This window comes from Gouania willdenowi, chromosome 3 (assembly GCF_900634775.1).
Source record: "Gouania willdenowi chromosome 3, fGouWil2.1, whole genome shotgun sequence".
Lineage (NCBI taxonomy): Eukaryota > Metazoa > Chordata > Actinopteri > Blenniiformes > Gobiesocidae > Gouania > Gouania willdenowi.
In genome coordinates, this window is record NC_041046.1 from 28,123,026 (window position 1) to 28,366,187 (window position 243,162).

General features: G+C 38.8%; 7 protein-coding genes across 23 annotated transcripts; 3 read left to right on the forward strand and 4 right to left on the reverse strand.

The window, feature by feature from the left end:
- Nucleotides 1-9,167: 9,167 nt before the first annotated feature.
- sbf2 (SET binding factor 2) lies at nt 9,168-122,544 on the reverse strand. 2 transcript variants are annotated; one of them, XM_028476634.1, is made up of 42 exons: nt 122,383-122,544; nt 100,835-100,920; nt 82,427-82,564; nt 77,235-77,372; nt 76,807-76,917; nt 76,346-76,451; nt 69,633-69,765; nt 68,578-68,686; nt 68,167-68,280; nt 67,687-67,764; nt 67,348-67,461; nt 65,734-65,862; nt 65,294-65,392; nt 64,639-64,843; nt 64,385-64,494; nt 63,731-63,880; nt 58,625-58,693; nt 41,997-42,167; nt 41,627-41,901; nt 40,537-40,709; nt 40,289-40,362; nt 38,387-38,582; nt 37,309-37,436; nt 36,903-37,078; nt 36,623-36,756; nt 36,333-36,534; nt 35,347-35,543; nt 34,874-35,014; nt 33,335-33,418; nt 31,659-31,733; nt 30,513-30,691; nt 29,550-29,726; nt 29,204-29,305; nt 19,821-20,006; nt 18,699-18,825; nt 15,513-15,640; nt 13,969-14,193; nt 13,774-13,881; nt 12,701-12,891; nt 12,048-12,135; nt 11,837-11,968; nt 9,168-10,165 (listed from the first exon to the last, which is right to left on the reverse strand). In XM_028476634.1, the coding sequence occupies exons 1-42, from the start codon at nt 122,435-122,437 to the stop codon at nt 10,067-10,069; spliced, it is 5,712 nt and encodes a 1,903-aa protein (XP_028332435.1). In that variant the 5' UTR covers nt 122,438-122,544; the 3' UTR covers nt 9,168-10,066. The 2 variants fall into 2 exon arrangements, with proteins under 2 accessions (XP_028332435.1, XP_028332443.1); XM_028476642.1 differs by lacking the exon at nt 31,659-31,733.
- ampd3a (adenosine monophosphate deaminase 3a) lies at nt 87,658-153,667 on the forward strand. Of its 4 annotated transcripts, none has more exons than XM_028476704.1 (17): nt 87,658-87,771; nt 125,540-125,651; nt 132,512-132,676; nt 144,279-144,501; nt 145,359-145,515; nt 145,655-145,820; nt 145,921-146,140; nt 146,225-146,354; nt 147,392-147,586; nt 148,541-148,672; nt 148,757-148,920; nt 149,004-149,130; nt 150,617-150,780; nt 151,031-151,151; nt 151,874-152,047; nt 152,813-152,923; nt 153,033-153,667. In XM_028476704.1, exons 4-17 carry the CDS (start codon nt 144,281-144,283, stop codon nt 153,207-153,209), a joined length of 2,259 nt encoding a protein of 752 aa, XP_028332505.1. In that variant the 5' UTR covers nt 87,658-87,771; nt 125,540-125,651; nt 132,512-132,676; nt 144,279-144,280; the 3' UTR covers nt 153,210-153,667. The 4 variants fall into 4 exon arrangements, with proteins under 4 accessions (XP_028332505.1, XP_028332524.1, XP_028332513.1 ...); XM_028476712.1 differs by having other exon boundaries at nt 87,752-87,766; XM_028476723.1 differs by lacking the exon at nt 125,540-125,651 and having other exon boundaries at nt 87,709-87,771.
- On the forward strand, nt 126,863-129,181 carry adma (adrenomedullin a). The gene is made up of 4 exons (XM_028476787.1): nt 126,863-126,986; nt 127,568-127,670; nt 127,795-127,920; nt 128,051-129,181. The coding sequence occupies exons 2-4, from the start codon at nt 127,576-127,578 to the stop codon at nt 128,352-128,354; spliced, it is 525 nt and encodes a 174-aa protein (XP_028332588.1). The 5' UTR covers nt 126,863-126,986; nt 127,568-127,575; the 3' UTR covers nt 128,355-129,181.
- On the reverse strand, nt 153,229-157,040 carry lyve1a (lymphatic vessel endothelial hyaluronic receptor 1a). 3 transcript variants are annotated; one of them, XM_028476763.1, is made up of 6 exons: nt 156,665-157,040; nt 156,385-156,568; nt 156,170-156,309; nt 155,150-155,209; nt 154,995-155,067; nt 153,229-153,741 (listed from the first exon to the last, which is right to left on the reverse strand). In XM_028476763.1, the coding sequence occupies exons 1-6, from the start codon at nt 156,750-156,752 to the stop codon at nt 153,597-153,599; spliced, it is 690 nt and encodes a 229-aa protein (XP_028332564.1). In that variant the 5' UTR covers nt 156,753-157,040; the 3' UTR covers nt 153,229-153,596. The 3 variants fall into 3 exon arrangements, with proteins under 3 accessions (XP_028332564.1, XP_028332547.1, XP_028332555.1); XM_028476746.1 differs by having other exon boundaries at nt 155,150-155,317; nt 156,665-156,845; XM_028476754.1 differs by having other exon boundaries at nt 153,229-153,738; nt 155,150-155,317; nt 156,665-156,840.
- Nucleotides 157,041-163,643: 6,603 nt separating this feature from the next.
- Nucleotides 163,644-196,609, reverse strand: mrvi1 (murine retrovirus integration site 1 homolog). 10 transcript variants are annotated; one of them, XM_028475727.1, is made up of 40 exons: nt 196,531-196,609; nt 194,166-194,256; nt 193,876-193,952; nt 193,657-193,803; nt 193,388-193,568; nt 190,926-190,984; nt 190,778-190,838; nt 190,528-190,686; nt 188,855-188,972; nt 188,731-188,781; nt 188,552-188,629; nt 188,432-188,488; nt 188,270-188,329; nt 188,053-188,108; nt 187,073-187,166; nt 186,857-186,988; nt 186,676-186,761; nt 185,680-186,409; nt 184,725-184,848; nt 181,636-181,664; nt 175,156-175,392; nt 173,413-173,522; nt 173,275-173,336; nt 172,577-172,750; nt 172,372-172,449; nt 172,208-172,248; nt 172,070-172,126; nt 171,554-171,955; nt 171,404-171,482; nt 171,029-171,149; nt 170,908-170,938; nt 170,066-170,206; nt 169,780-169,911; nt 169,052-169,205; nt 168,830-168,879; nt 168,022-168,156; nt 166,707-166,786; nt 165,934-166,056; nt 165,668-165,796; nt 163,644-164,573 (listed from the first exon to the last, which is right to left on the reverse strand). In XM_028475727.1, exons 3-40 carry the CDS (start codon nt 193,892-193,894, stop codon nt 164,411-164,413), a joined length of 4,740 nt encoding a protein of 1,579 aa, XP_028331528.1. In that variant the 5' UTR covers nt 193,895-193,952; nt 194,166-194,256; nt 196,531-196,609; the 3' UTR covers nt 163,644-164,410. The 10 variants fall into 10 exon arrangements, with proteins under 10 accessions (XP_028331528.1, XP_028331561.1, XP_028331571.1 ...); XM_028475760.1 differs by having other exon boundaries at nt 193,657-193,915; XM_028475770.1 differs by lacking the exon at nt 196,531-196,609 and having other exon boundaries at nt 193,657-193,767; nt 194,166-194,297.
- Nucleotides 196,610-196,836: 227 nt separating this feature from the next.
- Nucleotides 196,837-206,373, forward strand: ctr9 (CTR9 homolog, Paf1/RNA polymerase II complex component). 2 transcript variants are annotated; one of them, XM_028475809.1, is made up of 23 exons: nt 196,837-196,992; nt 197,668-197,766; nt 197,867-198,106; nt 198,179-198,296; nt 198,373-198,462; nt 199,576-199,832; nt 199,918-200,025; nt 200,113-200,349; nt 200,486-200,704; nt 201,311-201,494; nt 201,590-201,678; nt 201,769-201,954; nt 202,717-202,804; nt 202,881-203,029; nt 203,239-203,355; nt 203,433-203,578; nt 203,665-203,736; nt 204,583-204,718; nt 204,808-204,951; nt 205,032-205,180; nt 205,259-205,364; nt 205,445-205,557; nt 205,635-206,373. In XM_028475809.1, the coding sequence occupies exons 1-23, from the start codon at nt 196,948-196,950 to the stop codon at nt 206,017-206,019; spliced, it is 3,477 nt and encodes a 1,158-aa protein (XP_028331610.1). In that variant the 5' UTR covers nt 196,837-196,947; the 3' UTR covers nt 206,020-206,373. The 2 variants fall into 2 exon arrangements, with proteins under 2 accessions (XP_028331610.1, XP_028331620.1); XM_028475819.1 differs by having other exon boundaries at nt 205,032-205,171; nt 205,256-205,364.
- A 2,075-nt stretch (nt 206,374-208,448) lies between these two features.
- On the reverse strand, nt 208,449-218,368 carry eif4g2a (eukaryotic translation initiation factor 4, gamma 2a). The gene is made up of 20 exons (XM_028473923.1): nt 218,352-218,368; nt 215,323-215,373; nt 214,294-214,413; nt 214,107-214,209; nt 213,899-214,027; nt 213,740-213,806; nt 213,474-213,625; nt 213,225-213,335; nt 212,964-213,146; nt 212,698-212,836; nt 212,463-212,626; nt 212,258-212,365; nt 212,049-212,153; nt 211,863-211,958; nt 211,572-211,787; nt 210,399-210,657; nt 210,072-210,276; nt 209,787-209,995; nt 209,586-209,707; nt 208,449-209,481 (listed from the first exon to the last, which is right to left on the reverse strand). Exons 1-20 carry the CDS (start codon nt 218,366-218,368, stop codon nt 209,416-209,418), a joined length of 2,622 nt encoding a protein of 873 aa, XP_028329724.1. The 3' UTR covers nt 208,449-209,415.
- Between the last annotated feature and the right edge of the window lie 24,794 nt (nt 218,369-243,162).

Here is a 243,162-nt window from a genome sequence, read left to right on the forward strand (position 1 = left end):
AGTGTTTTAATTCAGTCTGTGGACTAAAATAATAATCTTGGTAAACCAACACTTGCAGATACTTGAGTGTCAACTTTTAAAGAACATTTGTGAGTTTTTTGTGCTACACACATGGTTAAATGAACAGCTTGGGTGTTTTCTTCCTATTAATCATTGTGTGTGCAGGCTAATGCCTAATATGACTTCTGTTTTTATTCATGTATTTAAGAAGGTTCTGTGAGAACAGTGTCTTTAACAGGATGTTACAGTCAGTGGGCTTCATCTCACTGATAAACGTCTGCAGAGAAACTGGCACGTTTTCATTATTACAGAAAATGAAGAAGGCTGCAGCCTCGGGGCAAAGATCTGATCTTCAGTGTTACACATTAGACATGGAAAATGATTAAAAATATGCAGGCAAACTTTCACTGATCTGCTCTCTCTGCCTTCTACGCATGATGGACAGGTTTGACAGATGCTCACAAAGAAAGAAAACACTAAATAACTGACTTGTCTGTAAAATTGAAGATTCAATTGTTTGGATATGTATTCATCTCTCACCCACTGCTCAGTCTTTTCAGGAAGCAGACAAAGTGAAAAAAATGACATTTATGAAACCCGTCTTAGATGACTCATCTTAGATCTGAGTGTGGGACGATAAATGTTACTGTGTAGAAGAGGAAAGAGCTGAGGTTGTGTCATCGTTACAGCAAAGCGATCAAGCTAAAAGACAATGTCAGAATTACAATGTGTGTAACTACAATATTAAATCTAAATCAAATGTTGGATCTAAATCTAAATGTTAAATAATAAATCTAAATGTTACATTTAAATTAAAATGTTAAATCTAAATGTGAAATATTAAATTTAAATATTAAATCTAATGGATACATTTATATATAAATCTAAATGCTAAATTTTAATGCTAAATCTTAATTGTAAATGCTAAATGTAAATGCTAAATATTAAATCTCAAATTGAAATCTAATTCTAAATGTTAAATCTACATGTCACTGGTGAAACTAAATATTTAGGTCATGTGCAAATTCACCGGAGGTATTCTAAATATTTAACGTTTGGATTTAATATTTAACATTTAGATTAAACATTGGCATTATATTTTTATGAGAAAAGTAAATATCACAAATTTCACAAATATTGCAGTAAATCTGGCCAAAAGAACATAATTTAATGACTATATATTTTTCAAACGTGGTTTGTTGCTAAATGTTGCTGTTTATTTTAGCATGTGCATCTTTACAATCAGCCTCCCGTACTATTTATTAGAACATGTCAAATCTATTGAAAAGAAGCTGCTTCTCTGACTGTCACTGGGCAGCTCAGCAGGGGGCGCTGTCAGAGAGGAATGTAGAGGATGCACTGATTGTCTCTAACATCTAACTTTATTCATCTCTTGTTGCTATGCGGGTGTGTTAAAGCTGTGCTCAGCTCCCACCATTGTCTGATAAACATCACATTTTCTAACTTCTCCTTCCAAATACTTAAAGAATCATTAAAAACATTCAAACATTTGTTGTTGATTACTGTATGTGTCCAAGCAGTTTAAAAGCTTTAATATAATTCTAGAAATATACTGTATATGGCTATTAAAAGTGCAGTTTCAACAGCTTTGGTTCATTTATGTTTTTGCATCTTGGATGAAGTCGTCCCTGCAGCTTTGCTTTTGAACACATTTTAAATGAGTGAATAAAGCCAATAAATGTGAAATACTTTCAGTATCTGCATATTGTTCCCTCTTTAGTAAATAATGAAAAGGAATTGCGCCTTGAGTCACGCCTCGTCTGCAATAATGTACGTCTCTAAATGGACAGTAAGTGTGTGTGTGAAGGCTGCAGTGACCCAGGACAGGAGAGCAGAAGAGAGATCAACACTGATACAGTCAGAGCCATATTAAAAATATCATCTGATTATGTTTGAAGTAACTTTTTTTTGCTTTTTTTCAGAGTCACAGCTCAAAGCATTCATGATTCTTGATATCGCATCGCTTCAACATCGGTATCGGCCGAAATACAAGGCTGCAATATTGTTATCGTATCGGAAGTGAAAAAGTTGTATCGGGACATCCCTAGTTGTTCCCTCACTGGGGGTGAATCAGGTCCAATGTGGAGACACTGAGAGCTAGAGTTAATAAAAGGTTGTCATAAATACGTCTGTTGCATTTTAAAAAGTCAGATATTCTCAAAATGAATGTAGAAAAATATGATTTGTTGATGATTTTTTTTTGCTAAAAGCCAGTGAAGATGATGAGCTTCAGTGAAAGGTTTGGTTCCAGTCACATATTCCCATTAGGAGCTGAAATAATACACACCACTGATAGTAAAACTCATTGTTTCTGTTATTAAAAAAATCCCAGCTGTACCACACATTAGCCTACTGTATATACAGCATATTTAATAGTGTCGCTATGTGCACCATCATCATCATCATCATCATCATCACCGTTAATCCACCTGCCTGAAGCAGAGACCAGCACTGACACGGACATGAACGATCAATAAGGGGGGAATAAAGGGGCTCATCCATAAAGTCAGCAAAATGATGGTCCATTGTTCTTTGAATCTGTGATAAACATATTTATTTCTTTTTTCTGAATAATATCCACTGTTATCCAGGAAGTTCATTAATATTTGTGCCATAGTATATAATATAGTCATCTTACAGATGTAAATCCTTGTTTTAATCACTAATAAGATGGGTTAAAAGTCACCAAAAATGGTGGAAAAGCTGGTGAAATGGGATTTTAAAAACCACAGAAATTGGTTAAAAGTTGCAAGATCAAGTGGCCAAAAACGGGCAGAAAAAATGGTAAAAAGTGTCAATATGTCATAGTGGCAATGTTGGCAGAAAACTGGCAAGTAATGCTCATGACAAATCATGATATACAGGATGAAATATGGTGAAAATGAGATAAAGGTGACATTAACGGGTCAACATATGCGACATTAGGTGGGAAAAGTGTTGGAAAGGGTTCAAAAGTGCCAAAAATGACTTAAAAGTGGAAAGAAATGTTCAGAAATTGGATTAATGTAGCAGAAATGCATTAAAAAGAGCAAACGTGGCAAGAAAATGTTATGAATATAGGTTAAATTATGGCAAGTTGAGTGTAGTTGTAGCAAACATGGGCTCAAATTGTCAAAAAGATATTCCGTTTCATTTGGTGAACCCCTCCCAGTTTCTCGAGACCCCAAATAGGGTCCTGATCCCAATGTTGAGAACCCCTGTGTGTGTGTGTGTGTGTGTGTGTGTGTGTGTGTGTGTGTGTGTGTGTGTGTGTGTGTGTGTGTGTTCCTCCATATCACTTTTTTCCTTTTGCAGATATTTCCTAAAAGTGATGGCCCAACATTTGTCTGCTTTTGTTTAATGTCCAGCAGATGTTTCACTTGTGGGTTAAATATGTTCCCACAGTGCCCTCATGGCCCTCAGCACGTCCCTTCAGTGGATGGATCTGGTGTTTAGCAGCTGCACGTGACCGAGAGTCACTGTTTCTGGTGCTGAAACACATCAGGGCCTGAAATAAATGAGCTAGTGACAGAAAGCTTTTGAGGGTGTCACCTCGAGGTGCTCCTCATGTGTCTATGGAGGCTTTTCGATTCCTGGAAAAGCTTTCTGAGTGCTTTGATTCATGCAGCGTAAAGTCAGAGCCAAGGATTTCTAGGATGGGACTCAATCACGTGTGTGGAAGTGGTGAGATCAGCAACAGGAAACATAAGATCTGCAGCAGTAATGAATCAACTCTCAGGCACTCAGGACATGTAGACGGCTGCATTCTTCACATTCCAGTGGAGCTGCAGTGCAAAAAGGGTTCATGGATGTAAAAAAATATAATAAAGAATCTAAATCAGCATTTCTTTCAGTTATCAGCATTTAATGCTGATGGCTTTGGCTGCATGCATCAGGCCAACAAAGACTGATCTCAGTTCATATTTAATATTATTATATTATTATATACAATAAACGCTTTGAAGAAGATTCACCTCATAGATCAGAGAATTAATGCCTCTTTTTAGTCCCGTCTTTTAATATATGTTGTCTTGTATTGTTTTAATCTTGTAGCACTTTGAGGTTTAGTATCAAATGTCAAAATAAAATGTATTATTGGTAAAACTTTAGTTTAGGGAACACCTATTAACCAACTTATGCACTTATTAATGCCTTATTCTTATTAATGCCTCAGTCCAAACAGGGTTAGGATTAGGATTAGGATTAGGATTAGGGTTAGGGTTAACTTTAACCCTAATCCTAATCCTAGAATGTTGAGCTCATAATTCATATCCAACAACTTCCTTATTTACTACTAATAAGTAATAATTCTGAGGTTATTGAGGGAAAACTCTTAGTTAATGACTTACTGGTTGTATAATAAGGCCATGCAGAATAAGGCATTAATAAGTACTTAATAATGACTAATTAAGAATCAATATGTTACTAATGCTGATAAGCAACTAATTCATGGTTAATAGATGTTCCCTAAACTAAAGTGTTACCGTATTGGTATTAAAATCCCTGGAACCAGTAATGCATTCAAACTCATGTAATTGTTGTATAACAGCAATCTTTCACCACTTCAAACAGTGATACTATCAAGACAAATTCCTTGTACTGTCCTTAAAACTGTACATGGCCATTAAAAACATTTCTGATTCTGATTCTGATAGCAGTGATACTAAAGTAAAAAAAAAAAAAAAAAGTTACTTTCACCTCCCATACAGTAAACATCTGATTTATAAACAGAAAAAGGAAGAGATGAAATCTTGCACAATTGGAACTTAAGTTTCTTTCCACAAAAGCAAAAAAAAATTCCCAGGTTCTAAGTATACATAACTAAATGTATGAACTCTAAAACGGTGTCATGTGGGTAACAACATGAACCAAAGAAACGTGGCTGGGCGTTGATCAGCGATGACACGACTCAAAACATATGGATTATGTTCAATGAAATGGAAATAAAAATGTACTCAGTAATGGTTGGGTGTAGAAATGTAACTAGTTACTTTACTTCTTTTACAGCACACTTAAGTGCATGTAAAATGACTGATTTAGAAATGTACTCAAAAAAAGTACAAGTACCCATAAAAGCAACTCAATGACAGTCGCGTGAGTACTTGTAATCTATTACTTTCACCTCCGAAGACAACGATGTGAACAGTCAGACATGCTACCTAATCCTGCTGCATAACTTCCCCTTAGTGTGCACATCAGGGTCATCTCTACTCCCAAAGGGAAAACCTCAATATGCTGACACGTTGCCTGCAGCTCAGCCCAGATGTTGGCCTGATGCAGCTGTGCACCTGCTGCAAAGCACTGTCATACATGTAATAAACCACCAAAGTGCATTAAAAAGATACGTTTGCTCTGTTTCTATGATCTCTTCTTACCTGAGACCAACACATTTTAACGACACCACACCTTTATATTCTGATATTTCACCAATAAATAAGGTCAGAAAAGGAAAGTAACTAAACAGAGCCATAAACTGACCTCTGTGATGGAATGTTCTGCATGTGAGCAGCTTCGTCAGTGAATTATAGAGACAGAGCAGAGGCAGATGAGCAACAATGTTTTAGTGTGGAAACAAAAATGAAATAAAGAAGCTGCAGTCAGTGTTGGGGCGTTTACATGTAACGGCGTTACGTAATCAGATTACAAAATATGAGTAACTGTAATTCTTTACAGTTGAAATAGTTGGTGATAGGATTACAGGTACATTGTTAAAATCAATGCATTACATAAAGTTACTTCTCAGTTTATTTACTCCCAACATCTGCTTTTCCCAGAAGCCCCAATATCAAATAAACACAGATTAAGGTCACAACAACAAATCAATAAAATCCATAAAAAGAGACACTTATTCCAGTTTAATCAGCGTAAGCAGGGTTTAAATGTGCTTTATAGATACACGACATGTTTAAAAAAAAAATAAAATCTGATTACTCGATTAAATTATTGACCGATTATGAAAATAATGGTTAGTTGCAGCTCTACAGATGATTATTCTGAGTGTGTGTTATTACTGTGATGTGTAATATCACCATCAGCACCTATAGAGGATGTATTTACAAGAGTTATCTTTATTCTTTTCATTGACGGCTGCATTCCTACACTTAAAAACATCTAATTTAATGTGGAAGTAGTTCAAGTAATCAGATTACAGTACTTAGATTGAGTAATGCAAGGGATTACGTTACAAATTACATTTTTGGGCATGTAATCCGATTACGTTGTGAAAGTAACCTTCCCAACACGGGCTACAAGTCTCATAATATAAAATATGTTTACTGTAGTACAAGATAAGATGTTACATTTGGCCTTCAGTAAGATCACTGTGCAGAATAGACAAGAAATGTGCAGACAGTTAAATAGTAAAAAGAGGCATCATATGTACAGTAAGTAAAAGCAAACATCTTAAGGGGATGGAGTTATAACAATTAGGAAATAAGAATAAATAAATAAATAAATAAAGTTATTATTGACATGATTCGGACGTATTTGTTCAATATTGTGAAAAAAATAATAAAAAGTGGCATTTTTCTATATCGTAGATAATTATACAATATCTGTTATCAATAATACATTTATAAATTAAATGAATATAAAATGAATTAATTAAATAATATATTTATATTCCTTAATTATATTAACAATATTTATAATAGAATGAAGTAAATAAGTGACGGTAATAATATGCGAATGTGAGAATGAAAAAAGATAAATGGACAACATAATAATAAACAAATACATAAAGAGAAAAGCAAAGGTATATATATATATAAATAATAATAATAATAATAATAATAATAATAATAATGATGAAAACCTGAGAAAATATTGAGGGAAAAAATGTTGATAAATATTATGTTGGACACGACAAACATGTGGAAGAGACAAAGGTGAAACTCTGCTTTTGACCAACAGAGGGCGACATTTATCCATCTTAATATAACCTGTAATACAGAAAGTTCTCACTGCTGTTCCTGGAGAGCTGCTGTTCTGCTTTAGATTTCACTTTGTCCAACAGCTGGATGTGATCAAAAGATCTTTGTACATATTTTGTGCAGAGCTGAAATCAGATTCATGTGTGAGATACCTAAAGCACGCAGAACTGTGACTCTCCTGTTAGCGCACGCACACACACGAATCAAAACATCTTCTGTTAAGTTTATGTAGAATTCTTAATCCCTTTGATTTTTAGGTCAAGTCTTTATGTCATTCATTTTGCTGATTAACATTTGTAAATTCTGAGTTTGCAGCACTCTGCGAGCACAGATATATAAAGAGTTTTAGGGTGATCCACGATCCACTGTCCTCTTCCTGATCTTGGTCTTTATTCTAAACGCTGACATGAATGTTGATAACGTGGCCCTCGGGTCAGACACAATCCTATTTGTCCCCCTGTGGTAAAAGCTGCCAGTCTGCTTTAGGCAAGTGACAAGTAACAAGTGATTAAGGTTTTATTTTTTATTTATTTATTTTTTTAACAACTAACTGTTATTTTAGATAATATTTAGTGTTACAACCTACAATCTCAATATTATTTATTTGCAAAAAATGGCATAAAAAAATATTTGTGACTACATTTAATATTACAGTGTTTTATTTTGCGTCCAGTCTTTATCAGGGTGAACCAATAACTGTCAAACGTTCATTAACACATTGATGCAATAGAATGTTAAGGATGAATTTATTAAGACAACTTTTTTAGCTTTGACTGTCAACTGTCAGGCTTCTTCAGAGGCATCTGCTGATTGCTTTGATGCATCCTGGACTCCCGCGTAGTAAGTCCAAGACACACAGGAAACATACATGTAGTGGTAAATTTCCTGAAAAAAGTTGTCTGTAAATTAACCCTTAACATATTATTCATAAAGACGACAAAATGAACTTACTGGAATTACTACGTTGATGTAGTAGAACCTACACTTATCATTAGGGCAACAGTTTTTTGTTTTTAACTTTGTCTGCACATGTTGTCGAAGGTCAACACTACATGAAGTGCAATCTTTTTGCGACAGCGATGCATGTTTTATTATTGCAATTAAATAAATAAATTTATTTTATTGCATAATTGTGACCATCACCAGCCCTCCATAAGGAGGGTAAGAAGCACTTTATTATAGGAAGGATATAAAAAGAGAGAGCAGTGTTACATGTTGGTGAGGGGAAAAGGAACAGGGAAGAGGGAGTCAGGGTAGGAAAATGGAAAGGGTGGGGATAAGTCGATTGTTTTAAAGTGAGAGTGAAATGTGATGTTATAGTTTTGCATATTGTGGCGACCAGGAACGCGGCGGACAGGCAGCAAGTGGGCGCCTGCCAGGGGCTGAGCCCAGAGTTAGCAAAGGCCGGATGCCAGGCAAGAGGGAATCAGCCCAGAGGCAGAAATGGCGGTAGCCCGTCCCAGGACAAAGGCCGCATCCCTGGCCACCCTGGACACCAGGGGGACGCTGCAAGCCGCCCCAACGGCACCCTGGAGCACCAGCCGAGCCCTCCAGAGCGCCCCAGATTGATCTCCACTCGTGTCATCAGCATGATGACCCCTAGTTATTGTCAAGATCAGCCCCCCCCCGGTATGCAGCACGCAGAGCACCGAGGTGGTGGAGCCACAAACCCCAGCACCACAGGACAGCGCCCAAGTGGGGGCTGGGAGGGGAGGGCTTGGGTGCACCCACAACACGAACTGACTGCCATTCAGCAAGGCCACACAGCACAAGATGGCGCAAGGACAGCAGCCCAGGGCCCGCCACCCAATGGACCACACGAGCCATTGAGCAACAGGCGACAGGCCGACACCCGCCACCGCGAGAAAGAGGCACACCGACGACATGCACCTGATAAGCAGCAGCCCCCAGTCAAGGGCGCCTGGACCCACCAATCGGTCCGCAGACAGCAAGACAGACCCACCAGGCGATCGACAGTGCCCCCAAGATTTAGTCCACAGTGTATCTTAAAGAATTCCTGGGATTAACCATGAAAACAAAAACTAACAAGTTCAAGTAACAAGTTTGATTTATTTCCAAGAAACGATGTCACCACAAACATGGTACAAAGATACAGTCACATAAAGCCTGGCTTGTCCAGATAGTTTTATTTGTTGAATGGCCTGTAGAGTCAGAGTGACAAGATGTGGATAACACATAAAAAATAAAAACCCACAAAGTCTTGTATGATGTTGACTTTTAAAAGCCCTTAAAACACTCCGTCTGTTTGGACCACTAATTTTTTTTTTAAAAACAAACCAAAAAATAGGCCTTCACTTCATTTTCAGAACGTTTCACCACAAACATGAAACAGGCCACTCAGGTTTGTGCACCAGTAACAACACATTTAAACACATGAAAGTAGCATTGGTCACATTAGAGTTAGAAAAGTATCCTTAAATCTTAGTACAAACAGAATATAAATTGAAATGTCACGTGGGTATTTACAGGAAAGAACAAGACGCCACTGAACGCACACGGAACACTTTTAATACAAACATAATTTACACAGCGTGAGACAAACGTGTTAAAAAGAACAATTAAAAATAAAAATAAACACATTTAAATAGAAAAATGTCAGGTAACTCTTGAACTTACTGTGCAAAACTCTTTTCATTACACCTGCCATGAGGAAATGTGCTCGCTCATGTTGTAAAGTCATGCCTTTAGCCTCGCCGTCTGCCTCTGTTAGACCTGTGTTTGATAAGGAGTGCATACTTAAGAGCTAAGTGCAAACAAATAGCTTTCTTTTTAAAAAAAAAATGTGCATTAAAATCTCTGAGTTGTTTTTGGCAGTTCATACGTCTCTCTGAGCAGCATTAACCTTTCCTCCTTAGAAAATTGAACAGTAACTGGTTTTGCTAAACTAGTCTAAAGTTGGAAGCCACAGTTTTGACGGCCAGTGATATTGCTTTGAACAACGGCAGCTTTAGCCATTTCTCTGCTTCGTGCAGTCAGTTCATCCTCTCCTCGCGTGATGATTGTGCTCCACCTTCAGCAGCTGAGGAGTAATGGGTGGAGAGGTGGAGGAATGGATGGAGGCACTTGATCCATGAGAGTCTGTGCCCTCTGCCACAGGTGAAATGATTGAGTGTTCAGGCGTCAGAGATGCAGCTCTGGATCTTATCCATCCACACCTGTGCACTGGGAGCGTCTGAGGCACAGAAGTTGTAGACTCTCTTGCTGGTCTTCAACTGGAAGAAATACACATTTACATTATTATATATCCTTTAATCCACAATTTTCAGATGCAGGTGAAAATTATTGATTGTACCATTTTAAAATGACAGGGGGAATTTATGTTAGTCTTGCAGACAAATTGATAAATAGATCCACACAGAAGAACCTTTGGGTTGGGATGACGGGTGCAGAACGTCAAAGTGTAAAGTGTCACATCTTTCTTCTGAAATATATTTGGGTATAAAGTAGTGCAGAGGTATTTAACTAATGGCACGTTCACACCAAACGCGTCCAAAGCATCAACGGAATCAGGTTTACACAGAAAATATATGAGCCACCTGTGCGACGCGTTTTGAAGCTTTTCGCGTGGCGGACGTTTTTGACGTGCGTCCGGCACCTCCAACATGGCCGATGCTGGAGTTGGGATTGTTGAACTTTCAGCAAGGAACTCTAAACTTTATTCTCCATTCAACCACACTTCTCTATAACCCTCTAACATCACAGTGCACACACTGAGTCACACCAAAATACATCCGACCGAAAACACAGCCTTCTCAACAGAATGTTCTCCACTGATCGCCATATCATCCATTGAATGAACACCACCGAAAACAGAGAAGCCCCTCCCCTTAACACGCTCAACGCACTCTCTTCCCAACTTGTTTAGACGTACGTCCCGAGCGTCTTTAACAAGCTGGTGACAAGCGTCTGATTCAATGAGCACAAGCGTCTAACAACGTGTGTGAGGCACAATTTTGACGCCCGAAACGCATTTGGTGTGAACGCACCATAAGAATCAAGACGGTCAGAAAGGCGAAAATACAGAAGAGGATTAGGGACACTGAAAAAAAACAGATCCAGTAGAGGAAGAAAATTGTAGAGCACTATTGTAAATCATATGATTAGCTTTTTTTGTCTAGATTTTTTTTTCTCTTTCCAGTCCTACTTTTTTCTTCATTTTTATCCACACAGAAAACCTGCTACCTAACTCCACCTGTGGTGTGTGAGGGAGGAGCTTTAAGACATCCTATAATAGCAACAGATGAAAAATAAAACAGGAAAATCAGAATGTCTAATCCCTTTGTGAAACGTATATTTAAGTAGCCTCGCAGTTACACGTTATCAATGACTGACCATCAAATCAAAGTATTTATGTACAATTCCAATGGATTTATGAAAATATGAATTTTAACTTAGCGTAATGTAACTGAAGATACATATAACTATAGGCAACATATTCTCCTATTTACAAAATAAAAGGGCTGCATTTCAAATGAAGAGAAAATAAATCAAAAGTGAAAATTGTGCATGTTTAACAGTCAAAAAAAAAAAAAAAAAAATGCAATTTCCTGTTCTTCTTTTATTTCTTGAGTTATTCAACCCAAATTTTAACCAAACTTCATTATATGGATTTGTTTGACGCAAGAGACCTTCATGATGTAACATGATTGAACATTTCAGGGAAGTTTACTGAAGTTCAGAGTCTTTTTCTCACCTGGTGAGCAAAACTATGGTATAATTTGGCCTAATGGGTGTCATGCTAATCGTCTGAGTGGATAGAGTTTAAAAACTGCTGTTGTAGGTTCCATAAATGTGCACAACTTGTCAAATGAACCCTTTATTTGCACAGGGTGAAAAATGTTATAGGTGAAGGTTGGTGATGTCACACAGAGTGAAATGCTCACGTCAAAGAAAGCCTTTTCACTGATGTGTTTGGGGGCTCCTATCGAAGGCGCAGCGATGATCACTGACTCCACCTCAGCCAGGTCGATGTGTCCTCTGCAGTTGGTGTCCACTCCGGTGTCGTAGTACCTCATCTGTGGAGAAAAAGCGGTCAGCTGTCAGCCTTACTCATTAATATATGAACACACCATCATGGTGTCACGTCCTGCTCACCTGGTGCTTCGTGATGTCCAGGACAAACCAGCGAGGCTTCCAACCTTTCAGCAGCGCTCCACGCTTGTACAGAATGCCCTCGTACGACCTGAAAAGAAGTCCAGGAGTTTTAGGGTGTACATGTGGTGTGTTAAGACCTGTTTGCACATTGTGTTCTTGCCTCTCATTGAGCTCTGAACTCACATGATTCAACTTTTGGAACACTGCGTGGATTTGAAGACACACATTTAAATGATGTATAACTTATGGATTATTAAGTCTTGGAGCAGCTTTATGTTCTTAGTATAAAGGGGTGGTGGATTTTTGTGTAGGATTTCTTCATCTGCAAACACTTGCGTCTGTCAGAGCTGGACTTGGACTGAAAAAGGACGAGCACACACTAAATGTTTAAAAAAAGAATCGCAGGAAGTGCATCAAATGCCTGTTTGTCCGACGTGGAGAATCATATCTCCACCGTGGAGCCAAGAGACTGGACTGAGCCCTCAGAGTGATTGTAAAATTACACACCAGGCGTTAGAGTACATGCTATCCTGACAAATATGAGCCACGGCATTCCACAGCGCTGACTCAGCATGTGAAGCCACTCTGGCCCCTCGGCACCAGTTTGTGAGTGAATGAAGTGAAATGTGGACTGGTGAAGTTCCCTGGCCCACCTGTTCTCCTCGCTCTTAGGGGTGAACTGGTTGTAAAGCGTTGCGGCGCGGCGGTTGATTCCATTGGTCGTGGTGGAGTTGTGGGCTTCGCCCAGCGTGTTGTCTGGCAGGTGCAGCATGGAGCGGCGCTGAAAGGCCTGCAGGCTGGATGTGGGAATCAGGCCTGAGATGGACATGGACTGATTGTGGAGCTGCAGATGAAGGAAAAGACAATTTAGTTCAGTGGTTCCCAAACAGGGGTACAGGGGCACATTGCAGGGGGTACTCAGAAAGATTTAACAATTCATTTAAAAATAATAGAGAATTGTTCCTAGTTCCTTTTTAGGCTATTTTATTCTGCCAATTCACCACAAACTATCAGTATTATTAATAAGTTAAGGTTTAATTTATTTATTCAAACAACTATTTTTCAGGAAGTTTACTTAGATCCCCAGACATGTTTCGACTGTCAACTGCCAGTCTTCCTCAGGGGTGTCTGCTGATGGCTTTGATGTGTCCAATGCTTGGACACAATTTTGTTCATGACACTCGCATAAAAATTCCGGCGAGTTCATTTTGTCTACTTTTTGAATAATATGTCTGAATAAATGATATAAATAAATAAATGAAACCTTAACATATTATTCAAAAAGAAGACAAAATTAACTTGCTGGAATTATGCTATAATTTTATGACATTTATTGAAACAGGATTATTTTATGGCCATTAGGCCATTCTATCACTTTTGACAATAGGAGACAAAAAATAGCAACATTTTACAAAGGAGACTTCATTTATTTACTATTGCAGTAAATTAAATTAAAATAATAAAATAATAAATAAATTCCACTCATTGTTTTGAATTTGTAGATTAAGCCTTAGGGAACCAATATTTGAGAGCCCGCTCTTCCACAAATTAAAAATATTAAATTATGGAGAGGGTACTAATGATATGAAGAGGGGGTACACATGATCTGACAAAAATTCAAAGGGGGTACACGGGAAAAAAAAAAAATTGGGAACCACTGATTCAGTTTAACTGTGACTGTTTCAAATAGATTGACACAGCTCGTCTTCTTTCCTCCAACACGTACATTTCCCTCCTGCTTCAGGTCTTCCTGAATGCTCATTCTGACTCTTTCCAGAGTTGTTTGCCATTTTTCTGGTGCCTGGTTTAGCTCACTCTCCAGCTTCTCAATGTCCTGCAGCAACACGAAAACAAAAGTAAAGACAACAGAGCCAATAAAGACGATCCAGATGCTCACAGATGTTTGGTCTAACAGACGTACAGCAAGGAGTTTGGTGATGGCGTCTGGCTGTGCACGGCTCACGCTGCTGTAGCAGGGCCACACTATCCTCCTCCTGCTGCTGGACATGGTTTCCGTGTCCTCGGAGCTGTCCGACTTCACAGCCATCATCCTCCAATCGTAACTTGGTCCCGTGGACAGAGTCTCGTCTGTGAAAAAGTCCCACTTGTTCAGGCAGGGGATGCTGAGAGATGGTTTCAGGATGCGCTGTGCACCAGAACAACACAGGAGAGTCAAAGGTAAGCAGTGAGAAAACTCCTTTTATTTGCACCAAAGTCAGTCAGCTGGAGGTTCTTTAAAATGCTTGAATGTAATAAAGTTATATTGTTCTTTTGCAAAGCTTTGATAAGTGATGATTTTATATAAACAAAAAGTAGTTAAGAATAATGAGGCACTTCAGATGCTGATGTCACTTAAAAGGGCAGTATTATAAAATATTTACTTTATAATAGTTTTGCTACAGTGATATATATGCCTTAAGCCTCATTCAGAGGGCATAATACTGGATCTTTAAGGCCGACCCTGAAAGGATGATCATGAATAAAAGCAAGGAGACAAACTACAACCAGCACCCATTTCCCCCAAGCACAACATGACCTATTACACACAGTCGTATGAAAGAGCTACACAGATACAATATGATCATCTATATCAAAATCTAATAAAACAATAATTTATTTTGATGGTTCAAGTCCACCTGGGATGCTGACTGAAATCTACACACATCAACAGAACATTAAGAACAATATCAGATACACAATGATCAGCATCATGACATCATGTATGTGAGATGATTCACTAGACAAGCTGCTCTTAGATCTAGTTTCACAGGTCATGTGCTTATTGCAGGCATTTCTCATTGTTGACATGTATATCCACATTTTCCGACTAAAAACAAGTTTTTAATCTTATTAGAATGACACTGACCAAAGCCAACTGAGGGGCGCTTAAAAACTTTCAATGTGCTTTTCCTTTACCTGCTGCAGGGGGATTACAACTGTTTACTACTGTTTAAATGAGCATTTTGCATGTATAAAGCATTTAACATGGAGAATGTAAAACAGGTGTGCAAAAACAGGCACCGCAAACTGTTCTAGGTTTGATAAATTCCATTGTGCATGCTCCATAAATGTATTTACATTTTCTAATCCCAATGTTTAGCACCAGTAGCTCATCCTCGCACACTGCCCATAAATCAGAGGTAGTGAATGCCCTGTAACGTCTATTATCACACACACTGATGTTTGTGCATGTTTTTCCAGATGTAGACTTTTAGTAGATCTGCTCCTAAGAGTTTTGGAGATGATTTGATCCAAGTATCACAACTGGCCCGTCACAAATCATTAGGCAGCTTCATTGAGGAAAAAACGCATTATTTGATACTAATGCGTGCCAATGCGTGTCACATTTCACACATCACCATGATCAGTTATTATCAACGACTTCAGACACGCGTGTGGCTCCTGTGTGACATCACATGCACAGGGAGCTCTGATCAAACACAGAGAAGTGTGGCAGGCACTCACGTCGCTCTCTGAAGGACTGTACAGGTAGTTGAAGAAGATGGGACTCCTGCGGTGCATCCTGCTGATGCACTCCCAGATACAAATGCCTCTGCGGGCTTGTTTATCACCTTTGTCCTCAAAAAGCAAACCTGTCAATCACAGAGAGAGAAAGAAAGATACTGTCAGCGTCAGCGTCTCAGGTACAACATTTTGTACATCTAACTAAAAAGCAAGGGAGGTCTGTGTGCATGCGTGTGTGCGTGCGTGCGTGCGGAGCGGAGCAAGTATCTCCCAGACGCAGTGCGAGTTCAACCTGAAACACGGTCAGCGGGTTCCAAATACCCCGAGTGTGTGTATCTGTTATTTTGGAGTAATTTGGTAATTTAAAAATGTTTATTTTAATTCTATTTCACTTTTGGACGGCCCCGAAATGAAACCGATTCAACTTTTGACCTCAGGGTGTGAGGGGGCGCTAGCGCACCATCTATATCTATTTCACTGCACAGCTCCTCACACGAGCAAAAGTCACGTGTGCGGCCAGAGCCAATCGCTGCGCACACAGCCAAGCAGCCACAGACGGCATACACACCAGTGAGAGAGCCGACCAAACTATCTGGTTCTTAAGACAGAGGAATGTAACGTTTTTGTGGCTCCACAACACGGCTTCACTATGATTAACGTTTGTTCTGCGCAAGAGAGAGAGAGAGTTGTGTTGCAAAACGTTTATTTTTCGTGGTTACTTTCGGGTCTCTCTCTCTCTTTTTTTTTTTTAAATCTCTCAACAACCTGACGGATTATGTGGATAATGTGCGCGCACGTGTGAGAGAGGTACACACACACACACACACACACAGTATTTATATTAAAAATATACTAAATGAGTAAAATGAAACAGAAAACTAAACAATATTTATGTACATAGAGTACACAAAACAACAACAGAAATGCACACAAATGCTCCAAAATCACACAAAATTACATTACAGAAAAATATACCAAACAACAAAAAATATGAAAATGACTCAAAATACACAAAAAATAAATATTTATACACCAAATGACAACAGAAATGCACAAAAACAGAGATACAAAAATACACATGACTCCAAAATACATCCATGACAGAAAAATACACCAAACGATAAAAAATATACAAATGAGTAATAAAAAAAAAAAACAGACACATTTATCATACACATGTCCCATAGAATGAAACCAGGTAAATCGCACACACTATTTTACTTTGCACCCGCAAATATACCCCTTTATAACAGTAACAGAGTATGTACACCTCTTTGTACATCTAACCTTCAAAACACACTCATTTGGCCATAAATGACAACTCTATTACACTACAATGGCAACAAAAGACTATCATTACAGAAAAAATGCACAAAAAACAACAGAGATACAAAAATACACGACTCCAAAAAACATCCATTACAGAAAAATACACCAAACGACAACAAAAACATGAAAATTACTCAGAATTACGTACAGTATGTTATATAAAGTCTATAAAACATTCTAGGTGGAACGTCAAAAACTTTGTATGCATATATGCATTTAAAACAAACTGTGAACTAATGAACAGATTACATTGATTATGCATAAATTGTGCAGAAACATCAAAGAAAACAAATGCTCAATAAAATTATTTGAGGTAATTGTGCTTGTGTCAGTGCAGACATTTTCAAGTAACAGAACCATTCTTCAGGGGCCTCATTTATAAACGTTTGGTACTTATGAAAAAAAAAAACACCTGGCGAGATAATGTGCGCAACTCCACAGCAGCTCTGACCCTGTCGTACGCACAAAATTATGAGAAACGGGAAACTCCGCCCCCAACAGGAGAAGGATGAAATTAAAGACAGCTCTGTGAAATGTATACATTTGTGTGTGAAATAATCAAACATTGTACATTTCTCAACACATATATATATGAAGAATGCATTTGCAAAAACGAAGGAGGACCAGACATGAGAGGGGGAGCGTGATCCGGGTATTTTCACCACGTGTTTATAACCTAATGCGCACTTTGGATGTACATCCTTGAGAGTGAGCCCACCGAGGAAAGATGGAGAGTCCGACACGACAACCCAGACCGGTAGCGAGTCTCTCACACACACACACACACACACACACACACACACACACACACACACACACACACACACACACACACACACACACACACACACACACACACACACACACACACACACACACACACACACACACACACACACACACACACACACACACACACACACACACGTACGTGGGTACATGCTTGCGGTTGATGCGCGTGCTTGTGTGCGGCCTATTTTTTCTACGCGGTACCATCTTATAAGAGTGTGAGGTGAACGGGAGTTAACCCAGGAGGAGAAGCAGCCTCCAGCCGAGAGTACAGATCTCCCCAGTGTACCCCCAACCACAAAGAGGAAAGGTTGTAACAGCACCTTAACACCTACAATAAACAGCAATAACCCGGGAAATCGCACACGCTATTTTACTTTGCATCCGTAAATATACCCCTTTATAACACCACAGAGTATGTACACCTCTTTGTACATCCAACCCTAAAACTCATACTCATTTGGCCATAATTGACAACTCAACTTAAGCTCCCACATGAATACATACTTCCGACGGGCACTGTTGTATTGAAAACTATGATATCACACTTTTATCCCAATAAAATACATTATCAGTTACTATTGACATGAATACGTGGTGAAACCGTTGAAAAGTAAGCTCTTCCTCTTTACTGGTTTACGGCTGAAGCAAAGGTTTTGTCTCGACTGGACTGTGATCAAATGAAGGAAATGCAATCAATGGCTGCAGAATGGTGGAGTTGTCCATTTTCTAGAAAGAAGCTTGGCAAATATATTCTGAGAATCACTGAACTAAACAAAGAAAACAATTGAAAACAGATTAAAAAAGAAAAAAAATGATTTTTGCAAATAGCAGATGTGTTTGTGTTAACCAAGACTCGGCCTATTTATAACAAATGAATCGAAAACAACAAATGCTTTTTTTTATTAGATCTACTTAAGATAACCATAACCATGACCATATGACATGAGTGTATTAAGGAAACAAAACAGTTCTATGAAATGGTAAATGAGCCAAAAAAGTTATTTTTGCGGCAGACAAAGTAAATAAAATAACCTAGCCCTGGTTTAATCTGTAAAAGACACTGACCATGATCAAAGCGCTCATAGTCCGAGTCCAACAGGAAGTTCTTGAAGCGATTAGAGTTGTGATGATAGGCGAGGAACTTCAGGTAATACTGATTAAACTCAAACTCCAGAGGATGTTGCTCCAAAATCTGAAAAGATGGAGAAAGACCGTTATGGTGGTGTAGTGGACCTGGACATTTCTGTGTGGAGTTTACATGTTCTCCTTGTGCTTGGCATAGAGAGAGGCTCAGAATATGTGTCAGGTCATCCTATTGTGGCTTTGTGCCTCTGATGAGTAAAAAGCTGATAAGAAACAGGAAGACGTCTCCTGTCTCTGGCAGGTCAGAGCAGAGGTGAGTAATGTCTTAGCGAGCAGACGGAATGTGGAGCGTGCCAGCGGGACGGTTGCCCTGTGGTTCCTGTCCAGTGATACAAGGTGGACAAAGAGTCCTTCATATCTGAGGCCACCTGGGTCTGCTGGCAAAAACAGCAGCTGTTTTGGAGATGAGGCTCTTCTATTTTCAGCTCTTGGCCTTTCCCCGCTTCCCTCCCTCCGTTTATGGGCCTCCAGACTCTCCCGGACCCCCGCCAAACTATCTCAGCTGCAAAGCCAACACTTTTAAAAGACAAATGCAAAAAATATGTGTTGATGCAAGTACGTGTGAGAGAGTTTGTGTGCCCCCAGGAGACGTAACAAAAACCTTCTCTGCATTCTCTAAAGTTAGCATCTCGGAGCGAACATAGTTCTCTGGAGCTCAGCTGTGCGATCTTTAGTCTTAAAGTGACCCCCCGAAAGCAACCTCACACATACCTGAACCTTCCCAGAGACTTCAAATCTGACTATGTCCACATGGAGCTTTTAACATGCTTAGTGAAGGGATGCTGAAACATGTGAAACGCAGCATTTCAGTGCTCATCATCAGGTTCACAGACCATCTGTGCAGCAGCCTCCATGGTGCAATGAGCTGTCAATTACACGCACACATTTCTTGAGCACAAACTCGATGACAGATGTAGTAGTTACGTGCTCTGATTTACTCACTGATTTAAGGAATGTATCAAGTTCACGAGTAGGTGACAAACATGCTTAAATCAGAGAGAACACGGCTGAGGTGGTAGCCATGCTGAGAGAGGCGAGGCTCACCTGGTGCACACAATCCAGGAATTGCAGGAAGATGGGAGTGAAGCCGCTTCCCTGACTGCTGGGACTCAGGTTGCTCCGCTGGTTAAACTTGTGCCCAAAGGACAGCCACTCTTTCTCCAGGAGCACCTGAAACCCCTCCAGGGTTCGGTAAAAAGGGTCACTCAGCAGCTGCACCAGAGACACCACCTGCAGGGACACGAAGGAACCAGGAGGAAACAATGTGGGTTTGCATGATGTGGCTGTGCTGGTTTTGCTTTGGTACACTGGTTTCAACTGCAGTTACGTGAATTTATCTGAGAAACCCATTTTCATCACTTAGGGGTGTCCAGATACAACTTCTTTCACTTCCGATACAATACCGATATCACAACCTTGCATATTGGCAGTTACCGATATTATTATGTTGTAATATGGAATGTTAGAAAAGGCTTCATCAAATTATATTACTCAGAGACTAATAGTAAACAACAAATTTATAAGAAATACTTGGCCAGAGTCTGGAATGAAATGCTTGTAACAGAGATTTTAGATACAAGTCGACATAATACGATACTTTTTTGTTTGTTTAATACAGAGTTGATCCCTTGGTACCATCAGCTGCTTTACACCCACAATGTGTTGTTTGGTTGTTAACTTTCAGTAAGTAATTACAACATGAGCAACAATCAACTTTGTCCATTTTGATCAATAATTCTTACTGACTTTAGTCATTTATTTTCCAAAAAGATGCAAACAATGAATGATTAAAATCAAGGTTGGTTTAAAGCCAGCTCACGTTCCTTATTAGCACAACATTTAGTCCCCATATAACATGCTATTAAAACCCTCACATGACCTTACATATCAGTGATATTACACATTTTTACTCTACTGGTTAATCCCAGATTATGATCTATGCTATAAATCTAGCCTTAAATACATCAATGTGATTTGCTAAGCATTTAAAGGCCCTAAAAATGATAGATGCTGAATAACTGCTCCATGACAGTACTGGAGGCTGTTAGGGATACGGTTATAATTCAGTGTCTGACAATCCACATTAAAATGCAATGTCTCCACTGTTTTTACAAATGTGGCCTAAAACCTTTGAAATGTCCTTTTTACAGTAGAAGATCTATGCCTAACAAAACGTATTATTTTGCACCGTATTTGTTTTATTAACTTTTAAAAATGGGACTAGTTCTATTTCATCCTTACTGACTGTCAGAGGCAGTGCTTAAAGCACTGGATGTTCCATCTCGCGCATGCGCAGGTTGAGTAATTATATCAACAAAGTCACCTGTGACCTCTGGATGACCCGGAGAGTCTATATCTACCGGTGTGACTAGGTGATCTGTTCCTTTTATCTTCTCGTGATTGCGGATAACGATAGCAGGTCGGTTGTTTGCTATTCACAGCTTGTTGCTTTGTAACCGTAAGGTTGGCGCCTTGAGTGTTCCCGTCCGCTAGAAGCTGCGACTCGCTGTTTTCCCTTTAAGTGGGGCTGGGACACCACAGTCTGCGGCAGGTGAGTGCACCGCTTTAACTTAGTGACCAGTTTACCAGGGGCTGCCTGAGGTGGTGAGTACCGTACACTTGATTCGCCTTGTGATTGTGTGCTGGTTCAGACTCGGAAGCTCCGTGGCTACGACGCTGTCTCTCTTCAGTGATTAAACAGCTAAGGTTAATCTGCTGTGTTGCTATGCTGCTCTGTTAGCACCGTTGTGGTTACTCTGACCAGTGGATTTGCTGGTGTGAGGCCAATAAGGGCCATCCGGCATGCAGCTGCTAAGCGGCGGCTGGTGTTTTGAGTGTGCATGCTGAGCGGCTGCGTTCGCCTCGGCGCTGCTCTCCCTCTCTACCGCTAATGGCAGTGTGCACGCTGCGAATTTGTCAGGTGTTGCTCCAGGTAGATTCACTGGGAGCACAGTTTGAACACTCCAGGCCGGTGCGCTCACTGGCCTGAGTGAAGTTCCTTCATTGAAAGCTACAGCTCGGCGGTTATCAATATAACTATTATTAATATAATTATTATTGATATATAATTATTATAATCTATATAATAATTTGTATAATGATTATTCATAAATAATATTATTAATAAAAAAATATATTAATTAATAATAGTATGGAAAAAGAATTGGAGAAGAATGGATTGCCATTTGTGTGTCTCCTGCATGGCCCCCCTTCAGGCAGAGGACGGTCATGAACAGTGTCCTGCTTGCCTGGGCATTGACCACCTAAAAGAGTGTGTGTCCGGTAATCCGTGCATGAAATGCAGTTTTATGCCTCATGCACTGCGACTCTCCAGGTTGGCTGAGGCTGAGGGCACAATAGACATGCCCTCTTCAGGTAGAGTCAACGGCGTTCCTAAGCATGCCGGCGATCCTCCTCGGGAGGCAAGGGAGGTTGATGCTCTGGCTACCAAGGTGGATGCTCTCACCACCAAGTTTGCGCAGATTAAGGCCATCTTGGTTAACCTACAAACAGAGCCCAGTGCACCAGTCTTCACGGCTAACCCTGTCGCAGGTCCATCCCACCTTCAGGAGGAGGATGCGTTATCCACGGCAGCATCATGTACTCTGTTTGACGCTAACGGGAATGGGCATAGGGACCTTGCCTCACAGGCTTCTCATGCCTTTTCAGAGGGTTCTAGTAGGCTCAGTGTCCAGCCGTGGCACTGTGCAGCCGGCAATGCGCACGACCTTGGCACGCCTTGGGTTGGATGAAGCCCCGGTCTACCCCCAGCCTCAGTGCAGGTTGACTGACAATCTTCTAACTCGCAATTATAACATTGTCACACCTGGTACTGGCTTTGTCGAGTACTTTGCAGGATTCCGGGGTGGAGCCTGCGGCTCAGTCCCTCAGCGATGCCTCATTGCAGACATTCGCATTTATGACCAGGGAGCTGGGCAGGCTAATGTCAACAATAACACTGACACGTCCTCAGGTCTGGCTGCCACAGTCCAGTCTATCAGAGCCATGTCACAGAACACTGCGTTCTCTTCCGGTTGTGCCCGGCCAGACCTTTGGCCCAGTGGCATTGCAGGCCTTGGAGAGTAGCGTGCAGGTTGGCCAAGCGAGGCAGCAGTTTGCCAGTTTATGCCAGGCTCCCCATGCCCCTCCTAGGCAGGGACATTTGGCAGGAAAGGGTGTGGACCACCCATATCCACGGCCGACTGCTCGTCCGTCTGGGCAGCTCAGGGGCCTGCAGGTCATAGTGCCAGGAAATCGGCAATGCCGTGCAGCTACACGTCCATCTGCTCAGATGCCAAGGGGTTCTGCACCAAGTCGCCGCCCCCCCAGAGCCCCAAGGGGCAAGGGGCACAGAACCTGAACCTCAGGGGCTGGTCGTCAAACTCTTTTCCCAGGAGCCGCTCCTCTGCTGCGAAGAGCAGACCACAGACCCTTGGGTAGTGTCCATGCTATCCAGAGGTTACACATTACAGTTCCGACACCAGCCCCCTACATTCATCGGGATCAAACACACTGTGGTCAGAGATCCCGTAAAATCCCTCGTGCTACGTCACAAGATAGTCACCCTTCTGGGGAAGGGTGCCATCGAGTTAGTGGAACAGGAGGCTTGCGGGTTTTACTCCACTTATTTTTTTGTACCCAAAAAAAGAGGGTAGATTTCGCCCGATCCGGGACTTGAGGGGGTTGAACCGGTTTCTCAAAGTTCTCCCCTTCCATATGCTGCGTGTAGCAGACGTTCTTCACACAGTCTCAGCAGGAGACTGGTTGGTGACGGTGGATCTGAAAGATGCAAACTTTCTTGTTCCTATTGCCCCTCATCACAGACAGTTCCTTCGTTTCATGTTCATGGACAAGGTTTATCAGTTCAGGGTTCTGCCATTTGGGCTATCCCTGGCCCCTCGAATATTTACCCGGTCTGTGGCAGGTGCTCTGTCACCGTTACAGGCCAACAGAGTTTCAATACTCCCCTATCTGGACAACTGGCTAGTCATTTCCCCAACTCGGGAGCAGGTGTTGAGGGACAATGCTGCTCTTCTCAGTCACGTGGGCAATCTAGGCCTCACGGTAAATTATGCCAAAAGCAACCTCGTACCCAGCCAGGTTGTGAGGTACTTGGGGCTTGTGCAGGATTCCTCAGTAATGCGGGCCTCCCTCTCTCCAGAGCGAGTCTCCGCCATCCTAAGCCTTCTACAGTTTCTAGCATGGTGCCCTCCTGCAGTATGGCCTGGTCCTGCGACTCACGGGGATGTTGGCCTCGGCATCCATGGTCGTACCACTGGGGCTTCTAACACTGCGCCCATTTCAGGTATGGATGAACAGTGATTCCTTACCCTCCGACCCTGGAGGAGGGAATACTTAATGTTGGGTGTACACATGGGGAGGTAGCCTTCCGCCGGTAGGTTGTCGAGATGGACGCCTCTCTTATGGGTTGGGATGCTGTGTGGCAGACCAGGACTGTCAGGGACCTGTGGAGTGCCCAGCAGAAGCGGTAGCATATTAATATGTTGGACTTCAGGCTGTATTCCTGGCGCTCAGGTACTTTCTCCCTGTTCTGAAAGATCGGCATGTTCTCGTCCGGTCAGACAATACCTCAGCTGTGTACCACATCAACCACCAGGACGGCACCAGATCTCTGACGTGTCTGCGGGCGGCACACCGGCTCCTCACGTGGGCTTACCCCAACTTCCTGAGCCTCCGGGCAATGCATGTTCCTGGTCTCGGGAACACTGCCGCGGATCTCCTCTACCGTCAGAAGCCTCCATCCGGGGAGTGGAGACTTCACCCAGAGGTGGTGGCTGTGATATGGGCCACATTTGGCAGAGCAGCAGTGGACCTCTTTGCCTCAGAGGCAACGACTCACTGTCCTCTCTGGTTCTCTCTGAGAAAAGAGACCAGCCTCCCCGGGCGGGACGCACTGACTCATACCTGGCCAGACGGCCTACTTTATGCATTTCCTCCACTCCCCTTCATATCAGCAACGCTACACAGGGCCCACCAGGGTGGTCTCCGCCTGCTTCTGGTTGCCCCATGCTAGCCAGGAAGACCAAGGTTCTCGCTGTTGCTCAAACTCCTGCGAGGGACACCATGGCGTCTTCCAGAGAGGAAAGACCTCCTGTCTCAGGTCAACGGACACATATGACACCCGAGTCCGGGTTGTCTGAAGCTATTCTTGTGGCCCCTATAGTTGTGGATCCACTTTTGGCATCCTGCGATGGGGCAGTTGCCCCCACAATTTTAAACTGTCGAGCACCATCCACCAGGGTGCTTTAAGCTAACAGGTGGAGGCTATTTGTGGAGTGGTGTGACTCTCACAACGAGGTGCCGGGGACATGTTCAGTGATGGCACGTGTTTCCTGCAGTCAATTTTTGACAAAAAGAGGACTACTTCCACCCTCAGAGTGTATTCGGCTGCAATCTCGGCCAGTCATGCAAATATGGATGGCCAGACAGTGGGATCAAATTATCTGGTCAAGCAGTTTCTGAAAGAGTCCTTCAGTCCCTCTCCCAGCCGCCCTTTGAGCCGCTGGGACACACTGAATTGAAGTGATTGTCTCTCAAGACAAGACTTGCCGTGACAACGCAAAATGTGTGGGGGAGCTGCATGCTGTCAGTGAGCCAGGCATGTCTGCGCTGGAAGGCTGATAGCTCTGGGGTGAGTCTCAGGCCAAATCCTTCATTTTTGCCCAAGCGGTTGTCCACTCATCATGTGAACCAGCCTATCAAGTTGGCTGCCTTCAGTCCTCCGGGCTCCTCTGGCGGGAAGGGAGAGCCATCAACACTGTTGTGCTGCGTGTGGGCGCATAAGGCTTACATGGAGGCGACAGCTAGCCTTTGAATGACAAACAGCCTTTTTGTCTGCCATAGAGGCTGTAGAAGGGGGACAGCACTTTCTAAACAGAGACTCTCTCACTGGGTAGTGGAGGTCATTCAGTATGCCTATAGTGCACTGAGCATCCCGGTGCCTCAGGGCATAAAGTGCCATTCTACTAGAGGCAGGGCTGCATCATGGGCCGCCTTGAGGACATCTGTGCTGCAGCTACCTTGTCCTTAGCATGCACCTTTGGACATTTCTACAGGGTGAACGTTGCTGGTGTCCAGCCTATGGCAATGGCCGTGCTGTTCACAGCTTCAGGCCTTGAGTAGGTGAGGATTCTTTTGTGACCTTTCTGGTATAAGTCATCCAGTGCTTTAAGCAAGGATGAAATAGAACAAGAGTTACGTATGTAACTACGGTTCTATGAATCCTGGATGACCACCAGAGCATCCTGTCAATCAGGATCTTTGTGTCCTCGCGAGAAGATTTTGACAGGAACAGATCACCTGATGACACCGGTAGATATAGACTCTCCGGGTCATCCAGGGGTCACAGGTGACTTTTTTGATATAATTATTCAACCTGCGCATGCACAAGATGGAACATTCAGTGCTCATAGAACCGTAGTTACATACGTAACTCTCGTTTACCATTTGAGAGCCTGTGCGCCACCATGTTTAAATTACGTCATTGATGACACCAATCGCCCCTATTAGTCCGTTGAGTTCTATAGGAGGTGAAGCATTCAGGATCATTTAACAGCTTTTTTAGTCAAAATGACAACTTGTGCTGCTTCGGGTTGCTCGAACAGTCAGTAAAAGTTAAAAAAGTCGATGTAAACCTCGTTTACCGAAATTTGATAAACAAAATCTGTGACTCACAAAAATCTGTGACCGCAGGGACTGACAGTTCCAACTCTCCTGTTTTGTAAACGCCATGAAGAAGAGAAAAAGAGTTAACGCATGTAAATACAGGCAACCAGGATCGACTGCTTCTCATTAATGCTGACCCAAGTTGAATCTGTCTGCTGCAAAGAACCGTGTTCTTGTCAGAAATGGTTGAAGGTTTGGTTTAATGGTTTAATTTAATTTTTGCTCTTCTCTTCTTCATGCCATCTACGTAACAGCAGAGTTTGAACTGTCACCCCCTGCGGTCACAGATTTTTTCGGGGCACAGATTTTGTTTATCAAATTTCACTAAACAAAAGAGGTTTACATCTTTGTTTACATGTGTTCATTGGCTGGGAGGCTGGGGAAAGGTGGGCATAAGCGGGGAAAAGAGTGAACAATTCTATTCCCACGGTAGTTTGAGTGTATGATGATGTAAGACGATTCTTTGTGTCATTGATTGTCTATTTTTGGCGTGTAAAACATTAAAGCCTGTAAAACTGTGATAACGGCTCGAGTCACGTCAATACAATACCTTTTGGGCTGCGGTGAGTATGTGCGCGCCCCACCTCTTTATGCAAAATGTGAAAATAACTCATGCATGCTTGTGCGGTTTCGATGATATTTAGGCCATTTTTCATCAGATGAGTAGCATTCATACAAAATAAGATGCTTTTAAAGAGGAGAACTTGTGTTGAAACCAGAAGTAATTCCTATACCCTGTATAGGAGTACAGAAAATAAATGAATAAACTAACAACTGTAAAGAAAAACGGGGCCGTTTGATGTTAAAAGTACCGGTTCTCAAAATAATCCTGAATAATAAAACATGGTAGTAATCTGTATCAGTGTGTGTCTAATGTCTGCATAAGACTCTGCAGAAAGTGCTACGTTTAATGTCTGTTAAAAAGTGATGGAGAAACTGACAAATATCTATCTTCTTTTCCGTATTGGCATGTTGCAACCAACTTGCATAGGTGCTTATCGCCACCTACTTTACATGTTTTATTTCATTACTTACTTATTTACTTCCTCACTATCAACAAACCGGCACCCGATCCAGCTTGTTATCTATCACAGACTTATAAAACCAGTTGCTAGGGAAACAGATGTTTTGCAAACTAAGTGGTGCTGATGTAAATTTGTGTACTTTTGCATTATTGTGCATGACATGCATGTTTGTTTTTTTAAATTGAATGTTGTGACATATTGAAAATAAGCCACTTTTAAAAGACAAAACACTCATCTGCTGTCAATAATATTTATATAACAACGCAGCCGGCCTCCTGGAGCAGGACGCCAGCTGTAAACCACTGGTCTACATGATTAGGATGGTTGGACTGCTCCCTCCAACAAAGCTAATGAGCCCTGACAAGTGTGGAATGAGAATGAAAATCAGACTCTGGTCTGAGAACATCCACCCCCTAATGGTTGAGAAAAGCTTGCCGCACCCCCCACAGAACAACCATGTGATTTGCAGCTGAGTAAAACGTGAATTTAGGACTAAAGCAACGCATGAGAAACAACACCAAGGATCAGAGAAAAGGCAAAGGCTGCTCTGCTTCCTGTCTGCTGGGTGCTGCTTGTCCAGGTTCTGCTCATGAGAGCCAGCACACATGGAGATAATTTATTCGCCATTGAGGATTGATCACGACCTGGCATGAAGGAACCAGTGGCCCGTGGAGGAAGATGCTCAGGGCCTAACACGTGCCATGCATAAGGGCTCTACAAATTGTGCTCTTATAAAAGCAGCCTAAGCCCCTGTTAACTTATTTGTAGGACACGCACCTGCAGCATAAACATATGCGAGACAATAGGTCGACAGTGAAAACGTGAGCTCAGACAGCAAACACGCAGTGCAATGCCGAGTTTTAACTGAAAAAGAAACAAATCCAAATTAAAGAAGCCTCTTGTTTGTTTGTAAGCTCCTATGATTAAAGTCAGAGCCCATGAGGAACCTCTGTAACCTCAGAGGTCTTCATTACAAATGCAGAAATGGGTCAACGGTGACAGCATTGTTTAGATGATGAGTAGAAAAGGCCGGTGTGGCAGATTTATGATTCACACATGGTTTATCCAGACATGGGGGCCGAGCGGATGCTGCTGTGACTGTCCGTGGAGAATTCGTGAAAATTAACACTCTTAGCAACAAACAAACAGACAGATTCTGTTGTTTGCCTCACTATGTGGAACAATGACAACGAAAATATCACAACAAGTAACCTCAAAGCTCCTCCGGGGCTTAATACATTTAAACTATGTTGTCAAATGTTGAGGATGTCCTATTAAAACTGTACCCTGAGAAAGTTGGGATAGGCTCAACAATCCCTGCATAGAATAAGCATTTATCAGATTCATTATTACATGTGTTCACTCTGCACTGCAGGTCATTGTTTTGGTGTTTTTTATATAATGATAAGAAAAACTCTGTTGAAGAAGTGATGATGGAGTTGATTCATTAATATGTGAGGACATCAACCTTTGCCAACACAGATTTTCTGTATTATTTTTCCCATTTATTCATTTATTATACAAATGTATTTTAAATCAGATAATCTAAGTTTATAAGAATAGGAGGAATAACTGTTAATAAAAAATTAAATCAGACCTAAGTCAGTGATTTGGTGAGGCAAACAGAGAGGCGACATCACTAGACCAACAACAGCTCTGAGTTATCCACGCGTCTCACTTGGGCTCATAATGAAGGGTCGAGGCCTTGAGGCTTACTTGTGTGGTGATGTCCCAACCGTCCTCCAGGCTGAGCAGAACCGATGAACCGCTATCCAGAAGCTCTACCAAAAACAGCGCCAGTTGGAGGATCTTTTGAAGCTGTAGGACATCAAAACATAGAGACATATTCAATGTTTGACTGCAGAAAGTCAATGAGATATGGCACGACAGGAACTTTGTCTGGTTCTCTGGCGTAAACAGCTTAACGGTGGGTTTATAGTCTCATACTGAGAATGAGCAGTCCAGGTTATCCTGGTTTGCTCTTAAACAGCATATACAGACAGACCTCAGGTCATGTCCTCAGTAATAATGTAAAACAGGGTTGCTGTGTGTTTTACACCACCTGTAGGATCCATTCAGAGTCTTCTAGGGCTTTGAGGAATGAGTCCTCTGAGTCAGAGGAAGTGGCACTGGGAGCGCAGGCCCTCAGCAGCTTCTTAAAAGCAGCTTTAACTTGCCGGGTGTCAGCGAAGTCAACTGGCACCAGTTCACAGTTCAGAGATGAGTCCAGTCTGAGACCCTTAGAAAAGTGAGAGTAATTGAAAACCATATAAATACCAAGTAACCCAGTAAATAGCTAAAACACTAATCTGTTTATATCTTTTTCACCTGGCAAAAACTACACAAAGTCTACATGCAAACACAGGTAGGATGACAAAAACAAAAATGCATAACATCTTTGGCAGAAAAAAAATACATGACAAAAATGCTTTAAAAAGCAGAAAATGAATTGGAACCAATTTTATCCAATAACGGCTAAATTGAAAATTGGGTGTAAAGTCAGTAAGTGTGAAGATGTAATTGAGCTAATCTGAAGTAATCTCTATGTGGAAGGTCAATACCAGTAAAATATAATAAACAGCAGAACTTCTAATTTATTAAAGTTCCTTCATATTTAGTTGACTAAACTAATGTTGAATTATTGACAGTAACTGCACTACAACTAAAAAGAATAACAATGAGTAGAGCTGGATGACAACTAAATCAGAATGAAAACTAGACTAAAGGACTAAAACTAGTATAAATAGAAATTGTTGTTCAATGACCACTGCAGTCAACCCTGTGGTTAGAATATGTGAGACAGATCATGTGACATTTAATGCTTGATGAAGTAATTATGTAAAAATTAAAAAAGGATTTGAAAAACAATGTATTAAGCAGTATTTCACTTCCTCTGTGATACAATAGAAAATGTCAATCATGCAGTGTAGCTGCTGTACTGGATCTTGTACATTTTGCTGCAGGATCTTCTTTTCTAACATCATCAAGCACAATGATCATATTGATGTTTTTTTTTCACTATTACCCTCAGATGTGATTTCTCCCCAAACACATAGAGCGCAGCCTGCTGTTTGAGCAGCTGAGCCTGCAGACCACTGCTTCCTGCAGGAGGCGCCAAATCCTTCCCCGCCAACCTGGACCCGACATCGGCTGCACGCGTGTGATGACTGAGTCTGCTGCTGGAGCGCAGGCTGGCCCACATGCCTAAAACACACACATTCACAGTCTCACACACAGACTGGGCGCATGCTTCAAAATGCTGTCAAACAGCCTGATGCTGACAAACAAACATGTGGGAGATGTTCGCATGCACGGCAGTGCAACAAGGATCTTGTAAAGTCTTTCATCCCCAGTCCATCAACAGAGCAGCTGCCTCCTGATGTGCGGAGATATCAGAGGCAGAAGTTGTTGGAAATTTTGTATAAACTAGAAGCATCAGCATGCATTTCATAGAGCTTGGATCACCATCAGAAAGGACGTGATTTTTCACAGGAATCACTTTCAGGCCTTTTTGGTTGCATTTGTATGACTACTGAATGACCAGGGCCAGCTTCTGTTGATAAATGTATGTAAACGTCAATAGCAGCTTTTACAAATTTCAGTTTTCGAACTCACGAAATGGGACCTTTATAATTTTATAATAGTCTTTGTTACAACTCAAATAACGTAGAAACATTCATACAAATGCAGACAAGTAAAAGCCATCACTAGTTAGACTGGACATTACACTGATATTAACAGCCACACCCTCATCATGCCAAAAAGATTCAAGACTATTTGTAGTTGACCTCTCTGTCCTGTCAATCACTGACACACTGCATTAAGGCGCATGATTTATGACTCCAGCACCGTGACAAACAGCCTGCTCAGTCTGGATTCAGCTCGTGATGCTGACCACAACTTACCCTGCTGAGTCAAGGAATTACCAACGGAAACTACCACTTTACAGCCGCAACTCCAGTTTGTGAAAAACCACAGCTCCCAGAGGAGCTCCCACAAAGTCAGCAGTGATTAGTGCTCTGTCTTCAGAGGTCTACGTGAAGCGGTTTGCAGCACATGGACTGGTTAGTGAGTGTCTGTGCAGGTTAGAGGAGGCAGAGAAGAGGAGGATGTGTTAGAGGAGAGGAGTGGTGGGAGGACGAGTAGAGGGAAAACGGGGAGACTTTGTTACCTTGATTGTGGTTTCTTTCCTTACTGGCAGGTTTTTGGTTTGAATGAGTGAAAAGTTTGTCTCTGTACTCAAGCACTGGGGTGGGGGGGATGTTTTGTACAGCAGAGAGGATGAGGAAGGGAGAGGCATGAAAAAAACACATCAACATCAAATGGACCCTCATCATCATCATTACACATGTTACTAAGAACTTCACAGCACAGAATGAATCATGCAAATGAAGAGTCGCAGCTGATGGTCGAAAGTCTGGACTCCTAAAATGATTCAAAGAGTGACTGTCCAAAAGTAGAAAGCATGAAGATGATTGTCCATAGATATCAATGATGCAAAGGAAATGTTTGTCCTTTTCAGAGAGAGCAGTGGTAAATACAGATTCATAAGAAAAACAAGAGCACTGAGAGAGTGCAAATATTTTCTTTGTCAGATATTGGCAGTTATCTGGATCATGGGGCCATGATCATTCACACTTTAAAGGCTTGGAAGGATGTTTTATCTACATTAATAATGATACAATAGGTCCAAATGTATGGACAGTCAGATTTTCTTTTTAAATTGTGATGACATACACAATCTGAATCCGATCTAGATTAAACTTGGTGGGATATATGAGAAACCAACCCGACATAACCGAGAAATACATTTTTTAAAATTTCGCCAATGATGAGAGATAAGGATTTTTCAATTTTTCAAACTGATCCAGAATAGAAATATTGATCAAGATGCCCCCCAAAAGTTTAATGGAATCTTCCATAACAAAAAAAAAAAACCCACAGATGAAAATATTTCCTCTTTAGCAGGGGGGAAAAAACTGTTTAGTGAAGCCTTGGGATTGTTATTTTGCCAAAGTTTTTACATGTAAACTGTAGAATAGAGTAAGAGGAGATAAAGCCCAAATAATGATAAACTTGACATTACAGATTGAAATATCAATACCGGTTATTTTATTTCACATACCTTAATACAAAGCTGCAAATTATTTAGCCTCATGATTGTTCTTTCAAAGATTTGGAAATACTTTGATGATATTTTTGTCTTGGAGCCCTAATGACAAGAAAAGTAACACATTTGTTTGAATAATTGTCTATGTTCATGCAGTCTGTTTACTGTATACAAACAAAGAAGCATTGTTCTGAACACAAATTCAAAACCTGTGAAAATACCTTAAAAAAAAGCTCATAAATGTAGATGACCAATTTTAACTGTGTATGATATTTCATCACGAGCTGCTGAGTGGTAAAATGTGTTCTTTTTCAGTTTATTTTGCCTGTAAATGATGAGTTACTTGAACAGGAATTGACCTGCCATAGCTAGAAAATACATTGGAATAGGCTCCAGCATCCTGATTAGAATAAGAAAATCACAGGATGGATGAACTGCAAAATTTGGAGCCACTGTCAATCTGAACAAATCCCCTGTTCCATTTGGAATTTATTTATGACTCATATCTTAGTGCAGGTTTCTAAATGTTGAAGGTTGTGTCCAATTGGCTTGAACTAAAAATGATGAATTTACAAGTTGATTGGAGAAAAAAAAAACGTTTTTGAAAACCAGTTTTTAAAAACCGCCCAGTAACCACTGCCAACAAGAGTTTGACAAATGGCTGGATGTTTGATAATTGTTTGCCTCAAAGTCAAACACGTAATGCGATGAGTCAAGAGTACAAGAGATACACTTACCTCCTCTGGTAAAGCTGTTGGAGAAGGAGAGGTCTAAATGGACGGGAGCCATCTTTGGTATCCTGGACGTTCTCCGTTCAGAGCCTGCAAACAAAAACATGAGGCTTAAAAGTGCAGTTGAAAGAAAGCAGCGTGTGATGACGAATGTGCAAAAAACTGCAAAGATTGTTTTGCTCCCCTCACAGTCACCCTGCTGCAAAAATAAGCTTAATAATATAATTGCTTTGTCAGGAAAACAAATTAAAATCAAAGGCAAAATGAGAACATAAATAAATAAAGAATTTGTAGCATACGTGTGACTGTGTAAAAGAAGAATGGGCTGGCTGTGACTCCTGGATTGTTTTGTGATTAATGTGTGACCTTACATTGTACAAATTAAATTTGAAAAGAAATCAAACCTCATAATGTGGTCAAACGGACAAATGTAGTTAAGTTTAAAGGAAAAGAAGCGAGAAGAAAAGGAAGTGAGCAGCGATGTGGTGGCAAACATGGCCTTGTGTCCCCGTTCAAATCAATCAAGGTTTTTCCCACGCTACCACCGGGCCCAATGTCAATTCAGGTCAGGTTAGAGTCCTGGGAATCAAGTGTCATAGACGCCACCAGTCTGTCAGCCATGCTAGCATCATGGTTTGTCTGGAACTGGGTCATATTTGTGCTTCCAAAAGCAACTCAGGTTAATTGAACCCAAAATTCCCTCGATGTATAAAAACAGTACAACCAGAAGTCTCCAATATAGACTCTGAAGTCGGCCAACTGTGTTGCAAAAGTTGAGCTGCATCAGTGCAGCATGAGGGAAACAGGGCGACAAAGTCTCCTGTGGGGTTTACGTGACCTTTCTCATGCTTCACATATTGGCAAACACTCCACAATGTTAACTGATAACACCGAGGGCAGCAGTTCACTATCCCACATTCAACATGCACACAGTCAAGCCTGTGTTTCCTGTTTCAAACACATCTGTGACCAAAATTTCAGAAATGATCCATTGATTTGCTAGAGTGGCAGCTGCAACACAATTGTTTCCCCTTTAAGTGGCGCCCTGCACTCTTTGAATATTTCCACCACAGGTTACTTCACACTTTTAAACCTCCTACGCCTACATAGCAGGTATCACTTTGATCCGACATATTTGAAATGTCTCCCTGCACTAAAAAGTATTTGTAATAAGATACATCACTGTTAAAGCTTCATATGTGACTAATCTATTAGCTTAACCAACAGAATAAACAATAACCAATTAATAAGACATTTAAACCTGCCCGATAAAAAAAACCAAAAAAAACTTGCATTTGTTTGTGCTTATGAAATCAGTTTGAAACTCTTGACAAAAAGCTTATATTAATATGAACTATAGGGATGACATAAAAACCCTGTAATAACCATAACATCTCAGAACCTGATGCATACTCTAAGACCTCAAGAAATGCTCTTAAAAGTATTGAATAGCAACAATGCATATATAAAATATTCCAAAAATCTATATACATGTTGATTTCTTTTCTTTAACAGACATTTTTACAGTATTACAGTTTTTCTCACCTGGTGAGAGTCCTACAAGAGAGCGGTTAGACAGGGTGTTGTTTCCGTTCATCTTAAAGTAGATAGGGATGGAGTCCAGTATTGCTTGGAGATATTTTTCCTGTTCAAGACTACTAGAAGAATCTGAGGACGAGACTGAAGCTGCAGGCAAGAAAAAAAAAAACATAACACAAATTAATTGTGGTGAAAAGTCCCTCAGTTCATTGAGATGTGAGGAAAAGACATTAAGGGGCTGATCTACTAAAAACTCAAAGGGTGCAAAATCTCTTGTGTGCTTATATACTTTGGATGCGTATTTCCATACCTGCTGTGCCTTCAATATGAGGCCGTGGAATTTAAGGTGATAGTGCGCATTATACATTACATCATGCCACAGCTGAGCTGCCCAAATTACATATTCATCAGAGGCAAACACGCAAAAAGGATTGTGTGCGTTATGTTATGCCCACAAGGATTTCAGAGAAGCCTCTTACTTGTTGCAGAAGGGTTTTGAGACTTGAACAGTCCCACCACACTCTTGCTGTGCAGGCCACCTGAACGAAGCAGCACGGCCTTAGTGCGAGGGTGTTTCCAACAGACGACAGGCAGACGGTTGTGTCGATAGCAGCGCGCTACTTTGTGCAGACTACTGTCCTGCACGGCCTGAGGAACCACCAGCAGTCCAGGGTAACTGACAAACAAAGATAGGGGAAGTCACAAACACAACAAGGAACCTGTTTTCCATTAACAGGTTGATATGCGATTACCAAATCTCTCCTGGTCAGTGCTGGTCAGACTGCCCTAAGCAGGCCAGATACTATTGTACCCTGATAGCATTCTCCAAGGTCCCTTCTAAGAGGCTCTGTCATTGTTATGACTACAAATATCAGCAACATACAAAACCCTGAGAGCACAGAACAACATTCAGATTCATTGAATCCAAAAAACAAAAAAAATTCGGATATGATTTGTCTTGTTGCTGAAACACAAAGCCTGTATTTTTTTACTATGAATCTAAATGTAATTCTTGATTTTGCCTTAAAATCCACACAAAATGAGTGACTCCAACATTGTGCAGTGATTGTAGCATATGAGAAAAAAGCCTGTGCGGTACACACACACACACACACTGAAAGCCTCTGAATCCCAGACCGGTCTGTTCCCATAAAACCCATTGACCAAAAAAACCCTGTGTCCGCATCTGACCAGCAACCCTAAAACTTGACTCCATCTCATTCATCCAAAACTGCCACATCACAGGTCACTCCAAAACCATGTTCATCAAAATCAAGACGCACAGCTAAGTGAATCACAACATTTAAGGGGGTGATAATGAAACACTACTTCCAGATGTAACATGCACCATGACTGAAGGTTCAAAGAACAAACTATGATAGTCTGAGTGTCTGATGCATGTGACATCACCACTTAGTGGATTCCTGATTAAATCTAGGAGGCACATATTCAGCTGGTGAGGTACCTGCGACACAGGGAGTAAAGTCTGTTCACAGCTGTGATCCTAAAGTGCTCTCCTGACTTGGAACGCGATGAGCTGGCAGTGATGGTGCCAAGGCCGAGACGCTGGTAGTCGCGGAAGCAGGACTGCTCCACCAGCTGCTCCATGGTGGACTTCTCTGATGCCCGCAAGGTGCTGCTGGGTGGAGGTTCACCGTCGTCTGATACTGAATGACACATTTAAGATTACTAAGGATTAAAAAAAATATATGGTTGTGATTGGTATGCTGAATTTATGAGAGGGATTTTTCTCACTCGAAATATCATCATCATCATTCCAGGTCATTCTACTGCCTTTGTCGCTTTTCTTCAGTGAGCTCTGGCTGCCACGACCCATTGTGATCTTTCCTGCTCTCTTTGCTCCTTTCACAATTGTTTTGGATAGTGTTCTATGAAAAAATTATTTGGAGGATACAGATTATGCAACCGCTTAGATGAATATCACGAACACAAAAAGAGTATTCAGTGATATCTAACTGTTTTGTGGTAGGCTCAGTTCATTGAATAACACATCTTGTGAGGCCGCATGACAAACCTTAAGCCAGTGTTTCTCTCTTTTTGCTTGGGCAGGATCAGCTGAGGAATGGTTTGTCCTGCAGCGAATGCAAAGGTGCTGAAGATGGACTGCGGGTAGCGGATTCGCTGGAGGTGCTTCCTGAAAATCTCTACCATCTCTGAGCTCACCTCCTCATCAAAAGCCACTTTTATAAGCTGTGGAAGATGCCCACATAACAAAATATTTAGCAAAACAAATCTTCAGGATTATGAAAGCAGGTTCAAGATGATCGAACAGTCACATTAGCATCAATAAAAGTTTCAAGAAAAGTTGACAATGAAGCACTTTTACCAGCAGAATAAAATTACAAACTAGAGGTCAAGAAAAAAGAAAACATTGCACTGCTGCAGAAAGCAGAGACCACCAGAAAGCGTGTGATGTTTACCTGAAAAGATGCGGACCGCAGCTGCAGGCCTTCCTGCATGCCCTGCTGCAGCTGGTTTTGGATGTTGATCTTCTTCTCTTTGGTCAGAGTGGATGCAGGAAATGCTCTGATCACTGCCTGTTCGCCCACTAGACAGACACACAACAGACGTACATTACGGACATCATGCAATCATCACAATCCGTCCATCTTATATTCCTGCCTCTTGTGTTCAGATCCTTGAAAGAAGGATGTCCTAAAAAATAATGGGACCTGAAGACCAAGACCCTAACATATACATTTTATACAAGTGGAAAAAACTAAAGTAAACCTATGCACATTACAGAAAACATTCACAATCACATTACATATATTCAGACATCACTAAAGCAGGAACATGACATCTGTGAGAACCTAAAAAACTACCAAAATGTCTACTACTTATTGAAAGGATTAACTTCTCTCCTCACCTTCAGAAAAATACATTTGTTAAGTTGTGGACCACGTGGATCAGATATTTTAACCCTTCACAGACAGAAGGAGTGGACGAATGACTGTATTTCTGTGTGTATACTGTATTGCTGGATGTCCTATTGGGCCTAATGATTGGTTTGTATTACTTATGATTGTGTTTTAAATCTCCCTGGGGGACCTTTATTTATTTACTCCATTTATTAACCTTTCATGTTTCCTAAGTTTCCTAAAGCAATTATTTTGGTCTTCGGCATTTTGTTTGTTGTTGTTTTGTAGCATAAAAATCTTAATTGTGAGCGGCAAAAATTGTACCAATGTATGTTGTCTGAAAGTGTGCACTGTATTTTATGCTCATGCAAAATGAAAATAAAAAATGTAAAGTGCAAAAAATTTTCAAAATGAGGTGCAGAGGTGGTAATCCTAGGAAGAATTTCTTGAATGTTATTGATATCAGAGAAGAAGTTACTTTCTTGTAAATACAAAGTAATGTTATGTTCTGTTGTTTTTAGTTTTAGCAATAGCAAATAGTAAATAAAATTGTGAAAATAAATAGACAAATTAAAATGTTGTACTATATTTCTAGTTTTAATCATTAAAATATGAGCGAGAGTGATGTATAACTTACCCAGAGGATCATGAGGGATGCCTTTGAAGATAATGCGGTATGTTGTGAGGAAGAGGGCTCCCTCTGCTGGGAGAATGTGTGGCCCCCCCAGGAGACCCCCTGTGGCCTCCTCTCTGCCGTCTGGGTCCATGAGCACTCGCAGACCCTCCGACACCAACTCTTCTCCAGGAAGCAGAGCTGGACGCAGAATCTTGGGCTGGGAAGACACACAAAACAAACTATTACTGGAGGAATGACGCAGTTGTACTGAATGTACTTTGTGAGATAAGTCTGCATCTGGAATTAACTTTAGTTGTTTTTCTGGCAACAAGACTAAAAGCAGTCAGGAAGTCAATCTATCACAATCATGCTAAGTCAGAGTGACACAGGACTTTATGTTGACACAAGAATGTCAACATAAAAAAACTGCATATAACTTAAGAAAACCAACGTTCTGACATATTATGTAGACAATATTGTTTTAATTTCAGCTTTAAGAATTTTTTTTGGTGATAAATAACCTTTAGAGAAAATGTCACGGCCTTTAAACATCTTCACACAATCTTAAACAGAAAAGTGGGTAGAAAAGGAAAAGAACAATTACATTTCACTAAGATTAATTTTTATCAACTACATTTAAACATGCACCAGCCAGCTATACAAAAACTATTAAATAGAATCATAATTAGGAGCACAATAAACAACATACATAAAATCACAAATAAGTTACAGTTTATTAGCACAAACATCAGATAAAAATCCAAGATTCATGACAAGTGTCTGTGTGATTTGCAAATAAGATCCAAAAAACTACTTCTAAAACCTGAGAATGACCATAATGAGGTGGGCTTTAGAGCTGTACGTGTTTTAATCTACTGATCGATCAAACTATCCTAAAAGAACATTTTTATATGTAAAAGCATCTGGTAAAACAAAAATTAAATTAAACAACTAGTAACCTAACTCAACTTTAGTTTAAGTCATTTTAGTATATACAACCCTGTATATGCACAAAATAAACAAGAAACATTCTAAAATATCAACTACTTTATTCAATCTTAAATTAAGAACAAATTATGTTTATACATTCAAACAAGTCACTCTAATTAAGGCATAGAGAGCTGAGAAGTGTTTCTATACTAGGTGTCAAACTCAAGGCTCGGGGGCCAAATCTGGCCCACAGGGAAAACCCAAAATGACTGAGAAAACAGTGTATATGTCCAAATAATTTAGTTGTGGATTTCTCAGTGGGGTTGCAAAGGAGCTTGACTTAAGCTTGGGAATTTTGGCAATATTTCAAAAATGTATACTTTTCATGGTAATTATCTATTGAAATTAAGCAGAAATTGGGAGTAATTTTAATATATCCAAAATATTGGCATCCATGAAAAAATAATACACTTTAAAAAAACAACATATCAACAGCTTTATTTGGAAGTAGAACTGGAGTGGAGTTTCATTAAATTGATCACAAATTCAATTAAATATTTACAGGAGTTGGCAGTTCTCCCATGCTTATATAACACGATGGAAATAATTTCTACTCTCAAACTGTTGAAAAAATTATTTTTTTTCCAAAATCCTGCTCAATCCTCAGATTTCCCCATTTTAAATAAAGATAATCACTATCAGTCACCTATTGCTTGGATATTGTCAGTGCCTTATATACTCTACATACTTTAATATAATTTATACATGGAAATGTAAAGTAGCCCTAACATTATCTCTGCAGCCCACTTGAGATCAAACTTATCCGTATTTGGCCCCTAAACTAAAATGAGTTTGACACCCCGGCATTACGAAATGTGATTTATTCAATTTTAGTGCCACCACTTTACCTCCTCATTGCTACAATGACCTTTTCAACTATCACATACAGTACACAACTCAAGTCTAGGCAGTACAGTTCATGGACACACCTACCTTCTGAATGGGAGGTAATCTCCTGCTTTCTCTGTGAACTGCTTCCAGAGCCTCCATCTGCATAGCTACGATGCCTGTGGGTAATATGTTGGGGTCAGTTACCATATGGACTTGTACACACGTGCATGTGAATCTCTGCACGTTCCCCCAGTGATTGCTCAGATTTGACGTGCCAGGATTTAGTGTGCTGTTAGTAAGTGGGGAGCTCGGAGGGCAGAAGTGGAGCGGATGAGCAGATAGTGCAGTACCTGGAATCATGCTGTGCAGGCTCTTGATGTGATCCTGGGTTACTCCGCTCTCTGTGCACACCTTGTCGATAAAACGGGCGACAAATCTGACCACAGAGTTTGCCATGTCATTGTTTTCCGACTCGTCGAACCCACTTTCGGTATCAAAGCTTTCTGCAACGCTACCAGCGATGCTGTGAACACAGCACAAAACAAAGAGGATGATAATCAGAGTGCTGACAGTCACAGGTGTGATGAATAACATCAATTATAAGGATTTAGATATAGGCAGACATCTACCCTTTTTATGATCATTATGAGATGACTTCACATGAGTGATGATGATGTAACGTCCACTCTGGGTGTACAAACACTAAGTGACAAATTCCAAATGAGCACAGAGGGACACATGCAACAGTGGGACTGTTATCAAAAATCTAAATAAAAGGAATTTTCCACACAAATAGTTTCTTTGTGATAATTTCCTGTCATCAATCTAGACAACAGCCAAAAACATTCTGTGCTGAAGAGAAACCAGGAACAAAATATTTGGTGAACTTCAAACATTGCACACAAAAAAAGAAGTGAATATAAACAGTTTGTTCTTCTGATAATCAGAACCGTAAACCCTTTGGCTCCGTGTCTTCTGATGTTAGGACAAACGTGGAGGATCTTTATGTTGGAAAAAAAAGAAAAAAAAGTGAAATCACTTTCTCTGCTGTTTTGTTTGCTTTGGATGAGTTAAAAAGCCCAGAGGGCTTGAAGCTTCTCGGCAGAAGTAATTGAGCAACTCTGGTTCAGTAGCAGAGTCGTCCCACAGGAGGGAGGTGAGCCAGAACAGAAGACGCTACATTTAGTTACATTGAAGGGTAACATGCAGACCAGGGGTCGGCAACCTTTGGCTCCGAAGCCACTCATTTACTGCTAAATCTCAGCACAAAAAGAGGAGATAAAACAAAAGTATTTCTGTGATGTAGACAAAGTGGCACTACTTACACAAACTTAAGGTTTCCTTCTGATTTATATATTTTTTAAACTCAAACTATGTTTTGCATGAGTAGAAACTAACAATACATAGATCCTGCTACATGTCTTATTTCCATCTTCTCACCTGTTGGTCACAACACTGTTACTTCCACTCTCCCAGTCAGCAACGGGGGTGTTGCGCAGTAGCAGCTTGTTTTTACTGGTGTCCAACGGTACAAGCAGATACACCATTAAGCTTGCATAGTGGATGGCCTGGCTGAATACGGTGCTTTCCTCATTCTTCACCAGCTCCTGCTGCTTTTCCTTGCTCAGGTTGGGCCATGAACGCAGCTGCTCTGCTGCCAGGGCCATGGCCGTCTGCTCCTCATCTCTGTCTGCCACAGGCATTAGACTCGCATCCTGAAGAGGTCAGAGCAGACAGATCAAACACTGCTGTAACACTGTGACCAGAGACATTCTATGAAAACCTGACAACCCATTTATTCGTATTCTACCTTTAGCCTGGTGATGATGCTGCTCTTTTCTTCGGGGTAGTTCAGATACAGGGCTCGGATTTGGCTCTGGACTTCACTGTAAAAAGTTGTTTCCCAGAACTGCTGAATGGTCCAAATGGGATGTTCTTGTATACAGGTGTAAGCAAACTGGTTGACACCAGCAGCCAGTTTCTGCAAAACAAAATGTGGATCCCAAAGTTTAAGGAAAAAAAAAGTTTCTGACAAAAACAAACTCCCTCTCAAAGTGCTAAGAAGGAGGAGTAGGCCAATAGTATTATTAATTCATGTACACACAGTGATGTTGATAGGTTTTCAATGTAGTGAGTCCCCGGGACCCACAGGTGGTGATTTGAGTGGGTCTCTGGGAAATTCAATGGTTCCCCATTCCCCAGTAAAAAATTTCAAAATTTCTTTCTATTTCTTATATTTTTCTATTTCTTAAATTGTAGTGTTAAACTCTCTTAATGGTGGTATGATACGGCTATAATTAGCAAATATATTCATGTATGTTCAAAATGTATCAGAAATTAAACAAATACAATTCAAATGAAAACAAAATGGTGTCTGTTGTACAAAAATAAATTATCAATAAAACTGCTGATTTTAACACAAACAAAACATTCTCATCACCATGACAGAGTCAAAAAATAAATTTCCACCAAAATCTTCTTGTCTGAAGATCAACTAAATCAAATGAACTGAGTCAATTACTATGAAACTTATAGCACAAAAATTTTACTTAACTAACACAGTGCAAAGTCTGTTAGGAAAAATAAAATGATGCAGATATGTTTGTGGTGTATTGTAAGCAGCTAGTTAACTGGCTGATTGTTGTTGTAGCAGCTAAACTAGCATGTACTCAAGTCGATCATGTCTGCGCTGATTTAATGCATAAAGGGGTCCGCTGATGGCTAGGTTTCTTTTGCTAATTACTGTGATTTTAAACATAAGTTGATGTTCGCAATGTATCGTACCTAGCAACATCACTGCTTACTACTAAGAAGTTTGCATCTTTGACTTAGGCCCTATAAAATCCGTATTTTTCCCCAAATTCTGTTTTCCACTTTATCTTTTTTAATAAATATTTATCATTTTTTAAAGAAGAAATTTGTTTTTAACTCCTAAGTACATAAAAAAACTCATAATTAAACAAAAATGTATGTCAAAATTTAAGTAAGATACAATAAGCGGATTCGGCATCTCGCTGCGCGCAAAGCATGCTGGTCCGGGTCAAAGGTCAGGACTACCCAGCTCCCGCCTAGCTCGTATCATAAAACGTAAACATGGCCGAGTCTGACAAAGATATTGAATATTTTGAGCGTTGTAAAGTGGATGTTTTAAAAGAATATTGTAAGAGACGTGGACACGTTGTTACTGGGAAGAGGAAGAAAGAACTGGTGGCCCTCGCTTGGGCATTGTCATTTCAAAAAGCGCCTATAGTTTTGACAAAACAGCAGGAACGAGAGGCTGTCAACCTTGATTATAAATCTCTGCTCGAGATCGATGTTGACAGTTGATCCTGGGGGGATCGGGCATATTGTGGCGAGAAAGAAAAGGACGCCAACAAACCCCCGAAACCTGCTGGGTGAGAGACACCTCTCTAACATGTACACCACAATATAATATTTATATACTAGTTTACTAGTTAGCTTTAATGTAGTATATGTCAAACTTACTGATTTAATCCATTCGGCACGACGTTCTGGATCTTTTCTTTCAGTAGGAAATGGGATGAGTACGTATGGCGGGTCGCATATACATCGTGAGGTTCCTTTATTGCACTCGTGAACGGGGCAAAACTCTTTCATCCACGTATTAAGCCCATGTGTACCGTTGGAGCAGCCACGCACTGAACAATGGGACCCTGGCATATTGCCTTAAAACGACCTTAAGCAAAGTAAATGCCTAAAAGTCCGTATAAGTAGCCGGTTGTTCCGCTAGACAGGGGCTTTGTTGACACGCTGGGCAGTTGTGAACTCTGACCCGGATATATTGACCCGGGAATCGCGCATGCGTACTGATAATGCTGATTTGGCTTATTATAAGGTAGATATAAATTGTAGTGACATAGATTATTCTGACTGCTGCTTTTTACTTATTTTTGTCATATAAAGATGTATGAGAACAGCATTAATGTCACCTAATTTCCTCTCAGGGATCAATGGTTTACTGAATCTGAGCAGGTTTAATGATTAGGTTTTGATCAACTTAGTTTAAATTAACCTAATTTAAATGATCTTCTGTAGCTCTGATGAGATATTGTTCGAATGTAACATTCTAATAACGTTGCTCCAACGGATTTTTATTTTGTAAACCGGAAGTTCCCACTGAAATGTTTGTACTTGAGGTAGCTTGCTGACTGTGAATGTGTACCTATAGGCACGGACAAAAGGCTGAAATAAAAAGAACTGACAACACGGACTGAGTTATTCTTAGTTAACCAGACAACAGTTTGAACACTGAGCAGGGGAAGATGATTAAAGCTGATCACGTTTTCACGGAGCACCGCTGCGCTACACAAAAAACGGACCGAGCTCTCAGGGGGAGGGCGGTGCACTTAATAAGCGGTCCCAGGAAACATTTTAAAATTAAATCTGTGTTGACTGGCTAGTTAGCTAAACTAGCATGTACTCAATGAGATCATGTCTGCGCTGAGTTAATGCGTAAAGGGGTACGCTGACGGCTAGGTTTCTTTTGCTAGTTACTGTGATTTTAAACATAAGTTGTTGTTCACAATGTATCGTTTTTCATGGGAAAAATGAGGTGCGTCCCTGGGACGCATGGATAGTGGATTTACTGTGTCCTTTCAGATTTTTGTGTGTCAGGGACGCAGGATGCGTACCTAGCAACATCACTGTACACATATGAAATGAAAGCTAAAGTAAAAGTGAAAACCCATCTTAAGAATACAACTAATAAGGAAAAGGTTTTTGGGATTTTTGTTGCTGGCGTCAGTGCGTCTGATAGCAGGCTTATTGTAAGCAGCTTATTTTGATGTTTTTTCAAAACAATGAAACTATTGTTTGTAAAATAACTGTCTATGCTGTCAAAAATACAGCCATAATGAAACAAACTTAAATGAAACTGTATGGATTAACCATGCATTGCAAATTACTCAATATATCATGAAAAATAAGATAAAAAAGACATGTAGATCCTCTCTGCAGACTGTAAAGGCGGGCATACATTGTGCAATTTTTGGCCCATTTTGAGCCGATTTTTCACTCGTGCATCTATTTTTGGGATCGGGCTGAGTCTCGGCTAAATCGTGTGTCCTGCATCGTGTAGTATACATGAGGTCACGAGAAGCGATTAACACCTCATGACCAGCTCCTAATCAGCAATCGTATGGTCGCAAGAAAATCAAACATGTTTAAAATTGTGGTTGTGAGGGTATCGCACTGTTGACGAAGTGCCACTGACTGGCTTACCGAAAACTCTCACACTGCACATGCACAAACACCGTTGTAAAATTGATAGACTGTACTGCCCACATTTGTCCAGCCAGTTCCTGGTCCATCACATCTCCGCCTTTTCTTTTTTAAAGCTCTTTTTGCTGGGATTTGAGAGAGTCTATCCACTTCGGGCTCTTCTTCTGTTTCGGTTCAGAGTTCTTCTTTGTCTTCTAATTTGCACATTGCATTTCCGGACACAAGACTCCGACATGTTGTGTATGGACATACAGTGTGAGCAGTCAGGTCGTGTCAGAATGTCGGTCCGTATAGTATCAGAATATGAATCGTGAGCTGCGAACATTTGGACTCCGCAATTGAGTCCCACAGTTAGAGCTGGAGCTGAGTACAACGGTTGAAAAAAATTGCAGCGTATGCCCGCCTTAAGCTAGCCCTAAGCCAAATGCGAGACCTTTTATTCCTTCCCGTATATCCTGAGGAAAGGGTTTCAGCGAGGGTGGCTTGAAAATTATTCTGTCAATATCTTACTGAAAAAGAAAATTCAAACAAAGGAATTTGGTTATCTAAAGTTGAATCAATCAATCATTTGGGGGGAAAAAATATTTTGTTTCAGAGGCAAGTCAATCATTTGTTAAGTGGTAACATTTTAAACAGATAACAATCCATTTTGCAAATGCAGACAAGTCTTGGAGTTATTTGTTAGTGAAAAGTTGAAGAGTAAATCATCTGTGAAGTGCAATGCCACCAAAAAGAACATACGATCCACAGCAGAAGGCTTTACTGCTGCTATGTGCACTACCACAAAGAACTGCGGCACAAAATAACACTTTAGGCAAAGCGTCCCAATTATTGACAAATCACAAACCCTTGCTGAGAGTCTGTCTCCCTGCTCTGTCTAAGGGCTACATGCAGAGGATAACCCAGGTATTAGATTAGCTCCTGTATCCTCTCCTCTGTGCATAACACAGCCCCATGATTTCCATCCTTAGTTTATATTTTGACTTTGATATATAGGCGATATATATCCCCTTCATGGTGTGTCACAATACAGGTCAAGAACTGGACAATGTGTCCATATTTAGATAAAAAATAAATGTGTTGGATATAAAAATAACGTCACCATGACATGGTGTTACACAACTGTAGCAAGACCACCTGCTGCTTGTTTTTATATCAGATTACCAAAATCAAACCAACGTCTCTGGGAAACATGACACCAACAGTGCAGTAGACCGACGAGTTTTCAAGGATTTTAAAGAGACAGGCGAACACACAGCAAAAAGCAGATGAGAAGAATGAGACTTTGAAAACAATGCTTTGCTCAGTTTTTTTAGACTTAAAGGCTTCAAATTGCAAAGCAATGGAACAAAGTTAATCTTCAGCTTAGTAATCATCCTAAAAAAAACAAGGTTATTTACCATGTATTGGTACTTAACATATGATTAATGGGTCTTATTCTACCTCACCATGGCAGGTCAGATTTGATAAGTAAACAATTTAGTAAAGACTCAATGAAAAGTATTAACACTTTTTAAAACTCTTTAAAGGACGAGGCGTAATGAATATATATTGTCTTTGCTCCATTCAAGCTCACCTCTGCATCTTAGTGACTTACCAATGACCTAAAAAGCATGATTTAATTTGTTACAGTTTATTAATGATACAGTACATAATCATCTGTGGCCATTACACTGTATGCTAACACCTTCTAACATGCACAAGTGATGAAGAGTTGTCACCAAAAACCTAAAAGACCTTATTCAAGAAAGAAATAAGAAACAAACCAAATTTGAAAACATTTGTTTGCCTCCAAGTCAGCCTGAACTACGTCAACTGCCAAAAAAAAAGATCATTTATCTTCTTGCCGTGAGGAGAACCAATTAAACTTTGCGTTACAAAACAAGCATCCCCCGCCCCCGGGGGTGCCCCGGGGGCGGATCCTTGGGCTACGTGTCCGGGGAGGTGCTCTCCGGCAATCTGCCCGGGGACCGGCCGCGGCTCGTGGCGGCGCTGCGCAGCCTTGGGCGGGGCGGGGCTGGTGGCCTTGGGCCCGCTGTTGTTCGGGGTGTGCTGGCGTCGGGGGGGTGTCTCGTGCCGGTGCGTGGGTCGTCGGGGATTGCCTCCGTGGGGGGGGGGGGGCTCTATTGGCGCCGTTGGCGTGGGGGGGCGGTTCCGGGCTGGGGGTGCTTCGGTACTCTGGCTTGCCGGTCCGTGGCTGGCGGGATGGCCCTGCTTGGCGGTGGATGGCGTCCTCTCTCGTCGGGGGGGCCGGGGCCGCCTCCCGGTGGAGAGTGTTGTATCGTGGCGCCGGGTGGGCCTGTGCTGGCCCTGGTGCGGGCATGGGCCTCCCCCCTGCTCGGCCGCTCCCCTTGGTGGCGGGGTGGCGTTGCTCCGGGCCGGCGGGCGGCGGGGGTCGCCCCCTGGGGCGCCGGGGGATGTTGTTGGTGCCTGGCTGTGCCCGGGGGTGGGGGGTGTCGCCGTGCTCCGCGGGGCCGGCGCGGTCTGGGGGGGTGCCGTGGGGGGGGGTCTCCGGCTGTGCTGTTCCGGGGCCCGCAGTGCCACTTGCCCGTCTGCACCATCTACCCTCTCGCGTGGCCCGCCACGCGGACGGGCCCGGCTCACACTGGACAGGCCTCCTACATGTTCACTTCACCCCACTCCCAGCTGGTCTGGCTCACTCAGAAAATGCACCACACACCAATACCCAACCCTTGGGGGGCTGGATGGTGGGGCTGGGGGTGGAGGAGGCCGCCACCTGTGTTACTATGTAGTGGCATGGGGGCGGCCCTCCCACCTCTAGTTGCCCTACTAATCCCTCCAATTTTAATCGCATCTCAACATGTCACCCCCCGGAGGGTGTATCATCATTTACACCCTCCGGCCTATTACACCACATACACATAAATCCACAGAGGCTGGAGGGGGAGCACCGCTCCCCTCCATCCCCCTTCTTTTAATTACACCCCATACATCCACCAAACACACACATTCACACAGGGGATCGGGAAGTGCCTCTCCATTGGGGAATGGAGAGGCACCATAACAGGGTGGTGGGTTGGCACACATATTTGGGCCTCTCCGGTGGGGGCCTGGCCCCTCTGTTGGTGGCTGGGCCACTGCATAGAGTAAAAGCACATCAAGATGGTGCGGTCGGGCGTGGCGGTGGGTCTCGGGGGGGCTTTGCCGGGGTCTCTCCTTGCGGGGTCTTTCCGGGCTGTGTCGGCCGGGTGGGGCGCGGGGGTGCCTCTCCCCCTTGGGTGTGGCTTGGTGCTTGCTTTGTCTCCTGGTGGCCTTGGGGGCGGGCCCCGCGGTGTGCGGGCCCGGGGCGGCCTGCCTCGCCGGTTTGGGGGGTGGGTGTGCTGGGGGGGTGCTGGTGTCCTCACCGGGGTTGGGGCAGGGTTGTTTGGCGCCTCGGGATGATGCTGTTTACTGGGGGGGCGGCGTTAGCTGTTCCGATGGTTGAGGTTGCTTTCGGCCGCCTGGTGGGTATGTCCTGCCATCTGCGGACTGGTGGGTGGGTCCGGGGCATCTTTGGCTGGGGGCTGCTGTCCCGCGCTGGATGTGTGCCGTTGGGGTGCCTCCGTCCCCGCGGTGGGGGTCGCCGGTTGCTCGCGGGCCGGCGGGGGGCGCTGCCCTGTGACTTGCGCTGTCCGGGGGGCGGCGGGCCCTGGGCTGCTGGCCTTGTGCCGTCTGGGGCTGTGCGGTCCTGCTGGGCTGTGGCCGGGACCTGGCCTGGGGTGGGGGGCGCGTCCCGGGGGGCTTGGCCCGGGGGCTTGCCCTTGGGGGGTCCTGGTCCCTGGGGGTGCTCCTGGGGCCCGGGGTGCTTGGCCGGCTGGCCGGGCCGGTCCTGGCGGGGGTCTTCTGGGGCGGGTGGCGCGTGCCGCGCCCTTGCATACCTTCTGGTGCGGCCCCTGTTTGGGCAGTCCCCCGTGAGGCAGAGTGTCGGGGTTAAATTAGGGGGCCACATCCCGGCGGGGCGGTCTGGCTTGGCCTCTGGAGGGGGCCCTGGCTTTAAAGAACTGAAGCTCGTGGCGCGGGCGGCATCGGCATCTGGGGCGCCCGGGGGGGCTAGGTTGGGGTGCCTCGGGACCGGCGGGGGGACTCCCAGCGGCCCCCTGGTGCCTTATGCGGCTTGGGGTGTGGTCGTTCGCCCTGGGCGGGCTGCTCCTGGTGCTGCATCCATTCCGGGTCCTCCTGGCCTGGGGTCGGGTCCTTGCTGGCTCTGGGCTCACCGGCGGGGGCCTGCCGGCTGCCCGTTCGGCGTGGCTCTGGTCGTCTGCTGGGCGTGGGCTTTGGCTCCTCCGCTGGGGTCTCGGGCGGGGGGCTCTCTGGGCCCTCCCCTCGGGGGGCTGGGCGCGGGGGTGTGGGTGGTGGTGGGGGGGTGGGGGGCTGGGGGGCCTGGGGGTTGGGGGTTGGAGTCGGTGGCGTGGTGCGCTGGGTCCTTGGCTCCTTGGGGGCTTTTCGGGTGTGTATGGGGGGGGCAATGGCAGCCTCTCGGCTTGGGACCTTGGGGGCGTTCGGGGGGCTGCTTGGCCGTGGGGTGGTCGCCGGGGGCCCCTAGATCTCTCGCTCTTTCTGCTGGCCCGACTGCTTCTTCGGGCCCGGGGGCGGCTTATGGGTTTTGCAGTAGCGGCTCTTGGAATCACATTTGTCATGGACGCACTGGCCTCGGGCTGTGGGATAACACTCATACTGGGCTCAACCATAGACACGTTGTTCCCAAATACCTGTTTTATGTAACTTCCACTCACTTCCTCCTCTGCTCACAGCCACCATCATTATTCCTAAGCCGCACACTGGTCACCAGACTGGCTTGATAACACAACAATAAGCACAATATACACAACCACAATTTCACATCACATCACTTGAAACTTATTGATTATTCCCCACCCATTCGTTTTCCTATCTTGTATCCCTCCTCCCTGTTAACTCCCCCCCCCCACCCCCCTCACCCTGGTGTAACACTGCCCTCTCTCTTTTACATCCTCCCTTTAATAAAGTATTTACCCTTCCCTAGGGAGGGCTGGTGATGGTCACAATTATGCAATGAAATAAATTCATTTATTTAATTGCAATAATAAAATATGCATTGCTGTTAAAAGATTGCACTTCTTGTAGTGTTAACCTTCAACAGCATGTGCAAACAAGGTAAAAAAAAAAAAAAACAAAAAAAAAAAAACAAAACAAGCATCTTATTTGAACTCGTCTGGAGGAGCTCCAGCCGACCGCAGGGATAAATGACTTTAAAAGTAATGCAACCAAGCCAGGTTGCATTTACCAGGTCAGGACCAAAAAGTAGAAGGACTAATGAAGCTGCTTGAATCACAGCTATGAATCAATTCTACTATTGCATTCCTTTTTGCTGGTATGTGTGTTAACTGTCTGTGTGGGGTGGATAATTTGTCAACACCATCTATAATCATCCAGATGTACTTTTCAGGCTTCTCAAATATGTTCAGGTCATATTGACCTAGGTCAGATTTTCCTAATAATGTGATCCACAACACAGAGACAGATGTACAAGGAATAAGACAGAGTAGGCAAGAAGAAAGGGGGGAGGACAGGGAGAAGGAAAGCAAGGTAGAAAGCACAGAGGCAGTGGAAGAAGGGAGGAGAGCACTATCAGACCCATCTGGCTGTGGGACCAGGGAGCAGGAATGCAGGGTTAAGAGAGCAAAAGTAGAAAAAAAAGGACGGAAACCACAAAAGGGAGACCGATACGGGAAAACACTGCGTACAGGTCAGAGGAAAAAAGCAATCAGGATTTGAGATCTTGTTTTGAACTCCACATCTCATTTCAAAGTTTATCAGTATGATTGACTACAGCCTTCAACATCAGCTGAAAAGACACGCAGCATCACACTAGCTCGCCGCTCCTCACTGAGACACACAGGCGGTCAATGCGCAGATACTACAGTATCTGATATACCACCAGCCTCGAGGCAGCCACATTATTTACGTGTTTTGAAAGGATTCAGAGCATTCCTGAACAAAAACACCACTCATTATTTCAGGACACGTTTTTGAAGAAAGTGCACGCCTGAACCAAACACGATCCATCTTCTTGTTATTGCCATTCCAAAAGCATCAGTGCATTTAGTGGAAAACTACTAGTCTGAAGTCCTGGGACCATAAAATGGCCCCCAATGCAGTAATGTATTTATAGTAGCAAATCAGGTGGAACAAACAAGAAAAAACTAGCTGAAAGACAAACTAATAAACAAACCCTCCATGGCGTGTATGAGCCAGAACTGTGGAAAAACAACATGAAAACATGTGCAAGTCATAGAAAAGTAAACTGTTACTCTGCTAAAAAAAAGATCACCTAGTACGTCATATGTCTCAAGAGAACAACATGCCGGATGACAGTCTGTTATTCTCAAATACTGCTACGAATAAACTTTGACTTTAAAAATTCCTAACAGTCGAGTGCTCTTGATGTACTGTACATCAAACTCTGTTTACGTTTCTTCTCTCTCTCCTCAACTCAAGCTGATTTTCACACTCAACTTATCAAACTCAAAAGTACAAGCGCACAACTCATTGAAAAGACAACAGCTACAAACTTTAGATATAGCAGCTTATCTCCAGAAAAGGCCCCATAATGGTGTCCTGATTTCTAAAAAAATTTGATTGGCCATCGAATCAACCCAAGCAGCTCAGCTGATTTGTTTCAAAGCTACCACTTCCATAAACTATTGGGCAAAGGTGGGTCAATGGTTAGAGAAACACAAAAATTGGAGATGTTTTTTTCTTCTTATATTCATTAAGCAGTTTTATTCCCCTACGCTGGTCTGTTCTGCTATTGCCACCCTCTCATACCCATCGCGGTTCTCCTCCCTCTCATCAATGTCTCTCCAGAAAAAACTGTGTGCACAGTGGAGCACACCGCCACCTCTCCTGTGTCCATCCACTTCCCAAAAAGATGCTGCCCATCCCTGGTCCAGCGCATGGGTACGTTTGGTGATCTCACTTGCGTTATACCTACCCAGTAGGTCCCACATTAAGCCCCTTTATACTGACTTAGTTTTGCCAGTATACATTTTCAAATTAAATGGGAGCTTTTCCCCACTCGAGGACTTGGAGATAGGTGTGAACAAAAACATAGTACATGCCTTCTGAAGTCTGGCCAGGAAGGTCAAACGCAAACATGTGACCTGCGTTCGACTCCCAAACCTAAACTCTGTCCGTGGACAGACAAACATTGTTTTTTGAAAACACAAAACTGTTTCTTAAATAAAAAAACAAGTATCGGAAACTTATGTAGTGTGAAAATGTCCACACAATCAAAAAAAAAAAAAAAACATCCTCTGCTCCTGCTAGAGACCAGTGCAACATTGATGTCATCTTGCACTAAGGGGTTCAGGTCAATAATTTCGTTCAAAACACAAACACAAGCAACAGCTTTGGAAACAGTTTGAATTTCCTTCACCTGTACTTTTTACAACACTAATAAAATAGAGAGGAGATCCTCTTCATTAAAGCGGACTTGTAAAATTACAAAGTTAAAAAAAACAACTATGTATTTTGCAATAGTTTAGAACAACATTCCCCAACTTTCAATTCAGGTTGACATCGTAGATCATATACAGTTTCAGTTTGATCTTTAAATAAAATCCTGATGGATTCAGTCGAAACCAAGTTTTTATCTGAACCTAAGCATCTTTTCTATTGCAGTATGATTTATAAAAAAAAACTTGCTTTAAATGCAATGCAATAAAAGGTAATCAAAAGTAGTGAAAGCAGTTCAAAGAGGTTTGAACACCTGCCAGCCTGTCTACCATTAAGAAACATGAGCTAAGCACAGCAAGCCCACTGGTTGGTGAATTGGGTTAGTGATCTCACACTGTGATCTGATTAAGTATCAGAGAAGTGAAGATCAAGGCAAGTTCACACTTTTTCAGGTGTTTATGACACCAAAAGCACAAAAACAGACGAGTTTAGGATTTAAAAAAAAAAAAATTGCTCAATACTCAAGCATTGACAATGCCCTCCTGTGTAGATATGGAGAAAGTACGTTTTTTGTTTTAAATTAATCTCAGACGGGGCGGTGTTTAGCTCAGTGGGTAGAGCGCCCGCCCCATCTACAGAGGCTATAGCTCCTCACCTGCAGCGGGTCCAGGTTCGATTCCCGGCCTGGGACCCTTTCCTGCGTGTCATTCCCTGCTCTCTCTCACCCCCTTCCTGTCTAGCAACTGTCATATAAAGGCCACTAGAGCCAAAAAAATCCTTTAAAAAAAAAAAAAAAAAAAAAAAAAAAAATTTATCTCAGATTATTTTATTCTGTGACAGCATTCAAAGATAACTTGAACACTTTTAAAAGCACAGCTAACGCTAACTCACCTTGAATGTATTTTATAGAAGGTGCCACCAAAAGTGAAAGATTTTTGTTTTAATTCAATGATGTGAAATACAACAACCCAATAGCAAACGTGATGGGGCATGACTGGGGATTTATGCAATACAAAGATGAAAGCAACAGATATTTTTCTCTCTCTATCTATTAAGATATCTTAATGACTCGCTTCACTCAAAGCCACGTGTCCAGTCTTCGGTGAAGAATCCGAGACTACGGTGCATGCATACTCCTGCTCAGGCTTTGCATATGATTGACTCAGTTTGTCATGTGTTTCTCTTGCTAGTTTATCACAAACTGCCAGGCTTTGACTTACCGCTGTGAGCTGTAACTGAAGAGTAAGTTGTTGGGCCACCAATTAAAGCAGAACTAAGTAACGTTTTCACCTAAATAAATCCTTCTTATAGTCCCTGTGAGGGTAATACAAGTGTTTATGGGGTGATTAGGGGGTCTTTCATCTCTCCATACTGTCTCTGGCCAGAAAACTGCACTTGCAACTCCATGCGCTCCATCAGGCAGCACACACACAAATATCCATCTATCTATCTATATATCCATCCATCCATTTTCAAAGCCGCTTTGTCAGCACACAAACAAACACATCACACATTTCCACACTCCCTTCTGTATTACTCCCACATCATTCATTTATTTTACTTCCTCATACTGTTGACATAGTCACATGGGACTATATGTGTGAAAGCACTATTAGTGTCACTGTTGTATTAGGATTTTTCAGTGATCAGTTTACTGTCTTGGGAGAGCAAAAGTGCGCATGTAGCTGTGGGGTGGGGCAGGCAACAGGGGGTGTGGCGTTTTTACGACAGTGACATAACCAAAAGGAACCTTTAGGGGGAGAGCTAAGCACAAGTTACTTAGTTCTACTTTAATACTCACACCGGTAAACCTTTATCTGCAAAGTTATTCTCGGACTTATTGTTTATTTCTATCAAGCAGAAACAAGATGACCTTGGGAAAAAAACAACATTTATATTCTCTGTACCTTCACAGTGGAACAGACTAAAAATGGTTTTAAAACTTACTGAGCTAAAAATCACATAAGCTTGAAGACACCAGAAAGAAATATTTTTTACCAGACCTGCTGAGGCCATAATCGTGCAATAAAATAATCTGAACCCACCCACATATTAATTTACTCACTCCAAACCAATCTTGTCAATCAGACATATCTGGTTCTTGTTTTATTTATTTTTTGTTTCTCCCCTTTCTTTTTCTTTTTTTTTAATGTATCCTTACCTTGTTGCCTTCATGAATAACATCACTTTGCTAAAGTAATATATTTGTGGCTGAAACATGCTCAGATCTGCTATTATTAGAATTTGATTGTTACTATCTGTCACTCACAACACAATATGGATACAGCTGTAAAAATTTTACAAAAAGTAAGAAGTTGTGTTATGTCACTGCTTTACTGATCCTATATGAACATTCCAATTGACGTAAAATGATGTCAATGTATATTTGAGTTGAAGCCACTTTAGCCCGAGATTCATATCTCACTGGGACGTTCTTGGCTAAAGGTAAAAAAAAACAACAACGAAAAACCCCCATCTCTAAACAACCCTGTACTGTGATGTCACTACCACTGATTTCATCCTAATCAGTTAAAAACAGAAAACTACACCCTTTTCAGAAAGTCTTGTGTAAAAATGGAAAGTAGAGTCTCTTGAAATTCCAAGCTGCACCCAATAAAAAGGATGCCGAGTGAGTAACTCTTGGTTATTTCACTTACACTTGAGCAAATGAGATGGGATGAAATCAGTTTTTAGAGATGAAGTAACGTCCTTATCGGCAAAGTGTAATCAATATACTGAAGTTTCACTTTCAAATGTTAATACCAATTCTGCACTGCGGCTCAAGTTTTCTGAAACTTCTGTTTTTGTTAGCATTGGTGTAAATAAGGTGTTAAACTTTAAAGAAAGTTTCTCTTTTCGAAAACATCCCGATACAAGTGAGTGACAGCGTTGACAGCTGCACCACTTTGTTCAGTTTTCAGCACATTTGCTCTGCACAGCTCGGGCCAATAAATCAACATTTACAACTACTTTTGGCCCATGGTTTCATGACCTCACTTTTTTTTCCACTCTGGACGAGGCAGAAATCCAGTTTGTCACCGATATCAATCATCTGTCCAACACCAAGAAAAGAGTCTGTTATTGAAATATTTCAAATAATGACCATTAGTCAACGCCAAAAAACACATGTCAAGTATTTTTACTTCACTAATATTTGAATGACACTGCAATGTGAGACAAGAACGACTTGTGACCGCCAACAGTCATAAAACTGAAACAGCTTTGGAGTAGTTTTTGATAGCTTCCTGGTATCAGACAAAAAGGCCAACACAACCAGTTGTCTCCAACTCCATGGCAACAAGCAAACAGTGAGGAAACACTGGTAATAAAGAGGATGCAAAATCAATTAAACAGAACAAGAAAAAGAAAAGCAAGAAGCAGCAAGGCGTTCCACCTATTAATCTACTTGTAGAAATTCTTCTAGAAACTTCTACAACATTTTAGTGGTGAATCCAAACTCAATTTGCTGAACATGTAATGCTACACAAGCCAAAAAGAAACATGTAATAGTAGTCGTCAACCATTTTAAACCCAGGTGCCCTGAAATCTGTAACACATGCTACGAGCCTGCTTTGACATGTGGGTTTTACAAACTTCCGCATACATCCATAATTTGACGTTCCTGCTGTGAATGAAGGGCTGGTGTGTAAACATTTCTCCATCGCCCTAGATCCTTGATCCCATTCCTAGAGCCACCACTTCCTGATTTTAGGTGCAACTTCTTGAGGAATTAATAAGTGAAATACAATCAAAGAAACACAGCTGTTTCAGCTTCAGGGTTCTCACCAGTAATTTTTCACAGCATAGGGGGATCGCGTGACACGCGAGCGAGCGTCACTGGCGCGGACAATTTTAAATTGTATAACTCTCTGAGGGCCAAATTTTGTGACGTAAAGCTAAAGTTGGGTTTGGTTTTGTTGTATTTTTTTCTTTGTTCCAGCCTTACCTTAAAGCTAAAATTATTTGTTGAATTGGTGAAGATCATGATGAATGTAGTTAGAGAGTTACTCATGCTTGGTATATTGTATACAGTATATATACGGGACATGCACAAGAATTCCGTTGTACCTAAACTTTATTCTATTCTATATAAACATAGGTCCTCCACTAATAAATACTCACAGACACTGTATAGGCAAGAAACAAAATTTTATTCAAAAGACTGCTTCAAGATGCGCTTTTCAAATTTAAATGAGGTATTATGTAGGACCTGCAGTAATGATGGAACACACAATCATCATCATAGGCGGTCACTCGTAGTCGAGTATGACTGTCCTCCTTCTTGGAACTTGTGGGTCTTCAGGTGGGCATAGAGACCAATTTTGGACCCTATAATTCTGATGCAGTATGGACATAGAAATGAAGTGGTAGTGGGTTTGGATTGGGCCTGTTCGGTGGTTTGGGGAGTGCACCGCTCCCCAAACTTCAATTTATTACCGGTATTCAATTTTTATTTAATTAAACGTTCAGTAATCTTATTATAAAAATATATATTCAGCAGATGTATGACTTCTGCTGTCACTTGCTCCCATGCCATTTCCCTCCACGATTGGATGCCGTACTTTACACGGATCACAACGCCTCCATCCTGAGTTATTAAAGCTGTGAGAGCATCACTTTCCCCACATTATCCAAAGCTCGTTCCTGTGATGTTCAGTGGCTGTTACAGATAATTCATTCTGCTGTAGGGGGGATTGACAGTAATATTCTCCCCCCGACACCTGCTTTCACTGGACACATGTGTGCGACTGACTGAAAAACCCACACATACATTGGCCACACCCTCAACTTTAAAAGAAAAAAATCCTATACGCAAAATACGGTATATGTCTTTCCTCACAAAAGCCAATGAACTCAACCACCACCATTGCTCCCTAATGAAGGGTGTGAAAGGGTATATTGGAGGACAATTAGGCTTGGGCAATATATCGAGAGTGCAGATATATCGCAATTTCTGTTTTGGCTATAAAGAAAACTACAGTATTGGTTATATTGATATATATGCAGTATAAATATTTTTTGTAGCTTATTTTTTATTAAAAGACTATGATTTTCTGCTTTTGCTAATTATCAGAACAGCATAAACAGCACAGTTAGATGGATTTCTCAGTGTGTTCTCCTAACCAAGACCTTCCCATAATCAAGCCACACTTCAGAACTCACTCACACATGCTGTGCCGTTTGGCTTTTAGCATCAGCACATTCAACCCAGAATAGTCTTTCTAGTAAGACTTTATTAAGTTAGAAATATCTAGATTTACATTGTATATGTGCATGTATGTACTGTATATATGTATTTGTTTGTTTATTTATCATTTATTTCCGTACATTCTGATTTCTTCTTGTATATTCACTATACTCTGTATTTATATACTGTGCTGCTTTTCTTGTCTTTGTGTAATACTGCGGAGCCTTTGCAGGGGATTAATAAAGTCTATCGATCTAATCCAATGTATCGCCATTTTGAGAAAAAATATTGAGATATGAATTTTGGTCCATATCATCCAGTCCTAGGGAGAATACTTAAAAAGGATTGAAAAACCAATATTTGCTGTTGTTTAAGACAACTTGTTGAAAATAAATATGCTACCTTTTTATGGTTGGGAGGGGTTCTATGTATATATAGGACCATATTGAATAACAAAAAAAAATCTTTAGTACATCTTTAATATAATTGTTAATATTCATATATATAGAAAGGAGGAGATGGCAGAATGCAAAGTGGAAGCTTTTGGTTTTAGTGTCAATGTTTGGGCTTACCCTATAGAAGGCTGTGGACAGAGGCAGCAGGGCAGCAGCCACCGTGTACTCCTCAGAGCTGGAGCAGTCCTGTGGATCACAAAACCACAGAGAAATAAATTCAAGGTCACACAAAAGGCTTCATCAGAGCCTTTCAAAATGGCAGCACACGCTCAGAAAACAATAAATCAGTTTCTAAATCTAAAGAAAGAAGAAACATCAACTTTATGATTATGGATGATAATCTACTTTTTTCACAGGAAAATGGCCAAGTAGGCCAAGTATCTATCAGTAGTAAACATGACTCTGAGTTACATAAAGAAACTGTGTATGATTATGTGCCAGAGTGATGCTTTGGAAAAAAAGGGCCTGTCAAAACCACTAAGTCTGCTTTAACCTAATATAAGGACATATGCTTCCAATAGTCTTATATAATCCCTGCATGACAAAATGGTTTGAGTGCTCCAGATCCCTGTTCATTGATAATACCAGTCTAGCATTCTTGAACTGTGATGAGTCTGAACCATTAGGATGAACAGTTCATTAGGAGATGAAAACCTGTCCCCTTACAGGAAGTTGGAGTTTATTTATGGTTATGTTTGTCAGGATAAACTTGTTCAAAGTCATTGAAAGTAGTCAGAAGAAACTTGACTCAAGGCTCTGCAGATGAAAAAAAAAAAAAACTACTGAAAATGACCCAATGGAGCAACCTAAATAACTGCAACTGAACACATTTTTTTCAAAAATACGAAAAAGTTGAAGAAAGTGTGAATCTACTGGAAAATATTTGTTTTGGTGTTGAGGCAAGTGGCTGTTTTTCAGTTATTTTGGGCTGCATTATTGGTTCCAGATTACTTATTGTTCGACAATGTCTTGCAGGTTGCAGCAGTTCATGGAAAACAGTCAAAATATAGAAAAAGTGAAAATACACTTATAAAAAAGTATGACAATTTCATAAATGCTGTAATATTTTGGGAAAAAGAGAGACATTTGCCAAAACATGTCATCACTTTTATTGCAACTACCAATGATTTCAACACTGAGGAAGCTATAGTCCTCATACAAACAACAGTAACACGCTTTTTTTTAATTGAGATCTATGCACTTTATACAGTATCCTACATAAAGTGGATGTCACTAATAAAGCTCCATGTTAATCTCCCAATAGCTGACAAGGAAGCTAAGTGACAGCTCCAAAACATTGATGATCGATTAGGTAAATACATTGGGGGAGAAATCATAGCAGGCCTGAGATTGGAATGATAGTGACAGCAGATAGGAAAAGTTTACGATCAATCATAAACTCAACACACACTGCACCAGTCATTGTGTGATGCCAAATAGTGCAGGGTGGGGATCTTGTTGACTTCATGAGGATGACAATTTGTGTTCGTGTGGACCCCTGCCGCTTTATTTCCGCCTATTATTCACCGCTTGTTTCAACATTTTTCTTTCATTCCTGAAAAGGCTGAGCTAAAATAAAAACAAGGATGACTAATGCAGTGTATTCTCTCAGCGACACGTAGACTGAACAAAAACAAGAGGCACACAGGAGATGAATAAACACAAACATCCTGTGTGTCCGAGTGACATTCACACTTCTCAGGAAAGCCCTGAGATACAGTGACAATACCGGCTTTTTTTTCATGAGACTTTTGGTAACCTCAGTCGGAAGTAACATACGTCAGTTTAATAGAGAAAGAATGACTAGTGTTTTCCAGTTGTTTACCCAATATGATAGAAAATCATCTGAACATGGGAATGATAACAACACCTTATAGTGTAAAAAATGAAGCACAAAAAAGCAATAAAGATGTCATTTTATATTTCAATTCTAGGTGACAAAAAAACTGGAAGCAGCACGGGTTCTGAGTGTGGGGGGGGGGAGGATAACACGCACATACTCAATTAATAGATGCTGTTGCACATCCACTCAAATAGACGGCCTCTTTCTTCAGTCCTACATCTGTGGTTAGCAGGCCACACTCTGTCACTGTTTCACATTAGATTAGGTTGGGGTCAATTACATTTTTAAATTATAATTACATCTTCAATTATCCATGGTCAATCACAGCTCGATTACGGTGACCGCCATTTTTTTCCTTTGAAAGTCAATTACGATTACATTCTGAATTCCTAAAATCCAAAATACATTTATCACAATTACTGAGCCTTTAATAAATAAGCCCAGAAAACCTAACCTTCCTCTTGTGTTAGCATCTCTTATGATAACGGGTCAGTTTGACCCATGTTTTAAATCAGCTGTAAAATACACTAAAATATTACCTATCATGCAATCTGTTTTTCATACTTATCTATGAAAATATTGGTATTAATATTTTTGGTGTGGGCGTCTGTGTGATGGTTAACTATGTGTATGTACAGTATGTGTAAGCCAACAACGTTCATGAAAATACAAAATCAAATATCTGAACTCAATTACAATTACAACAGCAACATTTTTTTTTTAATTACAATTAAAATAACATAATTGTAATTAATTATAATTGACCCCGACCCTGCATCAGACTATCCAGGTCGCCACTGCTCAGTACTCATGAAGTCCTCAATGCTGCGACCACTTGCCTTGGTCCTCCCCTTCCCCAGTAAACTGCCAAAGCTGGTTTCTGAGCACCATCGCGAGGCCCTCGGCCATGAAAGAGCAAAGCGCAGAGGGCTCATAATCCTATCTGACAGGAAATGGTTGGGATGCCAGGATACATTCACAGCAGGACTCATTCCCCCACATGGCTTGCTCAAGGCTTACTTCTATAAGCCTAACCAATATGTGCACACACAAAGAAAAGTTATAGACAATTATGTTAATAATTCTGTGCATGAGTCAGGGCAGATAAACAGCATGGATAAGAATGACAGCAAATATAAATCTAAACTCACTCCACATACCCAAATGTTTCATGAAGAAAAAAATAAATGTGCACGGAGAAGGTAAAGTTGTACCCGAGTCAGTTTCCTCTACGTTAACCTATTGTACACTGCGTTTTAATGGAGGGATTTCATAAGGCTTTGTTGCAAACCTTTCAATGATTGTAGCCAGACAGCAACAGTCACACTGCCTGAAGCTGGCATGTAACCGATAAACAAAGTAATTGCTCTCCTAATAATGATGTCATTACAGATCGATGTGTCACATCCTCATGCCAAAAATCCTAAACTAATGTGCTGTCATTACCCAAGAAGCAGGACTGCATTTTTATTTAACTAGGTCACTTTGGCTTTGTTAAAGCCTTAAGTTTTTAATGATTTTTTTCTACACACACACAAACACAATGTAGCATCATTTCTGGGTCCTTACGTAGCTGGGCGTTGACAGAAAGGCCATAGTGCAAAGTATGAAAGTAATTACTGGCTATTTTTACATCCTACACGATCATCCAAGGCAAATTCATCATGATTGTACTGAAACTCTAAGATAAAAGCCAGGAACAAATACTTGGCATGAGCACAAAGTTGATAGCACTTGGTGATAAACAATACACAATAATACCGTCCCCCCCCACACAAAGCATTGAGAAACCATCAGAGAAATGTCCACATCGAATTCCTACGCGATGTGTCAATATGCTGTGGATGGTTGGTAAACAATCAAGCAAATCAAAGAAGGTAATTAGTCTCACATGGAGATGAAATCTTATAAATTGCAACTTGGTCATTTATTTCTAATATCAAATAACTACAACATATGTGAGTGATCATTTTTGGTATCTTTAGAATCGGAAGAGATATTTGCATCTATTCAAACATAAAATACACTAATATAAAGGTAACTATGTGCTTTATCAAGATTACCCGCTGATTTATGTCTTGTTAAATGAAAACAAATTGCAATTACAAAGAAAAAAGATCCAAGTTTATATTTGTTCTATTAAAGAAGTCGTTACTTGAAGTTTTATACATAAGGCTGACACTACGCTGTCGTTATATGACATGACACGTCATTAGTATGAATAAGGTGTCATGGAGGCTGTCATTAAGTGTCGTTCGTTACCCTAACCCTTTGTTACCCTAACCCCACACCCTTCCCCCTACCCTAACCGTACCTAAACCCACTAGATCCCTCCTTCTAACCTGAAAAATGCTAACATAGCACCAAATATGTCATAATTTAGTGAATAACACTTTAATGATAGCCTTCATGACACCTTATTCATGCTAATGACAGATAATGCCAGCGTAACGTCAGCCTTATGTATGAAACTTCAAGTAAAGTGTTTCCTAAGTCGTTATGTGTTTATTAGGATAACTGTGCTAATGGTTCCTTCCATGGACTAAACAAGTCTATGGAAAAAACAACAAATTGTACATCTGCAGCTTGTCACAAAAACATTAAGTTGGTGCCAGCAATTTATTTTATTTATGACGCATTAAACTGTGCTGCAAAAGGACACAACAAATGTGTACGTTTGGTGGAGGAAGAATGGCTGAAATTCAAAGTCTGCCTATAAAATATGTGCTTTTGCAAGGGGTCTAGGACATCTTAAAATTATTAGAATCTCTGGAATGAGCTGATTCAGTAAAACACATTGAACCACTAATAATGAGCTTTACTGCTCTGGTGAAGTGAAGCTTCACTGGCATCGCTTACTCACTCTGACATGCAGCTGAAGCATGAAGGCACCCCGAAGGGACAAACATGGAATCCAATCAACAATGAGCAGATTTGAATGGATTTACTTTACAACTCGGTTGAGACAAACTTCAGCTTTAAAAAGAAAAAGATGGTGAAGACCAAAACCAGGCATCTTCACTATAAACACAAAGCCAGGTTTTTTCCTGTTGAGAGTGTTATGATAAACGATATCAGTTATGTAACTAACATCTTGATTAAAGTTATTCACATGTCAGAGTAGCATATTCTAAGTTGAACAATCGTCCTTCTGAGTAGCGTAAATATTTCAATAATATCAATAATCCCTTTTATATAAATACAAAGTGTTTTACACCACTTCACTTCATATGGCTTTATTTCATGACCTAATAAAAAAAAAAAAATATTATTGTTTTTTTTTTTTATAAATAAAAAAGAAGAATTCATTGTTTTTTATGTGTCAAATTTGGGCAAATTCATTTATCAGGATTATTAATGATGAATATTTTATTATTTACCTGAAGGGCACAGTTCATCATGCGGATAATGTAATCAAACTGCTGGTGGTCCAGTATGGCGCGGTTCTGTTGAACGTGAAGACTCAGTTCATCTGTCAGACACTGGCGGGCAGCCTTGCCCTTCAGTGCGCGCAGTGCAGCGGGAAGCGTCTGTTTGGATGAAGATACACACACACATATTTGACTAATTATATAGAAACACTTTGGGGTTGAATCAAAAATCTAGACATTGTGGCTGTTAATAGTTTATTTTTTTTATTTACCCCTTTAGTCCTTTATGTGTAATGTACAAGCACAGTGCTCCCAACTACTTTGACTTGATGGATGGTCAGCAGTGTTCAACTGAACATTTAACAGTTAAAGATTAACAGGGAGGTTCAGTGTGTCTGCTCTCTGCATTCTTACATTATGCACATCGATGCAGGCACAGGTTATATAACCCCCATATAAAATACAGCAGGATTTATAAAGGCAGTGGATACCGCCCCATTTATAACAAACAAATCTAGTTCTGAGAAAACGCCTGTGAGCCATCTGGACGAGTCAAGTGTAGCTCTAAAAGAACCTGATAACACAATGCTAAGGCTGTGTTTGCCTCTAATGAGCATGTTTACAGGCTGATTATTGCCCCGGATCAAAGACAGCGTGCATCACCTTTTCAGTCTCCAGGGTCTTGTTTTCAAAAATGAAGGAAATGCAGCTCCTCACCACCTCCAGCCTGCGAGCACTGTTAAACACGGTGCCAATTTTACCCATAATGGATGCTGGAATAAGGAAAAGGAAGAAGTCACTGCAGGTTACTGCTGAAAAGAGGTCATTCTATCATAAGAAGCACTCCAGGTACATCACTGCTTCATCACCACAAACTGATAAAATTAAAAATAAGAGCTGTTTAAATCTGGTCATACCAACAGGTGGCCCTGCAGGTACAACACACTTCCGCTCAGGTCGAGTAGAAGGAGGTGCGGTGCTGTGCTTCGACACACCCTCCTGCACCATCTTCTCCACCCTTTCATCGTCCAGCAGGGGGAAAGGGACTTGGTGCACACGCAGGTGGGAACCCTCGGACGGCCGAGGCACTTTCTGGAATGCCATGTGAGGATTTGGATTTTCCTGCAGGACAGCCGCCAGGAAACCATGTGTATTTTTAGAAGCACAGCAGAGGGGATGGAGACAAACATAGAGGAAGGACATACTACTACAGAGACATTAGTCCTAAACATAGTCACTTAGTAATGCATTACTCTGATATTACCATTTTTTTCCAGATAATAGTTTGTCAGGTGATACATTGTTGACGTTAATGTTAAAAACACACTTCCATTAAAGTGACTATTGGCAAAACTGGCTGTGTTTTTTATGTTGAGGTGATAGGAGTGTTGTCGGCAGCTGCTTAAAGTAACTAACAAAGTAAGTTGTAATTTAACTCAGTTACATTTAGAATCAAGAAATCAGTCAAGTACATTTTTAAAGGACTCATCAGTAAACAGTAGTTGGATTACTATTTCAAGATAACAGTGGCAACACTGCGTTTCCCAAACAACACAGTGGAAAAAAACATACATTTCTGTACAGCTGCTCGGAAAGCTCCCGGATCTGCTTTCGCAGCTTGGCAGGATTGAGCTCTTCTTCCTTAAAGTCGTCAAAGTCTAAGGCCACCAGCTGCAAAGCACACAACAATAAACAACAACAAACCAATTCAAAATCACTATACATTCATCAAAAACCTATTTTCATTAAAGGATGAATAGGAATAAATACATTTTTCATGCTCCTTAAAGAATTTTCAATCAGCATATTTAAAATATTATTGCTTACCTAAACTTTCTGTAGGAAAGGTGCTAATCAAAGCTCCAGTGAGCGGCTAGTGATTGTGAGCTAATAAACAAGGTCTGTGAAGATCTGTTTGACTTACTTTAAATTGAATTGATTTTTGTTGTCGTTTTACCTAATGACATTATAAGTGTACATTGGAAATTGTAAAAAGAGATTTGGAGTTGTACCTCATCAAATAAATCACAGGCTCGGTATGGTGGCCCTCTCTCTGAGACAAAGCCAGCGAAGGCCATGCCATCCAAAACCTTGGTCAGGAAATCGTTCTCAATGAGGCCTCGTTGGCCCAGAAAGGCAGTCTGGATAGTGTCAGAAGTAGAACACTTACAATCCCACACAGATGCTCGACATGTAATTTTATTCATATGGATTTACTGTAGAACGGGAAACAAGTACAATGATCACATTCCCTTTTTTTCCCCAACCTGATCCCAAAATCTTTAACACATCCGTGAGGGAGTTTGTATTATTGTTGAGAAACATGGATGTTCTTCATCAAGATGGAAATAAATCTCGCAACAAATGACTACAAGCAAATGAACCTATTTCACTTTGTTCAGAATTATTTGTGCTTGTGGGCAGAAGACAGAAAACACAGTTCACTCAAGCATTGCCTGCTCTCGAATTCCAGGCGCATACAGAGAGCTTTTTTTTCATAATGTGATCCATGTGGGGTAGATTGGGGCTGATGTGCTGATGGGTTTCTAAGGAGACATCATAGACACAAGCAAACACGATCCCTGCTGCAAAACAGAAATGTAAACCTAATGCATTTCATGTGGCTTTTTGTCAGCCTCTGCCCAAGATTGAATAAACAAAAAGGGAAAGCATCACGGCACAGTCCTGAAGCTTGTGTGACACGTTTAATACAACATGAAATCTCACACTGGTCTATGGTTGGCTGCAGGTGACATCTTTTTTCAGCAGGTTTAGTGTATGCTAAAGCAGTGGCTCTCAACCTTTACAGCCCGCAACCCCCAAAATAAAGGTGCCAGAGACCGGGGTCCCAAACTATACCTGATGGTGGTTGAACATGGACATGAAAGTTCCATATGGGGGAAAAAAGGATCCATCCATAAAGTCAGCAAAATGATGGTCCATTGTTATATAAATCTGTGATAACATTTATTTATTTATTTATCTGAATAATATCTACTGTAATCCAGGAAGTTCATTATTATTTGCACCATAGTATATAGTAATCTTGAAGATGGGTTAAAAGTGGCCAAAAATGGTGGAAAAGGTGGTAAAATGGGATTTTAAAAACCACAAAAATTGGTTAAAAGTTGCAAACTAGAGAGGAGAAAAACAGACAAAAAAAAAACTGGTAAAAAGGATTCGAAGTGTCAATACTGGCTTAAAAGTAGGAACAATTTATTTAAACTGGCAAATAATGGGCATGAAAAATTGTAAATGTGGTTAAATTGGCAAAAATGAGCATGAATTATGGTGAAAAGGTCAACATATGAAACGGTTTATAAGTGCCAAAAATGTCTTAAAAGTGAAAAAAAAATGCGCAGAAAAGGCATTGAAATTGAATTGAAGTGGCAGAAATGGGAGTAATGTAGCAAAAGTTAATTAAAATGAGCAAAAGGGTAAAAATAAGCAAAATTGAGCTCAAGTTGTTCATAAAATATTTGTGGTTTCTCAAAAGCATCTGGCGACCCCCTCCCAGTGTCTCGCGAACCACCATGGGGTCCCGACCTCAAGGTTGAGAACCCTGTGCTAAACTAGTTTTATTTGCGGCTTCAAATTTTGCTTTGAATTTTTTTTTTAACTCTCACCTTGTGAAAATGGATGACGGGTTCGGAATGGATGCGAATGAGCTGCAGGCAAGACCTGTAGCCCTGGAAAAGTTGTGCAAACAGCCTGAGAAAGACGGCCCTAACCTCTTTGTCCTGGAATGAACACACACACACACACACACGAATCATCAAACAGCTATGCCACAAATGCAGCCAGATAAGTTAGTCATGCAACGGACGTGTTATTTGTCTTAGGCTAATGGGTTACCGTCTGTTAGTGTCCTCACTACACTGTTAACCTTTTTATGATAAGAAAACCTTTTTCAGTTCTTACAACCTAATATGCCATGTATCATAAAGGTACTGATGCACACTTACTAAAAGTTTGAGGTTGGAGGGTGCAGTACGGGGCGGAGGGAACGCATTGTCCGCTATCTCCAAATCAGGATGCAAGACCTAAGAAGACAAGAAATGCATCTAGAATCCTTACTTGCCATTCCTCAGTCAGATAAAAGTAGCAGAGTCCTACGAAAATACAATAAAACTGCAAACAACTTACAATTCTTATTCATCCATTAAGACAGACATGAAAGAGTGACCAAGCTTGATCTAAAGTGCAATAAAATAACCATCCTCAGCACTTATTGTTTATTACATTGTTACAGGAAGAACTCATCTACTCAAGATGGTATTGGGTTGCATGTTCATGCTTGTTCAAAAAATTCATTTATATCTGAAAGTGTTTGGCTAATTGTGATTTGCTGGGATAAGAAAACAAATTATTGGTAAATAAACCCTAAACAATGTCTCCTGTTGTCTATCACTAATGTGTAGGCATAGGAGAGTTTCTGTGCTCACCAGAGACAGCGTCGACTGTGTTTGGTGTAGCAGAGGTTCAGGGAGCGAGGACAAGTGGATGCATTCAGGAATCTTTATTGTTCCTCCATCCAGGTCGGCAATAATCACATCCAACTGATTGGAACACATAAAACCCCACAGGTCACATGGCCTGACCGTAACTTTGAGTGACTTTATATGATGTACGTCTAATGAACTTAAAGTAGAGAATGTTAGTATATTTAAACATCATAAAAGCTTTCTGAAAACAGAGCATTTAGAATCCAAAACAAACAAGTCTTAAGATGTCACAACTGCTATGAGGCAAACAGGACACTTAGAAAGACTTAAGTGTTGGTTCATGATTTAAGTGAATCTGCGCTTTTCTTGACGTTCAACCTCTGCATGCAAAATAAGAGACACTGCTCTCACCAGATCCTGGATTTCACTCTGAAACATGGAGTGAACTCCAATGATGAAGGGAGTTGGCGAGCTTAACACCTCAAGGAGCCGTGAAGGTAGAATTGGAATGTATGGGTAACTGGAAACACGAGAGGACATCAAAGAAACACAGCTGAAACATATTTCAATTACATGACATGTAATGCTATTTTTAGGCTAATGCTAGGTCAATGTTAATGCTAAGTTAATGCTAATGCTAGGTGAATGGTAATGTTAAGTGAATGTTAATGCTAGGCTAATACTAAGTTAATAATAATGATAGACTAATTCTATTGCTATGTTAATGCTCGGTTAATTCTGTTGCTAGGCTAATGCTATTGCTAGGCTAATGATAATGCTATGGCAAAGCTAAAACTAGGTCAATATTAATGCAAGGCTCATGTTATTACTAGGCTAATGCTAGTGCTATGCTAATGTTGATGCTAGATTATTGCTATTGCTAGGTTATTGATAATGCTCGATAATGCTAAGCTAATACAGTGCGACGCGGTCCAGCACCTGCATAGTCATTTGCATTTTCTTCAGGAAATGCAAATATTATTATTACATAATGTATTATTCCTCAACAGGGTAGGTGAGGCTACATTGTATATGACATTACATTATTATGTTTTTTAAGTGTGCAGGAGTAGGGGGTACCTGGCTTTAGGTTAAATGTCTGAAGGAGTACATGACAGTGAAAAGTTTGGGAACCACTGATTTAGAGTATTGGGCATGCGGTTTGCAATGATTTGTAAAAAATGAAATAGTAACAAAACAAACATAACAGACTTCTTCTCATTGCTTCACTGTAAGCTTACAGAAAGAGAAGGAGGTCAATGCCTAAAAGAGGAACGCGTTTCTGAGAAAGTGAATCAGTTAATGCAAACAAAACAAAATGTTTGAAAGGGTTACAATTCAATTTCTACAATGGATATAACTAGTTTTCCATACAACATTAATCATTAATCAGAAAGGAGGTCAGGCCAGTTCTGAAGGCAGTTGAAGCACCAGTGGAAAGTTAGAGGGATTAAACGCGTGCTCACCTATACTTTAAAGGAAACATGAGGGCTTCCAGGGCGCGACACGCCTCCTCGAGCCTCTGGTAGCTGGTGGAGTGGAACAAAACCTTGTGTTCTGTCAAAACTGCACAGAAGAGACTCAGGACATGTTGGATCCCTAAAAAAAAATAAAAAGACGAGGTAATTGACATGGCAATCATTTCAGGTTATTAGTCAAAGATTTAAAGCCATTAATGACTTCCAGAGCTGAATAATCGGCTGTATAACCCCATAAAGCATGAAGCCGAGTATTATAAGCAATATTTCAGTGAGTAAAGACGGCATTTAGAGACCCACAAACTACGCGCTGACATATTAAATACCACAGAGCCAGAAGTCACAAAGGTAGTGTAGTGCTTTAAAAACTCTCCTTTGACACACAAAGAAACACTAGTGCTCCCTGCCAATTGGATTGTGTTGTATGCAGTAACCTATTCATATATTAGAGGATGCACACATTTGTCGAGAATGTGCAGAAGCTTAGAACTTGTTTTATAACGTCTTTATTAAATAAAAAAAAAACCTTTGATAACAAGCGAAACTTTTAAAAGCAACTTTTGGCGTACACCTGTCATGAACCCCCAATTAGCAGAATAAACCCTAGTGTCTACACATAATAACCCCATAAAAGATACCAGAATGTAGCAGAGAAATAGCTTAGGTTTGTCACATGTGCTTAAATCTCTGAGGTAAAGTCATTCAATAAATATAGTGATAAAAGTCAAGCATAAAACAATAGTGTTTTCAGATTATTTACAGTGCATAGAGCCCTTTTACAAAGCGTGCCCCGCAAAAAACTACTTAAAATTGACCAAAAAATGTAATTGCTTTGCACCAGATTTTCTGTAGGACAGACAATGCAAACGTCATTTATACATAGCCAAATACCCATACAATTGCACACTTTTTATTTTTTGGTGTGACAAACCGTACATAAGGTCTGCCAAGGTCTGAGTAATAGAAAAACTTTGATTCAAATATTTTGTGACTGTCACCTAATGCTGTCTGCTGTCCATTTTTAAGAGCATTCAGCTGCTGAATTATGATGACAAAGACAATACATTTCCACAACTAAATGGGACAGTTTATGTAAACCACTGATTTATAAACATATGGGGAAACACATCCCCCCCAAAACAACCAAGATGAATTTACACACTCTCAACCAGAATGATTAATATTTCAGATAGCAGTGTGACAATCAGGAAGAATTCTAAGTTTAAAGTTCCTGTTATTGTTTTCCATCAAGCTACTGTTGGTTAATTCATCACACGTTGGAGTGATAAAGAGAGAGGAACAGTGGCAGGCGTGTTACAGCCACTGGTGGTGAGAGTGGATGCTTGGCTGCCTTTGTAGATGATAAACAGGAAAATAACATCTCAAACAAAAACCTGAAAGCAAAGGGAGTAATTTAAACTGCAAAATTGTTGTTTTTCTCTTTAGGAAGATTTGGTGGCCAAAACACCCCGGCATAATGTTACAGAGGAATCCTTTCAACAAAGAGCAATCGCCCTGGACAACAAAACAAACAAAGACAACAAACTAACCATCCAAGCCATCTGGCCATTTTTGGCTCGACCTGGGAGAGAGGGATATACTTCCTGTGCAGTACGATATATTAAATTAGCACACATTCCGCAGAGGTGACTCGATGACCTTAGGCCACGGAGCAAAGTGTGACCTGTCCGTGTGCACATGAATAATGAAGACAGAACCGTCTATGACACGCATAAAAAGCAAAATCCTTCAACACTGACATGTAACTCCTCAGCAGACGCACGAAAGAGAAGTAAAATATGTTTTTAGAAGAATGAATGAATAACTCTGCGACTGGATAACGAAATCAACCACGTTCACTGTAAATGCTTCACTGACAATTCTTCATCGCAGACTGAGATGAGTCATGTGTAAAGTATAACTCAAGACACTTTATCCATCTTGCCTGACATGAATATGAATATATGAATTAAAATGAGGTGTAACATACCTCCACCAGTATGTATGTAATGTAACTATTGAGTTTCAGTAAAGTCCTTTGAGTACCTATAGCAGCATGCAAATGCAACCCTATTAATGTCATTGAATGTGTATATTGTTCACTTAAAATTAGATTGAAAAAAATTGGACATAGAGCAAATATATATAAACGGACATGATAATCTGCTATTACTGTGTATTTCTGCTTATATTTACCATTTACAATAAACTACTGTACGAAATTCTCAAACAACAAAAAGTGTGTATTTATTAAAAGTTTCTATCAAGTATCAGAATTAACAGCAAAGCTCAGCAAACAGGTAAAGTTCATGAGTGTGTGTGTTGTGCAGTGTTGCCACAGTTACCTTGAAAAAGTAATCTGACAACAGATTACTCCTTTAAAAACTAATTTGGTTACTTAACTGATGACTCGATTTTAAAAACAACTCATTTAGATTACAAGTTACTTACAGACAACACCTCCCCCTCCCCCCCCAATTACCTCAACATGAAAATGACAACCTGTTTTGCCATTAATCAATTTAATGGAAGTGTTTTTAACGGTTACATGAACAATGTATCTCCTGACAAACTGTGTGTGTTTTTTTTTTAAATAAAATAAAATTAAGACAGTCTTTCTTGACTCCACTAATCGTTAATACTTTATATATATATATGAGTATTTTTTTTACCTATTATAATTTGTCTGCATCTGCATCTACTTGTCATATTTTGTCTGTTCACGTGAGTTGATGCATACATTGGTAAAATGACAAATAGTAACGCACAGTGATTTGGATACATAACTTTAATCTGATTACTGGTTTAGGAATAGCTAAATGTTAGATTAATCGTTACTGAAAAAAGTGTCCATAGATTAAGCGCTACTAAGTAATTACCTGACTGATATCTATGGTGTTGTGTCCCCTTCACACTTCAAGTACATCGGTAGGTTTTTTTTTTTTTACATCTTCAGCAAAAACCCCAGACTGTGAGATGTTCCGATTTAAACTGAAATCCCTCACATTTGATTAGTTTACCTTCTTCTAACGAATCGCACTTGAGGAAATAACACTCTCTTGTTGCTTATATATACATCCTATGCAATACATGGAGCCATAACAAAAGGATAACCCTTTTTATTCTTGTTTCCCTGTCTTTACATATTTGTGCTTCCTTTTATAATACCTTACTCAACATATCTTATTTGCTTACAGGAATTCAGTGCTTAGATCAACCTCAACTGTTCCCTCAGTCAATGTTAAATTTGCATATACGCATGTTTGTGTATTGCTATTAGTTAGTCTTTTCGGGAGATGTGGTACATAGAGCAGTGATGTTGATAGGTTTTCAATGTAGTGAGTCCCCGGGACCCACAGGTGGTGATATGAGGGGGTCTCTGGGAAATTCAATGGGTCCCCATTCCCCAATAAAAAATATATTTCTTTCTATTTCTTATATTCTTCTATTTCTTAAATTGTAGTGTTAAACTCTCTTAATGGTGGTATGATACGGCTATAATTAGCAAATATATTCATGTATGTTCAAAATGTATCAGAAATTGAACAAATACAATTCAAATGAAAACAAAATGGTGTCTGTTGTACAAAAATAAATTATCAATAAAACTGCTGATTTTAACACAAACAAAACATTCTCATCACCAAAAAATAAATTGTCACCAAAATCCTTTTGTCTGAAGATCAACTAAATCAAATGAACTGAGTCAATCACTATGAAACTTATAGCACAAAAATTTTACTTAACTAACACAGTGCAAAGTCTGTTAGGAAAAATAAAATGATGCAGATATGTTTGTGGTGTATTGTAAGCAGCTAGTTAACTGGCTGATTGTTGTTGTAGCAGCTAAACTAGCATGTACTCAAGTCGATCATGTCTGCGCTGATTTAATGCATAAAGGGGTCCGCTGACGGCTAGGTTTCTTTTGCTAGTTACTGTGATTTTAAATATAAGTTGATGTTCGCAATGTATCTTACCTAGCAACATCACTGCTTACTACTAAGAAGTTTGTATCTTTGACTTAGGCCCTATAAAATCCGTTTTTTTTTTTTACAAATTCCGTTTTATTTTTCCCCAAATTCTGTGTTTTTTAGAAATATTTATCATTTTTTAAAGAAAATTTTAGTTTTTAACTCCTGTGAGGAAACAAAATAAATACTAATACATAAAAAAAAAAATCAGAATTAAACAAAAATTTATGTAAAAAATAAAGTAAGACACAATTATAAGGTAGATATAAATTGTAGTGACATAGATTATTCTGACTGCTGCTTTTTAATTATTTATATGTCATATAAAGATGTATGAGAACAGCATTAATGTCACCCAATTTCCTCTCAGGGATCAATGGTTTACTGAATCTGAGCAGGTTTAATGATTAGGTTTTGATCAACTTAGTTTAAATTAACCTAATTTAAATGATCTTCTGTAGCTCTGATGAGATATTGTTCGAATGTAACATTCTAATAACGTTGCACCAACAGACTTTTATTTTGTAAACTCGAAGTTCCCACTGAAATGTTTGTACTTGAGGTAGCTTGCTGACTGTGAATGTGTACCTATAGGCACGGACAAAAGGCTGGAATAAAAAGAACTAACAACACGGACTGAGTTATTCTTAGTTAACCAGACAACAGTTTGAACACTGAGCAGGGGAAGATGATTAAAGCTGATCACGTTTTCACGGAGCACCGCTGCGCTACACAAAAAATGGACCGAGCTCTCAGGGGGAGGGCGGTGCACTCAATAAGCGGTCCCAGGAAACATTTTGAAATGAAATCCACGTTAACGGCTCGTTGGCTAAACTAGCATGTACTCAATGGGATCTGCGCTGAGTTAATGCGTAAAGGGGTACGCTGACGGCTAGGTTTCTTTTGCTAGTTACTGTGATTTTAAACATAAGTTGTTGTTCACAATGTGTCGTTTTTCATGGGAAAAATGAGGTGCGTCCCTGGGACGCATGGGTAGTGGATTTACTGTGTCCTTTCAGATTTTTATGTGTCAGGGACGCAGAACGCTTACCTAGCAACATCACTGATAGTGATATCAATACTTAATACCATACATCACATTCAGTTTGTAAGCCTCTAGAACTAAGGGAATAATTACGGTAATCTAGTTTCGGCCAGATTCAATGAAAACATTAGCCTGAGGGCTATCCGTTAGCCTGTGGGCTGTCTGTTACGCAAAAGTTGCAGTTCATTGTTGTCAGAGAGGCAATTAAAGTACACCTCATTCTATTTTTCCGCCTGATGCTGCAAATGTGAGCTGCACAATAAAATACCATCCCTTCAAATGGAAAAAAAACAAGTGAATCATAGTTTCAGTTGGGTGGATAAAGGTGAAAGTCAAAGTTACGTGAGAGATGTGACATCCAAGCACCATCCAAGCTCTATTATTAGGAATAAAAAGTAATTCACTCCTGAACCAACTCAGCTGACACTTTAAGTCCTTTGTTGCTTTTTATTGCAGTAAATATGATTTACTAACTTGAATAAGAGAAAATCCAACTGCAGCACGCCACTGTATCACAGCTGTACTCTGCCCAGTCATGTCTATAACTACAAAGTTGAGCTGCCTCTCTGAATTGTTCTTACACAGGACTGGCCCAGGCCCGCTCGGGCCTTTTAGGTCTTTGTTATTAAAAACACAACACGTATGTTAATTAAAAACAGCAGGGTGAACACATGTCAAGCACATGTATTGTAGACACTTTGCTCCTTCATAGAGGACCAGCACGCTACATGATACTGTGTTGATTAATGGAAGCATGTTTATGAGCCCTGACACATTGTGGTTAGGCAACATGTCAAAAGGATTTTGTTTTATTCGTCCAGATTAGCTTGGGATGCCAAACTTCCACATTTCCTCCATCACACGTATTGCGCACGTACCCCCCCAGATTTTTTTAATCAGTTGAGGCTAAGTGAGATCCAACGTTCCGTTAAGAATTATATTTCATTTAATTTTCATCTGGTTGAAAGAGGAATGCGTCTCATTCTTAGGGAATGACCACAAAATAGAAATCACATTGTCTTTAGAGGGACAAGGGAGCTGATGGAGACTCCTGCCAAACAGCGTTCAACAAATCCCAGCCTGAGTCATAACGAATCAGGCTCTATTGTGCTGAATTTTTTTAACACTGATTTACCGATGCAAATTTAGTTTCAACAATTCATATATTGTGTTAACGTAACGTGAAATCATCAAACTGCATCACACCTTTATCATGTGCCTATTGTAGCTAAGACGTGTAGAGAAATACTGAGTGGACACTAAGTTGGAAAACAAACAATCTTGACTCAGACACATTTAGTGTTGAAATAATCAGAGCTTACAGTCACCTGACTGCAAAAGTCTTACAGTACTGTAGTTTAGCAACATGTGGCTATTCAAGCAGAGCTTAAATGTAAAATATGCAATAAGTAGCTTTTTCAAATCAACCGAGACAAATTTCCAGAAATATTTTACGACAAATGTTTGACATTCAGAGTAAAACGCTCAATAGAAACAAGGCAACCCTGATTTGCCAATGAATGCATGTGCTGACCCGCAGCATCTTTCAATAGAGTTATGCCGCAGGGTTCAATAGGATAACAGAAAAATGACAAGAAAAATTAGTCACTGTGTCTTGTCAGTTAAAAAGAAAAGATATGGTTATTAGCTACAATTATATATTGGGATTTATTAAGTGGACGCACCCAACTGCTGAAAGAGCAAAGCAACACTCTTGGACGTGACAGGCAGTGTGTCATTAAGGGGAGTTTGGATGAGCTGCCGGTCCCCAGCTCCCAGGCTAAACAGTTTCTGCAAGAAAAGAACATGAGTGGTAAAAGGTCACAAAAGCAGTCATTGGAAAATAGTCCTGTTACGATTAATGGACCTGTGCTTAAAGACTTAAAGAGTAACTAAACCCAAAAACAACTTTTTTTCTGAAGAAAACAATATTTTTTGGGAATGAAGAAGTGTTGGTAATTGATTCTTATTCAACTCTTGACCTTTTAGTCAAAATATTTCAACTTGGCTTCTTTTTTGTAAAAATGTGTAAGCGACTGTCCACAATGTGTTGAAACCCGGCTAATACAATCACATTTTTCTATTCTAATTGTTAGCAATTGTTTACTGTAGCCTCATGGAGCTGTGTGGAGTGTATAAAACGTACCTGTGATCCACCTGCAACTGGAACCAGGAATGTAAAAAGATTGGCCACCAAACCCTCTAAAGGAAAATTCAGGCTATCAATGTACACAGTGTAGATCAGGCCCAAGCAACCCTGTGAGGACAAGCAAAACACAACTCAAAATACAAAGTAATGCGCTTAACTACAGTGAGCAATTTATGTGAAGGTCTTTGAGGTCACATTGGCCTGTGCCGTTTATAGTTTGTGCTGTTTATAAGTGAAGTCCTGACTAAAATGAAAAGATAAGAGGTTTTTATGTTTCATGTTTGATTTACTTTAGTAACGTGAATGAATGTTTAGCACAGTCAACAGTGTAAAATAGATTAGTATCTACAAGATTGAAACATGAGTTAACATTCACGAACAAGAGTTTCTTTCCAAAGATAGACGTTTCAATCACATTTTATTACCCGAAATATTTCTGGATAATCCAGCCTGGACACGAGGATGAGGCTCTTTGGTGCAAAAACTTGAGCTGGCTGGATCAGACCATCGTCCTCCTCCGCCTCCTCATCTTCATCTCCATCTACCTCTATACTCTTTGATCCCTGAAACATCACAAAAAGAGGGTACTTCGAGAAGAGGTTTCGAAAAAAAAAAAAAGAGCTGAGCTGTGTAAATTATTAACTCTAATAAGCTGGACAAAGCTGCTGAGCACCTGCTTTTAAAGTGCAGACACTGTATGTGGTGAACTTCAACTTAACATTCTTGTTTTTTTAATCAGAAGAAACAAACATGGCACAGTTCTTTTTTTTTTCTCATTCTTTTTTTTTTTTTTATCAGTTTGATGAGTTTCATGTCATCACTATTTGCTTTGAAACCATCTTTAATTGTTTTTGCCAGTAAATTCACCCATGGTCAGGTGTAGGCCTATTAATAATTAATCAAACAAAAGAGCTGCTATTGATCATTAGCTTCATATGTAGCCTGAAACACAGTCATTAAGTGAAGCAGAAACAGCTGTGTAAAAGGCTCAATACACAAAATGGTTATACTGGAATAGCAAGGTCGCTCCTAGTCAAACACTTCAATGCATAATAGATTCATGAAATGTACTATTTAAACTATTTTGAATAAAGCACTACTAGATGGCTATAGTTGATAATTGCAGTAACGCATGACTGATATGGGATTTTAAAGCCGATGTTGGGAATTATAAAGAAATGCAGTAAGCTAATATCTGCCGATAACTGATATCTATTCAGGGTCACGGGGGGAAAAACTGATTCATGATATATGGTGATTTTCTTTCAACCATTCATCTTCTGCCACATATATCAAATCAATATCATAATGTACTAATTACTAAACAATACTAAAAATCAATTTTTCTCTTTGATACAAAAACAGATTTTTCAATTTAATACCTTAAAATATAATACAGATATGATACATAAGACAGGGAAGCAAAACACTAATTTACTAAATTAAAATAAAGAATGAAATTATTAATTCATAAGCCATAAAAACCGTGAAGCCACTATTAAGTAAAAGCAAACCTGAACAAACTATTTCAGGAATACAATGTAAAAAAAAAGTAAAAAATACAGTTGGGTCATTCCAAGTCATTTAAAAAAAAAATTCCGGACATCGCAAATAATTTGGTTTCAAAATGTTTATCAATTGTTTGGTGACTATTCAATAGGCACACTGTACATTTTTAGTTTGATCAGATGAATAGTTTTTGAGATATGACCAATTTAATGAAAAAAAGAGAAAAAAAAAAAGTAGAACATGAGAAATTATAGAAAGTATTATGTTTTAAAAATAAACATTTTATTCTAAACATTGTATAAAAAAAATATTTTTAGTTATTGTAGTTTTTATGTTACAGGTGAAAAACTAATAAACAACAAATGATTATAAGACACAGAAGCAAGCTACAATGGCCTCATGTAAAGGATTTTTAATATTCGCGAGTGGTGAAATAACCCAAAGTTGGGGTCCAAGATAAAAACTATGAAGTTGCATGAAGAAAAACTGTTTCATATCCAAGAAAGAGTAACCTTTATACTAAAAAATTATTTATTTTCCTACATTCCAACATGCAATTATGGGCCAATGAAAATAGTAAAAAAAAGTATTTTTTCAGAGGTCAAGAGACTGTCATCCAAGAACCAATGCATACATCTGACTAATCGTAAGTGATTTTAATAGTCTATGTACATAGCTTAAAGCTGATACAGTTACAGGAAGCTGAGGCATATGCAAAGTTGTTTACTCAAGGCCCAAACATGTTTGAGCCTAAAACCTTGATAAACCTTATTTTGATTTTGAGGGGCTGGCATGTCCACCAGATTGGATGAATAGCAGATCTTTTTGTATATTCTGAGAGAATAGGTGGAGCTGTATTACTATAGCAAAGTTTTCTATTTGATGTAGTTCCTGAGATATTAAAAGCTGAAAATGAAAAAAAAATAAGGAAGCGCAAAACCCCCCTCACTAAATTGGCCATATCTCAAAAACTATTAATCTGATCAAACAAAAAATGTACAGTGTGCCTACTGAATATTCACGGAACAATTGGTAAACATTTCAGAATTTTTTTTTGAGACTGAAGTGTGTGGGGCATTTGTTTAATTGTTATGGAATGGCCCAGTTGCTCAAACCGAAAACAGGAAACATGAATAACTCAAAAAAGCCAATGACCTATAGTGCACTTCTACAAATGCTGTTTCTATAGTGTCAGCTTATAATGCACATAACACAGAGCCACCAAACGTTCACGGAGCAAAAAAGTTAATACATTAGTTATACATTATAGCTTGAACGATTAATTGGCTAGGCTGGGGATATAAACAAGACAACAGGTGATGAAATTTGCTAAATTCCTAAAGAGAGAGTGCATCACATGTAGTCTACTGTATTATTGGGGAAAAATAAAAAAATAAACTAAAATTAGCACAAGTTTAGGCCACAAAAATACTGAAAAATCACACTTTAACGGTAGACAAAAAATGGGTGAGGGTTAGGCTTGGGTGGTAATACAGTATTACATGAATCTATGTCCAGCAACAGTTGTTTAAGTTAGTGCTGGCTGTAAAAAAAAAAAAAAAAAGTGTGCTTCAGCTGTCAGTGCAGTGCGCTGTCCTCAGAGCAGAGAGGGAACGAATTAAGACAAGTTTGACGCACAAGCACCCACTATTGAATCAATCCTTTTTCTGCACAAGAACATTGATTATTCTTATATTCGATACGTGGAATATGTAAGTAGATCAACTGTCTCTGGCGCTGCGGGCACACTGTGCACCTGTGTGTGTTTGATGTGCTGGTTTCCCCCTGCGCTGAACCGATGTTGACAGCTGTCAGTTAATAAAAGCAGGCTTACTACTAAAACAAACGTAAATGTGTCATTTGTATGCGGAAAAAAATTGTTTTTAATTGTCGGTTTCAGGTCGGGCTCTGATATAAATACCTAATGTCTGTCTGACCTGTAGGTTTAACTTTTGCTTTGTCGGGTTCTTAAATGGTCTGTTTAAAAGCAGATCAGCGCCACAAAAAGCCAAAACAAAAATATTTGTCTCTCTTTTTCTTTTTCCTTGTCTTCCTCTGCACCTGCTCATTCATTCTCTGGCTCCGCTACACACACACAGAAACTTTAAGACAAACGTGACAATGCACATGCGGGTCAGATTGGAGCCACTAACCATTCACACTGGAGTCTGATACAGGTCACATTTTGATGTGAACAGACAAACAAAAAATTGCTGTCACTCGGCTCCGATAGCCAGACATACACACGCATGTTCGATGTAAACGCACACCCTGAGCCTTACGTCATATTTTTTAATTAGTCAGTATTACCGTATACTGTGGTAAAATAAGGAGACGGTATAAAAATTTGGATACCGCCCAAACCCAGTGAGGGTACAACGACGTTAAATACAGATATTTCCTCCACTGAGACAGGAAACACTGACAGATATACTGTAGCAGCTTCTCTGCACTCATTCCAAAGTAAAACCCTGATCACAAGTTGCTACATTTCTCAGGGCAGCAAAAACATGCCTTAAGTTCACCATCTGTGGTCAATGAGATCAAAATAACTCATTCAGATGAGAGTCACATTTCTGCATTATTGTGAGGATTTGGTTCAATTATGAAACAAAACACTTTCCTGAGGCGCCTGTCTGGACACTGCTAAAACACACTCACGTTTTAGGTAGATCTTTGTTGATAAAGAGTGAAAACTGGAATGCATGCGTTTGTTTTGCAGGAACATTATTGTGTGACCCAGGCCTAATATAGCCTGATCCAATGATTATTGTGAGCCTGGGCCAAAAGGTGAGAAACTGATATGAATGAGGATCCCGTCACATTTAAACATTTATTGTTTCAGTCCAAGGATTACAGTATGTAATGCAGGCAAAGAATCCACGCGTTCAGGTCAAGTTTTTTTAAGATTTTTTTTCCAATTGCCAACATTTATGTTGGTCAAAAAGGATGAGCTGGTATGAGGAGCTCATTTCATGTCTGTAGCTCTTTGATTAAATGATGTATGGGTTAGCTATTTTTTGCTGAACCCTCCTTAATCAGAGGCCATGGCTTTAGAGCCCAAATGTAACAGCTTAGGAAGTAAAGGGTTGTAATATTATCTTCATTTAATGCCAGTTTTTAAAGTATTGCCTTGTGTTTAGTGAAGTTTATGTCATTTAGCCATGTTTTAAGTTGAAAGAATTGATACAAACAAGCAAATAAAGAGCTAATGGCTTTTATTTTCAGCATTTCTTTATTTTTAAAACAAGCTGTTAAAGTTTTAGATTTAAGTGCAGTTTAAGTGGTGATTCCATTGACGTGATAATTTCCAAATCTACAAAAACATCTTATCAATCTGACTGGAATGTGATCGAAGACTGCTCTGAACATGAGAAAGGATGTAAAATTTTAGTCGGAGTATTACTTAGAATGGTGTTCTGTGAGTTATTGGCAAAGAGAAACTGTACCAAGGTCCTTGTAAGGTTATATATATATATATATATATATATATATATATATATATATATATATATATATATATATATATATATATATATATATATAAATAAAGAAATCCATCTCAGCATTTTCTGTTGTAATTGAAAAGTTATGGGAGTTTTCAACATTTGTGCTGTGACCACTACAATGCAATAAAACAACTGCGTATATGCATGGGGGAGTGAAAATAAATTTGCTGGAGGGGACCAAAGGATCACCCACTCCCTCATAAAAAAATTACTCTGCAAACTCTAAGTTTATATGCTCCAAGCAGGGAGGCGTTTCTGAGTTTCACATGAATTTTTAGGGCGACATCAAGCACAAGACTGGAATTCCTTTAAGTTATAAGATGCTTAAGGTAACAAAGATCCTAAAATGTAAACAGCCACGACATTCCAGCAGTCAAAATGCTTATCCGAGTCAACAAATCTTACAATTATCATTCTGACCTTCTGGTTACAGCTCTAACAGCAGGAGTTTGCAGCCCGTAGTTCACAGATGGATTTAGATTTGCTTAAAATCTTTAGATTCCTTTGAGCAAAACTGTATTAATGTTATCATTTATGACTATACAGTAACTCTCCTAAATACTATGTAAGGAGTGTTAAATTGAATTTAAAATCCTCACCTGCAGATTGACCTCAGCCTCAAAGAACGTGAGGCACGAGCAATAATGTCGGTCCGAGTCAATGTCGGTCAGCACCACAGTGAAGAAGGTTGGTGTTTTCCTGTCCCTGGACAGCCTCCAACCGCCAGGCTGGCAGAACTGGACATAAACAAAAACAAAAAAAACACAAAACTCTTAGCGAGGTGGATAGTATGTACACAGTAGTGTGATTGTAAGGCATTACTAAGCATGATTTGTTGGTACATTTACCTGTGTTCTCCCAAATTCTTTTTTTATTTAAATATTTTTATTAAGTTCAGATATAGATACAAATCTTTTTCTTTTTTTTCTCTTTGTCTGCACATGTTGTCAAAGGTCAACACTACAAGAAGTGCAATCTTTTTTAGACAGCAATGCATGTTTTGTTATTGCAATTAAATAAATGAATTTATTTTATTGCATAATTGTGACCATCACCAGCCCTCCATAAGAAAGGGTAAGAAACACTTGATTAAAGGGAGAATATAAAAAGATAGGGCAGTGTTACACCTGGGTGAGGGGGATGGGGGGGTGGGGGGAAGTGAGCAGGGAGGAGAGATTCAAGGTAGAAAACGGAAGAGTGGGGAAGAGTTGATTATTCTCTTTATATATTGACATAATACAGAAGAGATAAAAATAAAAAAAAAAAAAAAAAAAATATATATATATATATATATATATATATATATATTTTACTCTTTTCCCAGTTTATTTCAATTCTGAACATTGATAAAGTCTAAATTGGGCTTCCATGTTTTTCCCATTCATGTAGATCACCAGAGTTTACAAATCTATGCTTTTGCATAAGTACTATATTGGCCAGCTCATTCAGCCAATTCTAAAGGTTGGTGCCACTGGTGTTCTCCCAAATTCTTCAAAGGTTATTCCTAGATACTATGATTTCAGAGTAAAGAAATGACATTTTCATTCACTTGGGGAAAATGTATACTATGCCAAAATAACATTTTCCGATATTTTTATACAAAAAAAATGCCCTAATTGTTCCTTCTTGGGAGTCACCACTCAAGGACAGCCTTTAAGTACAAATTAATGGAATTATTACAGGTAGTTTAAAATGTATGCAAGTGCCAAATCACATGGGATTTTTAAGCAATGAATTTAAGTTTGAAATGATTCCTGAAAGAGATGCAGCCGATAGCTTGTCTGCCATCTAAACATTGGCCTTTTATTGGTCTTCTTTGTATTTATGATTAGTCACTTACTTTTCTTCGTTTAGTGTTTCCAATGACTGAGGTTTGCAATGCATTGTGTGCGTCCTCTATTGAGAGCATCAGAAACAGGTTTTAATTTGTATTAAAGACTGGTAATTCTACAAGAAGGAAGTAATTAATGTCTCAGTTCACTGAGTAAAGCACGTATCATAATGCGTCCCTGAAGACATGCTGCTTGTAAAACGTTTCAAAATAAAACAAACATGGTATCACTATTACTGCAACAGGTTTGGCTTACTGTCAATGCCCATAAAAACAGCATGAACAGGATGTCCCGTCACAGTATAGTGTCACCAAGAAGGCAGGACGTGGCACAAGTACAATTTATTTTCTTCTTGAAGGTCATGAAGGACAGTGCACACTTCTATTACGTGAAAGGAAATACAATAAATACAAACAGTTGGAAAATACCCAGTAATCAGCAAATGTGATTACTGATTATAGTTTAGTGAATTTGGAAAATGAATGCACATTTTTGTTGTTGTTAGAATTGGCAATAGATTACTTTAAAATGGGACATGTACCGAAACTGATTGAGAGTTTAAATGAATGAACTCTACATGGAAAAGAATTGCAAATCCAGCCATGCCCCAACAATTTTCGGACAAACACATTTATCAATAATATCAATTTTCTCAAGGATAAAAGTACTTATGAGTAAGAAAAAAGTTGAAACAATAAAAAGACAGGGATGCCCCGATACTACTATTTCACTACCGATATGATACAGATATTGCAACCTTGTGTTTCGGCCGATACCGATGTTGATGCGATACGATTATCAGCATGAATCATAAATACTTTTATTACTTATTTTGTAGTGTGGAATGTTAGAAAAGGCTTGATCAAGTGATGTTACTCAGAGAACAATAGTCAACAACACTCGGGATGAGAAAAACTGACCAATTTATTATTAACCAATTGGCTGCATATTTTAACCTTCAACATAATATCTACAGTACAGTATTCTACAATTGAACAAAATAATTAAAAAAAATAATAAGACCAGCACCAACGTTAAGGTGCATTACCACCACCTACTTTGTTAAAGTGTGAACCACAGTCACCTATGGATAGAAGCGCTGAAACAGAACATTTTGTCGAAGAGCTTATATCGATGATTTTAGATATTCGTTTTCTGGCTGATATCGGACCGATGTCCGAAATCAATATCGGATCGGGACACCCCTAAAAAAAGACAAAAGTATCATAGAGAACAAGGGGGAAAAATGTATGCTAAGATGAAAACACTTGCTATGAGTTTTACTCCTACCGAGTACCGACAAATGAGAGTGACCGCTAACATACCTTTCCGAACCCTTCTAGAGAAGGGTTCTCCAAACCAGTGACTCAGAACCCTGTGTAAGAGTACTACTTGGAACCAATACGTAAATTAATCAGGTCAAAACATTTATTAATTTATCACAGAATAAACATTTCTCATCAACATTTTTTAAAACATTTCCAAAATGGTACGTGTACACTACACGCAGCAATACGTTACAAGCTTCTGATGATAAACTGTGGCTAAAAAATGAGCTGACCTGTAGATGCTTTGCTCAACCATGAACAATTTTCAATGGCAGGTGAGAATGATTGGAGGAACTAAGGAAGGTGTGTGTGTGTGTGTGTGTGTGTGTGTGTGTGTGTGTGTGTGTGTGTTTGTTTCACTTGTTCAATCTGGTTTGGGTCAGGATGCGACAGTTTTATAATTGAATACAATACTTAACAGGAAATTTGGAAAACCTGCATTGTGGAAAGGTTTGTGGTTGTGTGTTTGCATGCACACTCAGGCCAGACAGGATCCAAGGACAAGTGCGTGGAGCTGTGATCCCATCCTAAACTATTCCAACTATGCCATTCATTGTTGTCAGAGAAGAGATAAACACATTTGGGAGCACGAAGCTCAAAAGATCACAGGAGATAAAACATCCTCTGTGTGTGTGTGTGTGTGTGTGTGTGACATCAGTATTTAATATATTTTTACACAGAACATACTAAGAAGAATGATGGTGCAACAATGAAGCAAAGCTTTAAAATATTTATTGAGCATTTCTTTTAGTCCATTATCTCATCTGTAGGTCTGCAGAGACACTGAACAGCAGACACAGGTTGAAAAACACTTCAGCCAGTCCAATATTTGGAGAACTTTTCCCTTTTCAGTGCAATGCACCTAGCAAGACCTATTTTAGGTGTAATGGTGCTGAATTAAATAAAAACGTTCAATACCCTTAAACTTCGGGGGTTGTAGGTGAATTTTTTTTTTTTTTTTCAAAGAACCCTGTGTGAGGTTGTTGAGTCTACTGTTATGCAACTTCTGTTTCTGAGTTTCAGTAACTGAGAAAAATGTGTTCCTATGCAAAGTTTGCCATTTGGCTCTCGATGAAAAAGTTTAAGACTGCACAGCCTGTCCTACATTTCTCCAACTTACAAAAGACTTGGCAGGGCAAAATATTTATGTTAATGTTAAATTCAAACCATTTGCAACCAAATGTAAAATGAATTGTGAAATGCGGTCAACAACAGATGCAGACAGATGGTTACACTTTTGATACGCGTCCTCACTAACAAGCAATAAAGAGGTGATGTTTAAGCCTGTTGCTTATTGTGTACACTTAAGGAGGATTTATTGTAGCAAATAGAGCTTACAACCAAATCTTTAAGACGTTCCTTGAATTTGTATACATTAGGCTGTCATATTACCCTGTCATTATTATGACACGACACCAATCATTAGCAAGAATAAGGTGGCATTAAGGCCAATTGTCATTTGTTACCCTAACCCAACCTAACTCCACTACTGTAGATCCCTCCACCTAACCCAAAAAATGCCAACATAGCTCCAAAGGTGTCATAATTTAGAACAACATTTAATGACAGCCTTCATGACACGTTATTCTTACATTGCTAATGACGGATAATGACAGCGTAATGTGGTCCTTTTGTATAAAACTTTAAGTAGAGCGTTACCACCTAATCTATCTTAAAAGCCTGATTGCCTAGATCATAACCCTAACCGGGGGTTTCCACTGGATAAGTCTCCGCTGCGCCACAGCTCCGATCCGGTTTTGCTCCTCTGTCCGCTGTACGGCAATCCCCACCGAATCCGCCATTAACCTTTAACCTCCTCGCCCCTCCCCTCTGTGCTTCGTCTCACTCACATGCACGTGCACAGCAGCTGCTAAAGAGGACCTCAGCTCATCGTTTGTATTGTGTAGAAACTAAGTTGTCTCATGTCTCATTCAGCAGTAAGTAAACAATAAACTTTACCATTATATATGTTAAAAAACGTGACCAAAAACTCTGTTTTAACTCTGTCAGCGGTGACGAGCTTTCAGTGTGAGCTAGTGCATATGAGGGGTCGAGAACAAGCAAGGAGACAGGGAGACGTGATTGGTTAAAAAAACAAGTAGTTTTTTTTCCATTGGTCAAAGTTATTACAGGTTTACAGCTGCTTCAGTTCATGGATTTTCTTCGTTCCTTTTTCAGAGCACATAAGATCTTAATTTCTGTCAGGACATAAAGACAATTTCAACCAAAAACTTAAAAAGTGTATCTGGAGAAAGTCGCCTACCCAAGCTTTAATTAGAAAAAAATTAACAATATTGCCATTTTTGTTTCAGGAATTGAATTCCGTAACTTCTGGCCTTTTTTCATGATCACAAAAAAATCAGAAGCTCTTCAAAGGAAAGGTCACTAGAAAAAACCTGGAAGGAGAACAAGACAAAGCTCTGACAGACACAAGCTATACAGCACATTATTCATCTATTGGTTGACAAAGACATTCACTTTAATAGGTGCAAAGGTCAAAATGTAGGAAACATAACCTTTAGACGGTACACGTACACACAACTACAGACAGGGAGCAGGGAGAAAGGATGGCTCCTGTTCCTAAAATAGACTTTAGTCAAGTGACAGACGAAGTCCTGGACACACTTGTTTTACTTCAACCAAAGCTGACGAAACTGTTGCCCTCCCACTAAACCCTCTTTGCTGCATCATGTGCTGTAGCACGGCATGCCTGACACTGAATACACAACCTGACCTGCTAAGCATCGCCACGGCTGAACACTTTTGGAGCCGCAGCAAAGTACGGTAAATAAAAAAAGTCAGGCTTGCATTCTTACAATGTAACAGGGCATTAATGGCTGCTCAGGCCGGCCCTGGCCAGATTTAACTGGGGCAGTAGCCATTATAAAGGATGACTCAGGCAAACTAACTAGCAAGAAATCCTTGTTTTCTTTGAGGTGTTACAAAAACTAAATACGACTACAAAAAAATGAATACAGTGTTTTTATTAGGCCACAACCTTTGATAGTCCTCCAGGCTGTGAGTGGTTATAAAAGAGGTCCTGTCATCACAAATCAGCTTGGTACAGCAAATTCCTTTTTAGAAAGGTGTTCTTTCATCATTTGCTTCAGTTATTCAACCAAATTAAACAAGACATTTTTTTTAGGAAGGGTGTCCCAATCCAATATTGATATCAGTCTGATATTAGCAAAAAATATTTATTGATCCTTATCGGGGAAATTTACAATATAATCTCCGATATGATATCCATTGTTTTTATTGGATTTTTTTTTAGGGTTTCTTGATTATTTTTCATTTATTGTTTAAGGTTAAAATAACCTATTAGTTAATAAAAAAATGAGTTGGTTTTTCCTCTTACCTATTGTTGCTGACTATTGATCTCTGGATCAAACCGTTTCTAACATTCCACAGTACAAAATAAGTTACAAAAGTAAGTATGATTTGTGCTGATATCGTATCAAATCAATATCGGTCATGGCCAATACAGAATGTTTCAATATCTATTGTTTAAAAGTTGGAAAAGTTGGAACCCCCTACTTTTTAAAATCTTTTTCTTTGCAGTAACAAATGTGTGTGAACTGACTACCATCAACAAAAAAACAGTGTTTTTATGTTCTTATTGACAGGTTTTGGTTGGCACAACCTATGAGTTGTTTTCTCGCGTTTTTATCAGCTTTTGTGTCGAAATGCAACCATTACCATTAAAACAAATGTCTAAAATTCAAGTAATGTGACAACTTAAGTATTTGTGAATGAGGGGCTTCATGGAAGACATAAGGCCTAACAATTTACAAACTTGCAAATCCTGCTAACTAAAAATAAGACTAATATTAGAACAGGTGCTACTGAAAGGAAACACTACCGTAAAAAAAAAAAGCTTTCTAATCTTTAGGAGGAAAAGGCTGAGCTGTAAGATAAAGTCAGTGCCAAAACTTTGTGGTGAGGAAGAAGCCATCCCCAGATGTGCGCTACACCATGTACTCCCCATCATTCCCTTTCCTCCGCATTTGCTTTTCCCATTCATGTGCAGGAGTTGCATGCCAGGAAGACAACACAATGACGGAAAGTGAGGTGCGAGGTGTCAAGGGCCAAGGAGGAGGGAGCAGTTAACTGGGAGGTGAAGGGGTCAGTGGCGTGCTGCCTGCTTACAATTCTAGCGTTATCAGGTTTGCAGGATGAGCGGTGGAAAAAAAGAACCAAAGGACAGTCGCTCCAGCTGCGTGTTTAGGTGCACAAACATACATGTTTACTTCAAGCCCCTCTCAATGCTCATTACTCAACGTCAGCACTGATGAAAAAAGCCATAAACATCAACATGATGAATATGATGATGAAAAAAGCGTCAAAGTGCTTGTTGCAAAACAAAAACTCAACTTCATAGCTGACCAGCACCAACACTCCTGGTTTTATTAGCCGATTTCCATGTGCAATTTAACACCCACATGGTTCAACTTTGAGACAGATTTTCTTAGAAGGCTATGATGAACCACAGTAAATAAAAAAAAATGTCGAGTCAGACAGAGAAGAGTCTATTGTGTATATATTGCAAACAGCACTGAGCCGAAACACCACAAGCTTCATTGATACCATGTGTGTTGAAAATGTAATGCCAGCGAAGGAATGCACATGAATTTTTAGCAACAGGATAGCAACAAGGACAATGTCTCACAACTATTCATAACTTATACACACCATTTTCCCCCCACTTTGAGGCAAATGCACAGAAACAAACCGAAAACATGTCTGCATGCAGTCAGTCCATCATGTTGAACTTAAAAAAAACCTGACTCATTCATTGATTCTTTCCTAAAGGAGAACATGCAAACTTGAAAAATTGATAAGTACAAAACAAAACAAAAAATTAAATTAGATATACACTAAAAACTTGCAATGCACTATATTTGTATTAACTTTATCAGGCTGATAGACTGAATAAATACTTTGACTTACTCACAGTTGTAAAAAACATTATTATTACCCAATGTAAGGTCTATTCTTGTCCTTGTTTTGCTTTCTTATCAGCAACTCCCGGTATTAAAAGCTTACACAGAGATAGAAGGGGATTTACATTCAAAATAAGCTGTTCTCTGAATAGTTCCCATACAGATCGATCTGTATTATTTCAGATTCATAAAACCCTTACAGTTACAGCATATATATATATATATATATCTGTTTTTTTTTTGTTTTTTTTTAACTAAGGTGGCCACTATTGTAAAAGTCTGGTTATGTTTCTGTTAAAAAGAAGAAAGGAAAAAAATGCTTTAGTGACGGCAGGGAAAAATGATGTTCAATGATGTTGTCATAGTGAGATAGGTTTTTATGAACTCTTACGACTTGCAGTTGGAAAACAAAAAGTATTTTCCCAAAGGCCATATGTCCACTTTTCTATTTTGCTCCGTTCATGAGTTTTGGTTGCTATCACTGTGATGTCTTGTTCGTTAGGTATCATCTTTCACAAAAAAAGTAGGGGGGAGAGAGTTTAAAAAAAAAGAATATACTTTAAGTGTTGAAGGTGAAAACTTACAAAGAAGCTCAAATTATGAAGAGGAATTTATTGAAAGGCCTAACAATAGGGCTAAAAAGTAAAATGGCCTATGAGTAGTCCTTTCACCCTCAAGTCAACAGAATTTTGCAGTTTTTAACCTTGTATAGCACTTGGAGCTGTATTATTATTTTTTTCGTATGAAAAGCGCTTTACAAATACAGTATTGATTGATTTATTGATTGAAATATGGTCACTGTTATCCTGATGTCACATGGAATCAGCTGCAGCCTTCATTAGCTATCAGCTGATACCGATAACACAGCTGTTGTAAAAAAGCAAAAGCAAACTTTAGGAACACATTTCAGAGCACAAGGATGCATGAAAAAGTGGGTAAACATCTTTGTTCTGAGGCTACACAGGAGCACAATGGCCATCCTGCGTCAGGCTAGGAGCACTTTAGAGCACAGTGGAGATAATGACTGCAAGACAGGTGCTTCCTCCACATGCTTTAGGGGAGGGGGCAGGGAGATCGGGGCAGTGAGGGGTCTCACTTCTGCTCTTAGAGAGGGCCCATTCAAAACAAAGTGAGCTCTGTTTGAAATCTATTTATAAATCAGCAAAATCCTTTTCTCATAATCTTTAAATGTATGATTAAGACAAAAAATGGCACTTCTTCGATAAAATTGAGTTTTTGCTCTTTTCCATTCAAGATATACAATAAACAAAAACAGATATTGCCTAATAATGGCCAACATGTTTGATGTTTGACCTACAACAGCATATTATAAAAATAAATATCTTTTTTCCTCTATGCAACTGATAGCAGAGCTACCTTGCTATAGATAATAACAATAATAATGCATGCCTATATGATGAAAGGGTGTACTTGGCCTTCAGCCAGAAACATTCCATATTTGACAGATTTCCTAAACAGCAATGGAGGTTAGCAGTGACGTAGTTGAACCATGATGTCCGACCTCACATCCGCCATCCAAAGTTATATGCAAATCTATACTCACAGCATATTTAGATATTTAGATGATAATTGCAGCAGTAGGGTTGCCATAAAAGCTTGGTTCTGGCAAATTAACCTTTTAGCAGTGCTGCCAATAGTTAGAGCAGTTTTTATTGAAGACTTTCCTCAGTGACATGAAACGTCCTTGAAAGGCGAGGATGTCCAGAAGGAAACCATATGTCTGAGCAACCTTAGACAAAGACAAGCTCTGCGAGAACAAAGCCACATGTAGCCTTTCACCGTGACAATGCAACTTAATTGATGCATGCATGTAGTGCTCCTGAAATCAGAGAACTCAAACAGAATAACAGAGCTACATTATTTTACAATCATGTTTTTAAAAAATCTGTCCTACTGCTTTGTAAACATATTCATTGCGTGCATTATCTTCAACACTCAAGTTGAAGCTTTTGGCTCATGTCACACCACAAAAGTCAAGTTTACAAAGTTTTCTCTTAATTAAAGAGATCAGATGAGGGGGAAATACACCGACAAACTACAATTACAAGTTATGTCACCAGCCACAAGCCTTTTTCTCAGCAACGCTCCGCACACTTTTACTAGCTGCTGTGGTATTCACCAGTAGCAGAGCAGAAACGTCTGGAGCCAGGCTGCTCTTTGAATTTTAAAGAAGGAAACGCACCGGCAGCAGCTCCAGCATCCCAAACCGTTTGTTTTAGGACATCATCACCTGGCTCCGATGTGTTAATACAGGGCTTTGTCAGGCACCTGGCTGCAACAGATTACTGCGTATCATGGATTTTGAGTTTTGTTCATACAGTGGTATCGTATCTCAACGACATTCATAGCTATTATTTTGATTGTGTACTATAGAAATGTAAGGCTCCTGTATCGTTTTTACGGCTTTTGATGCAGAGGGTAAATGGGTTTGTGCTTTGTCGTGCATAGCGACTTGACATCATCCTGTGTATTCCTGTTTCCTGGTTAGCTCACAGGGTATTTCATCATTGAAAGTCCTGCTGAGTTAAAACCCCATGCTTTGTTTCCTGATGTGTTTAGTTTCACTGCCCCATAGAGCATTGATTACTCATCCGTAGATCTTCCTGACAAACATGTGATCCCATTCTCCCGTTGGCTGGAATGACTTCCTGCTATTCGGAATGCAGTGTTTAGCTTTTCTCTCATATTTTAAAAACATCAGAAGAACAACGTGCCCTGTGACACGTCAACTGATGGCCACTTATGTCAGCCCATTGGGGGATTTGATTAGTCTGCATAGTTTAGTTGCTCAGTGGTTTGGCTAGCTGTCTTGGTGTGACTAAGATGGGCTGCTGATTGTGAAAACCTAACTTAAGCTTTGTCATGATTTGCTTATTACGATGACTGAACGAAAGAAACCACATCAATGCAGTGAAAGACCGAGCCCTTCTTAAATGTCGACTGAAGCCCAGAGGCTCAGGTTTTACTGCAGTGAGGTTTCAATTTACGGTTTAAACCTTCAAAACTGATGATTTTCTGTTAACATGAGTCAATTTGTTTTCCACTCCTCTGTATACGTAAACACATGACACAAGCAGTTTACACATTTCTGGAATAACTTTAGCATCCTATCTAGAAGAGGAAGCCATGGTCTTCATTGCAACAGGGATTTAGGGGAAAAGTTAGAGGATGAACAAAGTCATTGCTGTACTCAAGAGCAATGACACTGATGGTAATGTCACATTCCTTCACATGAGAAAGCTGTGCCCAGAAATCATTAGAAGAAAACAAGTAATATTGTTTTAGGCAATTACAGACATTTCCTATTCCATCATCGTTTGCAGTAAATAGCACTGAGGTACATAAATTTGTATAGACAAATAAAGCTGGCATGTACAGAAAGCCCTCTATTTTCAAACAGGTTTTTTTTTTGTAAAATATAAAGTCAATTTGTGTACAAGTTCATCACTAAACAATATAGTGAGTGTAGCTGGTAAATGTAGTTCCTATTGAACCATGCAGTCAAAGCAATAGCTGCTTTGTCACTTGATCCATCAGAGCTCAGAGCGATGCACATGCATACATAATATTTGTGAATTAACAAAGGGCAATCTGACTTCCTTTAAATTCTTTATCCCAAACTAACCAGAACTATCAAAATGTCCAAAACAAATGCAACACAGATTGAATAAAAGACACTTCGGATGAAATAAAATATTAAATCACAATAAAAACCTCATCCTTCCAAAATGCACCCCATATCAAAACAGAATGCATTAGTCCAGATGTTTTATTATAATCAAAACTGGCTATTTGTCAGTACATGAAAAGTAGAATATCCATGCGTGCTGATGAATCGTTGACTTAACTGGCGTACCGTAGTTTTGTGTGAAGTAAAGATTGACAATGACTTCAGGTTTTAGTGACAATATTAAGTTTCTCTGCAAAAAGCAGTGGCTGAAATAACTGATCATTTATTTTATATCATTTTAAAAGAAGACGTAACAATTTTTTTTTTTTTAAATAACAGCAAAGCATAACAACAGGTTACATGTATTCTGTTTTTATATTTTGCAGAAAGGCTGTACTTGAATTAAGTTAACAGTAGCATAACCAACTTAGCATCTGCATTGCTTCACCCCATGGAATTCAATTCAGATGGTCCAGCTCATATAGTGGGGTCTCCTAACCCTCTTCCCCTGGTCAGGGGTCTGAAACCTTTACTCTACAAGGAACCATTTAACCTCATCTCACCTGGATTAAAGTCCTCCTGGAGCCGGAAAAACACCTTCTCAATGAAGACAATACAGTGAATTAAATTATATACAGTTAAAATTATATAGAATAATGTTTGATTTAATTTATATTGATCATGTAAATGGAAACTTAGAAGCAGTTCAAAATAAAATAAAATAAATTGACATCAAGAAATAAAACCGTATCTTGCCTCTTCAAATTTTTATGAATCTCAGTTTACGTGAACACAATGTTATATAATAAAAAACATTTTTTAGTTAATGTATTTGAAAGGCTACAAAAGGTAACTTGAATTTGATAACACACAATCATGTGATCAACACATGCCAATTGCTCATTTCTTCCCACACATAAAGTAAGCATATTTAACTGGCACATGGGAGTTAAATGAATCTGTTCCCACACAATTAAAATATCTATTTTCTTCTAGGATAGTGTTTTTGTTGGTTTAGTTATCTTACCAGGGATTTAAAACTTAAAGTTAATGGTCTATAAATGTTGCAGGAGGTAAAGTAGGAAGGTGCTGAGTCATTGCACAACCTGATTTATTTTAGGTTAACAAATTGTTATATCTTGATTTTATTTGTCATGAATCATTAATAGCCTCTGTAAAAAAAAAAAAACAACTATTTATTTCAATAGTTTTTTTTAAATCTATAAGGAGCCATTGCATAAGAGTCAAAGAGCCATATGAGGCCCCAGAACTGCAGGTTGCAGACCCCTGCTCTGGGAGAACCACAGCTGAACATCTGGCCTGGTATCATAAATCATCAGTTCTGGTCCCTCCATGCTGATTCTGATGAGCGTGTACGCTCTATTACTGCGCTCGGCACGTTTTTCCTTTTTACTGCTGCCCTCAATGTGAGTGCGCTCTCAGTGAAGGGCTCGTTATGCCTGGCTCCGTTCACGGACCGCATGCACTCCAAAGGAGCACATTGGTGTTTATACTCGGCGCATTCACCGTTGCATTCCCCGCAGCCAAGTTGCGTGAGCGCGCACCAACTCCTCACCCGCTGCACGGAGCGAGAGAGAAAAAGATGCACTCTGTGGGACGTGTGCGACCATTTTGGTCGCAGTCTCGAGCCCTGGGATATATATATCTACAGTATATATTTTCTTTTGGTAGCCAGAACATAACCAAAATTTAACCAGCTGGCCCTTGACCCCATTTCAACATTTTTTGAAAATTGAATCAAAATCCGTTCATAATTTTTCAAGTTATCGTGTATAGAAAGACAGCATCGCACAGCATTAGCTCAGCATTAGCATAGAATAGAACACTGACATCATCAGTGTTCTAAAACAATGTTTGACAGGAGTTCTACAGTGTGGATTGGTCATGACCTAATTACTGTTGCACACACTCGAGGTATGCGCATGCCGTTGACAAAGTTTCAGGTCGATCAGACACTGCGTCGGGGAGATATTCACTCCACAAACACACACGCACACACACACAGATGTTCCTTGCTTGTATAAATAGATATAAGACATCCACCAGCACGCACTTCATAGTCTGGTAAGGCAGTACCATTGCATTAGATCAATGTATTGAACACTTATGCAGCTGCTCTAAATCTACTTTTTTTATACCAGCAGATGAAAATAACCAGTGGTGCTAATGTATTTTATCTTGCTGAAGGTCCATCAATAGATCAGCATCACCTTACACTTTAATTTTAGCTTGATTCTTAGGTTACCATGAGCCTATTTGTGTAAATGTCTTTTAGCGATAATAACAGTTTCAAACATAAGACTGATTGAGTAGATGAACAAAAAGGGAAATGACCGGCCTGGTATGTGGTGAGAAAAATAGCTCTTCCTCCCTTGCTGACAGAGTGGGACAGAAACCCACACCACATACTGTCTGTTTGCTTTATTCACTGTAGAATTATTACAGTTCAACAAAAATGCTGCAAACCTTTGAAGGTGAGGACAGGTCACCTAAAAACTTTGAAAACAAACTGAGAAATGCGTCAAGAAGAGCCATCACAGAATCAGTGTCAAATCTTTGCCTTAACCAAACCTTTAAGGTGCTTTCTGCTGAAGTCTTAAACTACAGACTACAGGGCTTTTTTTCATAGTGAACATTACACACACTTGAAACAATTCACAAGTAGTCTCAACTGATATGTTTTAAACATAAAAGTTGCAAAGCTGGTAGGAGAACATTTGAATACCCACCGGAAAAACTGATACAGGTACTGTGAGAACTTATAAATTCAGCTCTAAAAGAACTGTAACTTATATATAAAACACAGTCCTCAAGGTTAAAGGCATTGTCAAAAACTGTCAAGATTTTGTCTGATGAAGAAAAAAATGTGTTTTAGATTTAATTTTATCCACATTTATGTTAGGTAAGGAGTACACCCTTAAAACAGAAAAAACCTATATAGATATTAGGATTGTCAAAATTGCTTCAAATATATGAAAAATCTATTAACACAAAAGGTTTCTTATCTCCTCAATGTAAAGTCTTGTTTCTATATGTTATATGTCATGTTAAGACCATGATCAAAGGCGACTACTTGATGTTTGAGAACGTTTTGTTTTCCTGCTGGGAACGATGCCTGCAGAGGAGACCGCAGGAATAAGGAATGAGTGTGTGGACACAACACTGTCTGCAGGCGATGTAATGATCTGACCCCCGTGTTCAGCTGAACTTTGTGGTGTGGAGGAATGTGTTTGACCTCAAGGGGAAAAGGTCCCTGAATGCCTATCATACCCAATATTGATGTTTACAAAGTGAAACAAAAAAAAGGAAAACGAACGCAGGCAACCACACAGACAGCGCTTCAGTACGGATGAGGTTTTCAGTGTGTATCCTAAAGTCTATGAGGAGGTTAAGTATTACAGGCTGTTTAAAAACTCAGCTGACCTTTTACTACTTTTCAGTGCCAGCCCAAACTAATATTGTGTCAGCTCGTAATTGTTGATGTATAGGAATGATTAAAGGAGCTAAAAGTAGACCAAGAGAGGATCATTTTTTTTGGTTTTAGTCTATTGCCCAACTTTACTGTTGGGGAACTAGATTAACATCTTAGTTGATGGCTGCTGACTCATGTTGCTAAAAATTTCATTTGTATCATGCACCAGAAAATGTTCAACATTTCTCCTACAATGTTATTTGAGGGTTACAGTGCATTTCTGCTCCCACTAGAAGTTTTGAGTCCAATGAAAAAAATCCATCATTTAGACACTTCTTAGTCATACCGGGCCTAGAAACAGAACCCTGGAGTGAACAGTTGTCCGCAGCAGTCATCACCAGTTTAATCAAAATACAAGCAGAACTTGAACCTACTCATCAACGACCTCGATGTAAACGTGTTCAACTTTAAAAAATTTGGCACAGAGCTCCCAAAGTTGCACAACATTACAATTACTAATTGTGTTTTACATCAGAAAGTGTCCATTATTATGATGTTAAAGGTTGTCGACCCCTGGGCTACACCAACAATCATTGAAGGTAAAATCGTAACATCCTCAAAATCTGAAAATCTGATTGGCCACAAGAGCACAAACTTGTGTCCGAGACACTACGGAGTACTAAGACCTCTTTACATGTCCTCGTAATCTCTCTCCACAAAAAGGATGCCTTCAGTACAGCAAGACAAACTGATTGAAATGTACCAGTGTGCACCAAGTTCTGACCTTCACCCACAGAGCTGGCTCATCCATACCAGATGAGGATTTGAGCTGGTTCCTATCATCATCACTTGACTGGAAAGATTGAAAACACATTTTTCCAAGCACAACTTGTAAACGGCTTTTTTTTTTTTTTGGTGCATTCCTCATCTGTGGTTATTTAGTTTGCTGGGGGCCTGTTGTGACCACAACATACTTTTCGTGCTCAGCTTCATCTACTGTTTTCTACAGATGTGCATCAAAGTGTTTGTGAAAGACTTTTCTTCTTCATGGAGTAAATACAAGTCTGTAAATAATAATGGCTTGCATACCAGTCTAAAACTGAGCCCAAATGCTAATTGCTTGTGTCCATTATATACCATGTTTACACTAAGTTCTTTATTCAAGCTTCAAAGTTGGAATGTTACTAATGTGACATCTAAATATTGTCACACACCTCAGCAAACAGAACATCATATTCCCTATTGCTGCAATATCCTATTTCACATTTTTCATAAAGAATACAGCAAACGTTATTGTATAAACAGCTGTATGACAAAAGTTATTTGACCTTCAGTTCAACAAATGTGTGGGTCTTGCCAAAAAAAAAAAAAAAAAAAAACTCAGAACAATATTTGCATTACAATTATCCTCAGGATTCAGATCGAATTCAGTTCCTTCTAATAAAAACGTCATTCTACATGCTTTCTTTGCACGGCAGAGACAGCAATGTGTCTCAATTTCGGTCATGGAGGACACATAAATATGAAACACCGAAGAAGGGAGAGGAACACATAAGCATGACAAACAATGGTATGCTGGTCCTTGATGTCATCTGGGAACACTAAACTGATAGATTACGCTAAAATTGTTGCACTGTTTCTAAATTTAAACGCATACTTGTGGGATGATGACGTGAAAATGGAACCCCCTAGGGTCAGTCGTGAGAGTTCCTCACAGAGACCAAAGGTTTCCTTATACAACAATATCAGTCTCGGGGGTACATATCCTTTTTTTAGTCGAGGGTGCAACATGCACCATATTTGTTCTGAAGTTGGCAAAAAAACAAAACAATATTAACAATCTTGGCAAACTAAAGGATTCAATGACATGAACTAAATGATGTGAGGTTTCCTGATAATTAATGTTCATCTCGTCATTTTTTGTATGCAGGCGGGATAGGGTTGTTCTGCACTGCAGTAATGAGTTGTCATCTTTCATTTCTATGCTTTTTCTATGACTGTGCGATTGCAAGAGTTGTTTATTTGCCTTTAGGAGCACCATGCTTGACCCAATGACCCATCACTGCTCATCACTCAGCAGTAACTCCTAAACAACGCATTTTTGTTGGCCACCAACAGACTTAATGAATTGCACAGGAAGACGCATGTAAGCCATTCAAATGGATTGCACGCAATAAGTCCAATTTTAGCTGGAAATAACAGCCTTGCCTGTCCCTGACTGTCTTATAAATACTGTTTCATAAACAGAAGCCAGGCAATAGTGGTATCTCCCCAACTGCCTCAATACAATCCAAAAAGTTCATCTGGGACCATGAAAACTTTTGGCTATCAGAAAGGGAATATTTTTTTATTAACAAATCATCCCTCCAGGAAAAATATAGAGAGGATTTATGTCCCATCTCTCAAATCTATTAAATGTAATTACCAATAAGCAATACAAAGTGACTTCATTAGTATGTTAAGGAATGCCTTTTGTTTACTTTGGCTCTCTACATTTGTCTTGGCTTTGATGTGACGCAAATTACACAACTTCTTGGCCTCTACACCTGCTTTAGCACTGGCATGTATTACTTTGAATTATGAAAAGCTTAAGTTCGATCTGCGCTTCAATCTGCTACAGGCCTACTCTAAACTCGTCACAGCATCATTATTTTAGAATTTCTGGCCTTAAAGGGTCAGTGCTATTTTCTGTAAAAAAACAAAAAACAAAAACAAAATACATTTAGCATTTCCATTACTGTGGTTTGTGAAAACAAAGCATTTGAACCTGGACTGATACCTTTACTCGTGGTATGACGATTCTCCTTTTTTTGTTATTTAAAAACAACATTTTGTCTGTTGGTAATATCTGAAACCATCCTAAACAGAGGATAAAGATTACCTTTTAATGGAAGCATTAAAAAGACAAACAGATTAAAGTATAAACCAGTTAAACTTGAAGGATTTCTTGTGTAGCTTTGCTACCTCAAGCTAAAAAGTTTTTTTGGAGTTGTTTGCATGTTCTACAAAGTTTTATATCTTAAAATGTATTTGAGTAATAAATATGTCTAATGTGAAGTCCTTCAGTGGACTGATGGCCTAGACTAACTTTCCAAGATGTACCCAACTTCCATTTTGCATCCTGTGAACCTTGATTAGGAAAATCAAGTACAGAAGACCAACAAAATTGTTGAGTGTATAATCATGTTTCTGTTCAGTTAGCCAAATCATTCTGCTTATTTAAATAAAGCGTGCTTGCTCTAATTAATGTAAAACTCATATTATACTGAATTTGACAGTTTCTCCAATTTCTGATAAGAAAGTATCCATTCATTTGGTGGCCATGAAAAGACAACAAACCCCCATCTTCACACAGCTCATAGTCACCCGATAGAGAGGGAGGGAATTGGAAGGCAAAATTCTTTCATTTTTTCAAACTCAAGTAGATGCAAAAGACCAAATACAGTACGATCCAGACAGTAGGCCAGGAGTAATGTAAAAATCCATGAGTGAATTAGTATATGTTCACATGGTTGAAAATGCACTTGAGAAAGTGATTAAAATGAAACAAAATAATAATAAGAAACATTAATGGCTAAAATATTAATAGAACATTACTCAATTAATTTAGAGCTGACTCATCACCAAATATTCCATGAGGGATGTAACCACTTTGACTTATATCTACTATATGTGTGATTTTAACACTTATTCTTACAGGTGGTTAATATATGAAACATTTGAAATTTAGACGATACATTACGTTGGGGTTATAGTAAGTTCTAGGAGGCCATCACTCACCATCTCCACCCCTTGATGAAAAGCAGTTCCCTCCCAATCTTGCTTAGGAAATCGTTGAATGATCTTTCCGCATCCTTCTCCTGAACCTAGAGATAAAAAGGGAATTTTTCTTTGTCAGGGCATCACAGACAGAAGTCCAACAATGGTGAAAAGAATTTTCAGAATTTTAAATTTGACTCGAGACACATTATCTAAAAGTCAAAAACATGTATTGATCAACAGCAGATTTAAAAGAAGCCACGCAGATTTGCCATTGTTTCCAGTAAAATAACTCCCTCAGAGTCCTTCAATAAATCCCCGATAGCCCAGTACTTACACAACTCAGGTCTAAATTAGATGCAATAAATTTTTTGCAAACATTAGAGCAAAAAAAAAAAAGGCATATTTAAGAGTTGATATATGACTGAAACATACTTACTTAGCAATGTTGAAAGCTAATAAAATCAAACTAATCTAATTATAGAAAAGATTCCCTTTCACAGAACATGCCAAAAACAGCCTTTTTGAGTGCGTTTCTTAATATGCACTTTGTCGCAATGCCTCAACTAAAGCACTGACTTCATGCAAAAGTTATTTTAAAATCCAGTAAATGTTGTCTCCACCGAAAAAAAAAATGTAAGAGACACTGAGTAGAATTCTTGTTACTCATTAAACCAATACTAATGAAACTCAGGCACGTGAGTATTTGTTCATGCACTCAAATACAAATCTATGCCCTGACTAATACATTTATTTAGATGATAGCTGCAGCTTGGGGTATTTGTTTAGCTGAGATGTCAAAAATCTTGTATACAACTAGACATGGTTTGCCTTGATTGTAAAAGCACAATAATAGTAGTGTGCTATTGGCACAACTGAGGTTGTTTTTTTATGACCTAGCTGAAAGTTAATGACAAAAATGACGAGAGGCAGAGTAAAGTTAAATACAAGAATGTATTTATTTAGATGAAAAAACACCACTGTTTTTCAGTGCAAAAAGCATACATTTTCTCCAATTCGCCAATGTCTTGCGTAATCAGGCAAGATCAGTAGTGTGATATTTTGTCCGTCAGTTTCCTACACTTGCTAGACATTCAGCCACCCGTTTTACTAGTACAGAGATGGCAGAAAGCAGGAATTCTGTCCCAAAACAATTATGTGAGAGTTTAGTCCTTGTCGTATGTCTACTTTAATTTCAGAAGGTGAATCTCGGCGTTCTACAAAATAAAGCAAGATTTTGTGTGAAAATTGCAACACATTCAACCACACATTTACAGGGAACAATATCGTGTTACCAAATTCATAACACAAACTGCACAGCTATTGCAAATTAATTAATGGATAAAAAATAGCTTAAAGCTTAAACATTTCTGTCATCTTTTCAGATTTTTTTCATTACAAAAGGTATTCTTCTTGCCAATTTCTAGCATTGTAGCTGTTCCATAGTCAACACATCACTCAGTCAAACACTCTAATCACTTCTAATGGCAACCCTGTGTTTCTTTCTGGTCAAAGGTCAGATGAGGCGATGCACCAGGGAGGTAGAATGTCCTAATAAGAGAATGAGCTGCTACATGTTACCAACATGACATGAAGTCCTTTGGCACCAAGTACCTCAAGCCTGCTGTCAGCATGACTCAGAAGACCAGATATCTGGAGAAAAATGACTAATTAATTATGCTAAGGCTCTGAGTGCTGAGTAAGGCTATGTCTTGGTTGAAAACTCAATGGACATCACGATGTAACGTTAGACTTTAAAGGTATAGACATAAGAGAAGAGTCCCTTGAATCCTCTTTAACAACAAATCGGAAAACAGATGTTAAAGGTATTGTGGACGATGTTTAAAAAAGAAACGCCCTCTCCACATTTTGAAAAACGCATGTGCAACGCCTACGTGTGCGGGAGAGCGTGCACGAGCCCTGTTTTCCTCGTGCACAGCTCTGTTTACAAGTTGGTGTGGACATCGGTCATACAAGCTTACCTTACAAAAGAAGATTTGCACTTTTCCCACTATGTCAGACTCGCCACCGGTAAGTGAAAATCCATTTTCAAAGGACCCGGTGCGCACCGGGCACGGGCACGTACGACAGCCTTTCGTAAATATGATTGACAATTAGGAGGACCAATAGTCTTGATGATCCACCTGGAAGCTAAACATAGTCTACAATACCTTTAAGCTCAATACAACTCTTGACTTTCACATTAAACTACGACCTGGAATTATCAAAAACATCTCTAGAAATGCTTCACTTTCTAATAGGGATGTCCCAATACAACTTTTTCACTTCCGATATGATACCAATAGGGATGTAACGATTCACTCAACTCCCGATACGATTCACGATACTGGGTGCACGATACGATTGTCTCATGATTTATTTTACAAAATGGGACTGTAGACAAATGATGCTGAAAAATATTGCATTATTTTCCTTTTATTTTTCATTGTCAAAAGAATCCCTTGATAAACTATTCAAAACAATAAAATTTAACTAAAAATAAATCTTGAATGAAATAAAGGAATAATACAAATGAAGAAGAAGTTTATTAATTTAAATTCTGGTTCTATAGTAAACAATGCAAAACTACATAATAGTTCCTTTTCTTTTTAAAAGTGCAACTGAAAATGTATTTTGTGCCTTAACAATTGGACTTTAAAACAGCACTGTATTTACGTCAGATATTTGTTTGGACCAGCAGAGGGCGCTGGTACCACAGTGGTTGGTTGGCATGCAGCTTATCTAGCAGTGAAGAAGAGATGCTATGCGCTAGCAGACAGAGCTAATAGAAAAATATGACTTTTACAGATATTCACGTAATATTACAGATATTCTTTTGGTGCTAAAGGGGTATGGAATCATTTATGAACATGTTTAAGAGCAGAAGGCAACCAGAAAGAAAGTAGTAGCAGATTCTGCCCGCCGCCTACACTTTAGGACGAGAAGGATAAATATATCTGCTGTTTAAAAAAAGGACTGCAATTCAATTTCCAGAGTATTGATGTGAACCGTGATACCTATGAATCGATTTTTAACTGCCTTACGATTAATCATTACATCCCTAGATACCAATATTGCAGCCTTGAGTATTGGCCGATATCGATCCGATCCCATATCAGCACGAATCATACATACTTTTATTAGTGTGGAATGTTAGAAAAGGCTTGATCAAGTGATGTTACTCAAACAGAAAAAACTGACCCATTTATTATTAACCACTTAGCTGCATACATTTTTACCAACAACATAATATCTACAGTATTCTACAATTGAATAAAATAATTACAAAAGAAATTATAAGACCCTGTAAAATAACAAATTTTACTTTTAAAGTGCAAACAATTCAAGTTCACTTCAGTTATTTTTTACTGTCAGTATATGGTGGGAACAACTGAGGGTGGGGACAAAAACAAGAAAAAGTTATCTGAGCGCATATATCGGAGATTTTAGATGCAGTCCGATAAAATCCGATATTCGTTTTCTGGCTGATATCGGACCGATATCCGATATCAATATCGGATCGGAACACCCCCACTTTCTAATACATTATTGCAAGAACATAAAAGCAGGAAGTTCTTTTACATTTGATCATGCAGTGCTGCAGACAGTATGGAGGTCAATGTTAGTAGAACACCAGCCTGACTGTTTGGTGTCTTCAGGTCTTTACAGCTCCTCTAATTGAAATCACATGGCTTCTAATTTTTAACAGTGGATGTAAATACATGACAAAATTCCTCACATACCACAAGGCAACGCTCTTGTATTAAAACACGCCATGCTTTCATATACTAGCCCCAAGATGACTATAAAGAGCACCATACACAGAGATAATAGAACACAGGCCTGGCAGGGAACATGCTAATCTAACATCCACAAGCATGACATAAGGTTGATAAACCTCAAAAATTAAAACTTTTAATGGTTTTGGTCTTTGAGGTTAGTGAAACAACATGAACAAAACCCATCTAAATAAACAGCGCGTGTGTCTAGGTTTAAAAGCATGGCTCATTTCCAGTTAAAAGACCACCAAGTGTGTACGGGAATGCTGACTCGCATTATGATTGATTATACTTGTCGTCAGCCTTCTAAATATTAACTACACAGTGATATGTGGGTCCCCCCCCCCCCGTACAATTTGTGCACCATTAACTTCTTTTGTGATATATAACTGTTAAGGAATGATCTTAATTTAGACAAACATAAAAATAGTTAAAAACAAATCACGGCTTTAATTATGCATATTTTTTTAATAATATTTCTTCACATAAAAACAATGGTACCAACTAAAAAAACCCTAAAAACGCTCACCTCTTATCTGTGGGCTGAGAGACAATCGATCACCTAAAATTCCCTCATTGGTTTCAAGATGACTCAGCCCCCTCACTTGCAGAGTTTACAAATATAAACAACTCATTGTTAAATAAATGCGTTCACTAAAAACCCCAGAATAAATCCCAGACTTTGAAATGTATTAGTTTCAGAAGTTTCTTTAATTGGAGTTTGCAAGGAGAAATCTTGAAAGGAGAAAATCTTAAAAACACATCCCATGAAAATGTAGAATTTCCATTCTTTTTGAAAATGTATAGTTTGGCGTCGAAGGTAAAACCTGAAAATTACAAAGCTCGAAAAACAAACAAAACTAAACATTGATTGAGGTACAGACAGAATCACATCCTCAGAGGCTTAGGAAAAATCCCTCTGGTGTTTTGACAGATTCCCACCCTTAAGCTGCGCTCACACCGAATGCGTCACGAAATGTTTGTGCGTCCAGATTACATACAAAGTCAATGGGTAGACGCGTCCCAGATGCTAAATATTTCCTGTGCGGCGGTGCAGTCCGATCTGCATGTCAAGAGCATTGGCTTTTTTCGTCGTATTTGCGAGAGAGTTAAAAATATTGAACTCCCGCGACTGTTTGGCATGACAAAAGCCAATCAGTCTTTGTTGACGATGACATCAGGCCGTCAAAACGGACACCGGTCTGTTCACCCATTCAACCATGGAGTAGAAGCTGTGTGACCACCTGGAGCTGTATGACACGGCCTTTATAACCAGGATCGGACTAGGAAGGATTTGGCGTGGAGAAGAATCAGACCGGCTTTTTTTCCACTGGCGGTTTATGTTATGAGAGGAGAAAAAGGAGCGCAGCTCCTCGCTTCAGCAGGCAGTGAAACTCACCGAGTTGGATGTGTCGCTTGTGGGCAGTGCTTCGCTTCAAACGCGCATATGTGAAGCGAATGGGGACATTTTTTGATACCAATATTGATCCGATATCAGCATGAATCATAAATACTTTTATTACTTTTTTTTTTTTTTTTTTTAAATAATTATTACTTATTTTGTAGTGTGGAATGTTTGAAAAGGCTTGATCAAGTGATGTTACTCAAACAGAAAACAACAGTCAGCAACAGTAGGTATGACAAAAACTGACCCATTTACTATTAACCAATTGGATACATACATTTTAACCAGCATAATATCTACAGTATTCTACAATTGAATAAAATAAATAAAAAATGAATAAAAAGAAAAATCGGAAATTTGAATCCGAGATATCCAATATTTGTTTTCAGGCTGTTAATATCAGATCGGGACACCCCAATACATTTGATTGATAAGATCATTAGATCTAATGTGGCAGTAGATTCCATAGTAGATAGACATGCAGCTCTAGGCAACATTTCTGCATGATCCAGTTTCAAAATAATACTTCAGTTTACTGCACATATAGACTTCCACGCAGGAAGTAGGAAAAGGATGGACTTTGGTTTACCCTGAAATGGAATTTGGGAAAATTTGAAATGGAAAATTGGAGGCCCTGGCTTACATCCTTCACTGAAAACTAGTGATGCAGAGCTGTGAATTTCATTGAAATATGCAAGCCTCATTTGGTGGTTTTCAACATTACTCATGTTTTATATTTAAATTGAATTTTCAAGATGTAGGATGTAGGGAAAATGGTTATTCATCTCTCTCAATTAGAGCAGATGTTTTCCATCTCAGAAAAATGTTTTATTGTGTCTTTGTGATCGAACTTACTTATATTTATCTTCCAAGAATTGCAACAGTTCCAGTCATGACTGTTGATTAAATGCTTGATTCACCACATACAAGCAGGTCACCAAATTATTCTGCAAGTTTTTGTTATTCACACGAGATTCCATCCTGATTTGATTGTTCCATGCCATTAGTTGGACAAATGTGGAACAAGTTCAAAGATATCTGCTGAAGATAGCGGCATGGTTGCTGTGACTGTAAATGAGACGTTGATCTATCACAATCACACACATTTTTGTGTGAAAAAGCGTTTTGCAGCCCAGACAGAGTGCAGTATAGTTGAAGACATTACATTGTAGCTGTGAATAAGCAACGTGTATGCAAGGTGTCCAATTTTCCGTGATCGCCGAGCAAGGAGAGTAACTATGAGATTTTAAAAAAAAAATATCAAACTGAAATCGCAATATGACAGACTATATCCTAACATGTATGTTTTAGGATAATGTCACAAATTTTTCCCATTAACGGCAGAAAAAAATGGAAATATCAACTTTGATGCCAAATCTGACGTAATATGATGCAATATGACAGGGCACTTCATGAAATTAAAATAGCTTTATGACAAACTAAACTCTTACCAAAATGTTTTGGAAAAATATCACCACAATATTTTCTGCCATAAAACAGGTGGTAATATGTCTGGCAAGTTTTGCAAATGGACGGACACGAAAAATCTTGCACAAAATCCTGTATGATTCCAGCCTGTGCGTTTGGCACATTACTGCAGGATAAAAATGTAAAAAAAATTACAATAGTTACCTCAAGTAACCAGATTAAGCTCGATTGGCTTTATTTCGGGAAGTTGAATAGTCAGTAATGGCATCTGATTAGAGAAAGCCAATGAAAAGGAAACAAAATGAAAGTGGGGAAACTGAAGCGAAAACTACATGAAAATAGATCAACTCTAAAATGGAATTGGGGAAATTTTGAAATGGACAATCGGAAGCTCTACGCATATAACGACTGTGCTGAAGATTGAACACACACTGCAAGAGACCCCAGTCTCTGCACACTTCCAATCACACAGTGTAAATTTAGACACTCCAATTTATCCTATTGTTCACATTTTTTGGTGGAGGAGAAAAAATAGACTAAGGAAAGCATGAAAAAAACATGTGTAATTTAAACAGAACGGTTCTTGGTTTAATTAAAAACATCTTCTCCTTTGAGTTTTAGATGAAAATTACATTTTCGCAAGATTAGAAATGGCTGGCTTGATTTGATGCTGAATCAACATGGTAGAAGTTGGGCTAACAGCAGTCAGTGGAGTTCCCCTTACATATTAGAGTTAAAGTACAACACAGAGGCAGGAACTTCTTTATTGTAGTTTTGACGACCGTCACCACAGAGTTTGAATCAGAACGAGAAGCTGCCAAGTCAAGACTGGAAAAGAAAACAACCATTGGATGCCAAAAACAGCTTGCTGCCTATTTCTTACTATTAAAGTCATGTTTCTTTTGACTGCAGGCAAACAGAGACCTTTTTTATCTTCAGAAAGGCCCAGTGCAGCTATGGGAAGTTCTATTTGCATACAAATAAGTTCCTCTTTACAACTGGTTGAGCCCCAGAATTTTGCTATGCCTAGTTTGCATGTGAAGCTGTCCAAAGGTGGATACTTAACCACCATTGGTGTCTAAAATAGGTTCTAAGCAGATGCAAAAGTTTACTAACCAATTAACTCACCGCAACGGGGCACAGGCATTTCATGAGACAGAACACATTAAAAAGTATTAAACTGAGCGTACCCAAAAACAGAGACGAAGCATTATGCATTGAGCATTTTAGACACCTTGGTCCAAAAACCCACTTTCAGAGATTTAAGACGCTAGTCAAACATCAACAAGAGCTGGTCACTCATTTCAGAAAGTCAAACCCATATATGATATAGGCTCATGACACAGAGTGAACGATTTCAAGACTTTCTTTCCTGAAATTTTGATGATTATGGCTTACAGATAAAGAAAACCCAAAATTCAGTATCTCAGAAAATTTGAATATTACATAAGATCAGTAAAAAAAAGGATATTTTAAACAAAAATGTAAGGCTTCTGAAAAGTATGTTCATTTCTTTGCACTCAGTACTTGGTTGGGCCTCCTTTTGCATGAATTACTGCATCAATGCGGCGTAGCATAGAGGTGATGAACCTGTGGCACTGCTCAGACGTAATGGAAGCCCAGGTTGCTTTGATAGCAGCCCTCTGGTCATCTGCATTGTTGGGTCAGGCGTCTCTCATCTTCTTATATTTCATTCTATGTGTCATGAGCCTATGTCATATACGGGCTGACTTTCTGAAAAGAGTGACAAATAATATTCAACATTTTCATGATGCTCTAATTTTTTTTAGATGTACCTGTACCAGGTTGGGAAGTTGAGGATAATGATAGCTTGCCAGAATACAACTTTTACTAGCTTGGGGTAATTAGGAAAGTGATACAGTTCATATCGTTTTGTGTAGGATACAATTAGACAATTTGACAGTTTGCATTCAATTCTTAAATTCTATCTTGGCATTAGCTGTGTTACAGGATACTAAGGATGGGAATTGATAAGAATTTGGTGATTCCGATTCCATTATCGATACTGCTTATGGATTCGATTCCTTACTGATTCTCTTGTCGATTCTCATTGGGTGAGGGAATTAAATAATACAAATGAATTTGTTTGCTTTAACTCTTTATTATCTTATCTTTGTCTATTTAATTTCCGGCAGGGATATCAGCTCTTTTAATCCACCAAGTATAGATTGTTTTCACTGGATAATATATACAAAAGTGCTATATAAAATTGATGAATTATTAATATTATTACAACATATGACACATTTTGGCTACAGACATTAGAGAATATTTACAGTGATCCTTTTGAACTTGAACAACTTGATCCAAAACTAATTCAGACATAAAACTAATAATTAGCATCAACATATAAAAAAATAACATCTGTAGTTGATCAAAGAACCTTTTTGCCAAAACAATGTTCAACTAATAATTTTTTTTCTGCCACATTTAAGTACCCATGTGGCTTTGAGCCATTGTCTTAACAAAATTAACCAGCTGTCAGCTACGCATTAACGCAATACAATTTTTACAAAGTTTGAGAGAGTTAGTTTTAATAAATACATATCCATTCTTTGAATACAAATTGTAGTCCAATTCCTTACAATTCCACAACAAAATTGTTTAATAACAAATATTCTGGCTTTAGGCTCTAGTAAAATTGACTGAGTAAATCAGAGCGCAAATATGTTGCATTTTGTAAAGAGGAAGACCTGGTATTCTATTCAGCCTGAACTTTGTAGCCAAAATCAGCAAGAAGGGGTAAATTGTTCGAGCTATGAAGCTAGCCAATTTCCAAAAGATATGTCATATGTAGTAAGACTCTCCTAGAATCTTAAAATTACAGTTTAATAATGAACCAGTATTGACGACATAGTTTTCGTCTACTACATTTTTTAAGCAACAATAACGAGACTATGACTAATTAAAAAAAAAATTAAAATAAACATTTAAACAAAAACAATATCAGAATATTGACATTTTTGTTAACTTATGAAACCAAAAACAATTTTGTAACATGGGACAAAATCTAATCAGAACTCATGTGATCTTACACAGTGATTACAACAAATCTGTCTGTTTGTATTTATAAACATTAATATAATCCATTTCCAAAATTAAGTTGATAAATGGTAATTGAAAAGGCACAATGCATAATTATGCTTTATATTTCAGTCGACTATATCTGTAACAGATTAGATCGACAAAAATGAGACTTTAACTGAAATAGCCCTAATTACTAAATTTAGACTAAAACTAAGTTGCATTTTAGTCAAAAGACTAAAACTAAATCAAATTTTGTTGTAAAAATTAACATTGTAATGAATCCTAATTGCTACAGACCAGAACAAGCTTTTAAAAAAATTAAAAACATTGAAATAAAGTCAAGAATATGTCAATTAAAGTAGTAAAGCAGATCAATTAGGAGACAGATATTTGGACACACCACAAACGGTCCATTTTACAGAGAGTAAATAGAAAAAGCTATTACAATTTTTCTTTTTTTTTTTTTACAATTTTTTTAAATTGGGAGGGAAAACAGCGCATGTTTTTAAAATAATATAACTTCAAGTAATAAAATATTCAGGATAGTTGGGATTTTATTCATTACAGAGGAAATTGCACATCATCTGAGGCTTGAATTCTTTCGTTTCAACAGGGATACATCTTATGACATGATGCATTCTATTCTAGTCAAAAAATATCTGCAGATGGAAATGTTTTTCTATTCTGGAAGTCTTAGTTATTTTGCTGGACTGTGCCATGTTACATAAGGCTTTCCATAATTCAATATAAAATATCCAGAGAATCAAGTCACGCAGAGTTGGGTTTGGGCATGGTGGATGTGAAATAGACTCCAAATACTGTATAATTTAATGTGTGTTGATAGCCCATCAAAAAAATCATTCCAAAAAAGCAGTGGATTTTTCTTTCCTTTGGCCACTCATAGCAAACCGTAAGCTAGCCTACAACGTTGACAAAATCCAGTGAAGGCAAACAGTGTTCTACTAAAAACCTGGGATCAATACAGGCAACATCTTTCAAAACCAGAGATTTTGCATTCCAACATCATGCATCAACTCATTTCCAAGGTTTGCTGCTTATGACATTTGCCCCAAGCTGTCCCAGATCAGATTTCAAATATAACTTTATTGTAGCTTTAAGTTCATGTTCAATAATATGATATATGCACACTACATAAATATGAGAAGCACTTCAAGATCAACCAATGTCTGGAAAACATACAAATCAGAAGCTGTAGCCCTCCTCAGTGTAGAGGTCTGACCAATAGATTTGTCTTTCTGTATGTTCTTCTAAATAGGTCACCAATCTAACACAGAAAATAACATATTTGGTCTAAGAAAGGACAAAAACTGGATTTACATTCAATCCTTTGAGAAAAGAAAAAAAAAAAATGAGACAAGACAATCATTGTGGACGACTAGTAGGGATGTAACGATTCACTCAACTCCCGATACGATTCGATTCACGATACTGGGTTCACGATACGATTCTCTCACGATTTATTTTACAAAATGGGACTGTATATAAATGACTGAAAAATATTCCTTTATTTTTTTTGGGAAAATACTATACTATTTTTCATTGTCAAAAGAATCCCTTGATGAACTATTCAAAACAATGCAATTTAACTAAAGATAAATCTTGAATGAAATATTTGTTTGAACCAGCAGAGGGCGCTGGTAACCCAGTGGTCGGTTGCATGCAGATATTTTGCAGTGAAGAAGAGATGCTATGCTAGCAGACAGAACTAATAGAAAAACGTTACTTTTACAGATATTCACGTAATATTACAGATATTTTTTCGGTGCTAAAGGGGTAATGAATCATTTATGAATATGTTTAAGAGTAGAAGGCGGCCAGAAAGAAAGTATTAGCAGATTTCGCTCGCCGCCAACACTTCTGGGTAGCGTTATACCTATGAATCGATTTTTAACTGCCTTACGATTAATCGTTACATCCCTAACGACTAGTCATAACTTTCTTCTTTTTACATTTTTTTTTTTTATTAAATCAGCCCAAGTTTTAAAATATAAACTTTTTATATTTCATTGAAAATGACATTGGTCAACATAATATCTATCTATTTCAACATTGCTTCATAGATTTTGATCCTTTAGGGAATGAGTCAGTTTTCACAGAGTAACTGTGATTTACTACTAACTGGAGCAGAGCCTATTCCTCAACAGATGCTTGGTGTTATTCCCAACAGATCCATCTATAGTAAACTAACAATAAGAAGTTGATCAGGCCAGTGAAGGTAAAAGCAGAGCAGAGCAGGAGGCATGCTTGGTGATCACCCAAGTAGAGATTTACAAGCAAGTTCGACAAGAAAAGAGCAGTCGTCTAGACAACCACATGTGCAATAATGTGACCAGCATAGCATAGAAACTGGATGAGTTGTATCTGCCAGAGGAGCAGAGACATACGACCATTGATAGATTGTATTTTTTTTACCCGTAAAATGGTATTTGTTTTTTTACCCGTAAAATGGTATTTGTAGTTCTGTGACTAGGAGTGGGTGATATAGGAAAAGAGCTGTCGTCTAGACCAGAGGTTCTCAAACTTTTTTGGCCTAAGTACCCCCTTTTGCTCATCTCTGAACACAAATACTCCCTTTGTTATCAAATAATTAACACGTACCCCCATTTGAGAAACATCGGTCTAGACAACCACATGCAGTAAAACAAACCAATTTGCCTATTTAAAATTCTAACCCTAAATGGAAAAAAATATAAAAGATCATTTCAGTTCATTTTAATTAACATTTTTTTAAATTTAGATAAGCAATTTAGATAACTTGTTCCAAGTACAATTAGCATTAAACAAAAAGGTTGAGATGCAAAACTACAAGTTCTCTTTGCTTAACTCAAAATTTAAAACTTAAAACAACAGCTTTCAAGCAAGGTGCACACTTGCAACGTAACATGGCAGAATGTCAGTCTTATGACTTCAATTTGTTTTTTGCAGTATAACACATGTTAATAAAATCTTAGTTCAAGCAGTCTTTCAAGCCACTCATTTTCCACAGTTTGGAGGATCATAACCTTTGCAAGCTAAAACGATACTGCTTCAGTTGCTGGGTGATATGCTCCAATATCATATCACCTTTCTTAAAACGGCCATTAGGCAATATAAACAATATTTTTTTTTCTCAGTACAGTTTTACAAAAAAAACATACTAGGTCAAAGTCACTGGAGAAAAATGACACAAACACCCTTTTTTTTTTAAAAAAATCAGCAGCAGTACAATATCAACATTCTGTGCCACTTTTGGTTTGGTTTTTTCCTTCCTTTTGGGGATGAAATGTGTGAGTAAATTCTTTCAGTGCAGGTCTGAGTTGTTAAAAGCAGGTTTTAGAGCATTGAGCCAATCAGTACATGGCGCCTTTAAGACAGTTGCAGATTGGAGGGGCCACGTCCGAGGTGTATAAACACTAAACAGAGCTCATATCTGCTATTGTGATTTGGCAGAGAAGAAAAACTTTGGATGTGCTGTGTATGGGGACGCAGACCTATGGCATAGACACGGCACCATGAGGGATAAAATGTGCATAACAGCCGGGTTCTATGATCTCTGTACTTTGTCAGATCGTCGTCACATTCTAATCTTTCTGCCCCTATCTGTGACCATCTCAAAAGCAAACAATGCAGTGCTTAAGTTATGACCTATAATATATATTGTTGAAGCAAATCTAGTGGTAAAATGATATGCTTCTACTTGTTGTGATTATGATGAAATAGAATACATTTGACTTTAGCACTAAGTATGACCTGTCCTTTTATACTGTCAATAGATTAAAAACATTGTGCGATTAATTAATTATACTCTGTGATTAATTAATCTAATTAATATCACCAAAAAATTGCTGATAAACGCTCTCAACTTCAGGTATTTTCATTTAAATTGATTACATTATTGTGGTCGAAAGATTGATATATTACAGTGTCTTTATGAAGTAATTTATTGTTTTTAACAGACTTGAACATATGCAGGCGTAGACATTTACATTCCTCTGTATATGAGACTAGTACCAAGGGCTGCTGACACCATAGACATGAATACAGACTCCTCATTGACCGGGTTGGTCCGTTAATGCGACACGTCAGCGTGGCCGCCATATTGGTAAAAGCAAAGCTGCCCTATAAACTAATGCAAATGAATGGACCGAAGTTCATAAAGTGCCTTTCTACAAAGATATTAGAGTTATTACTTTTTCTTAACCCATTCACACACCCATTAATATATTTGAGAAACAAATAGGCATCAAAACAATGTATGTGACTTTGATTATATTTAATGTTTACTCCTTATACTGTATATTTAGGACATAGTCAAGCACTAAACGACCTTATTTTTCTAATGTTTTGAGTTTTTACAGTTACCATTGTTTGTAACACTTATTGTGTTGATAAATATTGAAATATTAACATTATTTATTGTGGAAATAATCTGGTTCTAAGAATATATAACTTTGACAGGTGGATTTTCTGCATAGAGTTTTATTTATTCATTCCGCAGTGGGGAAATTTACTGACGTGACAGCTCAATATAAATAAAAAAGACAACAGAAGGCAACACTCAGAAAACCCAAAAGACACCCAATAAATAGTGCAATGAAGATAAAATAAAATAAACAATACAATAATAGAAGCTATACACAAATATAAATAAAAATAGAAAAATATAAATAGAAAAGGTAATCTAAAAAGAAGAGGGCAAACGTTTACATTTAACTGATTTTGATTAATCATTTTACTATTCATTGATTGCTGAAAATATTTGCATACGGATGTCTGTACGGGGGCAATTACAAACATATACAGTACATGCCTACAAGTATCTGTACAGGGGGAATTTATGAACCTCCTGTCTGAAGCGCTCGCTGCAGAGTATGGATGACGGACTGGTAGAAAACCCCTCCCGTCTGACAGCTGTCTCCCACTGTTTTCTGAGCTCTTCATCTCTGGGAAACCTACATAGTATGTGAAAAATTAGCCAAACAACTAACAACTGTTACGATATAATGTTATAACCTAACCCTAAATTTAACCCTAATCCTACCCTTCGGTAAATGTACCAATAGCACCTGGGGTTGTCCGTACGGGAACCATGCGAATAGACACTTTCAACAAATATCTGGAGGCTGCAACTGAAGGAAAACAATTATTCTCTCTAAACATATCGCCAATAATATAATAAATCTTAACATTCACAACAACAATAAAATAAACATTATCTTTAAGAAAGATTCAACAAAGAAAAGAGTCGCTGGTAAGAATAATTCACAGATTTTGAAGGGGTTTTTATTAAATTCTTCTTTCTGGAATTGAAAGGCTGCAACGATTAATTGACATAATCGATGATGTTGACGCAAATTTTATAGCATCAACACTTAATCTTGTAAATAAATGATAAAATCCAGCACGCGGCCGCTTCCTGCTTTCTTTCAGCTGCAGTACCTTACATTGGCCGCTAGGGGTGCTAGTGTTAGTGGGGCTAGTGTCGCCCAACTAACTTTGTGCAAGTAAACAGCGAAGAAGAATGGCGGAGAGAGGAAAACAGTATAGAAGCTTAACGCAACCTAAAGTTTCTATAGCTTCATAAATTTTCACCTAAAACAAACTGGTGAAAAGTGTAAATGCTGAAGTTCAGCTCTTAGTCATTAAAGCAGGACGGAGATACACGGACACGGAAACAGAAACAGTACGTACACGGACAGAGGGAGGAGTGACATCACTACCACTGATATTTCACCAATCTTTCATTTCTAATCACATAAAAATGTGTTTGTCAGCAGTCTGTGATTCAAATAGGTATTAATTAATAATAAATTCTATTGGGTCTGGGTGTACGTCTGAAAGCATGGTGTTTAACACTGCACTCATGAGTTAGGCTGTGACGTACCCGCTTTGAAATATGTTGTTCTGCTGATTATTGTTTATTCTGAACAGTAAACCTTTTTATTTATTATCAACTATGTGATTTGGACAACATAAATTAGACATTTCTTAACTTATAAGGATTCTTTCAAACAAGATGTTATTATTTATTACTTTATTTTATGGACTTCATTGAAGAAAAAGGAACTCTGTGATTGGTTTAAACCTTATTATCGCCACAACTTGCAGGCAAGTTAGCTCCAGCTTTTTAAAGCTACTTATTTTTACTCTTTGTTTACTACTACTTTGTTCAAGACAACTTACACTTTAAGTTTGTGATATTTAATTTATTCATGATTTGATTGTAATTTCAATGATATATTATGTGCTAAATATAACAATTACACTAAAAATACATGTTTTAATTCCTCTCTGTAAAACATGCTGTTACAGTACAACAGGGACACTTTCACAGGTGGAAGGATTTAAGCAGGTGCGCTAAAAAAGCAGTCCAAAATATGTGATTCAAAACAGAAAAATAATCGTGACTAGTCAACTATTCGAAAAAATAATTGATAGATTAGTCGACTACCAAAGTAATCGTTAGTTGCAGCTCTAAATTGACTATGTATTATTTTTTTAAAACATTCATGATCAATATCATCATGAATCATGAATTAAAACTCCTGCGTTCCGGGTACTGGGTAACGAAAATCACAAATTTAAGGGTATATGTAAGATATTTTATGAATATTAAGGTGCATTGATACAACGAAATATGTTACCAAAACCAACTACAAGCAAACCACACAAAAATTATGTTAATCATGCAGATAATGTTACAGTGCCAGACAGCATTCTACAGAGGACTACTAAGAAACCAAGCACCCATACTACTGTTATAGTATAAGTTAGAGATGTAACGATTCACTCAACTCCCGATACGATTCGATTCACGATACTGGGTTCACGATACGATTTTCTCACGATTTATTTTACAAAATGGGACTGTACACAAATGATGACTGAAAAATATTCTTTTATTTTTTGGGGGAAAATACTGCACTATTTTCCTTTTATTTTTCATTGTCAAAAGAATCCCTTGATAAACTATTCAAAACAATGCAATTTCACTAAAAATAAATCTTGAATTGAAATAAATAAAGGAATAATACAAATGAAGAAGAAGCCTATTAATTTAAATTCTGGTTCTATAGTAAACAATTCAAAACTACATAATAGTTCTTTTTCTTTTTAAAAGTGCAACTGAAAATGTATTTTGTGGCTTAACAATTAGACTTTAAAAAAAAAAGTCATTTTACTGCGTTGACGTCAGATATTTGTTTGGACCAGCAGAGGGCGCTGGTAACCCAGTGGTCGGTTGGCATGCAGATATTCCACCAGTGAAGAAGAGATGCTATGCTAGCAGACAGAGCTAATAGAAAAACGTGACTTTTACAGATATTCACGTAATATTACAGATATTCTTTCGGTGCTAAAGATGTAAAGAATCATTTATGAGAGTGTTTAACAGTAAATGGCGGCCAGAAAGAAAGTAGTAGCAGATTCCGCCCGTCACGTCCACTTCTGGAAGGATTAATATATATAGCGCCCTCTGCTGTTTAAAAAAGTACTGCGATTCAATTTTCAGAGCATCGATGTGAACCGTGGTACCTATGAATCGATTTTTAACTGCCTTACGATTAATCGTTACATCCCTAGTATAAGTTGGTGATTGGTACAACACTGGAAATAGGTAAACTGATAATGATGCTCAATTCTTCATCATCATTATCATGGATACCAGATTTGTAACTGCATTGTGTTTACAAAAACTAGGTGAGAAAATACATCATGCTATTAGAAAAGTGCTACAAAATAGACAGAAGAAAAGCCACAATTACACTAATATAATGCACCAAAAGCCACCATATAGAATCATTTTTGCTACATTTTCCAGGGGGGGGATATGCCCCCCGACCGCCTAGTTGCCGCAGTGATTTCTCGCCACAAGTTATAGCCTTCTACTTTATTTTTTTTTCCTACTACAACAAAATCTGCTTGTAAAGTAATTATATCACAGCCAAATACATGCAAAAGTATTTTTTTCAGTCATACCTGTGAAAGGCAATGCTATGAGATCTAGTTTGGACAGTATATTGGCTGGTACAATTCCACGCAGCACAGGAACTAGGCAACTAAGAAGAAACGAGGTTGGAAGTAAAATTATCTGTGTTTAAATTAGGGGACGGATCTGGATAAGCATAATGCTTTTTTCCGTCGCCCTTTCCGACATGTAAATGAATTTCTGTGAATGCAACCATGTCGGAAATTAACTGAATAAATAAAATAAAAAAAACTTCTTTGTTTGCTTTTGCCATCTCCAACATGGCGGAGACGTTGACGTATGATCCAGCGCTCAATGAGGAGTCTACGTATTCATGTCTATGGCTGAAACCTTTAGTTATGACCATCAGGAGAAATATTTGTGTACTTTTGTCAAGCTCCAAATAATAGAAAATAAACATCAGGTCCATATGTAGCGCTATAAAGTCATTAGATCATAAACAGTAAGAACAATTTTCTGAGCAATACAATTATTGAACACTGAATGTTTTGCTTTTTCTCTCCTTCAGATAATGTTAAATAAAAACGGACCTATCTATCGCAGTGCTGTAAATAAGAACATCAAAAATAACATTGTTCATTAAAAAAATAAAAAAGTGCTGAAATCAAATCAAGCAATCAGTGCGCCATCAGCCCCTCCGACCACCACCAACGCTCACTCACACTAGGCAATGTGGGTGAAGTGCCTTGTCCAAGGACACAATGACAGAAACCACTGGAGTGACTGCCCCCCACTGTGGCATCTGGAATTCTCACTGGTCTCACATCCAACTACTAACTAGGCCTGGACCTGCTTAGCTTCAGAGATCTAACAAGATCGAGCAATGACAGGCTGGTATGGCCTTTATTGGAGAAAAAGCCAAAAGTGGCACATATTGTGCAGCTGGCTGTTAATAAATGTGCCTGTGTGGTATTTTTCATCAGCAAATCTAACCCAGAATTGTCTTTCTGGTCAGACTTAATTATCGAGATAAAAATATTGACTTATGTCGCCTTTTTGAAAAAAATTATTGAGATATGAGTTTTGGTCCATATCGCCCAGCCCTACTCAAAACTCAAATCTAACAAATGGTATAATATCACTATAAACTAGTGATGCACTGAAATTCTGGAGACCAGAAATCTTCAGCTGAAAATGACCCAAAAATGCATTTTCACTTTTCTCACCAAAAAAAGCAGACCGAAACAGGATGTTGTTGACACGCAAGCGGCCAGTGCGTCTGGAAACAGGCCAAGTTGTCCACGGACTCACGGAGTGGCTGTATTTACATACATCTGAGCACTAAAGCGTTTTCTTAGCGCTTTTTGAAACCGGTAACTTAAGTGTGTTTTACGTTTCTGTGTCACGTCGACACTGTAGTTACGTGTAGCCCTCCATCGACACGGACCACACTGCAGCCTGAAGCATGGCTGTCTTCAGAAGCCATCTCTAAAAACATGCTTGGATAATAAATAAAGCAGAGAAGCTCTTTCAGCAACCCATCCAATTATAGGCCTGTACAATATTATTTAATGTATGAGTGGGGTCAAGTTAAAATTTGTATTGATTTTTATTTTATATTGTGCATTGTTGGAATGTCAGTGCAAAATAAATATTTTTAATTGATTTATTCTTTGCTTTGAAGCAATCTTATTAATTTATACAATAAAGGGTTTTCACCGATGTCACTTTCGGGGCAGTAACCCAGATACGCGGCCATGTTGGAGGTAAGCAGATGTTGACACTACATGTTGGAGGCTCACGGAGGTGTACTCTGCGATGGATAAATCACATAAAAGCTCCTCAAAATGCGTTATAGATGCAAAGGCATACAGGGAAGGACTTGGTCCGCAGGGAAGTGGACAATATTTGGAAAAGATACGGTTTGGTGGTGCAGATCTATACGAGTCGGATCTTTCGTCTTGGATCAATGACGACCCGGAGAGTTTTCTGTCTAATAAGTATCCTGATATCGTCAACTACTGGGATTTCACCAAGCCCACACCCAGCAGAAGACCTTAAATCTTATAGAAGTTTGGAGGTCGGCTGCGGCTGCAGGGGCTTGCGTTAGCAACGGATGTACTGTATATCAGCAGATAACTCAGTCAGTTCTAATAATTTCACAGTGAATCTGCAGTGTAGTTACTCTAAAATAGTATATGACTGACAGGCAATCTTAGATTCAGGCAAATCAAACAGTTATAGTCTGTTAGATGCGACTACTTTGGACCTAAAGCCTCGGATTGCTACGCCGACAACGTCCAGTGGCCTGCAAAGCAGCGGAGCCTCGTACCAGCGGTGTCCGCCAGCGGTGGAGACGTAAGCGGTGTGATCAGAAGCAGGAGCGGAGCTAGCAACCAAGCTAAAAGCTAATCCTCAGAGAACGCTGCTTCCTTCCATCCTGCGTTCTAATGTTTGCTTCCTGGAGAAAAAATGTAACTACCTGAAGCTGGATTCAAATGCAAGATGGGAGATGAGGGCGGCGGTGTTTGCATATACACCAATAACAACTGGTGCAACAACGGTGAGCTAGTCTCATGTCACTGCTTTCCTGATCTAGAACTACTGTCTATAAAATGCAGATATTGTTCTCCTTGATTTGTTGTAACTTTTGGCCGTCAATAAAACTCCACATTTTTTAACGGTCTGACAGATTAGCACAGCCAAAAACAAGCCAATAGTTCACCATTTCCTCTCAAAATTCGGGATTTGCTTGTTTGTCTGCTGTTTGTAAACCTGCTGCTTATCTCCAAAATGGCGATTTCCAGGTTGATGACACGTCGCGAAAACACTCTATAGCAATGATTTTAGTGAGGTTAGTACACATACAGAGCCATAAATACAATGGGAGTAATAACTTGCATAATAATTTATTTCGATTTACGGCCTTTGTTTTCTCATTTTCGGTTTAGGCCAAGAATTTTCAGTGCGGCGCATCCCTACTATAAACACTGAACTAGTGCACCTCTTTCAGTGTTGAAATTTCTAATCAATACTGCCAATTCAAAAATATGGTATGATACAGACAGCACAGCGTAACATAATTTCAATGCAGCAAAAACTGATTAATCGGTCTGGCTAATGACCAGTCTCGATTAATCAGTGTAATTGTCAGGATTTATTTTTATTTTTAAGGGGAAAAAACAAATGTCTGTAATGCACAGCTCAAATATGTATATTTGAGGGTTGAGGGATAAGTGTGCAAAGCTGTTTCCTGCCATGGATGAGAAGAATGCAAAGCTGTACTTGGAGAGCAAAACATGCAAGTGGAAGAATGAAGAGTTTCCTGTCCCACCAGAGGACAGGGAAAGTGAACAACAGAGGGGGGAATAAGGCACACCCATTAAAACTCGGAAAGTAAGAACAAAAAAGAGGAACATTTAAATAATAACAGCAATTTAAGTTAAAATGGGGACAGCAGCAGCAGCAGGTGGAATCAAAGCCAAGCAGTTAAAGATCGAAAGAAGGAGGAACGTGGATGTGATGCCGACCTCGATGTTGAGTCAGTGGGGGAAAACATAATAAAGGAGGAGCCTGCTGTGTTTTTACAAGACCAAATGTGAGCAGTGTTAAAGCATGTCTCTGTGTTTAGAACACCGTGACTTGACACACACTCGATCAGCAGCGACAGGATGTGACAGCCTGAAAACTTTCTATTGATCCAAAGCGAATATCGCAGCGCGTCGTCGTATCTAAACCTCCACCGTTGGCTGCACATTTTGGCGTGGCTCCTAGTTTGTGAAACGGGATTCCTATAATAGCAGTATTTAGTCAGAGAGAAACCTTAATATGTCAGTGTTTTCTACAGTTCCTCTGACTGATAGCCGTGCAGCTAACGTGAAGCTAAAGCGTAGAGCTATCCTAGCATCAACATCATCATGACGGCCTGGGCATCACTCACTTTACCAGTTCAAAAACAAACAAAAAAAAAGCACAATCTCACCGGCTTTCTCATGATCGTATCCAACCACGATGAAATAGTCAGCCAATCTAGCCATGTCTGCCGCTTTTTCCGAGAAACACCAACACAATTCAGCATTTTCCCTTCTTCCAAGGCACAGCCATGTTTGACAGAAGGAGTGTCACTGCGCTTGCGTGCAAGGAGCGGGATACATCCATGGGCGTGGGCCGCGCAGTTTACAAATACAGCTCTGTGTCCTAACAAGTTCCTCTGTTTGGCCCCAAAACACATCGCCCTATTCTTCAGAGGTCAGCCAAACAGAGCGCCACCACACTGGAATAGTGACATGTTAGTGTGGGACCACATATTCAGCTTTTTATGTGCATCTCCCAGGAGTTACCATGATGAATACCTCACAGAACCATCCAGATAATGTAAAATAAATAAATAAATTTAAAACTAAAACAAAACAAAAAAAAACCTTCACAGAGACATTGTGAAGAGTTATTATTAATTCAGAAATGAAGTTACTAACGTTACTAAAGTACTTGCTTTTATGGGTAATTGTACAATTCTAAATCAGTCATTTTTATACTTAATTACGTTTTAAAAGAATTAAAGCATTGAATTACATTTCTACACCCAATCAATACTGAGTAAATTCTAATTATTTATTTTTTTAATGATCAATGGACAATGTGAAACTACATCAGTGAGTTGTTGTAAGAGTTTGTTATTGTCAAAAAGGTACCTTAAAAAACAGTACCGTACTGATTTCAGGTCAGCAGTTTATGAAGGCACATTGAACATAATCCATATATTCTTAATTGTGTCATTTCTGATGAACCCCAGCCACTTCCTTAGGTTCAGGTTAGTGTTTATACCTATTATGTTGTTACACAGATGGCATATTTGGCATGGCACTGTTTTAAAGTACAATAAATTTAGCTATGCTAAAAATCTAAAAAAAAATTTTTAATCAGTTAATTTTTATTTTTTAAATAATTTGTACATTTTGACAAAGCTTTTATTTTATACAGATGCCTTTGTGGAAAGAAATATTAATTCCAATTGTGCAAGATTTCTTATCCTCCTTTTATGTACATGAGACTTTTACTGTATGCAAGGAAACCGTGGCCAGATTTATTACCAAAAATAAACGTGGGGGGTGAAATTAACTTGTAACTTTTACATTGAGTACTATTTAATAGAGCTATTTTTTACTTATACTTGAGTATTTTATGTGACTTACTTGTACTTTTACTTGAGTAAGTAACAGTACTTCTACTTGAGTAAGATATATCAGTACTCTTTACACCTCTGAAGTCTAGCCACTATTCCTTTAGAGAAAGAAACTAGCATTAGATGATATCTAATAGTGTCGAGTAGAATCTAGACGCGGCATTGGATGAGCATGACAATAATGTAGAAATTATACAAGACTCTCTATACTCCCCAAGATCTGAAAAGCACAAGCCAAGCTTTTGTGACCACAGTATTTCAGCTAACTTTCAACACAAGCCTACCAACAATAGCAGGAACACAGCAAGTGATTTCCGTCTGTCCTTTCTTTCCCTTTTCATCCGTGTTTTCAATGTCTTGGTAATTTCCAATATATGAGTGTGATTTACAGTAAACAGACTATTGAGATCAGTACATATCAAACATGAAGTTAGAAGGGGAGGTATTTACCGGTACTTGTGATCATTTTCATGAAAATACAATTGAACCAGGTCAAAAAGTATTCAGGGTTGATGGTAACTAGGGTTGAGATGATTTGGTGTATTAAAGCTGCAGTATGTAGAATCATGAGACATGTATAGAAGCAAAGATGCTCACCCTCCCCTCCCTGTTTTGAAATCTATCATCCCTTACCGGTATACTAGTGAATGCGCACAACTGTGGAGCTCTTAGTGACGTTTTTCAAAATAGAAACTAGTGACAAATGTAGGGACTTCATCATGTGTTATTGGAGAGTTTTCTGGTGTTTTAGAGACTCTGAGTGATATGAATGCACGCATCACTCTGTAGTTACTGCCCTGAACAGAGGCTGCAAAAGGTCTCATGCTGCGTTCACACTGAATGCGTCTTCTGCAGCACCGGACGCGTCTGCCGCACAAAACGTTCCACAGGTTTTGCAGGATCAAAAAACACATTCGCTTCATATGTGCGTTTGAAGCAAAGCACTGCCCACCAGCGACACATCCAACTCGGTGAGTTTCACTGCCTGCTGAAGCGAGGCGCTGCGTTCCTTTCTCTCCTCTCATAAACATAAACCACCAGTGAAAAAAAGCCGGCGTGATTAGCGGCTAATGCTATCCTAGCTCAGTGCCAAATTTCAAAGATAAAAACTACAGACAAGTTTGACCTGCTACTACCACCTCCTCGCTGATTCTCCTCCACTCCAAATCCTTCCTAGTCCGATCCCGGTTATAAAGGCAGTGTCATACAGCTCCAGATGGTCACAAACAGCTTCTACTCCATGGTTGAATGGGTGAACAGACCGATGTCCGTGTTGACGGCCTGACGTCATCGTCAACAAAGACTCTGATTGGCTTTTGTCATGCGAAACAATCGCAGGAGTTCAATATTTTCAACTCTTGTTGATATATATATGCGAATATGACAAAAAAAATCAGGAGCGCGCTTGCACGGCGGATCGGACCGCACCACAGCACAGGAAAGATTTTACCTCTGGGCCGTGTCTATCCATTGACTTTGTATGTAATCTGGTCGGAAGAACATTTCGTGACGCATCCGTTGTGAACGCAGCTATATACAGGGAAAAGAGAAGCTGCAAAATTACACTGTCCACTACAAAATGCTCAAAGGTGATTATGGATTTTTGACCAAAAAAAAAAAAAAAAAAAAAAAAAATCATACATACTGCAGCTTTAATATCACAATTTATATTAAGCATTCGGGCTAATTAAAGTCCTGCTTCTATGGTAAAAAACAAAGTGAAATCCATCACTCATCTTTCAACATTAAATTCTTAAAGTACAAACATACGCTTCCTCTACGAGGCGCCAAAAGGCAATCGCCTGTCATGATTGCACCATCCTTTGTTGTAAACTCTGGTAAGGGGATTACTTGTCTGCTGGAGGCAATTATCATTACAAAGGTCTTACAAAATATTTGGGCATTTATAGCACATGTGTTTGCTATTTCAATATTTTTCCTTTTTTGGCATGTTTAGGATATGACACCATGTGTGGAATTGGGACGTGACTCGTGATTTCTAAAGGCACCCAGGAAGATTTTGTAACAGTGACAAGAAAAAAATTAAAAGGCTCTGATGTGTCACTGAGGTATGTAAACTCTTAAGTATGTCTGGAAGTATGCTGAAACAACCCCCAGAGACTTTCTGCCACTATTTTAGTAGAAACTGAAATAAATATAAAAACTGGAAGCTCAAAACTTTTTCATTTTTTACAAATCGTCATCTCACAAACATCTCATGACAGACGTTTGTGTGACATACCGTATGTATGACAAATGCGTGATAGTTCAATCTTTGCTTGTATAGGATCCCCAGTAAAAGAAACACCTTGATAACAACATTTAGAAGTACAGTACACGTGCTGGTGCAGCATAGAGCGCAGATTAACAATAAATAACAGGTGGTAATTCCCTCTCACATGTACGGAGAGGCTTTACAGGTCTCCTATTATCACTGAACAGTGAGTGTACATTCCTTAAAGTGAAAAATAAATAGCAGTGTGCTAGCAGCCATTGTTTAATAATCTCTCGGTCAATATTTTTCATACATCAGAGCTTTTCTTTCAAGTTTTTTTTCAGACTGTAGATAATTGTAAAATTCCAGCATGCATTTTTATCGCACATATTACATCGTGAGCTGGCAGTCCAATATTTGCCTTGTACAAACAAATTACCCAAACATTTTGTGTACACAGTTGAGTTAATCATACCAACTATATCTAACAAGTTACTCAATTCTTGTTTTATTACCCCACTCAGATCTATCATCCTGTGTATTGTCTAGTTGACATGGAACTTCCAAACCATGGGGAGTGCCTTGATAAGATTAATTGAGAAACTGTTTTTCATTTTTACCGTACATAATGAGTCAGTTGGAATGAAAAGGTTTTATAAACTCCAAATATGAACAAACGCTGTGCCTATTTAGCTCTTCAATAATACTTATAGATGACACAAAATTTAATTGAACATACTTTGTTCTTGCTGGGAAACTTATGAGACTTCTAACAGATAGCCACATTATGATGATTATTGCTGTATTGTACCAATAACCTAAAATATATATATATATTTTAAAATAACCCCATTTTTTTTCTTTTAAATTAAAACAGTTAACTTGGACATTACTGTTATTATCACTATTCAACCACACAATAGACTCCTTTTCAACCCTTGTATTGTTACGGCTGCAACAGCATTGCCATATTGCACTGAATGGGGTGGAGGAAAAGGATGAGAGTCTGTGTGTGTCAGTCAATGAGTCCCTCCCACCTCCTGTATAAAAGCTCTGGGTCTGGTGTGTAGGAGCTATTAGCAGAGTGACACAGCTGCCAAAGAGAACCAGTGGCAATCTCAAGGAACCTGTGGAGTACTTTTTTTTGACAGAAGACAAAACTAGCCAACTCATTTGGAAGAGAAAACAGGTATGTGGACCTTCTTTCTAGGAACATAATGCTGTACACTGTTCACCCAGCTGATGGCTTTATCCTTACTTTTTGAGCTCAGGGCACAAGTGTAATGAGAAGGACAGGTTATCTCTGTGGTTATATAAGCAGTTCAGCACTTAGAGTGTGTCTTTGTGTGTAAAGCATCCACCTGGGACAGAAGCAGCTTTTGTAAACTGCAGATATCATTTTGTTATGGTGTGTATTATTAGCACAACCAAGTTAAGAGCTAGCTACAGTTTGTTTTTAAACATTTGTTTGTGAGTTTAGCAATTTCTGGACGTCTCATTGGTTGGACTGTGTCCTTCGCATTACTGGCCTTGGGCCCAAAGCCAGTTGTAGATTTACTTAACCTCAAAAATGTGACCTTAGCTTAACTTTTAAATAAATGAATGATATATGCAAATAATTCTGCTTTTGGACTCTTGTGTAAGCAAGTATGGTTATGGTTCTTATTGTATGAATGAGTTTTACATTCTTAGAAGGCAGGACATCCATGGTGTTCAATTTGAACATTGAACATAAATTAATAACTTTCCATAATTTTTTCTGCTCCTCAGGGTTCAAAATGACATTGGTCTTCCACTCCTTCCTCTATTGCTGCCTGCTGGCAACAGTAGCACACTGTGTGGAACTTGAAATCAAACCACAGTTGAAAAAGAGGTGAGTACACCAAGTAATTCTTATAGATTTGGTTTATTTTCTTCTGTTAAATGTCTGAGAACATTTGCATGACTCCTGAAATACCTGTCTGAAGATTAATGGACTTTTTTTCTATACCTCTAAGTCTCAGCATATGGCCTGGGAGCAGATTGAGAAGGGATCTTCAAGGTGCATCACTGGAGAGGATAGAAGAGTCTGAGCACTTTGTCAGATCAGAGGATATCAGGGACACTCCACTGCAACATTCCAGGTATGACCATCAACCTGCAAACCACTTTATAATAGTAATGACTTCTCATAATTAAATGTGAAATTTGATCTTGGTAAGATGCAGTAGCCTGTAATTTAGAGACATTAATATCCCCTTTCTTACCCTCCAGCACTGACATCCATATCCGTACCAAGAGGTCTAAACCTTCAGCCAACCAGTCAAGAAGACACGGCTGTTCGCTGGGCACCTGTACGGTCCATGACCTGGCCCACCGTCTGCACCAGCTCAATAACAAGCTGAAGATCGGGATTGCCCCCGTAGACAAGATCAGCCCACAGGGCTACGGCCGGAGGCGTCGCTCTCTCCCAGAGCGCAGACTGTCTCTGCAGCTGACGCAAGGCAGGCTGAGGCGCGTGTGGAGCACCAGTGACTCGCAGGTTCACAAGCTCGAGGCGCTCCTCAGACGAACATGAACAGGACTTAAAGAACAATTTAAAGTCGGTGTCTGCTTTGTTTCAAGAGTGTCAAAAAGAAAACCAAGCCTCGGACTTGTGCAAAGTATTCTCCAGCACATTTGATCCAGGCATGAGGAGGACGAGAGAGAGAGAGAGAGAGACTTGCTGGAGCCTTGCCTCGCAGCGCGGCGATGTGAATGAGGACTGCAAACAACTGCAGCTGCCTTTACAGACACTGGAGGTTCAGGGAGCACAGGTGCTGTTACACCAAAGAGTGCTCAGATCTACCAAAGTGGACTCTGGTTTAAAGAAGGAACTATATATTTTCTATAACTATGTGACTTTACACTCTCATTCCTCAAGGCCAAGTTCTATACACAGAGGATTGTACCACCACGTTCCATTAAACTGTCTGCACTTTTCATTAGGACTAAAAGTCAAATAAATCATCAGGAAAAAAAAAAGTAATTTTTTTTCCCACCATGATACCAAACAGGAAGTTAAGTCTATAGAGAGGCAAAGCTCTCAGTTTATGTCAAGTTATGGACACTGTATAAGGGATATGCCTTAGATTTTGTGGGATATGTGCCAATCCAAAAAGGATTGAAATATACTTGAAAATGTTTTTTTTATTCGTACAAAACGTGTGCAATCTAATCTTGTTTATTGCAATTATTTGTATATAAGAACTCCTTTATTTAAGTATTATATAAAAGTTACAAGTAAGCCTACTTATGTTTATAGAGCTATTTTTGTACAGGAAGAATTATATATGGGCATTTCAGCTATTTTGTCATTATTGTTTTTGCAAACTGTGGTAAGATATATGTTTTATAAGTATATATTATATATTTGTAAATGTGCTCTATTTTATTTGTGTCAAAGCAATAACAATGTCATTTAATAAAACGTTTTTGCATTAAAAAAACAAAAACAAAAAACCTGTCACTTGCTTTCTTTACATCTCCAAAAATGTGCCACAGCCAGACAAGCAGCACCTGGTCTTTGTTAAGTTATTACAGGTTCTCATTAAAATGTCCCCTCCTCTCCCTACATTCCCTCCTTATGACCCCCCATATCCTCTCTTTGGTAGGAGAAAAGGCGGCTAGGATGCTGAGTACATTCTTGTTTGGGCTCACTTCATATTTGTTCACTCACCTCACACAGCAGAAGAGCCCTGCAGTCATGGGTTGAGGCTGTGGCTTTTAGCTCCAGCATCTGTATTCAATGGTAGACAGACGGGGAGAAGAAGGTTGATGCAAAGGTTTCCAGTTCAACATTCCAGCAAAGCAGTCACAAGTCCATTCTTTAAGTTTAAGCGGGTTGAAAATGTATTAATCATGACATATGACCTTTACAATTACATTCACAATGTATCAACATCAGAATTTACATTTCTGAGTAGTTTGCCAAATGACATGAACCAATTATGATGTTATACAATCTCTAAAGATGTAATCACTCATTAAGTTTTCATAGCAGCTTAGCCTGTAAAGTCCAGCTAACCTAACAGGCTTAGGGTGGAAAAGTAATACATTTTTAAAACCGGAATAATCCAATACCATTCAAGGAGAGCATGCAATACGGAAAGGCTACAATAGCAACCCAAAGTATAATAAGTTTAAAAAGGGGTGCATATGTAAAGATAGTCCCAGCATCGAAACATCTCGTGTCCTCTATTGCCATCTAGAGACATTCGATGGATAAAACTGAAGTGTTTAAAAGCAGCTCTGCAAAGTTCTTATACTTGTAAGAAAAAGTGTGAAAAAAAGACCTAAATTGCTATAATTTGTAATAAATAAATGTGTTTAACTTTTCAGTAGAATAAACGCAAACCACTTTTTATTTATTGTACCAAGATTACAACTAAATGAAATTACTATTTTTTTTTTTTAATTTATTTGTTTTAACCAGCTCAGCCTCTAATATCAAGTATTTTACAATAATTATTTTAAATGTTTTTCTTTTTTTTAATAATAATCAAATACAGTAGCTGATAGTATCTTACTCTAAAGTACACTAAAATGCCACTTCTTCTAGATTACATCAATGCAATTAATAAAAAAAAACTACTGAACAAGTGTTTGAAATTCGTCATTTTTGGTATTGAATAGCAATTTTTGCATTATAAAATTCACCCCAGTATCATGGAACTCAAATTGATTAGATTACTTAAATTAATAACTTTTTAAAATCTGAATTTAATCAGTTAATCAGTCACAATGAAAATCTGCCATCTAGTGGTGAAACTTTTTACTTAAGTAAAAGTCTGAATTTCCATCTCAGTGAATTTATTCTAAGAATAGCATGAATGGACTTAGGCACTGTACTTTCTAACTATGTGACTATGTCACTTCTGTGCTAACCCAATCAGCCAGTGACGCCAGTGACACAGTGATAGCATCAACTTACTTCCGCAGGTCAACTTGTAGACATAAAACCTCCTTTACAGACTTGGACACGCTGAGCTCCAGGTGGTTTATTTTTTTTTCTCAGATGATTTAAATGGTCCTTTCCAGATGCTGGCAAAGTTACATTCCCCTGCAAATTTACCTAGATAGTATGACACAGAAAAGAGAGGAGATGAGTTTAGGTTTTGGTATGTTCACTTTCCCAATTTCATTGTTTAAAACCCGCTTTTCAGGGCCCAATGTGGAAAAATGCAAAGAACAGTGGGAGAGCAATAGGTCACTAGTCAATCAAAGCGATCCAGTTTCATGACTGTGAGTCAGATCCCAACACTAAAAGTACTCTAATAACCTGAGCTGAGAGGATTGACCCTATAATCTCAAACACTGACAAGCTAAATTAGGGACTACGGACTCCCTGCTGCTTAAACTACTCCACTCCACCTGAGTTCTCCACTCAGATGGCGCTAGCAGTTATGTAGTACCATATACTTATGCTGTCACATAGCAGGTAAACTTTTATACTACATGGTAGAGGAAACATGTGCGGGTGCCTGTGAGGCTTGTCAAACACATCAAAATTGAAATTAGATAATTTTATAAGTATCAACTTCTTTGCTCAGAACTCAGAATTAATCTATGACACAGTAGCTCTACTATAGACACCATTGAGGTATAGAGTACAGTAAGTAAGTGGAACAAACCAGTATACTGCAGTTGTTTGTATCTTGATTAGAAAACTCAACTAGCAAAAGCAGGGCTATGGCCTTTGGACAAACTACGGTAGTGTTTGTTCTTACATTATTAATTTACATCAAATGGACCTGACTTTTACAGTGCTTCTATCACCACTTACCTGGTTCCTAAGTGCTTTACATTATCAGCCTCACACACCAATAGCAATATACATTAGCTGTCACGCAAAACATAAACCCTGCATTGGGAGGAAAGACTTGTTTAGGACTTGAGGAAAAAAGTTTAGGACTTGGTTGCTCGATATGCTGTGGTAACAATAATAGGCTCACAATAACAATACAATATTATTGTTATTAATATGTTATTTTAAAAAAAACAAAAAAAATGTTGTTGAAAAAATAACTATTTCACTCATTTGACTGTAACTCTGGACATACTTACAAACTTGCATCATGTCATTTGACTGTATCTATTAGGCAGTGATGGATTATTTGATAACTTTCCTAAAATTGACAATCACAACTCAATTTTACATTCAATTTCAATTTCCATTCTTCCATCCATTTTCTGACCCACTTGCACCTTTTTTCAGGGTCATGGGGGTCTGTCTGTTGGTTCTCCAGCTCTCATTGAGTGATTTTTTTTTCTTCATTAAATCTTGAGCACATTGTTTATTTTCTTTTTTATATACATAGCATACATGGTCAAAACAAGATATGAATAAATTGAAAAATAATCTAAATTCTGAGTTTTCATGGTTGAAAGTGTTGGCATGTAAGGTTTTTAAAAAAAAATATATTATTATCATGCGATTGTATTAAGCCCAATTCTGGAATTTTGATTAATATTGTGTTGACCTTGGATGTTTTTTTAAAACACAGATGGCATTCAGACATCACAAAAATATGCATTGTAGAAGGTTTACATAGAAGGTCTAATCCAGCTCTGGATTATTGAAGGAAAGTAATTCAATTAAATCTATTGAAATATTCATCAGCTCGCTTTTATTTGTTAGTGTCATTTTCATAGCTAAACTTTTGATTTTACTCAATTTAATCTGGTTCCCCATAGACTGTGGCAAACAAAGGGTTAAGAAAAGGAGAGATACTGGCTGCAGGGTGGTGGATGAGATATCAGAAGCTCTCTTCATAAACGCCCACAGTGTGACTTTGATGTTTCTCTGCAGCGCCCTGAGAACAGATAAGACAAACTTCAGATACAACTAAACTGAATGAGGTGAGTGGATAGAATTGCTGTATTAATCTGATCATTAGTTAGAAAAACTGATAAGAACAATTAAACTATTTTACTTTGATCTTCTTAACACAACTAAATGTACATTTTTTGCATGTGCAAAGTCTTAATAAATAATTAGTGCAACTCGAGATGTCCCAATACAACTTTCGATACGATACCAATATTGCAACCTTGGGTATTAGCAAATACCGATATCGATCCAATACGATAACAGCACAAATCATACATACTTTTATTACTTATTTTGTAGTTTTGTAGTGTGAAATGTTAGAAAAGGCTTGATTATTAAAAAAACAGACCCATTCATTATAAACCAATGGATTACGTATGAACTTTTTAGAATAAGAATATTCAATGATTGAATAAAATAAATTAATAAATAAAATAGAAGATGTTGAAAAAATTATATTATAATTATAATATTGTATCGGAGATTTTAGATGCAGTCCGATAAAATCCAATATTCGTTTTCTGGCTGATATCGGACCGATATCCAATATCAATATCGGATTGGGACACCCCTAACTGCAACACAGTAAGAATAATTCAAGATGAGCACATATTTAAACATGTAATATAAATATTAATAAATAAAAATGTAAATATATGTCTGAAGATGCCTTTTATGGTTTCAAGGGTGAGAGTACTTCCTTTGCTTTTAAAAAAACAAAACAAAAACACTTTCTTACAGGTTCTATGCAATGTAAAATAAGAGCAGCGGAGACACGCCTCAGTCAGTGAGCTGCTATCTTTCCCATCACTTTCTCTCTCTACAGTGGCATAAGGCTTTCTCCTCTGACAAAGGCCATTAGTCTCCACAGTGTGTGGTCTGAGAAGATAAAGATGGAGGAATGTTGAGTGATGGAACTGAACTGTCACTGTTCCAGCAATGGACTAATGACACATTTTGGTGATATTCACTTACAATATGAAAATAAATAATAAAACATTATCCCTACTCTCCAAAGTAACCATAAAGATTACTAATGGCTATTTGTACATTTCCATTGCAGTTAGATGGTCTCACAAGCACAAGGATACTCAGTATTACATTGGCAGGCATAATTCACAGGGAAAGCTTTTTAGATGCACTCAACTATAGTGCTCAATAATGCATTCTACAGACCTACAAAACCTCATCCTTTCTTAGATATTTGAGCTCCCAGAACCAGATAATCTGAACTGGATGCTCATGTTACAAACTACAAACAAAAGAGACTTCTCTAAAAATATATACAGTATATAGATTAGATTGTGGATACAGGGAAAGCATATAGTTGTGATGCATCCTTATCTCAGAGTCAATTTTTGTCTCACTCTATATGTGTTAACAACACCTTACAGTATGTATTTATTGGTTTGCATCAAAGATTGTTGCAGAACGGGTTTGGTACCTTAAAATAGAAAGATGTTCATTCATGAAAAAAACAAGTTCTGTTTCATAATATTTCGTGAGATGTCTCACTATGAGATTCAACCTCTTTCTGCATTCCTCAGAAGCAATTATTTCAATCTGCCAATCCTGATTGGCCAGTGAAGCACGTCCGTCCGTACCGATATCGATCCAATACGATAACAGCACAAATCATACATACTTTTATTACTTATTTTGTAGTTTTGTAGTGTGGAATGTTAGAAAAGGCTTGATTATTAAAAAAACAGACCCATTCATTATAAACCAATGGATTACAGTATGAACCTTTTAGAATAAGAATATTCAATGATTGAATAAAATAAATTAATGAATAAAATAGAATATGTTGAAAAAATTATATTATAATTATAATATTATATCGGAGATTTTAGATGCAGTCCGATAAAATCCAATATTCGTTTTCTGGCTGATATCGGACCGATATCCAATATCAATATCGGATTGGGACACCCCTAACTGCAACACAGTAAGAATAATTCAAGATGAGCACATATTTAAACATGTAATATAAATATTAATAAATAAAAATGGAAATATATGTCTCAAGATGCCTTTTATGGTTTCAAGGGTGAGAGTACTTCCTTTGCTTTTAAAAAAACAAAACAAAAACACTTTCTTACAGGTTCTATGCAATGTAAAATAAGAGCAGTGGAGACACGCCTCAGTCAGTGAGCTGCTATCTTTCCCATCACTTTCTCTCTCTACAGTGGCATAAGGCTTTCTCCTCTGACAAAGGCCATTAGTCTCCACAGTGTGTGGTCTGAGAAGATAAAGATGGAGGAATGTTGAGTGATGGAACTGAACTGTCACTGTTCCAGCAATGGACTAATGACACATTTTAGTGATATTCATTTATAATATGAAAATAAATAATAAAACATTATCCCTACTCTCCAAAGTAACCATAATGATTACTAATGGCTAATTGCATATTTCCATTGCAGTTAGATAGTCTCACAAGTCTCGCATTTTCAGATGTACTCAACAATAGTGCTCAATAATACATTCTACAGACCTACAACGCCTTGCCCTTTCTTAGATATTTGAGCTCCCAGAACCAGAGAATCTGGACTGGATGCTCATGTTACAGACTACAAACAAAAGAGACTTCTCTAAAAAATACATGCAGTATATATATAGATTAGATTGTGGACACAGGGAAAGCATATAGTTGTGATGCATCTTGATCTCAGAGTCTATTTTTGTCTCACTCTATATGCGTTAACACTTTACACTGTACAGTGGGGCAAAAAAGTATTTAGTCAGCCACCAATTGTGCAAGTACTCCCACTTAAAAACATGAGAGAGGCCTGTAATATTCCTCATGGGTATACCTCAACTATGAGAGACAAAATGAGAAGAAAAATCGGTATTGGTAATTGGTAAATCCCTCGGTAAAATAAGTATTTGGTCACCTACAAACAAGCAAGATTTCTGACTCTCACAGACCTGTAACTTCTTCTTTAAGAGGCTCCTCTGTCCTCCACTCGTTACCTGTATTATTGGCACCTGTTTGAACTCGTTATCAGTATAAAAGACACCTGTCCACAACCTCAAACAGTCACACTCCAAACTCAACTATGGCCAAGACCAAAGAGCTGTCAAAGGACACCAAAAACAAAATTGTAGACCTGCACCAGGCTGGGAAGACTGAATCTGGAATAGGTGAGCAGCTTGGTGTGAAGAAATCCATTGTGGAAGCAATTATTTGAAAATGAAAGACATACAAGACCACTGACAATCTCCCTCGATCTGGGGCTCCATGCAAGATCTCAACCCGTGGGCTCAAAATGATCACAAGAATGGTGAGCAAAAATCCCAGAACCACACGGGAGGACCTTGTGAATGACCTGCAGAGATCTGGGACCAAAGTAACAAAGGCTACCATCAGTAACACACTACGCCGCCAGGGACTCAAATCCTGCAGTGCCAGACATGTCCCTCTGCTTAAGCCAGTACATGTCCGGGCCTGTCTGAAGTTTGCTAGAGAGCATTTGGATGATCCAGAAGAGGACTGGGTGAATGTCATATGTCATATGTCAGATGAAACCAAAATAGAACTTTTTGGTAAAAACTCAACAAGTCGTGTTTGGAGGAGAAAGAACACCATACCTACTGCAAAGCATGGGGGTGGTAACATCATGCTTTGGGGCTGTTTCTCTGCAAAGGGACCAGGATGACTGATCCGTGTAAAGGAAAGAATGACTGGGGCCATGTATCGTGAGATTTTGAGTGAAAACCTCAGCATCAGCAAGGGCATTGAAGATGAAACTTGGCTGGGTCTTTCAGCACAACAATGATCCCAAACACACCGCCCGAGCAACAAAGGAGTGGCTTCATAAGAAGCATTTCAAGGTCCTGGAGTGGCCTAACAGTCTCCAGATCTCAACCCCATAGGAAATCTTTGGAGGGAGTTGAAAGTCTGCTCTAGAGGTGATCTGCATGGAGGAATGGGCCAAAATACCAGCAACAGTGTGTGAAAATCTTGTGAAGACTTACAGAAAACGTTTGACCTCTGTCATTGCCGACAAAGAGTACATTACAAAGTATTGAGATGAACTTTTGTTATTGACCAAATACTTTTTTTCCACCATAATTTGCAAATAAATTCATTAAAAATCCTACAATGTGATTTTCTGGATTTTTTTTTTCTCTTTTTGTCCCTCATAGTTGAGGTATACCAATGATAAAAATTACAGGCCTCTCTCATCTTTTTGCCAAATAACTTTTTGCCCCATTGTATTAATTAGTTTGCATCAAAGATTGTGGCAGTATGGGTTTGGTACCTTAAAATAGAAAGAGATGTTCATTCACGAAAAAAAACAAGACTTTAGTTACAACTAAGTAGCGCCTTGAGTTGAGTAGAAAAAGTGTGTGGCGGTTCTGCTAAAACTATGTTGAGAACACAATTGTCATGACTTTGACGTCTACTGGAGGTAAGCCCACCAATTCAAATGCTTTTAGACTTTAAGCTGCGTGCAACAAACTAAGCTCATCTACTGGTCAGTCGTTATGAAGGAGAATGGTTATATATTCCGATATATGATACAATAGTGAGTTGACAGTGGTCTGTTTAATATATATGCACACACACACACAATTAAACATAATTTATCTGCTGTTAAAGCCCCACGCAAAAAAAACATCCAATCTATAAAAAACCATGTGTTGTTTTTAGTTGTGATGCTCTATATTATTACTGAAAAAAGCATGGCTCATAACAAAGGAGATGATAAATCTAAAAACAAGTGTAAGCAAAGCAAAACAAAAAAAATCATGTTATGACAACGATCCTTGGTTGTGATGGTTACCCTCATATTCACTACACCCTCATTGTAAGTGATCCGGGGGTATTTCATCAAAGAGTTCTTAATAGAGCCAGGCCTACGGTTTAAACCTGGTTTAGCCAAGCCGTCCGAGGCCATTCTGGCTTTTTTTTTTTTTAGCTTGGAGCTCCCCAGCTGAGCCAAGCCAGCTGACAGTGTTTTGCTGTTCGGGAGCAGGTTTGACCCACAGACTGTGTTACTATAGAGCAGAGGTAGGCAACTTTTATCACAGCCGGGCCACAAAAATGTGTTTGTTTGATCAAAGGGCCACATGATCAACATTCATGTTGGCATTTAGAATAATGAGCAATCTGAACATTAATACAGGAAAGAAGAAAGAGTTTTGTTGCGTTTTTCTGTCATTCTGTGTATGTTTACTTTGTTGTTGTCTTGCACGTTATGAGGCATTTTGTGCATTTCTGTTGTCCTTTTGTAAAAGTTTTCTGTAAAATGTATGTTTCTTAGAGTCATATTGTGTATTTCTGTTGTCATTTTGCTTGTTTGTTAGTACTGTGGGTTTGCGGAGTCATTTTTCTTGTTTTTCTTGTCTTTTTGTGTACTTTTGTTGTAATTTTCTGTAATTTTGTATATTTTTCTAAGGAATTTTGTGTATTACTGTTGTTTTTGGAGATGTCCCGATGCAACTTTTTTTACTTCTGATATGATACCGATATTGGAGCCTTGCATATCAGCCGATACCGATATTGATCCGATATCAGCATGATCATACATACTTTTATAACTTTTAAAAAAAAAAAAAAAAAAAATTATTATTACTTGTTTTGTCGTGTAGAATGTTAGAAAAGGCTTGATCAAGTGATGTTACTCAAACAGAGAACAATAGTCAGCAACAGTAGTTATGACAAAAACTGATCCATTTATTATTAACCAATTGGTTACATTAATTTCAACCTTCAACATAATATCTACAGTATTCTACAATTGAATAAAATAAATAAAAAATTAATTGGGGGGAAAAAAAATCGGAAATTTGAATCCGATATTCATTTTCAGGCTGATATCGGACCGATATTTCTCGGTATCGGACCATAAATTTAGACCGAGGGCTGCATGTGGCTCCCGGGCCACCAGTTGCCAATTTCTGCTATAGAGGGTTTTCACCTATGTCACGTTCTGGGCAGTAACCCGGATGCGCGGCCACATTGGAGGCAATCGGAGGTAAACACTGCGATGTATAAATGTCTGAAACCACAGAAAAGCTCCTCAAAATGCATTATAGATGCAAAGGCATACAGGGAAGGACTTGGTGTGCGGGAAAGGGCACGGTATTTGGAAAAGTTATGGTTTATTGGTGGTGTAAATCAGAGAGTCTTCTGTCTATTTTGCGAATCCTGATATCGTAATAACTACCTGGTTTTAACCCTAACCCAATCTCAGTCATCCTTTTGATAAAGGTCAGACCTTTTACCTGGACTACAATGAGAAACCGATTCTGATTCTGAAATACAGCACATTTTAGCTCTACATTTTAAGAACTGTGTTGCTATTGTAGCAGTAGGGCTGTGTGATAAGGACCAAAAGTCATAGCTCGATACTTTTCCTCAAAATCAAGATATATGATATAAATCTCGATACTTTTTAACTTAATACAGTCTTACCAGAAAGACAATTCTGGGTTAAATTTGCTCATGTAAAATATCACACAGGCACATTTATTACTAGCTGCACAATATGTGCCACTTTTGGCTTTTTCACGTGTGAACTCATGAGTTTTGTAGTGTGGCTTGTTACGGGGAAGTTCTGGGTTATGACGCACTCAGCAATCCATCCAACTGTGCATTTCATGCTGGTTCTGAGAAGTAACGAAACTCCTAAAACGAGCAAAATTAGGAGGGAAAAGTGGTGAAAACTGTTTAAAACTGCCTGAAATGTCTTAAAAGTGAAAAAAAAAAACAAACTTGCAAAAAAGACATTGAAATCTGATTGAGAAGTGGCAGAAATGAGAATAATGTAGCAAAAATTCATTAAAAGGAGCAAAAATATGGCAAAAAAGTGATTAAAACAGGTTAAAATATGGCAAGTTTGGTGTAGTTACAGAAAAATGGTCTAAAAAACCCATAAATTATTAAAAAATATTCTCAGTTTCATTAAAGTATTTTAACACAAAATAAGCTATAGAATATATATCAGAAATATGGAAAAGTTGAAAGAAGGACACTGTTTCACTGTACTCTATGAATAATATTAAATACTTGTAAGATGTGATTTGTACTGTGATTGTATAAGTAAAAACAAGTTAAAATAAAAATTTGATTTATCTCGATATAGGCGATATTGTCATTTTCTATAATGCCAAAATAGAACACACGCTTTTTTTACCTACTGAGTACCTCCAATATGTCGACTTCCGGTTTGATGACGCGGTGATGACGACCGTTCCAGTTCGAACCATAGACTGTTAACGGAGCCGCACCTTCAGGTTAAACTTCGTCTTAAACCCTGAGCTGAGTTTGATGAAATGCTTCTCTGGGCATTAATAATTCCAGTGACAAAACTTATCAGCGACGCGCGTTTTTGCAAGACAACATTGACTCCCATGGGGAAAAAACGACCTTCGGTTAAAGGTAAGTTACCATACAATAGCACTTAGCGCTCCTAAAAAGATGCGCTACTGATGTATCGGTACAAGGTGGCAGATAATGACTACCCATTTCTGGGTCATTTTTAAGTTTTTTTTAATTATTATGATTAAAAGTGATTAAGAAGTGACCTACCAGCTTTATTTTCGGCTGTATTTTCTGATGCTCTGGGTGTGACGCTGCAAACAACTTCCCGTGCGATATTAGATTTGAGCACGTGAACTTGCTTCGCAGTTAGCCTCTTGCTAACCAGTATGTGTCTATATTTACCTTAGCAATGGTTGCCTTACACAGTGTAGTTTGGATTATTATCATCAACGCTGGCATCAGGACTTCAAATCATAAAAAGGTTAAACAGTAGTTTATAAATGTATTAAATGACAACCCCAGACAGAAGTCACCTGTTAAAAATAAATAAAATAAATAAAAAATCCATAATAACATGCTGAAAATAATAATAATAATAATATAGAAATCAAACAGATTATAATTTTTCTAACATCCAGTTATCAAATACAGTATGTTCACTGTTATGACTTGATTTCACATGTAATTACTATTTGTACTGCATCACTTTGAAAACAACTGGCGTGCACAATACCTAAGAAAATGCTAGAAGTCTGCTTGGCAATATTGGTGAAGCTTTTTATTTCATGAAGGCAAGGCAAACGTATTCCCTTAGCAAAAAGTAGTTTGCTTGAAATTAATTGTATTAAGTATGCTTGAGTATAAGTATAGCAAGTATATTATGGACCATGTACTTGTAGCGTACTAGAAAGTATACTAATTTATCACTTCTTTGGACTAAATTGGAACATTTTAAGTTTAAGTATACTTCATAAGGTCATTTTAAGTTTACAAAAGTACACTTTCAAGTATACAACAAGTACACTCATCTATATACTACTAGTGTACTAAGTACATACTTCTAGTCCACATTTTAGTTTATTAAAGTATACTTTATAAGGTAATTTTAAGTTTACAAAAGTACACTTTCAAGTAAACTGCCTCAGTTTTAGTACAAAATTAATATACTTAGTACAAGTATAAGCTTTAGTGTTAAAGTACAAGTATCTAAATTTAAGCATTAATGTACTTAGTCTTAGACTATTATTTATACTTTTCAGTATAAGCTATGTATTCTTCACTATACTTTTCTTAAGTATATAGAATATAGTATATAAAAAGAACACTTCAAGTATATTGCCTCAGTTTTAGTACAACATAAGTACAGTTGAATAACCTTTTTTTTTGCTCAGGGTTTGCATCGCACATTTCATACTCAAGGCAATTAGATGTGGTTTACGTGCATAAAAGAGCCACAGAAAATATTAAACAGCAATAAAAGTTAAAACTCTAAAGACACTAAACGGAGTTTGAAATCAACAATACAATGATTAAATATCACCCTCTCATTCATAAGTAGTAGAGAAAAGGAGAGCTTTTAACTGCGATTTAAAAATGTTCCCATTGGATGCTGACTTAAGCTCTGCTGGCAGTTTGTTTCACTTATTTGCAGCATAACAATTAAAACTTGAGAGACCAAAAGTAGTATCGGCTCCAAATATCGGCTCAAGAAAATCTGCAGTCCGTATCGGTCATCGGCTAAGGCTGATGGGAAAAAAAAATCTTAATCGGCATCGACCCTAAAAGCTCCATATCGGTCTATCCCTACTTAAAGAACCAGGTTTCGGGTTAAACCTGGTTTACCCAAACGTCTCTGTTCTCGGACATGTTTCAGAAGTTTCTTGTGGTTTCAACATTTTAAAAGTAGTAAACGGTTAAAGTTGGTGTTTTTTAAGTCCATTTGTCATAGAGAACAACTGAAACATGTATATGATCCCACACTGAACCATTTGAGTTTGAGTTTTTTGTTTTTTACACCTGTCAGCGTTTAAAAAAGTAACTCACAAATAAATAATTTTTATTTAAGGGGATTAATACTCAGCACTAAACAATAAAGATTTTAATAAACGGAGGGAGCAGCCGTGCTGTGTCACATCCAACACTACAGTTGCTCCTTCTGTTCAGGTGAGTAGTGTGCATGGAAGGTCTTAGCCCGGAAAAGTGATCATGTTTATGGATTCAGGTAGCCTTAGTGGTCTGCCGCCCTGTCCCTGAACACCAGCTTTCTCATTATGAAACACTGGATCCTCAATGAATGGACATGTCATGGTAAACGGGAGGCAAAGGATGGTCTAAAACACATAGACTGCGATAATTTCATTAAAAAGTACGGTACACATTAAACACGTAATGTTGTCATTTGTACAAATTTAAAATCATAATTAAACATTTACCATGATATATTTAATTTCCTTTTAAAAGACTGAATTAAAGCCATAGAAGATGGTGGAAAAAAAAGTATATCAAGACTCTTACATCTTTTAAAAATGCTGACGTGGTTTAAGCAGCAGGTAAATTAAAGTGTTTTCTCTTTGATGAAAAGGCAGTTCCAGTTAGAATCCAGTTTAACTGACTCTCAGGTTAAACCTGGTAATAACCCTGTGCTGGGTTTAATGAAATTCGCCCCCTGGTGGGTTTATAGCTGACTAACATCTCACTAATGTAACCTAGTTCACATACGTGCTCAAGGTGGTGGTAAGCCCTGGACAAGATGCCAGTGTGTTTAATTCAAAACACACAATCACACTCACGTGCCTTTTCCCTCTTGTGGGTAATTTAGAGACTCCAGTTGCATGGTGAGCGGAAGCAGGAGTACGCTGAGAAAACCCACACAAATATACACCCTCAGTTCTCAATAAACTCACAAAAATGTGAATGACCTGCCACTGCCAGCAGGTTTTACAGTAACTTGTGCTCACAGCTGTCTGACGTGTGTCCAGAATGATAAGCTTCCTGGAAGTCCCCCCAGCAGAGTGTAAACTGGTACAGGATGTGACGGGGCCTTTCTTTGCTTTTGCTTCGGGCCTGCGTTGACCACAAGTATAGCTACTATCACCACACAACATCAGCATAGCTGAGCCAGTTCACTCAGGTTATCTCCTCTCTGAAGCAGCCGTACCATATGTCTCAGTGACCCCGGTGAATGATTCTAAGCAGATGGACTGTAAACAGGATTACACCGTAGTGTGTGTAAAGCCACTGTGCGGTTAAGTCGTGACTTGAGACAGATTTGTGACCATTCATGAGGAGGGAAGAAAAGTACTGTTAAAATGCAACATGACAAGAATAGATCAGGAAGATATGGGGCGCCAGTTGTAAAGTTGTGCATGATAAAATAAATAGCAATTTTTCCGCAACATTTAGCAACAAACCACGTTTACAAACGTATGTGAATTATTTTATGTTGCTTTTGACCTGATTTACAGCAATATATGCGAAATTTGTGACATGTGCTTTTCTTGTAACAATATAATGTCAATGTTAAATCTAAATGTTAAATATGAAATCTAAATGTTAAATCTAAATCTAAATGTTAAATCTAAATCTAAATGTTAATCTAAACGTAAAATGCAAATGTTAAATGTTAAAAGTTAAATCTAAATGTCATGGGTGAAACTAAATATTTAGCTAATAAGCAAACTGACCAGAAGTACCAAAATAAAAGCTCATTTAACATTTTGATTTAGATTTAATATATAACATTTAGATTTAACATTTAAATTTAATATTTAACATTGAACATTTAAACTTAACATTTAGATTGAATATTGACATGTATTTTTTTACGAGAAAAGTAAATATCCCAAACTTCCCAAATATTGCTATAAATCTGGTCAAAAGTAAATCACATATGTTTTTTAAATGTGTTTTTTTTCTTCTAAATGTTGTTTATTTTAGCACATGCAAATTTACAATCTGCGCCCCAGACTGTCAGAAAATTATAAAAAATGTGGATAATATAATAAAAACACTTGTTTTAATAAGTGTCACAGTTAATTGTAATCACATGTAATTTGAATTAAACTTTTTTGTGCTTCTAGTGCAGCAACAAATGTCACTTCTCACTGAAGTTTTTAAATTAAACCACTTGAAAGTGACTCCTAACTCTTTAAATTATGCATAGTTTGCATAAAGCTCATGCTGAGGAGTACATACATTCTGTGTGATCTTCATGCAAATCTTCAAACTAGAGCATTTCTTTTGTTTACATAACAGCACAGCCTCTTAAGAGCATTGGAAGTTAAGCTTCAAATGTCAGACTTGTCGGTTTTCTTACCATCTGCAGTCATCTTACTGCTTGTGCCTTTTTGCAGCTATGCCTCGTCATTTCCCAAAAGCAAAACTAAGTGAGGAAGAGAAGGAGGCCCAGCTGCGAGCGGAGAAGATTTATGCATCTGCACTAAAAGAAGAAGACCAAGTCGATACCTTATCTTTATTCACTGTGCCTGAGGACTGTCCTATCAGCCTAAACGAAGCCAATGATTATGAATATTGGAAGGAGCTGGCTGAGCAACAGTCAGTGGAGACTACACAAAGGTAGGACCTGTCTCATGGCAATACCTGAGAGCTATGTTTGGTTTTGGTTTGGTGCTTGAACTAATAACTGGGCCTGTTATTGGTTCTAGCTTCAAACCACTAACAACTAAATATTTGTGTTGAAATGCATATAGATCAGGGGTGTCAAACTCATCGGCCCTGTTCAGTCTCAAGTGGAAACCAGGAAAATACTACACAAAAAAAAAATAGAATCCTTTTATTGTAATTGCACATGCCCCTCCCAAAAACATTCAAGATCCAAGCCAAACAGACACAATCATCATAAAAACAAGGGTATATACATTTAAGGTGTAATAGATGCAGTCACAGATATTTGGAACTGAGCTGTGGTAATTTACCAAATGACTAATGTACTAATGCCGTTTTTGAGTCATTACAGCGTCTGTTTGTTAATCTGAAAGAGAAAATGACTGGAATAACACGAATTGTGAAGTAAAACCCTATGTTTCAGATGTTTGTGCATCACTGTTTTGCTTTTTAATATTCTTTTTTAATATTTCTAAGTAGTTATTCATTTTATTTAATGCTAATGTAGGCACAATTGTGATACAGTTCTTATTTCTATAATTATTATTATTGTATTTTTAATTAAATAATCTGGTTTGGTTCGTTTGATATCAAGTGGGTTGAATGTGGGCCCCTGAGATACAGAAAAATAAATGATTTTGACACTTCAAGAATATTGTTTTTAATGTAATTTCACAGGCCGGATTGGATGCTGTGGTGGGCCAAATTTGGCCTTGAGTTTGACACCCGTAATAAAGATAGACAAATTGGATTGATACAGACTTCATGAGCTTATCACAATGTGTTGATGGTATGTTTATATTTTTCAGGAAAAAGAACTTCAGAATAATGCGCTCCCAATCACTTCACACTCCATTAATTGCAGACTGGTCCCTCTTACCGTCAACCAGTTCCACCATTTCATCAGTGTCAGAAATCTGTCCCGAATACCAGAGAGTCACAATTAGTGGAGATTATTGTGCTGGGGTGAGTTCAGCAGACGATGGCATTGATTTTATTGAAATCTATCATTCTTCTCGCATGTTTCTTTTTTTCTTCCGACATCAAAAACAAGCAAACAGTCATTTGTAAATTGCTCTAACTTTAATATTTCTTCTTACTTCAGGTGACAGTGGATGACTATGAACAAGCAGCCAAGAGTTTATATAAGGCTCTGGTCATTCGTGAGAAATACTCAAAGCTGGGCTATCACAGGTTCTGTAGAACTACTAGTCAATCCCTCTGCAATGCTAACAACCAGACATGGAGTGAAGAAGATGAGGTTCTGCCAGGTAGGGTGTAAATATGTGAAAAAAAATGCTAACTTTCAATTGCACTTGTTTAGTTTCAGTGTTTTTTTTAATATATACAAAGCTACATTGTGACCAACAGAAATATGCCCATGTCCAATGAATGGAGATGATCCATACAGCACTGAGGACCTTCCTGAAGACCTGAACTATCACTTGAAGATGAAGGACGGGATAGTGAACGTGTATGAAAATAATGAGGATCTAGAAAACGAACGACCGCATGACCTTCCATACGCAGACTTTGAAACTTTTGTAGTTGACCTCAGTCACATTCTGACCATGATCGCAGACGGTCCCACGTAAGTTGCCAAAACAAACGCACAAGTAGAAAACACTTGTGCAGGTAGACAAACTGGTTTGTGTGACTCGTTATGTAATTTCAGGAAGACGTACTGTCACCGAAGGCTGAATTTCCTGATTTCAAAGTTTTACCTCCATGAGATGCTCAATGAGATGGCTGAGCTGAAGGAACTTAAAAAAGTGCCTCACAGAGATTTCTACAATGTTCGAAAGGTTGGTTATTTATCAGCAAATGTTTTAAGTAGTAGTCTGTAATCATTTTAATCAGTCGATGAGTCATTACAGCGTCTGTTTGTTAATCTGAAAGAGAAAATGACTGGAATAACACGAATTGTGAAGTAAAACCCTATGTTTCATATGTTTGTGCATCAAGGTTGAAGATAAAAAAAAAAAAAAACCAGAAACATTTAACTTTTTTGAATTTAAATTTTTTGAATTTATTTTGGCAGTCTTCAGAAAAACAAAACAGAACAAACACTCAGTTGTCTACTTTTTCAGTCGAAAAGGTGTAGGTTGGAGCAAAGCATACAGTACACACAACAAAACAAAACAAGGTTCTCTAGATAATATCACACTCAAAATGTTTAACTTATATTTCTTTTTTTTTACAATATACATTGTAAACTATTCTCCACAAGTTTTATATATACAGTTTGTACGTGCACATCAAACATATATACATACGTACACACATATACGCACAGATATACATACATACACATGAATGTACATGACATGTACATAATGTTATGATACTATTTCATATCTACGACAGAAATTAAAATTAGTATGGCAATATTTAAATTAATAAAAACCTTAATAAAAATGTTTATTAAGTCTTAATATATCATATATCAATATATACATATTATATATTATTCCTGTCCTACGTAAAATTGTTGCTCTTCTTTCTTATATTTATATTATATTGTATTTTTTAAACTGGTTCATGTTGGTGCTTTGTTTTATTTCATCTTTTAGGCAGTTCCATAATGTAACCCCTGCTATTGTTATACTCATCATTTTCTGTTTTTCTAGCATATTGGTTCTTGAAATGTACATTTCCTCTTAAATTATATTCACCTTCTCTCTCTGAAATTATTTAACGAAAGCTCCTAGTATGTGCTTAGTCACATAAACCTACAGATTAATAACATCTGCTTTCTACAGGAAAAAGAAATGCCCACATGTTTGCATGTGCATTAGTGAATACAACGTTGTGACCTTTGCAAACAATGTCTCTCTCCCAGGTGGACACACACATTCATGCAGCTGCATGCATGTCTCAGAAACACCTGTTGACCTTTATCAAGAAAACCTATAAGTCGGATGCAGACCGGGTTGTGCTGAAAAAGGATGGACAAAAGCAGACCCTCAAACAGGTGTTTGACAACCTCAACATGAACCCCTACGACCTCACAGTGGACTCCCTGGATGTACACGCTGTGAGAAAGCTACATATATTTAAAGATTCCTTTCAAAATGCTATCTGATTTATGAGATTTCAACCAGGGGTGGACTGGCCATCTGGAATACCGGATATCGTCTCGGTGGGCTGTCGACCCTAAGTGGGCTGGTCCGCTATGTTATTTTTTTTTTTTTGAAGAGTGAGTGGAGGCAGACATGGTAACAGGTGGCCAAAAATGGTCCAAAAGTGCCGAAAATGTGGCAAGAAAAGAGTGCAAAGTGAATAAATTGAGCCAAAAGTAGTCAAGAGTGGCCAATAAATGGGCAAATAAAAAGGAACCATGTGGTATGTAATGGTAAAGGATAGCTTTAATGAGCAAAATGTGGCAAACAATATTATAAAAGGGATAAATGTGGCAAACAATAGTAAAAAAAAGGCAAAATGTGGCAAACAGTGACAAAGGGCAAAAATGTGGAAAAAAAAGAGGCAAAATGTAGGGGGGAAAGGCAACAAGTAGTATTTATTGGGCAAAAGCTTGCTTATTTGAATGAAAAGTGGCCCAAGAAATTCAAGAAAGGACAAAAATTGGACAAGTGTCAAAATGAACTTGCAGAAATGGACAAAAAAGAGGTATTTATTGACAAAAGGTAGCTAAAGTCTGAAAAAAGTTGCCAAATGTAAAAGAGGGTTAAATAGTTTCCCTATTTTAACGTTTTCTGGGGGAATAATAGTTAAAATTAAGATATAAAAAGCCACATGTTGAGAATCGCTGACTTAATAACTGTTTCTACATGGTGTTCACTGATAATGTAATGGACTGGTTTGGATAGAAAATGCCAGAGCTGAATTTTTGTCCCAGTCCACCCCTGGAGTCAACTCACGGTTGTATTGTTGTATGTTGGGATCCATTTTTGTTAAAAAAAAAAACATAATGATGAGTTTAGATGATTCTCGTTTAAAAATGACACTGTCAACTGTGCAAATATTTCAGGGAAGACAAACCTTTCACCGCTTTGACAAGTTCAATTCAATGTATAACCCAGTGGGAGCAAGCGAGCTTCGAGAAATCTTCCTGAAAACTGACAACCTCATTGATGGAGAGTATTTTGCTCGTATTATAAAGGTAATGCTGAATAAAGTGACACATACACATTGTAAATCCTGTTTGATTTGGACCTAAGCATGTTTCTCTTCTGTCCTTTAACAGGAAGTGTCCCACGACCTGGAGGAGAGCAAGTATCAGCATGCTGAGCCTCGACTGTCCATTTATGGACATTCTCCTCTGGAGTGGGACAATCTGTCCTCGTGGTTCATTCAACACAAAGTTTACTCCCCAAACACCAGGTGGATCATTCAAGTGCCCAGAATCTAGTGAGTGCCACACCATCTGTAAAAAGTACGGTCAACATTCCCAATCAAAGGTCTGACAATTTATGAAATGTTTTTTGTTTCAGCGATATTTTCAAATCAAGGAAGCTTGTACCAAACTTTGCCAAAATGCTGGAGAACATTTTTCTTCCTCTGTTTGAAGCCACTGTCAACCCACACAAGCACAAAAATCTCCATGTTTTCCTCAAATACGTAAGATGTTGGAAATAAATACACACACACTGTATATATGTATTTATATAAAATGTCTTTATTGTTTTTATCAAAAATGTATCTATGGTAAGAAGTTCAATACAATTGTGTTATTTATTGAGGGTTTTTTTTTCTAAATTATTGTGAAATAAGTTATTGTTTGTTATTTTAAGAAATAAAGTATGATTTGTTTAAAGACTATATTATAGTATCTACCTAATGCAAATATTTAGAAATCTGAGCTAGTTAAATGTGTGTGATTTTTAAGTAAAACCACCAAATATTTTAACAGTTACATCCCTACACAAGAGGTACAATCAGGTACACATGGTTACCATACATCAAAAAATATACATTTCTACAAACACATTCCTACTTGCTTACATGTTATGAGAAAAAGAGAATACATCTTATTATTTCAATTAGGGCTGAATGATTAATTGCATTTGAAATATTATCACGATATAAAACGCGATTTTGTAATCGCAAATGCTGCATTTTATTTTATTTTTTTTCTTTTCCGGTTTTGTTCTGTCCTGTTTAGTTCAGAGAGTGTTTAAGAAGTGCAGTCCACATGTTTTAACGTAAAGTTAGTTAGATATGTTGAAGATGTAAAGCCACAGATTTGTTTGCTTTATTGTTGTAATCTGTGCTTTAAAATGTACTAGTACAGTGCCCGTCGGAGGTATGTATTTATAGTGACTTTAACAGGAATTCCACAGTGTGGATGGGAAAATGAATGGGATATATATATATATATATATTTTTTTTTTTTTTCTTTTGGAAGCCAGAACATCCCCAAAATGTAATCAGCTGTTCCTTGACCTATCAACATTTCCTGAACATTTCATCAAAATCCGTCCTTAACTTTTCAAGTTATCGTGTACAGACAGACAGCGTTGCACTGCTTTAGCTTAGCATTAGCATAGAATAGAATACTGATAATGAAGTCACTGTTGATGACATCATAAGTGTTCTAAAACAATGTTTGACAGGAGTTCCACAATGTGGATTAATCATTTCAAATTGGTTTTAGAATGATCAAATTACACCCAAAATTACTGTTGCACACACTCGGGGTATGTGCATGCCGTTGACAAAGTTTCAGGTCGATCAGACACTGCGTCGGGGAGTTATGTGCTCCACAAACACACACGCATACCGACATTCCTTGCTTTTGTAGATAGATATTTTATATTTAAAGTTTAAATAAATCTGAAATTGTTTATTATGAAACAGATTGATTTATTGCTTGTGTTCATTGAAAAATACATGACAAGAGGCCTTTGAAAAAATAATTGCATATTAAATCGCAATTGCAATATTGAGGAAAAAAATCGCAATTAGATTGTTTTTGAAAATCTTTCAGCCCTAATTTTGATACACATTAACAAAAGTGTTTTTTATTGTGTGAAAGATGATTGATTCAAAGAGTATAATACTTAGGGAGATATTTTTTACTAATTTTCTTGTATTTATTTTGAAGGTTTCAGGTTTTGACAGTGTTGATGATGAATCCAAGCACAGTGATCACATGTTCTCCTTGAAGAGCCCAAAACCTGAACAGTGGGATAGGGATGACAATCCTCCATACAGCTACTACTTGTTCTACATGTATGCAAACATCATGGTTCTCAACAACCTCAGAGTGTAAGACAACATACCAGCTTCTGCTTTTTTTTTATTAAACAGATTTTCTTTCCTATTTAGTAGTAATATTGGTTGAACACTTTTTAAAGACCTTGAGGAGTTGTTGAGAATCTGGTGACATCTAGTGGTTAGACTTTAAACTGCAATTCCCTGGAACAAGCAGTGGGGTCAATGGGCTCATCAGAACATGATGAGAGCTTTTGTTGTAGAAATATAAACTTTTTTAAAGATGTAAATGTTTCCTCCTTAGAGAGTGTGGCCTGAGCACCTTTCAGTTCCGTCCCCACTGTGGAGAAGCTGGATCCATCACCCATCTGGTTTCTGCTTTTCTCACTGCTGACAACATCTCACATGGCCTCAACTTAAAGAAGGTGCTGTCAAAATGTCCAATGTTTATATATATCAGATATTAAATGAAAATAGGATGAGTAGTACGTTAAATGGTGACATGAAAATACAGGTTATTAAAGGGATCGTCCACATTTATAAAAAAAAAAAAAAAAAAAAAGAAAAGTGGCCTAAAACCTTTGAAATGTCCTTATTAGAACTTTTAAAACTGGGACTACTTTACCCTGTGCGCCGCCATGTTGAAATGACATCATTGATTACGCCAATCGCCCCCTTCAGTCCATTGAGTTCTATAGGAGGTGAAGCATTTATGATTAGTTTTAACAGTTAATAAAATGAATATGGTGCAAAGTAATGCTTTTGTTAGGCATAGATCTTCTAATAAGGACATTTTAAGGGTTTTAGGCCACATTTGTAAAAACAGTGGAGGATCCCTTTAACAAACCTTTGAAATATTTTTTTGAAAGAACATCACAGAACATATTTTCCTATCTTGAAAATTACATAAAATATGTTTAAAATCTAAGAAAACAACAATTCTTAAGCTGACACAAAAAACCTTTTGCTTGAAATCAGTGATAAACCTCTTTAGTGTCATCATGATTCATTCATACATTCTCTACTCTGATTGGTTTTTGAAAGTCACATGGTTCCTGAACATGATAAAGAGTTGAATAAGAGCAAATATTCATGATGCTGTAAACACTACCATTGTCAGCCCCTGTCATATGTGCATTTCTCTTAGAGTCCAGTATTGCAGTACCTGTACTACCTGGCCCAGGTCCCCATTGCAATGTCCCCCCTGAGCAACAACAGTCTGTTCCTGGAGTACTCCAAAAACCCGCTCAGGGAATTCCTGCAGAAAGGACTGTGTGTGTCTCTTTCTACTGATGATCCCATGCAGTTCCACTACACCAAGGTACTGTAGAAACACCCAGGAAGCGCACCAGGCGTAAAAACATCTGAATACCTGTTCAACCCACTCCTTACATCAGGGTTGGGCTCAATTACATTTTTCAGTTACAATTACGTCTTTAATTATCCATGTTCAGTTATCATTACAGTGACCTGTATTTTTTTCCAATTACAATTTTCCCCCTGAAAGTCAATTACAATTCTGTTCTCAATTACAATTAATCACACTTAATGAGTCTGAAATAAATAATCCCCAATATGTTCCCCTTCCTCCTGTGTTAGCATCTTGTAGGCTAACGGCTCAGTTTGACCCATGTCTAAAATCAGCTGTGAAATACACAAAATAATATTATCTATCATTTAATTTGTTTCTCTTTTCTTGATGAGCTCGTTAGGCTTCCTTATCAATGAAAATATTGGTTTTAATATTTTTGGTGTGGGCGTAAACTCGATATGAAACATTTAATAATTATGTGTAAGACAGAACTTTAATATGGTTCACTAGGTTTGTGTTTAAATAAATTGTAATTGACAGTTTTTTTTATAGAATTTCCATGAAATTCCATCAAAATTTCCATAGAATTACAAAGTCAATTAGCTGAACTCAATAATGATTACAACAGCAACAGATTTTTTTTCAATTACAATTTCAATTATAATTATGCCATAATTGTAATGAATTATCAAATACACGATTACAGTTATAATTGTCCCCAACCCAGCTGGTTTTAGACAGTTCTCATTGATTGTGTTTGCATTCTGACCTCAGGAACCGCTGATGGAGGAGTATGCTATTGCTGCTCAGCTGTGGAAGCTCAGTACATGTGACGTGTGTGAAATAGCCCGAAACAGTGTTCTGCAGAGTGGATTGTCCCACCAGGTACCGTCACATCTCAGCTTTTCTCTGCTTTCTCTGAAACATCTAATCAATTTTTTTTTTAATTTGGCTCCATATTCATCCAAATATTTATCGCATTATCTATTTAAAGGAAAAGAAGTACTTTTTGGGTGAGAATTATCTGAAAGACGGACCCGAAGGAAACAATATCCACCGAACCAACGTGGCTCAGATCCGCATGGCCTACAGACACGAGACGCTGTGGAACGAACTCAGTTTCATAGTGGACGCAGTCAAATCTGACACTATGCACTCCAACTTTCAATAAAACATCAATCCAAGCATGCTTTGGTATAATTATTAAGATATGACCTTTATTTTGAAAAAGTTCACACAGGAAGCAAATGATTCAGTACAAAAAGTGTAAGATTTCTCCCTGAAGAACCAAACCCATCTGGCTCGGGGTTGGAAACTATTGTTTTGGTAAAACAAAGACCTGATACTGTACAAGCTGGAAATGTTTACCTCAAAGCTGTAATGGACCAGACACATCTACTACTGTCTGATAATAAACATAAGCTTTCTCTCCATTCTGTGATGAGGACACATTGAAGAACCTGCAACAATTAGATCTAATAAACACAGCTCATCTAACAGGAAAGGAAACAATGAATAAGAGGCTTTGGTGCTCAATTTAAAAAAAAAAACTTAAAGTTCATTTTGCATGCATTTCTTCTATCCTGATCTTTTTGGGAACAGCCTTTTGGGATTCTTTGTTTCTTGTCACAACGGTCCAATCTTCTGTCTCGATGTATTCCTTCTGCTGCTTTTCATCAGAGCTCTGAAAACGTTGTCTTCTGCTTTTTAAACAGAGAGAAATAGTAAAAGCAACCAGCAACTTAGTACCAGAGGTGTAAAGAGTACTGATTTATCCTACTCAAAAGAAGTAGTGTTACTTTATTATTATCCCCCGCCACAAAGTGTATTGAGATATAGGTTTGAGCTCCGTGCGTGCATCCATCCGTCCGAGTTAAAGGAGACAGCTTTTCTCAGAAACTGTTTAAGATATGATAATCAAATTTGTCGTGTGGCTTCAGGGTATTAATACCTTGATGGAGTTCGAAAATGAGAAGCGCGCAATTATTTTTTCTGGAGTTTTTGTCCTTGTTTCGTTTTTTTTTCTTCTGTTCGAGGTATCTTCAAAGGGGACATCTTTTCTCAGAAACCGTTTAAGATAAGATAACCACTTTTGGTATGTGGCTTCAGGGTATCAATACCTTGATGGAGTTCGAAAATGAGAACTGCAATTTTTTTTTCCGGAGTTATTTTCCTTATATCGTTTTTCTTTACTCTGTTCGAGGTATCTTCAAAGGGGACAGCTTTAGTAATTTTATATTCTGATGTGATATTTTCTTATGTAAACATCTAAGTTCTTAGATTTAGGACATTTAGGAAAAGTATTTGAGTTATGACAACCAATCTGGCAGGGGATGTTGATGACTATGTCTTTTTGAAATTGTACTCAAGTAAAAGTAAGTCATACATAAAATACTCAAGTACAAGTAAAAAGTTGCTCAATTAAATAGTACTCAAAGTAAAAGTTACTTTCACAATTGGAACTTAATTTATTTTCTACAAAGGCAGCTGTATAAAATAAAAACTTTGTTAAAATATACAATTCTGGACTCTTAAAACTGAGAAAATAACCTCTTCAATGCTCTTTTGGTGCCGTGCATTAAGTTGAATCTGATTGGTCGGCTATGATGTGATGCATTTAATTGTTGTGTGGTTATTTCATTTTTTGTTGTTTCATAATGTCCGTTGATTATTTTAAAACAAAATAATAATAATTTACTGAGTAACGGTTGGGTGCAGAAATGTAACTAATTACTTCATATAGAACCTACTTAAGTACAAGTAAAAATACTGATTTAAAGAATGTACTGGAAAAAAAGTACAAGTACCCATAAGAGCAACTCAATTACAGTAACTTGTAATACGTTACTTTCACCTCTGCTTTGTTCTGTGGTAAACATTTAACCAACAACTAATAAGCATTGCTAATACTACTGTTAATACTGTAGTTAACAGGATTTTACTTAAAGATGCTCACAGTTTGAGGTATGCAATGATGACAGCTGCAATCAGAAGAAAGACACAGGTGCAGGTGATGAGAACGACTTTTCCTAAAACGAGAAGAGAAAAACAAACCCATTCAATACACAAAGGAAACAAAAACAATAGATGTGAAGGTGCTGAGTTACACACCTCCAGCACGCTGCTTAGAACTGCCAACAGAACGGGCTGGTTCTGCCTCGTCTATGGTGTCTGGAGAAGAGGGTGATGAGGAGGAGAATGTTAAGTTTGTGAGACCCAACACATCGCTGCTGTTCAAAGGTCTATCAGTAGCTGTATCCTTCAATTGTGTCCATGGATCTGTGTGCAAAGCAAGGCCGTGAATGATTAGATACAACATGCAACGCGCACAATGCCATGTGATAAATCATCACCAATGTGCTGTTTTGAAAGTCAACATGCATCAAATGTATTCACTTCTAATTAAAAAAAAAAAAAAAAAAAAGTCAATCGTTGACCTAAAATTGTGCAGTAGTTGAAATATTCTACATCAACTGTTAGGGCTGGGCGATATGGACCAAAACTCATATCTCAATATTTGTTCTCAAAATACAATATAAATCTGGAAAATGGTATTTCAAATTAAGTCTGACCAGAAAGACAATTTTGGGTTAAATTTGATGAGAAAAATGCCACACAGACACATTTATTAACAAACAGCTGCACAATATGTTCCACTTTAGTCTTTTTCTCTTCTAAGGGACAGCACATGTGAGTGAATTCTGGGTTAGAACGCACTTGGCAATCCATCAAGCTGTACTTTTTATGTTGTTCTGAGAAGTAGCAAAAGCAGCAACTCCTAAAAACAAGTACTTTAAAACTAAATAAGATATAAATATATATGTATATTGATATAAGCGATATTGTAATCTTTTATATCCCCAAAATGGATAACTCGATATATCTTGAATATCGATATATTGCCCTGCTCTTTTAACTGTGCAATCACTCTGCAGTGAGTCAACATTTTTAAGACAATTGCATGGTGTGAATGTAAATTCTTTGTGTATAATTAATTGACACATGATCCTAAACCTAAATTGTATTATCAGCCCACATTATATATAAAGGAATTTAAATGTCTCAACATGTATGTATGACTAAAGTATTGTTACACATTAAGCTGCTGTGCTGTGAATAATTTCTTAAAACCTGATTCGTTGAAGCAAAACACATCAAACTTTTTTTTCACAGATGCTCGCCAAGGCACCAAGCCCGTCTGGTTTTTGCCACAGTTAATAAGGGCCCGGATGCGAGGGATCACAGCAAGGTATTCATCAATCCAACCAAATCTGAGAAAAAAAAACAAAACACGACAACAATTACATACTTGATGGAGAATGGCTTTGTGTAATAATATTCTATACCTGCATGTTTCAAATCCTCTCGTGAGAGCAGTTTCCACCTGTGCTTTGGAAGCAATGTGCACTCCAAGAGACAAGCACAGCAACCGAGCTTCAGATGCGTTGAATGCATAGTGAGGCTGGTTGAAGTCATTTAAACGAGTCACCTGAAAGACTCCAGCAACGCTTTGGTTCACTGATGGAAAAACTGGACGCAGTAATACAAATTTTACAAAATCTGCATAAGAGACAAGTCTGACCAAACGTTAACAACATTACTCATATCGCACTGATAAATACTCACCTCTGATGTGATTGATGTCAGTGTTTTGAGCAGAAGTGACTGAGGCAACAGCCAACACTGATAAGATGCAGAAGCACAAACTTTTCATGACTCTTGGATGGAGGAGATCGTGGTGACGAGCAGCGTTGCAGGGGTTTATGTGTCTGTGAGCAAAGTGACACGGTTAAATAGATGTGATTCTGTGAGCTGGTGTGTGTGGAGACTCTCAGTGCCAGAAAGCACAGGAAAAGGAAGGGGGAAGTAGTGAGCACAGGTCGGATCAAGAGCCATCATGTTTTGGGTCCCAGGAGACGGAGGGCTTAAATGTCCCCTAAATGACCGAACAAGGCTTTAACAAAATGGAATGAAAATAACATTTGATTTTTTATTAGCTGAATATGGTAAAGCTTTACCGTAACATTGAATGTATGAGTAAAGCAGCAGTCTAGCGCTCGTGGGAATCATGAAGTTGTTGATCGTGTGAACAAATGCTGAATTTCATTGTTCCTGAAATCAGCCTCACACCCAGTGCTAATGATTTCCTCTCTGAAGGGCGTTTACTCACTCGTGAAAGTTCCTTATCATCCACAGGCGTGTGATCAACCTCTGGGACAAAGTGACATCCCACATCCACAAAAACATTGCTCAGTATGTCCTGATGATGGGGAAATGACGCAAAGCATTCTGATAAGGACGTAGACTTTTTTTTTTTTTCTGTGGTAAGGTGTCAATGAGGTGAGTGAGCAATGTGTTGAAAGAATGTTACACTGCTGATGTTTTATCAAGAATGTGTCCTGTAGACTTTATCAGAACATGCAATGAAAGACATTTCTGTAAAACACATCACGTTTTAATTTTTTTAATTTTTTTTTACAGTTATTGCGACTAGAAAAATGATACAATAATCTGAGCCACTGCTCAACCGTCCATAAAAACTAGGACACCAAAGGGGATCAGATATAAGAAACTTTAGGCTATGTATAACCCCGGTTCTCTGAGTAATATGCGTGAGATGTCTCACTCTGGGATGCAACCTCTGTCTGCATTCCTCAGAAGCATTTATTTCAATCTGCCAATCCTGATTGGCCAGTGAAGCGTGTCCTTCCGCGAGGGGAAGACCCACCTCCTATAAAAAGGAGGACGCGGACAGACACGCACCATTCAAAATAAGCACCTCTTCTCATCGTTCAACCAAGAAGGGCAGTCTGGTGAGACATCTCACTCATATTACTCATAGAACCGGGGTTATATACATAACCTAAAATTGTATTTCATAATATTTTGTGAGATGTCTCACTATGGGATATGGAAACTCCCATAGTGCAGACATGTTTATCGAGTGGTACCAACCCCCGGGGCAGAAATCTGATCACATCAGGACAGTAAAACCGCCCGTGCCACGCACGGGGTGGAAACGTCCAGCATGTAAAAGCGGACAAACGTGAGGGGCGAGGTCCAACTTGCTGCTCCAACTTGCTGTCCTGAACAGACACTCCCCTGAACAAAGCCCAGGATGTGGCAAGACCACGAGTCGAGTGTGCACGCAGACCCGCAGGCTGCTGCAGACTCTGACACAAGTAAGCCAAAGCAATAGTCTCCACCACCCAGTGTGACAGGCGTTGCTTAGTAACAGCCTTCTTCTCACAGGGATTGGCCCAGGAGATGAACAGCCAATCACTCCTCCTGAGGCTTCTTGTCATATCCATGTAAGTGCAGATCGCACAAACTGGACATAACACATTTGGCTGCTGCTCACCCTGTGAGGCAGAAAAGGCCAAATGGTCAATGGGACAACACGAGCCCACAACCTTCAGCACAAAGGCTGGGTTGGGTCTCAGGATCATCCTCGCATCACCTGGCAAAAGCTGAGCGCACGACGGATGAACCAAGAGCGCATGGATGTCACTGATCCTCTTGGCCGAAGCCAGAGCCAGTAACAAGACAGCCTTAAGAGAGGCGAACTTTAGGCCCGCTTCCTCAAGTAGTTTGAAAGGAGGACGTTTAAGTCCCTCCAAAATGACCGCCGGATCCCACGGTGGCACCAGTGGGGAGGAGAATACGTGCTCCCTTCATAAACCGGCAGATCAGCGGGTGCTGACAGGCCGTCTTATCCCCAAAGCCAACGTGACAGGCGGAAATTGCCACCAAATAAACTTTCACAGTGGAAAAGGCTTAGTTTTTGTCAATCAGGTCCTGCAGAAATGACAAAATCACTCCCACCGGGCACTGAAAAGGGACGTGGGTCCTCTGGAGGCACCACCCCTCAAACAGCCTCCACCTAGAGTCATAAAAAGACCTAGTGGAGGGGTCACGAGCACTCTGTATGGTGGAATTTACACTCTGTGATAATCCCACAGCTGACAGATTGAGCCACTCAGGGGCCAAGCCCACAGCGCCAGATGGTCTGGATGCGGGTGACAAACCGTGCCCCTCCCCTGTGACAGCAGGTCCCTGCGCAGTGGGAGCTGCCAGGGACGTGCACACAGCAGCTGGTAAATTTCTGCCAGCCAATGTATGGCCACAGGGGAGCCACCGGAATCAGTGTGCGACCGGATTCCCTCACCATGGACAGGGTGGGAGAAATCAGAGCCAACGGGGGGAATGTGTAAAGAACATGTATCTACGCGGAGGGGAGCCTCCGTGCTGCGCAGGGAGAAAAACATTGTACACTGTGCGTATTCTTCCCCTGCGAACAGGTCCACCTCGGCCCGTCCGTAACAGGCCCACAGCTGCCGCATCACCTCTGGGTGCAGCATCCATTCCCCGTAAAGCGGTGCACCCGTGGATAACAGGTCGGCGCCCATGTTCATGATCCCCGGGACGTGCCGTGCTCTCAATGAGAGGAGAAGCCCAACACTCCACAGTATCAGTCTGCGGGCCAGTGACAGCAACCTGCCATGGCGGTTGATGTACGCCACCGACGTGGTATTGTCCATTCTCACCAGGACATGATGTCCCCTGAGAGACGATAGGAAGTGGATCAGCGAGAGAAACACCACTGACAGTTTTAAGTAAATTATGTGAGCGCGCTGGAGGATCGCATCCCAATGACCCCTCACAGCCCTGCCCTCATGGGTCCCACCCCAGCATGTCAGGGTGGTGTCCGTCGAGACCACCTTCCTGGACGTAACAATGCCAATAAGCACCCTCTCTGTCAGGAAGCCCGGGGCGCAGAGCCGCGCCGCACTCTGGCGTAACCAAAACCCTCCGTGCGCCATGACGCACAGTTGGAAATTCCTCATGTGAAGGCGACCAAGGCGGATCACGAGGATGGTCGAAGCCATCAACCCGAGCGGTGAACGGCACTGAGCATAGGGACAGACCCAGGAAAATTATTTCCTGTGTAGGGGACAACATGCTCTTTTCCGCATTCACCACAAATCCTAGATTTGACGTCGTCGTCGAGGCTGTGGCGGGGCTGGCCGTAGAATGGAAGGTCTCGCCGCTTTAAACTGTGGACTCTGGGGAGCAGCCTGAGGAAAAGCCCTTCGTCGCGCCGGTGCAGACGTGAGCGGGGGTTTCCTGGGGAGACAGAGGCAGAGAGCCTCATCATCTCTCTTTTTCTCCTCGCAGCGCCGCTGCATGTAGGACAAAGCGGAGCAGAAAATCCCCTGGGGAACAATGGGGACATCCAGGATGTTGCTCTTTCCTGCATCAGGCAGTTTAGCGAGGTCGAGCCAACGGGCTCGCTCCTGAACAACCATGTTGCTCATCACCTTTCCCAAAGCCTGCACGGAGCAGCGTTGGGTGCAGAGACATGTCTGTAACCGTGGATATTTCCTCCATCTTCGCAGGGGCCTGAGACAGTTCAAAATCCTCACAGAGTTCAGCCTGATAGGCAGTGAGGAGAGAAAGGACATTCAGCACCCTGACTGAGAGGGCAGCTCTAGACGGTAACTCGGGTCTCTGAGGGGTCACTACGGGCTGTCGCGGGAGCAGATGAGCCGCAAGGAGAGGCTCCACCGGCGGCATACAAAGCAGTCCAAGGCTCTCCATTGACTCACAGTCGAGGAATGAGGCACTTGATGCGGTTAACGGACGTTCCTTCCAGGTACGAGCTACTTCCACGAGCAGCTCAGGGAAGACGGGAAGGACTTGTCTCGCAGCGCCCTTCAAAAGGGGGAGCTTCATCCCTTCGTAGCAGTACTTGGTGGTTTCAGTCACTACGGCGGGCCACAAAATGGCCAGCCAAGCTGTAGCGCATTTACACACTTCCACCGTGTCCAGGCTGGGAGGAAAGGAGACGGGCATGGAGCCCTCCAATTCCTCTTGTGAGGCTACAGAGGCGGCATGAAGCCTACCCCGAGCCGGGGTGATGAAAGGTCCATCCTCCTCGTCCACACTCAAGCCGAGAGGGTCAGAAGAGTCTTTATCAAACTCTCCACAGTCAATCACAAGGACATCCTCGTGAAGCGGGGATTGAGACGCCAGGTCGAGCTATGATCCCCAGCTGGAACCATCAACTTCTCTACTTCATTCGCCACGACGGGGAGACCGTGAGGGGGGAAGGAGTCCTGCTCAGACAGGCGTGCCAGTCTCCTGTGGAAGCGTCATGCGTTAAACACGGCGCAGTGCTTACACAAGCCTGGAGTTTCGATCACCCTGCGGGCATGTTCCAGACCCAGGCAGACTTTGTGCCTGTCCATAGTGGAGATTTTACCCCCACATGGACTAAGGCGAGCCCCAGAGCATCCCGCTCCCTCTGTGAGAGAGGCCTTAGCTTCCATCACCGCGTGACGCAGTTAGGAGAGCAGGTGACTAGCTTAGCTACCACAAGGCAGCTAGAACAGGTGCTAGCAGGGATGCAGCCCAACGTGTGCTGGACCGTCTGAGACGTCGAGGACAGCGTTGGATTTTCTTGAGACGGTAGCTTTTGCTTTTGTCCGAAGCTTGGATACCGTTGTATCTGGAGCTGGAGCCGTGCTACACACTTTAGTGAGAACCCAGAGGGAGGACCAACGTGCGCACGGGACCGTAGGCGCCGAGAGCAGTGGGACCAAGACGACAGCAAGATGTGCTGAGGTCAACACACCGGCCTTGCGGCAAGGAGCGTGCAGCGGGGCTAACACCGGAGTGAAAGAGTCGCTGGGGACCAACGTGTGCCCTAGCAACAGCGTTGGAAGGAGCCGTCAGCCAATCAGAATTGGCAGATTGAAATAAATGCTTCCGAGGAATGCAGACAGAGGTTGCGTCCCATAGTGAGACATCTCACAAAATATTATGAAATAGAACATGTCACTGAGGTTTGAATTTTAAAGTTTGTTAAATATAATTTGAAACACTGTAAAACAAATATTTCGCCCCCAACATGTTGATACGCATAATAACATTTTTAAATCAAAATGTCTTATTTTCTTATTAGTGTGTTTTAATGGGCAGTGATTAGTGATGATGGACCTTTGTGATACGACAGGAATCGTTTTCCTGTTTTTTTGTTAGTACAAGGTAAAGGAAAATCCAAGAAATCAAATTCATCTTTATTTTTACTAGTTACTTTTGATAATAAATCTTGCCATGGTTCCCTTGCATACAGTAAACATCTCATGTATAAACATAAAAAGAAAGAGACCAAATCTTGCACATTTGGAACTTAATTTATTTTCCACAAAGGCATCTGTATGAAGTATAAGGTTTGTCAAAATGTACAATTCTTTTTCAAACAAAAATAATACCAATAACAACTGCTTTGTCATCATGGGCTACACATAGTGCCTGTACAATCTTCTGGTGATGCTCTGAGAAAATAACCAGCATTCATTGTTGTTTTTGCACCGTGTATTATGTTTAATCTAATGGGTCGACTATGATGTGATGCATTTGATTGGTGTCTGCAGGTCATTTCATTTTATGTAGTTTCACAATGTTTGTTGATCATTTTAAAAACAAAAAAATATATAATTTACTCAGTAATGGTTGAAATGTAACAAATTACTTCTTTTGAAATGTACTTAAGTACAAGTAAAATTACTGATTTAGAAATGTACGCAAAAAAGGAAAAGTACACGTAAAAGTAACGTGAGGACTTGTATGTACGTTACTTTCACCTCTGCAGCTTTATAATATGTTGATGAATCTGCTTTATCCTGTACAGCAAGCACTTTCTGTAGGTCTCATGCATTGGCATGGTTACAAAAAAGTATTTATCATTATTTACAAATGACAAATACAGTAACATTTTTGACGTGTAGGAAGAAATTTAACGCAATTTCACAGGTTTAGTTCTCACAGGAAAAAGAGCTGCAGAGATAATAAAAAATAAACAATAAACAAAGTATATGAAATATTTAAGTTAAATTAAAAAGAAAAAGTAAATATTGGTAGTCAAATCAAGTCAGATTAATTTAATAGATGTAGATGAGTAGAAAAGCAGGATAATAAAAGGTCAAAGTGTAGTATATTAATTTTATGCAAAATTACAATAACATTAAGAAATGACAGCACAAAAGGAAAACTAAAAAAAAAAAGCTAAAATCCTAGTGTGGGTTACAGAAATTTATGATGCATGGTTAATGGTGAGAAAAAAGGTTTTATTTTCTCGTTGTAATATATTATAGTCTTGGTCTCGTCTCGGACTCGAGGAGCATTTTTACTAAGTCTTGTCTATAGTTCTCAGACTGGCTGACCTCGAGACCAGCACTGATCTAATATTCTTCAACTTCATTATTGTGATAATAAGGAAAAACACTTGGAATTGTTCCTGGTTAATTAATGTTGTAACTTAAATTCATGTTGCTTTATCTCACTGATTGTTTTTCCTCTTTTCCAGTGCAAAATCATGGACATCAGTCTATCTCATTTCTAGTCAGAAAACCTCTGAATACTTAATTTAGACCCCTGTCACCTGACAAATAAAAACATTCAAATGTTCAAAATAATTCTGGATTTATCACTGGTTTTTAATTACAAATATGGATTTTTTTTTTTTGTACAAGAATTTCGTTGAACAAAATTTCTCAAAATTTGAGATTTTTTGCATGTTGTGCTGACACCTTGTTTTTTTTTTCTGTCAAATATATTCAACATTGTCTTGGCTTTTGAAGTAGATTTTTATGGACTCGGTCTCATCTCCCAAAATTCTCAGACTTGTCTTGGTATCAGTGCATTCTGGTCCCTGGGCCAGTCTTGTTCTCAGATAACGTGGTGTTGAGTACAACACATGGTATTTGTACCGTCTATTTCAATGCATCCCTCAGTAAGAAACAAACTAAACAGAACTAACCAAATGTGTCAACATGTCCGACTCAGCCTGATTTCCATTGAATAATGTATATGAATGACTACAGAGTGTCTTTAGGCACCTTTTTATTTACAGGTGAGGTGGGAGAACATTAAAATCCAAAAGACCACAAAAAACCCCTAACGACAAGCTCTCATGTGCAAATCTAAACACAACAGTCAAATAAAGGTCTATCTAAATAGTGCTCTGCTGGTGATCTGACGACGCAAACAAATTGTATGGACTGTAAATTATTGCACTTTAAGAACTACATTGGAATGTGCTTCTTTTACTTATTATATATTTGTCATACAATACAAACAATCTTTAAATATGAAGGTGAAATCTCTGAGTTCTCTGACTATTTTAATGCAATAAAATTAGAAAATGAATATATAATATGTACACTGCTCTACTATGATCAGGACCATGTTCAACACTCAGAGAAATCTTTCTATCTATTGTAATTTAATGCAAATGTTGCACTCTATATGAATGGGTGCTTTAGTTGGTAAAACAGTCCAGTAAAACCACAGTTAGTCCGTCTCTCCTTACGTGTCCTCACGCCGGCTGTGGTAACCACGGAAAAATGTCAAGATGCTGATAACCACGCACAGAGTCACGAACAGCACCAAGGAGATCCACAGGAGTCGCCGACTCACTGAGATCTTAGGACAGTAACGTCTGAAGAGAACCAGCACTTCCTCCATCCTCCTGTGAAGACAATAGAACGGTTCTCATTTCACGGGTCACTGACCCACTTTCTGACCCAAAAAAATATTTATGCAGCAGAGCTCCGTCTATATGCATCACGTTACAGATGAGGACATCAGAACAAAAGTTCATTTGGCATTGATGTTCTTTGGTTTGTTCATTAAATTGTATTTAAATCATGTAATACTCGAACATACCGCTCCCTTTTTTAACATTTTTACTGGGTATATTGGAGGAAGTTTAGTTTATATTGTAGCTTGTAAATGATAGGTTGCTGGTGTTTTTTTTGTTTGTGATTTGTTAGAAACCTAAATTGAGAGCATTTGATGTTATAGCTGACCTTTACCTTGTGGCTTCCATTCAGTTTACATGTGCATATATGTTCAGGCCCTCTGTTATGGTGTTATTGAATCACTGAGTCATCACAGTGTGCAATGTTTTATTCATCATCATTATTTACAGTAGTTTAGTTCTTTTCAATACAAAATGCCAACTTGCTGATTACATTGCAGTCTGAGTTTGAAGACCAGCCATTCTCTCCTTTTTAATCTAGAAATTGTGCAGATCCAGCTTCACTGCAGCAACAGCAATTAAAGCGCTTTAAGGATCTGATAAAAACATAGCTAGTCGACCCTTTAATGTTTAGTGTACAAGCAAGTTCACCATGGCCTAATTGACATTGTCAAACTCAAGACCCGGGGGCCAAAAGAAAAAGTTGTACGTATCTTTGTCCATACAAATTCACAAATTTGATAAAATGACAATGTTTGCAGGGGCTTTTGTGCCTATATCACTAAAAAAAACTAAATTTTGGTCACAAAATCAAAGGTTTCTGAAGTGTTGATCTGATGTCTGTCACCTTTTGCTTGGATATTTTTGACGCCTTTCAAACTAGATTGATCAGTTATACGTGGAAGTGAAAACTAGTGCATATTAAAAAGTTAAAATGACACTTTATTTCTCCCTGGAAATCAAACTGCTCTGTGTTTGGCCCCTGAGCAGAAATGAGTTTGACACAGCTGGCCTAATTGGAGGTAATTCATGGTTTGGTGATTTGTTCATGTTTTTGATATGAAGCAGTAGATTTAGCATACCTGCTGCTCTTTATCCTCTTTCCGCTCTCTTCATCCTTATTTTTCAGGTCTAATATTTTCTCTGCAGTGACCTCCTCATCAGGTCTCTCCTCTTGACCTGCTTTGCTTTGTTTCAGCCCCTCTTGGTACCTACAATGTGTGATCATTACATACACAAGCAAAAAAACAAATAAATACTCTAACAATCAGTGTGATTTATGGTGAACAGCAGGAATTTTACAGGCATACCAATGTCTGTTTACTCCAGTGAGCAGAGCAGACCTCACCCTTTATTATATGCCTCCTCCTCGATCTTTGCCTTGAGCTCAGCTCTGATCTCCGCTCTTATCCCCTCCAAGTCTACCGAAGACTTGGCCGGTTCACTTTCCTGCTCCGACGCACTCTTTCCACTGCATTGTTTCAGATAGGAAAGAACACTTAGCTTTGAACACCACCCCATCGCAGCATATGTTACAAAACAGTGTGCAGTCTGGTTCCACGTGTCCTTGTTTGATTACTGCGTAGCTCCAGTGTTGAGAATAAGGTGCAATAACGACACCTCTGCACCCACAGTGAGTTTAAAGAGGGGAAAAAAACCCTGGTGCACAACTTTCACATTTGTTATTTTTACTCACTTCATTAAACATTGTTCGCAGACACTCTACAGCTAAACGAAGACTCACTTTATAACCACAATATGAGCGGCGTCTGATCCCTGGTTTCTGTCAAAACCTTTTACAAGTGTTTAGATTACGTCCCAGGAAAGCATAACCAAGAGGCTGAAGCAGGATCTGCTTCGTTCCCTTAATGCCATCGGGTTTATTTTTACCTCTCTGGGGTTTTCACTGCAGTGCATAACATCCTGAAGGTCAAACTAACACACGTAAACTCTCTCTGCAGCATAAAACACTTTTGATAAGAAAGATCCAAACTGCTGCGTTTGTTGGTCCATTGTTTAAAACATTGAGGAATGACCTTGCAAGTGAAGCAATGGTATGTGATTGCAGGTACATTAAACCACATGCTGTGATTAGATGTTTATAGTATAAAAAATACGTACGTATCTCCCGCTGGTTGTACTGGTTGTACTGGTTGTGCTGCCTCTGAGGGGACGTTGGCCTTCACGTCGTTTGCTTCACCCTAAAGAGCAGAGCAATGAACAATACTATGATCCTCTGATAGTGAAGTATCAGAAATAATGTGTTTTGTGACCAGTATGCAGCCTTTATCTACATTAAGCATGATTTCAGTTGGGGAATTACAGATTATCTTAGTTAATTACAGTCAGAAGACTGGGGTGAGTATTGGCAAGGATGTTGCAATACGATACGTATCACAATACTTGGGTCACAATACTTGGGTCACAATACGCTATATCGCAATATTCTATCCAGTTAATATCAAAATTAAATGTAGAGATGGAAAATTAAGTTGCTGTATGTGTTCATCAGAAGATGTTGATCGTTCAGAGGACAAATTGAGTCAAAACATCCTATTTATTATTTATTATTAGTGTTTTTGCACATTTTCACTGAAAAAAGAAAATACAGTGTTACACACTGCCATCATAAAATAAAGGGCAACAAGTTTTTTTTCACTGAAACTACTGTGTAGAAGTCTCAAAGTAACCATGACAACAAAATGATGGCATTGTAATACCTGTAAGTGAGAACACTAAGGATAAATCACCCGAGTTACTGATAATGCACAAAAATAAGAAAAAATTATTTCTCGTAATCACTGAAATATTGCACAAATATACAAAAATACTGATCAAATATCAGAAAATTAAAAAAATGTAAAACAATTTTTTAAATAAAAAAAAAAAAAAGATTTAAAATCGGCACCCAAAAAAAAAAATCGCAATATATTGTGAAATCAATTTTTTTTCACACCCCTAGAGAGGGGAGCTGACCTTCCCTTTGATGGGCTTTGATCCACAATCTGTTTTTGAGTAGGCGAGCGGCTAGCAACACCGTTGCCTCTGTAGATTTATGCATAAATACTACGACTACTTTATGTGCTGCATTTGCATGTCCTCCCTGGATGTGTGGGGTTACCCTGTGTAAGTGAAAGGAGAGAATGTGTGTGCGCGTCAGCCCTGTGACGGACTGGTGACCCGAACGTGGTGTACTTTGCATCCTGTTAAAGTTGAGATATGCTCCAGTGCCCTGCAACCCTGAACAGGATAAGCAGGCTAAAAAGATGAATGGATGACACTAAACAAACAGACCAACTCATACTGGCTTGGAAAACTAAATAAAAACATTAAATGATCTCCTCCTCACTGCTGAGTGAGTTTCCTGCCTGCTGTTGATCAGGCTGGCACTGTTGGCGTCACTGAAGCAGAAGCACCTGAGAACAGGAAGACATACCAGGACAGGAAGAGCTGCTCCAGCTGTTGGTACTGCGTTGGGTCCCAGAGCAGCTGTAGCTGGGCTCTGACCTGGGATGTTGAGCAGATTAAACTTGGGCACCACTGCAACGCTCACCCTTCGTCTCGGCAAAGCCTGAAAAAGAACAAGAGAAGATGCCACAGTAGCAGCATTACAAGCATGGAAACATCCAGGGGCTGTTCACGGATGATGATGGAGAACATGAGCTTTAGGCAGTGATTTGTATGGAACAAAGAAAGAAATGCTCATTGTTCTCATCTGAGAACAATCGCCCAAAGTATAATGGCGTTTTATTTTTGTGCCACATTTATGAGCAAATAATGCACAGTTTTGAGCACAAAAACATGTTTTTTGCAAGAACTCCAAATTATATTTTGTGTAAAAGTTACAATAAAGTGCAAAACAGAGCATTTTGAGCTTACAATCATCAGTAATGTGCTCAAGAAATTATTTGTCATGCTTGCTGAATGCACATACAGTACACATGAGAAATAATTTATTGTGCACATTATTGATTATTGTTTGTTCAAACTGCTGTTTTGCGCTTTATTTGAACTTTTACACAAAATATTAGTTGGAGTTCTTGCAAAAAACATGTTTTTGTGCTCAAAACTGTGCATTATTTGCTCATAAATGTGGCACAAAAATAATGCCTTAAAGTATTAGTTGGTTCAACGATGTCGAGGTAACATTTGAATTTGGGTTAAAATGTGAAAAAATCATTATTCTTTTGTTTTATCGCATCAGTGGACACAGAACAATAATGTGATAACAAAATATTTGCCACCTTTCCAAGGGTTAGGGACATTGATCTTGACGGCCGTGGAACACCATCATCTGGAGAAATACACACAAACTTTGTCAATGAAGATCAGAAACTTAGTCAGCAGTAATTTTTTTCCTATAGAAAAGTGTTTTTTCTATAGAAAGAATCACAAAATGCCTGAATAAGACTTGTTTTGATGTGTAAATCATTGATCTGTGTTTGTGCCCGTTGCTGTCGTCCTACCTCCTGTGTCCATCGAGCCTCCATAACAGCGGTTTGAATTCTGGTTGGCCAGTTTCTTAAACTCCGTCAGCTCCGCATGGTCTTTCTCATACGTCCTCTTTAGATTCTCCACATATTGCATCATGACTTCAGTGGCCTTGTTCATACGTTTCTCCTGTTGGTTGAATTGAAACCTGGTCAATTATACACAACTACAATCCATCAGAGGCGCTAAGAAAGAAGAACCTCTGCAAGAAAATTGTTATATTAATGATTTACTTGTAGTATCAATTGTGCAACCAATGTCACAAACACAATAAAGATGTTCAACCATTCTCAAATGCATAAATTCTGCACTAATGGAATCTTTATTTGCCATCTTGGATGATGCGTATTTTGGAAACATTGAAATGAAAGCATTCGTGTAGTTGCCATTAATAGGATAACAGTTGCTGCCAAATAAAGCTATACTTCCATTGTTTTTAGAGGAAAATCTATGCAAAGAAACATTGATAAAAGCAGGAAAACCACCTGAGTCGTTTATTGATAGAAACTCATCTGAAGTTTATTGTGTTGTAAAAACCTTAAAAACCTCTTATCTGATTTTTCTTTGATAAAAAGCTCCTGCATCACTTTAAAACCTTCCAAACAGTCCTGCTAAGGACTTTAAATGGCATGTTATCTGATAGAACTGCACATTACAGGATATGCCTGTAAACACGGCTGTATAATCATGTGGTTTTGTGCACCTGTCGAACGGCTCCGACTAACTCTGCTCTGCTGGAGAGTCGCGTGGCCAGACGATGCAGCACAGACACGGTTTCTATGAGGCGCTGATAGGCTTCTCGCTGCTCCATGTTCTGCCACTGTGGTGCAGTCATCTGAATGAACAAAATAATACATCAATATAGCGGATTCTTTCGGAAGAAAAGATAAATATTTACAGTGAGACACTTCCCGGAAACATTAAACAGAAGACAAAGCACTAAAGAAGCACGTGGAGTTCTTCTGCTCTAATCAAGTACCAGGACCGACCTTCAGAGCTCCTTTGAACTCTTCGAGCTCTTTCTCAGTGTCTTCCTCCGTCATGTTTCTCTCTCGTTCCGCCTGTTTGAGTCGCAACTCCAGAGTGTAGTTGTCATTTCGAAAGGCCAGTGAGAGCTGGATGAAAGCATTCTGTAAGAGAGACAGAGTGTTAAACACAAACATGCACGTTTTACAGCATGTTACACATCAGATGAGCTGCTTGGGAATAACAGAATGAAGAGGGGAAAAAAATTAATCAAAAGAGAGCCACAAATATAGCACCAGAACACAGGTCACATGTGACATGGAGCTGTGTGTCTGGCATTTGACCTCCAGTCAGATGAATGTTCAAGTTGTTCAAAGCAGATCTAAACAGTTTTCCTACAGGGGACACAGCTGGGAGGAAGTATATGACCTCTGATTCTCCTGATTCAGTCTCATCCCATAGAAAACAGAGTGAAGCTGCAGGCAACATTAAAAAAAAAGTGCAATGAAGTTCTTTAGTGAATTACAGTGTTTTTACAAACATGGACTGGCTGCCAAAAAGAGTTCAACAAGTCCATTTGCATCCATAGTTTAAACACAAGAAGGTATTTGTCAGGTTGAAGGTAAAAACCTGTTAATGATCAGAAATAAGCAGGCGATAACCTCAAAATACTCATAAGAAAAACACAATAACCGCACTTACCTTGCTTTAAGGTATATGTGATGTGAAGTGCAAAGCTTCCTATTGCCCCTGAGAAGTCTAAAACATGTGATCTACAGAAACTCAAATGTTGATTTTTGTCTATAAGTGTGAATTTGTGAAAATATTTAAAAAACTGAGAAGTCTGCAGAGATTGAACACTCACCTCGACTTCTTTTTCAGTGAGTGGTGGAGCACTGGAATCAAATCAAAGGTCACTTTCAACAAAACTGAGACATGTGGAGGATTCTTTTTACAATTGACTTCAGCTCGACTTTGATACACACCAGCCAGGCAGACCTCTGTGAAGTTTAAGCTTTCTTAGCATCACATCTGAAATATTGGGCATGGCGTCTGACTTCTCCTTTGGATCTTCACTACAGGCAGAGTTTGAAGAAGGTGAGGTACCTGAAAACACATTGCTGTCAAGGAGGTTGCTAATACAATGCTAACACACCCGATTGCCACATGAATGAGAGGTCTTTTGTGAAGCTCTTAAGTGTAAATCTATATTTGAACAATCCTCACGATTTCAGTTAACTTTCAAAGCTGTCAAGCATTTTCAACCAAAACCTTCACTTCATTCTCTAGCTGTTGGTTAAAACTTCGCTAAATTGGTGGATAATCTTTCATCCCCCACATGATGAAAATAGTTGTTTTACCTTTTTCCTGTTCTGCAGTTTCACACAATTCTGGCAACTTGCATCCTGCAATGCTTTGGTTACGCATCAGCTTGTGCTCCTGAAACACACAAAACAAACAATCTGCAAGGTGCTCATATTCACATGATCTCTGAATGATCCAAACTTTACCTCTCTGAGTTTCGACAGTTTCTGCACACCTCCTGGGGGTGTAGGAAAGTCCTTATACCCTGATGACTTGAAGACATTGTCTTTGAGTTTGTCTGAGAACATTTCATCAGCTTCATTTCTGGAGTTGTGACTGCCAACAGTATCCCAGGAAACAGCCCTCATCAGAGGAGGGAAGGCCCCGATGGTCTTGATCTCTGCTGTGCAGGGAGCTTGCTGAGTGGGGGGTCTAGGAACAGGCTTTGCCACCCCCGTGGCTGGAGCTTGGTCTGATTTATTTCCAGCAGTGGAAGACTTTGATAAAGATGGCTCACAGTTTTCCTTTTGAAGTGCAAAACGAGGTGTTAATGTACCAGAGGACACTTTCCTTTTTTCAATAGGCTTCCAGTCCACTAACAGCCTGCCCTGAGGTCAGCAAGACAAGAAAGACTATGATGGATTGCAGTTACTTTAGTCCTTCTAAAGGCAGTGAGTATAAAACATATTTACATAAGAAATAAGTGGCAGCATGAATCATACCTCTTGACCCTGACTGGTCATGTCGGGCTGATCCCTCATTAAAGGAACCTCCAAGTGCTGGTGTAAAAATAAAACATTTTTAAACTTGATGATACTACAAGTAAACTTGCCTAACACTATTTCATGATCAACCATTACCTGACCAATAGACTGAAGACCAATATGACAAACCTCTGTAGCTGAAATAGCAGAAAATCAAAGGTTATATTAAAAATATGATTGTTGAAAGAAAACAAAAATATCACCAGCAACAAGATGTTTTCTAAATACGCAAAGACATTGATAAAGAATGATGTGCACACCAGTCTGAGGAGCCACAGTAAGTGAGCTACTCCTTGATGATCCTGGTGAAGATGATGGTGTTAGAGTTGGAGAAAGGCCTGAGGAATAGCAAGAAACATACATAAAAATGGATAACCCAACTTCAACAAGGTCATCTTTGCCCTCTGGGTCAATTCACTCCTTGGAATGTGGAATAATTTGTTCAATATATCAGTGGCTGTTTACCTGTGGGTGAGTCTGCGAGGCTGCTGGTGGATCGGCGGCCACGGCGCATCAGAAAACGGTCGCTGACCTTTTTCGCCTGTTCCAGCAGCTCCAGGTTTTTCTGCCTGTCCTCCTCAGAGAGCTGCAGCTCTGGCAGCTGATCCTTCACGAGGTCAATTACACTACCTGTGGGGTCTGAGACAAGGACACGCACACACAAACAGAGGGGTCATTTAACAGCATCTGCATTTTCATCTCAGTGGCATTTAAACACAACAACTACTGGCTCTAAATTCACAATTCAAGAAATGTTTCTGAGATGGATGGGAGCCAGTAAATCAGGTGAGGATTGTTTTCTAAGTCAGGGATGTTATCATCTGCTCCACTGCTCAGGAAAGGGCAACAAGCTGAAGATCAAATGTAATCACCACAGCTAAAGCTTTTAAGGTATGCGAGTGAACATCCCAGATTTATTTTCTTGGGATTGAATGACCAACTAATCGCTCAACAACGTAAGTATTAAGTGTATAAGAATATTGTGTACAAAAGATGGTTCACATGAAGGATACAATAGAGACTCCTGACATTCCAAAGGGTTCGTTTCAGCACGAGAATCCAAGTTGCACACTTAACTTTCAGAGTGTCGGGTTAGTGCAGGTGTAGAACATCCCAGCTTCCGTGTGAAAGTGTGAGTGTGTCTGTTTGTGAAGGTTACTCACCGACTGTTGTGATTGGTCCTTTAGAGGAATTTCTAGCCAGACGGCCACGTGGACTGTGTGGCCTGAGGAAGGAAACATGTCCATCAGCTTTAGGTCAAGGAGCTGTTGCAGGTTGGCTTTAAATAGTGGATGGAGTACCTGGCCTGCTCCACTGTATGTTCATCATCGTTATCAACAAATTTAGCCTGCTGTGGGTAAACAATGGTGGGCGCAGTCATGACTACAGCTCGGGTTTCACCTAGAGTAGACTTAATCAAACGAGACAAAAAAAAGGTGCATGCAATTAACCAAGGTTTCAAACGAGACTTCAGGTGTCCAGGTGGTACACCCTGGAGGGACCACCAGTCATTAACATACCGAGATACCATCACAGTCTCACACAGTTTGCCTTTAAAGCAGAACTAAGTAACTTGCATTTACTGCTCCCCCTAAAGGTCCCTTTTGGTTATGTCACTGTCGTAAACACTACGCACCCCTGCCACCCCACAGCTACATGTACACCTATACTCTCCCAAGACAGTAGCAGCCGATCACTGAAAAATCCTAATACAACAGTGACACTAAGGGTGCTTTCACACATAGTCCCATGTGACCATGTGAATAGTATGAGGAAGAGAGACAAGTAAAATAAATGACTGATGTGGGAGTAATACGGAAGGGAGTGTGGAAATGTGAGTGATGTGTTTGTTTGCTGATGAAGCGGGTCTGAAAATGGATGGATGGATATTTGTGTGTGCTACCTGATGGAGTGCTGGGCTGCGAGTGTGTGCGCGTCTGTTGCCGCTACAACAGTGTGTGTGATTGCTGTGTGTTGCTGCTGAGCTGTCACTGCATGGAGTTGCTCCGTTCCTCAAACAAAGGTCTTCTCTGCCTTTTTATTGCTGGCTATGCATGGCTCCGCCGTGATATAAGTTTGAGAAAAGTGAATTTGTAGACAACCGTGTGCATAATCTAGCATTAGTTTGTATTGGGCTGTCGTAAACCAGTACGTCTTGCCACCGGGTCAGAGGCAGGGAAAGTTGCATGTGTAGTTTTCTGACCAGAGACAGCAGGGAGAAATGAAAGACCCCCCAATCACCCAATAAACGCTTATATTACCCTCACAGGGACTATGAGAAGGATTTATTAGGGTGAAAAAGTTACTTAGTTCTGCTTCAACACTAAAAGCAAGTATTCTGCATTAACAAGGTTAGCACAACTCTGATTGAAGGCTGCTTCTCGACAACTTTTGATAGTCATTGTTCTTAAAATCAGGTCAATCAAAACTCTGGGACATGATTAAATTTAAAACAGGTCAGATTTTGTATAAAACTTGGAATTAATTATTTCCAAGCCACATCAAAAAACATTTTCATGTTGAGGGAGTAAACGTATGTTTTAAGAAGGAATTATAAGTTCAGACAGCCTACCACCCATTCAACTCTAATAAATATGTGCATCTCTGTTTATAGTGTTAAAGTATGGAATAAACTAGGTGAGGACATCAAAATTTGCACGACATTAAAACAATTTAAAAGCAACTATAAACTTTTTTGATCAGCTATAGGGAAGTGGACAGCGAATTGTATACATTTTTTAAAGGGTTGTATCTAGATAGTTGTATTTAAGGACTCATTTATATTAAAGTGAAATGTATTATCAATGATTGTATGGGTTTATGAATGAAGTATGCTTTTATAGATTGTGAAATGTTATAATGGGGTAAGGGGGACTCATTTGATAAGATTTGCTTCTTTCAGCCCCCGTCGATCGTCAAATTGTACCATTTTAACTTTTCTCAATTACATATACTGTTTGTTTGAGATAAATAAAAATTAAATCAAACTTTTTAGTCATGATATTCAAAGGGCTTTCCGTTCTTCCAAGTGTCACCTGACTTACTGTACTTGGAGAGCTGGAAGAACTGTCAAGCTCTTCAGGAGAATCCTCCTCCTCTTCAGGGAGAGTGGGCATGCTGGGGGCTAGCTGGGGTCGTGAGCGGGTGTGGGGAAAAATGAAAGAACCCTCAGGTTCCTGAGGAGTGTCCTGAGAATCCCGGCAGATAAATTGACCCTGTTCAAAAACAGGTTTCTGTCGTCGGAGTTTCTCCTCTTTCTTGGGCAGCAAGGATGACGACACCTATAGTACATGAAGACGAAGGTGAGGAAACATGAAGGCTGGAAACAAAGTGTGCATTTGTTTCTAAAATCATCAAGATCATTCTGAACCATCCATCCAACCATTAGAGTAGAGAAACTTCCCCAATGGGGAAACTTATTTGCCACCAAGTTGGACGATTTACACATGGAGTCAACAACATGTTAAAACTACATACATATATGTATAATAAAATAAATTAAATAAAAATGCCAATGACATGATTTAGAGCTTCAACAGAACAGACATAGCAACAATTCACAGATGTTCATTAAAACCACGGATTGCTGCCGGAATAAAAGATCTTAGCCGTTCAGTGAAACATTTAAGCATCACCAGACGCTCACTAAAATAACTTCTTAGTCCATTAAAAGTGCTGTGAAGAAGATGGCCTTCAAAGTTTAGTCCATCCATCCATCTGGTTAATTTAGCCACTACATAAACCTCACATGCAGGTTTTTGGACTGTTAATAAATACCAAAGTACCTGGAGAACATGCAAACCTCACACAAATATACAATCTGCATATGTGATTTAAATTTTGTGTTGCCAACTGAAGTCAAATTTAACATCGAAGCCTCTTAACTAAAAAGTCATGGTTGAATTACATTCCTTTGCTCTTTTCTTAATAGTAACGTTAGAATGTTGCAGTCACTGAAAAGAGATAAAACGTATTGGGATCAAACCTCCCTTTACATATGTCATTTAGATAAATAGATTAAAAATCTCATCACATTTTTTTTTGTCTTTTTATATTTTTTCACCTCGGCTGTTGTTTGAGTTACATTTTTTAAAAGGGTGAGTCATCCATAATCATCTTCTTCCTTATAAAGCCAATATAACATGAAGGAAGAGTTCAAAGCTGCTTCAAGATAATCAATCAATCAATTCAATTTTATTATGGACTCAAGGTCCAAAGCGACAGAGGGACACAGTACATTCCTTGTACTGTCCTTAAAACTGTACATGGCAAATAAAACATTTCTGATTCTGATTCTGATAACAAACACCAACAAAAATACAAGAAATAACAATTACACAGTCACTTTAAAAAAACAGCTATGCCAATGCCTCCACATCCCCGACTGACAGCGAATGGCACTATAGGTGACATCAACAAGGGAACCATTTACTGTATTCACAGACTTATTCAAACGCCATATACAACTGTAAAATAAACATGATATATAATAATAAATACACTGTGGCTAAAATAGAATGTTGTGTGGGTTCAAATCTTTCCTATAGTGAAGTTTGTTCTACCCAAGTGTGTGTATATCTTCCAACATTCCAATAAAAAGTATGTGGGGGGTGATGAGGAACACTGACACACAGACTGGACTTCAAGGCAGCACAACAAACCTTTGCTCCTCCTCCAACAACAACAGTATTTTTTCTATTGTCTGATTTATGAAGTGTTAAACGACTTCAGCACATCCTGTGAATTTCAAGGATGTACAGTAAAGGTTCTGCTGTGATACTTCACACATTATCATAACTCCAGTTTAAATAAAAGCAACTTTTGATCTTGTAAGGGGTTCACATTTATCTCTGTTCTTAGACGTATAAAATGTTTTATCACATGCAGATGGGATACGATTTGGGAAAACCGAGAGTAAAGGCTCATAAATACAGCTCACGATGGAGCTCTAATTGTTTTTGTTTCCACAATGCGACTTTTATAAACAAACACTGAACAGGATACATGGGGTTACACAAGTCTTCTGTCACAGGATGGCTGAGGCAATGAGCTCCTGAGGGACTGTGTAAACCAAACAGATGAATCTTGGATAAATGATTAAAAAAAAGATGAGGATGCATGCTGTGGTAGGGATTAGCTACTGTGAGCGAGGGAATTGTATTACATTCCACATGGTGAATGCCTTGAAGTGGAGTGAAAGGCAAATTATGTGTTGGACCACCAACTGACGCAGAATCCTGTTAACATATGCAATCTGTAAAAGTGGCTGTAAACATCTTAAGTACTTAAATAAATTGAAATTGCTAATTACAATATGGACGAAAAATACAAAACTTCAGTTTTTAATTGATTAGCACAGCTCAAGCGTCAAAGTGGAAATCTGTGCAATTAGAGGAAAATTCATTGGAAATACTGTAGGTATCAGACAGGTAAAATTAAAAACAAAAGACAAAATGATTTGCATTATGCACCTGTGTCATTAGGCTGCTATATCCTTATCATAAGTCTAACTTCTTAGGCAACACAAATAATAAATATAGATAGTGAGAAAAGCTTCCATTAGTTTCGCAAGCAGTTCAACTCTCTCTCTTTCACAAATACACTGTGAAATGTTTTTTAATTGTCACAAACTTTTACTTGTTCGCACAGGTTGTTTTGCTCCAAATATTGTCCCCAGTTATAAAAAAAAGACACATTGCATTTGATTTCCTTATTGTGCATTATTTCGGCATCAAAATGTCAATATATGTGCTTCTTTACATCAAATGTTTTTGAAGGTCTGCACGTTGATTGTAAAATCTATCCATCAAATTATATACATGATATAAAATTACGTTTTCCTGTAGCTAGCCATGAACTCTGTCAAAAATGATGATCCAAAGCTCTTTGAACACATCGTTTTAAATCAACGACCTGTACATTCAAATAAAGACCAGGTTTAATCCTTTGAAGGGGTTTTTTGTGATCCTAGCCGGCACTGACCAGAACCAGGAAATATTATGCTGGATGCTAATGTATGCTACGTTTGATCCATCAGAGAAATTTCCATATTAATAGAATTGAAGCTTTCTCATAGGGCTTTGTCTTTATAAATTAGCAGCGGCTAAATGCTGTGAGAGTTACTAATTTGAGTACTGCAGTATGGCATGCACACTATGTAGTGCATATCTGCTTTGAACTGCAGTGCTGCTCAATGCCATTACAAACAACAAGTTCTTGGGAACTTATAGGCCAGTGACAGAACGGCTGTGAGTCACTGGGGAGGAAATGGTTTGTTTAGCAGTCGCGCAGTAGGCTGTACGGATATTTCCTGACTACGGGAACAAAATCTTACAGCCGTAGATTGACATTTTTTTTTCTTATAGTTCTTATTAGTAGAGAGTTTCTCTGCCTAAAAAAGTCTGTTTTACCTCAGCGTTGATCTTGGGCGAGACTGTAAATTGACCCTGAACAAATATAGCGATTGCCTTTTTGTCTGTATGTGTCAAAATAGAAATAGAGGAAGAAGTCTTTAGGTTTCACTGCATTTCTAAAAGTGTGGGAGTAACGGGGAAAACGATGCACATTCTGTGTGAACCAACCAAAATAAAAAGAATCTTTAAAAGGTACACACACAGGGATGATACACCCCTGACAAGGTTTGTACTAGATTCTATCACCTTGCATTGCAGGAGGTTAAAGACCTGAGAAACTGAGATAAATATTGCATAGTAATTCGATCACGCAGATGTTTTTCCTGTTGGGGGTGGAGGAAAATACAGAAAATACAAACCCCAGATCAGATGAACCCTAGTACAAACTTCTGCCATGTTCTTGCACAGTTCATAAGAAGGAAAACTAGATGATTCTACAAGAAAGATACCCTTTCATGCTGTTCAGTCTGCTCTATCTTTCCTCAGAGTGAGATGAGAGGACAGACCCTCCCCCTGCTCTCTGTTACATAAGCCTGCCTCCTCTTCCTAGATTTGTTTAAAATTTGGTTGTATGATGAGCAGCAGACAAGGCCAGTAGAGGAAGTGGTTACCACAGAGGCAAAGTCTGAGATAAGAGATCTGAGTAAGTGTGAGGAAAAAAAGAATAGGATGGACAGACACTACAGTGAGTGATGTACAGTCGAGTAGGGAAGGATAATACAAGGGGTAAAACATACCAAGAAGAAATAAAGACCATTTCTCCACTAGTTAAACTTTAAACCTGACAAACCTACCCCAGCAGTTACAAGTCAGACTATCAACTGTCTATAAACCGCTCACAGCTGCAAAGATAGAAAGAGGACCCTGCATATGTCCATCTAAAGCCTCACACACTGAGACCCCACAGCATCTGAACAACTGAAACCTGTTCATAGAGAGCATGCACGTTACCTGGGTCTGCAGACACAGTGCAGTGGAGAAACAGACGCATACATAGACACGCCACGGCCGATCCCACAAACTGACTTTCCACAGCCTAACTGTCACTATAAGGCTTTTCCTCAGAAAACTCCTTCGTCCTCAGGGCTTCTCCTTCCCTCTCCCATCCCCTCTGTTCCCTGTCTTTTTTCAGCGGCAGCCTCTCTTTCACTCCTGGGAGCTTTGACCATTTAAGGAGAAGGGCTCTGTGCTGTCGAGTGTGTGTATAGCCTACTTGTGTATGTGTGTTCTTTTGATAATCATTAAACTAAAATCTAAAGCGAGAAAGAGAGAAATAGAGAGAGCGATGTGTTCATTATCTGTGCTGGGTTTGGATAGTTTCTATAGCTAATGTGATGAAAAGGATGTTTGTAAAAGATTGAAAGGTTGCTGTTGCAATTTGTGTTTACCGTACTCTGCTGACTTACAGAAGTCCTTGCTTCAACTTCTGCTTTATTATTGTTTTCTTGATTGCTATTCAGCAGGCAGATATGTATGTCCTAAACATTGCCATCACCAGCAGTCACGTTGTTTAGGAGGAGTACAGCGCATGTTGACAGTGATTTACAGCGTCTTAATCCATGTAAACACGTGCTGAAGTTCTTCTTATAGCTGGAGAAAAGCTGCTGATCAAAGGCACAATTTGTGCAAGGTCAGATGTTTTCCATTTTTGAATTTAACTGAAGGAAACTGTTCACAGATAATCTAGTGTTAAATTAGTATAAGAAGTTAAAATGTGCTTTTTGTTTAATCCGCACACACATGTAACAGTTATATCTTTAGACAAATGCCAATAAAAATGAATTTATTGTCTACTTTTAAACCGTGTTAGGGCTGAAGCTGTTGTGGATTTGTACTGAGACTTTTTCACATGAAAGTGAGCTGTCCTTTTTGGTTCCATCTAAGCTCCACCCATAAAAAATGTCACATGTTTGTAAAACCTGAAGAGGTCTATCAGTGTGAGTGGTATGAAGGCTGTTACTGTTGGAAGAAAGAAAAAAGAAAAATACACTTCTAACTGACCCCAAGTCATACTTCGTCCCCACCTTCTCTCCTGTTTAATCGTAGAGTATCAGAAAATATATTAGAACAGTTAAGAACTGCTGGCAAGGAAGGGTATTAAAAAAAACCAAAAGACATTTATATTATTTTTATATCATGAATTTATTCTAAGCCACATTCTTTTTTGCTCATTATTATTTATGGAACACTTCAAATATTTAAGTTGTTTATCTAAATTATCTTAATGATGTCAAACTATTTATTTTTTTTAAAGAATTTACTAATTTTCATATGAACTACAATACGTATTCAACTGTTTTTGAATACCTGAACACTTTTAGTTTTAAGTTATTGAATACATGACAACTATTTAAATAATTCAGGCACCTATTTTTCTATCAATCCATCGCTCATTCAGCTGAGCTTCATCGTAATTTAACTAAAAACTATGAAGTTCCAACGACACCAGATGTGCTTTGCGCTCCAAGAGATATAATTCAAGGTGATAAATTGGACATTTTTTAAACTGGCTTTGATTAGAGATAAACATGAGTACTTGAGTAGCCTTGTAACATGTAGCCAGTTCAACACAAAAAAATAGACTGTCAACCAAGCACACACAGTCGATGATATGATCATCACCTCGCATACTTGTTTTTAGACTGTGGGAAAAGTAGGACTAAGGAAAAACCGTTTAGGAGCACACATTACTCAAAAAGGCCAAAGACTGGATTTAAACTTAGAGTGACAGGGTGAAAAACAGCATTTCTAACCACCACCATATTGTGCAAGTATTTTATTTTATTGATTCATGCCTTAAAGGCGTCTTTAAGTAAGATGCTGGGGATGAATAAACCACCTACAGCTGAAAATTGGATAGAAAAAGTCTGCCATGAAACCAAAACTATAACAAAAACTCTTGGTTATATATTTATGAACGTTCTTCACTTTGTGGGTAAGTCACTCACTGAAGCCAAAAACTATAAAGGAGTAAAAAAAAAAAAAAAGATTGGTCTTACTTTATCTGCTTAATTTAGTCCATGAAATATGAACACATATCTCCCAAGTGCATGCAGTTCAGTCTTTAAGACAAAAACAGTTTTCCAGTGAAAGAGCAAAGGGGAGTCTTACCGTGCTGCAACTGTCTTGTGTAGAGCCACCTGTGGGAGCCAAAGCACAGACAGTGAATACAGGTGCTTTGCATTGAACAGGGAAATGTACAATACAAACCCACAGGTACAGTTAGAAAGGACTGATTGTGTTTGTGTGAAAGGCAGAGTAATGGAAACATGAAACAAGCATAATGAATGATAGTATTTTTGTTTTGGGGCGGGAGCAGACACTGTGACAGTCATCGGATTGGCAGAACAACCGTAACGCTTGTTCCAGGAAGTGACCCAGCCACTGTCCCTCTGCAGCCAAGGCCAACAGTAACCTGGCAACCGTCTCGGGCATGAGTACTTGAGTGCTTGATCTTCTGCCTGAAAGCTCTTGTCGTCAGTTTTAAGGGGCTCTCAGGAAGTGGTTTGTACTACTGCAGCAACAAGTGAGGGCGTTATTAACTCACGGGTATAATAAGACTATAACGGCAATTATTGGTAAACGAGCCAAATCTATTCAAACACAGAGGGTGATGATGACAGAGGTTGGATTACATCTAACATTTGCTAATCTTATGGTGAAGGAATCACAAACCAATACAATTTAGACGAAATGCAGCTCTTTGCTTTAGGAACCCCTGAATAAAATGTTGGAAAAACAACTCTAACAGACCTCTTTGTCCTTCTAGGTCACAGTCTATCTTTGGTCAAAGCATTCATTAATTTATAATTTATGTTCCAGGTTCTGAGGAATTCTGGTCATCCACGTTTCTCTCATTTATAGTTCCTCCATCAAAGGGCTGTTTACAGCCGCAACACACGGTGTACCTCAATTATTTACATTGAGTCCTCAGGGAATCTTTGCCTGAAACACCAAACCTAAAAGCAAACTGTATTCCAGGGAACATTTAAAGTTGATCCGCGCTTTAAGATAAATGCTTTATTGGTCTAGTAAAAAAAGAGGAAAAACTAGTTTTAATCACATTGGTTGGCTAAAATGTAGCAGTGCATTCACTTAGAGAATGAGGATAAATCTACTCTGCTCTTTTACAATTCATTTACTTTGATCTAAAATGCTCTTTTCTCAGCAATTATCTAATCTTTCCCAAAAAATTAAATGTCCTATATCATGCTAAATCAATATTTTTGAGCTTTTAATCTTGTTACAATGTTAATTATTTATCAAAAACACCCCCAAACTATTATTGGCTTCCTTCCTGCATCTCTGACCAATCCTCACTAATGCTCTCTGAGCTGCTGCTGCTCTGCCTTCTTCTGAAAAACGAGCGGTCCAGACTTCAGTGAAATCACTAAAGTCCCCGCCAGGAAGTGCCTGCTGCCGGTGGAAGCATAGACATCATATACGTATTCATGTCTATGGGTATAAGTACCAAATGCAAGTATATCCAACTGCAGCCGCGGGTACAGTACAAGCAACGCCCCCACAAACCACTCCCACGCAAGCATTTTTTTCAATGTACTGAGCCGCCGTTAAAGGGATCCTCCACTGTTTTTACAAATGTGGCCTGAAACCTTTAAAATGTCCTTAATAGAAGATCTATGCCTAACAAAACACGTTATTTTGCATCATATTAGTTTTATTAACTTTTAAAACTGGGACTACTTTACCCTGTGTGCCGTTATGTTGAAATGACGTCATCGGTGACGGTGACGTGATTAGCCCCTTTTAGTCCATTGAGTTCTATGGGCGGTGAAGCATTTAGGATCATTTATCAGCTTTTTCAGTCAAAATGATAACTTGTGCTGCTTTGGGTTGCTCTAAAAATCAGTGAAACTTAAAAAAAGTCGACGTAAACTTCTTTTGTTTACTGAGAGATGATAAATTAAAATCGTGACCTGTAAAAATCTGTGACCACAGGGGGCGACAGTTCCCACTCTGCTGTTTCGTAGACGCCATTAAGTAGAGAAGAAGAGCTCCATGTGCATGTAAATAAAGACAACCAGGATTCACTGCAGCTCATTAGAATCAGAAGTGAATGCACACGGAGCTATTCTTCAGAGGGAACTGTGCGTCTCAACTTCCAGGTTGAAAGAAAACAAGTCATATTTATTAATAAATTACTATTTTATTTTGCAAAATATTAAATATTAACCATATGTGGCTGTTGTTGACTTTGGAAGGTTTAAAATAACATGATATAGATTCTTGAAGTGGCTAAATTATTGGCTTAATTGCTTCACCACTAACAGAAAAAAAAAAATTCACTTTAATGTTGATTGCCATTGTAAATGAGCCCAGTCTCACGAAAATGACTTTACGTTTCTTTTTGTACACGGCAACACAATTTTCTCATATTTTTCGTGTTATGCTTCAGATATTTGTGTGATCGAGCTGCTGGTAATGAATTGGAAACCAATATATGTCAATGGGAATTATCACCATAACCAATTCTCAAACCCTGACTGAAACGTTCTAATAATATGTTGTTGCACGAAATGGAAAAACACGAGTTTAAAAGTTGTGTCCTGCAGTATGAAAAGAATGCGTACGTCGTGTTGGAATGCAAAATAATATGACAGTCAAACGTTTCCCTTTTGAGATTGTGTTGCGTAACAATCTAACTATACATGCAGTTTGCTAAAGTTATGAAAGCAAAGCCCACAGGTGGTCAAAGCACATAAAAGACACTTTTTGTCTCGCACTATTACAGTTAGGCTCAGACTTCTTATGCGCTCCAAGCAGTCACATTTACAGAGAAACACACCATAGCTTTTCTCTCTCAGGGTAAACTTTCTTGGGTCTACACTTGATGTTATCTATGTGTCACTAAAAGGCTTTACTTTAGCCAGAGCATTAAGGGGTTGAAATATTTGGTTAAATATAATCACCCTTATCGTGTTTACTCAAAGAAATCATTGCGATCCGAGCTCATTTTTCACATGCCGTGCTGCGATGGATACTGTAAACTCGTGGCTGTTCTCCTCCCTGCTCTCCACACTCACTGTTGTGTACAATGTAAATAACCGCACAGTCTATTTTCAGATGTCCTCAGGGCCTAATGCTAGAAAAAGGAATTGTTCTATTCATCAGAGGTTCACTGTAAACACCGTTACCAAGATAACACACTAGTATGTATTTCTGTACTGAAATGATCATACCATTCATGGGAAATCGAGGCTCACTGACTGCTGGGGTAGTCTCCTCCTCAGGCTCCACATTGGGTTTGGAAATGAAGCAGGAGGAATCAGATTCAGGATCAGCAGGTGTAGATAGACCTAAAGACTTCAAAAGTACATAAAAAATATACAGATTTACTATTAAATACTACAATGTTGATGGTAATATAAATAGGATAATGTGTAATGGTTATCATGAAGCTTCAAAGTCCCAAACAATGTAGTTTTTCATTTGGATCTCAGCAAACTGTTTCTTTTCTTTAAACAAAGCAGTAATTAAGAGGACCAGATTAAATTTAATGACCATCAAATTAACAAATAAACAGGGTGTCAGTGTGTTGAATTATTGTGGGGATTGAATCTGTGACAATGGTTATACGGCATTTAGTCATTTCAAAGTGCTTTGTGATTCTTTTTCTGTTAATGTCTGCATATGATTTGGTTATTGGGAGTAAGAACACCCTAACAATGTGAAGTGAATATAACTTCAAATGTGAAGGAAAACAGATTAATAGAAATATTTAATACAAATATCACTGTTGTGTAAGAGCCCAACCAGTGAACCCACAGAAGAAAGGATTTGCTGACGGTTTATTTCTGTGAGAGTTTGGATGAAACTGGAAAAATATATGCAGCTGGCTAAAATTTGGCTTTTCGTGCAAATTCTCACATTTCTTGCACATTTGCCATGAGAGGTTGGTGCATTTAGGACCTGACCTTGGAAATCTTCAATTTTAAAATGTTCATTTAACATTAAATCGCTCCCATTTGCCTTTTTTTTCATATATTTTTTTTTAGAATGAAATAAACATTATAAAAATATTTGGCTATCATTATGTTTGGCTTCTAAATTACATGTTATTTTGTAAAACTGAAACATTTGTATGGATTTTATCGACATGTTGAGGCAAGACAAATGAAGTGATATGAGACAAACCTGGGCAGGAGCTTTGGTGATGCCGGCTTCCAGAGCGTTGAGCTGTTCATCAGTGGCAGCTGCTCGGCCGAAAGCCTCTTCCACCCTCTGAGTGAGGCTGTCCATCCTCTCCCTCACCCTGCACACCCTCTGTTCGCTCTCTTTCACGAACTCAGCCGTCTCTAGGGCACCGTTAACCATCGCCTCCATCTTTCTGAGAGTTGCCAGAAGGCCGTCTGCAGTCACCTGAATATGGGCTTGTTTGTGCCGTGAAGCTGCTCCCCCTGTGATCTCCACAGGATCAGTTGCCACTGCAGCATCCCTCTGATTCCTTCTCAGTGTCTCCACAGTTCTGTCCTCCTCGTGTTGCTCAGTATTTGTTTCCTTGTCGAAACACAGAGCTCTACTGATGTGCTTTTGCGTGTCGCACACTTGTGCAGATGTTAGAGAGGCTTGCAGGTTGCAGACCTGCTCCCTCATATCAGAGACGGCCTGCTCTGCCTGCTGAAGCTTTGCCTGGGTCTCAGAAAGCTCCTGGACTGTCCTGGTTTCCTGAGTGCGGGCTTTAACCCCCTCTGAGCTGAGGGCTTTCCACCAGTTCACCACACTCACTTTCTTGGAATCCGGGATGGGAGTCTGGCTCCCCGTCTGGCTGTTGTGCTTTTGCTCCTTGTTCCAAGCTCTCCGTCTCTCCTCCACCTTCTCCCCTTTCTCCTCCCACACACCCTTGTGCAGCTCGAGCTCCTGCAGCCTGAAACCACCACCATGGCTTTATAAACATCTCTTTTATACACTGTCATGTCCGTGGCAACCAAGGGGTACTAAAACTCCACTTATCCTGGTAGGGTCTTACACAGAAGACCGTATGTCATAGCTTGCATAATGGAGATGCCCATAAACACACTTTCAAAACCAGACACCCTTTTTTATTAGTTTGGCTTCTCAGAAGAGAGACTAACATCAACCAAATCCACTTTGTTACCATAACAGGAGAAAGGGAGGTAAAAATTCACATACACATTGACAAGCTGCTGCTTGATGCTTGCCTGTTGCTGGTGGCGGTGAGGAAAAGGCCTCTCCTGTATTTCAACAGGAGCAGAGTCCTAAAGAACAGGAAAAAAAACAACCTTAAGTTACATAAGATGTGTCCATGTGCATGTCCTTACCATCCCATGTTGGGTTTGCACTGTCTCCTCACCCTCTCCGGATATTTATTGTGCAGAAGATGAACAAGTTCCGCACTTATAACTCTGTGGATGATGCTCTGAATGTCATCATGTGTGTTGAAGGATGGTAGATTTATATCATCCAGACCACGATGATGCTGCTGCTGCAGAAACGAAAGGGGGCCGTGAAATTAAACATGGAAAGTTTGTTGTGGGAAATGAAAAGACATAAAGGAAACAGCACCAACCTGCTGCATATCCTGCATCTCACTCTGCAGAGAGCGGAGATTAGGAGCTTCTCGGCTGTACAGACCCTGAGGACTCGTGGAATGTCTATCATATCTGCCCCAATTCAGAAGAAGAAAACATGGGTCAACTTGAAGAATAGTTTGAACTTTTACATTTTAAAATGTTATGGTTGGCTGGTATCTATATGGTTAATCTTGTTAAATAGAAGATTTCAATTGGATTTTCAATTTTAATTCAGGGCTATCAAATCTATTTTCGCTCAGGTGCCAAATACGTAGCATTTGATATATCAGTCCCTGTGGAATCCCCACAATTTTGTAAGATTTTTTGTGAGAAATCACAGTTCTTTGAGTTCTTTTGTGAATTTGTGACTGCAGTTAAAAACAATCCTAATAATGATAATAATAAACAGCCTTTATTGTAATACACGCCCAGGTACATACACAAAATTAGTCTGCCAGTCTATCAGAGGACTAACCAACCTTTACTAGCATACATAATTTATTGACATGCCTGTGGAACACATGGAAACTCATCACATGAATCAGGGTGTGACTAAAAATCAGGTGAGTTTCCCTACTCTAAATTTAAATGTATGGATTAAAACTTCAAAAAAAGGAACTGATTTGGTTTTTCCTCTGAAACAAAGATCTGTGTAATAAATTCCACCAAGAAAGGGCTGCACAAGTCATATCGATGGTCAGACTTTTGTTGAACTGACTGTTATTGTACCTAAAAGCAGCATCTGAACAACAAAGAACCTTCAGAAAAAATATTTTACTGACTTGGTTAGTTGAAGAACATAAAGACAAAGAAAAAATAATAAGGGTAATAATGATGGGCAACTTTAGTCCCCTAATTGTACTAAAATGACCCTATATTTATATCATCAGGAGTTATCATAAGATGAGTTTTACAGATGTATTTCAAAAGCATTAAATAGCCAGAACAAAGAACACAAACTGTTATCCATAAATACCTCTGAAGAACTTGGTGTGAATGTTCCTGTAACCTCATCAGCTCTGACTGCAGACTCTGTAACAACAAAACAAAGTCAATATTCAGACAGCCGTTGGAACGGCTAAACAGAAAACAACATGCTTTAGTGTTATACAACCTATTATGTAACTTAAACCTGTTTAAAATGCTTTGCAAGTTACACGCATGGTTACTTTGCTATTATGCGCAAAATGTACCTCGATCATTTTATGATTCTCCGCATGTGAATTCTTCATCTTATCCATAACAACATCTTTCTGAGGAGAAGTTGACAGACGTTCAGTAGAAACAGGTGAAGAAGGAAGAATTAAAACATGCACAAACAGTATTGAATGCTTTAAGAAAAAATAATGATTGACCTTTGTGATTTCTCTATCCCTCAGTGTCAACATAACCAGTGTTTCCTCCAGTTCAGCCTGTGAATGTAGAGATGTTAACGCACAAAGGAAACACACACACGCATGCACACACGTTCATACCCTTAGCTCTGCATTGACTTTTCTCAGTTTGTTGAGGGAGTCTTCAGAACACGTTTTCTCAAAGGCAATTTTTTCATTCTGTGTTGACAAAATCAATCTTTTTAAGGGTGAATAACACTAAATTAGACATTCTCAGCTATTGTATGTACATTACGTCCCCTAATTAAGCCCAGAGTTACCTTGTCTTCAAGCCTCCGAACATGACTCTTCAGACATTCAATCTCGTGACTCTGAGGACCAGAAGAAACTCACATGAAGACGAGAAGAAATAAGACTAAAAGTGAGCTTTACTGGGAGATGTACCAGTTTGGTGCAGCTGCTCTGAGTGCGACTGGCTCTATCCTGGGCCTCTTTAAAGGCCCGACGGGTTTCCTCTAGCTCTTCAGTCAAAGACCTGACTCTGACTGCTGACCGCTGAGCACTGCACACAAAACAAAAGCACAGGTGATAAGCTGAGACTTTGAACCACATCACTATGAGTACGGTTTGGGGGTATTTACAGCCTTATAAACAAACCTATTGATGAAACAAGTTCAGATGAACTACTCCCGGGCCCGCGGAACATCTCTGCACGGAATAGCACGTACCACGTTCCTGAGAATTTTGTCAAATGACTAGGTTCCACCGAGTAAAACAAATCAAATTGTGCAACGTAAAAATTTAATCTACGTTGAAATACCTTTGAAACAATATATCACACGACTATGTTACAATAAATTTAGAAATTACCGGAAAAGGGGATGGGCCCCCGGGTCCCTCATCAAATAATGCGAGGCATAATCATAATCTACATTGAATTACCTTTGAAATTATATATCACATGACTATGTTCCAATAAATTTGGAAATTATCGAAAATGGGGGGTGGGCCCCATTTCAAAAACAGGGCTCCGAGCAGCTCATCATATTCATACCAAACTGAATTCTGATCTAGCAAGGACTAACGGAGGAGTAGTCATTTGAAAAATGGGGCCCCCGGAGACCCCCTGGCACCCCCCTGTGACACGTACGGGGTAATGAGCCCCATTTATATATTGGTATGTGCCAATGATTCGGTACTACCAACCGTCGTAACATTTGACTCGCAAATAAATGAGAAATCGACTTTCATTTTGGGGCTCCTTGGGGCCCCCCTAGGCCTCAAATCAAAAATCGGCTCCGAGCATTGATGTGTACACATCCATAGATTATACCTACCAAATTTCAGCCCCATCCGTTCACGAATAACAGAGTAGCGATTTTAACTAGTGTACACAACAACAAGAACAAAAACAAAAACAAGGAGAACAAAGTGAGTGGTGTTTTGAGTCTGGTAGCCCGGCCTAAAAATAATAATATTTTTCTTTTATCAAGAAGAAGTCGTCTCTGCATGTTAGACAAAAACATTAGAAATAAATCCATGTAGAAGTGTTGTCAGATACTCCAGCTCATACCTTAAAGATACATTTAATAAAATATAAATGCAAAAATAAAGGACATTATTACAGCAACAATATATTCCTTTAAATAAACTAATATTCTAAGAAAACTAATAAAAGTGAGTAAATATTTTCTACAGCTAATTATTATTGCCTTTGATTTACAGTAAGTACATACTGGGATATCAATGGACACTTTTCAATCACTTCACTTCAATTTTTTTTATCCTCTGAATGTCTGTGATTCTTTTAGGATAGAATAGAATACAGTTTATTGCCATATGTACAACTTAAAAATAACAGGCACAATGGAATACTTGTCCATGTCCCAGAATCAGATTCAAAAAAATTACAAACAACAAATCAGCAAAGACAGTATGAGTAAACTTGCAAAAACAAGGAAAGAACAGAACTATACTTTAGAAATAAATAAATAAGCATACTTTAAGGTTCTCTGGGGTCAACTACTGTATTACAGCTGTTTTTGGAATCCAATTGTTACAGGATAAAAGCTAAGATGAAATTGGATAACAAACGTCCCAGAGGAGTTGTCCCCTACCTAGCCAGCTTTGCCCGGAGCTCAGTGATCTCCAGAGTGAGCTGCAGGTTGACATCCTCACATTGGGCCACAGTCCTCAACAGGCTGCTGTTCTGTTCATTCAGCTTACGATGTGCATGCTTGAGTTCGACGACTGTGCCTGACAGGTCCTTTCCATCACTGAATCCAAGTAAACAGTTTATATGTAAGAATGAAATTGTAACGTGTGTGGCTCCTATTGAAAACAAATGGACTCAGAAGAACAACTGACCAGGAACATTGGTGACCTTCTGAGGAGGGCGCGCTGCTTTGAGGGAACGTCAGATCAAGCTCTGAGAGAAAACCAGATAAGAGTGAGAAAATAAACTCATCTTATTAGGATAATTCTCTGAAGTCTGAACAAAACAGCGATGGCTCACCATTGACGTGCACTTTAGAAGAGTCTGGCCATGATTCATGACTGCTCTCTACATCATTGCTGAAACAAAGAAGGAATCAATTCTCCACTAAAATAACTTTGACACCCCTGTTGTAGACTAATTGATAAAACTGTCTTTGAGGTTTTATAGATAAGACTGATATTACGCTGTCATTATAATGACATGACACCCGTCATTAGCATGAATACGGTGTCATGAAGGCTGTCATTAAGTGTCGTTTGTTACCCTAACCCTACCTAACCCCACTAGATCCCTCCACCTAACCCAAAAAATGCCAACATAACTCCAAAGGTGTCATAATTTAGCAAATGACACTTAATGACAGCCTTCCTGACACCGTATTTATGCTAATGACATAATGACAACGTAATGTCAGCCTTATTATAAAAGCACGCAATCTCAGTGAAGCCACATGTATTTGTACACATACACATTTATAGGTGCAAGGAGAGCAGGAGACGCGCATTCAGTTCACTATAACAGTTTATTAAGAAACATTGCTGGTGGCCTAACGCTGGAGGGAGAGAACAAACAGTAAAGATTTCAATGCTATATCATTTTTCTCTATCACAAATAGCTAAAAAACTGATTGTTAAAAGTCCCCAGTGATACACAATATTAATGGGATCCTCCACTGTTTTTACAAATGTTGCCTAAAATATTTGCATGTAAATAAAGGCAACCAGGATTCACTGGTGCTCATTAGAATCAGCAGTGAATCCTACTGCTGCGTTAAGCAGCAACCGGTTGCCTTTATTTACATGCACACAGAGCTCTTCTCTTCTTCATGCCGTCTACAAAACAGCAGAGTGGGAACTGTCGTCCCCTGTGGCCACAGATTTTTTCGGGACACGGTTTTAATTGATCATCTCTCAGTAAACAAAAGAGGTTTATGTCGACTTTTAAGTTTTACTGATTGTTAGAGTAACCCAAAGCAGCAAAAGTTCTCTTTTTGACTGAAAAAACTGCTAAATGATCCAAAATGCTTCACCTCCCATAGAACTCAATGGACTAAAAGGAGCATTTCAACATGGCGGCAAACAGGGTAAAGCAGGCACAGTTTTATAAGTTAATAAATCAAATATGGTGCAAAATAATGGCTTTTGTTAGGCATAAGGACATTTCAAAGGTTTTAGGCCACATTTGTAAAAACATTGGAGGAGGGAGAGTGTCGGAAACTCAAGTGTCCATCACCCCTGAATCAATCCAGTGACCTCACCCACTGCAATGTGGCTTGGCAACTCACACTGCAAACACTCGGTGGCCACTACCCTTTATACATTGCATGCAATAATGAGGGTGCTCTGCACACTCCCCAGCTAGTCCTCCTGCATGTCCACTAGACGAGGTCTGGCAACCCAGACTATAAGAACTCAGGCAAAGCAGCAGTCTGGCCCTTCATCTCAATTTAGAGGTTTATTTTGCTCAGCCAAGTTCATCAGCTCTTCACTTCTTTAGATCAACACAGTGTTTCAACTAGCTCAGGCCAGGTCAGTCAGCTCTCAACTTCTGCACAACTGCACACAAACGGAGGAGGGTCGGGCCAGCTGTGAGGCGTTTCAGATGGGCTACAAAACAGCTTTAGTGGGGGTTCCGTTGCCTTTTCACCAACCAAGTCAAGTAGAAGCAACCCTAGGTCATGGAAAATATCACCCTAACCCTATTACAATATCTTGTTTTGAAATGCCAATCAAGACCGGACATTAAGTTACAATTCAGAAGCGAATAAGAAGAAGGGGGTGTTTCTGCCTTCAAAGGGGGTGTACCCACTTACAAACTAAAACACCCCTTTTTGCTGCTGGTTGGATGATAATGCACAAACAGGGAGATCCTACCCTACCACACCTCTGCCAGGAAGAGGCCTTAATTGCCAACACCTGTCCTTTTATTGGCAGGAAGCTATCCCTAATCTGTCCTATAGAGGGCAATGTTCTCACCCTGTCTAACAGCCCTCACAATATGTATAGAACTTAAATTAAAATGTTAATGGCTAAACTCCAAAAAATGTGTTCAGATTCTTCATAATCCATATTTCACTGAAGATGTTTTTTTTTACAAAAAACAAAAGAATATCCTGTCATTCTTTGATTTGACTCATACAACCTGAATAATGTCTGTAAACTTTATTGATCATTGACGTTAAATTGTCTACATTTTCACCCATTTTCCTTGGGTGGTGGTGGGCTGTTGGCTGTGAGCGCCTGGACTTGCTCAATATCCCACAGTGTTGGCCTGGATGAGACTTGAACCAGCAGCCCTTCAGTTATAAGCTTGCTGTCCTTAAGCACTAGGTCACTACTCCCCAATCTTACCTTGTAAAGCTTCACTAAGTCACCTTAAACCTCGATCAGCCATGAAATGTGTAAAAATGTATCAAATGTTGGCATTCCTTTATGCTGTTAGTTTTTTTTTTCAAAAACAATAAATCCGATCACTCTCACCTGCCTTGGCTGCACTGAGAGATCCACTCCCTCATAGTAGAGTGGAACATTTCTCGGTTTACGTGGGGATCGTGACAGTCAGGGTCTAACAGCCGTCGCAAGGCAGCCACTCTCTCTTGCTCTGGGCTCTGAGTAGTCATGGTCTGCAGGTACTTGATGATGGTGGAGGCCAACACCTGCCCTGAGAGGAAACAGCGGGGGAACAAAGAGCATTGTTGGTGGTGTGTCTTCATAATTTGTCTGTAATGATCACCTGTGAACCTGAGCACCTGAGCTGCTGGTGTTACATGCATTGTACATGATGTCCAGGAGTTCATGTTCAGAAAATCCTCCCGTGTCATTGGTGTCCTCCCTTGGTTCAGAGCTGGATGTGTCCCACGCTTCACATCCAGAGACATCTGAGTTCATTTGCAGCGCTTGCACACAGACACAACGTCTGATTAACTGTAAATATTTCAGATATGGTTTAATGAAAGAGAATCACTTACGATCCCCGCTGTCAGACATGGTCTTTTTGCTCCTGAAGCTCTGGAAGAATAATTGTCCTTAATAGCATGTGAAGTACCTGCATTATTGGATATTTTAAGAATACACGCAAAAACACATTTAACACTCCTATGTAGACAAATAAATATCTAAATTAATTAACCCAGTATGCATTCTTTAAACAGATAACTACACTTTTCCCCACTGCACAATCATTATTTGAACATTTATGTAATGTAATTATGATCCTATCCTTTACCAAAAAAGAACATATAAGAGAAATTAAACTTACTCATTGGTCTTGGGATTCACCTCCAAAGAATGCGATTCTCAAATGTTGATTTCTCTCCATCAAAACCATGGTAGAGTCTCCCTCTCATTCACTATGGTGTTACATGAAGTCTTTAAGATGCTCTTATGCCTGTTTTCCTGCTTCACATCAAAACCAGCTGACATCCCCCTGCTGCCCCTCTCCTCTCTACCCCCTCCTCCAGCACCTTCCCGCAGGGCTGCCCACGTCATGCCCCCACAAAGGTCTCACACTTAAATTCACATTCATCCGTAAAAACCTAATTAGGATCAACTGGACTCTTGCTTCTGAGACAAACAACAGGAGAAAAGTTCATTCAAACTACGACCTAACCAACCACCCCACCAAACATGTTTAATACTCCGAGGAAAAATTAGTGATTAGGCACATCTAAACAAAAAGGGCCCCAAAGGGTTTTAACTAGGGCTGAACGATTTTGAAAAACAATCTAATTGCGATGTTTTTCCCCTCAATATTGCAATTTAATATGCAATTATTTTTTCAACGGCCTCTTGTCATATATTTTTCAATGAACACAAGCAATAAATCAATCGGTTTCATAATAAACAATTTCAAATTCATTCAAACTTTAAATAAATATGATACATAAATTTTAAAGCACAGATGACAACAATAAAGCAAACAAATCTGCGGCTTTACCTCTTCAACATATCTAATTAACTTCACGTTTCATAAAACATGTTAACATGTGGACTGCACTTCTTAAACATACTCTGAACTTAACAGGACAGGACAAGAAAAATAAATAAATAAAATTGCAGCCTTTGCGATTAGAAAATCGTGTTTTATGATACCGTGATAATATCACAAATGCAATTATTCGTTCAGCCCTAGTTTTAACCAAACATTTTGCTGGAGAAGCATGTCTGACCCCTGTAGTGCCACTTCAACCACTGTTACAATTAGAAAAGGAACAGATGACATGGTGAGGGAGGCAGTTATCCATATTTCTGAAACATATTGTGGTGGAGTTAAACCTAATGTACAGAGAGCACAGGACAGGGCACACACTGAGTAGGGATCTGCAACCTTTACTCTCAAAGGAGCCATTTTGCCTCATCTCACCTGGATTAAAGTCCTCCTGGAGCCGGAAAAAAAACCTTCTCAATGAAGACAATACAGTGAATGAAATTCTATACAGTTAAAATGACGTAGAATACTGTTTGATTTCATGATTTGATTTATATTGATCATGTAAATGGCAACTTAAAAACAGAGTAAAATAAAATGAAATAAATTAACATCAAGAAATAACAACTAAACAGTATCTTGCATCTTCAAATTCTTACACATCTCAGTTTACATGAACACAATGTTAATGTATTTAAAGGGCTACGAAAAGTAACTTGAAGTTTGATAACACATGATCATGTGATCAACACATGCTAATTTCTCATTTCTTGCCACACATAAAACATGCATATTTAACCTGCACATTGGTGGTTAAATGAATCCGTCCCCACACTATTAAAATCTCTATTTTCTTCCAGAATAGTGTTTTTGTTGGTTTAGTTTCTTACCAGGGATTTAAAACTTAAGGTTAGCCACAGGTGCAGGAAAGTTGATGGTCTGTAGATGTTGCAGGAAGTGAAGTAGGAAGGTGCTGAGTCATTGCACAATGTGATTTATTTTTAGGTTAACAAATTGTTATATCTTGATTTTATTTGTCATTAATCAATAATAGCCTCTGTAGGAAAATAACAACTCTTTATTTCAATAGGTTTTTTTTTTTTAAAGCTATAGGGAGCCATTGCAAAAGAGTCAAAGAGCCACATGAGGCTCCAGAGCCGCAGGTTGCAGACCCCTGCACTGAGTAGTTAGTCAGTCCATAACAGGACAAACACACACGGAAAGGCTATGACTGGCACACACACACAATCTCTCCTGACATCTATTAAAACACTCCCAGTATTCTGTTCATAGAAGCACACACACAAACTCCAGTGAATGATGCATATCACATAATAATATCCCCAAATACAACAGCACAAAACCAAAAGTGACTCAAAAAACATTAAATGATAACAGAAATACACAAAATGACCCACAAAAAAACACACAAAATGACTCCAGACACACACACACACACACAAAACACTAACAAAAATAACAGAAAAATATTTTTAAAAAGGAAACAAAATCATTCAAACACACTTATATATATATAAACATCCAAAATAATAGAAAACCACACAAAACGGCAACAAACACACAACAAAACCCATTTCTTTCCTGTATTAATGCTCATATTGGTAATTACTAATATGAATGCTGATAATGTGGCCATCGTTCGGATTCAGACAATCCTTTTCGTGACTCCACTCACTGTGATAAAAGTTTCCTCTCTCTGCTTTAAACATAACATGGAGTATCTTGGGGCTGCTACGAGTGTTCATAATCATCTGGGGAATCTAACTAATTACTACACAGAGTGATTTCTAATGCATATCAAGAAGCTAGTTTCCCGCTGCAAAGCGGAACGGATATTCACAGCTACAAGAAGCATGTCGGACTTTTTAAACCGTTACACTATTCGTGTGTTTGTTTCCTGACGGAAGCGTGAAGTGACAGCTGTCAGTGCCCAATCATTTCACGAGCCTGATCCTTTCGGATCCTTTCCACGCATGCGCGAAACGCGTCTACATCCGGTCGGCCTGCAACGGTCGACAACGGTCTGAAGATTTCATTTGTTGGAACATTAAAGCAAACTTCTGTTGACTTTCGCTCTTGATTTTCGTTAAAGATGTCTCGGGGCTCGATTGAAATCCCTCTCCGGGACACGGATGAGGTAAAGCTGTGGTTTATAATGACGTGGTTTAATGCAGAGGGTCCTCTTTAAACACTCGCTGAACTGCTAGCATCGGCTGCTAACTGTAGCTAACAACAGACGCTCTATGATAGAATAGTATATCATTTTACTGCAACTGAGATGAAAAAGTTTCACGTAATTCCGATACAGCGAATGCAACTGATGCATTGTACAAAGATTTAATAGCTATTGCTAATTATTAACTTGTTGGGCTTTTTTCTGCATGGGTTGGAAAGACTTTTCCTGACATTGGAAACACCTGTAATGCCATTAACCGGATTAGAAAATGCCTGCTCTGATAAAAGAACAAGTCTGGGATATAAACACACAAGTTATGTGAGCCAGTATTTTGATTTTGAACCATAAGCATTGCACTTCAGTTTGAGAGCTACGTCTTTCATACTTGCTGCACCAGATTATTTTTGCTTTCGCAAGGTTCAAAATAATAAAAAATATATATATATATTGTTTGTTCTATGTGGCTGTGTTGTCATTCTGTTAACACTAGATTTGTGTTGCATTCAATTATTGCACACTGTCAAAATGACTTTATGCCAAAATAACACAAAATTCAAATGTCCTAATATTAGTATTTGTATAATAATACATGAAATAGACAAATAAGACCCTGTTTTAATTATTATTTCTGTGCAGGTCATCGAGCTCGACTTTGATCAGCTCCCAGAGGGAGACGAGGTCATCAGTATCTTGAAGCAGGAGCACACACAGCTACACATCTGGATCGCTTTGGCGGTAAATTGCATTGTTTTTAATTTTTTTTACTTTTGCACTGTCATTTGATATCTAGCTTGTGACTTTGAGCTCATTCATCACACTGTTTTCTCTCCTTCAGCTGGAATACTACAAACAGGGAAAAACTGAAGACTTTGTGAAGCTTCTTGAGGCAGCCCGCATTGATGGAAACCTCGACTACAGAGACCATGAAAAGGACCAGATGACCTGTCTGGATACGTTGGCAGCTTATTACGTTCAGCAAGCTCGTAAAGAAAAAAACAAAGATGCCAAAAAAGAACTCATCACGCAGGCCACGCTGCTCTATACGATGGCAGATAAGATCATCATGTATGATCAGGTAGGAAACGCGTCCATCAGAGCTGATGATTATTATTGACCTGACCCCTTAACCTACTGCTTTTTCAATCAGAACCACTTGCTGGGACGAGCGTGTTTCTGCTTGCTGGAAGGTGACAAGATGGACCAGGCCGACGCTCAGTTCCACTTCGTCCTCAACCAGTCCACCAATAACATCCCGGCTTTGCTCGGTATGTGGGACAGGAAACGGGTTTGGACTGATCTTAATGCTGTGATGGTGAAAATAATAATCATATTGTTCAACAGGAAAGGCGTGCATCTCCTTTAATAAGAAGGATTACAGAGGAGCACTGGCGTACTACAAAAAGGCTCTGCGAACAAATCCCGGCTGCCCAGGTAAACAAAAGAAATGAGAAGCTTTAAAAAGACTTGCTGCATCCTAACCATGAAACACACATGTTCTCTTTTAAAGACTGCAACCTTGTGGTCACATGTTGTAACAGTAAGTTTTAGTTATAGAGACATCAGTGTAAACTGAATTTAACACAGATTACAAAGGGATTCACTTGGTTTTAATCAATCGTGTTGCCTTTAGTTCACAAACATTCATTTTTCTTTTCCTTTAGTGAAGTCTGATTTTTTTCAGTGTTGAAGCTCTGGATTAAAATCATAAAGCACAGCCAGGTCTGTTAGAGATATTGTGCTATTTAACAGGCTGTGACGTGAAGAGCAGTTTACATGATTATCCAAAGGATAAAACCTACAAAAGAGTCTTAGTGGCTTTGGAAAATTTTTGTGAAAAAAATGAATTAACATTAATCAAACTTACCGGCTGGTGTTAGGTTAGTTTTAGTTTATATGAGGTTGGTATTTGTTTATGTCAAGAGTTAGACATTCAGTGATCTATTTAGATATATACAAACATTTGAAAGACAAAGAATATAGATTTATTCAGAAGTGGAATGGCTACATCATTGTTTACCTGAATATATCAGGAAAAAGGTCATACAGCCTGGTAATGTGGAAACTGTATCTTATAATTTATAAATTCAAACTGTTTTGGGGGAAAAACATTCTGAGCACCAACCTAAAGATGATTCCTAATGTGTGGATTTAGGGGTGTTTACTCACAGTTCAGCAGCTAGTGAACACAACAGGGATTATAAACACATGGAATATTTCTATATGAAATGACCTCATTTCAACCAATTCATTATGTATTATAAACACTTGAGTTCAATGAAATAAATAACTGCTAAGCAAGCAAACAAAGCTTATTGTGGTTTAAAATGACAATGATATTTTAAAGAAACATTGCTTTAACACACAATGATTAAACGGATGTTTTAGATCAGATTAGATGGGGATTATTTATTTTTTTTAACAGTTTGGTTTTTACGAGGTTAAAGCTTTTGGACTAAACTCTGTTTTTGATGTGTATTCATGAACTGCAGCACCTTTTAGTACACATTTCTTATTTCCTGTTTGTGGTCCTGTGCTTCTGTCCAGCTGAGGTACGACTGGGGATGGGACACTGCTTTGTCAAACTCAGCAAACTGGAAAAGGCCCGTCTGGCATTCGGCCGAGCCCTGGAGCTGAATTCCAAGTGCGTCGGCGCACTCGTGGGTTTGGCCGTTTTGGAACTGAACAACAAGGAGGCGGACTCCATCAAGAACGGCGTCCAGCTTTTGTCGCGAGCCTACACCATCGACCCCAGCAACCCCATGGTGCTCAATCATCTGGCCAATCACTTCTTCTTCAAAAAGGTGATCAGATTGTTGCTCCAATCGCAACTCCAAGTCATGTCTGCAGGTTTCCAGCATGTAACTGATGGTCTTTGTTTGTTGGCAGGATTACAGTAAAGTGCAGCATCTTGCTTTGCACGCTTTCCACAACACGGAGGTGGAGGCCATGCAGGCGGAGAGCTGCTACCAGTTGGCGCGCTCGTTTCACGTGCAGGTCAAACCCTAAATGAAACTCTACAAACAACGTCCTGCAGTTTCACTTCATGTGTGTGACGCCTCTTTTTTCCCTTCCTTCTTTCAGGAGGATTATGACCAAGCTTTTCAGTATTATTACCAGGCCACTCAGTTTGCCTCGTCCACCTTTGTGCTGCCCTTCTTTGGCCTGGGACAGATGTACGTGTATCGCAGGGACAAAGAAAATGCAGCGCAGTGCTTTGAAAAGGTTTTGAAGGCCTACCCCAACAACTATGAGACCATAAAGATCCTCGGGTCCCTTTATGCAAGCTCCGAAGATCAGGAGAAGAGAGACGTTGCTAAAGTATGTCAACTTCATTGAATTAAATTATTCATGCTATTGTTGGGTGCAGATGAATGGAATAATAACTCGATTTAAGATGCGTTTGGTGCCCTTAGTGCAAAAAATCATCAAAACATGTATGGTCTTTGGGTTCCAGGGTCACTTAAAGAAAGTAACGGAGCAGTACCCAGATGACGTGGAGGCGTGGATCGAGCTGGCTCAGATTCTGGAGCAGACCGACATCCAGGGAGCGCTGTCTGCCTACGGCACGGCCACTCGCATCCTGCAGGAGAAAGTACAGGCTGACGTTCCTCCGGAGATCCTCAACAACCTGGGGGCTCTGCACTTCAGACTGGGAAACTTGGGGGAAGCCAAGGTAATCCCATTAATACCATTTCAGCTCTTGACGCTCATATTTCTGGAACGAGAATTTAAGTTTTAGGAAGTATTGACAACAAAATTTAAAACCAAATCTCTGTTTATTATTAACTGACGAGTAAAAACCACACACACCAGCCAATCTGGATTAGAAGAACCATCCTAATTAATTATCGTAATTTAAACTTTCAGGATTGGAGCTTTATTCTTATAGGTTGTAAGTCAGTTGTTCACATATGCAAAGAAACTGGTGAAGAATGTGATTATTGTATGTTTTGCACTTTTTCTAACAGGTCTTAGACATTTTTTTGTATTATGCATTAGTAATATGCCACTTTACTACCTTCACAAACACAATATTTCTAAATGTGTTACAGTATAACAAAAGTGTCAAATTACTGAAAAATACTAAAGCTAAAAGTGACGTCCACCAACTAAATTACTTTTGAGTGTAAGACTAAATTGAAATCAGCATTTCTTGTCAAACTTAACAATGATGAGAAAATAAAGCACTGCTATAAGTCCTAATGAGGATGAAGAAATGGATCAATGGTTCACTTGTGCAGCAGAACATTCTATATTTGTTGTGTTTTCTTTCTGACAGAAATATTTCCTCGCGTCTCTGGAACGAGCCAAAGCCGAAGGAGAGCACGACGAGCATTACTACAACGCCATTTCTGTCACCACCTCCTACAATCTGGCACGTCTTTATGAGGCCATGTGTGAATTCCATGAAGCCGAGAAACTTTACAAAAACATCCTTCGCGAGCATCCCAACTACGTTGACTGTAAGCCCCCCCCCCACCCTGGATGTTGCGCATTAAAGAAGAAGTTTAACGTTTATACTAGTTATAAGAAGCTTTTCCATGTTTTTGGCCTGTAGGTTATTTGCGACTGGGAGCAATGGCTCGGGACAAAGGGAACTTCTATGAGGCATCTGATTGGTTCAAAGAAGCCCTGCAGATCAATCAGGTTCGTTGTTTGCTTGCATCTTTTTCTTTAAATAAAATTACTCACAAAAGCTTCAGCAGCTCTGAGGATGAATGTTGTTCTTTGGTGCAGGATCACCCAGACGCCTGGTCCCTGATCGGAAATCTTCACTTGGCCAAACAAGAGTGGGGACCCGGGCAGAAGAAGTTTGAGCGTATTCTAAAGCAGCCGTCCACACAGAACGACACCTACTCCATGTTGGCTCTGGGAAATGTGTGGCTGCAAACTCTCCACCAGCCCACCAGAGACAGAGAGAAGGTACTATATCATGTCATAGTATTACAGTCTGTCACAGTGTAATATTTATTTATAACACTACTGTAATACATAGTTCAGACACGCTCATGTTAACGATGTGTGTCATGTGTTATATATTATGTACTGTGTACAATCACTGGTGATCAGCTGTTTTTGTTAAATAATGACACAGATCCCTAAGCAGTGTTCATTTTGGAAGCACATTTTAATTTAGTTTTAGTCATAGACCAACTTAGTATTAGTCAAAAGTTTAAAAAAAAGATTAGGTATAGTCTGCTTTTAATTAACTAAATGGCAATTAGGTTTTAGTCGACTAAAATGACAGAAATATACAGGATAAGAGTTTAAGCATTTCTTAAAGATTTAATTGCCATTTATCAACCTGATATGGGTTTTTATTAATGTCTATAAAAACACAAAGACAGATTTGAAGTGATCAATGCATAAGACCACATTAGTTCTGATTGGGTTTCGTCCCATGTGACGACAGTATATTTTTGTTTTTATTAGTCAACAAAAATATAAACATATTGTGATACAGTTTTCATTCATATGTACTTTTTTTAGATTAGTCATTGTCTAGTTATTGTCACTTTAAAAAATATGTAGTTGACAAAAAATATATTGAAAATATTTAGTCAACAAAATTAATAACATAGCACAACCTTTTGGTCTATATTGTAATTTTTATAGCTCACTTATGTTGTGTTGGCAGCGTATCGGTGTTTGTGTGTGTGAGAACTAATATTTGGTTTCCAATAGGAAAAGAGACACCAGGATCGCGCCCTAGCAATTTACAAACAAGTCCTCCGCAATGACCCCAAGAACCTCTACGCCGCTAATGGCATTGGTGAGTTAAGCCGTACGCGTTTGGTTTGATGTATTCTTCCAGCGTGTGGTGCTAAGCCTGTTATTGTTGGCTTTAGGTGCCGTCCTCGCCCACAAAGGTTATTACAGGGAAGCTCGGGACGTTTTTGCTCAGGTGAGGGAAGCAACAGCAGACATCAGTGACGTCTGGTTAAACCTGGCTCACATCTACGTGGAGCAGAAGCAGTACATCAGCGCTGTGCAAATGGTAAAGACTTTTCCCTATAGTAGCCGTCAGGGATGGGATTGGGGTTGGAAAAAATGCTGGTCATTGTACTCATATCTGAGTTGTAAATGAACATGGGTAATTGAGGATGTAATTGTAAATATAAAATGTAATTGACCCCAACCCTGTTAGCCGTTAATGAAGATTATGGGAATTTAGCGAGCAGTGATTTCTTTCATTGTGCCCCTCAGTACGAGAACTGCCTGAAAAAGTTTTACAAACATCAGAACACAGAGGTTCTGCTCTACCTGGCCAGAGCCCTTTTTAAATGTGGCAAACTTCAAGAGTGCAAGCAGATGCTGCTGAAGGTAAGAGCAGGAGGGATGGGATTCCACACTGGAGTTTGTCAAAGGTGTAACCGCTTTTTACCCGTGTGCACATCAAGGCCCGCCACGTGGCCCCCAGCGACACAGTGCTGATGTTCAACGTGGCCCTGGTGCTGCAGAGACTGGCCACACTGGTGTTGAAAGATGAGAAAAGCAACCTGAAGGCTGTGCTCAGCGCCGTCAAGGAACTCGAGCTGGCTCACAGGTTGAAGTTTGATTCCCGAAGCAATTTTAAGCGTGTGGATCCTCTGGTTGCATTCACACAGCTTTTTCTTCCTTTTTGTCTTGCAGATATTTCAGCCACCTCAGCAAGGTGGGAGACAAAATGAGGTTTGACCTCGCTCTGGCTGCGTCTGAGGCCAGGTCAGTGTCCATTTTTTTAAATGTATTTTTAATTTTTAAACACATCTGCTCCCAGTCAGTCTCTCTCTATCTGTATTTGTTACCACTATTAAAGCTTTAATATTTATGTAGTTTATGGACTCCTCTTTCCAACAGTCACTGTTAGATTCGTAATGAAAACATTTGGCATGTGAAGCTGGGGAGCATCTAAAGCACACGTCAAACTCAGGATGCCAAACCCGGTTCTTTCCAGCATCCAATTTGGCCCGTGGCAGAGAGCAAAAAAGTCAGAGAAACCATGAATCATTATGTAAATTCAGTTGTAGATATTTCCAATTTGATACACAAATTCAATGAAACGCAGGGGTTTACATTTTCCTCATGCTTATATCACATGATGGCAGTCAAATTATTAAAAGGACTCTCAATTTTTCCAAAATCCTGCAATTTTCTTGAAATTATTCCACAAAATTTTCCCAAATTACATTAAAACTTGTCATAAAATCAAATAACATGAAAGTGAAGATCCTGCAGGGACTAATATCTGTCACTTTTTGCTTTAATATTATTAGTGCCGTACATAATTTATTATTTATTTATATGTGGAAGTGCAAACTCGAACACAAATTATTAAATTACTAATTTTCCCTATAATCTGCAGCCCACTTAAGATAAACTGCTACGTATTTGGCCCCTGAACTAAGTTGAGTTTGACACCCCTCATTTAAAGCATGTTGGGTAGGAGCTCACCTCTGACGTAGAGCAAAGGTTCCCTAACACTTTACTTTTCCAGATAGAAAAACCTCAAAAGTGCTGACATAATGTATGACTTCTCTAACCATCCTTCTCCACCTATTTTGTTGGTAGGCAATGCTCTGACTTGCTGAGTCAGGCTCAGTACCATGTGGCACGAGCCAGAAAGCAGGATGAGGAGGAGAAGGAGCTTCGTGCCAAACAAGAACAGGAGAGGGACTTCCTGCGTCAGCAGTTGTTGAAAGAGCAGGTAAGGTTCTAACATTAGACTCACATTTTTCTGAACTACTGCAAAGCTTTAGGATGAAACTTTTTTTGTTTTTTAAACCTTGATTTTAGGAAGACAAGCGAACCAGGGAAGCGGAGGAACAGAGGAAGCTTTTGGAGCAGCGGGCCCTGTACGTGGAGAAAACCAAGAATCTGCTCACCTTTGAAGGAGCGAAGGAAATGGCTAAAGAGAAGAGGAAAGGAGGAGGAGGGCGAGTACGTGTTTGTTTCACACAGCAGTGGACAGTGCCTCACACACAATGTCAATAATAGCATTTCCTTTTTTCAACTGGCAGCGTCGGAAAGGAGGCGACATGGATGAGTTTGTTAATGATGACTCTGATGAAGACCTCCCAGTGAAGAAGAAGAAGAGGAGAAAGGGCAGCGGCAGCGACCAGGAGGACGACGACGATGACGAAGAGAAGAAGAAAAGGAAGAGGAAGAGGTGAGTGCTGCAGTAAATGTAGAATGCAGGTTAACCCGAGGTGAAGCATTTTGATCCTTAGAGAGAACTTTGTTTTAGACTTTCTAAAGCAGGAGGAGGGGATGACAGTGATGATGGTGAAGAGGGAGCATCTCGACCCAAGAAGCAGCGTAAACCTAAAGAAGGACGCAAGAAGCTGGAGAAGGTCCTTTCTCACATCACTAATGTCCTTAGAATGTGCTCTGGACTCTGTTTGAACTCTGAACTGGTTTTTTTTTTTTGTAGGTGCAGCCGGAGCGTCTGCCGCCTTCACTTAAAGGAAAGATCAAATCTAAAGCAATCATTTCCTCCTCGGAGTCTTCCTCAGATGAAGATGGGTTGAAAATAGCTGAAGACAGGTGAAGAACTCGAGTGCTGATGTAAAGACGATAAGAAATAAAGTGATTTTAACTCCAGTGCTTTTTTCCTCTTACAGAAACCCCAGAGACAGCGGCTCAGGGTCTGACGGTGAAGGCGTCCACAGACAGCGTATCGTGTCTGACAGCGAGTCGGACGGTGGCAGGAACCGTTCAGGCAGTGAAGCGGGCAGTCCTCAACGCTCCGACAATGACGAGTCTGGGAGCGACCGGCCAGTGAAGAAGAGGCCGGTGAGGCAGCAGTCGGACTCGGAGCAATCTGACAACGAGAGCAAGAGGAGTCGCTCAGGATCAGACGATGAGTCCCAGGCCGCGTCGCCCGCCGCTGCCTCGGGACCAGGATCTGACAGAGGATCTGATAGAGGCTCCGAGGCAGGATCAGACAACGAAGGTTCTCCACGGCGATCTGAACCGGAGGGCTCCAACGATGACGACAGTGACTGAGCACTCGAAAATGAACAATGCAGCTTTGAGAAAAATCACCAACTGCATTGTGTTTTCTACTGAAAGCAAGAATTACTGTGCCTGAAATCCTTTCAGATTAGACTAGAATCATGTCCTTTCTTTGTTGGGATGTTACGTTTTGTTTAGGTCTTAATTCTGTCACTATATTTTCATACATGCTGTTTCGTTAATGTTTTGGAAAAGAAAGTTTCCTATTTCTGTCTCAGAAAACAATGATTTGAAAGTGAAATGAATGAAATATCAACTTAAATGATATTTACAATTTTACTGTTCAAACATGAATTAAAGACTCATTTATGCTCATGTATATACATCATTAAACACAATGTCCAAGTTTGCCTACTGTTATTGTGACAGATGCTGTACTCACTTTCAGAATAAACCTTATTCAGATTTTTTTGTAAGAACAAGTACCCCCCTTGTAGCATTCCTGGGGTTTTTACTATAGATTACATGGGAACAACTTCTTGTTATGAATTGCTCTAGTAGTGAGTGGCTAAACTGATGGGTTTTTGTGGGATAAAAACATTTCAATTGAAAACTGGGATATATTTCTTCTTTTGTATTTAATTGCCACCATAATTAAGAAGTAGTGGATGCAGAATGTGACTCAACATGGGCTGGGTTTAGACGTCTGAAAGTGATGCATAAGTACCATCAGTGTATCTAAAATCCAATATAATCATTAATGTAACATAATAGATCCTATATTGTAGACAGATTTAGATTATTTTTATAAAGCCAAATCACCCACATTAGTAAGTAGCAAGTAACATTTATTTTTATAGCACCTTTCACTGACAAAAAGCCACAAAGTGCTTCCCAACACAGTATAAAAGCAAAAACAGTACACAGTATAAAAGGCCATGACAACATAAAATCATAGCAGCCCAAGAGTAGCTAATGAAAAGCTTGAACAAATAAATGGGTCTTAAGTTGGCTTTTGAAGGTGCCCGAGCAGGGGGTGTAAGGCTGGATCTAATCACTAATGTACTGTAAGAAGGAGCCTGACCCTGCAAGGCTCTGAAGGCTACAACAAGAATTTTAAAATGTATCCTAAAAGACACTGGCAGCCAATTAAGTTCTCTTAGAATAGGGATATATACTGTAAGTCCTCCTATTTGTACAGGTCAGAATTCTCGCTGCCGAGTTTTGCACTAATTGCAGTCGAGACAGCTCCTTCTTGGTCATCATGAAAACAAACTATTACAATAGTCTAAACATTAAGACAAAAGCATGAATGATGAGCGCTAAATCATTCCGTGACACCATTTTCCTGAGTATAGATATTTTCTTTAGTTGGAAGAAGCAGTTCCTCGTCAGCTGCTTACAGTGCTGCACTCATGACATGTCTTTGTTAAAGATAACTCACAATTTTCTCAGACTTGACTTAGACTGGCCTAAGTCACCGAAGTACTGTTTAATTCCTGGAATTGAGATATCGGGCAATAATAAGTGTTTCTGTTTTGTCTACATTTAGTTGCGGAGAGCTATCGCTTAAACATTGTTTTATTTCCACTAAACAATGCAGTAGGGAGTTAAGCTTCTGCATCTCAGACGGCCTATAAGACAGGTCCCAAAACGGAGCCTTGAGGGACTCCACACAAATCTGCTGACTCAGACCTTATTTGGTTAGCTGTCACACTAAAGCTACGCCCAGATGAATGAGGAGAACCACTGTAGCACTGACCCTGACAGTCCTACTTGATCCCTCAATCTTCTCAGCCTTTGACACTGTTGACCACCAGGTCCTGCTGAGGACAGAACCAAGAGCACGAGAACAGTGCAATTTCCAGAATCAGCAGACATATCACTGGACAAAGGCCGTTTCAGCAGCATTTTTTTTTTATGGAAACTAGACTGATAGAGTTACCAAGGCTTTTTTTTTTTTTTTTTTAAACATTGTATTAAGATTGTATTTTTTTTTTTAAATTAAATCGGCATTTGTTTATTAATGTGGATGTTTGTTAAAAAAAGTTCAATGATATTTGGTGAGCTGATAAACAATATCAAAAGTAAGAATGAGTTAAATTTTAAAGATGCTCGGGCAGGTATTGTGAGTACAGTATCCAAAACCATTTTGGAGCATAGAGTGGTTTTCTGGCTGTTCTACATTACCACCTGCTGCTGACTCAGCATCTCTAAACTTGGAGTTTTGCACTCTTACGTGCTCTGGTTAGAATTGTGGTCAACACTGAAAAACCCCATGAAATACATCCATATATACCAGGTTAAGGAGGGCAACGATAAAGGTCATTTACTTAGCTTAAGTTTTTACCCACAAAGTGGAATTTTAACACCCCACAACAGCCCATTTGCAGGCAAAGTAATAATGAGAATAACGCACAAGTGGTTTTGAGGTGATATTTCCTGTGTTTTTTCAACTTTCAGACAGAGAAAACCCAATAATGATTTGACTGTTAAACTTTATTCAAGGTCAATCTGCTGATGTACACAATGTTACAGTGATCATCCAAGTCAGGGTGTACACCTGAAGAACATTCTCTGCAATATAAAGATAAAAACAGAGACATAAACGGCAGACGTGAAAACTCCATAAGTAGTGAACAACCGTTGCTAAGGAAACTAAGCTTTGGCCGTCTCAGTTGCAAAACCGAGACATTCAAGTATAGTCCCAGATACATTAGAGGTATATCCTTCTGAATGGATAAATTAAAAAGGCCACACTTACTCAACACAGCACAAACGTCATACGCGATAAAATATTCAACAATAAACCTGATGTAAGTTAATGAAATATTGTGCAAGTAAAATAGTTCATTACTGTTGTGATTAAATATAGTTTAAGAATTTTTAAACAATAGTTTATTTTCAAGCACAAGAAACCCACCATAACAGCAGCAGAACCCTGCAACTCAAGATCGCTTTACCTAATCCGAGAAAGCATAATTTACCATTGCAACGACTCAAGATGTTGGGCAAAGTGCATCTAAAAACTGATTAAATCCTAATTTAACAATGAGACCTTTTTACATTGAAGAGGCTTTTTCTCTCTTTGTAAACAGTTTTTAATTCATTATGGCAGCACTTTGTGACACCTACCAGATGATAAAGGCATAGTGGGTCAAGTTGTGGTGCATCTTTCTGCAAAATACTGCCTATTGTTTAAAAAAAAAAAAAAAAGAAAAAGTCGGAATCCAAAATAACAAATGTATAAAACATCTGATGAGTCGTTAAAATAGAAAAGTAGAAAAAGTCAAACTGCTGTGATGAAGAGGTGATTATGGCCTGCTTGGTAAAAACATCTCATGATGGAATGAACTGCCATTGGCTACAAGAACACAATTAGGTAAAAAGTACAACAACAAAAGGATTAAATTGCATCATGGTAACACATTGGCTTTGGCCTGTTTATCAGTAATCTTCGTCTTCCGACTCCTCCTCTTCTGCGGTCTCCAGCCAGGTCAGCCATTGGTTCACCTGGGCCAGAAAGAGTACTTTTAATCAACGGTACCGTAGTCCAAAACATAGGCCTTATGTGCATATTTAGGGATTACAGATATAAACATGTGAAGAAAATGTACCTGAAATAATGCTTTTCCTTTGCCTGGATATTCCTGGGTGACATCTTCTTTCCATGAAAGGAAGGCTTCTTCTTCAATGATTTCCATATCATACAAGTGGACAAAGTAACGCAGCAACATGCCTGGAAGCAGAACAACAATTAGTCATTGTGCATTTACCCATGTCAAAGCTGCCATGAAATAGCAGGCGTTTACACTGACCTTTGGGGAAAGCCTTGGTGTTGCAGTGCACCTGCAGAGCATACAGCGCGCTGACTTGCAGGTTGACGTGGTCATGGAGGAACTTCTGCATCACAGGTTTGAAGGAGAGCAACAGCTGTTTCTCCTCATCCAGCTGTTCCTTGCTAGGTACAGCAAACTGCTCACCGTCATCAGTGGGGTTGATCTCATATGCAATGTACTGCAAGAAGCTGGAAGAGAAACACGTTAGATGAAAAGACTGATCTGAACTCATGCATGACCCACTTCATTAACACACTCACATACCTCGTCATGAGGATGTTGACAAAGTCCTTTTCGGTGTGGAGTTTTGGAGAGATGTTGTCTTTGATCCACTTATAGATTGACTGTGGAGATGGATCCACTTTGATCTGCTTTAGCAGCTCCTTTTCCAGTTTCATGAGTGGGAACAAAAAGCTTAAACCTTTGCCCTCCAGAATCTCCAGCATCCGGTCCTTTTTCTGGTCAATTTCTAAAGCAGTGAAAATGATACATTCAATAACTGCAAACACCACAAGTCAAACAAGCTGAAACAAGCCAGGTTTATACCTGTCACACACATGGCAGAAGTAGCTAATTTAATCTGAGACGTACCAGGTAGCATTTTCAGCATGTTGATCTTGCTCTGCTGGAACAGATCGGTCAGCCAGTCGCGATCCTTCAGTTTGACCATCTGCTGCAGACACAGCAGGAAGAGTGGGAAATGGGCACCATTTTCCAACTGATGGGCCCAGTCTGCCATGCTCATCAGGTCAGCGATGATGGCTCGTGCTGCCAACTGGGCCAAGTAGGACTTCACTAGTGGAATTTCTTCCTCAATATTTGGACACTGATCCAGGACACCTTGAAAGGCCTGTTTAAAAAATAAATAAAATAAAATCAAGGTTTATCATTTACTGTTTGCCAGCATGTAGGCCACTGTTTTTATTTAAGGTTGAGGAAGAACACAGTAAAGCAGAGTGATTTTTCAACAAGTTTTCACACAGTCCATAAATGTTCCCACTGTTCCATAAATTAAAAAGTATATGAAATTATGAAGAGGGTACTACTAATGATACAAAGAGGGGTAGACATGATTTGACAAAAAATGCAAAGGGGGTACACGGGACAAAAAAAAAAGATTGGGAACCACTGATTTAAGATCTCCACCAGTTTGTGTAGAGAAAAGGAGAGCCGCAGCCTACAGTAAAAAATTACCAAAAGCTGATTGAGTGAAATGCAGATGTGGGGCAGGACAATTGTACACTTAGGGCTAGGCGATATGGACAAAAATATATCTGAATATGGTGATATACAATATAAATCTGAATATTTTCAATTCAAATAGTCATACCAGAAAAACTATTCTGGGTTAAATTTGCTGATGAAATATGATCCAAAGTCATGCCATGTGTGTGACTTTCAGCTTTTCCTTCTATAAGAGACAGCAAGTGCGAGTGAGTTCTGTAGTGTGGCTTGTTTAGATGAAAGGTCTGGGTTAGGACACACTCAGAAACCCACTTAACTGCTTTTCTGAGAAGTAGCAAAAACAGCAACTAGTAAAATAAGTATTTTAATACAGAATGAGCTATGAAATATATATTGATATTGTAATTTTCTATATCGCCAAAATAGAAGACTATACATTTTGAATCTTGATATATTGCCCAGTCTATGTAGACTTGCTGGAAAACAAGCCAGTACAATATAAACCACAGAAAATACAATACTCTTTGATGAGATAAAAGTAATTTAACTTGAACAAACATATAACAGCTAACCAGTTACCTGTAAGAGGTTTTCTCCTGTAACGAGACCTTCTGTGCAGAGAGCATGAATTAGGCTGCTCGTAAGTTCCTTATCCTCATCTGAACGTTCAAGAGAAGAAACCAAAATCTTGTTCAGCATCTCAGACAAAAGGTGCTTAGGAGCCTTCATCTCCTTTGCAGTATTCACTGCCTCATCTGTGTTTTTGCTGTTCATGTAGTCAGTCATGAGAGTCTCCTGCCAAAACCAACCAAAAACCAGTTAGGTGGTAATCTTAAGGTTTGTGTAACGTAAAGTTCACACAGCCCTTACAGTCATCTTGTGCAGTTCTTCCTTAGTAGGAGGAGCCTTTTTAATAGTCTTTGCAGGTTTTTCCTGTATAGGAGGAGGGTTGGTTTTCAGGCCAAGCTGTAGAAACACAAAGCAAAATAAGCATTCCCTAAAATCTACCATTTCAACATTGTTTCTTGGGTATTTATTTTAATCCAGCTTTGGTACCTGTCCTAATGGGGAACCAGCCCGAGGAAGCACAGTCATCTGGGGCTGTAGCTTTGGCACTTGGTTCTTATTCAGCATGAAGGACTGTGATGGCCTCAAACTGATCTAAAAATGAGGAAAAAAAGCAAGCATTGTAACAATTGTCACATAAAAGCATTTCATATGCAAAAAAGTAAAATGTACATTATATTTAAAATATTCAATTATACCTCATCAGCGTTGACTTTGCCCTTCTTGCTGAACCGTGGAGCCATGTCCTTAGACTGCATCTGTATGGAGTGATTCTGCTTATGGCTGAACACTGGAGAACTCTGCCCCTAGTGATTAAAAGGAAAAAAAAACAAACCCCAAAACAGTTAAACACAGGCGCCAATATTAAAGGTACATTGTAAAATATCTCTCAACAGTTTGTACCTGGTTGTGTTTATTGTACAGCCTGCTTCCACCTTCAAACTGAGTCTGGCTTGAACCATTGCCATTACCAACATGACCGTTGTAGATTTGGTTGGTACGATGACGCCCCATGGTGGGCGAGTAATGGTCCTGAATTACACCTGGACCAGTTCCAATTCCAATTCCTGAAAAACAAACGTAACGTGAAATTCAACTTAAGCATTCACATTTTTGTTGCCATGTCTTCTAAACTTACCTGGCATTTGTCCAAACATATCAGCCAGCCCACTGAATGTTTCCCTGTCGAACTTTATTTTTGAGGGCAGGAAGGAGTTCTCTCTAAAGAAGTCATTCCTCATTGAATCGTTTGAGGGAGGAATGAAAACTCCCAAATCCTATGGAAAAGAGTTTCTTCTTTAAAACAGCATTGACTCTAAAACTAACAGTGCAATGTAATTTAAAATTTAACAGGCAATAGATTTATGAAATATACACCCTTCAACTTAGATCTCCTAAACTAACCTTTACTGCATCCTGTCGAACTTGATGGATGGTCTTTGGTCCGTTATCAATGTAAGCTTTGCGAGGCACCCAGTTGTTAGCCCGCAGCTCCACAGTGTTCTGCAACAGGAAACGAATCCGTGCAGGTAGCTCCATGTTGTTCGTCAAGGCTCGCATACGCCCAAAGTACTGATCCATCAGAGACTAAAAGCAGAGTTTGGGTTAACCTCGAATAAATTCTACTTTTCAACCCAATTAATCCTGAACAATACATTTACACACCTTTGCTTTGTCGTGATCAAGCTTAGGTCCCACAGTTTTCATTATCTGACAGAGGCATTCCAGATCTTCCCCCATATCCTTGAGTTGGACTTTCTTCTTCTTCTCCAAAAGCTGGGGGAACAAATAAGTTGAATACCTAAACTCATGTAAAGAAATGTTATACACACTACCACATTTGTAATCCCACAACTAAATATATTCAACAGATAGAGCAAGTTTTTTTTCTAGATGCAATTAGAGGAAACTCACTGTTTTGATGCACTTATGAAGGATAGATTCGTGGATGAGGTTAAGCTTGCCAAGTTCACCGATGAATTTGATGTTACCCAGCATTTTGAGTTTTGCAATACCACGTTGCTCCTCCTCTTCTGGGGTAAGTGGGTTGTCATTTTTGTCAAAAGCTGGAGGGTAAAGGGTGGAGGAAAAAATAAATAAATTCAAAGCTCTTCCAGGTCAATTAACACAATCTACGTTATTTATCCAAATTTATTACAATGACCCTTGCGTGTACTTACTTTCGACATTTCTGGCACGATTCTCAAACTCATCTTGAAGCTTAGAAATCAGAAGTTTTCTGAAAGTCTGATAAATAATAAATCATAGTATCAAAACAATTAAAAAAAAAAAAAAAAAAAAAAAAACTTCCACTGAAAATTGTACTAATATAATCTTACTGTGTTCTGCTTCTGATTTGCTTGATTTTCTGCAGGCCCTTCGAAGTTTGGAGCATCCTCTGCCAAGCGCAGACATAGCTGAGCATACAGCTGGCTGTACTTTGGCTCTTCAAGGGCTTTGTCAACAATCTGAACATTTCAAAACACAATTTCAGGGAAATGGCCCAATAGATTAGTATTAAATAAACCATGCTGAATTAATACTCACCAGCAAGATGATACCTTTCAAGATTAGCTTTGAATCTAAACCCACATTTAGAAGCTCCAGGCATAGTTTGTCAAACTTCTCAGGAGTCAGCTTATTTAGTATGCTAAAATAAAAAATAAAAAAAAGTCCACAAATATTTCACTTAATACATAAATTATCTGCCTTCTAGAAACTGAAATCCACTTACCCTCTCACTTTCCTGAAGTTAGCATCATTTTGCCTTTTCTCGTTGGAGGCCTCTCGTCTAGTGCTTCGAGAAGGTACCCATCTCTGAACGCCAGAACCTGAGGTCTTCCCCAGGAACTCGCTGCCACAGAGACAAAACAAAGCCAGTATTAAAACTCACATAGTTACCAGTAAAACAAACCCCTACTCATGAGGTTGAAGGTGTAGACTATTATTGTGATACTGGACTTGTGTTTGACAGCCCTTAAATTGAGATTCTCTGGAGTTCAGATTACAACTACATTTTAGACCAAGCAGTGTGCAAAATATTTAAAACAAATTTAAGTACTAGCAGCCTTAACAGTGGAAGTGTCCAATTTGTATATTCAGTGCACATCCGTTTCGGTTTTAATGGATTTATAGTTTACTTTTATTGCCGATTGCTTAGAAGGCGTTAAAAAGAAAAGAAAAACATGCCATCACCGCGCTAAAGAATAAGATGTTTTTTGCAAGCTAAACATACTGCCATAGCAACTAAATGACATTTATCTGCCGTTTATGCAAGTATATGTAAAAATTTCTCAATTAAAGCATTAGACCATTTGAAAGATAATTTTCAAGAGCATAGTTACAATCTACAAATTGCAGCAATGTTAGAAACTCTGTACAATTTTCACATCCGAATCCATTAACTTTTTTTGCACTAATAAAATAAGCACATTTAGAAATACAGGAATAAAGACCAAACAAAAGCAATAAACTTAGTTTAAGTTTTGTTTATTAATGTACTACCAATTACTACTTAAAATGGCAAATTATTCAATCCATTGAAATTAATAACGCAAGTCAGACAAACTGGTGAGGATTGTTAAACCAGTACATCCAGAAAGATACCAACAGCAATTGGAGCATTAACCATGGGGCTGCCAAACCTCGGAGCAATGGTGTTTTATGCAGGTTATTGTAATGTCATATCATTTCAATATGTATGTCATGTATATATATGAAGACTAGCAAACAAAAAGTAAAATAAAAAATAAATAAAAATCACCTGTTGCCGAGAGTCTTGGGATAGTGCTGAGGCGCACCTCCTCCCCCTACACTGTTATACAAAAAAATAAAAATAAAGAAAATTTATTTTAGCTTAACATTAACCTCAGCATTGTGTATGAGCCCATTTGGCATTTTGGTTTCTGAATGTAATGAGGAAAATTGACGGCGTTAAAATACCTAAAACGAGAAGGACCCCCTGGTACAACGACACTCTCCACTTTGGCGGCTTAACAGATGATATTTGAAAAGAATCCAAGCTTCTTTTTAGTAGGACAGGAAATGGTGACCTGGGTACACAGAGAAGGAAACAATCATTGAACATATTTATATATATATATATATATATATATATATTATATAACATGGACACAAGTGTGAGGTAAAGAAATATATATATATATATATTATATAACATGGACACAAGTGTGAGGTAAAGAAATATATATATATATATATACAGAAATCGAGTACATGAACACAAACACGTGTCATTGGAAACCCATGCGATATGCTAGCGTGTTAGCACATTGCTACTGGCCTAGCACACACCAGGCCAGGAAGTGTCGAAGACCCGAGGCCCAGTCACTTTGTGTTTCCCTTCAGCCGACACGGGGTAACCCGTAAGTCCGAGCAACACATAAATACTGGTAACTATATCCGAGAACAGGTGACCTTAAATCAACCAACAAAGACGAAAGACTTGGACCAGATGACTCCGCTTAGGCTGAACAGAAACACCGCAGTTCCAGGAACCCGTGACGTGGTTTATTGTTGGAAACTCGCTACTTGAGTACACTGTGTATCGAAACTAAAGATAAACATGTCTGATACAAAACACATGACATTTTAGATCATTCGTTTTCTTCAGTTTTTTTTTTTAAACTGGCGACCAACAAACACCAAAAACACAGCAATTATTTTTTCGCTGATAACGTCCATGGATTTAAATTTCACACAAAGAAACGAGTTTAATTAAGTTTTACATGTAGGCCTATCCGTTTTAAGATTATGACGGAAAAAAATAGCTGGGTCTGGTGGGTCTTTGTTCACATACCGGATGTCCACAGCCCGAGAGGTTTTTGTTCTTCAAGCCGCTGGTGGTATGGATATACTGGTCCTATCAGCGACCAATGACCAACTTTTTCCAGAATAGATACGTATAAAGATCATTGTGCAATATAGGAGCACATTTGGAAAACACCGTAACCCGAGACAAGGTATGAGTAATGAAAACATACAGACAATTGTGTTTGAACCACTTATTAGCCTTCAGAATCCACAAATAAATTTGCCTTGCCTTAACATGATATAGCGAATCCTGTGTACGCCTTTGAGTAGTAGATACACAACGCATTTACACACTAAGAACAGTGAAAGCCGTGGAAACACCTGCTCAACGTACAATGTGGCGTCATTGTTAGCTAATCTCAGTTACAAAAGGCAGCCATTTGTTAGTCGGTCATCATATGACACTGATACCAGAAGACCCGAGACACCAGTTAGCTAATAGCTAGCGTCGTAAACAACCATTTGTTCCTTGGTCGCGCTTAATGTAATCAGAAAATTGGCCAAGAGAAAGTTCACAATGTTGATTAGGACACCTACCTAGAAATAAGTGATTGTATTGCTCTTTTTTGTGAACTTCCGAACAGACCTGTCGGTCGGTTAGCTAGCTCGCCGAAAAGACTTACCCTCACCGAAGGAGCGTCAGTGTTACTATTGTCGTTGTTTTCCCCAGAGATGAAATTGAAATCAGAGTTTTAAAATAAACACGGAAACGTCGTAGTAAACTTCAAATTGAAGTTAGAAATGGAAAATGAAGAAGAAAAATACGCCGACTGATTGCCGGGTCGGCTAAAGAAAAAGACTGCTGGCTATTCGTCTACGTCACGTGGCCACCGGTTGATATACCAGGAGGGTATTTGACGTCACCATCCGAGCGTGCTGACGCAGCGTGCCTTAAAAGGACCTGAAGATTTCACAACCTGCTCCTGTTTACAGGGTAACTACACACACAAAACACGGAAATTCCTCTTTTACTTAATTTATTATGGATAATCCCTTTTAATTTGACTTTCTTTTTCGTTGACACACATTTTTGGTAACTGCATCTATAGATGATTTACTACTGTTACAGCTAATTTCATTTTATAACTGGTGATATTATGCTTCTGTCACTATGGACAAACATGTCATGAAACTAATTACTCACCCTCAGTCTAGGGCTGCACAATTGTGGCCAAAATGATAATCACGATTATTTGGATCAATATTGTAATCACAATTATAATCACTATTATTTATTATGTCAGGGGGAAAGGGGGAACTTTTTTATTAAGCTACTTTCAAACAAACAATGTGTACAGATTTCAGTGCAAAATGAAGCTTTAAATAAAAATGATACTAACCCAAGAATTTTAAATGTACCAAATGCTAACAAAATAATTACATTATTACGGAGTGCAGAGCCCATATTTTAAATGTCAGTCTTGCCGACGATCAGATGTATTTAATCGTTTCAACCAAAATTGTAACACAATTAAAATTCAATTAATTGTGCAGCCCTACCTCAGTCATAGAGATTAAATCCAGGCTACAAAAAGTGCACATATGTTAAAATGATCAGGCTTTATTACTTTAAGTCAATAAACACTTAGTTAATGTTGTTGTTTTTCCCCCATACAGGCTAAGTATTGATTGTCATTGTTCTTTTCTTTTCCCCTTGGTTTCCTCATGCATTTCCCCTGTATCAGATATATATTTATATATACATATTTTACAAACAAAGAGTATTATGATTTTTTAATTAAATTTTTTTTTAATTTTTTTTTTTTACTAATAATAAATAAATAGGGGATTCTCAGGACCAGTGATTGATACCTGAGTTTTGGAAAGGTGGAGCAAGTGAAAATTGCCTTAATTTCCAACATAATCTGTAATACAATTTAAGAAGGCATCAAATTGTTTGGGGCTGGTTGTATCATACTTCCATTTTTGAACACTTACTAATTCTGTTTCATTACTCACCTCCTCACATCTTCCATTGGGTCAGCTGCAGGGCATTTACTCAAAGACAAGTTTAGAGTTGTTTAGAAATTGTTTACACACTCAGCATTTTGTCCCCAGTTTGAAGTTATGTCAGTGAGTGTACTACACAATAGTTAATAATAATAATAATTCATCAATTTTATATAGCTCATTTTTGGACACTCAAAGTCGCTTTACAGAATTAAGGGATTATTCTTTCACTACACACTTAGTGGTGGTAAGCTACTATTGTAGCCACAGATGCCCTGGGGCAGACTGATGGAAGCGAGGCTGCCAAAGTGCGCCATCGGCCCCTCCGACCACCACCAACACTCACTCACTACATTCATACTAGGCAATGTGGGTGAAGTGCCTTGCCCAAGGACACAATGACATATTGGGGTGACTGCCACCCCACTGTGGCACCTGGAATTCTCAGTGGTCTCCCACCCAACTACTAACCAGGCCCAGGGAGCCTTCCGAGATCTAACGGGATTGGGCAATGACAGGCTGGTATGGCCACATACTGAGATTCTGATAATCTATTGTTCACAGTGACTCAGCAGATTGAGTCACTTCTTTCATCTGCCAGTAAATGACATGAAGGCTAGACTGGACTGGTTAGTCGCTCTGTAAATCAAGATACTACTCGCGTGCCATTATATAAAATTAGGTCAACAATAATTGTTCCTGACGCAAATTCGAACGTTACTAAAATCGGGAAAAAACAACTGGTAATGAGGTTATACCAGTATATCCAGTATATCCAGACTGTTTTCATTCATTGACTGCTTATCTCGAGCACTCAGAGGCCTAGATGGGGGGGTACACCCTGGGCAGGGTGACAGTCCATTACAGATTCGTTGACAATGACATAGTGAAATACAATTACAAAGGACTCTTTGATGTTGATCATCATAAAATAAATAAATAAAAAATCCTATATAATCAGAATAATATTTTACAGGTTAATACATACGACTGAAGACACTCATCCCTTTATATTTTAACCCAAGAAAACAGGAAGAGAACTACGAAACTTTGACCAAAACTACACAAAGTAAACAAGAGTCTGCACAATCCAGATGAAACAGCAGTGGCTAAAGGTAAACAGGTTAAAAAACAAACCCAGACCAAATGATGTTAACCATATTAGCCTAGCCACTTGCCTTTAATAACGGCTGTACACAGAGACAGTAAGCAGCAGCTGATATATGAGCCTAGTGGGAAAGTTCCTAATCATATTACTGTTTAAAATATACTTGTTGTGGCCTGCTTTGCAGTTACAGTAGCTAATCACATGTTAGCGCTGAAGAATCTGAAACTGCTGCCAAGAAAGCCAAAGTGTGTCGCGAAAGCCTGGGGCTTTAACATAACATTCTACACTCTTATTCTTCTATCAACATTATTAACATTTTTGAATAAATCCTATCCATTTAATTGTAAGCTCAAAACTGCAAAAACCCCAGCAGCATCGTAAAAGTCCTTTGTTTGCGTTCACTTTTATTCCTGAAATGCACCGATAATTACATTCCAATCCCTGTCAGAGATGTGTCGTTTGCGTCATCACATGCATTGTGAGGAAAGGAAGCATCAAACTATTTTGGTCTTAAAGCCAAATTAATACGTAACCCCCATTATCATCAATCATTTTCTTAGTTAAGTCTAGCGCTTGATTTCTGTATTTCTTTTTATTAACAGGCATCATTGCCTCTATATCTCAGTGTTTTTCAATCTTATGGTCGTGACTCCTTGTGGGCCGAGGTGAAAGTAACTAATTAGAAGTACTCATATCACTGTAATTGAGTTGCTTTTTGGGTACTTGTATTTCTAAATCACTAATTTGACTTGTACTTAAGTACATTTTAAAAGAAGTAAAGTAATTCATTACATTTCTACACCCAACCGTTACTGAGTAAATTATTATTTTTTTGTTTTAAAATGATCAACGGACATTGTGAAACTACAAAAAATGAAATGACCAGAGAACAATCAAATCCATCACATCATAGCCGACCAACCAGATTAAATGTAATACACAGCCCCAATACAGCTTTGAATGCTGTTTTTTTTCCTCATAAATGTATCTATACTTAGAGCCTGAATATTTTTTCATTTTGAACTGACTTCATTGGTGTTATGTTATTTTTTTTTAAACAATTGTATATTTTTGACAAACCTTTTATTTTATACAGTTGCCTTTGTGGAAAATAAATTAAGTTCCAATTGTGCAACATCTGTTGTTTTCCTTTTTAAGTTTATACATAAGATCTTTACTGTATGCAAGGGAACCGTGGCAAGATTCATTACCAAAATTAAACGTGGGGGGTGAAAGTAACTAGTAACTTTTTTACTTGTACTTGAGTATTTTATGTATGAATTACTTGTACTTGCACTTGAGTACAATTTCAATCAAGTAACAGTACTTCTTCTTGAGGATATATCAGTACTCTTTCTTTACACCTCTGCTTGTGGGATCACCTGGAATTAAAATGGACTCACCTGAAATACTGATTAAAATGATAACACAAGTGTCAATAATTATTATTCTTTTTCAAATTAAAACACCACACACAACAAATCTCAAACAATTGTATTCTAAACTTTCAGTTTGTCAAAAATATATCTCGTCAAAATGAAATGCAGAATAATACCCGAGCTGGCACATCTTGTCACTTTGTGCACTACTCCTGGCTACTCTATTTGTAACACGGCATAACAAACATGATCAAAATCTATAGAGGAAAAACATGTTTCTGGGCTTGTGAGAAATTAGTGACGTAAAAATGAGGTCACGACCTGAATAAGGTTGGGAACCACTGATCCATCAGATGCTATATATAATAATAAGTCTGAACTCTTTTTAGAGATAGGAACAAAAATGATAGATATCTGTTGTATCTGCAGGCATGAAAATTTTAATGTCTAGGGTTGAGATTTTTAGATCCTTGACCCAGAAAAGTTGACCCAGAAAAGTTATGTTAGGATCTAATAGGCCTGCAGCAAAGCAATAAATACATATAATGCCAATAGATGGCGCTTAAGTGCTGCAATAAAAAATTCTCTTGTTAAAGTCTACACAGTGCATCTAAAGGTCAGTAATATGTATTCAAATGGCATTTAAAAAAAAAAATATATATATATGCTGGCTTAATAATTTGCCTGCTAATAAAATTGCCTATTGTTTTACTGTTTATACAATTCAATGCCATTATCTAAAAAAAACAAGAACCTCTAAAGTACTTTGAAATATGTTGAATAAAAAAAGAGCAGAGACACTAAATTGGCAGAGCACTCCATCTTGTCATTAATGAAGTAATTGAGTTAATTGTAATTATGGACCATGCATTGAGTTAATTGTAATTATGGACCATGCATTTTACGTATATCAAATTGTTGAGCAACACACTAGTTCTGAAGTTGCTGCCAATCGTGGACCAACACCTTCATGACAGCTTTATAACTGTGGGTATGAAGGAGATGTAGGAGGTGAAGGGGTGAAAATGAACTATATCAAGCACCCTGGAGTTGTGACAAGTTGTGTAAGGTATTGACCATTTGGTAGGGGGGAGGGGGTTCCGTCTCCTCTTTGGAAGCTCTTTTTTGTGGCGTTTGCATGTTCTCCTTAAGAAAAAAAAAAAAAAAAACCTTATTTACCTGTTTGCATGTTTAGTCAGTTTTATTTTCCAAGTTTTCCACCCACAGTACTAAAAACAGAACACAGGAGTGAATGCGTGCGTGTGTCTTTGTGATTACTCACCTCTGATTTCAGCGTGTGTGCTCTGAGCCTGTCAGCAGGTCATTTTGTTCTTATACAAGCTGATTGGAACAAACAATTCAAGTCCTGTTTGTTTGCACTGACACACGTACAATTAGCGTCACATAAAAACTGTCATAATTGATTTTTCTTGAACAAGTTGTAAAAGTGACACTTGTGATGATGTAGAAATTGCTGTTTTGTGGCCATGGGACAGTGGAAGGAAATTAGCCCTCTGTATTTACATGATTTCTTTTTTTTTTTTTTTTCATGAATATTGTCCCATTTAAAAAAAAATCTAAATCTCAACTGTAACCCAGACCGACTGCATTATAAATGTCTTTTTTTGTTGGGCCTGGTATTATCTTTTTCTCTATAGCCTCTGGGTCTTAATGCTGCAAACCTGATGTGGAGTGACAGTAATAAAGGCCATATGCAAGCAGACCGATCTGCAAATGCCACAATAAACAGAATGTGCTATGATTGTGTTTTGAGTTGTGAGCTTTTTCTTCTTGCTATTTATTCAATGTAATCCATGGTGACATTGTAGCATCTCCCAGCATTATACAAGGCCAATGAGTTGTATACCTGCAGCGTGAATAGGTCAAGAAGTTTAGATATCATCCATTAAGGAATCAGGACAGCAGAGGAAAAATCTTCTTTAAAATGCAAATTTAATTGACTGAACTCTCAGTATACAGAACATGAATCACATTAGTAACAACCATGGCCCCTCTGAATAATTCATTATTGTCCATTGAATCATCTTCAGCTGGTTTCCTCCCACCTTGGCACAGAGTTTCTATATCACGCCCTCGACTTGCTTCTGCTTGTGATGATCTAATTTACCCAGGATTTACCCAGGACGTACGGTACCTTACATTTTTTACACAAACATTTCCTTTTTTTTGTAATTTGATTGGCTCATATTTATTATTACTGAACAGAGGTTCATATATGTCAGTGATGGTTCAAAACCCCAGATAATGCTCCAAATTAACAGACAGTAAAACAAAAATGCTTTGTGTTATTTAATATTCTGCACACACGCTGAATAAGTATGCTGAGGAAGAGCTATGGTGGCTGTCCTGTGAGCCAAATTGTCCTGGGCTTGGGGGACAGTCTGAGTCATCGGTGACGGGCCCTGAGTCTGACTTCAGCTCTGCTTACACTCCGGGTTAGACTTTACAGAGGGTCTGAGGTTATTGTTGTACGACTTATTGTTTCAAATCATAGCTTTCCATGAAGATACATTAAAAATCCACATTCCACAGGGGCATAACAAATATAAAAATATAAAATGTAAGAATATAACACAAATGGAATTTTGAATGCTGAAATGATCTGGCTATATATTAATATTGTGGATATATTATATAGTGGATGGATTGTATGGAAGCATATCTGTACCATAATTCAAATTAAAATGGATTAACAGAAATACTTTTTCATTTTTAGAATATAGCTGTGTTTAAAAAAAAACGAATAATGAATAATCTGCATTTTCATGCATTTTTAAAAAAAAAATCTAAATGATGAAGGAAATTACATTAAAGTTTAAATTTTCAAAAGATTATTTATGAGTTGAAAAAATGCAGCTTTATTCTGAAAATGGAAAAAAAAAGCATTTCTGTTAATCCATTTCTAACTGAATTATGGTACAGATATGCTTTCATATATGGTGGATGGATTGTTGATACACTTATACTAGCCTCTCCAGTTTACATCAATGTTCTGTTTGTCTTACCCATGATGCTAGTTGGCTTCCAATACCGCCATTAACACACTGCACTCGGAGAGTGTAGGAAACATTAACCTTGATGTACAGACAGGCACAAAGAATAAACCAAACCTCTTACCAACATAATAACTAAATAACAATCAACATAACATAAGTACACCCACACACACCATAAGCAGCAATTTCTAGGTCGTGACAGCAAAAGAACAGCTACAGAGTTTAAACCTATGACCTTTGCTTTAGTGGCTATACCACACAAATATAAAAATCAGTTATAAATGCACAGGACGAAACACTCAACCAACTAACCATTACACAAAGACATTTTCTTGACCTAAATGTAAAGTAAATGTAAATTGTCTTGATCAATTAGAAGGCATTTAAGCATGGGTTTGAGCAGCGCCACTGTGTAATGTCGGCTGCTAGGCAACCGTGACAGCAGCAGAAACACGTAGATGATGATGATGATGGCTTGGATTTATATAGCCCTTTTTCCACGAGACTCAAAGCACGCTACAGAAACCATTATAATAATAATGGCTTGGATTTATAAAGTGCTTATTTTTTAGAAGACTCAAAGCGCATTACAGAAACCATTATCCATTCACACTAGTCACTCACATCAGTCATACCAGTGGAGGTAAGCTACAATGTAGCCACAGCTGCCCTGGGATATACTGACAGACGCGTGGCTGCCAATTTGTGCCTAATTCCTACCCTGTCATACAAGCCAATGTGGGTAAAGTGCCTTGCCCAAGGCCACAACAACATTGACTTGGATAGAGCAGGAATCAAACCCCCAACCCTTTGGCTTTCCGCTGTCATTCATTGACACCAGTTAATCAGATCAGTCATATCAGTGGTGATAAGCTACATTTTAGCCACAGCTACCCTGGGGCATACTGACAGGGCCATAGGTGATGCCTACGGCCCATCTGTCCACTACCAAATACAGAACAAATTGCATCCCGTAATTGTTCTGCCAAACTGCCTGTGAGCTCCACAGACATTATAATACGTAGACGCTGCATCGACTGCTGCCGCCCACTTCAGTGGTGTGTCAAACACGGCAATAGTTCACCATTTCTTCTCAAAATTTGGGATTTGCTCATTTGTGTGCTGCTTATCTCCAAAGTGGTGACTTCCGGATTGATGACGCGCCTTGAAAACCCTCTATAGCTTTGCTCCTGGTTACTGGAGCAATGTTGTCATTGCTAGGACTTTTAGATACATGACTTGTTCTGAGATGGTGGCCCAGTAATTACTTACAGCACTACCAGTACCACCAATGCACTATATAGTCTACAGACACTATTGTCATGTGGGCGGGTCATTGTCTTGAAATAGCTTAAAAAACAAGTGCTTCTTATTTGCTAAGAGGCCGACCAGAATAACAGTCTTGGCTGCTTGTGAAGTTTATTGGCATTTTTTTTGAAAAAAAGAGAGAACTAATGAACTGCAAAGCAAAAAGACATCACTCTATATCCAATCAAGTACATTTAAAGTCATTAATCAAAATCACTGTGTTGCTTCAGCACTAAAGCTCAATGCTTTAGTTTGTGGCCAAACAAAATGCAGCCAACAGACATTTCTTAGCTCAGCAACAAACAAGTAAATGAACTTGTTGCACCTGCTATATGAGGCTATAGACTAATACACATAGAAGTAAGATGCCTTGTACAATTTAACAATCTGACAGTAGTGCTCTGCAATTTTCAAGTAAATGGGATTTCGTCTCCGCATTTGCACAGCACTCTATTTACTGGTTGATGATTTCTAATTTAGTCAAACAATCCAAGTTAGGTTATTTGTTGCTAATTCAAAGAAAATTGCTGTTATAACACCTAGAACTTTTCACCATTCATGGTTTTGATACCTAAACAATAGTCAAGTTTACCATCGTTTAGCTGGAACCTTGATGTCCTGCCGAATCATCAAATACATGAAAAGAAAAGTTTACGGACTTAGAAAATTTTAACTTGAAAAAAGAAAGGGAGAAGAAAAAGAGAACAAATATGGAAAACATACTAAGCAATAGCATCCAAATAAAAGTATGAAAACACATTTATGTTCAGACAATGATCAAAAATGTAAAAGTGTTTTTGAGTTTCTAAATAATTGGAAAAACTCAATATATTCTGACTACAAGGATCCAGCTTATTTCCTTCCTGCTTTAAACAAGTATTTAGTTCAGTATAGAGATACATTATTGTGATTATAGAATAGAATAGAACTATATCGTAACAAGTACAACAAAAATTTTAATAGAATAAATAATAAACAAAGATAAGAGAGAAAAAAAATAAAAATAAAATGTATACATATATTTTTATATACCGTCTCTCGCCCTACACTCCCAAACAAATTTATTAATAAGGGACAATAAAGTGAACGATTCTGGACTGAATATAGTCATTGTTTACTGTTTGTGGTTCATGTATCATTCGACTGTACTGACATTTAATCTTCCTTGTAGAAAAGAGATTAATCAGCATAAACATCTTACTGCCACTGAGGGATTTTAATGAGGGTGTACGTAAACCTTTGAAGAGAGCCAAATGTTATGGAAGCTTTGACATAATTTATGACTGTATTTGAAAAATTATCTACTAACTGCTCAAGGATTGAATCTGCATGAATGTGTCAGGGAATGACACAAGGGTTTAGCCCTTGTGGTCTTCTTTTAGTTCTGTAAGTCTTTGCTTATTCTGTGTAGTTTCAGTTATAGCCAGAGGGGTATTCCATAAAGTGGGTTATGTTCAAACTCTGAGTATGTTCGGGCTCAAATGAGGGAAACTCTTGAGTATCCCATCCCAGAAGGCGAAGTATGTTCATCTCTGAGTATGTTACCATGGTAACACTGTCCGTGAACTAAACCTGTTCGCTTGCAGGTTTTATTAAAGAAACCCTGCGTTTCTACCTGGCTCTGCCCACCTGAACACCGCTTCCTAAGCGATGCTTTAATATACCTTGACACTCTTATCTGACACACATTAGTAACATCACACACCACAGACATGCTCACATAATTACAAATGATGTGCTGATTTTCACGTTTTTTTTGTTTTGTTTTTTTTTGCAACCGGTAGTTTTCTTTATAACATTGTGGATGTAGAGCATTTAGGGAAAGACACAGAGGTTGATCTGCATTTAAAATGCCTACTGACATCTGTAGTAAAGTTCCCTGGGTACAAACTCGTGGAAAATGTAAAGGGGAAGATGACAATTTAAATGAATACACATTTAAGGCTCGATACTGACTTTACATTGTTTCATACTGTAATACACCTCGATGTATGCACATCATTGTTCAAAAGCTACTCTGGTGCTGCGAGTTAAGGCGGTGCTCATGGGAGCAATTGGTTGAGGATTTGAATCCAGGCTCAGTCATCTTTTTTATGACTCTGGCGACTACATTACATTAAAAATCAATATAAATGCAACGCCAAGCGGCTGTTGCTGTCTTTATAGAGGTACGCTTTCCCGACTAACTGGGGCCAAAGAAAGTGGAATACACTTTGAATACACCTTTTACATTTACCTTTAGAACAGGCTCATATTCCACAAAATACCGGCTTATTTCACCCATCGGGGTGAATAAATCACTCTCTCCCGGGTGGTTGCCATGGTTGTTCGTGTATCTTTTGCTCCATTGATGATGGCTTTTTATTGCGCGCATGCACGTAAGTAACCCAAGGTTTACATAATCAGAGTCGATCGACCCACTTCATACCAGCTGTAATGGAATCAGATACCCAGAGATTCCCATCGCGTTGTTAACCCAGAGTTTATGGATAGACAGTTTGTTAACCATCCTTTCTGGAATACACCCCAGGTCTTGTTTCATGTTTTGTTAATCTTTGTGTCTTTGTGTTCTCAGGTATTCCTGTCAGTGTGAATGTGCTGTTGACTGATTAGCTGCGTCATGTTTGACACTCAGGTGTGGCTCTTTCCCAATCAAGCCTCCCTCACTAATTCCCTGAGTGTTTGGACATATTCCACTTTTCCTTGACTCCCGGAAGTGTTTAAGTAGTGGCCATGATAAGGAATGTTCAAATTCTCTAAAAGCTAAGGTAAGGAGGCGCAACGCTTCCCTTTTAACCTCCTTTAGTCGAGGAAACACTGATGCATTTGCAGCAACTGTGGAAGGGAGCACCGATCTATGGACGGGAAATGTGAAATAAGGAAGAAAGCAGATTAAGTGGATAAAGTTAAAAGGTTTAATGATATCAGCAATGCTGAAGCTGTGAAAAGAGTACAGGAGGGAAAAAAAGAGAGATAATGGGAAAGATCGTAAACTGCAAGAGCAGAGAGAGGAGAGTGGAAAAACTAACAATGGAAATCAATGAGAGAAAAGAAAGGATATCAGTGGAACATTCTTTTGGATAGGTTATTTACTTTATTTATTATTATTATTTTTTCAAGTTAGTTGGTCTTCTTCAATCCTGGTTCACTTATAATCCAGTAGGTGGTGGTAAATGCACTAAATCATAGTTTGCCAACCACCATAAAACCTTAAAGGAAGAAGAAGAAGAAGAAGAAGAAGAAGTCTTCCAGCGCCTGATTTCTGAAACTTTTGTGTCCCTGCTCCAACACACCTGAATCAAATAAATGGCTCATTATCATGCTTCTGCAGAGATTGATGACAACACATTGGTTTCACCCAGGTGTGTTGGAACATGGAGATATCTAAAAGTCTCTGGAATCAGGCCCTCAAGGATGAGGGTTCCCCACCCCTGATTTAAAGGGACACGTTCATCTAAGCATTCACGGAAACTCACAAAGACTGAAAAGGGACTCAGATCATGTAATTTAGCAATGCAATAATATGCCTTGAATAACTTTAAATAATCTAAAACCCATATCTCACAATATGCAAGTCATATTATCAGATTATAACTGACATAAAAAAGAGCACTCTGTTGTTCAAGAGAAAGGTATCAGACATTTTAAGCCACATTAGGTTTTATTCAAAATATTTAATTCACCTAGGAATGCTTTGTAAGGTTGTACATTTTTATGCCTACAACATTATGTAGGCCTGTATCTCGCATAAATGTCACAATTTCATAAAATCATACTTATTTTGGATTAATGTTGATTTCTGAATGGAAGGTGAGTTTGAGCAACCATTCTCATTGTGACCTTTCAGTTTCACTTTAGTTCCACGTAGCCTGGTAGCCTCTTTTCCTTTGATTTACATTCAAACCTTGTAATATTTCAGATTATATCAGCGGAAAGTGTAATAAATTCAGTTTTAATCGTTCATTTTCAGAAATGTGTAGTTCATGGCAGACGTCACTAACCTTCATTTTTTCCTGCGTGTGTGAAATAAGTTTTCCTTTATGTGTTGGTTAAATCAAAAATCGATGAGTGACATTTGATGTTCGGATTTTTTTGTTGAAGGTTAACTACGCCAATGTTTGTCCTCTTCAAATATCAGTTTCTACTCTATATTCCCTGTTTCTTAATGCAAGTTGAGGTAGATTGGTCCTGAAAGAGGACTATACCAAATTGAACAGGTTTTTAGTTTTGTTCTTGGCTGCTCAGCACATGTTGACATGTCTCCCACCATATACTCAGACAGAGTAAGATCTCAGTAGACTAGAGTGACAGGGTGAGATCCCAGTGGAGCAGCCTGCAGACAAATTTAATTCAGGCAGAGGGAATGTTAACAGGCCTATGACCGTCTGCTGAGTATGAGGAGCGCATTCAGAGTGCCCGGTTTCCCGTCTCCCTCCCTCTGTGTCCTGCATATCAGCTCAGAAGCAATTAAGTTCTGTCTGCAGTTTTTGCCTGTCAGTGCTGATCAGGGTACTTGCGGGCAAGACGGATTTTACCGTCAGTCAATGGATTTATTACAACGTTTAAGAAGGGGGCGTGAACCGAAAGTACACTTTATAAAAACTAAAAAGATAAGTTTCAGCAGAGCAGACTTCAGCAGATATGACTGTCTGTCCTCTCACAGTTAGAAGACTTTCAGTTCAAGTCAAAATGCTTTCTGTGCAAGATTTGTGTATCATCTAAAGCGGTTCTCAAACCTTTTTGGCTCATGTTCCCCCTTTTTCTTATTTCTGAATCTACAGAAAGTACCCCCTTTGTCTGACTATAACATTTTTAAATAATATAATTTTGTAAACAAATGGAATTAAACAGTATTTAGCACAGTGGTTCCCAACCTTTTTTGGATCATGACATTATTTTGAAATGAAAAACACTTTTCTTCTAGAATGAGTTTTTGAACATGCTTGTTTTTACTGTGACAAGTTGTGCCAGCTCAGATATATTTGTTGTGCATTTCATTTTAAATATACTTATATTTGAGAAAGTGAAAGTACAGAATACAGTTAAGATTGTTTTAAATTTAAAGAATATATTTTTAATCAGTTATTATTGTTATCATTTACATTTCAGGCGACCCCATTTAAATTCCAGACAAAATTCTTCAGCCATTTTAATCTCTTAACACTGACTATGTGTCATTGCATTTTTAAAAACTCTTTTTATACACCCACGACTCGTTCACATTATTATAATTACAGGGTCGTTACATACGTCCACAAAACGTGACCAACTGGTGTAGTGAGACAGTGACAGCTAAACACAATGGTGCTGTGCTAATTTGAAAGGGTGATAGAAACTGCAGCCTACTCCTGCTTAAAGGTGCAGTCCACGACTTTCAGATCCCTCTCGCCCCCCTCCTTCCCCGCTGCTCTCTTGCCCTGCCTCCATGCTTTACATCAAACTAGTAGTTTGTGTGAAAAAAAACACGCTCATTGAGTCTCCCCTGCTGCTCCTGCTGCTTTTGGCGGATTGCCAGAATGCACCGCGAACGAGCAAAAAGAACCAATCAGAGCCAGGATTGTGTTTGATGGGCTGTCTGACAGCTGTTGCTCACAGGCCCTGCCCCTTTCTCGGGGCTGTAGCGCCGTCTTTTTTACAGTGTATGTATGGTGTGCAGGAGCAGAAGATGGAATTAGCAACTTATCTGCTTGAAAGGTATTTACTGCTGCTTGATTTACATTATGTTTGATTTGTAATTGTTACACTAGAACTAGGTAGTGCATTTGTTGTTTGTGTGTGCACAGCAGCCTCCGTTTGAGCTCCTGTAAGTGACATGTTGTTGCTGCTGCTGCGGTTTTTGCACATAGAGAGAGAGAAGTGCTGCAGTAATATGTTTTTAACAGAGCATGTTATATCACTGTGATTCTGCTGTCGGACTAACGTTAGCTTGTTAGCTCCTCTGAGGGAGGGACTTTGGAAAGTTTGGAGGCAGGGCAAGAGAGCAGCGGGGAAGGAGGGGAGAGAGGGATCTGAAAGTCGCGGACTGCACCTTTAAGCAGGAGAAGGCTGCAGTTTCTACCACCCTTTCAACTTAGCACAGCACCATTGTATTTAGCTGTCACTGTCTCACTACACCAGTTGGTCATATTTTGTAGATGTATGTAACGACCCTATAATCGCTGTAATTATAATATTGTGAGCGAGTCGTGGGTGTAGAAAAAGTGTTTAAAAATGCAATGACACGTAGTCAGTGTTAGGAGATTAAAATGGCTGAAGAAACCAAGAATAAAGACACTTACATGATTATGATTCCATTCCATTACAAACATTATATCATAATTAATTTAGACAGAAATTGTTCCCTTTGGTTGTGATTCAGTGCTTTATTGCACTAAAGAATGAACATAGCAAACGCATTTAAAAAATAAAAGCAATTTTCACCCATCATTGGTAATCAGATCAAATTCACAACACTGCAAGGCATTTTGGGAAATTTGTGTCAAAGCCACATCTAATTCTTTTAGTTTGAACAGATCTTTAAGTTACAGGACCACATTTAAGAAGATTATCTGCACAAAATGGATTTTCCCTATAATTGGGAGCAGGGCCGGCCTTCCTGGTAGGCAACACAGGCGGCCGCCTAGGGCGCCATCTGCTGGAGTGCACTCTTGCCTACATATGCAAGTCAATATTATTGTGATTGATTGTTTAAAAGACACCGTATAATTGTGACCATTGATGTTCAATTAAAATGATGCAGTGAGTAACTGATAACCAGTGTTGGCGTTAACGCATTACTTCTAATGCATTACCACCACAACGTGGGTTTTGACAGTAACTAGTACTATAACGCAATATTTTTTTAAAGAAAGAATGCAGTTACCGTTACAACATGGTGCGTTTTGTCCGTTACTTTGCTAGCTGCAGTGTACTTCCTGTTTACAGTTAAACTTTGATTCTGAATAATATTCAGGTTGTTTAGTGTTATTTATTTCACAATTTCTTGTAACATTTTCAGTTTCTGCTGGTCTCGGGTAAATAAACTGGTATTGAAAGGACACTTAGCGTTTCAGTCAGATTTGTGTTTGTAAAGACTAATACTGAGCAGAGTTTAGTACTGTGAATGTAAATGATTAGAAACTTTAGGGTTGGACACAATAACATTTCATTTATTAGAGGCTTTTATCCAAAGTAATATTATTACCGGAGCAGTAGGGAAGGAGGGATTCAAACCACTGACCCTCTGATTACAAGCCAGCTTCCTTAACCACTATTCCTGCACCGCACAGTTGATCAACAGTGGACTATTATATTATTACAGCACTGATATGAAGCTGTACGGCCACAAATGACCAAAAACAACAATACAATTCTTTAATTCTAAGTAACTCAAAAGTCACTTGTTCCAGTAACGCATTACTTTTTGGTGTAAGTAATCAAAATAGTAACTGGGTTACTTTGTGAATGAAGTAACTAGTAATGGTAACTAGTTACTTTTTTTTTCAATAACTAGCACAACACTGCTGTTAACATCTATTAGTTTTAAAGAAGGATTGACTAATAAAATTACACTGATTGTTCACATTATTACTTAAAGGCACACTGTGTAACCTTTGGCCACTAGGGGTGCCAGACTGGTAACTTTCACATCAAGCATCCCTAGTGGCCAAAAGCGCTGCAGCACTGTCGCAAAAATCAACAGTCAGTAGGGCCAGCCTCCCTCGTCTTTTGACTGTGTATGCAGACAGTAGTTGACTTGTAACTTCGGGATAAGGATTGGCTCTAAGGGCTGGGTCGGTCGGGCTGGGCTCGTGCCGCGGTTAGAGGAGCAGTTGCCGCCGCGGGTCTTGGGGGCCGGGTCTAGGTGGCCGCTTTTCAGCCTCCACAGAAGCAGTTTCAAACTTTTTGCTTGCCTCGGCCGTGACCAAGAGTCGAACAGGTGGAAAAATGCTAACAAAAGCCTTCGCTTCATGAGTATATCCGAGCATGTGGTCACGTGACTGCTGGAAAGTGATACATTCTCCAGGCATTCTCCCGGTCACATGACTTGGCCAAAGACTGTCCGTCTCTCCAAACGTGCATGGTCGGTATTTCAAGAAAGAAGCCCCGCTAGGAGCATTGATACCGTCAAGCTCTGTATATTGGCCTGAGGTATCATTTCAAATAACTCATCTTAAGTCCTCTGTGTGGCTTTAATTAAATGGCTTCTGTTTAATGCCTATTCCTAACAATCTCACTTGTTGCAGATGTTGAAGCTCCCCCTACACAGTTCTTGTTCAAAGAAGAATAGATCAGTTACTGTGAAGTGTGTGATAAGAGAGCTCTAACATAAAGGTGACAAAGAACGCTGTGAAATTGAGTGCTTTTCCTTAGAAGGTCTTGTTCTTCGGGATTATCAAAAATAACTACATTTCACACTAAATGAACTTTTCTCTGTTGGTGTTTAGGCTTGTAAATCTAGTAGGACACATTTGTGTTTCAGTAAAAGTGTTATAAAAGGAACCATGCAGGAGAAGCAAGCGTTGTGTTGGGGTCGAAAGAAGGTTACAATTAACTGCTGATGCCACATGTCATCCTTTTTCAAGCAATAAAATATCCACGTATGTTTGCACTCCAGTCAGCTTTATTACCTTATTTGCATTTTCCTCCTTTGTTGTCTTTCTCTTCCTCTGTTTCTCAGTAGTTTGAAAAGGTGATTTAAATTTGGTGGAAACAAGTGGTTTTCTAGTGAGAGGGCTCTAGTTTAGTTTTCTGTTCTGATCACAAATAGGGTTTGGTCTAACACAGACATGAAGGTCACATTTTGATGCTAGCAAAATAAAGTGTGTAACCTTTAAATGTGTTTGGATTTTGTCAGAAGTCTTATCAGGATCTGCAGATCTGAGAGTAAAAGGACATTCAGTTAGCCAGCAGCATATACATAATAAAAGGTAAACGCTTATTTGAACAGGTTTTAGCATAAACGATTAAAACGTCTGACAGGATGAAGGACCTATTGCAGTGCATTGATCTCATGTCTTTGCTCCTGCTGTCTCTTTGGCCAGAATCTAAGGAAGAGGATGTGGTTTTTTTTTTGTTGCTTTTTTGGATGGCTCACAGTTTGGTATGGTCACCACCTTAACCTTCAGCATCAAGATCCTAATACGTTCTTACCAAATGCCAAGTACTTTTATTGCACTTTGCCCCAAACCTGAAATAACGTAACACTGATCTAAAATGTATTGCCTCCGCCAAAGAGGTCATTTCATTATTTATTTGTCTGTTAGCAGGATTATTTTAAAAGTGCACCAAGTACCTGATTTACTTTCTAGAATTCAAACTCAAAAAGATAAATACATTTGAGAGATGCAGTTGGTACTTAGTAGAGTTTCAAATACTGCTGATCATAATACAGTTTTACGAATTGAATTACCATTGTTAAATGTTTATTTTCACTGAAGCATTGTGACAAATGTTTAAGTGTTGCAGATTTGGTGTGTGTTCAGTGGTATGTTATGTATAACATAAAATGCGACAATTGTTACATTTTACAAATGTGAAAGTTTCCACCAGTGGAGTCTTGTAGTTGTAGTCTCTGCGGCGCATGCTGATGATGTCATTTGTTACCGTGTGATTGGCTTAAACAAATCATAGTGGACAGGCGCTTCGCCCAATCAGCTTCAAGCATTCTGTTTGTGTCCCTCCCTGGTTCCGATAGGATTCGTCAGACACAGACCCAGATCAATGGGGAGAACTCGAGTCAGAGGGAGGGCTACACATCAATCTGGCTCGTGCCAGGTTAAGATGCTGTAATGTGACAAATAAACAGAAACAGGCATTGTTATGTCCTAAACAAGAATTAAAAAATGGACTTTAACTGAGGGCTGTGGAGTTAATCATTGTGCAGTATAATTAACACACCAACAAGGTTTTCAGGAATATTTCTAAGAATTTGGACTCAAACCTTTGTGAGGCCTTGATACGTTTTTTTTCTCTCTCTCAGAGGTAAGTTTTATCATCCTCATACTCCAACCCCCTGTGTGATTTATGAGCTGTCACACCCAAAGCTGCAACAAAATTCTAGTTTCAGCTCATCTCTTTTATTTTGTTGTTGAGACTGAACCGCCTCCTTCAATTAGGAAATCAGAAGTCTGCCTCAGTCTGTTGTGCTTTATTAAATGTCTAATGATAAGTGTCGAGAACAGAAGTTTATCTGCATGATACTAAGATAAAGATGAAAAAGGCAGATAACGACATTACACAAAATCAGTAAAATATGCTAATGTGAGTGAATAATGGCATTAGAAAGATGCATTACAATATTTTGATATCACAATGCTTTCTAGTTTAATTTCAACTGAGTGTTATGTATTCATGCTCTGATCAGTGATTTTACAAATACTCCATTTGTTTCTAATGGTGCATAGAATATAGTTGAAAGTGGTTTGTTTCCATTAATTCCGAAGATGTTCAAATATTAAAGTATAGATAAATAGAAAAGATTTTACGAAAAAGGTGACCGACTGGGAGTAAAGCCACAAGCATATAGTTACTGAACGTGGGAGCGTGTGGTGTGGTTGGCACAGATACTGCTTTGCTATTAAACAAAATGAAAAAGATTAATAATTGTCCAACAATTTTGGCGTAATTATTTTAAAAGTTTGATGTCGATTGACGCGTTCCACTAGCTGGGGCACAATTCCTTTTACCGTATAGTGTAGCAGCTCACATTTGGAGGTATTTGACTTTTTCCTTAAAGCTCCTATCTGGAGTTTCTGAGAGGATGTCTTGATGTCCCGCCCTAAACAGCTTTGATTCCTCCCACTGCCTCTTCCAATCTACCAGAAGCCACGCCTCTACTTTTCTGCACTGGCCAAAATCATATTTACCTGTTTGCTGTTGTGACGCGCGGCCTTGTTTCCGTGCACAGTGCCGCATTCATTTAATTGACAGTCTCAAAAACAGGAAGTTGAAGCCTATTGGCTGGGAGCACTAGGCGATCATTTCCATTTGTATAGGGGTCTATAGGACGAAGGAGGGACTTATATACATTAATGTATATGAATGACCACCGGCAGTAGACCATAGTAAAAGACTAGTTAGGTATTTTTTACATTTCAAAAGAATGATACATAAACATAGATTTCTCAAACTCCAGATATCAGCTTTAACTACATGACAGATTTGAATTCATATTATGTGTAAGATCATAATCGATCTCAATTCACCTTTTTCTGATAAAAACAGATGGAACTTAATTGAAATAAAATTAGGGACAATGCTTCATCATAGCAGTATTTTTTTTGTACATATTATTTAGGCAGCTTTTTTTTATATAGAAAATGGTCACCCTAGTGTTATTTATGTACATTACACTATATATTTTTCTATTTATAGTTACAATTCTGTTGGTAATAGCTTTCATCGACTTTTACACTAAACACTTGGCAATTTCTTGTTGTTGACATGTGATTTTCCTGCTCTGTATGTTGAGATAAATAGCTACTGAATCGTCCATTTTGCTTGACAGATATTGTCTGACCATCATCTTCAACCAGTGGGTGTCTTTATTTGAAGCTCAAACATCTCAGGGGTTAGTGTCAGTGTAGAGGAGCAGTGGCTGTTTGCCAGAGTCCCCTGAAACCACACATTCCTCATTGTGTCACTCACAGAATGACAAGCTCTATCTCAGAGGCGCACTATTTGTGGTGCTTGAGCAAGCAATGGCTGTGACGAGGACAATGCACTAAAATCAAGGTCTTTGATTTGTGCTGTAGTTCCAACCTTAGACACCAAGGTGCCGGGGTGCTTGAACAGCAAAACTGACAGTCCGTAAGAGACTTGGATTATTAATTACACAGTACTCAACCTCAGTCTGGTTCTGAGTGAAAGAGGAAAATGATTGGAATATGAGAAAGAAGAGCAGACTGACATCATGAAAGACCTGCTTACCGTGATCTGCCTATTCTACATATGTTTTAGGTTTTAATCATTATTCAATCCCTTCTTGGTTGTTGATTTTGCTTTGGTTCATTAGTATTTCAAACCTCTGCAGCATCAAAAAATTAGTCACATCGCACCTATCAGGATAACAAGATTAAAGGTTCTAAGCTCAAGTCTCTCACCACCAGGGTCATTTGTTTTCATCGACGATGGCAGAGTGTGAAGCATATTAAAGAAGTGATTGTTACAAAGCCGCCCTCAGTTTACATGACACACACACACACACACACACAAAAGCACACACTGTAGTATATGTTAATCAATGGGCCCCATTGAATGAGGTACAAGCAGGGATTTGATTGGAACAGAACGGCTACTCTGGAACTTTTTAATGTTTTTGAACTCAATAAATTAATAAGAAAAATATTTTAAAATATTAAATAAAATGCTCAAGGAGCTTAACTGGGGCTACACAAATTCCTGACAGGGCTATGGCGCTCCCTAGCCCCGGTGTAGTAATTGTAATTTATGTATATGTAAAGGTGCAAACAATGGCATTATAATGTTGAAAATACTCATTTTCCCACATAAAATCTGTGGCCCACTTGAGATCAAGCTGCTCTGTATGTGGCCCCTTAACCAAAATGAGTTTAACACTCCTGAGCTAAAGGATTGACACTTTTTGTCACAATTTAATCATCAGCAAGCATGTATGTAATAAAAAACAAAACAGCCTGATATCTGATATATAGGAAAGTAATGAAACGTGATAATACAAAATGCTTTAACTTTGGCTGAAGGTTAAATACTTAAACAGACTAATGGTTGGACACACACAGAATGATTTATTGTCACATGCAGAGACAAACAATCAGGTTCGGAGGTCTGGAGCTTTAGTCAGGTTAGTCTGAGTTCATCTTTGGCCACCAGTTCAAACTACATACTAGTTACTTTACAGTTTTTTTAGTGCGAAATAATGGAAATAAACACGAATGAAGTAATATTGCAGAGCACAGGTACCGAGGTACGTTGTTGCTTTTGGATTTGCCACATGGACACAAACATTCAGATATTTTAAAAAGATTTCTTAGCAACAAGGCTATTGTCTGCAGAAAAGTCTGTATTGTATTTAAAATAACATTTCTGCTAATTGAAATGCCAGCAGTCATTGTAGCAGAAAATGTGTTCTTATTTTAAAGTATAAAAGGTCTTTTTGGGGAAACTTTTAATGATTACAGTCCATGAGTTACTATTTGCTAGTTTGAAATTTGACATTAATTAACATTTTGCATTTTTACAAGTGAGACAAAATGTTTCAAAGCATCATTAAAAAAATAAGATGTTTTTTAGGTTACCTGAAGTTAGCAATCTGGTTTTTAAAGCTTGTTTGGTTGAGTTTTTACAACACCTTTGAAATGGGGTAATAGATGGGTGTTCTCCTGTAATATAGGAGAGGCTTAGTGCTTATTGTGCTGTGTGTACTTTCATTAAATTCAAAGTCAGGTGGCCAAAGAAATGAGCTTCTTTCCTGCTAGAGCATATCCTATCAGATCAATGCTCTCCATCTGCCTGACAGCTGCTGTTTGCTAGAAATGATTAACTTTGCATCTAGGTCAAAACAATTGGGGCTTTGAACATCAAACACATACAGCAATAACATTAAAACAAATTTCTGAAGGGATTTGGCTAATAAGTTAACCAGATTTATCCCAATATGTTACACATCAATATTTGTTTCATATTATTTCCAAATGAGCTGCTTGGTGGACCCTTTGTTTCCAAGATTGACGTCGCCCATCGCTTCCTGTTTTTTGACATTTGATATTTTAGATCTTTTTGCCATTGGCCCATTTTTTATGCATGTTGTTTTTCCACTATGTGTGTAGCTTGTCAATGCAGCAATTCTCTCCATTTCTCACATCCTGTTTGAGTTCTCTTGTTTTGTACATCTTTCAGTAAATTTTCATGTCTACTAAAATGCAGTTTTCTATTTGAGGGTTGTAAATGTGATTAAAATAGTTCATTTTCCTCCAGAACACTGTGAGGTAGATACAAGGAGGAAAACAATGTTTTTCCTGTCGATGCAGAACACATTTGCAATGCTAACAATTCCACACAGACGGAGCAGAAAGGCTCACAAAGACTGCATGGACAACTGCAAGAAGGCGGCCAGGCTTCTGATTCATCTACGTTCTTTTTTGTGTTAATTCATCCCGGATTTAGGTTAGTCCAAAAATGATGTAAACACAGAACTTAATTAGCGCCAAAATCCCTAATCTCAGATGCAGATGATATGTAGAAATGTTTGAGTTCACTTTAACAAAGTCAAATCTTTGAGAGACATGTAAATCTAGTCGAGGAAGAGAGCCAAATAACTATCATCGGGGGGTCTTAGACAGAGTGAATCAAACGCAGCTCTGTGTGCAGAAGGACGAGAATAGAAATTGAGTTTTGCTTCAATACTCTCAAAACGTCTCTCAACATAGCTGCCTGAGTGAAGAGGCAGATTCCTAGTCCAGATTGCAGTGATTTGATATTGTTGGGAAGTTACTTGGCTGTGGGTTCGTGGAATTCAGCTTTTCTCATTCCTTTGATGAATGTTGCAGTCTGAAGTTGCTCCGGTCAGCAGAATTACAGAGGAATATTGACAGCTCACAGTCAGAGCAAAGGTTGTTATAGTAGCATAACCATGAGTAAGTGTTTGATTTGACCAAATGCACTGCCACTGGATGACTGGTAATGAAACAGACTGATTCATCTTTTAATATGTGATTACATTTTGATTAACTCCTGCTGTATCAAATCAACCATTTCACGCGTGGTCTGGCACGCAAACCCCAACAGAGGTGAAGTGATTAAAGTTGTCTTTTTTTTCTGTTTTTTACAAGCCCACTCACACAAGCCATGGTTGTTGTGGATTAATATGGAAGGATAGATTTTAAAGGTAGAAGAGATCACTGAAATCTGTAACATTCAAAAAGGTTTGTTTGGTTCAATAAAATATAAAGGTCAAATTTTGCCACTTGTTTTATATCTTTGTTCTACTTTGATTTACCCTTGAAACCGGATATACACATTTATGAACCCAATAGAAGCTTAAATGTGCAACACTTCTCTTTTAAATGTAATTTTATATTTGCAAATAGGGAGCAGTTGTTTCCTTGTGCTTTTATTCTATTTTAATATGCTATTGTATGTTCTTGCAGAACAATACAATTTCCGATTGAATTTTGTTATACTGATGTATAGAGAAAATTAAGATTCAGATTTTATTTCAATTTTGACCTCAACAAAAATATTTAATAGTTCTGAAAGCTTAAGTATGCTTTTTTCATTCCACATGTTTAAACAATACAATACTTTTAAATAAGTTTTGTTAAAAAAGAATTATGTTTTTATGTGATCTCACATTTGTTTTAATTAAAAATGAAAATCTAGAACGATCGTATCTTTATTTGTACATGGAGTTTGAGGGTCTTGTTTAGGGGACCTCTAGTACTGGAGCGTGATCCTTCCACCAGTGCTTAATTTACCGTTACCATTTACCTGCCCCCCCATCTGAAAGTGTCTGACTTACACTATATATATTGATTATGTATTATAGACGATGCAGCCAATCAGACTGAATATGCCACACATTCATTGAATATATTAGACAGCCTGTGGAACATCAGCACGTGTAGTAAATGAGTAATGAAACATATGTATTGGCGATATGAAGACAGACAGCAATGCACATGTGCCAACTTCCTGCTCAGCGTGTTAGTGATGTCACGCTCGTCCCTGCCTCCCCTCCCTCTTTTTTCATGGATTTGAACCACTAACCATTGCATAAATTCAATGATTTTTGACAACAAAAATGTTGAAATCATTCAGATACCAAATGTATAGAGCAGTCAAGTGGAGAAAGTGATTTTCTCTAATCACTGTTAGTATTATACATGTCATGATGACAGGTGAGGCAGTTCACTGCCTGCTGGGAAACAGCTGATGATATTGGTGAATGTGTTTTTTTTCTTTTCTTTATTATTATTGTTTTAAGCCAGGTCGATTTTAAGGACAGTAGTTTTATTTCTCTTAGGTCTATAGGATAGAACGGTTTCCCTTTCCGATATGTTTTGATAAGTTAACAATTAGCAGGCTGTTTTTCTTATCGAGCTGACATTTGGTATTACCTCTATGACCTTTTAAAGATAAAAAAGCCCAATTTCGTTCATATTGTATCGAGATGGAGATCTTTCTTCTGAAGGAGAGCAGCTAAGTTTATGGTATTATAGTATCTTTGGTTTCAAGTAAAAAAAAAAAAAAAAGACTGTTGCCCAGCTGCATTTTTTAATTTTTTATTCACACATTTTTCTTTAAATATTCAGTATTTATTTTAATACATGTTGAATCCACCTAAACACTATTTGTCATTTTGATTCAAGCTAAGTTGATAAAACAATAAACCTTTGCTGCCCTGTGAATGACACTGAGCTTATATAAGAACGGTGTCATTCTTCTCATCTAACTAGGAATGCATTCTCTAAATGCCACAATGTGCCTCCAAAAGCCCAGAGGGTTAAATATCAAATACTTTACCGAGATTTCACAAGAAAAAGGATTTTCAAGTGACTTCATATTTCAGGTGAGAAAAAAAGTGCTGTATGGAGCCAGACACATTTGAAATAAACTCAGTATTGTATTGTTTAATGGTGTAGTACTGTTAATATTGTCATTGAGGGTAAGCTTCATCTATAGCCACAGCTGCCTGGGGGTAGTTTGACAGATCCAAGGCTGCCATTTAGTGCAATTAGCTACTTCGACCAACATCAACTTCCTTTATACAGATGATTTACACTGGGTGTAAAACCCGTCATCAAGGCAATATCTGCTCTTTGATTCGCCAATTATTTTACTGAAAAAACTCAATTCAAAGAAATAAAGAAATATTTAATTGTCTGTAATGATTTCGAATTAAAATAATAATAAAAAATAAATAAAAGAAGAAAAATAGGTTAGCAGAAGCAGTTGATTATTCATCTCTGACGGTGTAGCGTTACAGTATAAAGGTACAAGTGATTTAGGGGTTAAAGCTGATAGAATGGACTAACGTTAGGCGAGTCTTATTGAAGATAAATAAATAAAGTGTGATCAGCACCTTATGGTGCAACATCTGATGTAATAAAACAAAAAGAATCCCATCTTGAAGGAAGACAGATGAAGTTTTATGGCTTAATTCGTCTGCAGATATCAGCAGTCACAAGTTTAATCTGATTTACGGGCTTCTAAAAGGAGCCTCATCCATCAATGTCAAAAATCACTTTAATTGTAATGGATAAAATGCCACTTTATTCACTTGCTTTTAACAATCACTATGCATAACAGGCGTAATATAGATACAACGTGGCTATCTGCCAGCTGTTCAGATGAGGAGCTTTACGGAAACTGATGATTGAGAGGATTTTCAAAAGTTTCAGATGGGGAATTCTTAATACCATTAACATTGTTGTCACGACTGAAAACAAAAGTTAATAAATGGCGCTGATGATATGGGGAAAAAATACTGGAGGAATCAATGTCTTTGAAAATCAGCCACGAAGCATTCGACTCATTGTAAAATGGGCTTTTGTTGCATTTACAGTCAACTGTGGCTATACTTCAGCAACAAGCAGCTTTAAGTGAAGTAGCCACAAAGGCAGAATATTAGTGGACAGAGGATGACTGGCATGAGAAGTGAAGTAAGAGTAGAATGAATGAAATCAATATCCTCACATTATGAGTAGGAGACTTGAACCGAAAAAGCCTCCAAGTTTTATCAGTAAGAGTCAGAGGAGGCACAAGTACTAGTCTTCAGTATTCAAGTAAAAGTATAGATACTTGAATAAAAAGTGACTCTGGTAAAAGTAATAGTATTGAAGTTGCTCCCTTACTTGAGTAAAAGTAAAAAAAAGTACATGCTACTAAATGTACTGTGTAAAAGAGTAAAACAAATGTCCCTTCAATAATAAGACACTGTTTTTAAACCAGCAAATTCCACATCTTTTTTAAGAACTTGTTGAATACTACCGTCTGCCAGTACATGGAAACAAGTTAAATACAAAACAATTTAGCACTCATAATAAATC

Coding starts and splice junctions, on each gene's coding strand:
- sbf2 (XM_028476634.1), bottom strand. CDS start 122,437: ATGGCTAGATTGGCTGACTATTTCATCGTGGTTGGATACGATCATGAG. Junction 40,363..40,536: donor CCTGCACAGCATGATTCCAG/GTACTGCACTAT, acceptor TATTACCCACAG/GCATCGTAGCTATGCAGATG. Junction 20,007..29,203: donor GTTGGGACATCACCACACAA/GTAAGCCTCAAG, acceptor GTGTCCCTGCAG/GTGGTGTCTCTGGTGCAGCT.
- adma (XM_028476787.1), top strand. CDS start 127,576: ATGACATTGGTCTTCCACTCCTTCCTCTATTGCTGCCTGCTGGCAACA. Junction 127,671..127,794: donor AAACCACAGTTGAAAAAGAG/GTGAGTACACCA, acceptor TATACCTCTAAG/TCTCAGCATATGGCCTGGGA. Junction 127,921..128,050: donor ACTCCACTGCAACATTCCAG/GTATGACCATCA, acceptor CTTACCCTCCAG/CACTGACATCCATATCCGTA.
- ampd3a (XM_028476696.1), top strand. CDS start 139,938: ATGCTTCTCTGGGCATTAATAATTCCAGTGACAAAACTTATCAGCGAC. Junction 140,044..144,278: donor AAAACGACCTTCGGTTAAAG/GTAAGTTACCAT, acceptor GCCTTTTTGCAG/CTATGCCTCGTCATTTCCCA. Junction 146,355..147,391: donor ATTTCTACAATGTTCGAAAG/GTTGGTTATTTA, acceptor TCTCTCTCCCAG/GTGGACACACACATTCATGC.
- lyve1a (XM_028476746.1), bottom strand. CDS start 156,752: ATGAAAAGTTTGTGCTTCTGCATCTTATCAGTGTTGGCTGTTGCCTCA. Junction 156,310..156,384: donor AGAGGATTTGAAACATGCAG/GTATAGAATATT, acceptor TTTTTTTCTCAG/ATTTGGTTGGATTGATGAAT. Junction 155,068..155,149: donor TTCTAAGCAGCGTGCTGGAG/GTGTGTAACTCA, acceptor TTCTCGTTTTAG/GAAAAGTCGTTCTCATCACC.
- mrvi1 (XM_028475727.1), bottom strand. Junction 171,956..172,069: donor TGACCAGTCAGGGTCAAGAG/GTATGATTCATG, acceptor TGCTGACCTCAG/GGCAGGCTGTTAGTGGACTG. Junction 168,157..168,829: donor TGTCCCTAACCCTTGGAAAG/GTGGCAAATATT, acceptor GTTCTTTTTCAG/GCTTTGCCGAGACGAAGGGT.
- ctr9 (XM_028475809.1), top strand. CDS start 196,948: ATGTCTCGGGGCTCGATTGAAATCCCTCTCCGGGACACGGATGAG. Junction 200,705..201,310: donor GAAACTTGGGGGAAGCCAAG/GTAATCCCATTA, acceptor TCTTTCTGACAG/AAATATTTCCTCGCGTCTCT. Junction 203,579..203,664: donor GAACTCGAGCTGGCTCACAG/GTTGAAGTTTGA, acceptor TTTGTCTTGCAG/ATATTTCAGCCACCTCAGCA.
- eif4g2a (XM_028473923.1), bottom strand. Junction 213,807..213,898: donor CAAATCAGAAGCAGAACACA/GTAAGATTATAT, acceptor ATTATTTATCAG/ACTTTCAGAAAACTTCTGAT. Junction 212,627..212,697: donor TATGTTTGGACAAATGCCAG/GTAAGTTTAGAA, acceptor TTTGTTTTTCAG/GAATTGGAATTGGAACTGGT.